The sequence below is a fragment of the Centrocercus urophasianus genome, unplaced genomic scaffold (genome assembly GCF_019232065.1).
Source record: "Centrocercus urophasianus isolate 14NV4802_14NV808 unplaced genomic scaffold, USGS_Curo_1.0 seq_12, whole genome shotgun sequence".
NCBI lineage: Eukaryota > Metazoa > Chordata > Aves > Galliformes > Phasianidae > Centrocercus > Centrocercus urophasianus.
Genome location: NW_024884364.1, coordinates 26,178,703 through 26,402,057, shown reverse-complemented (window position 1 = coordinate 26,402,057; position 223,355 = coordinate 26,178,703). Strand labels below are relative to the sequence as shown.

The 223,355-nt window shown below is 40.0% G+C and overlaps 1 protein-coding gene across 1 annotated transcript; it reads left to right on the top strand.

Annotated features, from left to right (window-relative positions):
- The first annotated feature begins 32,263 nt into the window (after positions 1 to 32,263).
- On the top strand, positions 32,264 to 190,799 carry LOC122156229 (amyloid beta precursor protein). Its single transcript, XM_042810837.1, has 16 exons — positions 32,264 to 32,451; positions 59,024 to 59,153; positions 86,513 to 86,625; positions 88,270 to 88,463; positions 105,629 to 105,831; positions 115,456 to 115,623; positions 129,210 to 129,343; positions 136,004 to 136,078; positions 137,134 to 137,292; positions 145,900 to 146,028; positions 148,027 to 148,126; positions 166,561 to 166,782; positions 170,824 to 170,877; positions 179,464 to 179,564; positions 182,583 to 182,729; positions 189,820 to 190,799. The coding sequence occupies exons 1-16, from the start codon at positions 32,332 to 32,334 to the stop codon at positions 189,919 to 189,921; spliced, it is 2,151 nt and encodes a 716-aa protein (XP_042666771.1). The 5' UTR covers positions 32,264 to 32,331; the 3' UTR covers positions 189,922 to 190,799.
- The last annotated feature ends 32,556 nt before the right edge of the window (positions 190,800 to 223,355 follow it).

The following is a 223,355-nucleotide window of genomic DNA, read 5'->3' as shown; positions in this document are numbered from 1 at the left end:
AATCTGGATTTCTCTGGTGCGTTTGCCACACCTGCTGACAGTGCAAAACAGGTTTGGAATTGGATCTCTTCATTCTGTGTGTTCAGATTGCCTCCGTAACTTCACTAAGTGAGTTTTAAAGAAAAAAGGAAACAAACTGTGGGCAGTGTCCTGGGGTTGTGAATGACTGTGTTGGCTGAAAAGTACTTACACATTTTACAGGACTCTTGACTTTTAAGTGTCTGTTGCTGCAAAAGATAAAAATCTTGGGAGGATTATCATTAAATAGTGTATCTTGAGTGATATGTCCCGAATATTTCGAAAAAACTGAGAATGATGCAAAAGGCTGCAAGAGGTTTTAGGGAATACTCTGAACTGGATTGCAGGCTCTGTGTGTCCATAAAATACTGCTTTTTGATCACAGGGAATAGCTTGGTTAACAGAAATACTTAAAACTGGAGAAATGTGGCTGGCACATCAGAAACTTCTAAGTTAAATTTTAGTGTTGTGCCCTTCCCTCTGGGATCTGAGAGATTTGGGACATCTTTAGAAATGAAAATTCTTGTTCTTACTGGACAGTCAGTTCACGTTAGAGTTGTCCTTGAGTCAGTACTATCTTCGTCAGATCTTTTTAGGTATACAGCTGCTTGTCTTGGTCTAACATCCTGATTTCTTGTTTCAGTAGAAACAGCACAGTACAAGGTTAAACAAAAAACCCTTCTGTATTCCTTCTCCAGCATCTTACTTGGCTAAACATACAGTGTCAATGGCTTCTAATGGAAAGGCTGTTCTTAATCATGTCAGCAGCCAAATAAATGGGTGGTCTGTCTGAAGATGGTCTGCAAAGGAAGAAAAAAGGCAGAGTTGTTAGGCTGCTTTGTGATGCGTGCTATAAAAAACCATGCTAGGTGGCTTTCCCAGGGTGATGGGGAGAAATGGTGGATGGTTTTGGTAAGCTAGTGAATTGCCTGTGAGAATCAAGAAGAAGAGCAGAGAGGGAAGGCCTTACAAATACTATTTAATCTTTGTGAGGAGTGGGGAGGCATGGTAACTCTTCCTAGTTAAAATACCTCTAGATTTTTACCTAATGCGTACCTTGTAGACTCAGCCTTCCATTTGCTTTGTTTGAATTTACAGTATATGTTGGAAATTACCAATTGTTCTTGCTAAACCAGATGGTAAAGAAATTCAGAAGTTATGTTCTTTGGAGTCAAAAGGAGTAGAAAAGAATATTTCTAGCCACCTGTTCCTGTGTTTTCAATTGCGTGTCATAAAAAGCACATAAAATTTCCTTGGGGAAGTGCCACTGCAGTATCAGTCCCACTTGGTCAAATCTCTTACGGTACCTAAATTGGTATAGTGTTGAGAATGCCTAAGGTTTTGTATTCAGTGGGATGCATTTCCTTTGCCTTTCTTCTTGTGCTTTAAATGAGGAAACTGACCTAAAGCAGGAGTGGCATGCAGTGCCTGCCCTGTTAGGTTTTAGCTCTTCTGAGTCTGTATGAGGATCTTTGCTGGGCATGGTCATTACTTTTTTTTTAGCTAAGTGTTACTTAGTTAAGGTTTCGTATTTTGGCAACACCTTTAGGTCTTTCAAAGAGAGCTCACCTATGTAATCGGTCAATCTAAGTATCAAGAATAGTGGAAAAACATGGAAATGAAATAGATGAGCACCTACAGGGTTTCATCTTTGCTAACAGATTTTATAGACCATGCTAGTGATTTGTTTTAGTCTGCTTACAAACTTCTCTCCCTCTCTTTTCTGTTTAAAGAAGTGTTTCTGGTGCCCAAAATAGTAAATGTGCTTTGCTGTCTTTTTCTTTTCAGTCTTAACCAACACCATGTGCCGTATGTAGATTTGACTGTGTGCAATGCTTAGATTTGTTTTAAGCATGCTAACCTGATTCCCTTATAAGCAGTAATAAAGGGCAAGTGGTGTGTGAACTGGCAATGGAAAAGTGAATTGCATGAGTTTCAGTATAGCTTTTTTTTAATAGAATGCAGTGGTTTTATTTTCAAAGGTAGCACTCTGATTATGAATTTCTGTTGGCAGAACAGAGTAAGTAATGCAATTGTACAGCTTGCATTGTTTTGATTAGGTGTTCAAAATGCTTATAAGAATTGCTGGGTCACCAGCACTTGCAACAGGGGAACAGGGATTTTTTTTTTTTTTTTTTTTTTTTTTAGAAATTGCTTGCTTTAGAGCTTACAGCAGAAGTACTGGAAAATATAAGGTGGCTTTTTTTTTTTTAGATGTAGCTAAAAATGCAGTATTAATGGAGGAGAGTTTGTCATATGAAATAAGAGTGCTTCATCTCAGTGAGTTCTCAATCTTCGGTAAATTTTTAATTTTGTAACTGATTTCCATGCTAATGTAAGGAAATTTCATTATTTCATGAGGAAAAAAGCCAGTTTTTTTTTTTTTTTTTTTTTTTTTAATGTATGAATAGATACTGCATGTGTTATTTAGGCAGATTTTTACAAATCAGTTCCCCTCTCTGTGGGTTGTTAGATGCGTGTACATAAATCCTTAATGCCTTCTCCACATTGAGATGTTCAGGAGCTTACATTACCTGTAGATACGATTCTGAGTTGGAACGTGGGTTTGGTTGCCTGAAAGCGTTTGAAATATGTAGCCTGGCTGTACTTGAAAGTACTCATGTAACAAATACTTGGTTAATGTTGGGTTAGCTGACACACCCATGGCTCAGAGTGGTTTTCTGTCTCTTCCCAGTTCTTAATGATGGGAGGATATGGGGAAGATGCTTTAAAAATATATGCTTTTCTTGCTCTGATTACCACTAGGAAAGGTGGCGCTTAGTATGCTCCTGTGCTGACAGTGATACTGGGAAGTCTTTCTAGCTTGGACTTGATCTTCTTGGGGTGTCCTGTGTGTGCTGTCATACCTGCTTGGTCTTTGCCTCCCTTCTTTGGCCCTCATCTGCAAGGATGTGGTGGATGACGTTTGTGCTATCTTGCTTTGAGTCTTGGTTTGTGACAGCATGTGAGCATACTTGACATGGCTTGTTGTTTTCCATTCTCTGGAAGTGGACGTGTGCAGTTCCCACACAGGTTATTTTCCTGAGGTGTCAGGAGGAAATAATTTTCTCTTGGTGAAGCTTGGCTCTCTGGGTGTTCTCTTGAGGTAGGGGTGACTAGTACTGGCTGGTAGCCGTCTGGCAAAGTGCTACCTGCCCAGAGAGTAGGTTTGCCAAAGCGCTGTCCTGCTATTAGTCACATCTTTTCCTCAGCTTTGCCTGTGTCATTAGAAAGGAAGGTATTCCTGATGGTTCTTAGCAATTATGAGCGAGAGATTTTTTTTTCCACCTTATTTATACTACACATCTCTTCATACTACAAAGTAGTGGCTGTCAATTTGCCAAGTTTGTAGCCTATTTCTAATAATCTGTTTCTTGTTGACACTGGTGGCTTCCTGCTGCATCTGTGTTGGCATTTAAGTTTGTCACATTGGTGCATGAGGTACCTACCGAGTGACAGTGCAGGGCTTGGTGCAGTGCTGTGGGCTTAGATCTGTGGCATGGAGCCCTCAGCTTTGCTCTCTGGGTTGTCCCATATCCTCTAGCTGCTTGCTAACACAGTGATAGCCAAGGGGATGGCAGGGCTGACTAGGTCTTGCAGCTGCTTCGCTAGAGGCCTGCAGTTGGGCTAAGGTAACACAGTGAACTGTGGTCATAAATGTGAGCATCAAACTACTTTGAAAAGCACTTTTCTTGTGACTGGTGAACAAGGGATTTCCAACTCTTATGATTCCTAGCATTACTTGTCCAAAAAAGGCACTGGAGCTGCCACGCATGGCCAGGTGTTGAGGTTATGCCCCATGTCCAGCTGCTTCTGTTAGGGCTCAAAGGGAAGGAGGCGGGTGGAGGGAGAGGGGGAGGGATGGTGTTAAACAGATGTTTACAAAAAGAGAAATCATGAAAGTCATTGCTTTTATACCTCTCCTCTTTTTGTAGGCACTTTTCTCCGCTTTTTTGGAAGTGGTACTTAGCCATTTGGGAGAGACTGCTTAAAGCAATCCCTGCTGTAGGTGAAGTCTGAAATGGCAGGGCAGGCTGCTGTGGTTGCTGTGTTTGTATGTTGGTGTCTATGCACACACGTGTGCGTACTAAAGTTAAGCAGTGCTAATGATGGCTAGCTCCTTTTCCTCATATGAGGAAAGAATCAGGTAGGCAGTGCTCATTAGGATCTCTGAATTTGTGTTTGCTTACTAGAGTGGAAAATAAGTCTGGGGTTATCTTTGACAACGCCTCTCATGTTTCCCCCCCAGTTAATAAATAGTAGATTGCCTCTTCTCCTGCAAAGTCATTGTTTACATTCATCCTGCTAATATTCTGGAGTTTACTTTTGGACTAATAAAATCTGTTCAAAGATGGAGTGCAGCAGCTTAGTCAATACCGTGTGAGAAGCTTTGTCAGCTCTGTGGCATTGAGAGAAATCACAGGAAGACAGCGTGCATGTCTACACTTGAATGTTTCAGTTCTCAACAGGAAACCCAATAAATGAGAACGCCCCTGGAAAATCTGTTTGTTAGGATTTTTTTAGCAGTCTAATTTGAAACTATTTGAATTGCAACTTACCTGTTCTTCTGTTGCTATTAAGGTAAAACTAACCATATACTATCTGTTGCAGATTCCCAGTAGTCTTTTTTTTTTTTTAACATTTTATTCATTATTATTTAAATTTAGAAAAATACAGCTGTTGTAATTTAATTTCAAAACGTTTTTTTAATGATCAGGACTCTAAGCATTTTGTAGCACGACATAAAATTTTACACTCTACGGTCTTGAAATGAGATTTGAACAGAACCATGGTGTCCTATGGCAACTGCTGTAGGTATTTTGCAACACGATGCTTGGAAATGCAAAAGGTAAACAAGTGTAAAAGCCGTGGTCAGTCATCGTCTGGGCATTAGACCCAGTGTGATGTTTCAGAGGTAGATGCATGTTTGTTTGTTTATTTATAAAAGTCATCTGGAGAGCTTCAATTTTTAGTCTCGTCCTGGGAATAAGGTATAAATGCACACTGTGTGAGGGCTGTACCCTTTAAATAAAGGATATTTCTGTTAATTATGTACTGGGTGTGCCAATGTCAGATGCTTTAAAGCAGTCAAGTTAAATGTGTACCTGTTACAGATCTGGTCTTGCAGGTGGAATAAATGAGTGAGTGTACCTAAAGAATATTCTGCATTGACTATACATGCTGCGTTTTGAAACGGAGTGCACTTGCAGACATTGAATGCATGCAGTGTGCACACATCTCTTCTCACCAGCAGTTTTCAGCGTGCCTTGCTCAGTCCCGGTTCCTGCTGGAGGAGGCGTTCTGTCCTACCTGCAACTACAGATAAATGGGGCTGCCAGTGGTGCTGCCAGCTGGGCTCTGCTGCATGTCAGGGCCTTAAGCAAGGAGAGAGTGTTGGAGCTGTAGGAGCATGAAGAGGAACAGCTGGATATGGCAGCTCACACTGAGTGGCAGGTTTCCTCCTGCAGGAAGAAAGTGATGTTTTCAGAAGTATAATACATCTTAGCGGGTACAATAACATTGCCACAGAAGCATATCTTTTACTCGTGGTTTTAAGGTGGAGTTGCAGTTTGTTCTGCGTGTAGGTTGGCAGTGGAGGGGAAGCGCATGGAAGTGACTGACAAAATGCAAATGTCAAGTCTCCAGTTCTTTTCATAGATGAAATGCTGAATCTTCTGTCCATCTTGGAGGGAGATGTGTCAAGTTTTTAAGCTGCGCTACTGGTTTTAGTCAAAACGTTCCCTAAAGGGTGATTTTTGGTTTCTGGAAATTTTGGGAACAGAAATTCTTCTAACCATTATGTTGGTGTGTTATGAATAGGATGAAGTTAGTAGTGTTCAATACTGATAGATGGTGATGTATTATTATAGGAATGAAGGGACAAGCGAGATCTTATTGCAGTAGTCATGAGCAGTTTATATATAATGGTTCTTGCCACTGTCCATCTTGCCCTGTTGATTTGAAATGTAGTCTGAGGTTGGTTGTGCTTATAGGTACAGAAAAAAAAACAGAACTGAGATTGGATGGCATAAAAGTAGTGCTTTATTCTATTTAGTCAGACTCCCAAATCTAAATATAGTCATCACTCTGACATGAGCACACTTCCTATTTATATTTTGTTTCAGACTTTCTGCATCACACAGGAGTGTCTGTTTGTGTCTTGAGCACTTACAATTTATTGAGGCTGTTGTTCTGCATTTTATGGTGATACCAAGTGAGGCAGATGGCCTCAGTCCTGCACTCCAGTGTGCCTGATTAGGTGTTTCCAGCCTGCTCAGCATGCATGCATGCATTTCTTCACAGTGCTCTGCTGTTCACAACATGCAGAGTGATGTGTCCAAGCCAGCCAGGGTCGCGTTCATTGCAGGCAGCTGGTTTGGGGCATATGAAATAAATAAGCAAGTCATCTTTAAAGACTGGCAAGGATCCTGTCAGCTTGGAGCCATCCTTTTCAGCTCTCCTGCTAAGTCTTTCTGACGTGGGGGGGGAGGGGCTGCCCTTTGCACAATGCCAAGGGAGCACTGGTGTGTGTGAGATTGTACTGTGTTTGGGCTTGAGAGCTCCTGGGCCCCCTAGGGTGTGGTCCTTCAGCAAGAAGAAAAACTCAGAGTGGTTGAAGTACTGGCAGGCAATGTGCAGGCAGCCCAGTGGGTCTGGTGTTGCCCTCAGAGATGTCCATCTGTGTGGAACAAAACTTACTTGGAGGAGAAGTGAGCCTGACCTGTATTGAGGATGCTGAGAGGCTTAGGTCTCCATTTGCTCTGCACAATTGTTTGAAGGGATGGGGCTGCAGCTTGTTCTCTTGTTGCCCTGCAGTCTGTGGGCTAATTTGATGGATTTATTAAATTTTCCACACATGTATTTCCTCTTCCATAGCTGTGCAAGCACAGAGTCTGCTAATCTAGGCTGTGTTGAGCATTCAGAGAACCTGAATATGTTTGCTGAAATGCATCAAAACCTTGGATGGTGACACTGCGCCCAAAGTGTTTTGGCAGTAGTGATGTGTGAATGGAAATCCCAGTGCTGGGTGGGATGTCCTGAGGCTGGTGGGGCAACCCCAGCCTGGCCTGCTGTGTCTGGGGACTTGCAGTGGCTGGGCTGGCAGCTAGCAGGGAGTACTGCAGTGGGAATATGTGGAGATGGATCTGTTCACCTTCCCACGGTCATGGGTTTGCTTCAATTTTGGGGTTCCTATTTATTCCAAAGTTCTGGTTTTACTGTGCTACACAGGTCTTTGTTTCTCCCTCCTTTTGCTCTCATCCTGGCTGTAAGTGGATGTTAATTAGTCTGCTGTTGCCTGTCACTTGTGCAGACGGGCTGCTCTGCACAGGCTCTCGTGGTGCTGTGGCTGTGCTGCTAGCAGCTCAGGTGCGGGAGCTCACAGGTGCCTGGATCAATACGGCCTTTGTAAGCAGATAGTGTCACCCTGTGTGATCCTCTTGCACTTGTGTCCTGGAGATGACTGCAAGCATCAATGCCTGCCTGACCGCAGACAGGTCTGTTGTCTGCTTTTTGCAATTGGCTGGTTGATAAGCGGAATGTGGAATTGGAAGATACAGTTATTTATCTGTAGGAAAAAAAAAAACAACTGCTGATGATGCCAGTGTATGTGTGCTTGGGTTACAGTTCTGTAGTTGCTTGGAATCGGCTGCTGCAGCATTTCAGAGGCTGATGCTGAAGGAGTGGTGTCCCTTGTGTGCACAGCCAAACTGCTTCAGCATCCTGATGTAGGCTGCCTGGTGGCCAGTGCTGTTCCTCAATGCAAAAAGTGAAGAATAGAAACACTACAGAGTTCTGTCTTAGGTCATTCCAAGGTCTGTGAGCAGCCTGATGCTTCATGACTGACATGGGAGGCTGGGCACTGCCCCAAGTGTCCTGCAGCTGTTCTGTGTGAGGAGATGGGTGGAGTGGTGTCCCTGCATCTTACATGGGCTGTGCAGCACCACATCTCAAGTTCTGCTTTTTTTATTAGTATTTTTATTATTTTGGTTAGTTATATTAAGGTCAGATATGATAGGTGAATTAATAAGGAGAAATGTCAGCATTGATGACTATACTGTGTTCCTTTCCAATCTCTTAATTCTGAAAATTGATTTAAAGGAATAAGATAAAGAAATAAAACTGGGAAACAAACACTTTCTGCAGTGAGGTTCAATTGCTGTTAGAGAAACTGGCTCTTGGTGGTCTACTTCATTCTACTTCTTGCATTTATTTTATTTCCCTAAAGCCTGATAAACACTTAATCTGGTGCTGGCTTTGTGGTTGTTCTGCTTGGGTGTGCTGGTTCATAACAAAAGTTTTCCAGAGTTGAATACAGTATTATAGAACAAATAGTTGTAAATAATTTTGATAATCTCTAGCCTTTATTTTTTTTTTTTTTTTTCCAGCTTTTTAAGAGACAACAGAAAGTTTGAAGGTAAGGCAGGAGGGAAGGGGGAGGAAATAAAAAGGGAAGTTCTATATAGGGAAGGAGAGCATGATGGCTCATGGTTTCAAGCATTCAGTGCTGAGGGAAGGAAATGGCATTCCAAGTTGAGATGTGAGCAGAAGCTGGGAGATATCTGTTGCGTGCTTAATGCTGCAGTGCTGTCTTTAGTTCAGTAATATTACGTTACTTAACAGGTTATTTGTAGCTGCTTGCGTCCCAGTTCTGAAGTCCCTTCAGAGCCTTTTTCATCTCTTCCTTATTGCGTTTTCTTTCTGAGCAGAGCCTGAATCTGTGGCTTCTCAATGGACCTATTGTTGTAGACAGTATTTTTGTTACAGTTGTTCCCTTTCTGTTGAAGGTAAGAGAAGAAACGGTCCATTATGTAGAATGGCTCCATTTTTGATCCATTATAAACTTTCCTTAGTGAAGAGAGTGGAAAGATTTCTCATGTTTCGTTTACCCGTGTGCATTTTTTTTTAATCTGATAATATAGTAAACAATTAGTATGTGCAAGTTCAGAGTTAAAAAGTCAGATGTCTAATGGTGGTCTGTTCTGAGAGTAAATACTTGTTTTATTTATACTGTGCCAGAGACCTAGGAGTCCCAGAAGGCTGAATGGGAGCTGGGGTGATGAATGCTTCACTGCTGTAGATTGTTTGAGTAGAATACAGAGCAAGAGAACAAGTTCTTTGGCAGTGGTCTGAAAAAGCCATTTGGTAAACAACTGATTTGAGGCGTGTGATTTTATAGTCGTTTGCTGTATAGTAAAAACAAATTTCATATCTCCAAATCTGGGTTTATGGAAATAGTTTTGTAAGATTTTCAAACTCTCTAGTTAAGCTTTCTGTCTTCAGTGGTGTCATTTGAGTGAGGTGATGCCGACATTGTGCAAATCACAGCGGGTTTAAGGTGGTGATTATTTTTAACAAGCTTGTCACATTAATACAGAAAGCAAAGAAATGAAAAATTGCTGGCATGCATTGTTTGAAGTATGAGAATTTTTATCTACTATTCCTACATGTCCTTTAAAAAAAATTAATTGACATTAATGTTGTCTTCCAGTCTACATTTGTACAGATAAGTGTTATCATAGAATCATAGAATCCTTAGAGATGGAAAGGGGACCTGTGAAGGCCATCTAGTCCAACTCCCCTGCAGTGAACAGGGACATCACAGCTAGATCAGGTTGCCCAGGGCATGATCCAGCCTTGCCTTCAAAGTCTCCAGCGTAAATGACATCTCTGTTCCGATCCAGTGCTTCACCATCCTCACTTTGAAAGATTTTTTCCTTATATCCAACCTAAATCTATCCTCTCTGAGCTTAAAGCATTTTAGACAAAATACACACTGCACTTACATGTACGTTCATAGAAGGTTGCACGTCTCTGCCTTGACACATAGGCAGCATCTTGAAATGGAGCCTGCAGCTCATTTGATAGAAGATGAATGCCTATAAAAGTTATTTGTCTCATTTGCATTTGTACTATACTTTCAATGTCCATTTTCGTGAAATTTCAAGTGTTATATTGGAGAATTGGACTGTAAGAACTGTGAGATGCCTCCGGAGAACCAGTGCAGCAATGGGTTGCTTCTGGCCTGTTCTTTTTGTTTTTAGCATACTGAGATACCTACTGTATGTATCAGCATACAGCTGGCATTCTTCTGTGTAACCTGACTTTAGGACAGTGATCTCAAATTGCAGTTTGTCTGAAAGGTAAAGTGCACAGAGGAGCAACTGTAATGTGAACTGTTCAAACAGGGATGGTGTTTCAGTGAACTTGCTGCTACTGTTCCATGTTTGTTAACTAAGTTCTGACTTCAGGATCAGAATGTGAATTACAGCTGATGATGTTTAACAAGTATGTAAAAGCTATATCCTTGTCTCTGTAGATAGTAAGGAGAAGGAAGTGCTTTACCTAATGTCTTCTGTTCAAAAACCAGCAGTGGGATGTAAAAACAAACAGAACCACTCTGCAGCAATAATCTAAGGAGGGAAAAAAAAAAAAAGCATTGCAAACCCATCAGTTTCTCTTGTTCTCCTGTTTAGTCTAGGAAAGAGTACAGTATCCCAACAGTCTCTCTCCTTTGTAAACTAGATCTGACAGGATAAGCTGGGCCCAATGCAGCTGCAAGGATAGCCAAGCAGCTTTAGTGGGCACACAGTGGGTTTGTGGGATCCCCCCCCAAGCCCCTCTTCACAGCTGCCTCCAAGAACCTCTCCAGATTGCTATTCCTGTGGCTTGTTACTTTGTGCTGCAAGCCCTAGTGCAGGAAATCAAGCAGTTTATAGTGCTTCCATTGTTGCTATCTGTATAATCATACACATACTCTGTATGATCGTTGAAATGGATCTATGGTGTCTGTTTATTCAGGCTAATTGCCTTTGACAGACTTTAACAAGATAGTTTTGAATCAAGAGTGGGTAGGTGTGCTGGGCAACTTGTATCTTAGCAATAAGAAAGCTGTCTGAGCTAGAATATAATATATGTGTGAAGAAAAAAGGTTTTTCAAGCAGGCTGAAAAGATCTTGTGAGGTGACTATCCTGTAACTTTCAACGTCAGTGAAATGGTGCAAAATGCCCTTCTACCCTTCTTTTTTTTCCAAAAGCTTGACATTTAAAACAAACCTACATTTAATTTTTTCTTTTCCATAGTATAGGAAGAAAGGTATGTTGTAGACTCTATGGGTGAATGTATTCTGAAGTGTGCCAAGAAGATGAAAGGCATGCATATGAAATCCAGTTCAGAATGAATGTGTAAGGACATAGCCTGGTGAATACAGTAACTCACACTTAGCTTTTCGATTAGAAAGTGAGAAATTGGTTTAGATAAGTTATCATAGTAGTTTGCAAGTGGAAATCAATAGAGTAGGCAGGTGTTTTCTTAAAGTGTTAAGATGGTGAGGGGAAGAAAATTTACCAATACTTAATAGGACTTTTCTGAAATATTCACTAAAGGTCAAGGATTGGAAGGGACCTTGAAAGATCATCTAGCCCAATCCCCCTGCTGGAGCAGGAACACCCAGATCAGGTCACACAGAAACTTTTGATGGCTTTTGATGTCTCCAAAGGAGGAGACCCCACAACCTCTTTGAGCAAGCCTGTTCCAGTGCTCTGTTACCCTTACTGAAGTCCTTTCTCATATATATGTGGAACCTCCTGTATTCCAGCTTGCAGCTATTGTCCCTTATCCTATCATTGGATGTCACTAAGAGCCTGGCTCCATCCTCCTGACACACACCCTTTAGATATTTATAAACATTAATGAGGTCACTTCTCAGTCTCCAGCGCCCTCAGCCTTTCCTCATAAGGGAGATGCTCCACTCCCTTAATCGTCTGTGGGGCTCTGTGCTGGACTCTTTCAAGCAGTTCCCTGTCCTAATATTAGTAGTCCTTAACTGTTGTCACACTGTCTCTTAAGGTTACTTTGTTTGTTTAGATTTGATACTTATTTTTTGCCTGTATGTAACAAGAGTATTATCTGAAACTAAGTATGTGCAGTTCTGAATATATGTTTGGTTTCCTTGAAACTATTTCATCTCTCAATATAATTGTAACAGGGAAGGTGTTTGTTTTTTGTTTTTTGTTTTTTGTTTTTTTTTTTTTTTTTTTTAAAAAAAGAAAAAGTTTGTGTGGACAACTTGCTTGCTGTTTTGTTAGCAGAGGAAGGAACCACACAATATATATTTGCTTTCTGGGGTCAACCAGGAAAAAGGGTAGCGCCACTGCCTCAACAGAATGAAATAATGTACCAACCAGATCATTGGTTGGAATGAGCAAGTTTAAGGACCTCCTATTTCATATTCAAAGTAATGTGATTGTGAAAGACTTGCTAATTTAAAGCTATACCATCAATAAAGGTGCATTAATACATTTAGCTTGCTTAAGCTTAGGTTGAGTGCAAGCAGGAGAGCTGCTGTGCCTTCTTATGAGTGTTGCCAGGGCTTCTTTAGCCAACCACTATGCTGCTTCGGTGCTGCTGTAAGATGAACCCTCCTGATGTCTTAGTGAAGCCTTGCCTGCCCTCCTGAATCTATGGGAGAGAATTAGAAGGAATGTGGGACAGCTGTAGGAAAGCTTCTCATCTTCTCTTGCTGTGAGCTTCTGGTTGGTTACCAGCTGGAAGCAGAATGATCCCAAACACACAGAATCAGAGAAGGGCCTGAGTTGGAAGGGACCTCAAGGATCGTGGGTCTCCAACCTCCCTGCTACAGGCAGGGCCACCAACCTCCCCTTTTAGTATTAGACCAGGCTGCCCAGGGCCCCATCCAACCTGGCCTTGAACACCTCCACAGCCTCTCTGGACAGCTTGTTCCAGCACCTCACATAGTAAAGAACTTCTCCCTGACATCCAACCTAAATCTTCCCTCCTTCAACTTAAAACCATTTCCTCTTGTCCTGCTGTTATCTACCCTGATTCCCCTCTTGTTTGTAGGCTCCCTTTAGGTACTGAAAGGCTGCAATGAGGTCAACCTCCAGGCTGATCAAGCCCAGCTCCTTCAGTTTGTCTTCACGGGAAAGGTGCTCCAGGCTTCTGATCGTCTTTGTGGCCCTCCTCTGGACCGTCTCCAACAGCTCTCTGTCTGTCTTGTATGAAACTGTTCAAGTCGCTGATCTTTTCAGCTAGTTCATGTTGAAAACACCAGGTAATTCTTGGTGACTGTGTTTAAGAAGGCAGCAGTTGAGACAGTCCCAAAGCTGACATGAAATGGGAGACGCTGGACATTATGGCTCTGTGACATACTTTCAGGTTTTCTTTTTATTCTTTTCTTGCTTGTCTCATGGCATTTCCAAGGAAATCTGCCTAAATTATTGCAGCTGGTATTCTAAGCTGCTGCTTTCAGCAATTGAGCAGAGCTGAAAACAAGAAGGAAAATGTGAAGTGAGCCTTTGAAGGAAGAAAATTGGAAGACAGCTACAGGTTGCTATAGATTTTTTTAGCCCGTATGTGGAATAAGAGCAGAGTTTTAAGGCAATACTTAATGTCAGCCAGGAAAGACTCCAGGATTGTGCTGTATTTTTTTAGTGGTACTGTTTCTGTCAACCTTTCAGCATAACCAGTGAAGTGACTCAGTTATACAAGACAACACGTTGGGTTGAGTGTGTGAAAACAGACGTGTGCAGCTTTCAGAGAGTGTGTTCTTTGAAGGTGAAAAACCCAAAGAGGAGGCAGTGCTGCAGGTTGGGGCAGTAGTTCTGTCAGTGTAGGTCATAAGTGATTTTTAACGTCATCTATGAGGAAAATTTGAGGACAGAAATCACTTGCGTGTTGCTGCTGAGTAGAATTCAGGTCATGGATAGTTTGTGTTCCACCTCTAGTACTCTGAAATTCCTGGTGAGGGGTCAGTATCCCTGCTTAGAGTCTTCAGGTGTTGTATCAAGTGAAATAAATGTTATTTCTGCTTTCTTGCATGTTATGACCTAGTCTTGCTGACAGCCATCATGCTTGTTAATCAATTACTAAGTGGAAAATAAAGTTTCTTGTAGTCTCCTTATTAGGCACCATTAGTGTTCAGTAGAACTTTGTATTCTGGTGCTCCAGGCATGGTAATCAAGCACAGATTTTTTTTTTCCTCTGTGTGGCTGCAGAATGCATGACATTCTTCTCATCGTGACTACTCCTTGTTATGTCTCAGTAAGGCAACAAGTGAGGAGTGGGAAAGCATCGTATTGCTTCTTCATTTATGGCAGCAATTATCAGGATGCTGCAGCTGATGTGTTCTAAAACACAACATGTTTTATTAATCTTCCAGATTATTCAATTAAAACGCAAACAAAAATCCCCACAAACAAGCCACTGTTTGAAGGATTTATGTTCAAAGTGACAGTCATATAATGGAGGTATTGACAAATGTTAGATTTTCATCCTGCAGTATGTGGTTCCAAAATGATTAAAAAAACTGGAGGTTTTTTCCCCTTAGGAGAAGACTAATGCTTTGGTTTTTTTCTGCTTAATGATCTGTGGTTTTAGTCCACTTATTGGTTAAGAAACAGTACTTCATCTTTATTAAGTCTTCCTATTTGGATCAGTTCTTTCTTATCTGATGACAGTAGTTAACAATGAATAATTTCGTGTATCTGCATTTTTTGAGGATCTGAAAGTGCTCTGAAATTTCATCTTTCGTAAGTCTGTTAAATTCAATTAGTGTGAATTTGAAACGGTATTTAAGGCTATTTCTTTTGAATGCAATACTTGTCAAGATCCTTCAAATCAATTGCGTATGAGTATCTTCTTTTCCTACTTGTCAGGACTGAGCACAGCTGCTGTTAGTGATTAGACCCAGCAGAGCTTCTGAAGTTCTTTATTTAAAAAGAGAGGGGAAAAAAAAAATAAAGCAAACAGCCCCCCTCAGCATCACCAACAAAAATAAAAATAACCCTGAATTTTGCCATCTAGTTCACCTCTTCAATCAGTCGTTTTCTGTATCCTTGTGTGAGTTGAACATCGTAGTGCAAAAACCTACGTGTTTGTTTTGTGCAAAAGAAAGTTTTTTCATGTTTGGTTTTCTTTTTTTCCTTACGTTTTTCTCACTTCAGAGTAGTTTTGCGTTAACTAAGCTTCTAGACAATCCCTACTACTCTCTTTCATTCAGAAGTGATAAGAACAGTGCTCTGGAAGAAAGCCCTTAGACTGTAAGATTTAGTCCCTCCCTAAGCCTGAGCAGCACAGATGTATGTAGGTCACGGTGCTCAGTAGTGGTTGGTAAAGTTGGAAATCCAGAACCCACAGTTCTCCTTCGTGATATAAATTGGAAAGGGAAGACCAACAGTGTCTTGTGCTGTGTTTTTCAGTGTTTAGAGCCACAATAAAAAAACAGTAAGGATTTTTGTGAAGACAAGGTATGGAAGAATTTAAGTAAATCCTGTGTCTTTGATGCACACACATATATATATATATATATATGTGTGTGTGTGTGTGTGTATATATATATGTGCTTTTAGATGCAAAATGTTTTTGGACTATATCATAAGAAAGGTAGAAAACGGAAGTGCACAAGTCAGAAAAAACCAAACACTTCCATAGCATTTGTCTTAATGTATGGCTGTCTGGCTTGGATTTTTTCTTTCTTTTGTTCCTTACTGCTTCCCATATATTGTTTTTTGTTTATCTTTTTGAATTTTATCATGAAGTTTATGAAGTCAGAGATTTTATCTTAATTAGCTTTCTCTGTTATTGTTGTGTCAACAGAGGCTAATTTGATTCAGGCCTGATAGAACTCCAGTTGAGGATGGGTTTGCTTAGTTTATCAGGTTAAGCTGTAGACCAATTGGCTGGTACAGTAGTTCCTTCATTTTATTATTTCCAATGAGGTTAAGACTCCTGGTTTATGTGATTTGCCCTTGTAAGTCTATCATGACCGTGCAGATGTTGAGTAATCCCTGTGCTGAATGGAGAATTTGTGATGTGATTCATTGTGCAGCACATTGCCTAGCCTACTAAACTAAGTTCTTTTCCCTCTATCTTCATTTGCTGGTTCACTTCCTTTCCTCCTATTTTTGCTTGCTAGTTGTTGGAAGTAATAGGTACTTCTGAGTTGGAACAGAATGATGTGAAATCCATTCCTCTGGCACATACAGTATAGTAGCATTTCATGTGAAAACGTGCGAATTGTAGAAACCTGAAATGTGCATTCTTGAGATGATGGCAGATATTTTGATTTTGTCTTCTTTCTCAAAGTCTTAAAAACCTTTGTCTTTCTCTCTTAAGAAACTCAAAGTCTGTTTCCTTATTACTTACATATTTTTCATGAATATTTTATGTATACAATAATGCTGGACTTCTCTTTGTTGTGCTAGTTGAAATTAAATACACAGTTTCTGTCAACTAGAGCAATAATGGAGAGTATAAGAGAAATGGTTTCATCTCCAAGTCCAGGAGAATTGGGCATAGTGATGGTTGAAGGCCAAGTTTTCTTTTTAAAATGCAGCATAATTATTACAAAAAAAAAATACCACTATACTGGTAATTGCTGTTAGGGAAACCTGTACTGAAAGCAGCTGCTCAACAAGAGCAGCTGTAGAGAGTAAATCTTGTGTCTAGTGGGACAGTAGGGCTTGGGATTTTTAAGAGTAATAGATAATGGTGAAGTACCCTTTAATATGGAACAGGATCTTTTTTGGCATGAGATGCCAAGTAATGCTTTACTCGTTTCCTTCTTGTCACAGTACTGATGTTATGGAGAAGCAGAATTTCATTCCATTTTTATGGGGTGAGGACTGAAGGTCTGTCTCAGCATGCAACTCAATCTCATGGCAGCTAGTGTTAGGCTTCCATACGTGTCTTGAAAGTAGTCCAGGTAATTCACTATGTTGTTTAATCCTAGTGTTGACGGATTAGTTCCTTCTGGCTTGCTTATGTTGGTGCTCTTGAGAGCTAAAAAAAGACCTCTCTAATTAGAGACATGCTGGCATCCTGGGTAGCGTAGTATCTTGGGAAGGATCTTACGGAAGTGCTCTTCGCTGAAACAGTCATTGACTCCTCACCTTGCCAGAAGCTGGCGGTTAAAGTCAGCAAATGCCAGAAATATGTTTATTCATCTTCCTGTTGTTTGTAGAACGAAGTTAGGAAATCGGTGATAATTTTCGTAAGCCAACTCGTAGGACGACTTGCAGAGAGGAATTAGTGTCTCAGGCTGTAGTAGTCCTGCGTCAGGTGAAGGCGAGGGGGACATCTGGCGTATTTGTGGAATGCTGTAGCAGTGCAAAACAGCTGACAAATGCTGTGTGTTTAAATTGGCCAGTTACATCTGGCTTCTCACATGGCTGTGTTCAGGTGCTTGCAGTTCATCCAAATGGCAACAAAGGGGGTTATCATTCTGGGTATTTTGAAGAATGCTGTTTGCAGTGTGGTCCGTGGAGCAGTTACTTCAGCAGTGTAAGTGTGTTGAGGTTAGCTAAACAACTATGTAAAAGAGTAATGAAAATAAGTTATCAGCTTATTTGTTGTACAGTTGATGCATAGAGTAGGTCCTGGGTCACAAACAGAACGCCAGCTCTTTTGGTTGTTGGGAATTGCTGAATAGTCAGACTGCAACAGGAGAAAAGTCTGCTGAGTAGGTGGGCTGTGCTTCTCTTACTTCCTGGAGGAGTTTGCAAAGTGAGCTGTTTCTTCCACTGCGGTTATCTGTAGATCTAGAGCAATTAATTTACTAATTCAGTGCTTCTTCCTACACTAGGGAAACTCTGTAAGCCTGCAGTTTCTTCCAAGTCTGTAAAATGTGGCATCACTTTTTCAAGGAAGTTTGTTTCAAGAAAGTTCATGTGCTTTCTATACTTCAGCTCATTTCAACTAACGTGTTGCAAAAAATATGGAATTTGTGTAATATGTCAGCCATGTGAGAGTCATAATTGGAAGTGCAATTTGGGTATTTGTTTCCCTGCTCTTCCTTTCCTTTCCCTTTAATTCTGTGAGCTGTTGAGTATTAATTCATTTTATGGATTTGAGGTAAAATGTAATTATCCTTCAGATTAGCATCCTCTTATAATCTGTCCTTTTGCAGCCCAAGTTTTAGCAGCATGAGTTGGGGAAAAAAAGCACAACAGTATTGGGGAAAAAAAAAAAGAAAAAAAAAAAAGAAAAAAAAGAAAAAAAAGAGTGAAGATTCCATAGAGAAGAATTGTTCTAGTGTGAGATGCTTACTCAAAGTGCTGCAAATGTGATGGATGAGATGTGAAACTGTGTTTTTAAGTCAACAGCTACTTCAAATGAATTCTCGAAAATGGAAGACATTCTATTAAAAATAAGTCAATAAGTTACTGAGCACTGACATTTGAGCTATATAGCTCATTTGAGGAACTGACATTGCACAAATGTTAGCTTGTTTATCAAATTTGTCAAACCAGAATAGTTCCTCATACACTTTTTGATCTGACAGGTGCAATTTAAATTCATTCAATGATAGAGTGGTTCTGCATAGTATTTTCCTTTTTACATGCATCCCGTGCACAAAAATAGTTTTATTATGTAATTTAGACTAATTTAAGGTACCTTTTTGTGAGGGGAAAAAAAGGGCTTTAATACAGATGAACACTAGATCTTAGGGCTCTTCTAGTGCTTGCTTTCACTTTGTAGTTTAAACTTGACAGGCTTTCTGGTGATAAGTTTAAATTCAGTGTCACAGCATTTCTGCAAATGTAGGTATGCCAAAAGAATTAACATTTGTTATATGTTTGTTCATAGAATCACAGAATCATTATGGTTGGAAAGACAAATAAAGTCATCTTGTCCAACCATCGACTCTTGTATGTGACCACTCATAATCAACCAACTCAGTTGATTAGAATAAGTAAATGTGTCTTTCCTCAAACTTGTGCATCTGTTGGATTGCATGTCTTCTTTTCTGTTTTTCTTTTTCCCTATGCAGTAGAACACATGGAGGACCATGTGGCTTTTCTCACTGGGTCCCACGTGCGTGAGGTGAGGGCTGGAGGACAAGGCCTGGCCTGCTGTCCTGTGCATTGTGTTGCTTGCATGGTCCTGGAATCACAGAATCATTAGGGTTGGAAAAGATCATCTAATCCAACCATCAGCCTATCCCCACCATGCTTACTAACCATGTCCCTCAGTGCCACATCCTCAGTGTTCTTCAACACTTCCAGGGGCAGAGACTGTATCACCTCCCTGGACAGTGCATCACTACTCCTTCTAAGAAGAAAATTTTCCTAATACCCAATCTGAACCTTCCCTGGCACATCTTGAGGACATTCCTACTTGTCCCATCACTGTTATCTGGGAGAAGAGGCTGACACCCACTTTGCTACAACCTCCTTTGAGGGAGTTGTAGAGAGTGATAAAATGTCAGTTCAAGTTGCATGGAGATGTGTGAAGCATGTTTTGTGGTTATTTTTTTGAGGAGATAGGCATTTCTGTAGGGATGCTGGGAGACTCATTGACATTGTACTTGTTGACAAATCTATGCTAAGTATATCTTTTCTTTTTAATATTCATAGAACTGGCACAAAAATCTAACTTGTATGACTTGCTGGGAATTCCTGATTCCCTTCTTTTCCTTGACTATGCTCAGGGATGTTGATTTTTTTGTAGCTAAAGCTTAGTTTGTAAGCCTTTCTCTCACGAGTATTTTTCTGCAAAGAGGTGTGAACTGAGTCCTTGCTGCACTCATTCTCCTTCATACTTTTTGTTGCTTTCAGCTACTCTGAAGAAATCCTTCAATTCCTAGAAATGTGCTTCAACTTGCATGTGCAAATTTCTTTTTTCCTACCTGAGGAAGGTTTAAACCTGAACTGGAGTAAATATAATGTATGCTTCAGGAACCTGTGAAGGGTAAAGGTGAGGTGGGCAGTCAGTTGCCAGAAGACAGCTCTGAGGAAAACATCCTCTGTGGCCTTGGGAGCAGTCTTGTTTTCTGTGTATTTGTGGAGCGGGCTGCTCTGAAACTGCTGCAGAGGAGTTGGCAAAGTGCTGTTACAGCGGTTTTTGGGGCTATTTGTGAAGTAGAAGAGCAGTACAGAGGTGTTTACACTTGGCTTAAATAGGATATGGTTACGGCAAATAAAAGCTCTGGTTTGCTAGGAGCTTTTTGGTAAACTCTTTTTCTCAACCAAATTCCTAGTGCATTGAACTTCTGAAAAGCTGGTGAGTTTTTTGTAAAGCAGCTGGGAGTCTGCAGCTGAGAGGCAGCCATTTTCTTTCCTTATGGCTGGAAACATTTGTCTTCCAGGAGGGAACAGTTGTGTGTGCAGTTCTGCTGAGCAGTCAGTAGAGTGGTTTTTTGACCTATTACCTTCCCACGGATTGGAAAAGGGGAAACATAACCCCCATTTTCAATAGGGGAAAAAAAGATCCAGGAAACTACAGGCCAGTCAGTCTCACCTCTAACAGATCCTTCTGAATGCCCTATAAACTAACATGGAAAATAAAGATGAGGTAATTGGTAGTAACCAACATGTTTACACCAAGAGCAAGTCATACCTGGCAAACTTGGTGACCTTTTATGATGGAATTACAGTGTCAGTAAATAACGGAAGAGCAACTGATGTCAAGTACCTGGACTTCTGCAGAGTGTTTGACACTGTCCTCCTGCATGACATCCTGGTTGCCAAATTGGAGAAAAATGGATTTGGTGGATGGACCACTCACTGCATAAGGAATTGTCTGGATAGTTGCACTCAGTCTGTGATCAATTGCTCAGTGTCCAAGTGGACACCATTAATGACTGATGAACTTCAGGGGTTGGTGCTGGGGCCGATGTTATTTAAAATCCTTGCAGACAACATGGAAAGTGGGACCAAGTGCACTATTAGCAAGTTTGCAAAAGAAACCTAGCTGAGTGGTGCAGTTGAAATGTCATCCAGAGTGACCTGGACAGACTTGAGAGGTGGGCCTACACCAACCTTGTGAAGTTTAACAAGGCCATGTGCAAGGTCCTGCATTTGGGTTGGGGTAGTCTCAAGCACAGATAGAGGTTGGGTGGAGAATATCTTGAGAGCAGCTCTGAGGAGAAGGATTTGGGAGTGTCAGTTGATGAAAGATTGAATATGAACCAGCAGCATGCACTTGCAGCCCAGAAGACCAACCATATTCTGGGTTACATCAAGAGAAGTGTGACCAGCAGGTCAAAGGAGGTGATTCTGCCTCTCTTCTCTGCTCTTGTGAGACCCCACCTGGAACACTGCATCCAGTTCTGGGACTCCCAAAACAAGAAGGACATGGAGCTGTTGGAGGAGGTCCAGGGGAGGGTCACAAAGGTGATCAGAGGGCTGGAACACCTCTCTCTGAGGACAGGCTGAGAGAGCTGGGGCTCTTCAGCCTGGGTAAGGGAAGGCTCCTAAGAGACCTTATAGCAGCCTTCCAGTACCTGAAGTGGGCCTACAGGAAAGCTGGGGAGAGACTTTTTAAAGGGCAGGTAGTGACAGGATGAGTAGAAATGATTTTAAACTGGAAAAGGGCAGATTTAAACTAGGTCATAGGAAGAAATTCTTTGCTTTGAAGGTGGTGAGACACTGGAACAGGTTGCCCAGAGAGGTTGTGGACGCCCTCTCCATGGGAGCACTCAAGACCAGTCTGGATGGGGCTGTGAGCAACCTGGTCTAATGAGATGTGTCCTTGCTTGTAGCAGGGGGATTGGAACTAACGTGATCTTTGACGTCCTCTTCAACCCAAACCATTCTATGATTCTATTTTTGTAGTCTGACAACAGTAATTACTGTTTCTATATTAACATTATACAATAAAAACTGTTCCTAAATTATTCATGCTGATGGTTGACAATCTCTTACTCTTGCGACACTGTCTCTAAAGAAAATTTGACAGATGGAAAATTTTCCTTGCTTTTAAAGGCAAAGCGACGCCTTTAAGCTGTGGGGAAACAATAGTTTGGTATTTCCTCCTTTTTAAATTTGGATTCTTTATTTATTTTTGGCTTGATATCCTTTCCTTTCTTCTAGAGGTTATTTCCATTACGCATCTGAGAAATCTGGCTATTGAAATAGCTTTTTATGTGTTTACGTTCCTCATGGTTGCATAAAAGTCTAGGAGGAACATCACTATCATGAAAGCTTAAATAGTAAGTCTAGGAGTCTATGTGCTGTGAGTTTGAGAAAAGTTGTAGTTTACCAGTGGACAGGAAGTGATTAATTCCTGTTGGATGACAAGAGCCTTGTCATCCAAGAACTGTGGATTTCTGAGGTTCAGCAGCCGTCGTCACTTGTGGGATGCAGAGCATTGAATGTGTGCAGCCATAGCACATCAACAAGGCTACCTCCTGTTTTACCTGCTAAATGTGTAAGGGAAGGTAGAGTCTTATTGCACACTTCATTTTTGTCTTTATTTTTTTTCATAATAATGATGAGCACACACTTCAAAGATAGGATTTATTTTAGTTTTTTAATAGTCGTAGAGAAAGCACATTGCCTTGCATGCGAGTTGGTGCTGTGAACTTCTCATTTCCTGAATGTGGTCCAAGTGCTTGGAGGAAGTGCAGGCATCGTTTCCAAGGGTGATGTGACTTGAAGGTGCTTGTTCTTCACAGTATTTAGATTCCTTTTAGGTTTTTATCTTCAACAGGTACTCAACTACAATACAGAATACAGAACTGCAATGGTTGACTTCTCGATTGAAGGGCTGGAACTGCTATTAGCATTAGAAGTAGAAAGCAGGGAGACATTATTCTAAGCACCTTCTCTAATGAGAAGGTTATTTGTTGTTCTTGAATAAGCTGTAGATATGGAGGTTGTTACTGTGTCCTCACTGTGAAAAATAATTGCAAATGGAACAAACTAGTACAAAATATGCTTTGAAGGCTTATGATAGTGGCTTTGGGTTAGTATTTGCAGAATGAATGATTGCAGCCTGTATCAGAGAAGCCCTCTTCAAGAACTCAGGAATGCTTTTTGATGTTTTAGTGTCTAATAAATAGTACACACAAGGTCTGATGCTTATTTTCATGTTCTATTGTAGTACTTCTTAATTATAAATGAATAGCAGAGTTCTGTCTCTATTAAGTATTGTAATTTCAGTCTATTGATGGAAAACCTCTCAAGGTAAAACCTTGCTGTCTGTATTTTTTGAACATAACCTTAGTTGTGAACAAAGACAGTGCTGTTGTTGAAACAGGGATTATGGAGAGCTGTTAGCAAATACATTAATTACTTTCATAGTTGCAGAAAGCAGTGACGCTGAATGAATGAGAGGGCTGTACTTCCTCTTAAATAATGGTGCTTAATTGGAAAAGCTTTTGCTGTTCAGATACAGAGTGAAAAAGAAATCCTAAAATTACTTCTTTTAAGGACCATTAAGATTTCTTGTTTGTGTTTTTTGTCTTTTTTTAAATTTAATTTCTTTTGTAATGAGTTAAACTTCTTTCAGTCCTCTGTTCTCAGCTACAAAAAGCCTTTTTGAGCATCTTGGAAATCGTGCAAACTGCAGCTAGCATGCCCAATACCCTGAAGCATCTGCACCTCTCCTCTGCCACATTTGTTAAATTTGGTCCAGAAAAGGGGGAGCAAAGAGGGGTATCTGTACCCCATCTTCATTTGGGGAGGAAGTTGTTACCCAGGTCTTTTAACTCTTGCACGATGTCTTTTATTAAAAGCAAACGTTCTGGCATCATATACGTTTGGAAATGACTGCTTTCCCTCTCAAAGCAAACCTCAAAGTGCTTGGTTTTGAAGACAGGCTTTAGTAATTAAATTGCTTCATTCGGGCGACTTACCTTGTTTTGTCATACTTTGATTAAGCTTGCAAATATTAATTATTTGTCAAAAGATAATTGGAAAGAAGCTGGATTATGTCTCCTTTGATTATCCAAAGCGCTGTGCATACAATAAGCAGCTATATACCTGTTGAGCTTTCTCTTATGGAATCTTTTCCTGATGCCACTCTTTAGCATTTATCGTGTGATTTTTTTTTTTTTTTTTTTAATGTTCTCACCTAAAGAAGCAGTTTGTATTGAAGTGGTTTTTTTCTTTTTTTTTTTTTTTTTCCTGTGAGCAGGCAAGATACTTTTCAAGTATAATGTTCTAGTAGTTTTAATTTCTTTACTGTCAGATATTTTAAGCACTTGAATATTTAATTCCTCATAAAGGAAACACAGCAGGGAAGTGTGCAATAAGGTGCAGACAATTCTGGAAGGACTGAGTATTGCAGCTGAAACACTGCTGAAATGCTGAAACTCTTCAAGGGAGAGCCTGCTGTCAGCACTGCTCACTGCACACATAATATACTATCAGCACTTCCAACTCTTATTACAATTTTGCAATTTGTTAATAGATCTGTAACAAAGGCAGTAATTTTCTTTTCTATATCAGAAAGATCAGTTTGATGCTTTAACAGCTTGTGGTGTTAGATAAATATTTACACAGTTTTAAGTAAGGTCTATTTAGGTAATTGTTTTCAGGATCATTAAATTGCTACTTTGCAAATACCTGTGCTTTCCATTTTGGAAATTCAATTCTGATGGAGATGCCTTATTTATTAAAGTGATGAGAGTAGTAGTAGTGTTTTATTTGGTCTTTGAACACTGTGTCTATACTGCTTAAAAAAAAAAAAAGAGTATGGCTGTTATAGTTCACTGGGGGCAGCATGTAATTGATCTGTCATTTAATAATTTGCAGCAAAAAAGCATGTGCTGCTACTTTGAGGTTGTGCATAAAGGAGACAATAATATATGATCACAGCTTCATAAATATACCCACAGTTTCCACTTTTGCAGAATACTAATAATGCAAATAGTTGGTGTTAGTGTAATTTGTGTTGCATGGGTTATTTTTTGGGAGACTAATTTGCCCTGCAGCTTTTGGATTAGTCAAGGAGAGATTTCCACCCCAGATATTATTGTAAATGGTTGGACCATAGCTTTATGTTATTCAGTGTAACTGTATAGAAGCTGCTTGTCTGGGTAGATCAATGCTCTAGATTATTTGATCGTGTTGCAGCGCAGATAATTTTTCTTGGCAGGCAATGAATGTAAGTCAATTAAACCACTGGCTATGAAGAAAACTTGAGTGATGCATAAAATTCGTGTATTTTAGCTGGATAATATACCACTGACATGACCAGTGACTCATTAATTCAAGTGTTTTAAATGTTGTGACATTCCGTATGAGGCGAATCACTTTCACTACATTGAGCTTTTTCTCTCATTTCACTCTCTTGCCTAATTCTTTAAGTTGATTTTGTTCTTTGAGTGTCCAACACTTTTGGAAGAAGTGCGACATTTTATGTTCAGGTAGGGTTGTTCAGTCCTCCTTGTGATGGCACTGATGTTGGATGTATCTGAGAATGGTTCCTAAACTTGTATGTTATCAGCAACTTCTGCAGACTAGAGACTCACTAAATTAGTAATCTTTTATTTTTAGCCTCACTGTGATTGTGAAGCATCATCACAATCCAGTCCCTGAGGGCAGGAGGCAGGAACAGAGCTATTTTTTCCTCAAAGTGCTGTGACGTTTGAGGCCTTTAAGACAAACTTGATAGGAAGAGAGATAGTGTGAAGAGAACTGTTTCATTCTCTTGATGTGATACAAAATGTGACTCAGTCTCTTAGCTGGAGATTTTCAGGACAGCCCCGTCAGAAGTTTCTAGCACACCTTTAATTCCCTGTAGAGTTTTTGTAGCACAGTCCTGATGGAAAATTTAGTTGGGGTTTTGGGAAAGGCTTAGTGTCCAAATGGCAGCGTATAGCCTAGATGTGCAGTAAGTGTTGTCAGCTGTGTTACACAGTGTTTGGTGTTCAGTGCAGCTAACTTAGGAGGCAGAAATCTGCAGCAGGCCTGCCATAAGAACTGAAGCTGGAAAATCTGTACAAACCCCAGGATGTGTAGGTGAACTTAGTAGAAGTGAACGCATCTGAATGTTTGCAAGTATCATGGTTTGGTGTTTTTGCTTTTCGGTATTCCACATCATAACATCATGGAGAGCACTGGGAGTTAAAGTATTAAAGCTCCAATTTCGGGTACCTGTCCCTGTACATCGCAGAATTCATGGGATCTGACCCTTCCGGGTTGGGCAGTCTCTTACTGCCTTGCAGAGGGTGCTGGAGGGTGCTTTCCTAGCCGTACCAGGCTTTTCAGGTTTGTCTGAACGCTCTCTCCAATTTTATTTGATTTATTAGTCCAATATCATAATTAGTAAAATGTTTTCCTCCATCGATCGTTGCCACTGGTGTTTTTTCCTTCCTTGAGCCCAGCTCCAATCTCCCTATCCTTTTTCCATTTTCCTTCCCAGTTTGTGGGACTGGGGGGGGCCGGGGGCCTACTGCCCCCATGTCATGGGCATAGATTGCTCTAGTTTACTCTGTGGCAGCGAGATATGGAGTAATTTTGTTAGAATATCTCATACTTAGTGCTTTATGTACCTTTTTCCTACTGGTAGATGCTATGCTGAGCACATTAGCAGAAATTCAATATAATATGAGGTCAGAAACTGGCCTAAGGCCTTATCAGCTTGAGTTTACTTGTCATGTTGAAGCTTTTTAAAACATAACTACAACTTCCAGCTTGTGTAGCTGGAAAAGACTCCTGGTGAGAGAGGAGGCACAGGCAGTGAGTGTCAGAGGCTCCATAGCTGCCAGTCCAGTGTGAAGCTGCCTTAGGAGCTTCAAGGCTCTTCTCATCTCATCAGACTTAAAGTTAAATAGCAACAATCCCTCTTGAATTACAGAATGGGTTTGGGCTGGAAGGAGCCTCAAAGCCCATGCTGCCTCAACCCTTGTCCTGAGCAGGGCTGCCCCCACCAGCTCAGGCTGCCCAGGGCCCCATCCAACCTGGCCTTGAGCACCTCCAGGGATGGGGCACCACAACTTCTCTGGGCAGCTGTGCCAGAGCCTCACCGCCCTCTGAGGAAAGAATTTCATCCAAACACTTTACGTAAATTTCTCTTCTTTTAGTTTAAAGCCATTCCCCATTGTCCTGTCGTTATCAGACTGTGTAAAACGTTGGACTTCTTCCTGCTTATAAGCTCCCTTCAAGTACTGAAAAATTACTGTTCATATTTAGAAATTTGCCATGTCTTAAAAAAGATCCTGTAAAGTTAAGGCTCCAAGGACTAATCCCTTGCTGGTATCTCTTTGAGCCAATCTTTTGGGAGTGCTCTTTGGTGGGAAGTGACAAGAGGTGCAGCCTGGTGCTTCTTGCAGACATGTTAGTGTTTTTTCACTTTTGCTTTGGGAAAACAAGAGAAGGCTGCCTGGTGTACAGGCCTGCCTCTTAGGGCTGCATAGAGAAATGGGAAGGAACTGAAACATGTGGCATCAAATATTCTTGAGTATCTGTTAATTAGCATATGGTTATTGGTCCACGTGGTTATTGTGGACCAAGTACACAGTTGATTTTTAGCTTTATGGGTTTCAGCCTTTTGCCTGTGGGTTTTGTTACAGTCAGTAGGTTTGCAGAGAGAAAAAACAATGTGTAATGCAATGCGTAGCTTAATGCTGTAGCCACACTTTGTATTATTTCAGGGATCACAGTTGAACAGTTTGTGACAGAATCACAGAATTGTAGGGGTTGGAAGGGACCTCCAGAGATCATCGAGTCCAACCCCCCTGCCAAAGCAGGTTCCCTACACCAGGTAGGGAGACAAATTAGCTCTTGGAAGAATAGGAGTAACGGGGCTGAAAGATGCTTGCAAAATGGGTGAAGGGAAATCTTTATGCTGTTAATGACCTTCTTGTTCAGGTTTCAGCTACAGGCCCAGAAGAAGCTCTCTAGGTTTCATGAGGCCAAGGTCAGATCTGCTAATGCAGTTAGCTTTTGCCTTCACGTAAAGGAGTGTTCTTCAGATTGGCTATTGTGTTGGCCACCACCTGTGCATGAAAGACACCATCAACATCCCTGTTTCTGTAGACTTCACAGCAGGTGATTTCTTGAAAAGCAAGAAGCTGCTGGTTTTCAATAAAAGAAAGTGCAACAGCAGACCAACTTCTTATTTTCTTTATAAATGAAATATCAGATAGCAAAAATCTTGGGTTAGAAATGTATTTCATAGGCAGAACTAGCATGAAGTCTGTCTCAAAAAATGAATCTGCCAGTTAAAACTTGTGCAATGGAACTGCAGGTTTCATCGGTAGCGTGCTGAAAATACAGAGTATGAAATTGTTCCTTGTTAGAAAAGTTGAGAGATTCATAGCTGAAATACCTGGTTTGCACTGTGGCCGTATTCGCTTACCTTCAGGTATTAAATAGTTTGACGTTGCATTGTTGTTTTGTTTTCCTCAAGTAAAAAGTTTTAAAAGGTGATATATCCTTTCTAGTTGTTTGCTTGAAAGCTCCTATCTCCAAGCCAGGGATGTGACAGACAAATCCATTAACCCGCCATCCTTGCTTAAGGGCATCTAAAGGAGTTCAATTTCAGAAGCTGAGATTTGCATTATTCATGATCATGATCTAAATGCTTTAGTTCTGTTTACAGTGCCTGTTAATTGCTCCTGTATTTCTTTATGATTAGTAACTTTGAGCTGTCTTAATCAGTAAGATGAAGTGCTGTGCTGAGCAGTTAATTACGATGGCCCTGTCAGCTCAAAATAAAGCAAGCTAAATGTGCTTGTGGCTTGTTTGAGTAATTGGATTAAGCTAGGAGAAGTCTTGTCTCTTCTGAAGGGAATGAGGTTTTAAGTAGACAGTCATAGGCTGTCCTTTTAGTTAAATTGATAGCACTCCCAGCAAACTGCCACGTTTTTTTCCCCCAACTTTAGTTGGAGAAGGTGAAGGAAAAAAAAATCAAACAAACCAGAAACTTCTCCATAAATTTGTAACTTTTTTTTTCTTGGCAAGGTCACAAAGTATGCTATCTTAAGTCTGCTGCTCATACTTTCTTCTTCTAATAGAGATACCTGTTGGGTTAGCTGATGGAGAAAATTGAAAGTGTTTGCAAGTAGAGACCACATACCATATAGTGAATGACTTGGTTCTGTTTCATTTGAAGTTCTGGTTGAGCTATGCTGCATTTGTAAAGGAAAAAAAAATACTTGCAGGATTTTATGCAAGTGATATACCACTTTTGAGGTGCTCTGGAGTTGCTTAAATAGTAATGTAATATTTCTACTTATCAAGGCAAGCTGGATAACTTGTCCATTTGTGGAAAATTCTCTAATTTACTCAGTGGAGGGCAAGGGATGGTTGACTGTTCAATTAAGTAAAAGTGGTTTCCTTGGTAGAAGAAAAGCTAAGGTAGGGAAGGGAAATCATTGCCAATAGAGCAGTTTTCCTGTTTCAGTTTCTAAGTTAAATTACAATAACATGTTAGCACCTTAAAGAAGGCAGGAAACTAAATGTTCTCTCCTTTTCAAAAACTAAAAGCTGAAATGCTTGTTTTAATTGTGGCATTTTAACTTGCACTGATAATTTAATACTGAGAGTAGTTAGATGTTGACTCAGTGTTTCTGGCTGCAGAATGTTTCATCACTTTAAGCATATGAAATTCATTCTTTTTTGGTTTGCTTAAATGAAGAGCAAAGAAATTAAAGATACTGGATTTGTAATACCTCTTGTAAAGGAGTCTTTCAGTTTCTTCAGTTTTTCATGAATTCTTAATGATTTTAATTTTTCCCTTGAGAAATATTCTGGCTAAAAATTAAATGTAAAAAAATAAGCATTTAAGCATAAGTGCCATACTCTACCATATCTTGAATGTGACAGGCTCACTTCTGGGAAGTGAATGGCTACGAATCCCCGTTGTCTTCTCTTATAACAAATGTAACCTGAAGAGGAGGTGTGTGTGTGTGTGTGTGTGTGTGTATGTGTATGTGTGTTGAGTTTCTCAGATGTACTTCCTGCAATATATGTTACCAGGTAGACAACTCCTAAGGGCAGAACTGGTGGAAAGAAGATCATCTGATATGCATTATTGATGAGGTCTTTCAGAATGTTGTCAGCTAATCTACCAGCCTTTGCTGTACAGGAGGAAGAGGCCATGCCCGTTCCTCAGTGCTGCCTTCCCTCCTACCTACATGCTGCAGGCTGTTTGGTGCCTGTGATCCTCCTGGGAGACAGCTGGCCCAGAAGAGGAGGGAGCTGGGAGAAGACAGGGCTTCTTTCTGTGGGATTTTAAGATGGTAGAGTCCACAGATTGTGCATGGAGATGCTGGGAGGCCCTTCGTGCATCTGGTTGCAGTAGTTCTACAGGGTTAGCTTGGGCCTGGGACCTCAACCTCATAGCACCAAATGGTGAGAACTGAGCAAAGTAGAAGTGTTGATAATGCAGCCTTAACCTGTCCCCTTCTTAAGCAGAGGCACACTGTGGAATAGGCTCCCCGGGGTGGTGGTTGAGTCACCATCCCTGAGTGTGTTTAAAAACCATTTGGATGTGGTGCTCAGGGACATGATTTAGCGGAGGGCCGTTAGAGTTAGGGTAGCATGGTTAGATTGTGGTTGGTCTTGATGATCTTTAAGTCTTTTCCACCCTGAGCTATTGTATGATTTTCTAGTACTTCAGTTTGGTTTAATTTCCCAAAGGATTTGTTGCTTTCAGAGTTGAGCGTAGTGCTGGTAGAAAAGGAAGGCGCAAAGGCAGTAAGCCAGGGGGTGGTCTGGGTGTTACAGTGATGGTCTGTTTGGCCTAACCGTGCAAGGATTGACTTCCCTTAGTTTTATTTCAAGTATTAAATAAGCATTTAGCAATGCTAAAGCGGCTTCTCTAGTCCTGTTGGCAGCTCTCATTTTATTTTGGCAACGTTCACATCTCATACAAGATTTTGCAAACAGTTTTCCACTTCTGTTTGGACAGGAAGATGGTGTCTCATTTATTTCATAGGGGTAGATCAAAAGGAGGAGGGTTAGCTCGATAGCTGGAATTACGCAGATATTCAGGTCTTTTCTCTTTAATGAATGAGAACGATGGGAACATCCTTTCATGGTGTATATTTGTGTGTAATGATAGTAATAAACAGCAATTTCACTGGACTGTGAGATGGAAGGATTCTAAGGTTGTTTATATGGTATGAACAGCTCCACAGAAATGACTAAGAAATGGTAAAAATGAATCTGTGCTGCATGAGACATTGCTGTGCCACAGGAGTGGCAGTGAGGAGTTTCACCTCCTGGGTGATGCCTGCTGATTTTTTTTTTTTTTCAGCCTCTTCTAATCCAGTTCACAGTCAGTGCAGCATGGCCTGTCCCTGTTCCTGGCTGGGAGCAGATTCTTTAGCTGGTTTTGGACACGTGTAACCTTCCCAGGAGTTTTCACTCAGCTTCACTGTTGTGGTAGGCCTGCTGATTTTTTCATTTCAGCTGCTGATTTATCTACTTTTAGAAGGCTTTGTTACCCAGGCAGCATCTTGAGATTGATTTCAGCAGTGGTGGAGATTAAGATGAATTAGAGGGCAGGTAGGGTGCACCTTGGGGATAAAGAGAGTCCTATGGCTTTTTGAAAACAGGACATTTGAAATTGTTTCCTGTTTTCCCTGATCCATATTTTGGGAATTTTGGGATGATTTTTATCAGTGATCAAAATGGGTAGGTACAAGTAACAGTGGAATAGAATCTTTAAAATGTTTAATTGCATACAAGTGTTTTTTTTTTTTTTTTTTTTTTTTTTTTTTTTTTACCTTTCCAAGTTTTGGGAAGGAATAATGTAGATTGGATTCCACGGATGTTGCTTGTTTTTTCTTCTGCTCCTTGTGCTGTATGTAAACCAATGCAGAGGTTTGTGAGTGAGAAGGATTGCATTCAGTCCAGAAATCATTGAGGCTCAGAGCCCCATGTAAGGAGGGAGGCTGCCAGGTGATGTTGGGTTGGGCTGGGCACTGCTGTGGCAAGGAATAGTGCTGACTTAGAGCACCTCATATTGTGTATTTTAATATTTGGTTTGGTAGATGATATTCTGTAATTTTATTGAGCTAGACTCTTACCATTCCTGTTTGATAGTGCTTCATCCAGTGCATTTTAAGGCTCAGTCAGAACAAAGCTTAAGTGTAAGCTGCCACTTCTAACTCACGAAGTTGATAAGGCATGACATGATGCATCCTCGGTGTTCAACATGTAAATGAGCTAGAGATGCTTTTGAAAAAGGTTGTGTTGTTCTTCTGGTAATCGTTGGAGACTTTTCCACACCTCCCAGCACCAGTATACTAAGTATGTTTTGAATGTTAAGTTTCTGTAATCAGCTCTGAACGTCGTTCTTTGTTTAGCTGACATTGATGAGGTAGTCGAGGGTCCTGAAAAAATTATTTACAGCTTTAGACCTTGTGTTAAATTATCGCGTGTCTGAATTGCAGAGGAGATGTTATTTAAACTTCTCAAATTTGCTCTGTTCAGTTTCTGTCTTTGTGGCCATGGATGGGTGAGCTTAGGCTTTGATTCAGGCTTGCTTATGTTGTTATAGCTTTAGAAGGACTGAAATGTCAGAAGTGAGAGTAAAACTTATTTTTTTTCTTCTCCTTTCAGGTGCCTGCTGATGGAAATGCTGGATTGTTGGCAGAGCCTCAAATTGCCATGTTCTGTGGCAAACTCAATATGCACATGAATGTTCAGAATGGAAAATGGGAATCTGACCCCTCTGGAACCAAGACCTGTATCGGCACTAAAGAAGGGATTCTGCAGTATTGTCAGGAAGTAAGTCTTTTGTTCGGGAGTATCTGTGGTGTTTCTGTTTAAGAACCTACATGCAGGTGCTTACAGGAGAACTGAATCTCCTTAGAGATCTTCCCTTTCTATTTTTCTCTTCTGCTCTATTGCCTTTTTGTCCTTCTGTCCTCTGTTTTCCCCAGAGGCTGTTAAAACAGCTTCAGAAACTGGCTGCAAGAGGATTATTGAGACTATTGTTGGATAATTTTGTCCCTGTCTTATGCCTATGGGGAGACTAACTTTATAACTCAGAATTTCATTGTACGTTTATAAAGCATTTAAATCAGTTTATTTAAAACACTTTTTTTTTCATTCTGGGCTGGAATCTTGGAAGTCAGCTTCAACCGTGCCCACTATCATTGTACCATCATCATGAAATATTCTGAGTCACTCCGGAGTTATTGGTCTTTGCACCACACTGAACCATTCAGTTTCTTAATAGAAAGAGCTTGCACTACAGATGAAGTCACAATGAACAGTTTCATATTCGAGAGCAGTAAATTATTACCCTCTCATTCATGTCCTAAGAACAGACTGTGTATCTAATTTTGTTTTGTTTCCATGCTGTGATAGCGTGATGACCTTGTGCCAGTGTGTGACAATTTGAAAAGAAAATGTGGATTTCATGCCATGAAACAAAAGAGCACGGCTTGAGTTGCTTTAATCCTTACGTCTTTTTATGCCATCTCTGCTGTTTTTTTTTTTTTTTTTTAAAGCAGAGGTTATTGCTTATTGCTATAGCAGTAGCTGTCTTGCTTCCTAAATGTCAAACCAATTCTTGTGAAAATGCCTCTTTAAAAAGCAAGATAATTCACACTTCAGATCTTTCCTCTCTTAGCGTCTTCATCCCTGTCCTTTCACCCATTGATTGATTGTTCCTTCTGTTTCTGGCCATGTTTTGTTCAATTGTTTGAGGTTGGGATTTATGGTCTTGAATAAAAATTTTAAGGAAACTTCTGGTGGATATTAAAATGGATACTTCACCAATAGCTTTCTCTTAATAAAAAGTATTGCTTTTTGAAATTAATAATATTTTTGCCTACTACTAACAAAAATACCAAGCATGACATGCTGGCGGGGTTTAAAAGGCTGCTTCTTGTTTTTCACTGTCTGCTTTGAGTTATCTCAATGAAGTTGTTTTATGCATAGTGAGAATACTGAGCATGGGGAAAGGAATAAGGAGATGAGTGAATAAAAGCCCATGAGGTAGAAAGTAGTTCTGAAGTTACAGAAAGAAGTACGTTAATTTACAGGAAGGAAGCAACAACTAAGGCAGGAACGGTTCAGAATTGGCAATGCAGTTACAGATCTAGATACAAAAGGATTCCAGAACAAGTGCTGAGAACTGTAAAACTCAGCCGAATGTCAGGTGATGTAGAAATTTTGCATCATAGAGAAAAATGCTCTTGTTTAATAAATAAAAATGATAAGAGAAGCAAAAGCAGTTGGAAGGCAGTTGCTGTATACTGACAGATGACAAATGGATCAATAAGTGAAATCATTACTTGCACACATAAAAAAAAAAAATTCATTGTGACAGCAGCCTAAAGCTGGCACAGACACTCAGTCAGGGTGTGGAGTCTCTGACTTCAGAGACTGGGAGTGCTGAACCAGCAAAGGACTCAAGCAACTTGGTCTTTGATGTGAGCCCTGCTCAGAGTAGGGGCAGGTGTAGCTAATCTTTATAGGTCCCTTTCATCATTTTTTTTTTTTTTTTTTTTTTTTTTTTGGTGTCTAAACATTTTTCCCACTGGAGAAAAGATTGAGAAGAGAGCTGTTGTTATTTGGGTTTTGAGAGTTACATATTTAACTACAGTGCAGCAATAGCCTTGATTGATGTGCTGATTGTTCATTAACTTAATACTAGCTTATCCATGTTACGATTTGCTTAGCTACAGAGACACTTCAAGAAGTACAGTGCAGTGGGGTCAGTATGTCATAGGGCAAGCTGCTGGCTGATCTACTCCCTATAAATGGGAGAGGCATCTTAATGGTTTTAGTTTCTAGTTAGTGGCGTAAGATATCGAAAGGCTAGAGAGGTAGTAGGCATGGGAATTGGAGTGAAAAATCTTTCCCTCTCCGTTGGGCAAGTTTGTTCATGGAACAAATTTTGTTCTGTTTGTTCATGGGAAGGTGCTGATGTCCTGCCTGTTCCCCTGGTTTCCTTCTCACCTGGGCTACACAATTCAGCTTGTAGAATTGACAGTGGAGGAGACATGACAGGCTGCTATGAGATGCCAGAGCATTGGTAGCACCACTATTCAAGACAAGACTGCAGCTGGTTTAGGGGTGGGGAAGAGTCATATGACTTTAATGTCTAATGAGTTTGATGCTGCTAATGAATACAGAAATTAACAAATACTATGAAGATGAGATCTACTGACAAGATAAAAGTCAGGTTGAAATTGATCCAGTGCTGTAGGATAGACCAACACTCCTGGTTTTGTACGACTCTGTCCCATAGTGTTTTGTACTTCCCCTTGTCCTTGTGACCATTTCTGTAGCATGGTAGGTTTGGGTATGGCCAGGAAAAGGCACTTCTGTCTTGCTTTTGTTTAACTTCCTTATGACCTGAGAAGAGGAATGGGAGAATCTGGTACAAGCACCATCTTCTATCAAAGAAAGGAATTTGGAGAATAGCACTAGTAGGTGCAAGTCAGACTGACTTTTCAGCTGTGGAAAAAGTCTTCATGCTTCATGCTCTATATACCTTTTATCCTGGAAGTAATAACTGAGGTGACTGTGGTTTTTCATTTGCCTTCTCCTGTTTACCTTGCCTTTGTTAATACTGTTTGCTGTTGTCAGGCCCAGGGAATGGGGCAAATGCGTATTTTCCTATTAGCAGGAAGCAGTAAGCGTCCAGATTATATGGTATCACTTGCATTGGAACAGAACTTGGCTAAAATCTCCTTTCTTCTTAGTTTTGCCAAATACAATCTATTCCTTCCTTTTTTTCTCCAAATAGATGACAACTCCTTTTTGGGATGCAGTCTTTCTCAATACAGGCAGAGGTTAAGTTTTTGTACTCTGCTAATAAAGAAGACAGGTACTCTGCCTGGGCATCATGGCAGCTCCTTTCCTTCCTCAGTCTGGCTGGAGCAGCAACTGATGGTCCAACAGGTGCTAGGATACTATGTTTTTTTCCAACTCTGAGCAGAATGTTGAAATGACAGGGAGCAGAAGATGAGATTTTTGCCCGCATTTCTAGTAAGAAGTCTATTCTATCCATCATGTTATTCTACCTAGTTTTTGTCACAGGTGCCTTGTGTAAAGTTCTCACTATTTCTGTAATGCAAGAGATGTTGCTCTACTGCAATAGATCCTGCACAAACAGCCTATGCACCCAGTTCCTTTCTTCCATGGCTTTTTCTTCCATGAAGGTATCTTGAAATCAATAAATGAATCTCCCCTATCATCAAAATTTATTACAGCAGATGTGTTTCCTTATAAGTGATTTCAAAAGGAGCTTTTCTTTACAACCCAAGGCTGGAACACGTATGGAGTACAGAAGGATTTAGATTTCTTCTCTGGAGAAGATGCTACAGGTATCCTTGCATATTTTCCTTGAGATTGTCATAACTGCCTCTCCTTGGCTGTTGCCAATGTAGGTGGATTTTGGAAGTCTTGATGGAGGAAGTAACAGTAAAGGAGCATTGCAGGGCAGAAAGGGAGGAAAAAGTAATAAGCAGAACCACCTACGTGTTTTGAGGGTATGTGTTGCTTGTTGTTTCTTCTCATTTTTTGAGTGGGAGCTCAGTGCAGTACAGGAACTGTCTGGATTTATTTTTGAATAGAGCATCCCACAGTTAAAATTTGACAACTCTCAGACTTATTTGAAGGGAGATGGAAAATACTTGAATGCCACTTTCTGATTTTCTTGAGTTCAGTTAAACTTTGTTCCTAAGCTAACAAGAAGTGGTTCTAGAAGCAGGGCACACTGATCTCTTCTACCCTGAAATCTGTGAAGTCTCTTGTGTTTTTAAGACAAACTAGGTGAAAATTAATAACACTGGCTTGTTTACTGAAGAGATGGCTACCTAAGCTCTGGTTGGTTTTCTTTTTTCTACTTTTTTTTTTTTTTTTTTTTTTTTTAAATAGAACAACATCAAATGTTCCTGGGTAGAGTTAAACACTGTCTGGAGAGGTACAATTTATTCATACATGGTATCTTCTAATCTCAAAAGAAATAGCATGCTGAAAATGGCATGTGCCTGAACTGCATACGGTTGTCAAATGCAAGCGCTGCTGGCGCTAGAACAATGTTTATTCAGGTTGCATTAATGTAAATGGAGTGGTTACACCTGTGTTTGTGCCGGAAGCATCAGCATGTTGTGAGTATACTAGCTGACACTTCAAATCAAGCCATCAGTCAATCTAGGCCTGTTGCTGACACTGCACTACCAGCTCTTTGAGAGGGATGTTGAAAAAACCCTGCCATTTGTAATTACTGCACTACTAGACTCCTGGGGGAAGCTGCTTCCCAACAGCCATTGATTGCAAGTTAGCTGTGAAGCCCTGGAATGTGGGGACCGCTGCTCCTGGGTTTTGTTTTTTGTTTAGTGGGAGAGACTTGGTGTCCCCATCCACAGATGTTCAAGTGAAGGGTGGCAACAGCTCTGACATGGCACGTTACTGTGGAAGGAGTGTGCATTTTGGAGCAGGTTCTGCTCACTGAAATCCAAACAGCTCCTTATCTTGCTAAACAGTTCTCATAAAACCAAGCTGGAACCTGCCCTTTGGCAAAGTACATATTTTCACAATCATGTGTGTATGAGGAGACGGAAGTTAATTTAGGTGTGTTCAGTTCCCTGTTCAAGTGGAAAGAGGGTTCAGATGAAAAATATTGTGGTGTATGGTGTACTATATTAACAATTTTAAGCAGCTCTTACGTGCTGGATTTTTATGTTTAGTAATTAGCCTATGTTATAGAAGTTGCTTGAGGGGCTGAAATTATTTTGCAATCTGTGTTGAATTCAGTGTCTAAAATAAGTTGTGAAAGCAGCGCTATCAGCTGGCAGAAAATTCACATTGCCTAATATGTATCCACTTTTTTCCTTGTTTAATTTGGAATTTCTTAACTCCACTTAAGTGTATTTGGAATTTAACAGAATGGAAAGGAACTGTCCTGAAGATTGGTTTTCAAAAGCAAATCAAAACTATAGTGTAAGTTGTTTGAGTCTAGATATTGCTTGTGCTATTGACTGGATGGAGTGTAAACCTAGGAACTTAGGGATGAATGTGTTCCCTATAGCCAGCAAACTGGCTCCCTTGTAGATAGTTGGGTAGAGCTTGTAGTGGCTTCCAGACACAGAATATCTGTGTTGGCTTCAAGAGGTGTTATACCTCGCATCTCTGAATGCACACAACTGCTTGGGATCTTTGTGAGGTCATGCATGTATCCGGTACTGTCTTGAAGATCCAGAGCCATGTCTTGTAACGAATGTGTGTTTCTTACAGAATTCCTTCCCAGAAATTAAACATGAATTCTAACTGCACACTGCTATGCTTTAGCTGTGGGGTTTTTTTGTTTGTTTTGTGTATGTATGTGCTACATGGAGCAGAAAACAAGATAAATTAAGATAACAGGTAAAGCATCGTAGCTATTGACAGAACAGTGTTGACTCCAATTATCATTCTTCCAAAGAGGATGTTCTTGTCTTCTGCTCAAATCCAAATCTCCCCTCTTGTAGTCTGTAACCATTTCCCAATATCCTATCACAACAGACCCTGCTGAAAAGTCTCCAAGTCCCCTCTTTCTGGAGGTAGGCCAAGGAGCCATCACAGCAGGCTTACTGTCCCATCTTCATTTTGGTTTGCTTGTTTGACTCCATACTGAAGGAAGAGAATCCTTCTGTTCTTGTTGTCCTGGGTGCTGTGCAATTTAAAATTGGGCAGGCGAACTGATGGCAGCACTTCCAACTCTCTCTTGTCTCTCTCTTTATTGAGAGCTACAGGTTTGTTAAAGGAATCGTTGGACAGCCAGGAATGCTGATGCTTTTTAATATATGAATTAAAAATAAGGCTTTTCTTGTGAGAGGAGAATTTGAGATATAATGAAAATGGTCTTGCTCCTTTGATAATGGTTTCTTTCTGTGGTATCCTGTCACTTTCATCCTAATATGAATTGTTGTTTCTGTCTAGGCTGTATGATGTGCTCTTTCTAATTTCTCAAACCAAATAACTATTGTATTGAAGATGAAATTGAGTTTTAAACTTGAGCTCCTTTCAACTAAGCTTTAAAAGCTATACATTTTGCTTGGAAGAAAATGGTCCATCTAATGAAAAATCATGGAAAACATACAGATTTTTGGCATCACAGACTGTCCTTAAAACAAATGACATTTTAAAGGCACATGTGTTTGTGTATTCTCAGAGGTATGCAGTCAATCTTACAGGATTAGATGAACACTATCTTAGTGTTCTTTGCATTGAGTTCTTTAGTTTTACTTAAATTTTAGTCCACAGGAAAAGTCAAATTAATTTACTCTGCCAGGGCTTGAACCTCATTTGCCTTAATAAAAGCTTAGATTTTGGAAATGCAGGTTCTGTAATGGGTGATGTTGATTGTGTGTTTACGCCTTAGTGCATTCACAGTGTGACTTACTTGAGAAAGAGGAGCTTTCTAACCCAAGTGCTGTAATCTATTATTTAAATTCATTAGTCACTTGATTTGAAATATAACTTAGCATCTTGTGACATATGCATTTCTCTCCTTTGTTGTGATATTGATGAAGTGCTCTCTTTTCCCCATGTGGACTTTTTTGTATGACCTGAAAATAAAGGAAATGAAAAAAATCAATCTCAATATATTCTATTGCTTTTATAATAAATGTTCCAACTTCTTTTGAAGAAACCTATTTTTCTTAGGGTGGGAGAGCGATTCTGCTTGAAGGCTGAAGAAGGAAAAAGGATAAAAATACAAGTGGATTGTCTATGTAAATATGTTTTAGTAAATCTGTACTGCAGTGCTTAAGGAGGGCAGCTATGCTGTGTTTTCCCCCAAGATTAATTTTAAATTTCACATATATGATAGTTGAGGTGAATGGCTCAATTTATTGCCAGATTCCATCAGCATAGCCTTTGTACCAGGAGTAGGATGAGATATTTGTTTCTTCTGTCCACTAAAACATGCAAGTATGATGGCTTATGTGCAGGGTAGTCCTATTGCCTTTGGTTTAGAATTGAACTAGCAGATAACCCGTTAGCACATGATCAGACATCAAAAGGCATTTAATACACTGAGTGTGCAAAAGACAAGGGAAGACGTTAAAATATTATTTTTAGTATGCTCTGCTTGTGTCTTGCTCTGTAAGGCTATAAAGGGACTCACTACTGCACTTCAGCAAGGTCTCTGTCCGTGCCTAGGGAGGAGAAAGAAACTCAGTTAGACAAACCCTTGGCCCTGCTGAAGCCCAAGAGACTTGAGGGCTATGTGGTGTTAGATGGGATCTGCAGAAATGCTACCTCTCCTGCAGCTGTGGTGTTGCATGGAAGATGTCCTGATGGGGCTGAGGTAGTGCAACTCTACTGCTGCTTTTCACCATTTCACCATCCTTCTATATAGAGCGATCTTAGTATGTTGTCTATTCTTCTAAGATGCATCTGCCCTGACATATTGCCCTGTGTAGCTCTAAGATGGACTTGTATCAGCTGTTCCTTCAATAAATAATGTTATAAGCTTAAGATACTCCAGGTGTAAAGTGCAAAGGTCACCTAAAGTAAAGAAAATATGTTACCATTGCACATCAACTCTTTTGAGAAATATCTGTGCTAATCTACTTTCTCCACCTTTCCAGATGATGGTTACATGGGCATTTTAGTCTGACACAGATCTATCCTACTTTCCGAAAGGTCATCCTGGGGTATCTTTAATTCCTGGCACTTTCCACTGTGATGCAGTTTTTTTTCTTCTGAGGATGTTTTCAGAAGTAGGTCAGCTCCTTGATCCAGCTTCTGTGTTATTGCTGGCTCACAGGGGAGTGTTAGTGGTAAATGGAGAAGAGATGGAATGAGGCAGGAATCATGCCTTGGCAACCTCAGATCCGTGTCCAATTAAAGGTACTGAGACCATAGCCATAGCATCCATGAATCTACCTCTGTAGATGGATGGGATGCAAGTGTGATTCCTTTTTGGTTCTTTTTTTTTTTTTTTTTTTTTTTTTTTTTGAGAGCTGTCTGGTTATGTTTTTTTGAGGGTGTGAGTTTATTTTTGAAGGTTTAGGAGTTTATTTTCTTTCTGATCACTGTTTATAACTACATTTGTGTCTGAGCAGTGTGTTGTGGCAGCCTGTATTTTTGGATCATCCTCTTTGCTTGTGGAAAATCATACAGCTTACCCATGCTATAACTTAATAGCTTTTTCCTGCAGTGGTAGCAGTATTGTCTTTTGGGGGAGCTTCTCCCTGTTCCTTTTTTTCTCCTTTTTTTTTTTTTCTCCTTTTTGTCTTTTTTCTTTATTCCTTTTTTCCTTTTATTTTTCCTTAGCCTGTGTGTTTTGAAGTATTTGGAAATCAGAAATATTGACTGAAGATCTGTTTTTCATCACTATATTACATATGAAGTTGATGAGTAGCAGACAGTGGGCTGATTTGTTTAGGTTAGCACAGAATCATTTCAAATTTAGAAGCCTTAATGTTCAAGTTAGAGGAGAAGATGCTTTATGTACATTTTCAATTGTTAGTTCTGCAGGCAAACCAAAGACTGTTCCTCTTGCTCATAGCTTTGAGGCTGTGAGGAAGGTGACGTTTGCTTGAATTCATAACAGGGCAATGCCCAAAAGTTGGATGGGGGAAATATTCTTTGATTTCTGGGGCATTCTGTGCTGTTTTTTTTTTTTTTTCCCCTGAGCAGATTATTAACTGCTTCTTTCTAAGCCATGCCATGACATGATCATCTGGTTAGTGTTTATCCAATTAAGATATTATATAGTACTGTACGGAATGCCTGCTTTAATCTTCCAAGTGCTGTATACCTCTATTTAATCAAAAATCCCACTGGTAGTCTGTTTTGATAAATGTGTGGTGATTACAGAAAATAATACTCTCAGTTCCAGATGGCTGCGGATTTAGTCATGGAGAGGTCTCTGAATACCTGGCCAATTACTGATTCCTTCACCTGCCTTTTCCTTTGCATGTATATAGAGTGATCATCAACAATTCTAGCAGAATTTTAGCCGTCAATTTTTGTTTCTGACGTGAGTGGGGGGAGAATTCCACTCAGGAAGTTTACAGCTAATGTTTGAAAGTTGAAAATTTCCTTGTAGATCTATTAGAGTTCTTGATGCCTCTGGCTTAGTGGTGAGGCTAAAAAGAGAGTGCTGGGTGTAAGTTCCTTAAGGCATTTCCAAAATATGAGGACTGGGATGAAACCTTGCTAGGGAAGGCAGAAACTGTCCTTCCCTTCAGTATAAACTCCTATCTTAGTTAAAAGGGGGTTATATAGTGTTTAAAAGATGGATCCTAACATCTGTTAAAACATCAGCTTTGTTTTCTATGGGTGCTGATAGGTTTTTTTTTTTTTGCATAGATGAGCACACACATCCCAGAAAAACAAGCCCCAGGAATTTCATTTTACAGTAATACCATGTTTAATGCTTTTACTCTGTCTAGGTAAGAAAATTGAAGCACTAGTACTGTTAATCTGAATATGGAGAAACAGTCTGATATAATCTTTTATCTTGACAGTTTAGTTTCCTTCTATAAACATTATCGTGGGTCAGGAAATTGTTGATCCTATGGAAATTCAAGAAGTAATAAGGAAAAAAGAAACCAAAAAAGAAACAATATATCTTTAAGCAATTAAACAGTTTTATCATCTAGTGAAATGAAATTTATATGGTTCTTATCCAATGTCATATATCTTCTTCAACTGTGATAATTAAGCACTTGTAAAACACCTGATTTTCTGCATTCATGATTTGATTGATTCTATGATTTTAATTCTTTCTCTTCTTCTCTAAAGGCAGCTCTCTGAAACAGTTGTGGTCATAAGCAGCTTCTTAGCAAGGTTGACTTTCAGATGCACCATCTTTTGATGCCTTATTAACCCTTTTTTATTCATTTATTTTTGCTTTATCTTATTGCAACTAGTTACAGACTTGGTAAATCTGTAAGACCATTGTAAATCTGAGTTGGGTTTCAATGAGTGTTCCTCTACACATCTGTGAACTGTTGCAGCTAACATTGTTCCCACACAACTTGGCAAATTTGTAGTCTCCATGTAAAAGGAAAAAAACATTCATTTAAGAGCTGGAATTGTATTTTTGTATTTAACCAGAGATCTAAGGGATGGTAGCAAGATTGATCTTACAAAAGCTGAACTTGTAATACTGTAAATTGATGTGTGTATACTTTTTGGTATTTTAGAGGAGTTTCTCATTGAAACTCTCATTTGGAGTTGTTGAGTAGAGGTCAGTGGATATATCAATCTGTAATTACTTGCTAAAGTCTGAAAGATGGCTTTGAGTATTTTAGTGCTGGTGTGGGTCAGAGCTGCTAAGCTGAGCAGCAGTGTGATGTTTCACTACTGCTATTTTAGATGTTTTATACAAGAGCACTTCATTGGTTTGCATGTTTGAAACACCACAGAGGACCTGGGACTTTCATATGCACAGCCAAGTTTTGTTGTTCCCAAACATATCCACTTTATCATACTTCAAATTATGGCATCTTTAACTGCGGTAGCTTCAGATCTGTGGAAAGAACAAACAGTCTCTCCCATGAGATAGTCAGATTGCTTGAGCTAATTTTAGTGTTTCTTATAAAACTAGCAGTTAGGAATGCTGCTGCAGAGCATCTCAGCAGAAATGTTGAGCTGAAGTGGTACATGCTTTTGCAGAAGGAGTCAGTTTTGTTCACCTCCTCCTCATATCTGCTCTGCCACATTTCAGCATATGTCTGATCTTGTGATGAGGAAGTTTAGAGAACTGAAGTGGCGTGAAGCTCACCCCCACAAGCAAATAAAAAGGATCATTTTCTCTCTTTTGAACCAGCTTGCAGGGTGTTGGAGGGGCTGAAGTATTAATACGGGGAGGTGACAGGCAAGAACAGGATTTTATTCTGATAGCTGACTACAGAACTAGCTTTGCTGTGGTGTTCGAACAGCCTTTGAAGGAGAAATACCTTAACAGTTTCTGAAGACAATGCAACATTCTGCTTCTTTGTCCTATGCATTTTTAGAAACATGCCCAGTTAATATCTGACTTTTACTAGCAACGTTTCCCTGGCAGCAGGCGGTGTGAACAGTTTAAATGGAGGAAACGATTGGCTTTATTAGGTCCTGAAAAGCACATGTTAAATCAAGCCTATAATGAACAGGTCACATTCTACATCATCTGTGGTGCAAATGGGGCTCTATAGCAGCAGCAAGGTAAGTGTAGAGCAAACAAATTCAAAATGCCAAGATCTGCAGGAATCTGTGCAGTAATGGAGGTAAAAGAAAGTAGGTGAAGGTAAAGAAATGTGAGCAAGGGTGGCATTTTTAGGGTGATGACAGGAGGAGAAACAGGAGAACTGACAAGTACATGAAAGACTAATAAATTAGATGTTATAAATTAATCTCCTAGCATTGATCTGAGGTGCAGTTGTGTCCATAGATCACTTGTTAAGCACTTCTTCCACAGGCTTGCCGTACAGTATTTTTATAAATAGATCATGGACCTCCACCTCAAATGCAAAGTCCCAACTGCTGCTGGTTTCTCTGCTGCTCTTGCTGGATTTTGCAGCTGAAGGTCCACCTGGCTGCTCATAGCTTCTGCTGCTGCTCACTGGCTGGGAGCTGTGTGCCAGTCCCAGCTGCATCAGTCTCCTCTGCTATTTTCTAAGACCTCTTTGTTGCGTTGTCTAGCAACCTGAAATCCTATCTGAAGTATAATGCAGTGGTAGATTTGTTGACTCCAAATTAATGGGAAGTATTTATTTATCATACAGTTTATCCATGTTGAAGAATTTTTTGTAGGATATGAGCTGAAAAGGTGTTGTAGAGCTGCATTGATAGCTTGGTGCAGAACTGCTTGCACTGCTCTAAAAGTTTGGTGTAGAGTTCTTTGAAGTCTTTGCAAATCCTTGCATTGATTTTGCTGCCCAGATTAATCTTGGGAGCAATAGCTTCCTTTTAGTGTAGTGTCTCTGTTTTGGAAGTACTAAACAAACTAAAGCATATCTGTGTAACTGTTACCCTCCTAAACAATAGAAACTGTTGAACCACAGAGTAATAAGGGAGATTGCATGATAATGTAATCGTGAAGATAAGAGCAGTTCAAGCTTTGATCTACTTCTTTCACTTCCAGAATTCACAGCACAGCAGCAGGTGTGGTTCTGCAGGGCAGGAAATATTTCTCCCAGGATGAGCCAAAGCAGTATGAGGTGCTAAGGATTTTTATTTCTTCTTTTGTTAACAGTTCGAAAAGATTATTCCTTCAAGAAGTACTTGCTTAGAATGGTAAAATGATTTCTTTATTTCTTACCGTCAGCCCAATCCTGTGGACTTTGTTCCTGTTGGAGAAAGGATGCTAATGTTATTTTAAAATTAAGTGTATTATATACTGCTCTCATTGTGAAACAAAAGTAAAAGGAGAAACGTGGTCAATTATTATGCTTCCTTTTAATATTAAGTTTTCAGAGGATTTTGAGGAACTGATAAACTAGAGGCAATTGTAATAACTGAAATATTTGTATTGCTGCCACATGAGTTGGGATTGCTATAATGCCTCCATCACAACGACACCTAGAGCAACCTGTTTGTGTAATAATTAATGTAAAAATGAGATTTTCTGCTTGATTACTCTTCAGGATGTCAATCTGTTGAGTGCTCTTGTTGTATACGTTTCTGATGATGGTCAGGTGAGTTTGATGCCAAAGGCCATATTTGACAGTACTTGTAAAATTGTATGTAAATCCCTGTTCTCGTTATTTTTTTCCTTGAAGCCTTTGCTGGGCTTTCCTATCCAGAACATCATTTTCTTTAGACACTTTGAGCTTGAGCTTTGAGTTGGATGCAGCCACAACAATCATGTGTTAATGAGTTGCCTCAAGCAACCAGTTAATTGGTGAATTGTTATGCAGGAAAGAAGAAACAGTAGCAGACTCTGATGGCAGATTTTCTTTGGAGATTGTGCCTCAGTGAGAATGGGATGAAGCTTTAACACAAATTAAATCCTATTGCAGGCTTTCTTGTTTTCATCTTCAAGAGCAAAGTGTACTACAAGTTTGAGGTATGTGTAGTTCAGAAATCTCTGTGGAGTTGGTGGGAGTAGTGGTGAAAACTATGGACTTCTTTACACAGATGCCTCCACCCTTTCCTCCAGTGCACATGTACTTGAAGATGGTAGAAGTCAGTTTTGGGACTACCTCACTGAGATGGCATAGTTTAATGGAGCAGTTCACCCAGGATAATAATTAGAGCCTGGAAACTGTATTTGTCTCACTGGCAGTTAGAGGTTAGGAAGAAATTCTCTCTTCAGAGGACCGTGAGGCACTGGCACAGCTGCCCAGGGAAGCTGTGGTGCCCCATCCCTGGAAGTGCTCAGGTGGCCAGGTTGGATGGGGCCCTGGGCAGCCTGAGCTGGTGGGGCACAGCCCTGCCCATGGCAGGGGTTGGGATGGTTTGGGCTTTGAGTTCCCTTTCAATCTAAGCTGTTCTGTATGATTGTGTGATTTATCCTAATCTTCTCTTTGCTCAGTGTGCTTTTGGTAACTTGAAAATGCACACATTAATTCATGCACACATTAATTCATCTTGAGAATTCAACATCCTACGTATATTTCGTAAGTTTTGTTGGATGTGATTTGACTTCTTGTTATGCTGCAGCGGTGTTCATCTTTAGGGATTAACATTGCTGTGGTCAGTGGAATAATTTGGAGCAATGTGAAGTGCTTCTAGTTTCTCCATTTGGCAACCATCCTAATCCTTTTGAAATTATTCTCTGTAGGAGAAAAAAAGAGATTTTTATTTTCTTTCTCTTGGCCTTCTTTGAGCTGATGGATTCAATCTTCAAGTTAGTGAAGTTAGTGTCAGGGTTCCCATTGACTTCAGTGGAACTGGCGATGCAAGGCTTCAAAACAAGTTTTGCCATCTGTGTGGGAACAGACCGCAGGAGGAAGACTGCTGGCAAGAAAATGTTTAGCTGCTTTTTTTGGTGGGGGATGGAATGCTGAAACAGTTTGTTCTTTGCATGCTTCTGAGTTGCTTCTGTGAAACGTACAGATGCCTGTAGACAGCCCAGTGACTTGCTCTGGTCGCACAGGAGTGAAGTGTGGCTTGGAGGAGCTGTGAGCTCTATCATGAAATAAATTGAGCCTGATAGTTCTGTGGTGCCACTGTAGTTACAGGGGCTCATTTTCTCTTGAATGGATTTTTATGCTGGAAGAATGGTGGTAAGATCTTACAATTTTACTGATAACTGCGTGTTACTTAGCTAAATTGCCCTGAGAGATGCTGTAGGTTCCTGAGATCTGTGGCTAGTTGGGTCTATCAGAATACAGGTATTCTGTATGTGTGTGTATAGATGACTGAAAGAGCAGATAGGAAGAAATAACACAACTCTTAATTGATTTAGAGTTGATATGAATTAAAAGCTTGCAGTGCAAGGTCCTCTTTTGAGAGTGAGGATTGAATATTTACAGGTGTTATATCCTAGCGATAACTGCATGGGCACTTAGCATCAGGATTTCTACACACTTGAGTTAGAGTGTTAAGCAAACAAAAAAGTATTAGCATTTGAAATTCATGGCTGACTTCATGACAGAAACAGAACTGTAGTCCTTGCATCCCAAGAGCAGTGGCTGGCAGGATGAAAGAGGTGATTGTATCCCTCTGCTCTGCCCTCATGGGGTCCCGTCTGGAGTATTGTGTCCAGGCCCGGGGCCTGCAGCACAGGAAGGAGTGGAGCTGTTGGAGTATGTCCAGAGGACAGCACAGAGATGATCAGAGGCTAGAGGGCAGTGAGGTGCTGGCACAGCTGCCCAGAGAAGCTGTGGTGCCCCATCCCTGGAGGCACTCAAGGCCAGGTTGGATGGGGCCGTGGGCAGCCTGAGCTGGTGGGGGGCAGCCCTGCCCAGGACAGGGACTGGGGGAGGGTGGGCTTTGAGCTCCCTTCCAACCCCCACCATCCCATAAATACTTTGCTTAACCAATTCTGACAGTTCACTAATCAGCCAAATTGGACAAAACTGCTGTGTCCTTGGTTGTACTCCCTAAGGGTTGTTCCATGCTGCTTCCTGACATTTGAACCATCCGTGGGCTAAGACGGTTCTGCTGATCTCCTGCTGGGATCTCTCCTGACACTGGGCACCTGCTGGCTGAATGGGGCTTCCCTGCCACAGCACCCAGGAACCTTCCTCAGGTACCCCATGGGTCTGGCAAGCCTCACAGCATTCTCGTCGCAGCACTCAGTGATTGCTGCTGTTACGAGTTTTGCTTTAAGATTATAATAAAATGATTTGGTTTGCAAATGTATTAATGTAGCATTTAAAACAAAGTAGTAATTGTATGTTTGCAGGAGGAGAGGGAGTGTCTGAAATTGCTTTGTATTTGCTCTGCTTTTAACAGTAATTCAGGTCTAACCAGGGGTGAAGCTCCTTTGAAAAAAGGGGAAAAAAAAGTATTTTAAGAAGCTCACGAATGAAATGTATGCAGTTGAGAGGCAAAATTATTTTTTCCATTAGAAATGTTCTGTAGTCCTGTTTTTTCCTCTTAGTTACTAACACATTTAATGTAAGGATGCCTTTGCTGAACTGCAGGAGTGCTTATCTTAACAATTTTCCATCCAAAAAAGAATCTGCAGTCAGTGTATAAACTACTAAGAACAACTGAAGTCACAAAAGTGGAATTGCCTTCATCCTCTTTTAAAAAGCAGTTATCAAATATATTATCGGGATGTTTTGTTTCTGTCACATTTGAATAGTTAACTGTTGAAACACTTCAGACGGTAACAGGAAAAAACTCTTTCCTGTCCGCGTTTTATTTAACATCTTTTACAATCTGGAAAGAAGCAACAACACCCAGATTATTTTCTGGCTGTGTTCTAAGTATCGTAATTAAATACTATAGCTTACTGATAATGAGATTTTTCTGGGATTTTCTTGCTGTAGTTGCTTGCAGTGTCCATACAGACTTCAGAGATAGAAGTACACGAAAGTACACTCTTCTGAATTCTAGACTCAGACTTTTCTTTACTGTCCTGTATTTTGAGCTGGTGAATGAATTTGGAGTTTGCTTTTGGGAATTGTTTCTCCCTCCAATTCATAGACACCTTTTTTTTTTTTATTTTTTTTTTTATTTTTTTTTTTTTTATTTTTTTTTTCCCCTCCAGCATTAGCAGTGTGAGTGGAACAGTCTGTTATGTGGCATTAGTGTTATTTAAATTAATGTTTCTTCCCTGTTCTGTTTTTTATGCTGTGTTTTGCTTGGTGTGGGAGAGCTAGCCTTTGGAGGTGGTGGCAATGGACCTGAGAATATCAGTTGTTAGATTTCTGGTTTTAACTTCAAATCCATTGCTTTGTTGTGGGTGAAGTCTGCAGGCTCTGCAAAATTTGTTTGCTGTGGTACCAGAATTTCATTTTATAGGCAATTGTTTCAAATGTAACAGTTTCTCATTATGTAAATCTTATTGTTCAGTGAGATCTTCAGTAGGATGAAGTGTGCTAGGCATACAGTCATCTCCATTGGAATTCTGTTACAGATAAAAGATTGTGGGGGCTTTGCTTTACGGTGTGACACATGTGGTAATGCCCACTTCATTTCTTGCTTTGCTGTCAAACTGGCAGTCACCCCGGATTTCGGGGTGCTGTTTTATTGGGAGAAGCACTGACTGAAAGCTTTTCTTCTCAAAACAAAAGGTGGCTTGGAGCTGTTCTTGTTAAATAGCCACCTGGATGTCATTCATGGCTTCAGGATCTTGGCTTATTTCTTTAGTAGATTCTACGATTTAGCATGAAATGGAGATTAGTGGATTTTCACTTGTATTCAGCAAGTGGAAAATGAAGAAGCCAACTAGTTTATTCAAGCCAGAATTCTTACATCTTCGAAGATGAACAGCCAAGTTTTGTTGCAAAGGCATTTTCAGGTTGCAGTTGGTACTGAGTCTCTTCGTACACATTTTCTCTCCCCATGTTCCCTAGGGGAACTGACACATTGCGAAGCAGAATGAGAGAAACAGTAAGTACAATTTGTGAGTATAAGTGAATTATTTAATAGTTAGTGGAGATTTCTTAATATCCCACTGAATATTATATTTTAATAATGTTTTGTAAGCTTTGTCAAAGACTTGATGCTGTTCCATGCAGGTTGCTTCCTTAGCAGATCTCTTCTTTGTGACTTGCTGAGGCCTCCATTGCCTTCCCTTCATTGCAGAGCTCTTCACTGTACTTTTATCTCCTGCAACAAGGACATGTGGAATGAATTTCTGCTGAAGTCTCAGCAATGTTTATAACACATCATTTTGTTCTTTGTTGACTGAGTTCACTATTGTTTTGGAGAATTCTGAAAGCGCAGATGCAACTTCTTTATATATCTGTTTTAGAAACTAAGTTATTTCCTTGGATTATTGATTTTTGTTTTCTTTTTCCATTTTCTGTGACTCAAAAGAAATGCGTTATGTGGAAGTTCACAGAAGATAGCAATAGTTAAAAGGGTGGAAAAAGAAGGAAAGAAGAAGGAACGGAAAAAAAAAATAAAAGGAAAAATGAGCAACTGTTGTGGAAATGTTCTGTTTTCTTGAAGTGTAGTTTTGAAACTCCTAAAGGTTTTCCAGTAGTACAGATCTTGGTGAATTGTTTTTTTAGGGGGAAAGTCAGGTATTGTAAAATGAAGTATTGAATAAATCTGTATGGATCTAATGAAGCTGAAGTACACTTCTTCAGCTTTATTTTACTTTCAAACAAGGGCGTACGTACTACAATACCAGAATTTATTGTGCGTGTTTTGGAGCACTGTTGTTTTAGAGAGTCCCCTATATGAAACAGACACATTCTGAATGGCAAAACAGTGAGCAAATCTCTGTATTGGTGTCTACTTCAGATTACAATTCCCTTGAGTAGGTAAGGCTTGAGAAATGCACAGTGACATTTTCAATAGGTGAATATTGATGGTAAAGTTAACAGTATCTGAGATAAACTTAGTCATGATAGTAGAGGTGATAAATGCCTGATATATCCTCAGTTATGTATTCTTCCCTGATCAGTGTCTTAGGAGAGCAGTTTGTAGGCAGAATGACTGCATTTGTGCAAGAGAGTGGTGAGGCATTTAAGACTTCTGTGGACCATATCTTAGGAGTACTTATGAGAATTACTAGGAAACTTGGGAAAAAAACCATGAATTTATGAATATTTGTGAAGAAAACTGATTGGGAATGGAAAATATTGTATGTAGTATCAATTTTATATTGACACTAAACGCTGTTCGTATTTCAAAGTTGTACTGTGTGTACAGTTCAGCATATCTCATATTTAACATACACATCTTATAAAAATTATAAACCAGAAAATTATCACTGCTTAATTTGGAAGGAGGAGAAAGCAGTGTTGTCTTCAAGCTACTTGGGTAATTATTCTAAGTGCCCTGTCTTAAAGGACTAATTCAAGACACTGAATGCATATTCCTATGGTGTATACAAACGGGAAACATTATGATCTGAATGTGTTCTGATTTGCTCACTGTATTTGCTTGCCTGTGCTTAACTCCCCAGTTTTTAAGGTAAGCGTATTGTAGTATATCAGGTAGCCTAATTGTTTCTCTAGGTTGCAGATTTGCCACAACCCTTTTATGTATTCTTTCACTACAGAACTAAGCCAAGCTGAACACATGGTTTTCTTCTAACCTTATAATGCTGCTTCACATTCTAGTTAGGACCCTTAAGTTGATTTCAGAAAAAGAGAAATCACAGCCTTGATTGCCTTTTGGGGCATATGAGCAACTGAATCTAGCTCTTAGATTAATAAATCACCCATTGGCTAGTTCTGCAGTAAACTCAAGAATGCGTAAATTAATTAGATTATTAGAAACGAGTTCCCAGGCCTGTTACTTTGTGACGATTCTTGCATGGCCCCGAGGACAACTTTGACATAAAGTAGGTCATTTTGTGAGCAGTAGAACTCAAAATAGTTGAACAGAGATTTTTTTCTTTTTTTCCTCCAAGTATAGTATTATAGACTTGATGCTACTGTTGCGTTATGTCTTATAATGGAATCTACTTAGCAAACAGAAATAACAGTCCAATCACTTATAGCCAAGTATGTTCTCCAGGTAGGTAGTTTGATTTGAAACGTAAGTTACACCTTACTGTTAAACTGTACTGTTAAAACAGTAGTTTTCCACATATAGTCATTTTCACAGTGCTAATTGATTATGTAGTTCAGTGCCTTTGGAACACAACCCCATCTTCGAGCAAAAAATTGCTGGCAGAAGCTCTAGCTCTTTCCCTACCATTACTTTCTGAAGTTTATTATGCTTCAGATGAAGTAATGTTCTGTCTTCGTTATGACAGTACAACAAAATGTATGTACTTTTAAAATTCTCTTTTAATTCTTGCTTTTTTGAAATAGCATTCTTACTAATGGCTGCTCCTGATGATTCATCTCAAGTCTCTGAGCCTTTATTGCAGACTCTCGGATGCTGTTATTAGCCAGCAGTCTTATTTAATTATCCTCCTTGTATGCTAGCTGTTTTATACAGGTCACTGTTAAATTTTATATTGATATGATCAAGAAAGGAACTGCTGTTGCCTTCTTCCCATGGACATGTGCTATGGAGGGGTGGCATCCTGTGAGAATCCCATGAGATGGACCCAGGCTCTGGAGGTGCTTGTGCTGTCCCGCTTTCATTTCCCTGTTGATGCTGTGCTCCATGCAATGTTTCAAGGAGGGAATGGGATGGCTGAAAGCTTCTCTTGTGCCTAAAGAAGGTGAGGGGTAAGAAGTTGACCTGCAGCCTTATTTCTGCTTCCTTATGTTTCTGCCTTCCCCGAATACTCAGCACTCAGAGAAAGCCAGCGTGGGAGCATGTGATTAAGTCTCTGCTAATGTGTGGAGTCCCATGTGTGGTTTAAGGTTGAGCATGCTTCTTCAGGTCCAGCAGGTTTTTAAATGCTTTAATTACAAGATAAGTAGTAGTTTTCTGTGAAATTCTGGATAAAAACACATTAAGGATTTCTAGCAGAAGGGAAGCGTGTACTCATGAAGCTGCTTGCAGTCAAACCAACCCAACTGTCCAGTGAACTAAAACCAACTCATGTATCTATGACCCTCAGTGCTACAGACACTTGGAATACCTTACCTGTTCTCTCTTTGCCCCTATTCACATCGCTGCTTGTGGATAATACCTGGTTCACTATCTACCCTTTCCATCTTCCATACAGACTCGCGTACGATGCAGCCCCACCCACCTAATTGCTCTTCGTATTTTTTTATTTCTCCCTCTCCTCTCCTTTAGGAATTTGAGGAAAAACAGAAAAGACAAGGAGGTGGTGATTGTGAAATGAGCAAGTGTGGCAATGTGCATGGTTCATTTCCCATGAAACACAACAGCTGCTGTCTGTGGATTTTGGTCCTCAGGGGCTGCCTGGAGTAGTCAACTTGACCACGTAGCATGGCCTTTGTGTCAGCAAGTTGATTTTTTCCCTAAAGCTTGCATCGCATCCCTTCCTTGCTTGGCAGTTCAGAAGTCTACATGGTTGCATCTGTTATCAACATGTGCAATTCATTGTCTTTTTCTTTGCTCCTCTCTGTTTTGTCAAGAAGTTCAAGAGAGAGTCTTTCCAGACAGTATGTGAGTCTTTTTTAATGGACATTTTAACTTTGATGTTGTTTTCAACCTTTAAATTACATGACTGTGCAGCAGAAAATACAAAAAGTAAACAACAAATCTAAGTGTAAATCCTGACTTGAAAACCTTTTACTTCTCGAATCCTGAGTCTGGGTTTAGATATCAATCAATGAAGATCTAAAATTGCCGAATACCAGGATGCTTCATTGTAGTGTAGAATAATAGTTGTAAAAAACAGAAATCAATTAGAATATTTTGACAAGAGACATCCAGTAACTTGAGTCTATGTACAGCTGCCTGTTTTGCAGATACCCTGTTCTCAGTCTTGCAATCTGTTTTTCAATTGGGTTTGGCAGTACTTGTGCCATTGCTGCTCATATGATGCCACTGCTGTTGCGGTTGACCTGGGTCAGCTGGGAGTCTGCAGTGTTGCTGTTTTGCAAGTTTTAGACTGGAAAACTTGCAGAAATAGTGTGCATGGGGACACCAAAATGGGTATTTCCTCTGACTGGACATGCCAAATGCTTTGAAATGAGTGCAGCACGTCTGCTTATTACTGTTCTGCGATATATCTATGCAAAATACTGGGAAGCAGCTGGTGTTTTGTTCCTTTTTGTGGTTTTAATGTGTAGGCTGCTTTCTGCCCTCTTTTTAACAGGAAATTCCTCAGCAGGATTTTTTTTTTTTTTTTTTAAGACACACTCTGGAAAGGAATAGTTTTAATCTTATTAATTAGTTTTAATTAGCTAATTTAGAACTGTAGGCTTTTCTTCCTCAAAATTGAAGCTTTATTTAGACATCCTTCAGATTACGCTCACTGTCAGAGTGACATATTCCACAATTTTAAGACCATTGCATTCCTAAATTTTACTAAATGCAGGCTTTTTTTGTGCTTGCATCAACTGTTTGCAAACTACCTCACTGAAAAAATTAAAAAAAATTCTTCATTCCATTAAAGCACAAAGGCTGATAGATAATACCTGACACACACCCATTAATTTTTTACAATTTTAAAAAGCTAATTGATAATTTCAGTGAACAGTTCTAAATACTAAATTGATATCAACATTACAAACACAGAATATTAAAAGTAAAAAATCTTGTGGTCCAGTTGGAAGCAAACTTGTACAAACGAAGGGGGGATTTGTTGCTATGACTGTAGTTAAACTGTGTTTCAGTTTCAGTTACCTTCCACTTTAAGTAAATCAGAACATCCAGGTTAATCATGTTGTTGAAGATGTTACTACTGAAACCACCTCATTATTTGTTCTGTCTACAACAGGAGTTTCTTAAATTCTCATAGCTACATGTATGTTCCTACCTTTTCAGTGGCCTATATATTATATTTAGTTTTTAATATCACTGTCACTGAGACAGATTTCAAGCAGATTGCCAACTTGTCAATACTTGATAGATTTAGGCTGAATTTGCACAGTTCTTAAGTATCATGTTTTAGGGAGATTGAGCTGTGAGCTTTTGGTGAAACAGGAGTCTTTTTTCATTGTGACATTAGAGAGTTGAGAATTATGTTTGAATTCAAGTTGACTTCAACAGCTGTGCCAGATACTGATGCATAGACTAAAAGCGAACCCAAATGTGTGATGTAATTTAAGCTAAGATGCCATGTGTAGGTACAGCAAACAACTGAAGGATTAGGGAAAAGGAACAAAAAGAAATGATAACAAGAAAATGTATCTGCTTCTGACTGGTGGCATGTGATGGTTCTCAAGCTAACGTACATTTCTGATTTGGACTTTCAAGTGTGGTGGAGCGTGGCTTGGGAACCATGTCAGCCAACTCCCTTAAGACTCTGGGATTGCCTGTCATCTGCCCCGTGGGCTTGTACATATTCAGTTTCATGAGTCGATCTAGAACTTGCTCCACCCTTACAGCAGGGGAGACTGTGCTCCCCTAGTTCCAGCCTAGAGACTTAGCTTCAGGGATCTGAGAATCCTGGCTGCCAGTGAAGACTGAGGCAAAGAGATATTAAATGGCCATGGGCCTGTCCCTGTTCAGCTCTGTGGATTAGTCCTGGAGCTAGGCGCTTCCTCTGCACACGACACACGATCTCACTGCTGCTTTCTGGCTTGCCTTTGAACGCATTCCAGTTCATCCCAGTCCTTCTGAATCACTGTCCTGCAGCTGGGCCTGCTATTGCTGGAGCAGCTGTGACCATGCCCGGTGCCTCTGCGTGCCTGGAGCTGTGTAGACTCTCTTGCCCTCAGTGGTGAGCTCATGCTCACCAATGGCTGTCCTCAGTTTTCTGAGGTGATGCTTCCTGAAATAGTCCTCCTGTCCTGTGGGAGAGGCCTGTGCTCCCAGCATCTGAATGGCTTGGGAGTGGGCATGCAGTCTGGCTGTGTGGAAATGCCTCCTGCCTGACTCCAGTCCTCCTCGCTGACACTAGAGATTGCTGTGGTGCTGACTTGTCCACAGCGTTATTTTGATCTTTTTCTCTGCCTCCCAATTTTATGTCATTTTTTTCACTCTTTCCTTCCAGATTTGTTAATAACAATGCTGTTGAATAACATACAATTCAATTAGCATCTTGTAATGTAACTCTGTCATCAATACCTTAGTGTATAAACGAAGCTACTTCTGTTAAGTACGTACATTCATGTTTTACTTCCATTCCAAGCATCATCAGGCTTGAGAGTGGTGAATGTAAATGTAAAAAAGATCACATTAAATTTTGAATGATCTCAGTGCAGAGCCTTTTTTGGTTTTAGCTTTTTAGCTCAGTTTAAAGACATTTATTCATGGAAATGGAAGGTTGACCTCCATTTCATCCACCACTTCTAATAAAATACATCGGAGGTATTGCTGTGCAACAAGTAGGGATAAAGATGAAATTTTGTAATTTTCTGTAATTTTCTAAAGCTCTCACTCTTGACTATCCAGAGGGAACAGTGGCTCATTAGAGACACTATAAATAAATACGAATCCTATTTTTCTATGCCACTAAGTAGGTCCCAATTCAATTCAGAGCAAATATCTTACATAAGTCTATCTAGGGGTACTTTCTTCAGTGCATGTGGTTTACTGGTGTAAACCTACTGACAGTGACATTCAAAGCATGTTTTCTGTTTTGATGGGTGAGCTTTCACAGAGCTTTGTGTGAGCTGTCACAGGAAGTAAGGAATTTGGTAACTGATGTAGAAACAGAAGAAGCTTCCTTGTATGTTTTATTCCTTGTGTCATTCGGACAAATACCATTAACTCCTTATAATTTGGTCTGACATACTGACCAATAGTTAAAATTACGGTTTCAGGAGATAGTGAAAGTAAAAATAGTGTACCTTCCCCAGTCTTATTGTTTCAGTATGAATTTACAGTGATAGTTCATGCGCTCATTAGAAATTTACCTCAGGAAAGCAGCTTAATATGTCTTTGTTCTCGTGAATCAAGGTTCTGTTTCCACTTGTTTTAAAGCTGTGCACACATTCTGTGTATGCATAAAAATTCCAAGTAACTTCTTAATTTAAATTTTTTTTTTATTTTTTTATTTTTTGTTGCACCCTGGCCCAACTTCTTTGAGAATTCTTAATCTTTTTTATTTAAGAGATTTATTTCCTTCATATGTGACGGGTGACACTTAACCCTGAGAGATGTTAAAATGGCCCTCACAAGAATATGTCAGTGACACCATGTGCTGTATGGAGCATGTGGTTTGTGCCAGCATCCAGTGTATGTGCCTGTAAACTCTAATTATGCAGTGCAGTGTCTGGGGATGTATAAACTGGGAAGATTGTAGAGTGATGGTGGTGATAAAGGCGGAGTCCAAAGAAAAGTAAAGCTTTGTGTTGCGTCTTCCTCATTAGCTCTTGAGGCAGCTTTGTTGCCTTAAGGCGTACTATTTTCACAGCAGTTGAGGTGTGAAATTTCCTGCTGCGGTGGAATCCTAATCCATTCCGGCAGTGCTGTTACTGAGTGTTGAGAGCATGAGCATGAACAGACCTGTCTGGTAGAAATGGGGAAACAAAGGGCAGAGATAAGGAGATTGAAGAGGACGGGTAGCTTTCATTTAATTTGCACCTAACTGTTTCCATTCTGAACCCCGTATTTGAAGCAGAGGGGGAGCAGTAAATTCTCCTGGAGATACTTCTTGCAATTATAGTGAAAATACTATATTTGCAAAATAGATGTTGACCGTCAGCTCTGGTCACCTGCTGGAGAGTAAACAAAAGAGAACTGAGCCACAATGTTCCAAATTTAGAAATGCTTTCAACTGAATTTGCAGTTCTCTTTTGTGGGATTCATTTAAGTGGATGGTCTAGTATGCTGGGTTAGCATAAAAGATTGCATGTGGGAATAAGGCTAATTTTACTTTATTTTATTATTTTATTTTATGTATTTTTTTTCCTCAAAGAGGGCTGTAGAAGTTCTTACTGTGATTTTCCAGGCATTGACTTTGGACTTCTAGAACCCACTCAACTCAACTCTCTTCAATTGGTGTTTTGTTTCTTTTCTGTAGGATGTTTTTGGATCATCTGCAATTAGTTGCTTTTCTTCTGTGCTGGTAGTTATGAGTGGACTGTAGCTTTTGGTCTACCTAAATCCTCAGATTTGTCATACTCAGAAATTGTTAAGGATTTCTTGAGGAAAGGTGAAGGAGAACTGGTGTCTTCTGAGTTTAATGTTAGGGCTGATAGGCATGTGATCTGAAAAATGAAAAGTGAGAACCATAGGCTAGAGTAGCAAATGTGTTGTGGTGTGCTGGAACTTGGGAATACAGAGTGGCATAGCTGGGACTGAACATCCATGCTAGCATACTTTTCAGGCTTTGCTTTTGTTGAGCTGTAGCCTTGTTTTGCAGACTAACCATCCATTAGTGGCTGGGGAGGAAACAGATGTGCTTCTGGAGCACATCTTCTGCTTCAGTTTGATCCACTGAGGAATCCAGTTTGCATGTGCTAAAAATTCTTCACATCACGATCCTCTTCATAGTGAGAGTAGTGTGTTTCTTATGAACTGAAAAGCTCATGTAATAGATGCTTTCTGTATGAGGTGACTGGGAGGTGGGTCTGTGCAAAAGTTCACTGTCTTAGGCTTGTCCAAGAAGTCAACAGAACAGACCAGAGAAGGTGATAGTGACAGAGATAATTTTTAAAAGAGAAGTGTCTAAAGGTCAGAGGGAGATAAAAAGACAAATATGTAGTGTGATTGAAGTTGTGGCTTCCCAACAAATTAGTCATCTACTCTGCTGGTGGTACAGTTGTGGATAGAGAAAGATGTTACAGTATTAAGAATAGGCTGGATTTTGATCTCAGTATTTGGGGAAAATTTGAAAGACGTTTATATTGGTGATACAAATGTAAATGTGAATAACTGATTCAACAAAATGAATGCTGTGCAGACTGCTGTGGGGAAGAGTATGGTGTTTGTCAAAATAATTATGAGAAACAGAAAGAGCATGCTATTAATATATATTAATATATATTGGTCCTAATCTCTGTATGAAGTTTTACAAGGACTGTGATATCCTGGACTTGAAGGAGACGGTATTTTAGAAACTTATTGAGATAATTTTTAGCTAAAGGAAGTAGCCAAGTTATATTTTGACAGCCAGCTGCTACTACCATTGTGTTCTGAGCTGGCATGTTTTTTAGTGATGAATAAATGCACCAACTTCTCAGGTAAGTGTCTATACTCATACTATGAAGTAAATCAAAATATACAGCAGAAGAGGGAGAGGTTAGGAAATGGAGTATGGTGCTAGAATATGCATTTTACCTGTTCTGTGACCCAGAGTGCATATTTGTGGTAACATTTTTCAATTCCTTTTTTATATTTTTAATGTTAGGTTTACCCTGAATTGCAAATTACCAATGTTGTCGAAGCCAACCAGCCGGTTACAATCCAGAATTGGTGCAAGAGAGGGTGGAAGCAATGCAATGGACACCCACATATTGTGGTTCCCTACAGGTGTTTGGGTGAGTGGTGGTCTTTTTCATGCTTTTTGATGTTTCTATCTTTTCATCAGTCTACAAACTATTTTTTTTTATCTCTATATTGCTGTATTTTCTGAGGAGGGTTTTCTCTTTTGTCAAGTCCTTTGAAGCTACCTTAAACAGAGAGAAAATGATCTTGTTCTTCCCGATTCTGTTTTCATGAGTGACTGCAAACCAGGCTTCTCCTTGCTCCCCAGAATTTGTCACTATCATCTCTCCTTTTCCCCCACATAGACAAGTCTTTGTTTATAAGCTATCCATCTCTTCCCTGTATATATACTGCTGTCTTCTATTTGAAAGCCAAAAGGACTATGAAATCCCGTTTCTTTTCTACAGCTTTTTTTTTTTTTTTTTTTTTTTTTAAGCAATAACTTACTTTTTTCTCCTGACTCCTAGGTGGATGGAAGTTCATTTCTTTGTTGATTGGGGGTTTTGTTTTGTTTTTTTGGTACATGTGTTAACTTTTGTTAGCTTCCTATCAGCATTCAGAAACTGAAAATCACATTGATTTGGTGTTTTCATTAATATTCTTATCACATCTTTCTCTTGAAATTGTTCCACAAGCTGTTTGAATTTGCTGCTTTTACCAGTGTTGTTTGTATCATGTCATGGATTTGGCTGCATAGAGTTCAAAGTTGGAGTTTCTGTCCTGTTATACTGGGGCAGTTAAAATCACTTTCTAGGAAGCATCTCAGACTAGTTATTCCATGAAATGAATAATGAACGAAAGAAAATACAGAAAATACGCAATCTTTCTAGAATTCTTGTTCATTTGTTAGGCTAGCTCAGACAAGTAGCACCCTGTACCTGATACAGAGAGGGTTAATGTGCCAACTTAATTACACCAGAACTGCAAGGTGACAGATAGACACACAACTGCTAAGAAGGCAAAACAACAGATGTGAAAAATAGGTACTGAGAAGTATGAGGGAAAAAATGATTCATTAAAGTTTCTAGGTCTGATGTTTGGTTTTATAAATATGAAATATGTGTTTTTTGATCCACAGTGTATAAGTATGTACTTGTTGATGCTACTGCAGATAAGAGTGACAAGACTATTCTAAGCGTTGGCATTCAAGGGGTACCCAAATTCAAGATGTTTTCTTGCAGGGATAGATCTTCCTCTACCAAAAAATTCAGTTGTATGAAGGAACCTGCCACTTTCTGAGTGTTTTCCAAACCTTTGCATGTATTATGTCGATTACTCTTACACCAGATTTTTTAATGTTAGATGTTTAAAAGGTCATCTTCCCATTTGTTGCTGTGTTTTCTTTAGTAGTCCATAGTCAAGATAAGGATTAGCATGTAGAGCAAGTAAACTTTTAGAGAAAGATAATTGTTGGGCTGAACTGCAGTCTCACCTGGCTTCAGCGTTACCTATTTGATCAAATTTCATGTGAATCTATTTGAACATTAAATTGCAGAATGTAATATAATGATGTTACAGAGGTGATGAAAGAACATACTAGAGGATGTGCAAAGTCTAATTTTTATTATTTATTGTATTCATAACTAAAGCTCTGAGTTATTTTCAGGGAAGTATTATGCTGAGGACTCTGCATATTGATGTGAATTTGGTCAGAGCCCTGGAGAACTTACAACTTAATTTAAGATAAAAGACAATGTCATCACAAGAGCAAATGAATATAAATTGACCATGAATAAATTTAATCTGGAAATTACAGGGAAGTTTCTGCAAGGGCAAGGAGCTCTAGTAGTTTCTCGGTAAAAGGAATAGGAGTAAGAAGCCTAGTAATTTAGAAAGAAGTTCATAAATTTATGAACAGCATTATGAGCAGTTGCCTCCAGGTGTGATGAACTGGTCTTGGACTTTTAACATACTTTTCCTGAGCTGCTGTTTTGAAATGAAAATTTATCAAGAGTTAAATGTCTGCAATCTTAGGTAGCAAGTGAGACTTTCCTTGCTGAAGGCAAGAATTTTAAAGGCATTTAGGTAGCTCATTTCCAATAATACTTTGCTCTTTAACTTTGATTCTACGTTTAAAAAACGTATATGCTATTTTTTGCCAGATTTCTTTGTAACCGAAGTTCATGCAGTTGTGTTTACCTGCATTCTGGATGTTTGAAATCCTTGTCCTATCATACTCTTTGTTGTCTGACTGATAGAAACAAAATCCTGAGCTGAGGCTGATGTTTGTGGGAGTAGTAGGGGAAGAGTGGCCACATTGCTATATCCACTGGAGGAATGGTTGCCAGTATCTGTTATTTCTCCATCAATGCTCTGGTTGTTATCTGCAGTCCCTCAAGGGGTAAAACAAGTTTGTCTTTCATGCAGTAAAAGTGCATTAGAGGGAAAGTCCTTTCCTGTTGGCTCATTGCCCTCATGGTGGTAAAGCTGGTGGTATGATGAACAGGCCCTGTGAAGAGAGCACAAATCTCGAAGGGGAAGGAAAACAAAGTGTAATTTTTTAATTACTGAATAATGCAGTTTGAGTAGGTATTACACTGCTTGTCATAATGCCTCTTCAATATTAAATATATATATATATATATATATAGTTTTAAATACATTGAAATAATAATATTGAAATAATATGTAAATATATATGTTTAAAGTTTGATCTTATTATCTCTTTACATGTATGTTTGCTACCCTTGATATGGTCGGTAGTGGACAACTTCAGAAGTAAGGCTCTGTCTGTAACCTTTCTGCAGTAATCTTAGTGCAAGGAGACCTTTGATGTAAACAACAATCAACTAATAAGAAATAAAATGCCATAAAAAAGCTTGCCAATGAACAACTGATGGCAGAGTTGCATAAGCATAATTTCCTGTTTTGTTTTTTCCCTCCCTCGAGACTTAATGGTAAACTTTATTCAAACTTTTTAAAAGTTCTTTATCAATAACCATTTTCTAGCATTAAAAATACTGTGTTGATGTGAAAATCACCTTCAGAATCTTCAGTCAGTTTATCATTTCTTCCATCTTGATATTTGTTTTCCATAAATGGTTAGAAAGACTGAGTGACAGAAATATGTCTGCTTTCAGGCCAGAGCATCTTCATTATCAGTCAGCATTCCAGTCTTCAGTCTTGTGAGGTGTGTAGTGCATGTATCACTGTGGCACTTGACTGCTCTATTAGCTTTTCTTTTCAAGACTCTTGTGTGGTAATGTAGCAGTTTGTAGCAATACAGTTTTGTGCAATGTAACGAATCTTATCAATATTACAGGTTCATATTTCCTTTTCTTGAGCGGATGCAGCTAAAGGATGCAGACAGTAATTAAAGGAGGCAAAATGACAGCCTCTGACTTGAATGAGCCATGTGCTTCTGCAGTGACTACAAATGTTCTAATTGAACCAAAGAAGAAAAGCAGTTATCTTTTTTTATTTATTTTCAAGATGAGATTTTGTGCTGTTGTGCAGGGCTTGACAATATTCTTAAAACTACAAGCTTTGGGAAAATGTTCTCATGCAATAAATTTCATTCGTGATGTCTCTCTTGCATGCTTCCAGGGACATGGGCTACTGTACAATGTCAGTTCAATGAGGAGAAAAGGAAATTGTTGATTGAATTCTAGTTAACTCTGTGAACATACCAAAGGCATTTGGCGCAACGGTGTTTTTATTTTTATCTTCATTTTTTTTAGAAAATGACATCTTCAGGTGTGCTTATTATAGCTTGAAGCTGTTACCCACCTTATGACAGAAATAGGAATCTATTTAGGTTTCTCTTCCTCTTCTTTTTTTTTTTTGTCTTGACAGCAGTCTGACACAATTCAAAAGAAATTTTTTAATTACAGAGTTTAAAGGGTTACATTGTGCATTTTGAAGGAGAAATATGATGGTTGGCATAATCACAAATGTGTGTTCAGGCAGAGATGGTGAGCAGTGAGACTAGCAGGCTGCGGAGTTAAAGATCTGCAGTGTTTTTTGGCACTGTCTGCGACTGTGCGTGCTGGCATCTCCAAACCTGCAGCATGCAGAAAGCAGGCGAAGTCCATGTGCTCCAAAATGGTAACATAAGCTTACTGCAGGGTTTCAGCAAGTGGTGCCAATAAGCCCATGATTACCACTTTGTTTTTTAAACTGTTCTAGAAGATACTTTGGCTATGATTTTGGCCTCATTAAAAGTAGAAGCAGCAGGAAGGCAGGACTTGTGCACGGGGACAGCGTAGACGAGCAGTTCTGGTTTGTTTTCTCTTCACATCTCCTGTGAGAAAAAGCAGCTGGTGAATCTGTGTAACATGGGCTGTGAAATGAGGTAATTCACTCCATTTTCCAGGCTTGCTGCAGGAACAGTCATCCTTGTCCCAGCGGTGCCATTCTTTTAAAACCTTGGATAAATGTATGGCTACGCTTTCCTGAATAGATGGCATTTCATTAACTATTGGTGAAATATACCCTAGCCTATCTGCTCATTATATGCACCATAGCCTTGGGGAGAAAGGAGAAGCTAAATTACATAGATGTTTGTGGATATCCACCAGTGATGTGGGGTGAAGGGGAATTACTAGGGCTTTGATTAACTGTCCTGTGTAAAATGCTTGTGTGTTCATGTGTGACTGTTTTGTTGTTCCTTTAAGGTATGCTGTTAAGTGCTGTATGTTTAGGCAGCTCTTGAAGAAGGATCCCGGTGTACTGAAATGTCATTAAGTATGTAGTCTCTCTCAGTCAAACTTTGACTACTTACAATTCGTAAACAAATGGATCAGGTGATACAATCAGTATATTTTGCTGTTTGGTTATGTAGTGAAATGTTGACTTCTGTTTCTGGTTTTAACAAAAGCATCTTTGAAAATATGTATTACTTTGTCATGCTTTATTACTCTAACAGCTTGTAAAGTTAACCACTTGTTGATATCAGACAAAAAGCATACACAGGATTTGATGCACATGCCTAGCCAGTTATATCAGAGTGAACACTAGGGTTATGCCTGGAATTAATCATTGAAATAAATATATATGTAGTTAACAGTGCAACTTGTTCTGGTCCATGTGGTATTTCGCTTGTGGTTTTAACAGTGGGATTTGTTCATTAAAGCATGTGAAATGCCTGTTTTCCACTGCTGCCTGGCAGTACTGGCAATTCTTTTCTCTCAGCACACTGCATAGCTCACCTATTTCCAGCTGTGACGGCAAGCTGTTTTTCCAGACACTTAGGAAGAGCTCTCTACTGCCTTCTCCATGGAGTAACTAATCAGCAGAATGACATTAATTGCCTGTCCCTGTGTCCCGCCTCTAGCTTGCCTCAGTCTCCATTCAGCCATGGGAGTCATGCAGACAAGCCTTGTGTTGCACTCTTATCCTAAAATATAAGATGTGCTTATTTTCAGCCTACACAACTGCCTCACGTCTAGATTTTCTGACAGCACTAGCTGACAGGAGGGAGAAGATCTCGAAGACTGACAGTCTGAATTGGTTAATGAGACCATGGGCAGATAAATCTGTAGTGAAACGAGAGGCACATCTTCACATTGCAGTGCTGCTGAGAGAAATCCTGTAATCTCTCTTCTTTTCTCCATAGTGGACAATACTCCTTCTGCCAGTGGTGCTTTTGACACAATGCTGGTGGGCAGGAGAGCCCTGCCTGTGCAGGCTGGGCACATTATCTGAGGAACAGCGAGACCTGTGAGCATGCAGCTTTTCCTGCTGCAGTGCAGCAATAGCTCAGGCTGCCTCGCCAAGCCCTGTGCAGGCCCAAAGCCACACTTGGCTGTCATGCTGGAGCCCCGTGGCGTTATGCCAGCAGAAAGAATCTTCTGTTGCCATGCTCTCGCTGCTCAGCTAATTGCAGCAAAATATGGGGACTCAATTCATCAAGTGTCTTCCTGAATGCCCTGCTCTGCAATGGTGTAATTAAGAGCATGGCCTGACATGCTTTATTGAATAGAAATGGTTTTCCATATATACCTGAACTCAATTGACCTGAATTTTATGGTCAGCTGCTGTAGTAAGAAGGTGGCTGCTAAGCATCAGCTGGCTTTACTGACCATTTTCACAAATGACAACAAGTTTATCTTTTCATAGCGATTCTCAGCAGCTGCATCATCTCCTGGTTTATTGTAGTGCCTTTCCAAGCTTTTTATTCATGGAGCAGGACTGTATAAACCACTAATGTGGTACTGGCATGCTTCAGGGACAAAGCACCATTCACTAGAGGAAGGGATGGGGAGTGGGCAGAGAAATCTTGAATGCAATCTCTCATCAGGCAAGTGAGATCTTCCTCAGCCAGTAACAGCGCCTGCACTTGTGCCAAGCGTTGATTCAGCTGCTTCTTAGCCAAGTTTGAGCTGGAGATGATGAAACGTTGAAGTGAAGAGATGAAGCAAAATTAGCCTGCTGTCAGAGACCAGAGAGCACCTTTACATATAATTAAATGTAAAGTATCTTATTTTTGTACAGCGTTAGACCAGGAGTAAGTCTGAGTTCCTCTATTTCTGTGCATTTTTAGGGTGTACGCAGGTTTTACTTCCTTAGTAACTGGAGTACATTTTAATTAGAAATGGATTTGTGGAATAAGTCAAAATGGAAAACCTTTTCTAATGTTGTGAACGTAACAGATCTACAAATCTACTCCTGAAGCAGCAACAATAAATTCCTTTTAAATAAGTGTGGTAAGCAAATGCTTCATTTATCACTTGAAAATGTGATAGGGAAACCAGAGCAGGCAGTGTATACACCTGAACAGCAGCTCACAGGAAGCGGTCACTGATTTGCAACGGTCTTGTTAATAGCCAAATATTAAAGAAAGCAGTAAAAATTGTAGTTAAAAAAAAAAAAAAAAAGTTTAAAAAGCCCAGGCTGTTTTGAGATGTGTAAGAGCTTGAGAAGGTAAATTAAGTTTTCTTCTTGAATGACCGATCCTAGCTGGACCAAGTTTCTGTCTCTTCTGACTCTGTCTGGGCTATGTGAATGTCAGACATTCCTCTTTTATCCTCAATGCTTTATGTAAAATGAGCTTACCACAAAAGGTGTTTCTGAGAGCTTTGCTATGGTTAAAATGTTAATGTCAGTGTCATGTGGTTAAAATGTCAAAAACTGGAAAATGGAAAGCTAATCCATGAGCTTCATAAGCTCCGTGAGCTTATGCTGACCAGTCTGGGACTGTACCAGTGCTCAGCCACTGCTGTAATCCTGATGCGCTGCATGGTGTTTTGTTTCTGCATCCTGTTCAGTCATCATGCAGCCTTCTCCCTTGCTTGCTGTTCAAATCCTGCCTAAAGACAAAAATCAGTTACTTCTCTGAAGTTCTTCTAATCTTAAATGGGCACCTTGGAGACAATTCTAATATCCTAGAGGTCATGAGGTAAGGACTGTTAGCCCTATTTTATAGGTGGAAGGCTGAAGAAGGGTTGGATGATGCTTCAAAAGGGTTGGATGAAGCTTCAAAATTAAAATTATCAGTTACTAGTTGGCTTCAAATTATGAAAGTCTTGAAACAGTGTGCATGTATGTCTAACTATACATGCAACAGTTATTCATGAAGTGTACACGTGTTTGATTTTAAGTGTGCATTCACACATTTGCAACCCATGAACAATGTGTGAAGCCACTGCAGAAGTTTCATACCTTGTACACTGTACACACCCAGCTTCAAAACGGGAACTTTACATCTGAGGATCTTTGTGCTGCCACAGAGATGATTCATCCTTCTTTGGGTGTTTCTTCCAAAATAAAGTACTTAATTTTGCCATGGGAGAATTCTGCTAATTAAAATGTGTTGTTTGCCTGGTCAGGAAGGAAAGATAGGGAGGGGGAGAGAAAGGAAATGTACATCCTGTCACGTGTCGTTAAATTGGTTTACATATGGAGCATCTTCCCACAGATTTCTGCTCTTCCTAAATATGTTCTGTTCTCAGGGGGATTGAGTGTTGCTAGCAGATTTGATGCAGTTAATGACTGCAAAGGAGGGGTCAGTGATGGGAGTCACTGGATATTTCTAAAATCTTCTAAGGAAGATGATAAAAAGTGGATTTCATCACTCTACTGGAGAGAGGCAGGGCATAGACACCTTGGGATATTGGCTTGCCACTGAGTATGAGATTGAGGAAGAGGCACTTCCGTTTATTTGAAGGAGTAGATAGGCCAATAGATAGTGTGTCTACTTTGATTTTTCAAAAGAAATTTAACAAGGTCCATTACCAGAAGCTATTAAAGAAATTAATCTACCATGGAATAGAAGAGAAAACTATTATATGGCTAAATAAGGAAGGAAAAAAAAGCTAGGAATTAATGGTCCGTCCTCAAGGTGGAGAAAGGTCAATAGCAGAATCTCGAAGAGATCAGATCTTATGCTTGAGACATGCAGAGTGTTTGTGGGTGATTTTGAAAAGGTGGTAAATTATGTGGTGACCGTGACCCATCTGCTAATGTCACAAAGCTATTTAGGGTATAATTAATAAAGGCAAACTATGAAGAATTTCAGGTGGTTCTCTGATGTTGATTCACTGGAGCTAGAATGGCAGGAGAAAATCTGTGCAATAAAAACAGTGTACATAGGGGAAGCGTAAAATAAATTAATCTTATTTTAGTAGATATGGTGATACTTTGAGTAGCCCCTAACCACTCTAGAATGAGACTTCAAGTATTAATAGCTCTGTGAAAACACTGGTTCTTTAGTGTCATAAAAACCCAACAACGTAGTGTTAGGGATTATTAGGAAAAGGGTTGGGAGTAATCGTAGAATGTAACTGTGCTACTGTGTCAACTGTGGGCTTATCTGGGCTTACCAACCCCTGGGGAACACTGCTTGTGACTGGTCACCGGCTGGATTTAACTCCATTCCCCACCGCTCTCTGGGACTGGACCTCCAGCCAGTTCCTTATCCAGCAGAGTGTGCTGGTCCGTGCCATGGGCTGCCAGTCTCCAGGAGAATACTGGAGCTATCCTTCGAGAATATGAGCAGCCTTTCAACAACTGCTTTTACTGTACTTGAGTTGCATATTGTGGCCATTTTGTTGTTTTCCATTGCTTCCAACAGTATCACTGTGCACATCTAACTTAGAGCTGGCTTTCTGTTTAAGCTCTGTTGCTTTGAATTTAAGTTCTGAAGTAATTTCTAGACACGGTACTTTTTTATCATGGCACTAGCACCAAGAAATCAGAATTAGATTTTCTGTAAAGTGTAGATTGCTTGAAGAACGCAGGAAAATGTTTCATAATTTACTATATTATAACCTACAGTATTTGTTTTTTGTTTGGTGAAAGTTTGTTTCTAAGAGTTCATCTGTAACCTTAGAAAGAATTAGCAAAATGACTTTAAGTGCTGTAAAGAACTTGGTTAATTTTCAGTGAAGTATTTCTCATAAAGGACACTTTGCCCTTTAGGCAAAAAGGGCTGATAAAGCTAGATGTGACAGCACAGCATCTTGGCACTTAGCTGCTCTGAAAGGATAAGTCCTCCATCATTGGCAGGAAAAGGCATGGCAGCATTATGGGGCTGTGCTCTGAGTGCTGGAAGTCGCTCAGGCCTATCACACATTACTTCATCATATCACATTGCTGAGAGCCTCAAGACAAGAGAAGATATATGTTGTGCTGGCCAAGTTCATGCCCAGCCTTGTCCCCATGAAGTAGCCTGCTGGGATTCAGAGGCAGCAGGGCTTGTTGCTGTTCTTTGATGTGTCCCTAGGGTAAGTGTTACAGCACTTCACAGTTGTGTAAATATCCAAAATCTGTGCAAGATGAACATGCTGACATTTGAAGGTCAAACATGCTTCAACACTTCTAGTCCCTTAGATGCAATTGCAAGCATCTTTGTCATGTGAGCAAGAATTCCCCTTGGGTTCTTTACTCTTTCACATGAAAACTTATACTAATAGTCAGTGATTACAAAATAAGATACTGTGACAGGAGACATTTTGTATTCAAATGTAGCTTGTTATTTTCATGTAGAAAATGTCTGCAATGGGAAACGTGAAATCTTGTTTCTTTTGAAACTTTTCAAATTTGAGTACAAGTTTTGTTCACTAAGAGTTGAGCAGACTCAAGCAAACAGCCCTCCATCCTACCACTCATCCAAAAAAAGCTGAAAAGTAGTGTCTTTTTTTAAGGGAACTTTTTGAGTCTGTGTGAGACGCTCATGCTTACTGACCTTGTTTACAGGTGGATGGCTGACAGAGGAACTGAAAGGCTCAGTCTTCACTGAGATTTCCCTTGATAATACACCCCGTCTTTTTTGCTTTCACTGTTTGCTGCTGTGCCTTGAAACCCTACAGCAGGTGTTCAGTCCCCTTCCAGCAGACCCAGGATATGTTCTGCTGAGTTACAAGCCCCTTCTTTCTTGCACTCCTGTGTGAGTCAGAGGAACTGGCCGATCCAGAGCTACTTGGCCCTTAGAGGCTATGGAGCCACCAATGAGGTAGTTTTATATATTTATTCTCTGCAAGGAGACTTTCATTGGTTTTATTTGAAAGGAACGGTACAATGATTTTCCATCTTTGTACCTTCCTTGGGTTAATTGAGAAGAAACATGCCTTTTGTAAGCAAAGTGGTGGAATGTGGAATCTGGCTGTAGCAATGACCAGCATGGTCCTAAATTTTCTAAACTCCATTTACTTACGCATAGATTATACCAGCATAATGCTTAGTAATACCAGCAGCCTACATGATAACAAAATAAAAGCAAATAGTTTTAATACTTAATTAGCTTGAGGAATTACTACTGATTTCAGTGATTGCAGTATAGTCTTTCCTTCTAAGTGTTTTCATCAGTATTAACAAATGTATGAGTAGTTCCCTATTTAGCTTTTGCTGTGGATCTAAACTTTATTTAGAAATTTTGAGCTTTGCTTCTGACCTCCAGGTTGATAAATAATGGGATTTTTCAATATGTTCAGAATCAAATGGAAACTTTTCATGATGATCACTATGGCAACATAAAGGGGACTTTAATTCCATTTGAATATGTGAACCCGAGGCTAATATGAAGTACTTTGATTTTATTAGAATGTGTGAATATCTTTAAAAAAGAGAAGTCCTAGTTTTTCCTCTTAACCTGCTGTTAAGTTTTGTTTTGCTTTTTTCCCACTCAAGATTTTTTTTTAAATGTACTTTTTTTTTTTTTTTTAAGGTAGGAGTTGTTGTTTAGTTCTGTACCTAAGCTGATGCACTTAACCTCCAGGCTGGATGGGCCTTTGAGCAGCGTGGTCTTGTGGGAGATGTCCCTGCATAAAGCAGGGGGGTTGGAGCTAGGTGATATTAAAGGTCCTTTCCAACCCAAACCAATTTGTGATTCTAACTTGGCAATTAAAAATGCTTCCTAGTTGTTCAATTTGACATACTGAAAGGCTGCAAAAAGCTGTGCTAGGGATAATGAATGAGGATCATGATTATTGGAAATTATTTACTTTCTACGGTAAGATCTTTGATCTTTTACTCTCGTTGGCTTTGTTGGAAAGTTCTTGATGGGTAAAATATTTCAATTACCCTACTTTTTTATTAGATCATTGCAGTTAGGTCAGAAAATAGAATCATAACAACTTGATATCAAAGTTAATTTTGGTAACACAAATTAATTTTGGCTCTGTAGTAAGTAATACCAGCTTCTACTTCTTTCAGCAGAAGGTGCTCTGGCGAATACATAAGGAAAGTCTACTTCTTAGGAAGTTTGATCCTGCATGGCTTGAAGGAGTCTGCTTTTCATTTTAGCTTTTCTGTTTGCTGTACTTCATTGAATTGGTTTGTATATGATGTGTTTTAATTATAGTTAAGCCTAGGACACACTTTCTGAGTATCTATTATTTTCTCAAGCTATCCTTCTCCCCTCTTGTGTGTTCTTAATGTGTTATAAGATTATTGAATATTTAAGATTAGCCATACCATGGTGGTATTTTTAAAATGTAATTTCCTTTTTTTTTTTTTTTAAGAACAGCCTTCAGGAAGGCTTTCTTTGAGTGAAATCCCCTCTAAGTTTTGCAGTCAACCTCAAATTCTGCTCCCTGTATGCCAGGAAATTTTTATTGCATCTGTTTCATAACCTGACCAAATTTGAATTGAATCATGCATTTTTACTTCAATCTGGGAAGAAATGAAGGATTTGGGGTAGGGTTTCCATTTTACAGTGTCTGCAGTACCAGAGTGGTGCCAGCAGCCATCTCAGGATGCTTTTCTAGAGCAGAGATGGAAGCGAGCATTCAGAGTTTGATGGATGTAGATTGGTCTTTCTACTGCCTGTCCACCAACCTCCTTCTTGAAGTTTGTTCCTGTTAACCCAAGAATGGCAGCCAAACATCTTGAAATATGAGCCAAGCTAATTATCTAAATGATCCCCAAGTTGCCTTTGAGTAGAAGGTATTTAAAAACTCAAGTCCCTGATCTTGCTGATAATATGGTTATAGGTGTGATAATAGTGAGGGCAGGCTGGGGAAGGGGAGGGCGGGCTGGGGAAGGGCAGGGGCCTGCCTTATTGAGAGAAACATTGACCTATGTTGGCCTAAGTCAATCTGAATTGCATTATTCCCAGTTTTTTGAAAATATAAGGTTCCTGTGCTCATCATTTAGCTACTCAGAGTATTTTTTGTTAATTACTGTGTATTTTATATTTTTAAAAATTGAGGGAACTTGGAAAATAAAAGATGTAGCATGTATATCACTGCCATATTACTGCTGTAGAGCATTGAAGTGAAGTGATAAATCTTTTGTAGCTTTTTTCCTTTTTCAGGCTGGGGGAGAGTTAGATCAGACTTCATTTTAGTTAATGTGGACTTCCCCTCTGCCTGGCCATTTGCTCTGTTCTTTAAGTCAAAAACATCCTGATACAATTTTTTTCTTTTCTGTTTTGTTCTGTTAGTGTGGAAAATGAGATGTTTAGCCTGATTTAATCTTAATTAAAGCCTGATTTAATCTTAATCTAATAGTTTTTCTGTAGCCCACCCAGACCTTTTTGGTACTTCACTTGTTCCCATTTATTAGCTAACAAATATCTCTCAAGTTGATTTGGCATATTATAAAAGAGTAATACTGAAGTCTCTCACACCTCTCCTTTATGTTAAGCTTTGTGAAATTATAGGCAGTTCTAAAGTTTCATTTCAATTTTCAGTTATGTAACTGCCCTCATAATTTACAATGTGTCTCCTATGTCAAGGTGTTTCAAAAGTAGCTTTAAAGTTCTAATAAAAATGCAATGTGTAATTTTAACTTAAACTCTAATGCCATTTGTATTATGTACGAACAATTGGCTACATGTAGTTCCTGTTATCTAGTCTGTTACAACAGAATCAATTTAGAACATTTTTATTCACATTATCAGATGTAAAGCTCTTAAGAAAAATGTATTCTAAAATAGTAGGAGCTCTTCTGAGGCCAGCTAATTGAGATAAGGGAATTGGAGAAGAGGGAGAATGCCTTTCTGAGCCTCACAAATGCTTTGAGAAGCCTCCTCTTTCCCTTTGTCCTCCTCCCCCAATCTACAGAGAATTCCAAGTTCTCCGCGGTTTCTTGTTGCCCTGAAATTCTACAGTTGTCAACGTGAAAGAGTGTGAGTGGTGTCTTTGCAGTGTTGTCTTGGTCTGTACGTCACACCAGGTAATGCAGACTAACTCATGCCCAGGCAGTCCTCTTTTATCTGTAGATGATTTTTGGAATGCTGATGCTTGCAGCTGCCTCCTCTGTTTAATTCTTTTTTTCTACTTCCTTTTTTTTTCCTTCTTTCCCCCTCCTTCTCTCCCCCCCCCCCTTTTTTTTTTTTTTTTTTTTAATGCAGAATTTGCCATTATTCCCACAAGATTGTGTTTATCACATGATTAGAATAGCTGGAGATTGAATGGGGGTAAAATAGCACCTTTGGGCAAAAATCTGTTGAAGAACTCATTGGAGTTGCTTTAAGCAGTTCTTCAGAAAATGAGTTTTGCCAACTGAGAGTCAAAGTGCTTGTTTTGCTAAATTGAGATGTCAGTTCACTTTACCCTTTTCTCTGATGTAGGAGGTTCCAATTTTTGAAGAAGAATAACCATGTGTGGTGTTAGAAGTGCTCGAGCACAGTCATTATCCCAGCAGACCTCTGGGAGGGGCTTGCTGTGAACATCTTTTGCACTTCTGTGGCTTTCAAAATCTGATTCTGATTACCTTCAAAGGAGTCCCCTTCCTGGTGTCGTGTGTAATAACATCCAAATAGAATATGGGTTCTTCTGAGTTTTACATATGAAGCAGTTTGACCAGCTTACTGTTCACTTTTTGTGGGAACTTGTACGAAGTGTTTCAGTTCAGTGTGGTGCCTTTTTCTGTCAAATGTACATCAAGATATAAAATGTTCTGCTTTTGATTTCATTAATGTCACTCTTGTGTTGTCTTATGTTGGACAGATTCATTTCCTTTAAACTTTTTTCAGTATTGATGCTAGACACTTGACTTGGAGAGGAATCTACGGAGCGTTTGATTTATAAGCTTTTATTAACCTTTTCAGTTGCATTGCAAAATGTTCCATCCCAGTGGTTCATCTTGATTTATTCAATCTAATTTGGTCATCCTTGCTGTAGGTCTATAATATGATGTATTTACTGTTCTTGTTCAGTTTATTATCTTCCTTCTGGTTATTCATCTTACTTTAAAATCCATTTACTCCATTCACTCTCTCAAATTTTTGACCAGATAAAAGACATTAGAATAAAACAATCAATGTTCTGATAGTGCGGACTAGGCTTAGACACTAGGCAGCATTTCTGAGCCTAAAGTCTGTGCAAATAACAATTGTTCTTTTAACATATTGCCTTCAGTATTTGCATGTTATTTGCAGTATTTGCATTTAGCGTAGTCCTTGGGGTAAGGATTCTGATCTTAATGGAAGATGATCTTGCACGCTAATCCTGACTTGATTTCTATCCACAATGACTCATTTGTACGAGAGAGAGAAAATCAGACAAGTTTCAATTGATCAGTTAGTAAAATACCACCACCTTATGCCAGCACTTGTTTATTGTTGCTGTGTTCAGTGAGTTTAATTCTTGTAAATGAAGAGTGAAGAGGAACGCTTTTTGTCCTAAAGTAGAGTGGGCTTTTTCTTTTTTTTTTAATAAGCAGTAATATTTACATAAAATATTTCACAAAAAATGTTGAATTTTACACAATGCTGCAAGTGCGCTACACTGACTTGTGGGCTATTGTGTGCTCTCACAAGGAGGACTAGAGATATGATGCAGAGCTTTTGCCTGTTAATCAGAGCAGCTCACACTATCAGTAGTTGTGGCAGTCATTACTACCACGTGTCAGAAACCAAAAGTTGCATTTTGTTTGTTTGTTTGTTTGTTTAAGCTACTTTCTAATATCTAAAGCTGGTGCAAAACTGTCTTCCTCGTTTACCAGCAGAAGGTGGTGCACGAAACTCATTCCGTCAACTTAAGAATGTGATGTTGACAGTGTGACCATCTTGTTTTGTTTGTCCATGAAGTTGAATCAACCATCACTTACTGCTGTTTGAGATAGATAACAGAAATATAAGCTGTGTTGTTCCCCTTCTGTAATCATACAGAGTATGCCAAGTTCTCTGTGAAATAGGAAAAGCACCACCTTCTCTGTGATAGTGTGGTTTGTAATAGCATCAATAAACTCAGACTTCAGGTTGCATGAAGGGTACAGAATAATGACGTTTTGAAAGTTGGTGTGATAGGAATGAAGTCAGAGATTTTTTCAGGTTTGGGTTTTTTGTAGTACAGTATAGGGAAGTGGAGAAGACTTAAGGGATTAATGGAATCATAGGCCAGTCAGACCAGAAAGGACTCCTGGAATTCTTATGTCTTATCTGCTGCACGAGGCAGGGCTTGTATTTTCACCAGATTATTCAGGGCTTTGCCTGGCCTGGTTTTGAACACATCCAAAGACAAAAGATTCTACAGACTTTCTTGGCTGCTAGTACTGTTGTGGCCGGGATGGAGTTAATTTTCTTCATAATATCTTCTATGATGCTATGTTTTGGATTTGTGATGCCTTTTTTCTCATGCTTGTTTTATCTTTGTGACTTTTTTCCCTCTATATCCAGTAAGAACTGTCTTTTCATGCAGCGCACCACTGCAAAACAGCTAGTTCTGTTGGCTTGGTGATGTCCCCATTGGTATGAGTGGGCAGGTACTAATTCACCTGAAGTTATGAGAGCAGGACTCTGCGAGTCCTGAATAAGTCCTGCTTCTTCAGCCTCTCCTTGCAGGCAAAGGTGTCCCCAACCCACCTCTGTCTATCTTAGTGACCACCTACTGAACTCAATCCCGTTCATCAGTATCTTTCTTGTACTGCAGTGCCCAAAACGGTACACAATATTCTAGATACAGTCTAGTGAGTGCCAACTAGTAAGAGTGAATCACCTCTCTCAGTCTGTTTTCAACTTCTCGCAGCCTAAAACACTGTTGGCCGTGTTTGATGTCAGGACGCACTGTAGGCTTGAGAACATCTTGTTGTCCTGCTAGAGACTTTCTGCAGGGCTGCTCTCCAGTTGGCCACTACCCAACCTGTATCATCACTAGGACTTTTTTGCTTCCCAGAGACAGGGTTAGGCATTTGTCCCTGTTGAGTTTTATGAGGTTTTTGTCAGCTTGTTGCTCTAGCCTGTCTAGGTCTCCCTGAGCAGAAGCTCTGCCTGCAAATGTGGTGGCTCTTTCTCCTGGTTTGGAGTCATCTGCAGATTTTAAGGGAGCACGTTCTGTCTCCTCCATATCATTAACAGAGACATTAAACAACAATTTAAAAACCCTTACTGCAAGATGAGTAAAGGTTTTGCTCTAGAGCAGAAACACGTTTTGGTGGGTAATCACTGCTGTGCTTATCTGTAAACTTTGCAAAGCCCAAAGGTGGTTTCCTGTTTTCCCAGGGCACTTGAAACACAGTGAAGTCTTTCAACTACAGGCAGTAACAGTTTGAATAGAAGTTTTGTCTCAGCAAAAAGAATATTCAGGGCTCCATGGTTATGGTAACTGATTGCTTAGGCTGTTAATAATCAGCAAAGTATTTCTGCTAAGTTGGTCTTCAGCTGCTGTGTATTCAGTTATTTATTCACTCATCAGATCCTTTGCACAAGAAGATATTACAGAAACAATTGCAGTCTGATTTGATTTTATAGTGATTTCTCTTCTTAGCGAGAGAGCAAGTGAAAAGCATGAATTAAATTACTGTTGGAGTAAAAAGAATCTGAATTTTATAATGAAACATTTAGCATGAAGGTGTTTAGGAGGAAAAACAGAAGCAAAAGTGAAATATTACTTCAGGAAATATATTCTTATTTGAAATCTGATTTGTTATTGGAGTACTGGTGCTTGAAACAGCCTTTGATGATGAAACCTTAAGGCTGTATGTAACATTTAAATTCTTTCCAGCTATGTTTATGGTCATTACCTCTTCTAGACATCAATGACTGGTGGAGTTTTCTCTAGCTTTGCTGCTAATACCAGATGCTTTACCCAAATTACTATGGATTGCCCATGAGAAACATCTCGTCATGTAATAAAGCCAAGCATGTTGGGATTACGGGTCCCAGCAGTGCTGAATTGTTTCTCAGTGTCCTGTTTTTGTGCTATCTAACCATTTGATTGGTGTGTTCAGCAAGTCACTAGTATGACTAAGTAATATGTTAGTAAAGTAATTAATCTAATTACCTCTGACTGTATGCTGTTTCCAATTCAGAGCCCATTTTCCAAATAGGTTTACATAATCAAGTGCGGTGTCACTTCAACCAGAAGGGAGGCACAAAATGTTAAACTGCTTGGAGATTTGCACTTACAGATCTTGCTGCAAAATATGTCTGCTGCCTGCTGTGAGAGAGGGAGCAGAAATGGTAACAAGTGCTTTTAGACTTGTAGTGTGTCTCAGCAGCAGCAGAATATGGTGTTAATGGCTGCAGTGTTAAAATTCATGTATTCAGTAACATTCATAAAGCATAATCTTTTTTGAAATTCAGCCATACTATTGCTTGGAAAAACCTGAGGGCAGCTGGAGGAAAAATAAGGTTCACAAATATGATTTCTTAAGATTTGGAGCGTATCCACTTTTGAGAAACGCAATTAAGTTTTATTTGGTACATACACTTGCATGTGAGAAAGATCATTAAAATGGATCCTGCTGTACGGATTATTTTTATTAATTAAATCAGGCAGTTTTTATAATCATTTCTCAAATGATTTTTCATGTTTTAAAAGCTGCCAGCTTTTGTTCTTTTTAGATGTTTTTGAAAACTGACTTTGTTATAATCCTACTGAATATGGAGAAGAGCAAGTGTTGTCTTGAATAAGCCTGGCAGTGGGACTACACTGCACTGACTGTTTAACAAATTGAAAACAAGGGCAAATTCTCTTTATTTTTTGTCTTAACTGATGCTGACTGGCTGTTAGCAAACATCAGTGCAGATGGGAAACCCCAATGTGGTGCAGGAGGAGGAGGTCCAGCACCAGTGACTAAATGCCTGCTGTAAACAAGCAAGTATTTGAGAACAGTACGCGCTGATCGTAGAGAGATGCACCTCCTCAGCTTTTCCTTATCTTTTTTTCCAAGTTGCTGTTGCCAAATGCTTCACCTGAGCATGTGCCTGTCCAGCTCTTGTCACCAATGCAAAGTATGAAAGGGGTGTGGGGTCCCATTGCTGGAGAGCCAGCTGTGTGGCCTGGTGATGTCCAGTACAGATTTGCTGCTTTGTTGCCTGCTGTGGGAACCATGGGCCCTTGATGAGGCTCTGAGAGCTCCCTGTTGCAAGCTTGCTGCAAGCAGCTTCTCCCTCTGTGGGGTTTTTTGGTATTTGCTTGGTGCTTAACCCACACCGTGTTCTTGTTACTGAATGTCCCACCTTGTGGTGATAAGAGAACTGTAAAGGAGCTCATCAGAGCAGCCAGAAGGCAGGCGGCAATTAAAATTTTGGGTCTTGAACCAAAAGAAACAATTTCACAAAGCCAACCTAGTAAACAAAAAAGCAAAAAAACAATGACAGCAACAACAAACAACCCTGAAAACAACTGAGATTTTTAAATAAAACAGTAATCTGACTCAGGCTTCTTCTTAGTATCCCTGATCATTTTTTCCCTGTTATTAATATCTCAAGACTGGGTAAATGATTGTGGTGTGGAGAGCGTTTAGTCTGTGTACCAGCAATCTTTCTCCACCCTTCATTAAATGAGTTCTTCAGGTGATAGATTTGCTTGGAGCACTTGCAGTGCTAACAGGTATGATGAGGCCCAGGGCAGCGATCCTGTTTCCTCCTCGTCAGCCTTCCTGGGTTAGCAATCCTTGATAGCATTGTTTCTACAACCCTAGTTAATGGTGTCCCTTTAAGAAGAAAACTGTTTCAACTCATTCCTCAAATGCTTTTAGATTTCCATAGTGTTATATTTTTTATACTTATATTTTACCATAGTGACTCAGTGGGTAATGACTGTGAGGACCAGAGAGGTGCTTGGTGGTAGCTTTCAATAACAGAGTGCTGGAAAAATAAGTGGCTGTGGAGAACCAAAGGGCTTCATGTAAATGGATTTAAGCATTGGATGATGGCGAATTGTTCCATGTATAGTACTGCCACAGAAGGGGGAGTGTGAGCAAAGGATTTCTTACCTTGGTAAGAGAAGCTTTGAAGGCACCAAGTGATGTGGTGCAGTCGACTTGCCTGAGACAGGATGCCTTCCAGAGGGACCTAGACAGGCTCCAGCAGTGTGCCCAGGAGAACCTCATGAGGTTTAGCAAATCCAAATACAAGGTCTTGCAACTGGATTGTGCAAGCTGGGGTACATAAGGGTAGGACACAAACCTGCCAAAAAGGACATGTTGGAGTGTCCAGAGCAGGGCTGCAAAATGATTCAAAGGATGGAATCACCCCTCTCAGAGGACAGGCTGAGAGAGCTGTGGCTGCTCTGGAGAAGAGAAGGCTCCAGGGAGATCTGAGGGTGGTCTTTTAGTATCTGAAGGGGAACTGTAAGAAAGAAGGGACAGATTCTTTAGCTGGATTTATTGTGACAGGACAAACTATAAGAGGGGAGATTTAGACTGTATATAAGCAAGAAGTGTTTTACAAGAAAGGTGGTGAGGCAGTGAAACAGGTTGCCTGGAGAGGCATTGGATGCCCTGTCCCTGGAGACACTCAAGGTCAGGCTGGATGGGGCTCTGAGCACCTGATGGAGCTGTGGGAATCCCTGTTCGTTGCAGAGAAGTTAGATTAGATGACCTTTAAATGTCCCTTCCAATTCAAATCTATGATTCTGTGGTAAGTGTTCCCAAATTCTTGCTGTTTTTTCTGCTGTACCTTTCTGGTAATAGGAGATTTTTTTTTTTAATTTTGTTTTTATTTACCTCTCCTCCTCCCTACCATAGCCTTCTCTCCCCCATACTGAAAAGAAAATGTTTCACATTACCCTTTTTTGTCCACAATAACTTCTGGGGGCATGGAGCATATGATACTCTTACGTTTTTTTTTATCCCCTGTACTCCCTTTCTGGACAGAGATGGTCAGTGAGTAATAATGTTGCTGTGTTTCTTTCACAGAAACTTGATGTAAAAAGCTGCATAAAGACAGGATGCTTTTCAAACAGAATAACAGCAGGCATCTAAGAAATAGCAGGCATGTAACTGCGTATTCCAGACAATGCTGTGTAAACAACCTGAGCATCCTTTCTTGTGTTTTTTTCTTTGCAAGTGCCACTATCTTGTTTTCCCTCCTGTTTTTTTCTTCTATTTTGGTTGTGGTACAGGATATTTCAAAACTTTGCTTTTGGTTCTACTTTGGGACTTTATAAAAAGTCTTACTAAATCTTCACAAAATTATCTCATTAAACCTTTCACACTTTAAATCTGTTCCTTAGAGTTTTTCAGTGCTGGTTTGTTTTGTTGGTTTTTTTTTTTCCTTCTATGAATTCTACTGACTGTTTTGTGTAGGTGAAGAGATTTCCAATAAGTTCTTCATTATCCTGTGTTCTTTTTGAGGAGTACTGTTATTTTCTCTGCTCTACCGCAGGCAGAAAAATTAAGGAGACTTTTCTAATTTGCCTTAGCTCTCAGCACCTTTCAGCTTTTCATTGCCTTCTATTTTTATTCCACTGCAGAGGATCTGTTTTAGCTAGACAAACTGCTGTCAGCTCAGGATGGGACTTGGAATCCTTTAAAAAATAAATAAATGCGGCAACCACCCACAAGTGGCATCTTTCACTTATAATCTTTTTTACACTGTGAACAGCTGGGCTTCAATCCACAGTGCATTCCCCAGTCCTTCAGAGCAATTGACCACGTCCTACTATAGATTTGTTGAACAGTACTACTGTGATAATTGAGTAAAAAGTAGAAAGGTGGGACTGATTGTTACGAAGACAGCAGGGAAAACAAATCCTGTTGGGACTACAGAGAGCAGAGGGGAGGGAAACAGAAGCAATTAAGGATGTTGTGGGAGAAGGTGAAAAGATCTTTGCGCAGCATCACAGAGGAGCTGTTTGACTGAGACAGGATGGAGTCGAGTTCTCCAGATTGACATGTGTAGTGTTTTTGTTATTTTTGCAGTTCCCTACGTATTTCTAGGAAATTGAGCAGCATTACAGAACTGTGGGGGAGAGGTTTATATCTGCAACAAGTACTCTCATTTATGGCAGAAACTTTGAAGATGTGATTGCTGCATTGAGGAACTGGAAAAGAGCAACTTGGCCCTGAAATTTCTTGCCTTTCTTGACTGGGCAGCCAGTTTTTGGGATGATTTCTCAGTAAGTCCTAAGTTAGAGGCTGTGTTTTGGTTTGTGGTGCAAAGCAAGAAAATTTGTCTTTCTGAGTCACTGGTCCCTAGAGAAAGCAAACCAAAGAGAAAACCCTCCAGATGGCCTTTTGGGGGTGACGTTTGCTGCTGGTCACACTGATAACAAGTTCTGATAGGCTGTTTGGTGGTTTTTTTGTTTTTGAGTTTGTGGGCCATTTAGGTTAGGGTGTAGGAATTAGGAAAAGGAATCCCAACATGTGACCTAACCCACGAGGTTGGGTTAGTGGGCACTGGCACAGTTCTGTTATGTTGCATTAATGTGCAAGAGAGGGGCATAACAGGCATCTTGCTGTGTTCCCTGAAAGACTTTCCACAAAGATGGGGGAGAGCTGTAGAAGAAATAATTGAGCAGTAAATGGGCTTAATGCTTCAATGAGCCACAGAAGTGCTGTAGATTTTGAAGAAATGTTTGTGTGCCTTGTCTGTAATGATGCTGGAACATGTGATGATGTGCATTTGGATTTTCTTATGTGTAAACAAATGTATCTGTTATTGGTGTAATGCATAAAATATGAATGATGCTTACATTCTGTCTGGAAAGTAAGCCAATTTCATAAAAAAACGCATTCAAGCAAAAAAAAAAAAAAGTATCAGAGTGAGCAGAAATTCCATTTATGTCAATGATCAAAGAGTTACAGAGGAAGAAGGTAAGAGAATAACCCTTCTTCTGTACAGAACCTTATGAAAACAAAAGCATAAACACTGCAAATTGCTTTGAGGTGCAGCTCTTATGTGGTTCATTATTTCATGTGGACAAATGCATTTTAATGGGTTGTACCTAAAAAGTTTTAGCCCTTCAAGCCCAGAATTCTACCTAAGGTATTTGGATTTTCCAAAAACTATGGCTGAACAGCACCACGGCTGGGACCTGATGTGCATTTGCTGGTGTGCATATTCAGATGTCATTGCATTCAGTACAGTGGATCTTCTTTTGCCTTGATCTTGTGTCACCAGTATGGTCATAAATTGTGTGTCACCAAAGAACTTGTGAAAAGCACATTATCAGGATTTTTCAAAATGGTTTTCAGAGTATTGAGACACTGAGTACAGCTAAGACTACCAGTTTTTAATCTCAGAAAGTCAGAAATTTTTACCTTTTGTAGCCTAATAAATGGACAAATTCTGCAGATGGTGAACGTGGTTTCCTTGGGTTGTTGCTTCAGATGTATTTGTTGCTACGTTGCACAGCTGAGTGCCAGCTCCTTCCTCCTTCAGCCTGACTTCTACTGGTGACTGTCTGTGTTTTCAGCACCTGTTGATGCTGCTCTACGTGTTTACTGGAGAAAGAAATACAGTGGGATGGAGTTTGATCGCTTCCTATTTACTGATACTATTATTGGTAGTCATTCATAGGTAAAAGCAAATTACCTTTCAAATGACTACAGATGGGTTTTTACTTACTTCCTAAACACTGCTTCTCTTTAACTTTGAAATTGGAGAAATCTCTGAAACCTCTGTTTACCGTGTGCTGTTTGAAACCCTTTAAAGCAGACTGAAGGACTTTCGCAGTCTGCCTGGGCACAATCATGCTGGAGTGAGAGGAAAGCCGTGTGTGGAGCAGGGCCAGTGCCACCCCTAGGTATGGGGCAATGCAGTGCCTCATCAGAGCAGCCTCTGCCTCTTCACCTGTGGGTGCTAGGTCAATAGTAGGTGCTTGGACAATACTGGGACTCGTTTGGTATATTTCTAGATAGCTGTGCTTACTAAATCATTTGCCTGAAAAGCAAAATGCATTTTAAAAGTAAACTGTCCTGTGAGTAAGACTTAAAATGTCATGCTTTCTGCTACGTAAATGTCACCCTTAATAGTGGCACTTGAAGTTAGGTGACTGAATAAATGTAAGGGACATACTTACAGTAGGCACACGAGCTAACAAACATGCTGAAAGCTGAGCTGTTGCACCTATAGAACAGGGCATCACAGAGCCCATGGGCTGGGAAGGGCTTTATCACTTGCTGCCAGTGTCCTGGCATGTGGCTGCCTGGTGTCATCCATGGGAAGTCATAGGAAAAGACACATTTCTTCCAATGTTCTCCTCAAGAATGTGGGTTTAGACACTTTATCTTGTAATTCATTTCAGCAAGGCCTTGTGCTCACTGGTGGCACTAAAAATGAAGCCACAAACTCTAGCATTTGCACTGTATTTTCATGCAAAAGTTAGAACAGGCTCTCTTTAAAAGTACTCCCCTGAAGATAATTTGAGCATACTTATTTTTTGGTTGATATCCCAGCCATCTGCTAGCAGGTGTTTGGTTTCATCATAGATTTGGTTTCATTACCTTTCTCATCTTCGCTCTCTTTTTGTGTGATGTTGGATGAATCCTCACATCCCAACTGTTTTATGCAGTGGATGGAAGATCTGCTGACAGTACCTCACACAGCATATGGTATTTTCATTTTGAATCATTTTGCCCTGATATGATATCTACCATTTGAACAGATAGGGCAGACATGTTCTTGTAAATGTGCTTGCTTGCTGAGCCTTTTTCTTCCTAGAGTAGATTTAAAAGTCTGCCTTTGCTAGAATCCTTTTGTTAGAGGCTGAGTCTGAATAGACTTCATAGTCTTTGCTGGTTGAAATACGTATTTCTGAACTAAAACTTAAGATCTTGCAGCACAAAATCTGTTGTTGTTCTGGGAGTATTTTTCAGAGAATACAGGATGTCGTTGTCTGAATGAAAATAATTCGGTAGTAAAATGTGGCATTATAATTGGTGACTGTGATCTGTAATGTGTGGCAGAGCTGTCTTTGATGCATGTCAACTGCTACACTGTTGGTGTCCGCTGGGATGTGGCAGTGTGAAGGCTGCTACAAATGTAATGGAAAATTGGGCATTGGGAAGGAGATGAACTGAGATTTGTAAAATGAAATTAAGCTGTGATTTACAACGTTAGCGTGATGTCTTGCAAATGATGTGTAGCACATAAGCATAGACAGTGAATACAACAACTTAAACATAGCTGTTCAAAGACAGAGGTTTGAGTTGGGAGCATGCAGCTTAGTTCCAGAAGAGCAAGCAGAATATTCTCTGCCTTTGGCTGAATGAATTGTAGGCACAAGGCTTTTTGTGGTTTTGTTTGTTTGCTTTTAACGTGGTAACTTGATCTCTGCCCGAAATTCCCCTTCAGGGCTGTTTCTTCCGGAAGGGCTAGAAACCCAGAAGGCAGAGCAGGCTGCTTTTGTTCAGATCTTCCCTGCAAGAACGGGTAAACATCTCCTGAAAAACAAGTGGTTATTCTACTTGCCTCTTGGATTTCTTGAGGGAATTTAGTGATTTATGAACTCATCAGGAGACAAACTGTGCCGTCATGTTTTATTATTAGAGTTACCAGCAGACCACAGATGTAGGACTAGAATCAAAATGCAGGAGACCTTGAAAAATACAGAAAAATACAGAAAATAGGGATGAATGCAAACCTGACAGCAGTACCAATGGTGATGGTAATACCACCCCTTTGTGGTTGGGGTTTATCTTCGAGGTAAATTTTGCCAGTCCTTCTGCCTGTGGAACTCTAACATTTAGAGCTCATTGACATTGGTCCTCACTCAGGAGGCACAGGATTGTTCACTCTTCACGTCTTCATTTCCTCTGTGCAGTCTGTGGGTTACTTGTTTGAAAAATCAAACAGTCCTCAAAGGCATAATGACTCAGCAGCACTGAAAGTTAAATGAATACTGAAGTTGTACAGATAGAAGCCTGTCCACAAGCCAAATGTATTTTAAGTGCTACTTCCTCATGGGCTTGTGTTTCTGGTAGACTGGCCCAAGCAAAATAAATGTATCTGAAGTCAGATGATAAAGGGTTGCATCTGTTTCACTGGTAGTAAAATGAATTTCGTGATATCTGCCACTTTTGCAGGATTTATTTTGTTTTCTAGAAATGTTTGCTGTAAAGACAAAGCTCTGAATGCTTTGTATGCTTGAACAGGCAACAACATGTAACTGCAGGTATTTGTGAAAGTCTCTGTCCTGTGAGAGCGAGGCAGACATTGCACCATAAGCAGAACACCCATGTGTTTTCTTAGTGCTCAGATACTTGGCTAAATGGAAGCATTATCCGTTACCTATGAGCTGGATCATTTTGGGGGTGTGGCAGTATATGACTAAAAGCACATTTATTCACATTTCAGTGCAGGATTTAAGTATAACACCACTGGTGGTACAGACTCCATTAACAGAAGCTGCAAATTTTGTATTCCGGATTACCAGAAAGTGTTTCAACTCATTATTTCTACAAGTTTATTCTACATACCTCCAGAAAGCATTTCTGTTAATAATTTGCAAGCAGTAGAGCGTGTCACACAAGGGTAAAGGTAATAAAATCCTTTTTCCTAGTAAATCAAGCAACTGAATTTAAAGACTTGAGATCAAAAGCACTGAAGTAGAACAAGGAACTTTGTGTGAAAAGTACATCCTGGTGATTAGCAAAGCTATATGCCTGTATTTGCTGAACTGCGCTTTTCTCCCAGTGCAAGGGGATGTTGATTATTTTTAAAACAGACTTTGTTAATATAAGCTTCAAGGACTGTTTCATCAGGTCCCTTAGATGACCCTCTACTGAACAGTAAACTTGCAGTCATCTCTTTCCAATTCATTAACTCATTATTGTGTCCGTTCAGCCATCGGGACATCATGGTTTGTTCATTTAAAACCCACTGTAGTTTTTTGGAGATTGCAGACAATTGCTCTGGGGAGCTGATCACTTATGCCAGCTGAGTCATGTGCTTCACAATGCAGGGTCTGTTCAGTGTGTCAACTTTTCAAAAGCATTCTACAGTTGTTTATTTATTTATTTTTTTGGTTTCTTTTAAAACATTTTTCAAGGGTTTGGGTTTGCTTAATTGTAAAGCCAGAACTGTACAGGATTAGTGATTTTAGTCTAATGAATTGTGTTATTCATCAGCTGAATTTCTTTTTAATTGTAAGCATTGAAGCTGTGAGTATTATGTACTTCAGTGGTGTTCTTGTTGCTGTGCTACTGCTAAAGGCAGCACAATTTCTTTGTTCAGATCTGTCCATTGCAGAGTCCTTTTTCCCCTACTCTGATCAGATCCAGGTAGGCAGGTGACGATGAGTCATCATGTTCCCTGGCTTCTGGTTCTGGCTTCATGTTCCCTCCCTTCTTGGTTAATCTGAATTCATCTGGTTGATGTAATGAGGCTGCAAGAGAGAGTCTACATCACAACAATAACTCAATGGACTGTTAGTAACGTAAATACTCTAGGATTATTAAAAACAATATGTTAGGATAAGATTTATTCCATAATGGAAAAACTATTAATATTTCAAAGCACTTCAGGCCCCTTCCCTACACAAGCCCTGCATAGATGCAGAAGCAGAGTATTGTCATGCCTCTCAGCATCTTGTGCTAGACTTCCATGAGCTAGATCCCGCCATCTCCTAGCTTCATGTTGCACCACACGTCATCAGTGGGTCCAACGTACTTCATATAGCTCAAGTGGAAGTTGCCATATTATGCTAAACTTTCCATAATCCAGTATCAAAATCAGATCAAAGTCAGGAGCACTGTGGAAATTCAGAAACTTCACCGTTCTTTGCAAGCAGCCCTGCTGCTCATCCATGGAAGCTGGCGTATACCAACCAAGAGGTTTAAGAGGATGAGGAATTAGATGCAAAATTACTGTTTATTATTCATGGGTTTTTTAATTTACTATTATTTCTTCTTTCAGTGGGCGAGTTTGTGAGTGATGCCCTTCTGGTACCAGACAAGTGCAAGTTCCTTCATCAGGAAAGGATGGATGTGTGTGAAACTCACCTGCACTGGCATACTGTTGCTAAAGAGGTATGTTAATCTGCTCTTCTAGAACTGTATCACTATGCTGAGAATGAGCTGAAGTTATAGTAGTGATGCTGAAAAGAAATTAAAAGGATGCTTATGAATGGTAGTGTAAAAGGCTTTTACACTTAATAAAAATTGTGCATTATTTAGCATGAACCCTATTTAATAGCTTTATTTTTCCCCATGTTCCATTACCCACGGTGTTTTCTGCCTCGTCTGGCTTTCCTTGCAACTATTGCTCTGGAGCTAAAGATTAACTGATAAACTTTAATTGATGAAGGCTATGCCTTTACTGCTACCATCAGTTGGTGTCATATTCCTATGCCAGCTACTTCACAGGGCCTCAGGATGCAATATGTGAAGTTCAGCATAAAAGTTTAAGAGACCTTGTGAAAAACAGAACTGTACAAAGCTATCTTGCAGTCAAGCACAGAGTTCAAATTTTCAGTATTTTAACTGAATACAGAAATGAACTTAGTATTACAATTGCTAATATGTATCTATATAATATCTATAACTGATATTACATTGGCCTCTTAAAATAAGTGTTTAAGGCACCAGCCTTCATGTATGGAAATTCTAATTTTAAATGTAAATCTGTCTTGCAGTGAACTTTAAAATGTTTAAAAGCATTAATAGCCCAGGAAGACAAATAAGCATTCTGCCTTAAGGTTTTATGTGAAATTGAACATGTGAGAATTTTGAGCAGGAGCATATTGTGTCACCATGTATGTGGGAGGTGATAAGTCCTTCCATACAGGCAAAGACAGAAGAGCAGGGGAAGGAAGGTCTTGCTGCTCGCAAAGGTCACAGAACGGTTTGGGTTGTAAGGAACCTTTAAGATCACCTGGTTCCAGGCTCCTGCTATAGGCAGGGACATCTCCCTCTAGACCAGGTTTCTCAAAGACCCAACCAGTCTGGCTTTGAATGCCTCCAGGGAGGGGGCATCCACAACTTCTTTGGGCAACCTGTTCCGGTGTCTCACCACCCTCACAGTAAAGAACTTCTTCCTAATATCTAGTCTAAATCTGCCCTCTTCTAGTATAAAGCCATTTCCCCTCATCCTGTCACTGCATGTCCTTATAAAAAGTCCCTCCTTAGCTTTCCTGTAGGCCCCCTTCAGGTATTGGAAGGCTGCTATAAGGTCTCCTGGGAGCCTTCTCCTGTCCAGACTGAAGAGCCCCAACTCTCTCAGACTGTCCTTGTAGGGAAGGTGCTCCAGCCCTCTGATTGTCTTTATGCCCCTGTTCTGGACACAATCCATCAGCTCAATGTCTTTCTTCTGTTGGGGGCCCCAGAATTTGATATAATATTCCATATAGGGTCTTAAGAGAGCAGAGTAGAGGGGCAAAATCACCTCCCTCAACTTGCTGGCCTTGCCTCTCTAGATGCAACCCAGGATATGGTTGTCTGTCTGTGCTGCAAGCACACATTGCCAGCTCAATGCAGACACAGGCAGGGAGCTACCAACAGTGTAAGCAGTAAATGCAGAGGTGATGACTTAAGTCATGTTTCAAAATTCAGAGAACATGCAGCTCACCAACTTCAACCTCCTACAGCTGTACATGGCCCCTTATTTTCTCTTGAGATTAGTGACATCTTTTTCCAGCCTCCTTCATGACAATGTTGTTACTTTATTTTCTGTAGTCCTGTAGTGAGAAGAGTATGAATCTGCATGACTATGGCATGCTGCTGCCCTGTGGAATTGACAAGTTTCGTGGTGTGGAATTTGTTTGCTGCCCATTAGCAGAGGAAAGCGACAATCTTGACTCAGCTGATGCTGAAGATGATGATTCAGATGTCTGGTGGGGAGGCGCAGATGCAGACTATGCAGATGGAAGGTAGGAGTGGCTTTTTCCCCTTATCATCTTACAAGATATGCCAAAAATCTGTCTGAAAGATCTCATTGTTGAAGGAAGACTCCTTTCTATAAGTGAATTTGCAGCTACAATGGCTAAAATAATTTTTCTTTAACCTTCCACATAAAAGCTTATTGCTCATACAGTTATTGCACATTTTATGCTTTTATCTTTTTTTTTCAGTTAGAAGTATTGCCATATTTATATGAAAATGCTTAATTGCATGACTTCTTGACTACTAATTGACAAATACTGTTATCTAACATGCTTCCTGTGCAGTCTGGGGGCATTGCAGCAGATATTTTAGCTGCCATCGCTGTTGGAGACTTTGAAATATCTTCATTTATAATAGGCGTTAGCTGTGTTGTTTTCTGCTGTTAACTTCTTAGTGTGAGTTATAGAAGAAAATCTGTTTTAACGTCTAGCCTTTGACAGTAAGACTAATTAATATGCTTCTGCTGGAGAATGAGGTTTCCCTTGCAGCTATTCCATACCATACTCATCTTTGCCTTTTGACATTCCCTATGCACATATGTTAATTTTGACCCAAATGTAAGTTCTGACGGTGTTGTGATTGAGTGGTCCAGTGCTGTCAAGAACTTTTCATGCAGCTCTCTTTAGCACATTAGATAGCAGTTGTGAGAGCAGAGAACTGAATTCAAACCAGTACTGGAAGATGAGTTTCTTCATAAAACCAATATTTAAGTACAAATTATCTTTGTACTCCCTAGACGTGAACATTTCATACTGTGCTAAAAAGGTTAGAGAATGCAGTGTTTCTGCTTCTTAGGTGGTGATATTGCAGTTTTTGCAAATAGTGATGGCAAAACCAAAACTTGAGTCAAATTATAAGCAATCTCACGGAGAACCATGAAGGCAAACTGGGACCAAATGAAGTGTTTAATGCAGAAAGTTAACAGTTCGTAATTGTGAGTTTGGACTTTGTAATAATCTTGATGAAAATAAGCTCAGGAATAGGGTAGAGGTGAAGGACAGAAATTAAGTTGCTGTAATATGGTGTAAAGAGATGACATTAAGATAATGAAAAGTTAGGAAGACTCTTCATGATGGGCATTTAAATATTCCCTGACAAGGTATTAGTTTGTGTTGCAAGGAAGAGTTCTTGAAAAATGCAGTAAGTAAAAATAATTTACAAATTTAAATTAAGATTAATTAAAATGAATATATTCCTACTATAATTTTCAGTCTTCTCTTGTAAGTAGATGAGTGAATGGCATGAGCTGTTGGAAGCAAGAAATCTCTATCAGGCAACGTTGTATATTCCCTCTCCCAATGTTCAGGATTTTTTTTCTGACCTGAGCTTCCAGTATTTATCAAAATGTCACGATTTATAACCTTTTGGTGTGATTTGCAAACTAACCTTTGGAATGTTGCTGTGTCTCACATCTTTGTTTTCTTTGATCTATGATTATAAAATGGTCTCTTAGAGCATGAAATTAGCATATACTTCATCCTGATTTGCTTTTTCCTTTGTGTATACATATATATATGTGTGTGTGTGTATATATATATGTGTAGATATATATATACACACATATATATATCATATATATATATGATAGAGAGATAAGATAGATCTGTCTTGTGTTTGATCTACTTTATCTCTATATCTATATATTGTATATAGTTATTGTTATATCTGTACATACAACTTTCATGTATCAGTTCAAAGTTTCCTAAAATATTTCAAATGGAAGAGCACACAAGGTTGTATATAAAATTGTTTTGTTTATAAAGCAATTTATTTGTTTTTTCATGTTTGTCACAGAACATTTACCTTACTCTTCTGTTTTGTTCTTCTTGAAGCAATTTAATATATGAAGAGAGTAGTTCAGGAATAACTTCAGAAGTTCTTTATCCTCCAGGAATAGGAGCTGGAATTGCATTTCAAGCAATTTCTGAAGTTCCAAGCAAATATTGCTTTTTTTTTTTTTTCTTCACCTCCCGTACATGTGCATACAAAAGAAAAATGAAAAGATCCTTTTATGGGCACTTGTACTTCAACTGCAGATGAAGAGCCAAGTAATTTGTAGTTCTCTTATACTGACTCATTCGTATTTTTTGCTGCCTCTTCAGCTTCCTGACGGCCTTTAAACCATGTGTACTGGAGACAGAAATACTCTTGAAATTTAATCATATTTAAAACAAAAAAACCAAAAACACAGCAAAACCTCAATTCTTCATGCAGTAGTAGGTGGTAGTTCAAATGTTGTATATTTTTGTATATTTTTATTTGTATGTATATCCATCCATGCATATAAAAACATATGTTTTAATAAGTATATATATGCCTTAGTGCTAAGCTGATTGTGAAGAACGAAGGAGAAGGGAAGGGAAAAGTACAGGAGGATATCTTTCAATGCTGAATTCCCAGTATTTTATGCTCTTAAAGCCACATTGTTTGAAATATCTACTGAAGTTTTTATTTTTCATCTTAAATCATAGAATCATATAATGGTTTGGATTGGAAAGGACGTTTAAGATGATCTAGTTCCAAACCCCCTTCAAGTGGGGGTTTCACAAGAGCAGAGAAGAGGGGCAGAATCACCTCCCATTGACCTCCTGGTCATGCCTCTCTGGATGCAACCCAGGATACAGTTGGCCTCCCGGGCTGCAAGCTCAAATTGCCAGCTCATATTGAGTCTTTCATCAACTAACATCCCCAAATCCTTCTCCTCAGGGCTGCTCACAAGTCATTCTTTGCCCAGCCTATATTTGTGCTTGTGATAAATGTTTGATCTTGCACTGACAATGTCTGTCTCAGCCTGAAACCTTCCACTTTGCCCTGGATTTGTTGTTGGCATTCTGCAGAATTTCTATTGCAGCTCTTATTGAGCTGATTTATTTTTCTGTTTCTACCCAGAAGTCAGGATTTCAGGCCAGTACTGCATGAGGACTTCTGTGGTTTTTGTTGTTCCATTAAGATCTGCCTGTGTGGTTTAACCTCAGAAGTTTTTGCCATAGGTATTTTAGTATCTTTTTTGCTCAGAAATGGCAAGTGGTACAGCTGGAACAGAACTCATTCCTTGCAGTGGGGTGGAGACCATTCTGTTACTGGTGACCCTGACTATAGGATTAATCCATGCCATTATAAGAGTTTATGGAGGCATTTTGAGCTACAGCATCATCACAAATGGATGTACTGACCAATGTGAGTCTGACTGACCTGCACCTCAGCATGAAAAGGACATGGCTTGCGTCAGTGTGTCACTTGTTGGAAGTGCTTGGGAAAGGGATGGAGGATGTTCTGCCGTGATGGATATGGCAAATTTCAGTGAGGCCAAAATGGAGATCTGCTGTGCTTTTGAAATGGTGTCGTTGTGCTAGTCCTGAAATAGTGTGCAACTAAGCCATTTTCAGTGGTGTTCCTTGCTGTTATCCATACTTTAATTAAACTTACCTTGAAGACTGCCTGAGGGACAGCCAGGTGCAGGTATGGGTTCTCAGTATAGCTGCAGAGATCTCCATTTATAGCTGCAATTCAGTCAAATGACCTACAAGCTCTGGCTGCCCTTGAGAACTCAGCACAGCCTCATGGCCTCCTGCCCATACCTGGACACTTGCTATGAGCTTTTGGTTGTCCTCACCTCAAGCTGAACATCTCTAGGAGTGGTGGTTGAGCTGAAAACTTAAGATCTTCTCTATCCACACACTTTCATGCATGCTTCTCGTCTTCTCATCACTGCATATCAGACCTCCTGTGCTTTCCTTGCAATCTGCAAAATAGGCTGCTGTCAGTATCACTCTGTTACACTAGGGAAACAGAAGTGCAATTTTGAGGGTTATATAGAAAGTGTTTCTTCAGGACATGAGTCTCATGGCTCAGAAGGACAAGGTAGTGTCCTAAATTCAGTCAGATGTCATTTTACGAGACTATCTGAATTTATTTTCAAGGTTTAAAATAGAGGATTTAATTTTCTCATTGTTTTTTTCCTTGACAGGTCAAGCCAAATTAATTCTGTCTGTTCAGTGTATGTTCATAATGTATGTTCAGCCTGATTTAATGATTTGGGTAGTGTAGTAAATGTGTTGTAGTGCTTTGTGTATTTTGTAAGGGCTTGGTTTACAGTTTCTCGTAAACTTCTGCCAAGCGAAGTTTTATGGCTTATTCATACCTGCCCTTAGGATTTTTAAAGCTACAGTAAATAATTCAAAGGAATGCAATCCATTTTATGCTGAAAATTAGGCATCTGTGAAGTAAAACCCAAATAATAATTTATGTTGTACAAGGCAGTGGTCATGTTGTGTCCTGGTTTTGCAGTGCTCATCTCCCGCATGCTGCAAAAGAAATGGTTAAAGCTATATATACTTTTTTTTGCTATCTCAAAGAACTTTTTTTTTTTTTTTTTTTTTTTTTCCCCAATGGCAGGCATCTGGAAAAACTGAAATTTCTTAATTGTCTCCTTCACCCATAATCCAGACAATCCTGAAAAGCTTTTAAAACCAGACATTTTTTCCTAATGATGAAAACAGCATAGTATATGTGACTCTATGCTGAATTGTTTCCAGGTCAGACATTGTGCTTTTAATTGTCTGTTTTCTTCAAGCACTCGGGGAATAAAAGTAGCAGAAGCTTATAAAACTGCTCTGCTGAGTACCTTTACAAAGACTCTCTCTTGACATGGAGGAGCTGTGCATTTTGTTTCTTTCACTTTTTAGCTCATTTTATACCTTTGTGACTCAAGTGGTACAAAGATATCAATGCATGGTTTTACCTACTGTCTTCTTTTCATAAATGCCTGCAAGTTAACATAAAATGAGTTACAATGGATATTCCCTGGAGTGTTGTCATTAAATCAGTCTGTGCGTTTAAATTGGCCACAGTCATTTAGTGCCCTGTCCTGCTGCAGCAGCACAGAGTCGTCCTGGTATGTTATGCTGTTACCTTGGCAGAAGCTACACAGGCCAGACAGGCAATTTGTCTACTTGTGGAAAATATTTATGAAAAATTCTTGAGTTAAATAGTGACATGTAGCAAGTAATTGTAGCAGGCAAGAAGTGTTGAGTATACAAGAGTGGATATAATAATTTTAGAAGCCAAATATTATGGGCTTTTGTCATTTCTGTGCTTGAAAGTTTGTCTTGCCTACTTTAGGTGGAACTATGAGCAATTCCAACGTGACTCCCTTCTTTGGGTCTGTGTATCACAGAGCAATTGGAGACTTTGTCCAGGCAAGAGCTGTTACTTTTTATCAATCTTTCTTATTTACAAATCTGACTAATTCTTCAGTCTGTTTGGCATTTGAACTACCTCTGGAAGAAGGAAACTGATCTCTAACATGGAGAATATTTGATGAAACTAGAAGATGAAAGTGGTGATGTCAGTTAGTTGCTTCCTCCCATTTCACAGAATCACAGAATGGCTGGGGTTGGAAGGGACCTCAAGGATCATGAATCTCCAACCCCCTGCCACATGCAGGGCCACCAGCCTCCACATTTAATACTAGCCCAAGCTGCCCAGGGCCCCATCCAACCTGGCCTTGAAACCACCAGAGACGAGGCATCCACAGCCTCTCTGAGCAGCCTGTTCAAGTACCTCACATAGTAAAGAATTTCCCCCTGACATCTGACCTAGATCTTCCCTCCTTCAACTTAAAACCATTTCCTCTTGTCCTGCCGTTATCTACCCTTGTAAAGAGTTGACTCCCCTCCTGTTCATAGGCTCCGTTTAGGTACTGGAGGGCTGCAATGAGGTCACCCCATTTTAGGGTGAGATTTCTGTTTCACTTCTCTGGAGGACCTCAGTGGTCAGGCCTTCAGCCTCGTATGTTGTGCACCTTTCCTGTGAGTGCATGTGCAGCGAGGCAGGCTCCTGTATGTGGATGGGCACCTCTGCTGCTGCGGCATGGGAGCTGGGTCTCCAACATCCTCATGGGACCAGCTGCAGGCCTGAGGAGGGCTCAGCCTCCTGGCTGGTTGTGCACACTTGCTGGTGTAGGGCTGCAAGGGCTTTAGGAATGAGATTCCCACTGCTTCTTAAACCCTTCAGTTTCTACAGGTTCACTCGTAGTTTGGCTAGTGTGCCGTGCCATTTTGTGTCTTGTCCATTCTTCCCTCCTCCCATCATTGCTACTGTTAGTGTTGTCCTGCAGTGTTGAGTGAAAAATCAGTAGCTTAACTGGAACCAGTTCTGGGCCCAGAACATATGTCTTAAGAATATAGAAATAGGATATCTGGAGTCCTGAAGGTTTTGGTATTGGAAAGCTAAAAACAGTGACATCAATTGAGAAAAAGGAAGGTGCTGATGCTAAATTCTTTGTTGGAAATAGTCGCTGGAGAAAAAATAAAATTAACATTTTGTCTCTGTTGAGTATTCATCTGTTTTCAAGCTATCATATTACTTGCATTAAAATAAACAACAAATTATCTTCTGTGTAAGCTCTTTCATTACATTTGAAAGCCAATTTCTAAAATGTCAGTGAGAAATCCTCCAGTGGGAATCTTCTAAATGATTCTTGGGAGAAAAAAAAAAAATCAAAACTAATTGCATCCACTCCTGAAGCACAAGTAAAGTTGAACTAGATCTGAAACTGACAAAGGGTCTGGACTGCATATTCTGACTTAGAAACAGGAAATTACTTGCTTTTGTGTGGATAAACAAGATTTCCCTTTTTCTGTGCCGTGCCAACAGGCGGTGTATACCCCTGAAATGTTCAGGAAATGGAAGTTCATGCCAGTGGTTTGCTTTGCTTTGAAGGGAGTTTGCTTTGAAGGGAGTTTGGTGATCTGTGACACAAGAGCAGGGAGGGATGCAACCAGAGACAGCGTTCTCCTTGACTATCGTAATACAAATTGTTCTTAATTGTGGGTCAGTGATCTAATATGCACGCAAGAAGTTACAAACTTGCTTATTATTAATTGCCCTCCTCCCCAGATTAACTCCAATAGAGATTAACAGCAATTGTTGCAATTGGTGAACTTGATGTCATAAGAATTGTCCATCGCCAAATTGGTATTTTAAAGAAATGGAGTTAATGGAGGGGAGATGGTGTGGAAGGTGGTGTGATTTTTGAAAAACAGTATTTCAGCTAATTGGTCAGAAGTTCATATCTCCTTAATGTCCTTAATGTAGTTAGAAACTGGAATAGCAAAGCATCTTATACCTGTTATAAAACACATCTGAAAATACTGTTTGTTTTAACACAGCTGATATTAATGGTACAGCTTATCTAAGAACTTCTGTTTTTCTAAGTATTTTCATGATAAAACTTAATTGCTTTTCTTTCTAAATTTAAGTCACTATCAAGTAATAGGCACAATATTACTGCTTATGCTGACTATCTTTTCAAGTATTTTGTCCCATTAACATATTCTGTATGTGATTAGCATATTCAGTATGCTATTAGCATACTGTGTCTTACATCCTTACGTTAATTGTTTTTGTCTCTCATGTAGACAATTTCTTAATGCTTAGATAATTTGCAATGTCTTTTAATAGCATTTTGTTCTTTTTCGTGTGGATGTTGTTAAAATTCAGAAAGCACAGGAGTGTTAACGACTAGAAAGGGTGCTAAGTGTTGGATTTCTTCTTAGGACAAGAAATTTCAATGGAATTGATGAAACAGCGTGTTGCGCTGGGGGGTAATTGCATCGATGCTGAGTTGGCAAATCTAATCACTATTTGAGTATAAAGCCTTAACAGAAATGATGGATGAGACTATGGGCGGAGAGAATTAATCTAATTGAGAAAGTGATGAGTAGGATATATCCATGCTTTTGTGACCCCTTATGAGAGCAGTTTGCTAGCTGTGCAAACCGCCTATAAGATTTACATGAATGTTCAGCCTTTTTTTAGGAATTTAATGGTGTCAAACTTGGATATTTAATAAATTGTAGACTTTGAGAGAGGGATGTTGTTTTTAAGACCTCGGAAAGTGAAGTCATTTCTTGCAGTTATTTCTTTAAGTAATAAGCAAAAGCGTTTTAAGCAAAAATGTTGTCACTTGTCCAACACTCAAATGTTGGAGCAAAAGGTTCCTTGTATACATTTGTGTAGTAAGCAACTCAATAAACTGTTCTGACATTTCTCCTAGATGTTCTGAAAAGTTCTTGTGACGTAAAGATATGTACCATTCCATCACAAACAGTGTGCTGTGTATTCTTTGTGAAAAAATATTTGGAAGTGAGAAATTTGCATCTGGGTTTTTCAGCATGTATTGTCACACCAGGATATCTGTGTGCCAATGGATTCGTAACTGGATATTCCTCCACAAAGTTAGCCAACAGTTCCTTCTCTCCTTTACCTTTCAGTAATGGAGGTTGTTACTGTGGTCTACACTAGAAATATGAAATCAGTATTAGGATGCTTTGTGGAAATTTAAGAATTCCATTTCTTGTGAGGCTATGCTATTACAAATGCCGTGTAGCAGAGCTTTTTCTGTAGTTAATACTTTTTTTCTCCACATTTTAAGACAGGCTACATACATACTTCCGAATATATGGATGGAAACAGTAAATACTTTTCTATTTTGCTGACAGAAGATATTTCTAATCTTGAATGTTTTTGGCTCTCGTTGCATGATAACATGCTATTTCTTCACATGGGATCTCTGTTTTTATCACTGCTGAGAAAAAATAGCAGTGAAATTGTGACTTGAGTGAATAAGAAAAGGTTAAAACAGTAAAATTCTGACCTGGTGAAGAGCTTGGTCTGACTGTATGAGTAAAGGGGATCCCCTCAGCAGGAAGTCTGGATGCTTGCAGAGGATGCTGGTGATAGGTGCATTTAGAAAAGTTAAGATGGCATGTTCTTTGAAAAATGTTAGGAAACAAATTGAGCATCCAGGGTGCCTATGTGCTTCTGGCATTTTTTGTTTGCTTTCCCAATTGTAAAACAAAGATGTTCTTGCAGTTTGGGACTGTAGTTGCCATGTGAGGGTACTGAGATGAAGAATTCCACAGACGAAGCATGTACTTATTTGGTTCATAGTTCATACTGTGTACCTCAGATAAGCTGTGAGATAGCAGGTTAGACAAAGAGACATTGAACAGTTCCTTCTAATTACAGCAGAGGTTTTACAGAAACAAGTGTTTTGTAACAGATCCAGGGGTTCCTGCTGATTCTCAGGCTGGCTGAAATAGGGCCACGCAGACGACCTTCACCCTGCTGTCTTCCATCACATTCAGTCTTAATGATCTTCCACTGTCAGGATTTTGAATTTATTATTTATTAAATTTCAGAAGGCTCTGTGATTCTGATGGATTTTATGTGTTTGTAAACACATTTCTAGTTTTGAGTTTCTCTGCCTTTTTTAAGATGTTCTGTTTAAAAATGAGATTAAAAGATCTTTAGTGCAACTTCTTACTCTTTCTACTGGAATTAATGAAAGCAGACAATTTTTTGTTATCATTGTTATGTGTAAAGGTAAAAAAACCAAACACTGTAAAATCAGGAAGATGAGAGACATTAAAAATCATGATTCTGTTGTTTGGTAAAGTCTTAAGAATTCAAAAGCAGTTTGTGTAATACTGTGAAATAGCTTAGTTCATTTTTTATTTTTTTTCTGTTAGGATAGGTGAAAATACACGTAATTGCAATCTAAGAGTAAGGAAAAATGAAAGGGAAAATGGAAAATAATTAGAATTTACGAAATGAATGCTGCAAAAATGCTGAACAGTGTGAATCTCTCATTATGATTTGGTATACGGTAGAAGATGCCCATCTGAATTCTTAAAATTTTATCTGTACCTTAAAAAGTGTTCATACATGCCCAAATGTCACATCATTTCTTCATGTTGTGAGATATGTAATTTATTTGCATAGTTTAATCCAGGCCTAATGAAAATAACTAAGGGCGTTTTAAGCAGTTTCTGCTTTTGGGGTCATTTACCAGGCAGAGCAGAAACATGGCTAAGGTATCTTGTGGGTTAGACTTCTGATTCTGTAGATCACTGTAATTTTACACGCTTTGACGCCAAGAAGTCATTTAAAAGATCAGGTAAGTTGACTGGGGGTCTGGCATAACCCTTTTCTGTCCTGGAACTGTGCCTAATCTCATGGTTACATCACGGTTTAGTTCCTGTCCTGCTGTTTCCCCCCACCCTGTCCCAGCACTTGAGGGAAAAAGACATTTTTGATGCAGCTCCCTCCTCCTATACTTTCAAGGTGAATGCTGAAGTCTTCATTTTGTGCTTGGTTTTGACTTTCCCTCATCTACACTAAAACAAAGTTACTCTTGTTCACATTTACTCCTCTGGTGCTCAGTTTCACGTGGCTAATATACTTACTTTTACCTTGAAGTCAAGTAGTACATCAAAGTTAAATATTAGGAAGTACAGTGATGTGAGCACTCACGTTCCTAAGTGCACCCTTGGCTTAGTTTTTAGCTTTAAGTAGTTCCTGTGTTGAGTCATATGTTTAATTAGTGGCACTGTTGAGAAGAATGCAGTGTGTGCAGTGGTAGGTTCAAACCTGGTTTGTGAGAAAACTCATCCTTCAGTCAGAGGAATGCATGCTTTGGATAAATGCTTGGTGGAAAATGCCCAAACCTTTGACGTGCATATTGTGAGGAAATTTGTTTCCTTGCTTGTTAGCTTTCTAATTTGCTTTTAATCAAAAGCCTGGTAATTAGGCCAGGTCAAGTGCACTCATTTTGTTTGGATTCCAAGCATTTGTCATACTCTTCTGTGTTCCTGTTTTGTGTTTTCTGTGAAGATATTTACTCTTAAGAGGTTCGCAGCTGGATCTATTTCTAAACTCACATTTAAAGAGCTTTATGCTCTGCATCTTTCCTATATACTAGAATGCATATCTGTGTTTATCATTAGTCTTCTGGTAGAAGCAAAGTTGTACACAGACTGAATACTTGAAAATCCAGTCCTGTCTCATGTTTCCTGAAGTTCATTTGAAAAGACCTGAAGAGGCTATAGAGAAGCACAGGATGGTGGCACCTGCAGCTGTCAAAGTTAAGGATTCATAAATGATTCTCAGCTTCCTTTGCTGGGCTGGAAGAGCAAAGGCAGCAGCTTATGTGCGGAAGCTGTCTGTCATGTATTAATTCCTGTGGCTGTCTAGAGCCAACGTAACATCTCTACACCTGCCTGAAAGGAGGCTGTGACAAAGGTGGGAGTCAGCCTCTTCTCCCAGGTGACAGTGAGAGGATGAGAGGAGTGGCCTCAAGCTGCACCCAGTGGAGGCTCAGATTGGGTATTAGAAAACATTTCTTCTCAGCAAGAGCAGTGAGGCAGTGGCACAGGCTGCCCAGGGAGGTGGTGTTGTCACCTTCCCTGGAGGTGTTTAAGGAAAGCATAGATGTAGTAGTAAGGACATTGTTTAGTGGGCAGTATTGGTGGTAGGTTGATGGTTGGAAGGATGATCTTAATGTGTCTTTTCCAACCTTAATGAATCTGATTCTAGTTACTCAGTTTTAATGGCTAAAAAAAATACAACAACAACCACAGTACAGATGGAATCTATTTGCGTTAAAATAGTTTCAGAAATCTAGTGAATGCTAATCTTTTCAGATTTCAAAACATCTGTCTCTCACACCTTTTCATTCCTTTTTCACCTAGTGATGAAGTATGTTCAAGTTGTTATTTGGCAAAATCGTGCCAAATGGATGAGAGTTTATTGCAAACAAAGGTGTGAGGCACTTCCCCAAACTACTAATTAGTTCTTAGTTATTTGTTATTGGCAATTGAAAGCTTTGCCAAATTTTTGTCTGAAGGTAATAATTACAGACAGAAATCTCTTCTTAAAACATAGCTTGCGATGAAGTCCCATGAGTCCTAAAGCACAGTTGGAAAGAAAACTAATTGCTCTCTTTATTTGTATTCTGTTTTTGTCTCCACTGTAGGGACATTGTATGGAATACTAAAATCAAACCTTCATCTTCTTTTTTCATTTCTTGATCAGTAAGTGAACATAATTCACTTTCATTTGTTTCCTTTTACCAGTCTTCCAGTTTTGTCTTCAAGAAGAAATGGGAATATGCTCAATTCTGAGTGAAGTGAATAAACGATATGTTGGTGTCAGTTCTTACTGAAGTGATGGATTAAGTAAAGAAAGTTATTAGATATGCATAAACAGAACTATGCTTTAAGCACTGTTTGTAACTATGTGCCTAGATACATATTGAAGGTAGCTGTACAGTGGTATGTCTTCTAGAAACAGAAATATGCCCATTGGTATGTTTTTATTTATATCAGTGCTGGAAGTGGAACTTGCTACCTTTTAGGGCTGCCTGAAACTCCAGTGCCTCTGCTGCATCAAAAATAGTACAACTGCCAAACTTGAAGTAATGTGTTTCATCACACATAGGAATGTAGATGATTCCTTTTAACAACCCACTGCACTGCTTGAATGCTTGAAGGAAGTCTTATTTCCATGATAAAGGAATGAATTTTAATATCCCATATGTGGGGAGATAGGAGCAGGAGGTTCCAAGCCGCTGTGACCTCTGTGTCCACTATTAAAGGAAGTGGTGCTGCCTGGTCTGCCAGAAGTCCCTGCTGACAACAGAATGAGGTACAGTGATGTTTTGTATGAAAATAGCAAATATTTTCATGCCTGTGTTCAAGCCTCAGAATTAACCTCCATTGTTTACTGCTGAATTGTTAAATTTAGATGATGGTAATATGGCTTTACAAATCTGTGAACTTGTCAGTGTATCAAGAAATATTTTTTGAGCAGACTTTGAAAAATGCTGTCACCAGTGCCACTTAAGCTAAGGCAAAATGTCAACAGTGTCTTTTAAACGAAACACTTCAGTCTGTAGTGCTAATAAAACCCTGCCTGGAATGGCATCGAGGGAATATATGGAAATGTTAAGATACTGCAAAGAAGAAACAAAACTGAGACATACTCGTAAAGCAAAGAAGGTAAAATGTAATAATGGGAATTAAGCACACCTGCTACATATATTAAAACTCAGAGATTTCTGAGAAAAGTACTAGCATCCATATTCACCTTGTAGTAAGCCTGTGTTGGAAGAAGGTAGATGCTGAGGTGAGAGGTGTGCAAAAGCAGTGAGGCGCTATGTCTGTGTGAAACAGCACTGTGCAGGTGCTGATGGAGAAATGTGAAACGGTTCTGGAGCATGAGGTATGACATGAAGAAACAGAGCTTTATGCAGTGTGCAGCAGGGAGGTTTTGGCACCATTCGGAAAGTAGACGCATCGGTCCAAAAGCTGAAGTATAACTTAATTCCTTTGTTGTTCCTCTTTGTGCTCTTTGAGGAAGACTCAGAATAGTAACAACAATGAAGTCCAAAGAAATAAACCCAAGGATAGTTATTCTTGTTGTGTTGCAGAAGATGTAGTACCTTTCATAATACTAGAAGTGCCAACTCCACCTCCTGTCTTTGTGACAGAGATCCATTGGGACTTAGCGTTGTTTATAGACACTAAACCTATCTTGAAGGGTAAGGCTCAGTGTCCCCTTACTGGCAAACACTGGGATTCTTCCTCCTCACCAGTGGCCCTTGGCCCCTGAAGAGTGATCTTAAGCTACTCACACATTATTGCTTTTCTTGATCATGTTGTGACTGTTATCTCTTAGCAGATGTTACTTTCTGCTTGCACTGCTAGCATGTGTGCTGTGATTGAGTCTTAGGAGAGCATGAATTAGCGTACTTGCATTGATTTCTGATGTAAACAGTTGCTTTTTTTATTGTTAGAGCTCGCTAGGGTATGTCCCTCACTGTTTTATATTCGAGTGGTTTGCTCTGTGTTACTGTGTAGCTGAGCATAATACTAGTCCCATTCTGGTATTCAGTTTCACTGAAGGAGAATCCTATTGAGAAAGTGCAAAGCACTTTTCCCCTTCCACTCTTCTTTGAACATCAGGACTAATAGGGAAGAGAAAACCTTGCAAAGCCCAATTTCAGGTATAATGTTTCTACAAGTATATAGCAAGGCTTATGTTTCCATTTAGGTATCAGAATCAACGGCAAAAGCACTTTTATTGTGTTGTTATTGTTCCTTTTTCTTGTAGCTTTTGCAGTAAAATAAATCCTGCAAAATACCATTTCTGTGATTTGAATCTTGCCATATGTGTTGCTAGCACAGATGCAGTTTTTTAGGAATGATCACAAATAGTATCAAGAATCTAGCACAAAAAATCTTTTTTGGAAGATGTTTAAAATATTTTCAGGAGCCTGATCCTGTCAGCTTTGACTGTTGTAGTCTTCCATTATTCCTGCTTTAAAAAATCACGCAAAAACAACCTCTGATGTACAGTTCTTGAAGCAAGGAGCAACTCATAAAGGGGATGCAGGTTGGGGCAACCTGTAGTCAGGTTCCCTATTTCCTTCTGATAAATTGCTGGATAGGAAACCAGGGACTACTGTGATGGTGAGCTGAAGCAACTGCTACATATAGAGAATTTTCTTCTTACATCCTGTCTCCGTCATGCCCCCCCTTAACACGAAAAGCTTGGCCTTGATGCCGTTTCCAGTAGTCTCCATGCTGGGGACTGACATAGTTAATTGCTGTGTAGCTAAAAACAGATGGTTATTGGATGCATGCATGCAAATTATTTTTGAAGTAGCTTTCCGTATGACTAATTGACTTTCCTTTTTGTTTGTTTGTTTGTTTCATTAGTGTGAGGTGTTGAGTGATTGGACTGGAGGGTTGGTTTTTTATTTTTTATTTTTTTAACTTTATGAACTTGTCAGTATCTGAGAGTAATCATTTATGTGAAAGGAAAATGAAAAGTAATTGCGCTTTCCTAAAAGTTCCTGTATTTTTAGCTCAAATGAGAGAGAGAAAGAGAAAGAAAGAAAGAGAGAGTAGCTTTCTGTGAAGTTGAAAGGCATAGTCTGTCTGATGCTCTAGATCAAAATCTGAGTGCCTTATACTCAGCACATCTAGTTTGAATGTCTGTAGGTAGCCAAGACTAGAAACTCCTTAGCTTGGAGATCAGAAACAGTTATTAGAACTTAAAAATTCATCTCCCTTTGGCTATTCAAAGGTTGCGGTGTATGTGTAGCAATTATTTCATGCTCCTAAAAAGGTTTAATGTTTTGAAATGGAAACAGAAGAATTCTGTTGCTTCGAAAGGATTTACTAAGAACAAAGATGGTAATTTTGGAAATACTGAAATTAGAATGCCGGAGGAAGACCATATTGTAGAAATGCTGGAATTTCTAATTTAGTTCTTTGAAATGAAAAACTAAGAGAAGAACCTGGTGATTTTGTCCCTTTTTCAGTCTTTCCCATGTAAGCAGAAATCACTTTTTCTGGTAATCAGGTAATCACTTTTTCAGACTCTTCTGCAATTTAGTTTTACTGTTCCCATTTTTGTAACCTGCCTAGGCTTCACTCAGTGGAAAGCTATATTATTTAATTCTTTCCTGTGTTTTGAAAGGCCAGTTATTTTGGGAATGAGAAATAGAGAATGCATGCTTGTTTGTATAAAGTCTTAACTTATTCCTAGTAATCGTGCTTGTGGCGTGCAAGATTCTTTTCACTGTTTCCTAATTTCTTCCCAACACTTTTTGAAAGACCATTCTATCCTCTTTTTTGCTCTGAGTTTACTCTCAAAGCTGTACTGGACAACATATTGTAAAGTGAAACGGTACAGTCTTAGTCTTCAAAATGAAGTGTAAGAGGCAAGGTGTTGACGTCAAACAAAAGGCTGTTCAAGCATATGTGATGCCATGAAAAAAAAGATGCAAAACCTCTTGTGTATGATAAAAAGTCACTGCGTGTTTGAATATTTAAGGATAATTTACTCATTAGCAGTGAATTTCAAGAAGAGGACAGATTAACTAATGTGAGACTTTCCTACAGCTGGTGCTGAGTTAGGAAATCTTCCAAAAACAGCAATGGCAGTCAGTAAGTGTATGTATTTTGGCCTATTGCCTGTATATCATTCAGAATTATGAGCAATCCTAATCTTCTTGATGCATTAAGCCACCAAAAATGTTTGGTAACTGACTGCAGTATTCCTTCTTAGTGCTGAAAACTGATTGAACTCCTGCAAATTTTACATTGCTGCAGGAATTGTCGTTTAGGATCATTTAGGATCCTGTGATATATTACGAGGTTTAGCCCAATAATTTGAGGTTTCTTCATGGGCTCAGATGTGTGCTTACATTTCATACAATCATGGCTTGGGTTGGAAGGACCACAGAGACCATCTAATTCCAACTCCCCTGCTGTGGGCAGGGTTGCCAACCACCAGATCAGGTTGCCCAGGGCCCCATCCGCTATGTGGCGGCTTAGTACCATAGTACCATAGGCCTTGCAGTGTAGCTTATCTGAGCTTGCCATACTGGCTAAGAGAGTGGCCTTATCAGGAAAACCCCGCAGACTTCAGCATTTGGTCAATGCTTCTTGTACAGAGGGCCAAAACTGGAAGGCTCTTCTCTCTTTCTGGTTAATTAGGTCCTTAGCGTTGCTGCTGTGTCCATTGCATGCTTTGAGGTGCCTGAAGAACACAAAACCACAGAGAGAAGAGCTAGCAACAGTCAGCTGAAGAATGAATTGCAGCAGTGTGTCAGCTACCCCCTCCCTCCCACAAAAAATTTGAACAATGTCTTTTCACTAAACCTTGTGGAAACTGCTTTGTCCACAACTCCCTTAATAGTGGCTTTTCTATTCACAGGATACTGCTGTAACAACAGAATGAAACAGTCATTTGTAGACAATTAAGGGTCAGCTGGATACTTGGTTTGACACTGAGTTGACTTCTGAGGATGACAGGCAAAGTAGCCCCCAGCATGTCTTTGAATTAGGTGTCTCCTGGGTGAGAAAATCCTGAGGAACTCTCCGCTTTCATGCGTGTATGAGCTGAGTGCATTTTGGGCTAATTTGGGCTTTTTTCAGACTACAAATTGATTTGTTGATGGCAAAGTGAAGCAAACGTATTTGGAGTGTTATTCAGCTGTCAAAATATGGTACTGCTGATGAGAATTCTTTTTTCCATCCCTGTGTACAAAGAGGAGTTCCAGTCTGGTATCCTGCAAGTTTTCTCACAGCATTGCTAATGCTTTTTTTTTCCCTCTGATTTCTCATTCATTGTGACATTTCAGAGTCCCTGACTATCTATGTTGTTTTATTTAAAGGTGGAAGAGGGAGATGAGGAAACATCTTCCTGTCCTTACAGTGTAGCCTATAAAATGTCTCACTTAACACTTTGGAATCATTGTTGCCGACTCATCATTATAATCTTCTTTGTTTAGCGATGATAAGGTAGTAGAAGAACAACCGGAGGAAGATGAGGAGCTAACTGTTGTGGAAGATGAAGATGCTGATGATGATGACGATGATGATGGTGATGAAATTGAAGAGACAGAGGAAGAGTATGAGGAAGCAACAGAAAGAACTACCAGTATTGCAACCACTACTACCACAACTACAGAGTCCGTGGAAGAAGTTGTCAGAGGTAAATTCATGGGCAGTTAGCTTGTGGCTGGAAGACTGTTCCTACTGCTTTGTACACTTGCTCTTTATGACAAGAAATGTTCCAAATAGCAAAATACTCTAAGCTGCAGCATCATTTTGTTTCGTCTTCTGTAATTTGCAAGTTTAATCCCCTCCCCTTTTCCATTACAAGTATTCTTTGGAAGTGTTTGGTCATTGTGTATGGTTTGAATAGTAACGGAAGAAGTGTTTCTGGTTTGTTTGTTTTTTTTCAGTTGAAGTACCATTCAATAACTTGACTGCCATGTGTAGCAATTAACACAGAAAAGTTGTGTATGGGATGTTTTGCATTTGTTTCGGAATAGTGTGTCAGTTCGAAGCAGGAACTTGCACCTTTTACCCCAGTCAGTAGTCAAAGCAGCACAGTATTTTTAAAGGCCACACTTCTTCTACAATATGTATTTAAATGAATTGTTCTTAGGTTACTATTTTTATAAGAACAGTAGAATATGATGTAAATATCTGCAAAATAGATAGTGATTTTTTGCAGCACTTACAGCTCTACCAGTAAGGGCTGGAGATGATGGCAGAAGATGAGATTAAAAAAAAAGAGAGAATTTGGGACTCGCAGGAAGCGAAGGCAAAATGAGACCAGACAGGAATCCATGGTAGTGTGCTTGGCAGAGCAGGTAAGGAAGGAGGGAGCAGAGGGCTCCTGGCTGTGATTTCTCACATGTGCTTGTGACAGAAGAGTGCCAAAGAGAAATGCCTTGGAAAAGGGAGTCTTTCTTCATTTAGTTTTTCTAAAATTCAATGTCTGTGTAGGTAAGCTCTCTCATCAAAAGCATTAATGCTTTAGTAAAATGATTTGCAAAAATGTCTTTCTAAGGCTGGAGAAGCTGTCTTGTGTCTTTCTGTCTTATGTAACTGTCTGTTGAGTGTTTTGCTCAATTATTGGAGAGCCAGTGCAGTGAGAATGGAGTGGGAAGAGATTATATTTAAATCTTTAAACCAATTAAATACATTTCCATATGTGAGCTTTCACCACCTGGGAATAAAATGCCCTGTTCTGAATGGAAAATGAATATTGAGGAGGAGGGGGAAAAAAAAAACGAGCACTTCATTTTAATGGGATTTTGGATGAGTGGAAATGAGGACAAATTAGGTAGAGCTCGTTTCTTTACTGAGGCTGACATTTCTACAAGGTTAAGATGTTTAGCCTTCAGGAAAATAATATGTAATAATATGAATGTAAAATACAAAAAAGAAGAGGCAAACTATTGAAGCCACCTTTTAAAAATCCCTTAGAAATGTACATGCTTGCTGGCTACAATGAAAAGCTATTGTCCTCTTTCTCCCAAGTCTAAAATTTTTCACCACAGAGAAATGAGAAGAGCACAGAAAAATACCTACTGCTACAGATGAGGTGAGGGCTGTCTGTTACCAATATAAATTCCTGGCACAGCTCTGTCCCAGCCCTTCATACTTTCTGACCTCCAGCCTTCCTGTGGCATGGAGAGTGCTGAGGCTGGCTCTGAGGGCATCCAACTGAGCTGCACCATGCAGAATGCTTGTTTATGTCCCACACAATTTATCATCTTAGCCCTTACTCCTACTTCTCTTGCTGTGCTTGAGAGAACACTTCCCTGAGGGCTCCGTGTCCTCCTGATGCTGCCAGCAGGTCCGTGCAGAAGCTTCTGCAGTAAGCATCCACCGTTCATAAAACGTGTCCTAGGATGCTCTTCACAGGCACAGCTAGTTTTATGTAGAGTTTATGAAGCTGTGGCTAGTACCAACTCATAGCATTAAAGAGCACAATGTGTAGATTTGTCCCATTTTAGAAGCTTTGCTTTTCAACCTGAAATCAACAAAGACCAACTGTTCTAAAACCATAAATTAATGTCTAATTGAGTCCTTTCTCTCCCAAATCAATGGAATAACTGCCATCAGCTGTAAATAGTTGAAAAGCATAATGTAATGTTATACTTTAAAGACAACTAGTACTATTGTAGAACCAGTTTGTCAGACGATTTTATTTCTGTACATACTTTAATAAATAGTGACCAAAATAGCAATAGTGCATCTATTTGCAATCTTCTTTCCCGTGAAAAGGAAGTTATGATCTTGTCTAGAGAGTGAGCGAGGTCACTGACAGGACAGTCTTTTCATTCGTTTTTTATAAGCTACAGTCTTTATTTAAAAATGCGGATAAACTTTTCCTAGCACAGTACTTGGCATTATTCACTTTCCTGCATTTCCTGAGGGACCATTCCTACTCTCAGTTCATATGGACTAGGGCAGCAGACTGAATTCGAACTTCCAGGTCTGCTCTTGCTGGAGTTGAGGTGTTAAATCTAGCTGATGGTGAGTCTGAGGTTAGAGGGATCCACAGAGTTAATAAAAACATGTATTTATCTCTGTTGGTCACTGGGACATGTTATCACTGAATTTGTGGTCAAGAGAGTGTGGCTTTTTTATAAAGCCTGCAAGAAATTGATGGCTCTTGATTCCACACAGGACGAGGGGAAATGGCCTCAGGTTGTGCCAGGGTAAGCTTAGGTTGGATATTAGGAAAAACTTCTTTACAGAAAGGGTTGTTAAGAGCTGGAATAGGCTCCCCAGGGAGGTGGTTGAGTCACCATCCCTGGATGTGTTTAAAAACCGTTTGAATGTGGTGCTCAGGGACATGATTTAGTGGAGGGTTGTTAGAGTTAGGGTAGGATGGTTAGGTTGTGGTTGAACTATGATCTTTAAGGTCTTTTCCAACCTGAGCAGTTCTATGATTCTAGGTGGAGCGAGGGAGGTGGCTTTTTCTGGTGGCCAGGTGTAAGCAACAGAGCATTCTGCTGCTGTCTTGGCTGCATGGTGGATTTTGTGGAGCTGTTCCTGAGCCATCCAGGCTCCAGGTAATTCTTACAGTGTGTGACTGAATAAGCAGTTGCTCTGCTCTTCAATCGTGCAATTGTTTGTGATTTTTTTTCTGCTCACCTTCAGCATAGTAGGTGATACGAAAAATCAGTGTCTCTTGGCTTACAACAAAGAATAAGCAGTTTGGATGTAATGCTTCCTGTCAGCATAGCGGTCAGTCAGGTCTCATTTAAAGGAAGGCAGTGGGGTCAGTGCAGCAGCCTGCAAAAACATTTGGCAGCCTCTTTGCGTACCTGTTAGCAAATGTGGAAGATTCAGCATAAGCTTGACCTGCCTGCTCTAATATGTAGTGCTGCCATTTAGCAATCAGTTTGGTATTCCCTAATTCTGCTGAATGTTTTTAAACAGTTAGGAAACAGTTTTATCGCTGATGCTTGACATGGTATTTTTACTATGTTTGCAATCTGAAGTTGCAAGCAGGAGATCATATGCTGGCTTCCTAGCAAGAGAAAACTAGCCTGATGTTTGTGTTATAGCTCCTACCTTTATTGATCTAGTATATTTCTAGTGTACTACGCTTTTTTTTTTTTTTTTTTACCCCTGCAGATTTATGTTTCTAAAAGACTTGAAATCCACTCATTGACAGTATTTTAAAGGCAAGGGAGGTTAACCCTGGTGGCTAGACCCATTAGCTGTAAATTTGGGGATAATATTAAAAATTTTAATAGCTTTAACTAGATTTGAAATGTTATTAACTTGCCTTTAAATTAATACTTTCTTGTTTTTCATTTCCATCAAGGCTGTGCAGTATGCTGTATTTGGAAAATGATAATGTGTGGATGTATTCCATATTAAAAAGCACATTGCTATCCAAATAGCGCACATTAATTTAACTCCGCTGCGTTTTATTATGAGATTTTCATTAAGAATGATAATCTACTGTAACATATGAGCAGGATCTGATAAAATTAGCCTAATGGATTTGCATTAAAATAACTGATAGCTTTTGGTTAAACGTTATAATTTAAAGCACCGCTGTTCCACTGCAACAGAATACTTCAGAATATATTGCAATTAAGGAGAAATCTTTTTTATGATTTACTAGTCTTGTTGATGGAAAAGCAATATATTATTAATATTTTGGGTCAAGGGCAAATGTGGTAAATAGTAAACACAGTAAGTCTTGCCTTATGTAAGGTCAGAAGATCGGAGTGTGGTTTTGCTTAAATTATATTCCGATAGAAGAAATCCTCCAGGAGCCTGCTTCCCTTGATGGAATGTCATTTTACTGTATCGATGCAGATTTAAGCTTAATATTTTGCTCTGCCATGTAAAAAGACTGGAATGTGCTTTTGAACTAATCCTCAGATTCTTTGTGTCCTGCCATGTTCACATAATTATGTTGTTTTTGTGGCAACTATCTTTTTTGAAAAATATAGATAAATTCATGACATTTTGTTGGCCTACACTTGAAAACAAACGGGAGTTTTTGTTTCGGTTCTGGCCATCAAGACTAAGTATTTGACATCTTGATTCAAAGTGTAATTGTTTTACACAAATAAATAGAAAATATGCTTTCATGTATTAGTTCCACATGAAAATTGTGAGGCATTATGTTCTACAAGTGCATATCTATTTTTTTTTTTTCATACATTGAATATTCCCCTTTGGTAGAATAAACATTAAGAATAAACATTAGAGAGAAAAATCCAGTCTTAATGGCTTGCAATGGGAAGTACAGTCTTCAATTTTGAGGAGGACTATTTTCCAGGTCTGCTTTTGGAACTCTTAATTTTGCTTTTTCTTTTAGCTTTATCTATAGAAAACATTTTAGTGGTTGTGTAACTAACACACCAACTTTATTACTAGAACATGTGCCAGCTTCCCAGCTGTCTCATCCTAATTCCAAAAACCTCCTATGAAATTAGCTTTTGTCTTTGAATACTCAAACTAAAATTTGGCTGCCTTTTCTAAGTATATATTCAACACGAGGAGGCTTTGTCTCAGTGAAATTATCTTTAAATATTCCCATTGATTAATTCATGAACAAAACAGTATCATTCCATTTTGGAACGAAAAGTCTAAGAAAAACAGTGCACATTTATTCTTTAACTTGTCTAATTTTTCTCAGCTAATTAAAGAAACTGAAACTAATAGAGATACGTGTGTATTAATATCTTCCAGCAATAGTCTCAGTTCCTGGACATAATAGTCCACTTATAATGTTATGTACTAGCGTGTAATAAAGTGGAACATATACTTCATCATATGTATTTGAGTAATTTATTCCTTTATTCTCTCATGCATTAATTGATTACATTGTTCTTTAATGGTAAAATGTAAAATATAGAACTGTGGTCCCTTTTACTCAAGCAGCTAAGTAAATCACTTGTTTGTGTGGGTATGAAGCACGATTTGAATAGATACTAGCATGGACAAAGCAAATACATAACCAGTGCTAGTGAGGTGGTTAACATCATCAGCATGATTTAGTTGTATGCATTTGCCATTATTAATGTTAAACTTGAAGGGCAGGTAGTATGGAAAAGGTCAAAAGGCTTCATATTTTCCAATTCTGTGGCTAAATTAAAGAGTGCGTTATATTTTGGAAGCCAACATGATGAGAACTTTCCAATGTAGCATTAAGGTAGAGGATTTTCAGAAGTGAAAACTAAATATAGGACCCAGCTTCCAAGACAGGTCTGAGTTAATTTACTAACTCCTCCTGTTTGTCTCTTCTTCCCTTAAATTACATCAAATTCAATTTCCTGTTTAAGGTTTGAATTAGGCTGTACCAGCGTTTAAAGGAGCTTAGTTCTTAGATCACTTAGTTCTCTTAGATCTCTTAAGTTTTCATAGCTCGCTTAAATATCATATAGAAACTCAAATCCTCCATATCAAGGAATCGTAATGATTGCAGTGATAGAAGTATGTAAATATGTTTATTTGTTTGTTTTATTTTTCCTATTAGAATCTTAAGCTGTATTACACATTCTTCTATTGAAAATGCTGGTGTTCACAGAGAAGTGTTAGTCTCATGCAGTAAAAAAAAACAAAAACACCAGGCCTGCAATAGAGATTTTGAAATAAAGCAATTATTTGATTTTGTTTTAAAATCAATTTTTCTCAGGGAGCAAAGAAACAATTGATACGGCAGTAAAAAATTCTAAGATGTCATTCAGAGGCATATTTTTTATTTTCCTTTGTAGAAATTGATCACCAAAAGTACGTAGAATGCACATATATTTTAATCAGCTTTACTACCAGCATTTTAGTGAGTGAGTGTTATGGGTGTTCTTTACGTGAAGTCACTATAAATTAATGCCCACAGACTTGCAAAATGTTTTTTCTTTCCCCTAGGATACTGCAGCTTATCCATTTCTAGGGAAAACATAACAGTTAGTGTTCATGTTGATTGTAACTATATATATAGTTTTATATAAATATATATATATAGTTTTCAGTACATCGCTTTATGTGTTAATTTAAGACGAAATCAGAGAACTTTGCCACAGAACTATCTTCCAGAGATAGTTCCATCTCCCTGCTTTGTTAGAAGCAGCCCTTTTTGCATTGGGAAGCTGGAATATGTGTAAGAAGCTCCTGATGGGGAAAATTGAATTATTCTCTTCTGGTTATCTCAAAAATAACTTAAAATCTAATGTTTTGGAGGGAAGAAATTGGCAATTGTAATCCTTGGTACAGGGCACAGGGAAGGTGAGAGAAATTTTACTGTTGCAGCAGGATGGTGCGAAAACTGTACGCATCTGAAAGCAGAGTTAGAGTGTAGACCAGTTATGAATCTGAACTGTGCCAAAGGCTTGTCCTCTTTAATTGTGTTTGGTTTCATGGAGCCAAAGGCAAAAAATGCATCTTTGGAAGGGAAGAATGAACCAGTTAAATAAAACAAAGCAAAGCTCATAGTACTGTTCTTGATTTTAAAAAATTGTGATAACAATTAAAATAGAATTATACTGTGGCAGAATGTATCTTATCTTTAATCAGTTTTCAACAACAAAATTAGTATATGAAGCAAAGACAGCTTTTAATTTTTTGATGAATCATTTAGCAGTGTATGCTGCCTTGCTGCTAATATCTGTGAAAATACCATAGCTCATACTTCATAGGCATTAATTGCTACACTTAGTTCCAGTGGATGGAAGGGAAACAGGACATGGATGGCAGTAATTTTTTCTTAGCCCAAGAAAGACTCTTGAGTTTCGCGCTTCATTGCCCCGTCTTCTCAGTTAGGGCAGTACAGCTGAAGATTAAATGTGGCGTCTTTAAATTGAGCACAATTGATAGGGATACGGAGAGGCATGGAAGGAGCATTTGTGCCAGCAACAGGAGCAATCAGGACCATTTCTCTAGCACTGAAGGTGGCTTAAAAATGCATTCTTCTGAAGCAGGAGTTAAGGAATGCTGCTCTGAACCCTTCACAGAGGGAGGGTGGTGACGCAACTGGGAAGGAATGACAGCAGTGACAGTTGCCTACACACAGCAGCATGATTCCTTCAATTAGGGCAGTCATGAAACAGTTTACTTCTCCTGTTTATCTCTGTGTAGGCCATAAACTGTTTGCACAGCACAGTCTCTCTGTATGGTGAAGTAATTTCCATTTAGATCTCAGCAAAAGCAGTATGATTGCCTGTGCGAGCTGGATGGAAGGATGTGCCAAGGGCAGCCTTGTGGGAGAAGTCCCTGCCCAGAACACTGGGCTTCTGTCTTACTCTTCTTAATGCACTTACCCTGTGCTTGCCAGAATGCTTGTCCAAGTGCATCTTCACGTGTAACACATATATGACTGACTTGAGATTCCAGAGAGCTAACTCCTTGTTACCACTGGCATTAGTTATTTGATGGATGATATTACTTCACTTTTGCACGTTATTTGTACGTGCACAAAATCTCTGTTTCTATTTCTGAGAGCAGTAGACATAGGAAATTTCAAGCTAAATATATGAACCATTCCCATCTTGATAACACTTAACAGTACAAAGTGAAATAAATCAGACTTTATAACAGAACTATAAAAGTAGAAGGTGCTTATTGCATATGTGGAGGTCAGTCCATAGTCAACTTGAATTAAGTGATTTCTAAAGAAAGACTGAGTTGTTGAGACCTTTGCTTTTTGAAATGACATTTCCTGTCAGCAGACATTCTCTTGATTGTACCTGTCTCTTTCATGTCATGAGTCACTATTCATTTTTAATTGACACATGGCAGCTCTTCCAAGTCTGTGCAAAGTTATCATGGTGTGAAGGTTTGACTGTATAATTGGATGGAAGGGCAAGATGTTATTCAAAAATAAATCTCAGGAATCACTTCTTTACTAAATGTGATATGTAGTTAATCTTACGGTTGCATAAAATTAATTGTAATTAATATTCTTCACAATTAAATTTGTTTTGCTTTTTTTCTTAAAAATGGCTCGATACAAAACCCTAACATTATTTGTAGTACAGCTACACATGCATATGTGGATCTGTTTCTCTCAGAGCTCCCTAATATTGACTCATAATATTGCCATATTTGCATAGATATATGAAATAAATTCACATATCTATAAATAAATCCATGAGTAAAATTTTGTTATATATTTAAGAGCAGGCAGACACTGGCTACCAATGACAAGTGAATATGAAATCCATGCAGTCAATAGTGGCTTTCCCAGGGAGGGTTGCATTGCCTGTCACTGGTCAGGAGAGACTGCCAAACAGAACTCTGCATAAGCAGCATCTGAGAGGTGATGCACTGATATTTCTTTCTACCTTTCAACCCTTAGGCATCTGCCTTCCATGAAATTCAAATTTATGCAGGGAACTTAGATGCCTCTAGTGAACGTGTTAGTTTCTGTGCTGATGTAGTGTGTGGGATGAAAGCAAATGGGGGATATATTGCTATTTGACGTTACGCAGTTTTTATATGATGCATACATAGTATGTTGGAAGATTGTGGAGGCTTTTTTTTTCTTTTTTTCCTGTTTGGAATGCTATTGGTAAAGGGCTGTATGCTTACTCCAAATTCCAAATTGCAGACAGAATTTCCTTTGTCTTCCTTTCATTTGAATAGTTTGATTTTCCCCTCAGGTTTTCATGTGTTGCAGAATATAGGCAATGACTGTGGTGGCTCACAAATTAAAAAAAAAAAAAAAAAGCAACTTTTTTTCTTAAAGTCGTTTTTTTTTTCTGTCTATATTCACTGGGGATGAGATTTCCTCCTATGGATGGAGTAAAGCTATGGCAGTAATTTTATATATAAGAGCTCTCTAGATACAAATTACAAACCCTATACTAGGCAGGCTGCAAGAGGGGGTGGTTTCTTCAGCAGTGATTGTATATAAATTGGTGTCTGAGGAGGAATTCTTTTCCGGTATAACTCATATATATAGCTAAGTAACTGAGTTTGGGGGTTTGCATTGCCACAAGGAAGAAACTGACTCGCATGCTTTCAGATGCATCCTTCCGTGCATATGGCTGAGGTTATACCCTGGGCTGGAAGGAGCTCAGACTCTTCCAGCAGCAAAGCCTAAGCTTGGTACTAAGTGGGCCCAGCAGCACAAATCTGAACTGTTCAGAATTTGCCTGCATCACCTCAGGGAAGAGAATAAGCATTGAAGTGCCCAGCAGTTCGTGTTTCTTTTTCCTAGATGCTCCCTAGGTACACCTTGATCCTCACACAGGGATATTGAGGTGTACCTTGGCACGCTGAATAGATGGAAGTACAGGCAACGCTGTTTTCATACTAAATGTGGTTCCTCTGGGTCTCCTGTGACTAGAGGTGTGCTCTGAACAAGCTGAGACGGGTCCCTGCCGCGCAATGATCTCCCGCTGGTACTTTGACGTGGCCGAAGGAAAGTGTGCGCCCTTCTTTTACGGCGGCTGCGGTGGCAACCGGAACAACTTTGACTCGGAGGAGTACTGCATGGCGGTCTGCGGCAGCGTCCGTAAGTGCACTGCCAGCCCATTGCTGCCTCTCTCCGACCGGCCCTGCTGCTTGGGAGCGGGCCTGGGCTCACACTAATCCCGCTCCTGCTGCCCTCGGTCTGTCTATCTTATCTCTAGAGCTTGTTAGCTTCTCGCTAACCCAGCTTGGTAGCAGGTGCCTTCTCTGCCCTCTAGACAGTCTTGCACATAGCCGGCCAAAAGCCTAACACTTCTGTAGATGAAACCTTCTCGCTCAGTTTTTCTTCATCTTCTGTCAACGCCTACTAACATTTCGTGAGTCCCTGTTTTTGCATGTGCAGTGTGTGTATGGGAAAAAACTTTAGGGAAGCCTCAGGTAAGTTTAAAAATGGCTCTTTACACATTGTATTTTCATGTTTCTTTTTTATCAAAGCAATATCAGCACATCAGAATATCAGAAGAATTATTGCCACCCATGGAAGAAGTGAAGAAGTCTACTATTTTTTTTCTTTCTTTTTTTCCAGTTTGATTGAATACTTAATATGCATTTGCAAGGAAAAGGGATGAAATGATTTGTTTTTTAGGTTTCCCTGAGGGCCAAGATGCGCACAAATGCAAATAAACCTCCCACTTACTTTGTTTAACACGCCATATATTTTAATGATTGCTTTTCGTGAAGAAGGAATGTTTGCACTGTGATTTTGGTTTGGGAAGGATGGTTTTCCCATAGCAGAGTACTGGAGCTTGCATTTCAGTTCAGCAGTCCCTGGTGCTCTCTGTTTCTGTTTACCTCATCTGCGTGTATTATTCGGAGAGCTACAGCTGCCATTTCTGTCTGAAACATTAAAGGATGATTACATATTTTGCTGCTTCGCCTTCTCAAAGGGCAGAGAGGAGAAGAACAGAAGGAGCATATTAGGACTGCTTTATTAAAGTATTTTCCAAGCAGCTTGTTTTAAATAAGAAGAAAGCTTAAAAATGCACTTGAAAACATGCAAAGTCATGGCAAAGAGTGGCGTTTGTTTTGTGAAACAGAGGAGCTGTGGTTTATTGAAGCTGGAGTAAGGGTGCTCATGGAGGCAGGATCGCTACACTGGTCCTCAGCTGCGGTTCATCTTGGTGTCTTTTAGAGCAACTCAAGGCAAAGTTCCATGGAGGGCTCCACACTAGACTGAATCAGTGAGCAGGACTGATCAGCTTGTGCAACAGGAGAAGATATAGTGAGTGTAGAGTAAAAATATGCTGCATGTTGGAATGAGGACTAATACATTTGCTAAAATAAGTAATTTTTAAACTGTTAAGTTTCTGTCCTACATGAAGTATTTCCAGAGATGGATAACATGGTTTCTCTGACTGTGAGCTCTGGGACAGGCAAGGAAAACTAGGACTTTGTAACAAGAGTTAATTTAGGGCAGTAGTAGAAAAGAAGAGAATCTTTTTGAAGGAATGTTTCTCCAGTGAAAAATGTGGTATTGATGGGCAGTTATCTGTAGATGTGGAACAAGGATGGAAAAGTAGACTGAATATAGCTGTCTCAAGCTGATTAGGGACATAAAAAAAACTCTGTCATGAGAAAGGTATTGAACAATATCCATAGGTCAGTTCACCTCTTGCACATTTAGTTTTAAGTAGCTGAGGTGGGGCTGTGTTTACTGTTATGACCAACAGAATTTGTAAAGGATAATTACTTTTTTAGGCATGTGTTAGGTGAGCATCATGCCTAAATGATTGCAGACTCAAAGACAACATGGTAGCTATAAAAGGAATAATAGAAAATAGCTGAGAAATCAAAGCTTTTGCTACTTTGCATCTGGAACTATTCCCAGTTAGCAGGTAAAGGATGATAAAAGTGAACAATATTTACCCACACAGAGCTCTGAGTTGGCTACAATGATATGCAAATGTAGTGCTGTTCCTTTGTACAGAAGTTTGTTTTTGTTTTGTTTTTGGGAGGAGGAGTAGCTTTCGTCTTTATACCTCATGTCCAAAAAGGTAGGATTGAAGAAAAAGTAACTTGGCTTTTTATACTGTGCACTTTTATGGTCAGTAGAAGAGTTTCAAAAAGCTGCATGGACTGGTTCTTGGTGGAAAAGGTAAGTATTTTGATCCATGCTGTTGGAATGAAGAATTATTACCTTTGTCAGCATTACTCAGAAACGTAGAAGAAAGCTGCACCATAGCATAAATAAGGACTTGTAGCAGATCTAGATTCTTTCAAGATTGCATTTTGTTACACTTCCAGTTTTTTTTTTATAGATTTGCTTTGACTCCTGCCCTTCAGGCTGAGCCATATGGATGCATTTCTTTGTCCAAATCCTGCAGTGAGGCTCTGTGCTGACTCAGAGGTCTCCTTACATAGTGCAGCTTGCATATGGAGCTTCAGTTGCTCACCCAGTTCTTCAGATCTTAGTTTCATTGGCATTCATGTGGCTGTGAACTTACTACATATAGATAAAGATGTTGCTGAATAAAGAGCAGTAGAATCACAAAATAGATTTTGTGAGAGCTATTCTTACATAGTAAAACTTGAAAGGATGACTCTTGATTTGTTGTATTGCTAATACAATGACATTTCTTGTCATATACAGGTTGTAGGTGGAATTGTAACACTAGATATTTTTACCAATAAGTAGCACAGCTTACTCTAGGATGAAATTGAGATGAGACTGCTTAGATGTATTTCCCTAGAACCTCATAATCGTTTTGCAGAAAATCATTCTGCTACAAAGGAGTGACCTTGTCTGTATTCTTTAAAAAGTGTATTACGGATTGAATTGGACTTGGAAATGAGATTTGTCTTCACTTTTTGGCAGTGAAGGATGTACAGCCTGGGCTCATGCTGTTCGAGAGGATAAATGATCTTTTAAATGATTCTTCCATAGCATTTAACATCAGAAATCAATGAAGAAACAACTTCTATATTAGTTTATAGTATATTCATTAGGATATTCAGATGAGCTTAAAAGATTCCTCTCCTCTATCTCACAGAAAACTTTTTCCTAGGTTCAATTCAATAAAACAATGCTAGGAATGCTAGCATTTGTGTTCATTACATATGTGTCTTAGTTTACTTTGGGAATCCTGTTTTTGGCCTGTGTCATTTTCTCTTTTTGAAAAATGCAGTTAATATAAGTACTTGAGCAACTTGGTTTAATTGCCACAACTGGCAGTGAGGAGAAATCTAGATGGTCTTGTCTTTTAAAACAGATCTTACAGAGGATTCGTTCTTGGTTTTCCTCAGTACTTTCTCAAGCAGCTTTCGACTCCACAGGGTATGTTTTCCAAGCTATTTAGTTATGTTCTTGTACCTATGTTTTCATCTTAGGTTCAAGTGTTCCATACGCTGATCTATTCAATTCTTATTTCTGTTACTTAAATATTTTGGTTCCATTTACTGTGTCAATATCACCACGCTGTTTCTCATTATTCTTCATCATTTTGCTGGGGGGGGAAAAAAAAAAAAAAAGAATGAAAATTATTACAGGTCCTGAATATGATACATTTCACTGCTTAAGTGACATCTTGTCTTTGAAATCAATCCAGAGTTGCTGAATGTGATGGATTGCCTTTAATGGGTTATAGCAAGCCTTGGATCAGGTACCTCCAAGACCATTAAAGGAAGAGAAAACAAACAGGACTGAAGACTTTCAGTACAGAAGTCTAGACCACTGCTTCCTTATCTGTCCTTTGTATTTCTTTATGTCACCCTTGCCTTAATCTTTCTATTTGGTTTTTATGCCCTTCCCTCCCTCAGCTGTCTGCATTTGTACTTTTTTATTTGCTTCATCATTTATTTCCTTCTCTCCAATGATCTCATTTTTATTGCTCCCTGGTGTCCTGTGTGAACCTTCTCAGCCTCTGTTAATGGAAACTGAAAGCGCATCTATCTTTGGTGAAACTGTAGTTTGCTTTGTGGCTTTATGGAGAGTAGTATGGGCAATGGCTGTGTTTCTCTCAAATAGTTGCTGAAGGATGAAAGGGTGTAATATGAGTTTTAATTTTCTTGTATTGCACTGCAATTGGACTGAACAAAAAACTGAGGAGATTGAATTGTCAAGAATACCTACACACTGTGAATAGAGAAAATACGTATACTGAATACTAATATCTGAACACAGTCTATGGAAAAAATGTTTTTCTTCTCCTTTGTTAAGTCTCTTAAGGAAGAGACTTTAGGAAGTCTTAAGTCTCTTAGCCTTGATCTGAAAAGGTGATTTTGTCAGGTTATACAGAGCCTTAGGCTTTCTCTGCTATCAATGACTATGACGATGCTCTGAGGTCTGACAAAAATAATTTGTGTGTTGGGTAGGAGTTATTTCTGTCAAATTTTCACATTTATCACCCCGCAACACTGGAATTGATATATAATTATTCTAGAAGTAGAAGGCTTTAAATATCTTGTTACCAGTTCCTTCAGCTCACCAGACTACACACTCTCTATTGATTTTTAATATTTGATACTATCTCCAGTTTCTATTCAATTTAAGGACTCAAACTTCTACTTTGTGCCTAGCCATAACGGCCTCTTTGAATTTATTAGAATCTATCAGATAGTTAACTCAAATATAATGACCTCAAAATGGGTATATATTGACAAGAGGAAGCAGAAGATGATGAAATGCTGTTACTGAAGGAATTAAATTATTGTCATACTGAAAAGTAATTTAGTGTAAGATTTTTTTCACTTGTTTATTTAATAGCTGCTAGTTAAACATCCTTAAAGCTGTAGGAAATACATATTTTTAAAAACTGTTTTGAAATGATGTTAATGTTCCAGCCCTAACTTGGAGATGTGTGAAACTTAGAGCTCTTAAATACGCTCAATTTAATGGCTGTTGCATACAACACTGCTCTTTTCCGGCTTCTGTAGCCATAAATTCAGAATGCCATGGAAATCTTGCTGCACTGTTTTGATTTTTTTTCTACAACTGCAGCTGAAGGAAGCTGTACTCTGGTAGCACTGTTTGTTTTTAAAAACTTTGATATACAATTGAAATAATCTTTTATTAAAACAGGGACTTTTATTATTGCAATGAAATCTGGTGGCTTAAAATACAGGAAACTGTTAGGTTCCAGTACTATCAGTTCTTCTATGTTCCCTCTGAAGTGTAATAATAAATTCAAATGTTATCACGTACTGCTATATTCTTGATATCTTACATCATGATCACATATTTTTGTATGCATTTAGGTACAATAGTATTTCTCCTCTGCACTAAATACAGTAAACTTACAGTTTGTTAAATCTTTGGGTAAGTGTCAAATACTTTATTGAGTTTTGAGTTGAAGATATGAAGAGAATAAAAGCTACAATTTCATAACATGCATGAAATTTCATGCTATCTAAATATATTGCGTGCAAGATTAACAGTAATGTGGGATCCGCTCCTACTGCTCTTCTTACAGGCTGATTAGTACCAGTCTTTTCCTAATAATTGATGAGAGAGTTCTTTTTGTTTCCAGTTCATGCTTTGAAGTGAGGGAAAAATACGCAACCTCTGTCACTTTGCAACATCCAGTTTAATTTCTCTTCCAAGCTAGTTTATGTAATAATCTGTTCCGTTTAACAGCTAAGACTTAGGAAATGATACTCCAATCATTTCCTGTTGTCAGTAATTTCCTTTACCTATACACTACTTGTTCAGGATCTTGACATCTCTCCCATTAACAGGAAGTAAAATACTTTGCCAGTTGAACTTGCATGCCAGCTTCTACTTCCAGAGCATATCATAAGTGATAAGGCATTAGAGAGCTGCAGTGCATTTGGGTAAGCAGAGTGGTAAAATATACTGAGTTACCTAGGAAGAATGCTTTAATCCTTTAATATACGAAACTATTGCTTGTTTCATCTATACAATTTCAGAGACCACTTGAGCTTGAGGTCAGATATGAGGCTTAAGACAGAAAGCAGCCCACATGCAGAGCACATTCATCTGAAATAACTGCCACTGCCCTTTCACTGTTCTTGAGGTTTATGGGATAGTTGGCAGGCCTATGTCTATAAAAGCAGTGGAGCTTGCAAGTTAATTTGTGCCAGGAATGCATCTTTTTGACAATGCACTTAGTGCTGGAAAATATTCATCACAGCAACTGGCTGTAATACCAATTTGTCACAGCACTATAGTATGCATAACTTAAAATACAGAAGTCTAGCGCTAGCATTTCAAATTCTAAGTAGTGCTATTACAGGGAAGTATCTCACATAATAAGTACAAAATCTTTTATTTGAATGAATAAAAAAAATTACTACAATTACTCTTACGCCAGTCACTCTTCAACAACCTGTTGCTTTGTTGGAAATGCTCTTTGTATTCAGTTGTCTTATTGCTCCCCAAATTAGCAATAAATGGGACATTACTTCACATAAATGTGTCCCTTTCCTGCCATCTCTTGCATGAATTGCCTGTATCTGCTGGGTTTTATTTTCTCTGGTATGAAAACAGAACCGAATCATGCATCTTGATGAAGTTGAGGCCAATTTTGAATAGTGTAGATGAAATCTTAAGAAAAACATATTTTTGCAGTTCATTGTGAGTGTTTTACATTTGTCATTTAGTGCCTAGGAGCTATAACTGGATGAATTCCATTATCTGTTAAAATTGTGTATTTTAACTATCATTTTTAGGGAATGGAAGTGGATAACTTCTGTTACCACAATTTCTTCACCTGTTGCACCTTGCAATTATTTTTCACCCTTGGTTCATGTGTGGAGCTGGTGCCTTTTTTAAAAGCAGTTGGATAAAGCTTTGGATTGAAAAAAGAAACATTTGAAGTGTGCCTAAACACATTTCTTACTTTTTTTTTTTTTTTTTTTTTTTAATTCCTTCATCTTTTTTTTCTGTGTGTGTGTGCTCTGTGGAACTTGCTGTGTCTTAGTTACAACCTTGGCATAAAGGAATGTTTGGGAGAATTCCTTTGTACTTACTGGCAGAAGTCTGATTTGGTGTAATGTGAATAATTATATGTTTTTTCCTGATAAATATTTAAATTCGTGGTTACAAATCGTAATAGAAGGATCGTGGTGCAAAGTGTTGCAGAGATGTCTGTGAGGCCATCAAAGGACTGCCCCTCACTACAAGAAAGACACGGAGGCCCAGGAGTGTGTTCAGAGATGAGCAACGAAGCTCATGAGAAGTGTGTAGCACAAGTCTTATGAGGAGCAGCTGAGGTAACTGGGGTTGTTTAGTCTGGAGAAGAGGAGCTCAGGTGCTCTCTGCCACCACCTGGAAAGAGGTTGTTGGGAATCAGCCTCTTGTCCTGTGTAACTAGCAATAGGAATGGCCTCAAGTTGCACCTGGGGAGATTCAGGTTGGATTTTAGGAAAAATTTCTTCTCTGAAAGAGTGGTCAGGCACCGGCTTGGGCTCCCCAGGCAGGTGATGAAGTCACCGTCTGTGGAGGTGATCAAGAAATGTTTAGATGTTGTACTGAGGGACATGGTTTATTGGGAAGTATTGATTGACAGATGAATGGTTTGACTGGATGATCTTGGAGGTCTTTTCCAACCTTGGTGATTCTATGAAATAAAATTATAACATATCAAAGGAAGATAGGAACAGTCTTTGCAATGTAAAGTTCAAAATGGAACATAACTTTTAAGCATGGTTTTAGCCTTGATGGGTAATAAAAACAATGGAAAAACCCATATATTAAGAAAGGAAGGTGTATCATTCTGAATACTTGGATTGGCTTCTCCTTGGTGTGTTAATTCTCTTCATGTCACCTCTGCCTGAAAATTCTTTCAATTAAGGTTGTAGATATTTTTAAACAATGTGCTTTCTACTCTGCTTTAGGAATATTCATCTAATTTGAAAGAATTTTGGAAATTAAGGGACTTCCTGAAAAGGAAAGCCCCAGAACTGCTGACCCTTTTACTGTTCTTGAAATTGATTCCTAACTATAACTATTACAGAGCAATTTTTAATTTGGTAAAAAGATGCATATACTTTTTTTTTTCTGACAATACAATATATTTCTTTTGTCTAGTCTGTTAGCCTATTTATGTCTTCTGAGTCCCCAGTACTGCAGTCAGAATTCCTCAGTTTTTATGAAGAACACTTTACTTTCAACGACTTCTGTGGTGTCTTAAAGATAGTTGTCAAAACATGAGGAGAAAATAAATGTACAGGATAAATAAAACCCAGTGGAATGATTATGATCAGGCTGAATGGTAAATATGCAGTTGAAAAGGATGGACCTTAACATCAATGAAAATCGTAGTGGGAATTCATATTATTGTAATCTTTGCTGAAAATTAGAAAGGAATTGAGTGATCTGAAGGACAGGGATTCCAGGCTCTGAGCATAATCAGCACAGTTCACAGTTCTGCCATTAGCTTCCAAACAGGAAGATGGGCTGGCAATTCACAAGGTGAAAGATCAGGCCCTCAAAACTCAGTCTTAAAGTACTGAACAATTATGAAGACTGATGATGGAGGATATTCATAAGGTTTGTGTAAGCACACAGAAACTCTTTTTCCAGAATTCAAAACAGCCCCTCTGAGTCTTTGGATTACGGTTGTGTCTCCTGCAGTTCATTATAAAGTAGGTTTTTGAGGCACTAGGTGGCATTATGGATGTGATTGCAGTCGTTTCTGGAGTGAGAGCAATTGTCCGTATTTATAATGCAGTAGATCGTTATTTATGTATCATATATAAATACACTTAGTGTTATGTGCCATAGTATTGATCTCAGTACTGAAAAACATTCTTGTCTGGCACTTTCTGTCCAAGTAATTAAATTATGTTAATTAAACATGCCTTCACAAAACTCATCCTCGTATATCCTTTTCCCAACATATGTTATAATAATTTTCTTACATTTCATACAAGCCTTTTCCAGTCTTTGTCTGCCTTATATCGTGTAGCCAGTAACTTACTTGCTTTGTAATAAAAATGTAACCAGCATTTTCTTCTACTGTTGTTTAGACTCCATTTGTTGGATTTACTACCGCCCTGTAACAGGAGTAGCTTATTCAAAGAAGATTGGGTATACCATCTTGTAAAGCTGTTCATTTCACAAGGTAGCAGTAGCAATAAAAGCAAACCTTGCTAAAGATACACCGCAAGCACTTGTGATTGTCAGAAGTGCTATAATTAGATGTGATCACAGTCAACAACTGAAAGCTTTGATCTTAATCCTTCATTAACATTGATATGGCCGTTATGTATGTGGAAATTAGAAGCAATGAATGCATTCACTGAATGCTGCATATTAGTTAGGTAATGTTCTCAGTACAAACAGCTTCCCATATTGCATGCAACAGCCACACTTATCCAGAAAGATGGCATCTACCTCCTATACTTTATGTCTGCATGGTGAGTAACTCTCATTCATTTCACTGGAGATACTGATGTGGATTGTTTATTTTTATGCAAAATAGGACATAGGATCTGGAAGAGGATATTTTTTCAATTTTTTTTCTTTTTAATATTTAATAATTGTTAGATAGCAAAATGTATTTAGAACATAATTTGGCTTTACTATTGAACCCATGTCTCTACAAATGCTAGGACTTCTAAGTGTAATTAAAAAAAATAAATCTATTTGGGAATTGGCAAGTAGAAATTTGAAGAAAATGTCATCTGGTACTACATTTTTTCCACAGCTATCAACACACACTTGTTAATCAGTCTACAAGCAATATACTAAAATGAGTTGAATTAGAAAACAAGCAATGCATAGAAAATAAAACCTCCTTCGAAAAGCAAATGTGGTCAGAAATGAGATCAGACTACAGATTTTTAAGGAATCCTTACATGTATCTGATGTCTGACCAAATGTTCCCAATGTACCATGAGAAAACATGCAATACATCCATAGAAATAAAACTCCCAAACGTGTTGGAATAGAAAAGATAGATTTTGTGCCAAGAGCCATTAAGACATTAAAATGTTTCTGCTATATTGCAGAAGGGAGGCTCAGTGTTTTTTTGTATCTCTTTTCATTTGAGGCAATGGGTTTCCAGTTATGTTGGAATCACAAGTCTTTAAGCATACTGTAGGTAGTATACTTTTTAGTATCAGATGGAGAAGTTCTCACATAAACATTTACATGCTTTGTAGATATGAAGATCAAAATCTCGTAGGGTTATTTGTTTTTAAGAACTGATTATTTTGTCAAAAAAAATGCTGCTGATTTCAGATTATGTGGATAGCTAACCACTCATAAGGGAATTGCTTTAAACCGTTTCAAACCGTTATACCTCAGTTACTTCATTCTGATAAAATTACTGTTAGAAATCTTCTCTCGAGATTTTCTAAATCAAGCTGGTATCTGACTTAGTCATGTATGAGTGTAAATGATGAAGCTTCTTAACATAACTGAAATTAGACCTTTATTGTACTTCAGGCCTCAACTTGTTTTGAGCCTGGACTGCTTTATTTGGGTTTAGACATTAAAAAAACTCTTTTGCTATCTGAATTCTTTGTTCACCCTTTGGAATTTTCCATTCCTCTGACCCTGCCTTGGTAAGTGTCCTGTGTATGATTGGAAAATCTGCACTGGAGAGGCCACATGTGCAGGTTGGGAGCTTTTGATAATCAAACCTTAAGTGTACAACTGTCTTAACTGATCTCACTGCAAATTCTGGTGACCTTTTTTTCCTGTTCAGTAAATTAAAGGTTAAATTTGCATAATTTATTGGACAGTTATTTAAATCATCACTTCTTTCCATTCATATTTGTACAGACTTTAAGGTGGGAGTTGCATGGGGAATTGTAAAAGATAGGAAAAGACGGAGAATTACATGCTAGAGCTTCTCCTCATTTCTGCCCTGTGCCAAAACCTGCTGCTTCCTGCAGAGGATGGCTTAGGCAAGGGCAAATTTTCTATGCAATGCCCCGTGTAACTGCAGAACTTGCTGCCTTGCTTGCCTAACTGTGTTGTGAATGTTAAGTTTTATGCTGAGTTTGAAGAGAAAAAAATGAGAGTCATGGAAGACAAACCCAGCAGTGTCAGTCAAATGTCACAACAGCATATTACATTTCTCACAGATGCCTCCAGGCTTCCAATGGGCATAATGGGAGAGTGTTGCTTTAAACTTGTCCAGCTCATTCCTAGGAGTGTTTGGTTAGCCTGTGCCAGTAAATAATAGTACCTTGCAATTTAGTGCTTTTAAATTTCTCCCTGGTTTTAAGTAAACTTTTATTTTGATTTTTTTAAGTGGAATTAAAATGTAGTACACTTAACTAAAGCTCCAGGAAAAACATGAAGATTAAATTAGTTTGGTGCTTGAGAGATTAAAGAGGAAAGATATTTTTAAATACTTGGTGCCATTACAGAAATGTTTTTGCTCCATTCAAGTTTTGGATGAGTTGTTTTTGGAATTTGCTTTCCCCAGTGGTTAGAGCCATTCCTGCCAGCAGCACTGCACCCCAGCAGAAACCGCTTCCTACACTTGTGCACAACTTTAATGCTCTAGAAGTCTTTACTAACTGAAAGTTTTGGTCTTAAAATCCAGTTAGACTTTTTGTGCACATGGGGGACAGTAAGCTCATGGATCTGATTTTTCTAGTAGTGAAAATACAGATGGCTAACAGGAGGTTACAGATTAATGTATGCACTAATAGCTGTCTTCCACTGATCATTGTACATTAAAGACCTGGCAGAGGAGATGAGATTTGCAGAACTCTTACCTGACTGCCTTGTAGTTAATTTAAAAATCTCATTTAACTCTTCCTTGGTTTGACACTTGGAATTGTATATTTCTAATACTGCAATCACTCATGACTCATTGAAGATGAGTTCTTATCGTGAAAAGTTTAAAGCAAAAGCACTTTTATGCTTTTATAATGGTATTATAGGATTTAAATTGTCTGAAGTTGTAAGAGACACTAAATACTAAGAGTAGTATTCTATTTTTTAACTTTTATAGTTTGTCATGAAGCTTATTTGCTCCTGTTTGTTACAATACTTAGTAATGTACAGGTTTATGAAATGTATATCTTGCAATTAAATATTTTTGAAACATCTGAGAATGATGGAAGGACAATTTTTGCTATCTGTGATTTCTCCACTGGATTCCTTGTAGATTCCCATCAACAGCATCCTAAAACCATCTGTACCTTTTACATGGAGCATGTCATGATATCCTAAATGCAATCAAGGCCAAAGGTTTTCTGGTCATTGTTTTGTTTGTTTTTGTTTTGCATTTGAGTTTAGACATCTAATGGAAGATTAGGTTGTATATTAGTTTAAGATTTTTTAAAATTTGAGGATGTATTTCACTGAGTGGTGAGGCACTGGAACAGGTTGCCCAAGGAGGCTGTGGATGCCCCATCCCTGGAGGCATTCAAGGCCAGGGTGGATGTGGCTCTGGGCAGCCTGGTCTGCTGGTTGGTGACCCTGCACACAGCAGGGGGTTGAAACTGGATGATCATTGTGGTCCTTGTCAACCCAGGCCATTCTATGATTCTATGACTGACAAATGGGGACCATGTACTTATAACTGTTGATTTAAAGAAAAAAAAAATATATCAGCCAGTGTGTCTTTATATTTCAACATATTGGGAAGAGTAAATATTGGTTGATATAGCTCAGTCTAAACTTCAGATTAAAGTTTGCTTCTTCTGAACACTTTGAGGTTGGAGGATGGAGCCAGGGAATTCTGATGTTTTTTTCTTACCTTTATCAGCATCCACAGTAGAATGTATTACCTGTGTTAGTAACCTATTGTATGTGTAGTCACAGGAATTTAATGAAATCCTGTGCAGCTGTGTGTACAGTCTTTATTTGCTTTATAAGTTTTTTAAACTAAGTTATCAGTTGTTGAACAAATTGTGACCAGGGAGATTAATTATAAAATAAAGATCTTTAGGGGCAGTGTAGTAGAAACAAAATGGTCAATCATCATTAAAGAATTTTTTTTTTAATTGCTATTATGTCCATAGCACAAAAATGCTAGACTATTTAATCTAGGAGTCTTTGGATGTTACTACATAATTAAAGGATGGTTGCTTGAATTACCCCAAATGCACTTCTTTCCAATACTGGTGTGATAGGTACTGCCTAGTTATCTGACAGGAATGGCCAGTCATTAGCGCATGCTTTCTGATTACTTCCAGCATCTGTGAAGGACTTTATTAGTCAGAGTTGTTACAAATAAAGTAAATGCCTATGAGGCCAACTGTTATTAAGGGAAGGATTTGAAGTATTTCATTAGGGTGCCTTGAGGTCCAAAGGTGCTTTAAAATGTATTAGTGTTGGCACTAGTGTGTTACAGTTTGCCTTTTAAAAAATACACTACTATACACAGCATGTCATTCTGCAAAGGGTGTTCTGCAATTTTATGTATGTCAGCACTGGGCTTTTTTTTCCCTTGTAATTCTTTCCTTTGGCAATGGTTTCTAACTTATTTGAATGATACTGCTTTGCTCATTCTGAAGAGTTTCTCCTGGATTATATAATGGGAGGGAAATCTTTTTACATGTTTATATGTATTTCCTGCATGTACTCTATCTGACTAAACCACGTTGTTATTATTCTTCTCTGAGGTTACGCTAATGGCTTTACTCTGATGGAAATTAGAACAGATGTTTCTTTCCTGGTTCAACCAAATTTTATCTGTACTAAAGTAGAATTCTGCTTTTTTTTCCTTCTCCCTTCCCTCTCTCAAAATTCTACCTCAGTCCCTACCACAGCTGCCAGCACTCCTGATGCTGTTGACAAATACTTGGAGACTCCCGGGGATGAAAATGAACATGCTCATTTCCAGAAAGCCAAGGAGAGACTTGAAGCTAAGCATCGTGAAAGGATGTCTCAGGTAAGAGGAGATCTCTTTGTCCACAAATATGGTAGAGAGCTTTGTCTCTCAAGTCATAAGATGTTTTCATTTTCCTGTTTCTCAAGGCTTCTGTGAGGTTCCCAGCCCCTCTGCAATGCTGTAAATATACCAGTTACTACCTTTCTGAATACATCTAAGAATTTAGTAGGCAAGGACAAAGGTTTGTGCTTGGATTACAGTTGTAAACCTAAGCTGCTACAGTTATTTCTGCTGCTAAAAAAGAAAAAAAAGTCTATTAACGGTTGCTCTCATCTTTTTGAAGATGTTTGGTTTGTAATGTTATTCCTATCTTTAAAGAAAGAACTTGACCACTGTTATTTATCCTTCTTTTGCAGAGACTAAACTAGATTGCATGTGATTAGCTTCATTTTCCAGGTGTATGTATACATGGTAATGCCCTGGGGTAACTTAAGCTTGTATATATTTATCTAATGCTCTTGAGCCTCGATGTAACATAAAATGCATCTAATGCCAAAGCAAAGAGAAAAAAATCAGTGCTTTTGATCTCAACTAATCCAACTGACTCAATCCTTTTTATTTTCCTTAAACCAGAGAGTTTTGTGTAGCCTGAAACTATGTACTGTTTTTAATCTTATTGAACACTAGGAGATGAGCTATTTATTCTTTCAGAAATGGAGTTTGTAATAGAAATACCAATAAAAATTGTGATAGTTCTACTTCAGTAACAATGAAGAAAAACTATAGAAGGTTTAAAGGGCAGCCTGTGATATAAGTACTTTTTTTAAGATGGATCAACTAAAAAGAATTAATGTAGTACAATTCAGATGAGCTTTGTATATCATATAGATACTTCAGTATATTTTTGTCTTGTAACTTTACCCTCTGTTGCATTTTCAGTTTCCTTATGTTACTGACACATTATCCATTAGCTTTTCACTATGAAGTTTGACTAAGCCTGAAATTGACTCAGAAAGTCTCCCTTACTAGCACTGTAGATATATATCTTCTTATAAGTAGGCCAGGGGCATCTTACATGAAGCAGTTGTTGTTTGAGACCCCGTACAGTAGATATGACACAAGGTAGCAACATAAGTGTTCTTTATCTAGCCTCCACTTCAGAAGAATCATAGCACAAAGAGGGCATCTCTTTCTTACAAAGAAGAAACTGATCCAAATTAATGCTTGTTAAAGTGTTAAAAGTCTGGTCATATTATCTTTCCCTTGGAAGTTTAAACAGTTTCGTGGAGATGACCTGTAACTGAGCTGGTAGCAGGAAGGGGTGCAGCTGGAGACTAAGCTCAAGAGCAGTGTGGGTCAGCAGGAAAGCGAGCCGGATGAGCAGTAGTTAATGGGACAGAGATGTGCTGTGCTCCCACTAAGGCAGCAGCTCATTGCAGCTGAGACATTTAGTCCTCTGCAGCCACTTATTCCCTTCCCTTTCCTGAAGAAGCCCTTTTTGGTATGCTGTCAAGACAAGTGCCCTGAAATGGAAGGGCAGTCAGTAGGGAAGGCAACCTTTCACAAAACAGTCCTTGAACTCTCTGCTTATTTTCAGGTTTGCCTCTAACATTAAATATGCAGTGTAAAGATTGATCTGAGTAATAAAGGGCAGTATTTCTATTTCTACAGTATTTAAAACTGTGTATTTATTTTCTACAAAGCTGAAAGGTTTGTGCAGAAGAAGTAATGAAATACATAGGAGAGAACACTGTCAGTGCTTGAGGCTAACAAAGCTAACTGGGAAAGCTACTGAACTGCAGCTGCAGAAAACTTGTGGGTAAATGCTCTGCACATTCAACCATGTGCATTTGGGGGAACTTTATAAATGAATGCTGTGGTTCAAGAGTTTGACGGAAGATCATGCTGGTGCTGCCGTGTGTTCAGCCCTCGTTAGCACGTTCCCAGCCATCCTTGCTGTCAACACTAATGAGCATACAGCTGTGGGGTGAGGCAGGTCAGCTCCCTCATCTCATTGCCATGTCACTCTTATAAAAAAAAAAAAATAAACCAGCTCTGGACAGTTCAGCAACCTAAATCAGATCTGGGAAAGAGCAGCACAATAGGAACCTCAAGAAAGACAGAATTGATCTGTAGTATGCCCAGGCTGATGATTAAATTGCAGTGTAAAGTTATATGTCTTGAGTTGTTTTTGCATATGAAGTATGCAAAACACCTGCAGAGCTTTTAAGAAGAAAATTCACATAAGTTTTTAAAAATTAGTTTTTGCCACTGTGAGTAATGTCTTGTACAGCACTGAACTAACCCCTCCCACTGATTGTTCTAAGAAGAAAAGATCTTCCTAGCAGGTAGATGTAGGTAGAAGCTTACCAGTCTGTGTCTTGTTTCCAGTGGGAACTGTGATATCTTTGTGTCCCATACCAGTCTTCTTCTCTGGCCATTTGTTTAAAATTTGGGTTTCACACTTTTTTTAAAATCATGAATTTTCTTAGCATGCTTTTAATTAAAAATTAACTTGAAGTTGTTACTTGTTATATTGAAAATAATGCTGAATAAGTTAACTGAACTTTTGTGTCACGTTTTTCTTTAAAATTAAAGATCGTGAGACTCTAGCTCTGCCCTCCAGCTGCACTGAATATATTTATTCCTTTTTGTTTAGTCACATAGTAGTTCAAAGTTTGTTTCTTTCAAAGCTGAGAAGGAGCAGAAAAGTCCACTCTTAGAAAATGTTCTTTTTATACAGTGACCTGATACACCTCTAGTTCACGCCATTTAGATCCCTTCTGCTCTTAGGAGTCCATGCCTTCAGACCACCAAGTTTTTCTGCCTTTATATCTGCACACACCAGGGGGAACAATGCTTATAAACTTTTCTAGGCAGTATTGTAAAGCACATTACATCAGCATATGATTTTTAACTTTTCTTGGGTTTCCAAGTTACCAGGACAACTACATTCCCATGCAAACAGGGCAACCAATCGCATGCAACATTTAGATGTTGGCTGTTCTTTTATATGTAACAAGGAGAAGTTATGTTTATTTATCTCAGGCTACCCTAGCTGTTTCCTGCTTTGATACAATCCTCCTTTTCCTCTTTCTTTTTCCAGATCGTTAACACAGTACAATTCCCTCACTTAAACAGTTGCTGGTAAATAGCCCGGTGAAACCAAATATTGAATCTTAGTCAAGGGAGCAGTATATTTAAACTTTTTTTTGTTCTCCTCAGCAAAACATCTTGAGACATCCTGGAGGCTTGAATTTATTCTTCCTGTTATATTACTATTGACAGTGTTTTGGGGACCATACTGTGCTTAGTACTTAAGACAGGAACTTAATGATACTTTGTCTCTGACAATAGCCTTACTTCTTGGAATTGCAGTTCCAAGGCAAGCATCTGAAAGCACTACGGTCCTCAACCTGGCTGAACATAAACGCAAAAGCCGAGTGTTGGTTCAAGATTTCATTGAGAGGATAGTTTTAAAAATGAAACACAAAGTGGGTCTAAACCAAAGTGTTTGATCCTGTTTGTCTTCAAAAGATGTACAGAAAAATCTATTGTTTGTGTCTAGACACCTGGGAGAAGAAGATAAGGCCAAAAACAACTCAGAAAGTAATTTCTCTGTATTCAGGCTTCAGTTAATCATGGGCTGCTTACTTTACAGCTTCTCCCTCAGTATACAGTGTACCTACATTTTAAAGCATTTTTGGAAGAAGCCTCCCTTAGTAAATGATAATTAAAAGTTTCTTATAACATATAAAGTACACTTCTTATCTCATACCAAGGGCATGACCAAGCATGACAGCAGTCAGTGTGTTTGGAGGGGTGCCAGAGTGATATCAGAGCTCCTTTATTTGTTTATCAGGTAGAGTTGCATCAGCAACACCAGTTGATCTGGTGTTGATCGGTAAGAGGACGTGGGTAACCAGAGTTGTCCGTCTGTTCAACAGCGCTAAGAGTCATTGCATGCTACTTGTTCCCACATCTTTGAGGTACTTGCTGACTTATAGCACCATATTCCCTGGATCTCTCTGGCTCAGCTGTTTTGTGTGTTAGTACTTAAGACAGGAACTTAATGATACTTTGTCTCTGACAATAGCCAAAACACTTTGTGTTTTGCTCTTTCCTTCTCTAAAACTGTTAGCTTAGTTAGGAGAACACAAATACCAACCCACCCCCAGTTACGCTCAAGGCTTTTTGAAGAGATCTAATGATGTTATTACCAGGAAAAGAGTCAAGACTTAAGTGTGCAAGAAAATCCCTTGACAAACATAGGCATCGTATTGTAATGGCTTTGTCAAGCTAACTAAGCAAGCCTTAAGTCAAGGACCTCTTCTGTTGTGATTGGTGTAATCCAAATGCCTGTCCAAAATTCTTTCATTGCTGTATTCTTCTGTGCACCGCTGTAAAAAATGTGAATAAATTCTACTGGTTTCAGTGTAATGAGATTTTGTACTTAGTACTAGTATTTGCTAGCATTTGTACTAGCATTTCTCTTAATAGAGAATGACACTTTTCTTGCATCCTTTCTCCCTCTTGCTGTCCTCTACGGCCCAATTTCTAAAGGAATCTACCAGGCAGTAAATCGCAAGTCCTGAAGAAGTTTGACTTTGAAGCAGCTTGCTTCTTAAATCTTAACCAGAAATTGTCATTTTCCTGGTACAAATCAGCCAAACCTTGGAGAGTTATAAATCTATATGGCTTTGATAGGTCTGTGCTTTCAGTAAAAGAGGATAGGTTTATAACTGCACATAGAACAAGTTCAGCCTTTTCTGCGCAGCCATATCTGAAGAATGATTTTTTTTTTCCTTTCTGCTTGATGGTTTTCCATGGACCTCAGTGGTACGTTTGCTAATCTCTCATAATTCTGTAAAGGTATGGCCTTCAGTAAGAGTCTCACAATTTTCCTTGGTATTAGCATTTGCCCATAGATATCTGTAGGGCAACTGTTTAGTTAGTTAGAACGAATCCACACACTCCCTCCCCATCCACACTGCTTTCAACTGTTAAAGTCTTCCCAATTGCAGAAACAAAACTCAAAACGGAACTTCTGTAATCTTTAAATTGAATATTATTTCTGCAAACAGCCATGTTGTTCTGTGCTTTTTTACACAAGCCATTTGTTCTTGCACTGGAACTGGACACTGAATCCAGTAATTTGTATTCCTCCCAGCTAGCTGTGTAGGCTGTCAGTTTGTCATCCCGCCTTCAATGCTTTAAAAGATTTAAAGAAATAAATAGACAGGAAGACCTATTCTAGCCAAAGGTCTCCTTCTTGCATTATCCATAAGGCTTGTTTTCATCATGTGGATTAGCAGAGTGTCTTTGTCTTTATACTTTTCAGGATTATTTTAGGCATAAAATGGCAAGGAACTGTTGTTCCCAAACCCACTGATGCTCATTCAGAGTGAAAAAGAGTATTAAACAGATGTCAGACATGAGATTTGCAGACATAAAAGAAGGGGTGGGAGAAGAAAATCTGAGCTTTGCTAGTCTAAGTCAATGCTCAAGTTTTAACTGGTATTATTTTAATTTATGACTTAAATTAATGCTGGGTTCTGGGTCATGTCCTGGCACTGGTGATGTAACAGCTCTCTAGAAAGATGCTGTTTGTGATTGAATTAAGATTTCTCGGCCATGACAATGGTATAGCCTAAGTGCATAATTAAGAGATGAATACCTAATGCACCCTTAACATAGATCAGCACTCCAAACACTAGTCCATTTTTTCCAGAATATATCATGACACTCTAACTGGCTTTTTGCTTTGTGCTCTCCTGTACTGCTTTGTTGGAGAAGGATTAAAATCTTCTGTGATTGAGGCTTAACTTGCAAGCATGAGACACAGCACTTTGTCTTGTCTTTGGTATTTATTCTGGTAAAATTTTAGTTATGTGTATGAACTATAAGCTGTTCTTAAATCCCCATTGGAAAGTATATGTTTGAGAATTTCTGATACAAATGGTATGAAAGTGTGTTTTCAGGTAAGGATGGGAAGGAAATGTGCATTTTGAGAAATTACTTCTGTTTCTTCAGTCTTTTGACATCATGCTAAACCTTCACATAAACAAGCCACTTATCTGTGTGCACTGCATTTGGTGACAGCAATTGCTCCATCACAAATTTGAGCTGAAGAGATGACTCTCTAGGCATGAAATGAGGAAGGTCCCTGACAAAGACCATGAGAAGGTTTCAGATGTAATGAGCAGCTAGTTAAGAGTAATATTTGAGAATTTCAATTCTTGAAATATTTGGCACCTAATTCTGAACAGGCTGACACAAATTGCATGTAGATCTTCATCTGTCCTATTCAAAGGCAGATGAGATAGTCCAAAGCTAAACGTTTTTCTGATGCACCCAAAACTGTCACATAGAATGAGTGGAAATTTGCTCCTTTTGACTACAGATGGAAACGTTTTCCTTTTTGTCTGAGATGAAAATGATCTGGTGTATTCACCCATAGAGATTCCACTTCCTTTGCTTGAAGGTTGACTAACATCTGTGAAGTTATGAGAGCTTGTCATGATGTTCAAATACTGAAATTCAGTCTTTGTTTAAATTAATAACAGGATTCTACCTTTGTTGCAATTGCTTTTTTGTAGCAATGTAAGGAGGGGGAAGAATATAAAAAGATGATTGTGTGAAATACAGTGCTTGGCAGTTGCTGAGTCCTGAGATGAGAGAAGAAAATTTGAAATTCACACTCCTTGTTTTGTTTGTTAGGTCATGAGAGAATGGGAGGAGGCAGAACGCCAAGCAAAGAACTTGCCAAAGGCTGACAAGAAAGCTGTTATTCAGGTAAAAAAGAACACTTCTGCAACCTTATCAACTGGGACTGCAGTTAAAATGCAGTGGTTGTGAGTGGTGATGTAATTTCAAAACATATTTACATGAAGATTTAATGTTATTTTCTGCTCTTACTATCTTTGTTTCCAGCTGTGAGAAGCTGCTGGTGTCTCTATACTTATCACCCAATCCCTGGAACAAAAGTGCAGAAGAGAGAATTTTGACTTCTCATCAGTGAGAACTGACAAATCAGTTCCCACAAGGCCTTTTCAGAATTTAGGCTGTGATAAACTAGTAAGCTATGGGATGTAATCTCAAAGTAGAGATGGAAAATATGATTTGAAGAAGGAATCACCATCAGATTAATCTGGAAGAAACTCCCTGCCAAAAAATCTTTTATACAAAATTATATTATAATTCAAAAACTCTGACAAGCCAGACACTACTTGAAAGCCACTGTGGCTGTTCTAGATATTATTCAGTACTGCTAGAATGATCTCAGTGCAAAACTATAAAAAAGTAACATTCAGAATCAAACTGCTTTGCATATTAAATCCCACAACTTTGCTCTCTCTGCATTATATCCACTCAAGCTTTTCCTTTAATGAAATGAGTCTGGGTTCAATTTTTCTTCCTGGTGGCCAATTTATAAGGAATTACACTGACTCTGCACAGGTTGAATTTTTTTTTCCACTACGTAGATTTGTTTGTAAAGTCACTTTGATACGTGGAAAGCCTTTGTGATTGCAGGAGATGAAGTCTTGTCAAACTCCATCCTTTTCTATACTGAATTCCTTAACACTAAACACAGTCACAGTGGTTGTGTGAAGGATACACTGGTGGTTGTGCTGAACATGTAAGGAATGTTTGACAGATTAAAAAAAATTGTGGCCAGGTGTTCAGAAGCAAGTCCTACTGGAATCAATAAGAGGGACATTCAGCACACAAGTTCTAGAAGCCAGACTGACATGTGGAATCATTTTGGCGATTTGCAGGCAGATTTTTCATGTCTATTGTTCTCTGCTGGTGTCTTCACTGCTTCTGTTGTGATGAGTGGTTTTTTTCAGCATTTCCAGGAGAAAGTGGAATCTCTGGAACAAGAAGCAGCAAATGAAAGGCAACAGCTTGTGGAGACTCACATGGCACGGGTGGAGGCCATGCTGAATGACCGTCGCCGCATTGCTCTGGAGAACTACATCACAGCATTGCAGACTGTCCCACCCCGAGTAAGTGCAATATCACCATCATTTGACTGTGTCAAGGTCAGTCTAGTCATCCTGTGGAAGAAGAATGTATACCAAATGAAGACCAGCAATGAAGCACTGACTGTGCAGTATCTACTGCAGCTATCAGACAGTTTGAAAGTTTAAAGTTTTGACATACTGTGTGCACACAAATACGAACACAGACACGCACCCTGTACCTACATGTAGGTAGATACCTACATACATACACATAGATACCTAGGTAAATGGCATGAAAATGCCTGAAATTGTAGCCGTTTGCAGATCCTGATAAAGGATGCAGTCATTCTGAGTGGTATGCAGTAGGATGCTTTGTTAGGTCAAGAGGGAGTTTAAGGATAAAGGATGCTTGTGTTCTTGTTTCATATACTGAATTGTTTAAACGTTTGGAGAATGATTTTGGAAGGATTGTTGGATGGTGTGAAAATACCCCACTGGCAATTCAAATTTGGCTGTTTGATATGATGGCTTTTAGTGCTGTAAACACTAAATGCAGAATGTGGATTTGAATGGAATTATTAAAGACACTATATCTGTGATGTTTTTGCTTAATCTTTAAACAGCCAGTCTGTAGCCTTCATAAAAATGAGAATCTTTGTGAATCCTATGGGAAAACAGTTGAATATTTTACATAACTCTCATCTCTTGAATGCTTCCTAGATGGGAAAAACATTATGTGACTAAAAGCCTTTTGAGTGATTAGTGTAAGATGGATCCACCAGTTCCTAAATCTGATCTCATAGGAAATTACATCAATATTGACTACCCTGGTAAAATTATATATTTTAAGTGAATTTCCTTTCATAGAGAAACCTGCTCATTCAGAGAGCATGGAAAAATGATCGTAATCACAATTCTTTATCATCATCAAACTTCTTCTCCACCTCTTGCAAAACTGTGAAGTAAAAGAGTAATCTTGAGTTGCCTGTCTGTCACAGAATAGCTGTATGAAGAATTAGGCAGTATTTTGCAGCATAGCGATTTGTTGAAAATGAAGCATATGTGTATTAAATTGGATGGAGGATGTTAGTTGGTCTGACTGTGAGATGCTGTGTGTTGTAATCTTTGACTATTACAAGTGTAGTGAAGGGCTTGGACTCCAGAGTTTTTTTTGCAAGTTACGGGCTGGTATGCAGCTTCCTTTAGGAGATAGGTGTCTGCCAATCAGAACTGAAAGTGAGATGTTTGAGTTCACAGAAGGGCTGCAGGTCCTGTTCTTCTGCTTTGTGGTTTTGAGGAGTTCACCTCAGATGCAGTTTCACGTTTGGCTTCAGGCAATCAGCTCTTGCTATGAAGTTGAGCCTTGTGTGATTGTAACTCTATCTGAAAACTATCCTAAAGGAATTATTCTGTTTTCTTCTCCAGTCAGAATGCCCTCAACTCTCTCAGCCTGTCTTGATAGCTGGGGCACTCCAAACCTCTGATCATGCTCATGGGCTTCTTTGGACATCTCCAACAGATCCATGTCCTTCTTGTATTGGCATCCCCAGAGATGAACACAGTATTCTAGGTGGGGTCTCGTGAGAGCAGAGCAGAAGGGGACAGTCACCTCACTTGCTTCTTTAGGTGCAGCCAAGGATACGGACTGCTTGTGCACATTTCCAGCTCGTGTTGAGTTTTCCATCAATCAGCACCCCCAAGTCCTTTTCCTTGGGGCTACTTTCAATCCATTCTCTGCCCAGCACGTATTTGTGCTTGGAATTACTCTGGCCCACTTGCAGGACCTTCCACTTGGCCTTACTGAACTTCATGAAGTTCACATGGGCCCACCTCTCAAGCTTGTCAAGGTCCCTCTGGATGGCATCCCTTCTCTCCAGCATGACAACCACATCATATAACTTGGTGCTGTCCTCTAATTTGTTGAGGGTGCACTCAATCCCGCTGTCCTTGTCATTGACAAGGATGCTAAACAGCACCTGTCCCAGTATGGACCCCTGAGGAATACTGCTCATCATGAATTTCCACTTGGACATGAAGCCACAACATTTCAAGTGTGACCATGCAGCCGATTCCTTATCCATTGAGTTGTCCATCTGTCAAATCTTTCCAGTTTGAGACAAGTATGTCGTGTCAACTACTTTGTACAAGTCTGTACTTAAAGTGGTAAGGTCTCTTAAATAAAATTAGAAGAATATTAGAGTTTAAACTGAAAAAGGAGTTGTTGTTTTTTATTGAAGTAAGTAAGTGTGTTGGCGGGGGAAGTAGTGTTTTTCGTGTGCTGTTTAATCACTTGGATGTGTTGTCCACATATCCTATCTCTTCTGCAGGAGTTTTTCAGATGTTACATGGAATCATTGTCCATGCCAGTGCCACAAGAGCTTGTCAGGACACCACTCTGAGCAGCAAGGGAGTCAGGAAATTCGTTCAGAAATGAATGACAGAAATGAAATAACGTAACTTCAAGGTCTATTACAACATAATTTTTTGTCAAAACCAAGTGCTTGTTCTGTTGTTTTCTCAGAAGCACTGTCATGCAAGATGCCTAGAAAGTTAAATTTTATCCTCATCTCTACTTCCCAGTACAGGCTTAACTGTGCTGCTATATTCTGTTGGCTTTGAAAACAGGGTGTAGCTGTTCAGTATCCAGTGTCAAAATGCCATATTGTTTCATCCCACTTGATGGTCTTAGTACAGAAAAGGAGGATTAATGGCAGTTGGAACTAATACGCTTCTACTTTTTAAAACAGTTGGAGATTTCCCCCTTCATTTTGGAAGTTAAATAGAAGAATTCAAATGCATCAGTCTCTGCAAGCAACTTGGTTCTATAATTTGCATATATTTCCTTTCTCATGTGCATGTCAAATTTATTTGGATTTATGTCTCCCTGTTTAATCTTTGTTGGTAGCAGAGGCTCATTCTCTGTGGGAAGTCAGGGGGAGGAGGTATGGTGAAAAAAAATGCAGTTCACAGTGGTGAAATAAAGGGTTTCAGAGCAAGGAAACATACAGGAAATCTGTGAACAGTAATTAATTAACCTCCTTATATTTTGCACAGAGTAAAATGAGCATATAGTAATTAAATTCAGTTTAAAATGTTTCTCTTGCACTTCAGAACTGTTTCACTAAGATGCAAATTACTGCTGTTCAGAGCAGGGATAATTAACATCAGCCCTAGCTTGTACATTAACCCATTTGAATTTATTTCCTGTATATTTTCTTGTTTCCCTTAATGTCCTTTCTGGTACCATTTGTGCCCTGAGTTTGTTCCTTTGGTGAGAGCTTACTGTGGACTGAAACTAGTCATGTTCTGCTATTTGGACTTGGAAGAAAGATCTGCAGAAGGGTCCTCACTCAGTGCTTCTGTGTTCTGGAAGTTCAAAGACTTTTTTGGGTCCAGCAAGGTCACTGGGGAAATACACAGTTGGAGGCAGGGAAAAGTATAACTGCTGATCTGATAAAAATCCTTCCATGCTATAGGAGAGATCAGTCCAACTCTAATACTCCACTCTCCATCCTGCTCACCTAAACATGTAAAGTTACAATTTCTGTGAAGTTTTGTGCTGAATTTTGTGGGCTTTATAAAAATAGACAGCATGGATTTTAGCTCAGCTTTTAAACCAGGTCAGATAGAGAAAGATGGTTGCTTAATTAAGGTTTTCTGAAGCTTTTAGGTGAATAAAACCACACTTCCCTGCTTTTTCTCTAGTCTGAGGAGTTGAGCGTGTGGTATAGTCATACACCTCATCTTGCCCAGTAGGATTTCTCATATGAGCAACTAAAGTCAGAGAGGCAATTCCAACTGGATATTACAGTCTGCAAAACTTTGGCAGATTCATCATAACTAAAATCCAACGTTTTACAAGAGCAGACACAAAATTTAGTTTGTCAGAGTTGAATAAATTTAAATCTTGTCAAAGCGAATGATGAGGTGGCATCAAATACTGTTTTCACTTTGTTCTTTCTCAGGAAAATCCTTGAGAGAGAAGGCAGTGGGAAGTTTTGAGTGCTAATAGCAATGTATTCGTTATGTGTGGTAATACACTTTCTTACAAACTAGCAGAAATATTGAGAAGACATCTTTAACTTGACATAAAATGTAGGATAGGGGTTTCACATGAATGAAAAGTCTTTCTATCATCCTAGCCAGCCATCCTTGAATGTTCCTAAAATGAACTGCAGTTCCAGTATCAAATACAGCCCATGAATCAATAACATAGCAGTTAAAATGCATACCTAATATAGTATATAAGGTATCCTTAAAAATGGAATGAAAAGAAACAATTGTTGCACGTTTCAAGAGCAGTAATCAGAAAGGAGTGGTGATTGATGTTTCTCCAAAGGCAAGATGAAATATTAAAATACAGCATTGTGGATCTTTCCTTTCTGGTTTAGAGTGAATTTTGATCAAAATGACAAGCCAGCTCAGAACTTCCCATAGAAGTTCCATGGCACACAGACATGGGAGGTTGTATTTTAAATACACAGAAGTACATTCGGATGGTTTTCATGTTGTTTCTCTGCAGAAAGTATTTTGAATTTCTACAGAGAGAGCGTAGGTTATATTTGTAGCAATCCTAAATAATTTTGATGTTTCTGTTTTCCAGGCTCAGTGAAATAGCACTTTTTCACAACTCCCTTAAAATCTGAAATGATAAGGTAGATTCTATGTAGAGGTCATATATGTGTATGCACAAAATAAATGTGTGCATATTTTACCAGTTAGAAACTGTTTAGCAGTTAGAAACTGCATTTTAGACCACATGTATGATTTAGCGAGGTTGGGATTAGGAGTAGACCAATGGGTTACATTTTCTTGTAAATGACCTGTAGAAAAAGAATTAGGTTTTTGTTCTCTAAATTTTCAGATGTGAATGAACCTACCTTATCTACATTTCAAGGAAATCGTAATAGCAGCAGAGCCAAAACTTAGAAGTGAGAGTGTAGAAAAAGTTGTGAAAGCTGTAAATGATTTTAATTGTTTTATAAATAAACAATAAGTAACATTTTCTGCTGGCTAGAACAAAACCAAGCTAAATCCTTGCTGAGACCAGCAGAGAATATAATCAACTAAATACTCACTATTTAAAATCGTGTTTGAACAGCTTCTGGTGGGCTGCCTTCTGTAGGGTTCTTCTACTGTGTTTGATAAACCAGTACTATCAATCTAAGTCATGTTACAATACGAGTATTGTCTTCATATGGCTTATGTGTGCCAATTTATTTCCTCCAGAAATTCTGAAGTGCTTTGAAGCATTTAATTACATAGAATTTTTGCCTTTTGAAATGTCTTAAAAGATGAAGTAGAAAGAGAGCCCTTGTTCTCCAGTAGTTGATACTGGGAACGCCGCCCACGGTAAGGACAGAACAACCCTTGGCCAGCAGATCCCATAGGTGTGTATTTGGACATAAACTGCAACATTAATATTATTATTTCATTGTTAAAGAAGAATGTCAGTGATCTTGTCTCTAAACTGATTCTACCTGAAATGAAGGCACCTTTATTTCATGCTGATTAAATAGTCAGTGGGGTTGGGATTCACCACTGGGTAGCAAAAGTTGCCATCAGTGATTTCTGCTTGTGATGCAGTGATTTAGGCTTGTCTTGTACAGCTGGAAACCTTTTAATAGGTTGTCAGGATTGCATCTATATATCCACCAAAGAACTGCTTTACTAAGAAGAGAATAGATATACTAAAATACAGTCAGATAACAAGTCATCTGTTCATCTGTTACAATAGCTTGTAAGAGGACTATGATCTGGCTGTGCTAAGTGTTGGGTAAAAAGCAAATGTGGAAAAAGTTTCATGGGCATAAATGACATGTCTAAATGTGCTTGAAATAGTTCAAAGCTGCGTGTAACAGGAGTGTTTAGTTATTTAAGATAACTAAAAACATGCGGATAATGGAAGTCACATTGGGAATATCCTGGTCTCTTTTAGAGGAAAGCTGATAAAAACAAGCTGATAATGCAAATACAGCTGGAAATAATAGTATTATTTCATGATGGTTAGGTAGCCCTGGTGGCTGATACAGGTTACTTATTCTGTGAGATATTTTTTTATGAGCTAGCCTGTGGAGCCATTCCTTTCCTCTGCTAGACCACTTAGTGTGGCTGTTCCACTCTACCACATTACAAGAGTTCATACCACCACTTGGTACAAGAGGTTTGGGGGCAAATCCTGCTGCAAAAAGTATGTACATGAGTGTGATTTCTAAGCAGAAGTGGTTCACTTCAGTGTGGAGATGGGATTTGGGATTAGAGGTATTTTTGCTAATCCACAAATTTGTTCGAAGCTTGCAAGCAACAGATCTGCAATTCTAGGCATAGAGGAGAAAAATAACTTCTGCCTGTTCAATTTGGTTCTTGTTTATGGTATCCACAGGTGGATATGAGAAGTCCTGCAGAGGTCTGTGACTACTTGGCACCAGCCCTAGCAGTTTAGCCTTCAGCAAAGGCCCTCAAGTCTTTAGCCAATAGCATTTCAAAGTTGTGGGAAAGATTGGAGGTCTGACCTGATCTCTATTGCATCTGGGACATTTAATGGCTATTTTAGGAAGTAAAAGCAGAGCCATTTTAAGAGGACTCTTCTAAAAGTAATGCCTCATATTATAGTATATTATATTGGCCCATGACGTCAGAGGCAGATGGTGGTATGGCAGTAGAAGTTTAGCCTTCCTACAAATATTCTGTTACATTTCGCTGCCATGTGACAGATGGCAGCAGAGGGGCAGTCTGGCACAATGGCATCTGACGTGGAAGTGCATGTGAATCAAAGATGTGTCATTGAATTCCTTCCTGAGGAAAAAATGGCACCCACTGATATTCATTGACACTTGCTGTACATTTCTGGAGACCAAAAAATGGATGTGAGCGCAGTGAGGCAGTGGTGATGACAATACTGGGTCATCTCTGCTTGTGCAGATTTTTATGAGGACAGCATGCAGGTTCTAGTGAGAATGTACAGCTGATGGTGGTGACTGTGTTGAAAGATAGCGTTCTGTAGCTGTTAGTTTGCTCTGTCAAATGGTGTTATTGTGCACTTTGTATCTGCTGTACCTTCTATGGAAATAAATAGGAGGCATTACTTTCAGAGTGACATATGTATATCCTTCTGGCATTAGACATGACACTTCAATTTGAGTATTCCTTGAAGAAATAGAAATTAATCCATTTCTCTTTAATGTACACAAACCTGCTATCTTGATGTGCTTCAGGGGAACAAATGATGAAATGTCAGGAAAGGGAACAATATTATTTTCTATCTTCAGAAAATTACTGTTTTAAACCTTAGTGGTCTTCTAGCCTTTATTCCTATAAACTGTCACAGCTGGCATTTCATTTTGTTTTGCCATTATAGTAATGTTGTAGGGATTGCTTACTTTTCAACATTTGTTCATGGCTTCTTGCAACTTCATCGCAGGCTGTTTGACTTTTGGTAATTTGGAGTTATTTTCCACACAAATGAATTTTCTCTCATGGAACTACTGAGTTTAATCCTTTCACTGGGAATGATTTCACATCTCTCTGTCTGAAAGATCCTCATATAACCTTTGTTTTACTTTCTTTGGACATCTTAAAATCTATTGCCTCTCTCAAGCAAAGAAATTCTTCAAGCTCTATGGCTTAGTATTCATATCTTGTGTAAATGTTAAATTAGTTTAGGATCTATATTTGACCATGAATCTAAGTTCCTAAAGCTTCAGCTTCGCCCACAGTTCTTTCTGTTTCAGGAAGCTGTGCACAGAGCTTCTGATGCTTATTTTGTTGCTTCCCCACCCGTTTTTCTGGATCTGTACCAGTACCCAGTGAAGCTGCTCCCTTCTTCTGCTCATTCTTTAATTTCCTGCACAGTAAGATCACCATTCCCTTCCTTCTCACCCGTGTCAACTTAATTTTTCTCACTATTTAGCAGCTTCAGAAAAAATGCACAAGCACAACCAGGCAAGCAGAGTTGGTGAGGGGGGCTGGATTTCCAGAGTCACGCTAAACACTGAGTTAAAAGTGAATGTCTTAGTTTCATGGTAGGAAAAACTTCCCTTCTTTGCAGTCTTCACTGCTGTACCATCAGTCTGTGTATATTTTTCATGTTCCCTTCAGCTGCAGTTCTCTCCTCTGTTCATGTTCAGTTGTATGCCTTGAAGCATATAGTTAATGGCTTTCAGTAAGTAAAACCACCTGAAATGTATACATAAACTGTTAAATCTGATACCCAAGTTGGGTACTTTGAGAAGATGTGTGCCCTAAATACCTCAGCTATTCCTTTCCTCTTCGTTTCTTCTGCTCGCATAGCAGTATTAGCAGGACAGAGCAGTCTTGAATTTGTTTTAAAAAGTTGTTCAGTCAAATCTGTTTGATTGATCCTTGGCTTTGGTAGAGTAGTGCCTTCAGATGATCTTCTCTGCAGGTGCTGAGCAGTTTATTAACCTTCTGGTTTGATTCTGGATGCATTCTATTTGATAGATGATACTGTTTAATAAAACCAGTTTTAGTCTTTTGCAGTTTTAACTATAGTTAATAGATATCGATCTCAATTGAGCATGCAACGTAATAATCGTTCTGTGCTCCTGTTTTGGGGCATACCTCCAATGTATGGAACTAAAACGTGTTGTTCTAAATTTAACTCATTTATTTCCTGTTTCTTCCCTACAGCCTCGTCACGTATTCAACATGCTGAAGAAGTATGTGCGTGCTGAGCAGAAAGACAGACAGCATACTCTCAAACACTTTGAACATGTCCGGATGGTAGACCCAAAGAAAGCTGCCCAAATTAGATCTCAGGTAATCCCCCCTCAGGGTTAGTGGGGTCACATTTCCCATAACTATTGTGAGTTTTCTGTCAACTTACTTTTTAAAAAACATTTGGCTACTTTCTGTGGGCAGTTTCAGGTGCAATAACAAATAAACTGTTTTCCTGCAGAAGATCAAGACAAAGTGATGTAGTAGTCATGTGGGTGTAATTTATCTTTTGAGAAGAACTGAAAAGCAGGTTTTCTGTCTGTCAAAACAGTGAGCCAGTCATGAGCACTTCCCAAGAAGCCATCCAGAGCAGTAATGCCCAGAGCCTTTATTACTGCTTTGGTAAATAATACCTCGAGGAAAATGTTTGTAATAGATTTAGCTAACACATATGGTTATGCTTCACTCAGCTGAAGCAGCAAAACCAGAAGTGGTACAGCCATCTGACTGCAACCAGCCTTTCTGTAGTCATTGCAGAGGTACTTGTAATGTCTATAAATGTGATTACTGCAATGCACTCGAGTTTAACATAATTTTTAAAATGTGCATGGTAGTTTGTGGCGTTTTAACTGCTGAATGTTACTGCAGTCCTCAATGTGTGTGTTTTGGAACAGCTTTTATGTTATCTTTGTAAATCACGGAGAGTGAGGAAGCAAAAAAACACAAGATATAGCTGGCTTTCAAAACAGCAATTAAAATTGTAGGCAGAACGGATAAGCTGCTAAAAGCGTGTGCTGTAATATCTGCAGAATCTGCCTCTGTTCCAGCAATGCAGTTATGAACTGATTGGCATTGCTAAGAGCCAAATCAAAACCATATACCTCATTGAATGGCATGATTTGCATATTAGAATTATGAAACAGCTATTTCAGCCAGACTTGTGCATGGAGATCATGCTAGCTTGAAATTACTAGAGTTAAAAATGCACACTTCTAAGCATCTTCTGCAGCAATCTTGGTTTTCTCTTAAATACGATAGCATGTCCTTTTACATTTTACATTACTTTAATTTCTAAAACATTGGATTGTTAAATCACAAAAACCAATGGAATTTTGCAGACTACAAGCTGTTTGGCAGCACACATGAAGAATGGAAAGTGACATTTAGATACAAGAAATGCAGTTATTGTTTTGTATATTGCCATAGGAATGTGTATTTCCATAACATCTTTGCTTCTTGAATAGGTCAGAAGGTCGAAGGAATGTAGGTTGGAGGATCTACCAGGGTGTTTTTATTTCAGTGGAAAATGGAAAAACAAAATTGTTCAGAAGCATAAATTTTTTCACTGAAATTGCTGTATGTAACCTATTTTCCTGTTTGGGCTTAAAATTGCCTTTGTCAGTAGTCTATGTCTTCCAGAATGCACTTCTGTTTTCCTTTCTGTTGAAGAGAGGTGATACCTGCAGAGCACCCTGGGGAGGATTATTGTGGGATGTTGAAATTCCACCCGTAGCAGCATGGAGGCACAACCTGAGGCAACAGAATCACCTGGGACAACACAATAATGCTTCTGGTTGAAAATATTTTTTGAAATGTTTTCAAATGCTTTCAACGAGAGCATTCAGTCTTTCTTCAGAGAATAGCTGTTTCTTTTTGCAGTGTTAGAATAAGGAGAAAAAAAAAAAAACAAAAACATTATGATCCAGCAATCAGTTGCGCCTCACTTGGCTTGAATGGCATGCAGAAGATTACAGTATTGGGCAAGTGTACACATTATTGGAGAGTAAATGAGGCTGTGAATTTCTGCTACAGTAGTTGTTTGTGTACCCCCACAGCGAATGTAAATTCTTGCTTTAAGTTATTTCATTCCCATGCTGTTTCAGGTATTTGCTATGGAGGAATGTCTAGCACACTACTTGTGTAGGAGAGGTGAATATCGCAATGCATTTGACAGTTTCAGCACATGGAGCATATTATTCCTACTTCAAGTAAAAACTGTATTGCTTTGCAAAAAAAAAAAAAAAATTTGTAAAATTTTTGATAATGGCTACTAATAATAGTATTAGTATTCCCCTCCATAAAATATTTTCATTTCTTTAGGTTATGACACATCTACGTGTGATATATGAACGCATGAATCAGTCTCTCTCCTTCCTCTACAATGTGCCTGCTGTAGCTGAGGAGATCCAGGATGAAGTCGGTATGCAAACTGCTAATGTAGAAAAACAAAAATATTCACTTGATAAGAAATCACCACTAAAAGCTAAATTGCAGCATCTTACTTCTATTGATGCACTGTCCCAGCTTACAAATAGAACAGACTTACTTATGAATTATGAACTATAATGAATATAAACTTGTGAATATGAACTATCAGACAGACTAAATGGAAAAGCTTGTTCATAGTTTCCTTTCAGAGCTTTCCTGTTTCTTTAAAAAAAATGCAATTTCATTATCATTATATGTAAACTTCATTAATTACTGTGTAATCTATGCAGTAACATAATCATACAGCCTTTGTTGTTAATGTATTCCCTGTAATATGTTAATATACATTTGGAGCCTCCATGCTATATGGAAGCAGCTGTTAACAATCAGTAGCTTTATTAAATCCTTCCTAGGTTTGGATATTTAATTTGATGTGGCATTTACTTTAACTGATGCAGTCATTTGGGAAATCCCCCAGCTAAAGAATTAATGTTCACAAGAATTTGAGAAAAATGTAGGTAACTACTAGAGGTTAACAAATACAACTTGGAGTATCTTACCAGTCATGCATTTAGTTGGTAAATTTGGTAAATTCTGTGATTATTTATGGAACAAGGAAGTGAGAGGTGCCATTGCAATAAGGATGTGTTGGACTGAGTGGTGGTGGATTCCCCTGCACCCAAAGCACAGGTTAGGAAGCAGGTGTGTTTACTTGTAAGATAACTTTAGAAAGTGGGAGATGAGCTCTGAAAACAGAGCTGGGGAGGTGGTTATGAGACCATAAGGAGAGAGATTAATTCAACTACATTCTTCTGATTGAGAGTGTATCATTTCTGCGAGAAAAAACCTGCTGATATTAGGTATTGGAGATACTCAGTTGTTGAGTTTGTTTGTTTGTTGGTTTTTACTCACAACTTCATTCTCATGGTTGTATTTTTGCTTGAAGTTTCAATTTCTTCTATTATTAGTCAAGTTAATGCTTATTGGTGAGGACATTCATCTTCATTGTCTTTCCTGAATACTGAAATGGAACAGGAATTTCAGAGGCTTTGAAAAGACGTGGGAGCTGAAATCTCTTAACTGCTAAGTGGTTTACAAAAATCTGACTCCTAATGTCAAGTGTAATACTAGTTTTTAGGAGAAAAAAAGGCTAAAATTAGTAGGGTATTATGTCCTAATGAAATGAGAGGAGCTAAGAATTTAATCAGTCTCTGAAGAATTTTTTCCCTACCTTGATTTTTTGGGGTGTGTGGTTTTGGATGTAGTATAATTTCTTCAAAGCATTGCAAAATGCAAAGCAATGAAAAATATGTTCTTATATTGGGAGTTATTAGGCAGCAAAAATTAAAGACTAGACTATTAGAAATGGGCTTTATTAAATAAAATAATTTGCAATGTAGACAAGGAAGTTTATTCTCTTCCAGGATTACCATCTTGGTAACATTGACTTTATATTTGATTATACATGTGGCTTTTAGGGAAAGTTCTAAGACATCATTCCTTTCTATTAAAGAAGACAATGTCTTTCTAGATTTAAGCACAATGATGAGCCAGCTTCAGATCTGTTCTGAAATTAATGACCTCCTTAGCCTTGGTACTCTTCTTAAATGCATGGAAAAGGAGATCTAATACTGTTGCTAAATCTGTGAAGAAGTAAGGTGCTAATAAAATTGTACTTTGTAAGGTTCCCCAAGAATTACTACAACTATCATTAAAAAGACAGATGTTTTAGTAAATACCTTCTTTGGAACCACTGGCTTAGAAAGTCCAGGCTAGTGACCAAGTTGGAAAATACCTAGGTAAAACTATTGCAAGCACCCAGCGTGTGACAAATTATATGTGAGGAAACAGATGAAAGTAGTTCTTCTCTCAGGCTGCTGTGATTCCAACTGAAATGCCTTATGTTTTAGTTGAGTTTCTTTGTTCATTATGCTTTTGGTTGCTGGTTCCACACTTGACTGCAATGTTCTTGGTGAACAGTTTTCACCTTGAGGAATGAATAATCTTTGCTTTAGAATACATAGTTCTGACAAAATTACTTTTTCACTAGATTAAACAAGTGGTTCTATGAGCAGCAAGACAGACATGATCTAGTTTTCTGTGAATTTATGTTTTAACTCCTCCACAATAAGGTGCCACTTTTGGCTAGATCTTCTCACTGCTAGAAATATTATGCCCATTTTGTACAGTTTCTCCATGACTAGCTGTTGACAAATCTGAATGTCAGGTCTTCATATATATGTGTATGTGTGTATATACATATATACATACATATATATATATATGTATATTTGTAGTTTATGTACATATATATACATATATATATATATGTACATAAACTACAAATTAAACTAAATTGATTTTTTCCTCATGTCAAGACTGCTAACAACATTCACCCTTGAGAAGTAAGTGGTGTTCTTGCCCTGGAAATGCATGTGGAGCTGAGGTGCCCCCTTATAATCTCTGTGTTGTTTTTGAGATCTTTATGCAGTGAAGTTGATTATATGAAATAGAATGCAGAGTTGTTCCTGGGACCTGGTGATTTCATGGACAATGTTTTTATCTTCAGCAGTCTGAAGATTACTTTAATTGGTGGCTTGTTGATTGTATGAATTGCAGTCTAACAGTTGGACATTCATGATTTCCTTTAAATGAAATGTATTTTAGAAGTTTATAATCTCAAAAAGCAGATTTGTCATAATTCTAAGGTGCAGATTCCAAAATACCAAATCCAGCTTTTATTCTAAATGCAGCCTTTTCAAACGTCTTTATCAATAACTCTAGATGGTGCACCTTCAGCAGGTTTGCAGATGACACTCAGCTGAGTGGTACAGCTGATGAGAGGAAGGCATGCCATCCAAAGGCACCTGGACAGACTTGAGAAGTGGGCCCACACGAACCTAATGAGGTTTGACAAGGCCAGGTGCGAGGTGTTGCACCTGGGTTGGGGCAAACCCAGATATGTGTACAGATTGGGAAGAACTTATTGACAGCATCCCTGCTGGACAAAAAGCTGGACAAGAGCCAGCAGCGTGTACTTGTTTGCCCCTAAGGACAGCTGCATCCTGGGCTGCATCAGAAGAGGGGTGACCAGTAGGGAGAAGGAGGGGGTTGTTCCCTTCTGCTCTGTCCTTGTGAGGTCCTGCCTGGACTACTGTATCCAGGTCTGTAGCCCCCAGCACAAAAAAGTCATAAAACTGTTGGAGAAGGTCCAGAGAAGGGCCACAAAGACGATCAGAGGACTGGAGCACCTGTCCTGTGAGGGCAGGTTGAGGTAGCTGGGCTTGTTCAGCCTGGAGAAGGTTCCAGGGAGACCTCATTACAGTCTTCAAATGCTTGAAGACTGTAATACAGTCCTATATACAGTCCTATATACAGTCCTATATACAGGAAAAAGACTGAGGTTTTTACAAGAGTAGATAGTGATAGGATGAGGGTATTCAAACTAAAGGAGGGAGATTTAGGTTAGCCGTTAGGTGGAAATTCTTTCTTCAGAGGGTGGTGAGGCACTGGCACAGCTGTCTGGAGAAGCTGTGGTGCCCCATCCCTGGAGGTTGCTTAAGGCCAGGTTGGATGGGGCCCTGGGCAGCCAGAGCTAGTGAGAGGCAGCCCTGCCCATGGCAGGAGTGTTGGAACCGGATAATCTTTAAGTTCCCTTCCAACCAAAACCATTTTATGGCTCTTTGAATGCCAGCAGATATCATGGCAAGAAGTTAAGATAAAACTTAAGACAATTGTAGCCCTTGTGAGCAATTTGTTTGTGACCTGTTTATGTTTGTTGGATTAAACAGAAAATGACTTAAGTGTATAGATGCATAGGAAGACCCACAAGTACTTTGAGGAATAGAAAGCATCTCTCAAATGAAGCAAGGTTGTTGTTTTTTTTTTGCTGCTTGGTATTTGACAAATATGTAATGTGCGAGTGCCACATCAGGAATGCATTTTTGCAGGAAATTCAAGATGTGTAAGGAAGAATGCTGCTGCCAATCTAGACTTCAAGATGGGGCAGAGGGATAAAGGATCAGTGCAGCAGTTGCATGGAGGGGTCTTTCTGACTGTGATTTTTATGATGGAGCTTGGAAAACAGGCAGACGTCTTGTTTAAGAGACCATTTATCACTCTGGCTGCAGGTGATTTCTCAAACTGCAGTGATGCGAATGTGCACAAACCAGGTCGCTCTCTGCAACTGATGTAATCTTGGGCATTAAATAGTGTTTCTCACAGACAAGGATTATGAATATAAATAAAAGAGTGGCCCAAAAAATCTGAGAAGTGAGATTTGGACGCTGCAAGATAATTTACCTACCTTGCTATTTGTACTCTCCTTTTCCCTCTATAACCTTAGTATGTATACAACTTCAGAGAAAGCGGTGGTGGACTTTTTAATAGAAATCAGCAGTTTATTTTAGCACAACTTGCTGTAAATCCTTATTTGATTAGGCTGCTTATCCATGTATTAAAAGGCAGTTTATTACTGGGAGTGGCATAGCCAGCACTGCTTCCAAATAAGAAGCTACAACAGAGTTCTGGGTATTAGTCAAATGGGTAGGTAATGAGCTGAATATTTAATTGTCTTTGCTGCTCTGTTTCCAGACTGATGTCCTCAAGTCCATGTTTTCTAGCCCCCTACTGATGAAATATTTAGCACCACCTAACTCAGCAGTATTATAAGCAACCCTGAGCCATCCAGTTATGAGTTATGAGCAAGTAATAAATAAGAGAATATGATTTCATTTGTCCCTTGGCAAATAAAATCAAACTACCATTATTTTATTATTCTGTTCCATTGCACCTATCCTATTCTTCTGCAGTGCACTCATTATATAGCAGAGGGAGTGAACAAACACAAGCAGACTCCAGATAGTTACATGCATTCAAATGCATACAGAATGTGGTGGTTCATGTGCCATTTGAATTATTTGTATGCTCTAGGTTAGCATTTGAGCAAGAGAATTTTGCCTCTTGACATTTAGTTCACAACTTCTGTTAATATTTATAAGTATTTTTAGAAAAAGCTTGACAGCTGTAAATATAGGACAAGGCACAGACTAAAAATGAAGATTTGCTTTCTTTTAACCCTTTCTCTTTAACTATTAGATCCCTATACCAGTCAGTTTGCATCTGTGCAGGTAGTCTGGGTAACCAGACTACACTGAACTGCTGTTACTGAACTGCTGAGCTACGTCTGATACTGAAGCATTTCTAAAACCGTTTATTTTCCAGCTGCTGATTTACTTATGGTCAATCCACAGCCTTGCTGCATTTCCTGCTATAAGCTTTATTAGAATGCTTTTCTCTGTTTCTTTTCTGGCATCCTTCTTAGGAAATTGGGAGGGCATTAGCTGTTTGCTGCAGGCTGACAATCCAAAATGAAAACCACTGTGGTTTGGGAATTTATTTTGCAGTATCAAAACAAACCCTTGAGGTTTTCCCAAAAGCAAATTGTGTATCTGTTCTGATTGGTGCCATTTCTTTTGTGATTGTTTTCCTTATCTTTCTCTTAAAATGTTCTGATTTGAATATATAGTCAGGTGATGTCTTTTCAGACCACAGTGGAACTTCTTGGCATCTCCTTTTTTTTGAGACTCTAATTAAGATTTAGCTGAATGAAGAGAAGCCCATCTTCAGAAATACTTAAAATCATTGAAGTGATGCTTAGGATTTCTGCGCCTTTATTTGAAGTTGGATTGCCATATGTAAGGTATCAGAATAAAAAAGGGAAGTTGACATGTACTATATGTGTCAGTAGCTTTTAAAATGATGTTGTAAGGTATGGTAATAATATCATTCATATATCAAGTAAGAACGGTAATTACCTTATGACTCAGTTTCGTTACATTACACTATAAAATATTAAGGAGCTTCTTGAAAGTGCTTAGTGGTCATGAAGATGTTAGGTAAAAGTTAGGGATCAGTTCTAGTCTTCCTTTTAAAACTAGTACTGGTAACAGTTGTTTGATACAGTTCATGTCGTGTACCACAGTAGCTATAGGGTCTTATGTTGTTATTGCTGTTGAAGGAGAACCGGGGTGCTGAAGCATGGATCATAAATGAATAAGCACTAGGATTTTTCTGTACTGGAGCAGACTAAGTGCAGTGAATCAGCACAGAGTAGGATAGAGAACTGTCATCTGTAGTGCACCTCCTAAGCACAGTTAAGGTTTTGCACCAGGTTTTGACAAACCTGCTTAATTAAGTCACTGCAAATCATCTGGAGTCTGCAATAGTGTTTTAACCCACATTTTGTAGGGACTGTTTCAGTTATCAATATTTACATTCTTGTTCCATTTCTTCGTAGTATAAACATGGTCTCTGACCTTGAAATAGACAATGGAGAATTCAGCTTGGTCGTTACACTGCCTGTGAGTGGATGAAGAGTCAGAGAAGAATTATTTTTCTGAAGCAATTCCTCTTTGTTACTAGTTATCCATACTTTCCAGTTCGTATTTCTTCTTGTCTTTTTAGATGGAATCAAATGGAGTTGAACTTGTCACCTAGGATAAGCTAAACGGCTATAAATCAGTCTGCAGCTGCAGTAGTTACAAAAATCTGCAGTTGAAGAATGTTGGACAACTCCTGCTAAGTTGTTGTGTTCTCCACCATTCCAGAGGTCACATTTGTTACCTGGAGTTGTAGTTTCTAAATTGTCCCAGGCACTTGTCTAGTTCTTAAGAAGCAGCGTCTTTGATTTTGGATGCAAGAAAATGTCATCTTTGCCAAATCATAGGCATTGTATTTCCCCCCCTTAAAAACGGCACATTTTTCCTTGGAAGTAATTCTTCTGTTCAGGTTTGATGAATGTTTCTACACCATAGAGAAAATTCTCCATAAACTCAGAACAGATCTTCTGTAAGTAGCGCACTTAGGTGCAGGTCTTAACCTAAGGTACTGTAAATCCTATGTTCTAAGGTTCAGCAGAGAGTTTCTGTGTATCTGGGCTGTGTCAGACAAACTTTCTGTTCCTCCAGTTCTGCTCTGCTGCCTCTGCCCAAGAGAATAATGTGATAGGAACTAACAGTTGAATGCAGCCTTCAGCGAATGTAGTTTTGCACAGATGACCCTACAGTGATTTCCAGTACAAACTGAAAGCTTCCAAAGAAAAAAAAAAATGAGTTTTCTATGCTGTTACTCTTTATTTTTTAATCTTCCTTGAAATCTTATAACATTCTTTTGAATAGATGATTCATTAGTACTCTAGCAAAAAATATATTGCTAGATCACAAACCAAAGATAGCATGGAGTTCTTGCACAAAAGCAAATGAATTATATACTAAAGTTTGCACATTATCTAGGGTGGTTTTATGTGCTTAAATACTGACATGATACATGCCTGCTGGAATACTTACAACCAACTAGGACTTCTTCCACCAAAGGACATTGATTTTAAAATCGTTTGGCTAGTTTGTATATATAATTCAGCTTTTTTAGGTTTTTTGCTTCATCATAACCCTACAGGATGTACTAAGCCACCAGCTTTGCCACTTCATTCTCTAATGTTTGAAATACAGCTAGATATCATTGAGCTGTTTCTTGTAGTATGGCAATGCATTCTGTTAATGAGGGGAATCAACCAATGCCTTCCTTTACTATGCTGCATTTTAATAGGGGAAGGTACTCACCAGCTGGAACAACAGTCTGTTGCTGAGCCTTTGTAAATTCTGCACTCTGCAGGCTCGGCAGAGCTGATGAACCTGTTACTACTCCAGGTTGGAGACTCAATTCTTTCTGCTAGTAAAATATGTCCTCTGCTGCAACTTTGGAGAAAAGGAAAAAAATCAGGGAAGTAGATCCAACGTTTTCCTCTTCTAAGCCTCTCATGCTCTTCTGTCCAGTTTATTTAACTGTCTTAGAAAATTAGGCAGAGAGTAAAAGATGTTAAGAATAGATCTAAATGCACTTTGCTGACATTGATGTTCTCAAATGCTTTCATTAGTAGCATGCTATATCCTCTCCATTTTTTGTAGCTAAATGGTCTGTCGTATCTGGTCATGAGCATTAATGTTCTTGAGGAAAGATATGAATCTTGATTTTTGTACGTGCAAGCCTCCTTTTAATCTCATAAATATCATGAAAACAACTTTAGGCAGTGAAGGAGCCAGCTTTCTCCAGATCTGCAGATATTGCAAATGAAATAAATGGCTGCGAGAGGTTTTCTCCAGTCATTTCACATGGCTCTCTTTGAAGAGAACAGAGTTGTAGAAAAACAGTGAATGTATACGTGTATTATATTAAATCAATATACTGAATATGTTTGGTACTAGAAAGCTTTGTAGGTCACCATTAACTCGTGGTTACAGATATGTCCATAGACATATATTTGATTTGATTTACTTGCTCTTTGGTATGAACACAAAGAAAAGCTGGAACACTCATTTGCGAGATGATACAAACAAAGTACATTGTGGTACTGAAATTTTTTACACATTGCTTAAACTGGGACCTTTCTCTAAAGCCTTATTTACTGCTCTGTGAAGCAGGATGGCTTCTCCCAGTCTTTCTCTTTGTATTTCCTATATTGCTTCTGCCGCTGTGTTTTCAGGAACTAATGACTTCTCATCTGCCAAATTTAGAATGTCGTTCATTCATCAGATGGATGACAAGTCTGAAAAAATCTTGAAGTTGTCCACCTTGCAAATGTGATCCAAGAGAAAGTTGGCTTGGAAGTGCTTGACTTTGTGAATATGTAGGTTCCATTCAGGTGGAAGAGGCACTGGTTTGCTGAATGCATTTCCCACTTACAGAATTATCAATATGCTTAGTTAGTGAAACTTACTTGGTTTACTATGCATGCAACTTAATTCATGGATTTGTGTGCCTATAAAAGGCAAAAGTGTCTGGAATGGATAACGATGAAGTTTCACAGCTGTTCCAAAAAGGTTTTGGACTGTGGGGAGATGAAATCTTCACTGTGCTTGTCTATCCCAGCCTTTGTTAATCAACGGAGACTGAGTCACATCAGCCAAACTCCTCTTCCTGTCACCATAGATTGAATTATTCATGCAAGCGTCCATGAGCACTGAAGTAGCCCAAAATCATAGGAGCACAACCACTCCAACACCAGCTTCCAAGTCTGTCTTGCTGCTGCATTACAGATGTCACTGAGTTTAAGATCAGACTCCTAACAGGGAGTGTTTGATTATGAAAGAAGCAAATTAATCATCTTAATTCTTACTTGCTATCACGTTGAAGGTATCCACTCAGAACTTGTTACAGACCATCTGCAAAAGCTATAGAACTAGTGTGTCAGTTGCCATTCCCACAGCAAGTCTCAGGAATTGCTATCCAGAGGAGTTTAAGCACTGAAGTCTGAAATGTACAACCATAAGCAGACGCCCTGAGGAGTAGATCTATGTATGCCTCTAATGCCAATGGTGTGCTAAATTTTACTCTACTTGACCATGACTATCTTCACTTGTGCTCAGAGAAAATTCACATGTGCTTACTATAATCAAGAGTATCTGATATATTCTTGCTAGGCAAGCTCTAACTGTTCGGCTAAAAAGAGAAAAAAATTACTGAGGTAAGGATATTTGACTTTGCAGAATGTCTGGATTGATGGAAATATTACAGTAATCTCCACGATTTAGTTGCCATGCGCATGGGATTACAAATGAAGCAATTTTTCATCAGCACAGCTTTCTCCTGCTGTTCAATTCTCATATGCCTAATTTAATTGAAAAATGAATTGTGCTTGCTATGGGGGGAGTCCAGTCCTCTCACAGTTCTGCTTCCTGCTATTAGAGCCTACGTATGAGATACAGTGTACAAAGATGTCAGTGCAGACCATATCCTCCTACATGTATATATTTGCTATGTTTAACAAACATTTTTCTTTAGAATACTTAGCCTAAGTTATATTTAGCCTATCAAGTGCTAAAACTGGACTTAGAAATAGGCAAAATATATGTTGTCTGAAGCAGATGCTGCACAGTTCCATTTAGTTCTGATTTAAGTTACTGTGAGTGAGTCAAATGTACAGTGCTCTCTTAAGTCCAAGGGAATCAGACACAACAAATTAGAACTTCAAAATGCTCAAATGTGTGTATTTTTATGGAATATTTAATGGTTTCCAAGCTGTCCAAAGAGTTTGGTACGCATCAGAAAAAAATAAAAAAATCTGTGTGATTTGTATAGTGACCTGTAGAAGAGTTTATATAAAATAATAGGTAACCTCTTTCAGGTGTTAGAAGGAGTTTTAGGCTGTATTCTAGTTTTGGGTTTTACCATCTATTATAAGGTTGGCAAATAAATATGGCTGGTAGTTAAATAACTTAGATATAAATAGCACAGTGCCTCATGTGGATCGGGATTATGCTATATGAGGGCTGCTCTAAAAGTACAGCTTTCGATTATATTGTGCTGGCCCACAACATCAGAGGTGGACAGAATGGTGCCTGACATGGCAGTACAGATGAAGCAAAGGTGTGTCACTGCATTCCTCTATGCAGAAAAAATGGCACCCTCATTTACTGACTCTTGCTGAGCATTTCTGGAGGCCAAACAGGGGATGTGAGTGCAGTGAGGGATGGATGTTGCATTTCAGCAGTAATGCCAGTGGTCACCTCTGCTGGTGCAGATTTTTATGAGTGCAGCATGCAGGCCCTTGTTCATAGCTGGCAAGAATCGTGGTGACTATGTTAAAAAATAGTGTTTTGTCACTGAGAATTTGCTCTGTCAGACAGTGTTATTGTGCTCTTTGTTGTCAGAAAAAAACGTTCCATTTGTTGTAATGGAAATAAATTGGAGGCATTAGCTTTGGAGCAATCTCCATACAATGTATATTCTTGATCACAAAATAGTTTCAATTCATTTTTTTCTCCAGGTATTTTTTTTAAGTACTGTTTTGCCTGAGTTGACATTTGGTTGTCATCATCTTACTCAGAGAGGAACTGTTCACGTGCTGGAACGTAGAGATCCCAGTCTCTAAAATGTGGTGCTCAGCATAAAAAAAGCTGTACTCTATTCAAATTTTGTACCGAAAGGAATGCTGCAACGTGGAAGTAGCGTTTTTTTATGTTTACTCCAGAGCTTTTGTGGCTGTGAATAGTGAATTGTCTCATAGACAAAATTAACTACATTAGCCAAGTTTAATGAAGTGGATGTGAGCAGCGGAGAAACAACAGAAACGGTTAAAAAGTCTTGAAGTCATGGAAGTGAAGAGCAGTGTCTTTTAGTTTTATTTAATGACTTTTTTTTCCCAGAGGTAACATAAGCTTCTGGTGTTTTTCTGTCCCACATATTTTGTGCAATACTCTGTTTTTAATTAAAGGGGAAATGCAGTCACGATTTAGATGACTCACTGTTAAAATAAACTATAAATGTGTACCTATGTATAGCCATATATCAATATTTATCTACAGTGTATTTAGCTGTTGAGTAGCTAAGAGCTTACAGTAATTACAGCATTCTTTCACTGAAGGCAAAGAATGCAACAGCAGCCTTCATACAAAATAGGCAGAATTTGAAGAGATTTATAACCAGCTGTGGGAAAAATGGCAGGTGGATGTTTCTGATTCTTGTAGTGGTGTGGAAATTCTCATGCACTTCTTTCCAAGCCTCTCTGAAATTGCACAGCCATGTACAAAACTGAATTGGCATTGCATTCCATCTCTAAGGGGAAAACCTAGGTCATATTGAGATTAATCACTGCATAGTAATAAAACTAGCTGGTAAGTGTTTTGCTGAATTGGGTTTTCCAGACTTTCTCATGCTTTGAACTGTTTAATGCCAGAAATTTTTTTTGTAATAAGATCCACTTGTAACGCAATCAATTTGTATCTAAGTTAAACATCTTTTTTTTTTTTTTTTTTTTTTTTTTTTTTTTTTCAATTTAAGTCAAATGAGTCCGAAATGCAGATTTAAGTGGGCATTACTACATGCACCTGTTTATAGGAGGGTACTCATATGGGCTGTTTTTATAATATGATTTGGGAATGTGTTGAAATCTATGTATGCTGAAGTGGCAGAAGCTGTAAGAAACAGAAAGAAATGAAATTTGTAATTTTTTTAATGGATTAGAAGCATTCTTTTTATATTACAGCCATTCTTTTTAATGTATTTCTAAATATTACAGCTGTTCTCAAGTTCAGAGGTGTATTTTCTTTAAACTTCAATTTTTAGACAGCGGGGTGTTTTTAAGGGCCCTGGGATGGTTCTTTTATTAACTTACTTCAAGAGGAAAAAATATAAGTCAACTGTTTCATGATACCTCAAATGTCATTTTATGAGAACTTGAAGAGCCTTTTCACCTTATGGAAAGACATTGCCATACACGTAAGAATCTTCTAAGTCTGAAAAACTGCTGCTGCTACTTCTGCTATTTACTTTTGTCTTAGTGGTGATGTTTCTACAGAACAGAAAGTAAGAACTGTGAAATGCTGTTTTCCATGGTTGTTGTTCTTTCAATCTCATTTTAACCCCAACAAAGACATAATGCAGTGTAAAAGTTTCCAGATAAGGGGACCTGTGATGTAATTCCACAGGCTAGCCATAAGAAAGTTTAGTCTGATGGATCAGGTAATGAAATTTCTTTGTCAGTATGGATCAGACATTATAGGCAGGGTTCATTTCCAGTGTTTCACAGGATTGATATTTCTCATCACTCTTTTATCATCATCTTCAAAGCCTACAGACAAATGAAACCACTCATGCCTTCCTGTAGACAGGTCGCTTTTAATAAAGTTGTCATCAGAATCAATTCCTAAATTATATTTGTCTTGTACCACTAAAATGCATTAGTTCAACACTGAACAGCACATAATTATGTTTTGCAGCTTGATAATTATGACATCTAGCAGTATGCAACATCGTCATATGATACTTGATTCAACAGAACACCTTAAAGTAATTACATGCTTGGAATTTAGTGGAGCTTAGCTCTTTATGGATTGGTACAACCAAGTAGGATTAAATTTAAGCATGTGCTTGAAATTACTTCTAACTTCTAACAGAGGCTGGAGGAAATAGACACTATTTTCTGGCATATTCTTTCCTTTCATCTCAAAGGAGAAAATGCTACTTGATGCGATAAACTTTGTATGTGAAACCTACAGGATATACCACTGACTTAACTACCTTTCTGACTTGTAGAATCTGCATTCACTGCAGGTACAGAAAGCACTTTGGACTGCAGAAGTTACCTATGAAATCCTCACTCATGGTCAGATCCTCACTTTGCATTACGGAGTTGCTTACACAAACCTGTAATTGCCATGTGTCTCACTAGAGGTGTCTTCTGGAGAAATGTTTGTGCTTCCTGAATGTGAAATGCATTTGTTTGTTTGCATTAGTTTTGTGGCAATACTACCAGTATAATTGATGTTTAGAAGTATGTGTTGTCAGTTTATACAGGAGCTCTAATACAAATGCAGATGTTCAGGTAAATAATATTATATTTTGTTTTAAAGTATTCACTAATACAAAGCCTCTAAGGAGGTATTGTTTTGACATCTACCAGTTTGGGGTGTTTTGATTTATATAGCTGACAAAATTCAGACATTCAGATTTAGTTAAAAACTAACTATATTACATCCATGCTACTCCTTTGGGCAAACAGTTGTGTTGAGGATTATGAACTGTGGCATACTGAATTAGCCCATAAAGTAGGCATACAACTGAAAGCTGCATCTAACCATGTTACGTCTTACCACATGCATTATTATAAATGATTGTGTAATTGCTCTTAGTAATCCTAATTATGACATAAAACATTTGCTTGATTTAAACTATCTTCCAAATGGTGTAAGATAATACATGTGCAAATGAAGCAATCACTGTGACTCAGATGCTCCTAATTTTTGCCATTGGGAACAGTAAGGTGGTTGCTGACACTTCTAAATTCATCATTTTGAAAACGTGCTCAAAAGCAGCTATAACTTTGAGAGGACCACATGCTTATTTGTCAGTGAGTGCTGACTGATAAGGGTGATTATGAAGCAATAAGACTCTGCTTTTGCACCAGTTTATTTGAATTGGTTCCCAAACCTTTATTTGCTGGGTCGATATGCAGTCTATCATATATATGTGGTTTTTAAAAGGAAGTTTGCTTATGGAGTGAAACTATGGCATGTATGTAATTTGAAGGTGTCTTAATTAGTACTTAGAAGAGGTGTTTGGAGTGCATTTCTGTTCTAATTTGATTTTAAACCTTAAATTAACATACAAATTTCCAAAATTCTAACTAACTACCAATTTTGAAGTTACTTTTTAAGCAGATACAAGAATTGTGCTTGCCGTAATGAGGTCAGAGCTTTTTGTCTGTAGGTATCCAACAAAAGAAAATAAAGCAAAGCAATGATGTAAATACTTTGGGAAATTTTAAATACATAATTTTGGAAATTTTAAATAATCATTTAAGTAAAAATGATTACTTGAAAGATAATTAGTGAACAGCTTGTGTTCTAGAGCAGCAAGTAAAGATGTTCTCCATTAAACTTTTTTCATTGTATCTATGCCAGCTAGGATTACGCACAGCAGAGTCCAGTGTGGTAAACAGTATTGTATACCAACAGAGTGTGACAGAATATCATGATCTGTGTTGCTCTAATAGTTTTGGCATGGTATTCACTATTAAAGTGCTCTTACAAAGCCAATCTGCCAAGGGTACGGTCATGGGATATTGTAAATGAACTGCTTTCAAACAACCCAACGTCCACCAGATGTTTCCAATGAATTTATTTTCTTCTGCTCCGTGTTTCTCTTTTCCAGAGAAGTAGAGAAGAGACTAGTCTAGAAAGGACTTTGCAGTGGTCTTAGTCTTGTATCTAATGTTCCCAAAGATATTTTGCTTTAGTTTTTCTTGATGCTATTGTTCAGTGGTAATAACCCATGGGGGAATGCCCACAGTGAGTGTAAGAATGAGTGAAACTTCCTTACAAATGCCAGTAAGTCTAAGAAGTATTTTATTGAAGAGTGTAACTGAGCCTCTTTCATCCTATGAAGGACGAGTTTGCATGCCTGAAGGTGGCCGTGCTGCAAGTCCCAGGCTTCCTGTTAGTAGAGCAGTTGCACTTTCACACCAAAACCAGCTGCTGGGAGATTTGAAGTCTCAACTTAGTGGGTTTTTTGTTGTTTGTTTTGTTTTGTTTCGTTTTGTTTCTGTGAAGTTGTGGTTACTGTTGAGCTGTGCTCTCAAAATGTAAAAAAATGTTTCAACATCCTCCTTATTTTTCTCTGGCAGGACTTAACAGAATGTTACAAAGAGATAATGAGTAGAGCAACAAGTCTATTATAGGAAGATTGTCATGAGGGTTTTTGTCTTGTTGGTTTGAGGGGAGATGGAATTTTGAAAAGCAGCCTAGAATCTGTATATTTTCAGCGCCTAATAATGAAGACATTCACTGCACAAAGAAAGCCCCTGAAACAGCCTTGAATGCACATCCTAGCCTCCAGCTGCATCTGTACTCTCTACTTATTTAGGGAATTGTCTTTTGTGGGGTGGAGAAATTGAACTGGCAACTGTGAGAAAAGGAGGGAGTACTTTATTGATGGGTAACAATGAGGCTATATGGCTTTCCATTAGCGTAGCTGGTGATGCAAGTAGACATCGATACTTTGAACAAAATCAACGCTGAAAGAATCAATCTTGGGATTTGCCAGCTAGCATCAATAACTGGAAATCCTAGGGCAAACTTTTTTAACAGCTCGGAGGTTGAAACAATTGTTTGCAAATCGTTTACTCAATGCAGACTCAGATGCCTTGGTCTGATGGACTCAAGCACAGTTCTTAAGCCAAGAGCTTCTCATTTTTCACCATAGTTCATTGCCATTGTGTCAGATGGGCTGATTCATTTTGGCCATTGTCTCCCTGCTTGTCAAGTGAATGCAATCATAATCTGCTTATTGCAATATCTGTTTGTCTCACGCGAGTTGCTTGAAGTTTGTGTTGTGTGCCACAGCTGAGTAGCAAACAACGGAGCCTGCAAGGAGCTGGTGACAACTCACACCCAGTTGGGCAGCACTGAGAGCTTTTACGTACTTGTCCCTCCCAGCCTCTGTAGCGACAGTATTAATGATGTGAGTCTGGCACTCATCTCTGCAGCTCAATGGGTCCTCCTGTGTTTCTGCAGTGGCCTTTCCCTTGAGCATGGGTCTCCATGCTGGGGAGCAGGTCCTACACCCTCTTCTCCCTCCCCTCCAAGCATGTTACTCTCCAAGGGCAGGAGCTGTCTGTAGGTCACACAGTGTGCATCAGCAGAGAGAAACAAGGCAGGAAAAGCATTGTGCTGGTGCACAAGTCATGAAGGATTGACACTACCTGTAGAAAAAAAGGGGTGTGTGAGGCACAGCACCTCTATACCTCTGCTGCCGAGGCTGCAGCTCTCTGCATCTGTGTCACAGAATCCACAGGCACTGGGAGGACAGAGAGGATGAGGCAAGTTGCGCCTCAAAGCAGTTTCTGGGTTGCAAGTGCTTAGATCCCCAGTGATACTCATCTTTTCTGTGATCAGCCATAACTTGGTATCATAATGTGCTAAGCAGGTGTTACCCCTGACTCCCTGCAAGGCATCCGGCACTTGGAAACCAGGCTTTTTAACATCTAGCTCCTTTTTTGATAAGTCTCATCTTCTGCAACTAGTAAAAATTAACGTATACCATGTGATACAATGTCTGCTTAGAGTATCAAGTTACAACTTATGAAATAATATTGTTTTCAAGAAAGTGAACATGAATGGAAAAATTATTCAGTGCTCAGCAGGAATTCTGTACTGTCCTACTAAGTCCTTCTTATGAACAAATTCACTGACAGAATTTAATTTGCTGTACACATTAACAGTAATGTTGGCTTACTGTCTACCAATGTGATTACTGCTTCAGTAGGAAAATTGGTATTGAAACGTCAATTTGCAAGATTTAAGACCTGTGCTGGCCCCAGGGTTTGGGTTGTAACTTTGATGTTCTGGCTCTGGTAGTAGTAGTTTCATCAGCTCTAAGAGATTTATATATATATTTTATATATCTAGGCTTTGCAAAGCCGAGATTATCATCACTGAGAGAGGTAGTGAAGCAGTGCCAAATCTAATGCTCTTGAGTTGGTGGCGATCCTTGTTGAGGGCTACTGTGTAGGTTCTGTGTGCTGCTGTGGTGGTATGCTGTTGTGTACGCTCAAGAGGGACATACGATTGAAAAGGTTTCACTGATGTCTGTAAAGCTCTGGTGTATTTAGAAATGTAGATGCAATTTCTCATTGGCGATGCTAGGAAATGAGAGAGCCCTTACAGAGCTACATAAACGGTCTAGCAAAATACAGTGGTGATTGCTGTCCCTGATTTGCTACAGGTTTCATATGTGGATGTGAAGCAGTAACAGTGACTTGACTTAGTCATTAATGAATTCAAAAGAGAAGCAAGTCCTAAGAAAAGCTTTTGTATTATCAACTGTCATGTGTGTACTCATGTGCAAACACTTGAACTTGACTAGTGTTAACATCTACAGGCTTCAATTCTGAACTATTTAGAACTTTTAACAGCTGCATACTAAGTATATTGATGTATTACTAGCAGTTACTTACCTTCTTTATAGCACTTGTTTACTAGAAAGTGGTTTTGTGCACCAAGTTCCTTCAGAGTATGTGCAAATAATGTACCTCTACTGGAAAAACAAAAATACAACAAAGGAGAAGATCAAGAGTGGATGAACTTTGATCTAAGAAAGGAGTTGGAATAATGAAGCACACCCAAAGAACCTTCAAGCATATTTTTAACACTGAGTTCAATAATCTGGCCTATAATATCGTTGGAGTTGGAAAGTGCTTTCATTGTGCTCCCTTTACTGTAGTCCCAAAAGAAACCACAAAAACAAAACAAAACAAAACAAACTAGATAATATTGCAGAGCTTTAGATCTGGTTATTTGTGAAAGTTTGTGTACAGATGCTTATTGTAATTTAAGATTGTTAGAAAAGAACTATTTCCATATTAGTAAAGTTACATCGTTAAAAGAACAAATGTTTCTTCAGATTCAGTGTTATAGTGAGCCCAATTTAATACAGTAACTGTTGCAGTGATTTAGGATTTAAGAACAAAACTGAGCTTTTGTAAGTGAGCATTTCGAAAGAAGGGAAAATAGCAAAGACAGTCTTTCCTGTGGACCTCTTGCATGTTGAGGTATGGGAATGTGTTGAGTTGAAAGGAATTGATTTGTGCTTCTTTTGAAAGAAATGGGGAAGAATCTAGGGACTAGTGAAGCACACGCTGTGATCTGTGGTGTTACATGGGTAACAGTATGGAACAGTTCTGGTTGATGTTTAAAAAATGCTTTACTTAGCAGTGGTACTCCTCAGAGTTTCAACTATTCCAAATCTTGATGTTTTTCTTTATCATGATAAAGTAGGGTCTCATGACTGTAAATTTGTACTACAATAACCTTGGAAATAGATGCTCAGAAATGCAGTTTTTTTCAGATCATTTCTGTGTTTATTTCCTTGCAGATGAATTGCTTCAGAAAGAACAAAACTACTCTGATGATGTCCTGGCCAATATGATCAGCGAACCCAGAATCAGCTATGGAAATGATGCTCTCATGCCTTCATTGACAGAAACTAAGACCACAGTTGAACTTCTCCCAGTGGATGGAGAGTTCAGTCTAGATGACCTTCAGCCATGGCATCCCTTTGGTGTTGATTCTGTTCCAGCTAATACTGAAAATGAAGGTAGGAACAATAGTGGGAGAAACCACAGAGTATTCGCAACTGTATTTTATGATGATTCTTTCATTTTATTCATTGAAAATCAGCATATTTCTGATGTAAGAATGATAAAGGTCTCAACCATGAAGTTTTAGAACTGGTCTGCTGGTGTGTCTCTTTGATCAAATAGTTCTGACTTAAATGCCAATATAGTCACACAATATAATTCAGAGTTGAACTTATTTCTCTTTAAAAACAGGTAAAAATAAATTCCAGCATCTTATGAGTGTCTTACAATGAGAATGAGCAAAGGGAGATAAGTTGTCAGATGTGTCATGATAGAATAAATGTTTTCATTAAAGAGCTTTTTATTGCTGGCATGAAAATGGCTATAGATCTAATATGTTGGTTTTGGATTTTCTTGGTTTTCTTGGTCATATGGAATGTACTGCAGAAATATTTGTGCATGCACAGCAGTGCAACTAGCTAGTGATGATGTCTTCCCTGAGGAACACTTTATGTTGCTCCTGGGCAAATGTATTGAAGTGGCTGCCTAATGTTTTAATAATTAATGTATAATCTGGAATCGGTGGTTCACTTGGGTGCCAGAGCCAATTAATTAGAAACATAAGGAACTCTGATGATGTTGTTCAAGTTCCTTTTCTTGTGCTTGTTTTCCTTTACCAGTTCAATTCCATCCTCATTAGTACTAAGTTAATCCCAGCAGTGGAGGTTTGTTTCTGCAGAAGAGTGCTAGTTTTACAAACACCAGAGTTACAGAAGTTTTCTCCATGTAATTCTGTGCTTTGTGGATCAAGCATAGCTGGGCTGTGCAGACAGTGAAGTATTTCAGATATGTTTTGAAAACATTGGTTTAGCTCTGCCTCCTCTGAGAGTAAGTCTTGATCACACACCTTGTTCAGTTCTCTGTGAGTGAGTGCTTTCCTCTAAGTCTCACTTCAATACAATGTGTGAGAGGCTGTGGGCTGTTTCATGCTTGCAGTGAAGCAGGAACCAGTTTTGTGATCAAAGTGGGTAATTGCCAGGTGTCAGAGAAGCCAAAGATCCAGGCTAAGGTGCAAGCAGAGGTCGACTAATAAGTTAAATGGAAGCATATTGAATATGATGGGAAGAGAAGAGAGTGGGGCTAAAATGAAAACATCAAGAAGTCAGCTGAAAGGAGATGGGCAAACTCAAATGGACTGGCCAGCCATAAGAATCTGAAGAAAGTAGATGGTGGTAAGGACTCTGGGCGTTTCTGAAGGATGGCTACAGATCCATTATGTGCTGACTGGCTGAGAGCAACTGTCTGGATTGCATGAGATGCTGACAAGTAGTACAAGCCTCTGAGCAGGCTGACATGCTAAACTTCAGTTTCCTGGTGAATAAGCTGTGGCTCGCTGTAGTGCAATTGTTGAGGCTGACTGCCAGGAGCAGACTGTGGTCCAGCTGGTGGCATCTGTCCTGTAGGAATTTTCCAGTACATCTCTCACTGCAGCATTTCACACAGTGGAGACATAAGGAAATCCATTCTGTACCCACTGTCTGCTTTCATTAAATTTGAAGGGGAAAGAAAGAACACCTTTTGAAGCCCATCTACTCCCTTCCCAAATGTACTGGTTTCAGTCAGCGATTAAGAAGTTACTGGGTATACAGGTGCACTCAGACATACAGCTAAATCCTTTTTTTTTCTTCGGAAACCAGACTAAGCTCAGAATTTAATAATGAAAGGTACATTCTTCAGTGTGATGCTGAATTCACTTGGCAAGTATTCTGAGTGTAGTTACCTTTTTAAAATGCATGACAGCAAATAAGAATAAAAATTCTTCTGCCTTGAATAACGTACTGTTTAATTATGAATCCTTGTGTATTTAAATGTGCTACATAATGCAGCACTTAATGTTTACTGTGGGAACACCTTATAGCTTCTAAGACTTTAAATTGTTTTGGTTGTTGTTGGGTGTTTTGATACCAGAATTGTTTTTCCCATGAAGTTCCTGCAGGCAAACAATTTCATTAGCTCAGTCATTATTAACATTTAAGTCCGCACAGTTGAAAATCATCTCATGGCTTAAACCCCTGCAAGTCCTTCTTGTTTCCCGTTTGACTTCTCTATCACCAATCAGACAGTACTGGCAAATAGTGTTTGTGTTATTTGGGTCATTATTTCTACAATACCTTTTTTTGCTCTTTAGATATCTTCTCTGTACCCTTGTCCATAGTATCAGAAGTGGAATTCACACTGATCTTTTTCCTTTGTGTTCATCTCCCATCTTACTGTTCCAGAATCCCAGGATGAACAGCGCCATTTGTCCTCACTTCCCATGCCTGTTTTTCCTCCATGTCCATGGTCCAATCTCAGGCTTTGTTCAAATTGCTCCCAAAAACTAGTGTTTGTCTTGTTATAATGTGGAACGTAGCACAAAGTAAATAACAGTTGAAACCTTTTTCTACTTTCTCCCTCAAGGTCTCCTAGGGTTTCTTTACATAATCTGTTTTTAACACAGTAAGATCCACTGATGCAGAAAGTGTTTTGTTATATGCAGTACTGAGCAACTCAAGTGAGTTAAAAATTATTGTGCTATAGAAACCTCAAATACTGTAGAGCAACTAACTGTTGCAGTATTATGATTGTTAGCATCTCAGGTTGCTGGGAGATGCTGAGCACAAGAGCGAAGGTCGGAGAGCCAAGGACCTCTGCTTCTGTTGGATGAGGACTGACGATACCAACACCATCAAGAAAATCACAGCATGTTTAACAGGAAGGGCCCTGTTGCCTGTGAAACCTGCTGAGCAGTTGCTCCGGCATTTACTGGAGGACTATCAGCAAGTTGCCAGTTCAGGTGTTGATACTGCTCTGGTTTGGAAGCTTTACATTTTTAAAAACTCTTCAGTACCAATCCAGAGTGCTGAGAGCTCAGGCTTCCTCAGTGCAAAGAATAATTACACCATATAAGCAAGAATTTTCTTTAGTCTGGCACACTGGGTAACCCCTAAGCTAGATAAATTCACCTCATTTTAGACTTGCATTACTGTCAAATTTTTCAGTGGTGCCATTGATATCTGAGAGGCAAGCTCATTGGATCCAGGAGCTAGCAGAGTAAGGACCTGGGGTCCACTTCCTCCACAGTCACAGCACTGCGGCTTGCTTTTCATGAACCATCCATGGAATACTTAGACCAACATGTAATTGTGGAAAAAAGCAGAAGGTAATGCAGCCAGAAAGAAAGTCTCAATTTCAAAGTATCCAGTGACCTGCATACAAATGATCAGTAGAAAATACTTCCAAAAATGCCTTAAATTTGTCATTTCCTCCCATGTCTGTTTTCTTTCATGACCTAATCCCAGGTTTCACTCAGAAACATTAATTGTATATTGAATTGATAAATTGTCACATAATCTTACAGTTCCATAAATCTGTTTGAAATTTTCCTCATCTAAACTGCATGTTTAGATGAAAGGGTAAGTTTCATGCAATCAGTTTTATGCTATTTTTTTTTCTTAATTAGTTAAAATAGTCTAACAAGATATTGAAAGTCTAGAATAGCTCAGAGCATATTGGAATGGAATATTGAGTGTAGTTTTAAAACATGCTTTACTCTTTTTTTCAAACCTTACAGCTAGTGCTGTAAAGAATCCTTATTAAAAGGAATAAGGAGTCAGGATTTGGTGGGTTTGTAAGTCAGCTCGCAAGAACTCATGGTGTCAGTACTTGCTGCCACTTTTAATCAGCTGACTGAGAGATGTCTGCAAGTAAAGAATACAGTTTGACTCTTCAGACAGAAAGTCTTTGATCTCAACAGTTTCTCACTTTAAGCTGTAACCAAAAAATGATGTAAAATTGACACATAGCTGTGGAGCTTTCTTTGGATGTTTTGTGCATCCCTTCTTTTAATTTCCATCATTAGTTGAAGGCAGATCTTCTCTAGCTGTTGCTTTTGTAACTTGTTTTATGCAGTCTGTCTCTCCTACACTATCCCAAGAGATCAAAAGTTGAATTTATCACCTTGATGCATTTTGCTTATTTTCTGTTTACTTCTTTGTTTCTTTTCTGCACTTCCCCAGTTGAGCCTGTTGATGCCCGCCCAGCTGCAGACAGAGGACTCACCACACGACCAGGTATAGAATTTGCATGACTTTTACCTAACTTGTATTTTCCCAGCATGGTCTGCTTGTGCTGAAATGACCACCTTTTCTTTGGTACATTTAAATGTAATGCTATATCACAAACCAGCAGCTGGTACAAGTGTTTGCACTCAAAACCCTGCTGGACTGTGTGAGTGCTGTCTGTATCGCAGGTGTTCAGTATATGTGCGTGCAGGAGTGGGGCCCAGAACTGACACCTTTGGTAAGCTGCCAGACTGCAAAGAGCACTTTCAGTTTTGCAGTGTATGATGGAAACGTCCAAGATTTTTTTTTTTTTCAGTGATATCTGTCTTAGGTAACTGCAGGTATCTAGAAGTTGATATGTGTATTGTCCCTCTGGATTCAATTAAGGCACCTCTAGGCAATTATTCATGCCATTATAGTATAGGAAAAGGTGATTATTTGCCCTCAGTACCGTAGATACCTGTATCTTCCTAGTCTGACTAGCTTGAGTCAGGTTGCAAACATTTAGAGTTGCTGGACAAATTCAGGTCTCAAAAGTAAAAGATTGTTTTTCTTATTAATTTTCTGCTTTCTAGGTTGTTCTTCCCTCATCTCCACTTAGGAATACCTTGAAATGGCTGATTAGAGCAAGCACAAACAAGCTGTAATTTCAGCTTATTTTCCAACACAGATTAGATCTGTTTATTTTAGAATCAGAATTATTTCAGTGTCACATCATATTTTTTTTGTGTGTGTTATTTCTTTCTTCAGATGAGATCAAACTGTCCAATCTGTCTTTTTTTTTCCCCTCCCCCTTTTCCTCCAAATTTCCACTGGAAAGCATTATGGGCAACATCTTAAAATGTTTAAATCTTTCCAATAACTCGCTGATGTTTACTGGCTGCAGTGAATGGTACAGTGGGGAATTAAATAAGACCATATGTTACAGCAGTTGGGATGCACATTGAGGCTGGCTAGATGACATGTTCCTAGCATTGTTTTAGGAGGCTGATACCTGTACTTTTGCTTGGAGTCTTAATTTTGTGAAGAGAACCTGGAACCTGGTACAGAGCTCTCCGAGTATTCAAGTTTGTGATAATTAACCTTCAGTCTCCATGAAAAATCCCTTGTTATGAGGCCCATATTTACTGCTAACAATTATTCCTTTTTCTCTCTATTACCATCGCCCCTCACATACAAGTGATGGAAATTGCTGCTGTCAGTTCTTTAGAGGCAGAATTTTTCTCATGCTGCCACACTCCAGTTTCAGGAGGAAATAGGATTTTTTAGGCCATTGTGTCAAAGCTTGGTGTTGGTTGGGGTTATATAAACAGCGTGAGGAGTATGGCTAGCATTCTCTATGAGAAGTAAATTGTCAATGTGTATTGAAGAGCTGTAAAAATATTTTAACATGTGGGCATCATGGCTTGAAATTTCCAGCAGATACAGGAAGTTCTGCATTATGGAAGGAACATGGACCAAAAGTAGTATCATCCAGAAGCCTTTGCAGCAGTTGTTGCATTGTAGCACAGTTTAAGTGATGCTGAGGCTGTTCTGCTTTTGGCAAAGAGATTGATTCCCTCCAGGTGAACAAGGATGCACATGAATGTTCCTCTGTGAAGATGAATAGTCACTTCACTAGAGAGGTTGAAATCTCTGGCTGTTGTGCCTGCATTGCAAATTTCACAGCATCAAGAATCTTACAGTAGTTCTAAATATATTGTAATAGATGCAGCATTCCTGGTAGACCTTCATCCTTATATCTTTAATCACCATGTCCAGCTTCTGCAAATTTGTCCTGACTGACACAAATTCTAACTATAAATACCCATCTGATTTTCCATCATCTTTTAATAGCAACTTATCTGTGCTAGAATTTCAGTTTAACAAAAAATTGGTGTCAGTCTGAGTAGCTGTCATAAACTAGCAATTGTGGAAAGCAAAAGGATGGTTAATTAAATAGCATGAAATACAGGGAGATTCTGACAATTTAAAAATTACTGTGCTTTAAACTTGTTGTACTTGCTAATTAAAAATAACACATCTTTGCTAAAAGTTAAATAAGGAAAAGAGGTTTTTTTTGCAGTCACTGTACTTCTAGTGTAGTCAGTTGTACAGTTTGGAGCTATTCGTCAGGAATAAAAGTCTGACAAATGAGGATATTATTACAGAATGGAAAAGTATTAAAAGAGGGCCTGGAGTCAGATTAATACAGCTGCTTATAACTTTCTGTTTCGTTTTAATTGTCTGCATTAGTGTTGATTTCCCAAAAGCTTTGCTGTTGTAGTCTTGATGTTTCATTGCATGCTTCTACTTGTTTTGCTCAAGTGAACTAGGTGGTTCCCTGCTTCTTCAAGGCTAAAATATAGCTTTCGTGTCAACCTGCAGTAGACCAAATCTGGGTTTAAGATCAATTGAATGTTTTTTAGTTGCTTTGGGTGTTTAAAACCCTTGGAGAAACTTGCCTCTTGAAGGACCAACATAAATGTACAAACATACGTCCTTTTTTTACTACCTTTTACTTCTTCTGCCCCATACGTCATTACTGCAACAAATATTACACTTTTCTTAACAACAGCTCAAGATCACACAGATGAAATTTGTCCCTTTCCTGCAAGAGGTGTTGTTTGGTCATAGGACAGAAAGGATGAGCAGAGCAAGTACTTAGATTTTTGCAGTATTTATAGTAGAGTCTTGTTACTTCATCACATAATACTCTTTCTTTAAAAAAAAAAAAGAAGAAAGAAAAAAAAAGGAAAAGAAAAAGAAGAACAAAAAAACAAACAACCATAAAGCAATGTAAGAGAAAAGGTTGGAAATGTGAAGAGTTGCCCAATCCATAGCAGGAAAGGACTAAGTGTAAAGTGTTTGCTAAGATTCAAGCGGGATTGGTGTGAATCTCCATCTCTGTTGCATTCCACCTTGCCTAGCAGCAGCTGAAGCTTGAATTCAGGGGGAATCCCTGTTTTCTAGTGTAGATACAACATCTGCAATGGTTCACATTGGCATTTGAAAGGAAGCCTAATGCTTCCATACATTTTCTTTCCCCTTTTTAATTCACAATGGTGTTAACAAAAACAGAGTTATGCCTAAATCTATTTCCTGTCATCTCCTTCCTGAGAAGCAAATAAACAGAGTGAATAAAAAGGTCAAAGAGAAGGCAAATATCTAGATGTACTAAGCAGTCATCATTGAGCTGTGTTTGTTAATATACCATGAAATGTTAAGAGGTTTATGGCATGTTTCTTGCCACTTAGAAATGACTACATATAGGCAGACAGTTAGAAGAACTCAGTCCAGTCTGAAAACATGGAAGCTTCCATAGGAAGAGCTGGTAATATGAATAATATGAATACCTCTTACAGTCTGAGAGTTTTTTCAGTATTATTTCCTTCTCATCACTTTTGCAGGATAAAAATTTATCTTTTTTTTTTTTTTTGCAGCTGAATTTTGAGTAATTATTGGTAATTTTGTTTTGTCTCTTTATGTAGAGAGAGATGTAAAAACGTCTATGAGAACACGTCTGGATGCTTATATGCAAGTTCCCTATTATCCATGTTAACTCAGCAGGTCTGATCATTGGGAACAGGGGAAAATAGAGGAATAGAGGAACAACTGAAAGATGTGCATCAGAATGGATGTTGCTTAATAGCAGCAGATTTTCTGAAGTTCAAGGATAAAGAAAATAGCCATAGCTCTGTTCAGGGTGGATCATATTCACGTGTTGAACAGCTGCAGAGGCTCTGCAAACCTTATGACTGCTCTGCAGAATCATTAGCACATATGCTGCAGTCTGTATGAGGTGAGGGCATGGAGCAGCTTAGGAAATTATTTATGATTTTCTTGCTAGAAATTGCCAGGTCTTTCTCTGGTCTTAGTCATGTTAGTTCAATACAGTGCTCTTAAACCAACTATCTTCAGCTACTAAATAAGAACCTTTTGTGGATTTTTTTATTAGAAAATGACAGGCTCTGGCTCAACAAATCTCTTAAGACTCCTTAAATGTAGTTAATGGGCATGGAGTTAAACATTTTTCTGAATTCTGTGCTTAGATCTTTATTGCACAAAGCATTTAAAAATGTGCTCCTTTTCCTCCCTCTATATAGAGACTATCCAATTCTGGCAGTTTTTACTGTATTTCACTTGGAGGTTTGATTTTTAACTCTAAATCTGGAAGACCTTAGACGTGGCTAAGATTGTTTCAGATCTTTGCAGAACAAAATCTTACTAATCTGCCATTTAACCGGTTGGCAAACTGGTCACAGGTACAGGCAGCATAGCCCATGTTCATTCTTGTCCTTCTTAAAGCTTAAATAGAGATTTACATGAGCAGAAATTCATCTGTGTGAGAGTAGAATGTTCCTCAAAGCAGCTGCCTTGCTTTTTTTTTTTTTTTCCTTTGGAGTGGTTTTTAACTCCATGTTTTATTGTTTGTTTTGTTTGTTTGTTTCCTGTAAGGGCAAGGAACAGTTAAGCTTATATACACTGCTCTTTTTGGTGTTTGGAATGTATGTTTGTGCATAAATGCCCAAGTGTGTATGTGTGCATATGTATAAAAGTGTATATGTTTAAAAGCAGCTAACACTGCTAATTAAGGGCAAAATAATTAAAAGACCACTATTCAACAGACCTAGTTATTCATGAGGAAAACAAGAAAAAAAGCTAAATCTTACTCTGCTTCATATACGATTGCTTGGCACACATTTATTGTTAATAAACAGTTTTATTTTATCAAAGTATAAACTAGCCCATTTTGTTGGATTTTACTGAATGCTTTTAAGACTCTGGTTTTGATAGCTAAATAGTTTTTGTCAGTTTTACTAAGAAGATACAAGTTAAAATATTTACCAGCTGCACTGTAGCGTTTTAAAATTGGAGTAATTAGGAATGCAACTCCCTAAAGGCAGTATGTAATTTAGAAGAAAAAGCACTAATAATTATCATTAGTTGTGAGTTTGCAGTGAGGCTGTTGCTCCCATTTTTCTTCTTTTATGTTGGCTTTTGTGTTTGAATGAGTACAGCGGTCTTAGCTGTTTGCATCACATACTTCCAGTAAGACTTTCAGAAAGACTCTAAAGCTTTTCCTTCTGCTACCTTTGGAAAATAAATCTGAGGTGCTTCTGTAATTCCTGCTTGTCGTGTTAGGCTCTGTTAACTGAAGCCGCACTGTCTAAAGACTCATAGCTTGTTTCCAATAACTGTGGTCAGAGCCCAGGAGCAGTGGTACTCAAGTCCATTATCATGCCTTTGGCAGTGGTGCCTACAGAATAATTAGAGATTTCACCTCAGCCTTAGTACTACTAGCACATTCACTGAGCTTTTGGCAGCCAGCATTTGACAGACTTCCAGGACTGGCAATCATATTTTCACTAACAGTAACCCTAGTTACTGTTAGTAACCCTAGATGAGCCTTTCCTATTTGCATTTGTTCTTTTGTATTTTGAATGTTCTTATTATTTATGCCAATGAGTTCCACAGTCCGGTTTTTCATTGCACTTCCTTATGTTAGTTTTTAATCCACCGTTTCATAACTGTGTTGCTGTCCTGTGCTCCCATAGGAGAAATAATGAATCACTTCTTGTAGATTTTCTCCTTGTCATTCATGGTCATATAGATGTCTGTAGTGTCTTTTTCCAGTTTGAATACTCCTGATCTGTGTAGTCATTCCTTGTCCAGGAACCTTGGATTCCTTGTCTGTACCAGTGATTGTTTCCCTGCTTTGTACATTTTCTAGTTCTTCTGTATTCCTGTGTGGTTGAGTGTCCAGAACTGATAGCCGTATGTAAAATGAGGTTGCATCATTTGTATAGTGGTGTAATGACATTTTGTTTTCTCTGTTCCTTCATAATTACTTCTGTCTTTCTCTTTGTCTTTTTGACTGCTACTGAGACAAGTGCTCACAGAAAATTATCCACAGTGACTCCAAAGTCTCTGTCCTGGGTGGAACAGAGCCAGTATAGAGCCCATTGTGTATGTATAGTTAGGGCATTTTATCCCTGTGTGCACCACTTTTCGTTATATCAATATGAAATATCCTTTTACTTCTGTTGCACACTCAGAATTCATAACATGTTTTTGCAGTTCTTTGCAACTGGATTTACTTTGACTTTTTTTTTTCTTTTTTGTCAATAAACTTTGTCACTGCACCATTCACTCCATTATCCAGATCACTTCTACAAGTATCACAACACAAATTCTTGTGAGACCCAGCTGGTAACCTTCCTCCATTGTGAAAAATGGCTGTATATTTACACTTTCTTTCCTGTCTTTTAATTGGTTATGCAAAGTTAAGTAGGACTTTCCTTTGTAGTTCTTCCCTTCTTGGCTTCTGCCGCAGCTTTGATAAGGGATCTTTTCAGTTGTTTTTGGAAATGGAGATTCCCTCTGAGGCAGATCACTGTTTCCCATGTGCTTGCTAACTCTTCATGACATCAGAGAGATTCGGGAGCAGGGCTTCTCTCTACAAAACTCAAGTTGATTCTTCACCAGTATGTACATGTATGTATACGTTCAAATCAGTATTTTCAGTGAATTTGCCAGCTGTAGCAACTGAGTTGTACAATTCCCCCAGTCCTTCCTCTGGGGGAGTTTCCCAAACTTGGTGGTATGGCCATTGTACCCCAGGAGCAGCCAATGTGGCCATGGACAGCAGCAAGCACTGGGAACAATTAAAACTGTGTGAAACACTGCTTTTTCGTTATTGTTTCCCCCATTTAATCCTAACAACAAAGAAGCAGGGGGCTTGAAGGGGTGAGCCTTGGTGTGTCCAGATATGTGTTCTCATTTTCTTCACTTCTTGATGAATGTATAGGGGCTATGTTTAGATGATGCACAAAGAAGAGCAAATCACATTCTTAGTTTGGAAAGCTAACCATGGCTGCTTCAGGTATAGGCAATTAAATCTCTTTGCAGGCACCACGTGGATTTTATTTCCTTCATTTCCATTTCATTGACAGATCATCATGGTTTGTTTTCAAACTGCAGTTCCTTAAGTACTTCACTGTTCTTGCATTTAGAAATGGCCTCTTATGTATAAGTGTCAAAATATACTTGTCAGTAAGTGTAATGTGGCATCAAAAACCAGATGCTTAATTTAAAAATAAAAAAAAAAGAGATCTTTGAAGTGTTTTATTCCTTATAAAGAAGATAGATTTTTATGGGGCAGTTGGGTTGCTCAAGAAAATAACCATAAATAATCTACTGTGTTAAGATTATTCTTGTTTTAACCTTTGTATGATTTATTGTGAAAAACAAGATCAGTACCTCAGAGTGAGATTGTCAGTGCAGTCTGTAGAAGCTCCTGGGAAGGTTCTCACTGTCTCGTAATACAAAACTAAGTCAGTATTTAATGGAGAGAAAAAAAATGCACAAAGGCGATAAAGGGGGAATAATGCTTTCATTCAGTGCTACTTCAGACTGTGAAGCTCATTGGCACATCGAAGTCTTCAGGATTGTACTGACAGTCTGGAAAGGTGATGGAACTCAATTGGTATTGCTAAGAATTTTAGAAGAGGTTTTTCCTCTGCGTCAGAGCTTATGTTCAGCCCAAAATACTAAGAATCAGAGGGGATTGGTAAAATACTAAAATAAATACTGGCAAGGAATATGAACCAATTGGTTCTCATCACATTGGACAGTGAGGAAATAACTTGTAATAAACACCATGTTTCTGCAATGTTTGGACCTCCAAGCAATATAAATATCAATCAGTTGTACTGAGGAGGGGGTTAGCCAGCTATGTGAATATCCATATGTTTTCTGCAAGCCACAGCCAGCTTTTTGGGACAGAACATTCATAGGTACACAGAAAGGATGCACTGTTCAGCTATTCTAAGTCTGGCTCACTCTCCAAAGACTACCTTCCAGAGAAAATCCTGCTGCTCTTCCCAGTTAGGTAAGCACATCATCTTCCCATTGCACCTAAGGGGAGAACATGTCTGCAAACTGCAATTAAAATCTCTTCAAGCTGTCATTACTTGCTTTACTTTATGACTCTAATCATGAGATAAGTTCTCTCCTTGGCAGGAGTCAATTCTGAGCAGTTTGAAATACATGAGTAAGAATTCTAAAAACTTCACAGACATTAATAGTGAGTTATTTATGCATATTTGCATATAAGATACAAGTTCAAAGGAAGCAAGAAGATAACATATATGAGGTTGCCCACCTCACACTAGTGGTATGTGTTTTTAATTCACAGCAGCCTGAGCTTAGGGAGGAAAACAATTTCAGCCCAAACACTAAATGTGCTTGACATGGCTAAAGAGGCTGTCAGAGCAGATCCATCTGCATCCTGTGAGCCAGTTCAGGAGACCTTGTTGGTCCCTGGCAGCTTAGCTTTGCTGTGTTTCACACTGAAAGCCTTTGATGCTTGTACCAGCATAGCTGCAGAGGATTAAGGAACACTAACAGAGGAGAAATTTTACCAGCTCATTCTGTGTCACCTCAGTGACTGATGTGTCAGACGTACCTCACTTTCCTCCCGGTTCCCTTTCACGTTGCATCACACCTCCTCCGTGTGAATGGTACCATTGCCTTCTGCTCCTGTAATGGTGGAGGTAAGCAGAGTGCGATGAAATGATGACTCTAACAGAATGTCTCTGTGCTGCAATGCAGGTTCTGGCTTGACCAATGTTAAAACAGAAGAGGTATCTGAAGTAAAGATGGATGCGGAGTTCCGACATGACTCAGGATATGAAGTGCATCATCAAAAGCTGGTGAGTGAACAAATGGTGCTCTGTACGTGTGCTGTGAATTGCTGATTATTCCCGAACTTGGGGGCCAGTTGTGGCCCTGTTTCCTCTGGGTTGGGTGGATGCTGAAACTGTCAACAAAAAAATTTCACGTGAATAGTGAATGATTCCAGTGATTCTGTCTACACATGGAAGTAAAGCTGGAATAATTTCAGTAGTGAAAATAAGAGCCAGTAATTCCTACATAAGAGGAAACCCTGGCCATTCCTGCCCTCACACCACTATGTGGCCGTATGTGTATTTGGGCAAGACCTGTCCTGTTTCTATCTGCCTTTGTCACATAACTAAAGCGAAGAGATACAGAGAAAGAAAATGCTACGTAAGTTTAAAACGAAATAAGTCGCATGGAGACACAGCATGGTGCAGCTAGAAATAGAGTGGCTCCTATTCAGGAATAGACTCCTGTTCTCTCAGAACAGATGGGAGTAGTGCATGGAGGATCTGAACTCCATGGAGCATAACTTCTCATAAGATCCCCCGCTTGGGATAAGAGGATGCTGCCTTAGCTTTGTGCATCTGCGCGTTTGGTTCCATAAACTGTCTTAAATTACTAACAGATTAAGGGCAAATAGGATAAATATACCATTCCTCCCTTGAACTGTATTTCTTAAGTGTACAAAAATAACAACCAAATTCAATGTAAGTAAGAATAAGCATCTTCTAAAAGCTTTTCTTCAGTTCCTTAATAAGTAATGAAGTACAGCAGCGTCAACTTTTCTGCTTCCTCTTTTGTAAAGGTACATTACATGATGAGATTTCAGTTCCGTGACTTTCAGTATCATATTAAACTTGAAAGCTTTTTTTCTTAATATATTCTTAAAGCTAAGTAGTGCTGAAAATTAAAATTAACATGGGACTCAGATTTGCATTTGAACTAGGCAATCACTGTGTGAAAAGATATTCTGCTGTCTCTTTGATGCTGAGAACTGAGAATTCCCAGTTTGATGAGCTAATCCAAAATGCATTAGCGCTAATTTGGGAGATTCTGGCGTGCTTAGCTCAGATGACTTAAACATCTTGATGGAGAAATACCGTGTGAGTTTACTGAAGGGAAGCAGCCTGCAGAAGTGCATTTTTAGACACTTGTTCGTTAGTTATTGATCCTGCATCACATACACTTCCCTGCAGCAATCTTTAGCGTTTAAGTGGTTTGATAGCGGCCGTTTGGAGCCGCCAGCTGCCCTGCCTGTGGTAGCTGATGGGGAATGCACTGCAGGCCATGCACTTGATGCACTTGTGCAATCTGTGTCAAGCTTAAAATGGGACCTTTCATGCTTTTTAAAGCATTTAATGCTGTGCTTCTTGCTGATAGCTACAGCTGTTATTTAAAAATCAGTAAGCAGTTCTCTGGGTTATCTTTTCAATTGAGACCAAGGAAGAAGTCTGATGTTGTTAAGAAAGTACTGGAGCACAGTGCTTATTTACTGCATGCCATATCCTAGCTGATCCCCTTCTCCATTAGCTTTAATTTAAAAGCAGTAAGCAGAAAATTCTTTCGTCTGTTTTTAGTTCTTTGCCCTGGAAAGATTTACAGTCTCCTTAGGATATTGCCTTGAATTCAGCTTTGTATTTTACATGCAAACTTCTGAAATTGCAGTTATTTTCTCCTTTGTGGGTGCTCACATTTTAGCAGAACGTTAAATTGATTTTCATGACTCAGAGTGCTTAAGGCCTTCCTCTGTTGCACGTATACATTAGCTGGGGCATTTCGCAGTGCTCTGAAATAGCATGGCAAGGCTTCCGTTCCTGTGCAGGTGAAATTGGGAGAAGAAATTATTACTTCACATCAACTTATGCTAACGCTGTCTATTGTGTGTACTTTGTAGTGAATTCTTAACTTTGTTGAAATGTATTTCTTGCTTACAACTAGGAACAATATAAATATTTATACTGCTGTTTTAATACCTCTCTGAGGAAGATTGTGTTTCTTAAAGACTGCAAACGTTATACAGCTCATTATAATTCTCAGCTGGTTTCCTGCTTTCCTCTGTATTTTTGTTAAATACTTGTCAAAGTATTTAGTCTTTCAGAGTGAGGTCGTCTTACAATTCTGTGAATGTAATTTATTCTCTAATCCTTTTTGCCCATTTTTGTAAAAATAATAATAATAAAAGCCTAATATTGACAAGGGGACAAAAGCACACATAAATGTAAAATAATCCAGTGTTTACTTTGAATACAAAAGGGAACAGTGAAAACAATTGCTCACATTTCATATCTGCTCTTGTTGCTAACAGCCAGTCTTACTAAATGCGTAGTAAAGCGTCTTGCTGTCTGCTGATTTCCCTTATCAGTACATACAGTTCAAGTGAATCTTCTTTGTTTTCCACACGACTGTCACATCATGTAGGTCACACATGAGTATTGTCTCCATCCGGGTGTAGCTCATTCTCCTTTGCCCTGCAAAATCTTGCTGTGCCCCTTGCCTGGTCACTTAGATCAGTATGCTGTGTTTGCTGGATCCTTGTCCCTTTGCTGTGAGAATTTTCTCCCAGCTGATTGCATGCCAGTTTTACTGTTATACTGCAGGTCTTCCCTGTTCCCTTACTGAAGTGAGATGTAATCCAACAAGTTTATGAACACTTTCATGACCTTCATTCTTAATATAAAGATATGTGTATGTTCCTTGGTCAGCTCTCTACAATATCAGCCATTTTGCAATCATCTTCACTTGCCTACCAAAAAAGCCACTACTCACATTTCTGTTGTGATTAAGTCCCATTCAAAGCAGAGAACTGGAGATGAGCCTTCCCCTTAGCCACAGTACTACACCAAAGGCCAAATAATTTTCCTAAATTGCTTTTGTACATCTTCTCCAACTATGAGGGCTTTGCGGTACAGTGAACCACTTTTGAATAATTCAGATTATATGCAATGTTTACTTACTGATACTCCATGAGGCTTTTTACTGCTGTGTTCACTGGAGAAGTTAACCAAATACTCAGGTGTTTATTACCTGTCTTCTTTTATTTTTCCTTGTAGGTGTTCTTTGCTGAAGATGTGGGTTCAAACAAAGGTGCCATCATTGGACTAATGGTGGGAGGTGTTGTCATAGCGACAGTGATTGTCATTACTCTGGTGATGCTGAAGAAGAAGCAGTACACATCTATTCATCATGGGGTTGTGGAGGTAAGAGACAACGACCAAGCACAAGTGGTGTCACGTGTACAGCAGTCAGAATGTGTTTACAAAGAAACCTCTGCTTTGGCTGGCCTTACGCTCACAGCCTGAGAGGTTGCATCTAGCACAGAGGAATTTAATTCCCTCATTTTGTATAAACCATGTTAAGTTGGATGCAAAACCACAAAAATCTATCGTGGAACTGTACCAGACCAGTCACCTCATAATGAAAAAGTTGATTGTATAGGAAATGTTACAGTAGCTAATGATCAGATATTGCACAAGAGGAAAAATCTATTTTTACTGTTGGTGGGAATTCATGCACCAGTTTTCTTCATTTACTTTGCAGATAAATGTATGAGGTAGATCTGCTGCGGATTGTGCTTATGCTACAAGAATTTTCTCTGTACAGATACTTCATTGCTTTTTGTTCTCTAAACCAGATTTACCTTTGCCACAAGCAGATTTTGATTTATGAGTAATCTGAAGCACGTAGATTTGAGAAACACAAATAAAATACAACACTCCTACCTGGGATTTAAAAGATGAAAACACATGTGTCTTCCCAACCTACCAAGTACATTTCTGGTCAATTTACAGGCATGTAAAATGCCTCCTATGTTGCTTGGTTTTAAGAAAGAATCTCTATACAGAGTAAAACTTAAATTGTAAGACCCAGAAGGGGAGTCCTGTAGTGTTTTTCCCTTGTATATCGATACCTGTATATCAATTTGCTGTGTCAGTACCTGATTTGCAGGTAATACTTATATCAGCACTTGAGACGCTTAGGATTTTATCTTCCAAAACTGGTATTTTAAATTTTAGATTGAAACCAGGTCTTGTTCTTGTCAGCAGTTACATTGGTTTCAGACTGAGTCAAATGAACATTGGATTGGTTCTTCCTGTATACATACATACTTCATAAGGCGTATAGACCATAATTTGGGGCATTGAAGGGTCTTAAAAATATTTGTTAACCTTTGTCTTAAGTCTGTGTTTGCATGTTTCTATGTCCATGCAGTCATTGCCTGTTTGGTGTGAAATCTCCTAAAGAGATGTAGCTGGAAGAGCACTAATAGTTTGGGGTGGGACTGGAGCATACAGCAAACCATACAGAATTTTGGATCAAATTATTGAGAACAGCAAGCAAGAATCTTGTCTTTGACTTTCCCTATGACAGTTTCCAACCCATCTTGTAGAAAATTCAAACCGGTTTTAATTTTAAACCACTGACTTCTGCTGCCAATGGTTATATGTCAGCTGAGGTGTGAGGTTAGAATCAGTGCATTTTGCTGCCAAAGCAGCATTCCTGGGGGTGCAACACAGCACCAGAACAGAGCTCATGCTGAGCTGGCACCTAGAGGTGGTGGAAGGAAGCTCACTGGGTTTGCCTCAGCTGAGACCCTCCTCTGATTGAGTTTAGTGACAACAGAAATAGGTCAGGAAGCTTCTTAAGCCAAAGCCCTGAACCAGACATTGAATGAGCACATATCATTGTGGCAGTAAGGCCTTAGAATTTCAGGTATGTTTCTCCTCATGGAATGATGTGGCAAAAATAATCATAGATTTTTACGAGCTTTCTTCAGTGGTGGCGAACTTGAAAATATTGGAGAAGAAAGAACAAGCCCAAGTTGAACAAGTAATTCATGTCAAAATTACAGCATCTCTTAGGAAATAAAAACCTAGAGCATGAGGTTCTACTGACAATATTAGCTGATATTAGCACACCATAGATAGTGTTGCCTTCTAGATTTCCTGCATTGTGTTTGGTGCTGATAGGTAAGATTGATTCTGCATTCTGCCAGGCTTGCTCTGTAGTCTTGGCAGATTGTATAGCTTCATTGTGTTTTCCACTTGCTAGAAAGAGACAACATCTTTTATTGTCCTAAGTTGTTGTAGAAAATTTTATAGCATGTACTTTGAGAAGACCACAACATGCAAAGAACGTGTAAAGTAGATGCTCTCAAAATTAAGCTTTTCCATTCTAAAGAGGATTACTGTATCTTTGATATGGCAAGTAGAAAAAGCACAAAAGAGCAAAAACACTTGATGTGAAAATAACTGTATGTGAGCTCTGGGTTGACTGAGTATGTTTTAACAAACCTTGAAAGCTGTTTGTTGCATGTCAGAAGTTACTGTGGGAGTTTGTCTGTGATAACGGATGCAAAATTACAAAACAGGTCCTATTCACCTGTATTCGTATCTTCCAAAAAGTCAGCTCAGACTGTCCTACCTGTTCTCGTCTGACTGTAATTTCTGTAACAAGAGTCATTATTAAAAATCCTGTTAGCCTTTTTTTGAAGTTCTGGAAAAATGTTTTTCCTATTTTGAAAAAGTGTCATACTTTCTTCAGGCCTGATAACAAAAATGTTTCAAAGTGGTTCAGCCTCCCCAGGAAAGGGACTGCCAGACTAAAGTGAATGAAAATTCACTTAGAATGGTTGAAAATTTCTTGCTGTATGTGTACATTGCACTCCAACAGGCATGTGGAGGATTGCTTTTGCTGGTGCACCCTCTTCAGCCATCTCTGTAAAAGAAGGCAAAAAAAAAAGACCCTCTCCTCCTGTGCTCCAGACTGCAGCCAGCTGTCACAACTCACCCTCATTCGATATCTCAGCTTTGAAGCCCATTTGTTGTCTGTCACAGTAGCAGCACCTCCAGCAGCAGCTTGTGTGGAGAAGCAGTGATAGAGGGCTCACAGAAGGAGCAAAGGAGCCATTACAATTGTTGTATTACAGCAATACAATTGTAACGGCACCTTTGCTGTTTCTTCTCTGTTGCTACTTCAAATTGTTGTGTATTACAACAACTGTATCCACATCTCAGTGACCAATCTGCAGATGTCTATTAGGCAGCATCCACTTACCATCATTTAAACATCAGTGTAGTGTTGGTCACAACTCTGAGTGCTGCAAGCACATCCTGTCTGGGATTTTCACCTTTCCCACGTGTGTAGAGGCAGCATGGACATTTTCCCGCACTGTTGCCATCTTCCTGACTCCACACTAGGAGTTTCTGCGTGGAAGACTAATAAACAGGCTGGAGCAGGAGAGGATAGATGGACAGTCTTTAAAGAGGTTATCTACCTGACCTAGCTGTTTTCTCAGGAGACACACGTTGTGGAAGAGAGAAATGCCTGGATTGCTTCTCTGCGGCATGAAAGCACCCACACCTCTTAAATGCCGTGTTCAACTTCTGCCACCTCTATAATGGGTGCAGAAAGCTTCTTGAAATGGTAAAGGGCTTTAGTGATTTACTGAGAAGGAGATAGCCAAGGTCAAGGCGTGCAGTTTGACAGAGCAATACCTAGGACAAAGGCTGAAGGAAAAGAGGAACGGTTTGTCAGTTGAAATGGGTAAAAGTGAGTAGAAGAGGAGACATTCAGGATGAGCAATAGTGCACGTAGGCTGGCAGTGAGATGGATGAGTGTGTGGCTGTCAGCTGTAGGAAAGAGAAGCAGCACTAGCACTAGTCATTTTAAAGGCTAAAGGGGAAATTTGAAAAAACGAGTAAGTCTGCAAGTGGAAGCCTCAATAAATCCCTTTCGTCTCTAAATGCCATATTTCAGAGGTTATTGGACTTCCTCTGTGAACAAGTTATAAAAGTGGGGCTTTTTGGTACAGAATATTGTTCAAGGATGTTAAAAATTCAGTCTGATTTCTACCATCCTTCCTCATATTTTTTCCCAATCTTTCTCCCTGATTTTCTTCCAAGTTTCTCATCTGTTATTTTCTCTCTTCTACTTTCTCTTCCTTTGATTCATTTTTATTTATGTTGTGTTACCTTTCCCTGTTTCTTTCCCACAAGGAGGTTATGCTGTGTGCTTATCATATCTCGTCCTCCTGAATAAGAAGTGATGAGTGGGAGGCTTAAGCTAAAACAGGTTACAGAGTTCTGAACAGTGTTTGTTTGGAGCTTAAAATGGGAAGAAGTGCAGCACAGGTTCTGGCACACCCTTCCTTTGCATCCTGTCCCAGTGGGGTGAGCCTCCTAGAAAAAAAAATGTTCTCAGGCATGTATTGATGCTTGGAGATCCCTGATTGTATTGACTGGAGATCTCTGATTTCTCAGCCTCCCCCCACAGCTCCATATAACACTGGTGTTATGCTGGAAGAGAATCTTGTAGAGCTGTCAGTGGGTTTAGTTGTGAATTGTGAGGCTCGCACCTCTTGATTTGGGTCAACACCAGAACTCCTGTAATGCAGCGCTGCTGTGCTCAAGAACCATGGCTGACCCAGCGTGATAGCAGCCCATTCAAGAGCAGAAGGAAAGGCTGCTTCTCCTGTGCATTTACATTGTATTCTTATATTCTGTAAGTGCTAAAAAAAAAGCAATAGGAGCACTTGTAATTTTCCCTGCTTTGTTCTTCTTTCCTTCCCAGCTGTCTTGGTGACAACAGCAGCAGTGGCAGATGGCGTATGGTGACACTGGCACAATGGAAATAGTTGATGCTGTTAAATTTGCATGGTCCTTAGGGCAAAGATTAGGCCTTTGTTTGTGTTTATACAAGACCTGTACTGAATGGGTTTGTTAGACCCTAGTGCTGTTACAATGAAATGCTTACATGAAAACAAGCAGTCTGCTGCAGCATGGTGGTAGTGTCAAGGAATCACCAGAAGCTGATTCACTGCACGTGGTTATGGATGGTGTGTCAGCGTGGAGGGAAAAGTTGGCTTGGAAATAGGAGTGTGGGGTCTTACTCTGGCTGCTGAGGTGCCTTGGGGATCTGCAAAAAGAGGTTGAAGAGAAGGCAAGCTGTGAAGGTCTCAGGGTTCTCCTGTCCTTGATGGATTGAAATGGTTGTTGGCAGCCAGGCACTCTGCCTACATGAGCAGGCCAAGGGAAGTGTGTATTTTGTCAGCAGAAAAGAAAAAGATTTCTTCTGTTGCTTCTGGAGAGGAAGGGAAGAAGGCAGGGGAAGGACACAATTTCCCCCCTGATTTCTAGTGTAAGGGAAATCTGGAAAGTGATTTAAGGCAAGAGCAACATTTCTAAACAGAACCTCACTGCCTGAGCCCATGTTGCAGGAGGTGAAAAAATTGATTCTGGGGGGGCTGTTTGCAACAGCTTTCAAGTAAAAACAGTATGTGACCTTTCAAGTTGTGTGTTTCACCTTAGTGTGTAATTATTGTATAAGAAGGAGATTTCACAGAAAATGCAGCACTGACTGGAACATGGGTGAACTCTTGAAGGGGAACATAGAAAAATGGGTTCAGGGTTAGCAGCTCATCTGAGCAGTCATACATACTTGCCACACATAGAAGCATTTCTTCCCTGAAGTAATAAAAGACCGTCAATATGGAAAATGTCTCTGCGAGGAGAGACATTTTCTGGTGGCCCTGCAGGAAGGTGGTATGAGTGTATAACGTATCTCAGCAAGGGAAGGGCTACAAAAATAAGCTGAGCAGTTTGCGTTGTCTCAGGCATGGAAGAACACACCTTTTCACTTCCTCCAGGGTATCAAGTAACAACTTGCAGACATACATAGTCTGCCCTCACCAAGGTGAATATTGTAGAGTAAAGTGAGTACCCAATATAAGTACTGCTCCTTTATTATTAGAAGGCCAGAGTAAGCTTGTCTGCTATATAAGACTTCTTCAGAGAATATACTTTCCATTACCCAAAAGGTTATTTTTATGCCAAAAAGAAATGGCTGTTTTTCCTAAAGGTCACTGCTTACAGAAATCCACAGGAAAATGTCCATGCCCAGTATTTGAACGTAGAGTCTTAGGGACCTTCCTGATATTACATTTTTGACAGTATAAAATTCACTTTCTACCTTCTAAGAGCTGCCAAACACCAGAGGTGAAAGAGCAAGTGATGACATAGCTGACAAGCAGACTTCTTCAGGTGTGTTTTAATAGCTGGTGGTTGGCAAGATGGCCGTGCCATGGCTGGGTTTGAATACGCAGCAGATATTGAGCTCCCAGCAGAGGGAGAATACCTAATAAACATTTAGAGTCAGCCCTTGCCCACTCTAATTGGCATTTTATATTACTGTAATATTCAGTAAAGAAGGAAGTGATTTGTGGAGCAGCAAATATTCAGTGAAGAAGTCTTGACTGAGCTGTCCTTATGCCTGTCTTGCAGGTAATGTAGAAAGGTCAGCTTTTGTTAAGTAGAAATACTTAAGCAATGAAGATGTGTCAGACCTCTGGTCGCTAAGCCTAACCAAATATGACCTTTGAGCCAGAGAAGTTGGTTTCAGAGAGTGCAGTGAGATGTTAGCTCACCCTCTGCCTGGCTGCTCTGGCTTTCCCCTCACACCCTCATTTTGTTTTTGCCAGTTAACTTTTAATAGTCTTCAGACCGTAGCGCCGTAACAGATCTGATTACAGCACAAATAGAAAGCAGCCTCAAGCCGCTTACTTCTGCTGCTTCTATTTTCTTTTTTTGTGAGCTTTTTATTTCCTTTTGCGACCAGTTGATCGCAAGTGCAGATGCGCTACATTCTCTAGGAGAAAAAAGAGTAAGGATAGGGAACTAGCAGAGAGATGTGAAACATATCCCCTCACTACAAGAAAGACGTGGAGGCCCTGGAGTGTGTCCAGAGAAAGGCAATGGAACTGTGAGGGATCTGGAGAACAAGGCTGGGGAGTGGATGAGGGAGGTGGGGTTGTTCAGTCTGGAGAAGAGGAGGCTCATTGCTCTTTACAACCACCTGAATGGAGGTTGTGGTAAGGTGGGGGTTGCCCCCTTCTCTCAGGAAGCAGTGATAGGATGAGAGGGAATGGCCTCAAGTTGTGCCAGGAGAAGTTCAGGATGTTAAGAATAATTTCCTCTCAGAAAGAGCGGTGCTGCAGTGGCACAGGCTGCCCAAGGAGGTGGTGCAGTCACCGTCCCTGGAGGTGTTCAGGAGCCGTGTGGATGTGGCACTGAGGGACGTGGTTTGTGGAGATGGGCTGATGGTCGGAGACCTTAGAGGCAACAAAATTGGTGAGTTGGGTCAGCCTGTTTTGCAGTCCCAGCAAAAAATTAGGTTGCAGACTGGTTCCTGTTGCCCTGTCTTTTCCTGGGTATTAACCTTGGCTTTGAGGAAGCATGAGGTGTGCAGTGAGTAGAGCAAGGATCTGAGCCGGTTTCCTCCTTCCCACAACAGGTGGATGCTGCAGTGACACCGGAGGAGCGCCACCTCTCCAAGATGCAGCAGAACGGCTACGAGAACCCCACCTACAAGTTCTTTGAACAGATGCAGAATTAGGACACCACAGCAGCCTCATGAGTTGGACAGCAGAATGATTGCTTCACTGCCCATTGGTGTTCCCTTATAGAATATGGAGAGAAACAAAAACACTCTGTTTTATTATTTACTCATTATCGCCTTTTGACAGCTGTGCTGTAACACAAGTAGATGCCTGAACTTGAATTAATAAAATCAGTAATGTATTTTCTCTCTCTCTCTCTCTCTCTCTCTTTACATTTCAGTCTTTACACTACATTATTAATGAATGTTTTTTGTGAACTGTAAAGAGTTTAGCTGTATTTAACTAGTGCATGGATAGCTTCTCTTTCCCAATTATTTATCACGTAGCTCCTTAGCCAGTTGTATATTATTCTTGTGATTCGTGACAAAAATTAAGTCCTAATTGAAATATGCTTTAAGAATGGATGGGGGATGCTTTCTGTGTCTGTGGGGTTTAGCTGCTTCTCTTTGCCGCGCGTTCTTTTCTGATCACTATGCATTTTAAAAGTAAAATGACATTTTTTAAGAAGTATTCCGGATGGGTTATTGAAATTCTTTTCCTCTGCAGTTGCATTTTATTGTACAGATTGTTGCTCCTGCTGTATTAGTGACGTAGAAATCATGGGAATACACGTTTGTTTCTTTGTGCCTGTTTTATGTGCACACTTTAGGCATTGGAAGGTAAACCTTATTTTCTTTTCCATGTATCTTTTTGATCTTTAAAAAAAAAAAAAAAATTAAAAAGAATCCCTGTTAATTGTGAGCACTTCTGGGGGGGGAAAAGTGCCTGCTGGTCGAAAATTAACAGGGATCCTCTGCAGGATGATTGTACAGAACCATTGCTTATGAATTGATAGCTTTCTACACTGTGTTACATAAATAAATTAAGAAAAGAACTTCTGGGCAAGAGTTTTCTTTGGAGGCAGAAAACGGATTCTGAAAGCCACTGAAGCAGGGAGACTGTGGGAGAGGGGTGGGGAGAGGTGTTCCTGCAGGGACAGCAGCACTCTGGCCTGACTGGTGTGGGGGAAACAGCAGTGAGACTTGGTGGGGGCAGAGGGGCACTGACACACCTACCCTTATGGAACGTGCTTTTTTTTTTTTTTTTCCTCTCTTTCAGTTTGTATAATAGTGTTTTAATGTAAACAAATATATCCCTGAAGGAGCCTCCCTGTGCTGTTGTATTTCTGTGCGCAGAGGAGCGGCCTCCTGCCTCCTCCTCTATCCCCAGCAGCAGTGTGGCTGCGACCAGCCCAGCATTGTGCTGTAGTATTAGATGGAGGCCCAGAAGAAGGAGAATAGTGCAGTCAGTCAGTTTTTTTTTCTCCAGAACACTATGCAGAGTACCACAGCAGTGTGGTGATAAAGCTTGCTTGTTGCATGGCTGCCCTCTTGGTGCTGCCACCAGTTCTGTTTGTGCAGGCAAAAGCCAGAGACAGAGCAACAGAAAGCGTATCCCAGCTCAGGGATGCATGGCCTTAGCTGTGTCCCCTCCAGTATTACAGCTCTCGCTGGCCACAGAAGCAGAGCAAAGCCATCAGCCACACTCTGGTATGTAAACCCCCTGCTTGGCATCATCTGCCTGTGGCCTGCTGGAAACGTGGCTGAGGATTTGCCCACAGAAGCTGTGGTGCCCCATCCCTGCAGGCGCTCAAGACCAGGTTGGATGGGGCTCTGGGCAGCCTGAGCTGGTGGGGGCAGCCCTGCCCACGGCAGGGGTTGGAGTGGGTGGGCTTTGAGCTTCCTTCCTACCCAACCCATTCTGTGATTCTGTGTCTCCATTTCCAGCCCTGCTGCACAGGCAGTGCACACTGCCCTACACTGCAGAGCCCACCCATCTGGAGGAGTGAGACCGTTTCGTTTAGTGAGGCCACAGCAAACAGACCCAGTGAGCTTCCAGGTGACCTTTCATGGAGCCCTCCAGGTGACCTTAGAGATCTGCTGGCCGAGCTGCACGTTGAGCAACAGGGTAATGCCAAGAGGTGTGTGTCTGCTAACAGAAGAGATAAATATTCTCTCTCTTCAGAAAAAAATAAAGCAGGACTGAGGGGAGCCAGGAGTGAAGACAGCAAGATAATATCCAGGGGAGGACTCTTGGTAACCCATTTTGCCTGCAGGCCTGAGCCTCTTCTCCAGCATCACCTGTGGCATTCATGTCCATAGTGAGAACCATGTGGCTACACAGCTCAGCAAGAGGTAAGATCTCTTGTCACACAACAGGTGGTGGTGAGCAGGGGCCCACAGGTGCCAAGAAATCCACCAGAATCAGAAATGTTTTGTTTCACAAATTTCTGGGGCAAGACTCTCATTCACCATCGTAGATCTTGTCCCACATGCCCCCTGGAAAGGATTGTGTAAGACTGCCTTCTGTGCACGTGTCTGCTGTCACTGGAGAAGATCCCGCTTCAGGGGGAAGGCAGGAAGTAATTCAATTTAGTGCAGTCTCATTAAAGAAGCATTATCAAAATTCCTTTCAGGAGAAGCTGGAGTAATCCCTAAGACACAGAGGGCCACCAGCCTTTAAAGCAAATCCCACTTATAATACCATAATCCCGTGCAACCCTGGTTAGAGAAAAATGATTCCAATAATAGTAGATAGATGGGTTTCATGGTGAAGGGTTACGTGGCTGGTGAGACACCAGTGCTGCTCTTCCTGCTCATGGACCGACTTTTAATTAATCACAGCATTACTGCACTGATCAGGCAGTCAGTTTTTACAGTTCTATCCACATAGGCACACTTGAAAGAAAGGCAATAAACACACGCCTTGGCGTGCACATAAAGCACAGGAAGCAAAGAACGTTCCTTAAACTTCAGCACTAACCCTCCTGCAGTTGCTTCAGGCCTGAAAGCAATTTATCACAGCTCCCAGGTAATAGCAGCAGTCTTCTGCCTGTCTCCAGCCATGCACGCTGCTTATTGTGGAAAGATTATACTAGAAGTGAATAAAAACAGCCTGACAGGCCCATAAAGCAGAGAGGCTGACAGGAAGGCAGCTGGGCACCTCGCTTCCAACACAGGATGGATGAGTATGAGTTGCTCCAGCAATAAGCTGAGCCATGGGCTGGGAGCAAAATTCCTCTCCCCAGCCCTGAGGAAATAATGCTTAGGGGAAGAAAAAGTAAGATGAACATATCCCCATGGCTGCTGAGCCGGTGGTACAAGCGATAAGGAAAGTTGTATCATTATTTTGATGGAAACAGGGTAGGGAGCAGTTGTAGGCTGGAATCCATGGGTTGATTTGGGGCCAGGGGTGCTGACTGCAGGATAGTCTATGGAGAACACAGCGCTCCTCACACAGTCCTATCATCACCATCCTCCTTATATATGCATTTACCAAAGCAATTTTAGCACCATTACTGCGTGGCTTAGGAGCTTATCCTTGTTGTTTAAACTAACGGGTTTGTGGACGGTGGGTGAGCTGCTGTTAAAATGCTTCCAGACAGCAGGACTGAAAATACCCTAATGACAGATGAGGATGGAAGCAAACAGCGCTGCCCTGCGTCCTGCTGTGTCCTGCGTAATTGCTCTGCAGGAGAACGGGAGAAGGGGAGCGTCCACACTCTGCCAGCAGCCCTGCGTCCTGCTGCAGCCCGCAGAACTCATCCCCACCTTTTGGCTCCATTCCTCAAAGGAGTCAGCACTGAGCCTTTCCTGCAACTTCTCACAGCTCTGGGAAATTTACTTGGCAGACTGCATGGGGAAATCCCTTAAGCTTCCAAATGTAAGTATAGGGATTTATTTAGAGGTTATAAAATATTCTGGCTCTAATTGGATTCTTAGTTAAGGCTGAATTTGGACATTGCATCAGCAAATGCGTGTCCTCAACCTCCTATGTCTCCTGCCCATTTCCTACGGGATGGCTCTTGGGAGAAATGTAACCAGAGCAGTTTCAAATAGAATATCACCTAAGTCAAAAGACAGACGTTCTTCTTTCGAAATGTTACTAAAGACAATAAATATATATAGGAAAAAAAATGGATGGCATGGGATAAACCCCTCCTCAGGGGCTGAGCAGGAAGCAGAGCCCTGCAACAGCCACAATGATGCAGTGGGCTGTCAGCAGGATGTGGTGGCAGCTGTGTTGAGTCCAGGTTGAGCCCATCTAACCAAGGTCAGTTGTATCCTGGTTTCTACCAGAAACAGTGCAGCCAGCAGGAGCAAGGAAGTGATCATCCCCCTGTACTCAGCTCTGGACAGCCCACACCTTGAGGTTTGTGTTCAGTTTTGGGCCCCTCACTACAGGAAAGATATTGAGGCCCTGAAGCATGTCCAGAGAAGGGAAATGAAGCTGTGAGGGGTCTGGAGAATAAGTCTGATGGGGGAGAGGCTGGGGGAACTGGGATTGTTCAGTCTGGAGGAGGCTCAGGGGAGACCTTATTGACCTCTACAGTCACCAGAAAAGAGATTGTTGTGAGGTAGGGTTGTGCTCTTCTCACAAGTAACGGTGATAAGACGAGAGGGAATGACATGAAGCTGTGCCAGGGGAGGTTCAGGCTGGGTATTAGGAGAAATTTCTTCTGATGAAGAGCAGTGCTGCAGTGGCACAGGCTGCCCAAGGAGGTGGTGCAGTCACCGTCCCTGGAGGTGTTCAGGAGCCGTGTGGATGTGGCACTGAGGGACGTGGGCAGTGGGTGTGGGGGGGGTGGGCTGGTGGTTGCACTGGGGGATCTTAGAGATCTTTTCCAGCCTTTATGACTCTGTGATTCTGTGGTTGCTGGCTGCCATACCACATGTCCCTCACAACACCTAAATACTGCTTCTGGCCAACGCTCTGCGAGCACTTCCATGCAGCATCCTTCTTCCATTTAATTAAGGTGAGGGCGTTGGGATAAACTAACAAAAAGCAGTCTTTAATTTGGTTGAATATACACCAGTCCTACAGGAGGACTGAATTATCATTCTAAGCGTGACTTCTATCACAGAATACAGTGCTTAAATGCAATGGTTAAACAACACAATGCAAATCAGAATGATAATTTTACAGATTCCTCAGGGCTTTTCCTCCACCTTCTCTATCTTTTTGGCAATACTAATGAATCAGAATTCAGCATGATATTAAAGTTGCTGCTGATCTTATGGCTAACGCTTTACAATGTACATGCAGATTCAGCATTGAAATGTGAATTCTGGACAGAAGAGTACTCTCAGTAGTGAGACAGGTTAGTAAATGGGATTTTGGATTTCTCTCTGTAATGCCGTGTCAAAAAAGCATATGAAAATTGAGATCTATTGGATGGCTGATTCACTTGTCACAATGTAGCAGAAATGCTAAGTCAAGACCTGAAGCGCTGATTGAGCACCTGGTGAGAAGGCAGGGCCAACCCAGGGGAGCTCAGGTGCAAGCAGTGCACCTCATTTAAGGACAGGCAGTGGAGGTGAGGGTATCTCATCTTGAGATCCTTGCGTACCTAAGGCTTCCCAAAGGGAAGCAGCTTTTTTCTTTGTTTCTTCTTCCATAGCTGCTGTATTTGGGCTTATCCTCACTTGCTGCAGCCTGGGACTCTGCTGCCCTGCTGTCATTGCTGTGTTTCCCATCACATTATAGTGTTACACACAGCATTGAAGCAGAAGGGCCTACGTGTGCTGAGCCTCAGAGTGCAGTGAGGTGAATGGGCTCGGGGACAGTGAGCTGCCAGACCCAGCTCACCCACCCTGCTGCCTCTAGCTGCACCCTGTTGACCTGCACATACCCATTGCTCTTGCAGCAAATCCGTGTCACCCCCACCGTAGGACAGCAGCACTGGTTTCACCACTGCCCTTGGGATAGCAGAGTGATAAAGAAGCAATGAAAGCAGGCGCATCCAAGCCATGCTGCAGGCAGATATGCTAAAGAAGCTGGGACCTTTTGTGCTGTCTTCCCTGAAGCGTAAGCTCAGCCCCGTGCCCATATACTGGCTGGCATCCATTCACTGTATTGTAAATAAGAGATACAACTATTCACAACTTCAGCAAATTAAGATTTAGCCTCACTGTATTTTATATTTTCTAGTGATAAGCCCTGTGACAAAGGCCTTTCTCAGCATGTGCGGCACGAGAGGGCTTGAGTTCTCACCTGGAGTGGTTTCAGACACTTTAATCCTGGCCTATGCAGTGAGATGGATGTTCCTCACTAGGAGGAGGATAGCATATGTCATCTGATAGCATCCAGTTATATGAGGGTGGAAGGAATGAAAAAGAGTCTAAGAAGGTTGCTGTAAGGCAGCCATGAATTTGGGGTTGGGTTTTTCATCCAGATTTGGGTAGATGTGGTGTTCTATGTCAAAAATCTCTCCCATAAAATAAACAAGGAGCAAAACCACCACTTCAGCTCTATTTTATGAGCAAAAGAGTAAATCTTGCACAATTTCTGGCAGAAGGAAGCATACAAACCTACTTTCTGGGGATGATTTATTGCCTTCCAGAAAGACGAGGCAGAGTCAGAGCTCTGAACCCCTGAGGATAAGGAATAAACACCCACATCCTCATTTTTCTTTCTGGCTTGCTCTGGAGGGCTTTCCACTCATTATCCTGACTTTCAGACTTCATCAGAGACTCAGGAGCCAGGCACATTAAAAAACAGCTTTTATGTGTATCACTCTTCTATTGATCTGCTTAAAACCAGGAGCCCTGGCATACAGCTTTGATAGCCATGTGTGAAAGATGTGCCATGTTTAGTTGAAAGAAGGAGCATTCTGCAGCATTAGCAGTCCTATGCATTCCAAACATGTGCTTGAGCAGTGCAAGGTCCTGAGACTTCAATTTATTATGCATTCTTATCTGCCTCCTAGTTTAAGAATCTTGAAGATAAACTCGCATCTCTCAGCTCTCAGCTGCAGTCACATGGACTGTGATGCTGTGGTGGAAGCAGGATATTGAGAGCTCCAGTCCATCATCAGCCCCAGTGAAATTCCTAATGCCACTGAATCTGATAGAGCAAAAGATGGCATTGCTCGCTTGGGATTATAAACTTGACATTAAAACAGACAAAAAATACCAAAAACCTTCCTCGTCAGCAGAACCAGGGAGGTAATCATCCTCTGTTACTCGGCACTGGTTAGACCACACCTCAAATACTGTTTTCAGTTTTGGGTTCCTCACTACAACACACTGAGGCCCTGGAGAGTGTCCAGAGAAGAGCAGCAAAGCTGTGAGGGGTCTGGAGAATAAGTCTGACGGAGACTGGACGAGCTGGGAATTTTCAGTCTGGAGAAGAGGAAGCTCAGGGTAAACCTCATTGCTCTCTATAACTACCTGAATGGAGGTTGTGGTGAGGTGGGAGTCAGCCTCTTCTCCCAGGTAACAGTGATAGGACAAGAGGGAATGGCCTCAAGTTGTGCCAGGGGAGGTTCAGGCTGGATGTCAGGAACCATTTCTTCTCAGCAAGAGTGATGAGGCACAGGCTGCCCAGGGAGGTGGTGCAGTCGCCGTCCCTGGAGGTGTTCAGGAGCCGTGTGGATGTGGCACTGAGGGACGTGGGCAGTGGGCGTGGGGGGGATGAGTTGACAGTTGGACTGGGGGATCTGAGAGGTCTTTTCCAACCTTCATGACTCTGTGATTCTGTGGTTCTACAGCATTCTCGTGAAAGCAAATCTAGTTAATGTTTGTAATATTGGTAAGTTAGCATGACTAAAATGCACACGTTGAAAATGTTTTACCTATATGTAGGAAAGATACCAAGTGTCAGGGAGTTAGACTCAGAAGCAAGCATGAAGATTCAATTCAACCCCGGTAAATTCTCTTTCGTAGCCCACAAGTATGCACAGACAGAAATATAATCAAACAATTTCTTCTGCTGGTTGAGAAGGAAGACAGAAAATGCTGCCTATTATTTCTATTTTGAAATAACTGGGAGCTGTTTGAGGTCTACAGCTCTGTGGCTTTATAAAACGCACAAGATTCTCATTACCATAGACTTTTCCATTGATGATTTGAAATTAATTTAAATACACAACTCAGGAAATTCGGAAGTCCATAATAAAAATAAGCCTTGATTACACAGTCAACTATATTAAGAGTACACACTTGTAGATGCATCTCTATGAACCTATAATTATAATAAATACTAAATATATGCACTGTGTAGGCAAGCCAGTCTTAGCTGAATGGCATTTTAAACGGCTCCATATGCTTTTGACTAAACTACTTTGTAAATGTGCACAATAAAGTCCTCAAGATCTTGCTACTGCATAACATCTTCTTTGTTTTTGCAGTGATGCAGACTATTACACACTCAAAAACAAACTCCAGTTCCATTTACAACACACAAAACCTTGGGTTTATTTAGACTTCTGCTTTGATTACTTTTTTCCGACTTGGCTGTAGACAGCATAAGCTATAAACTCTCCCAAAATGTCCTTTATTCTTCCCTGTTCTGATGGAAACTAGCTGGTCTAAAATTGGTGCTTCTTCAATAATAAATGATTGGACTTCAGCGAGCATTGTTAGCCTTTCCTTATCTATAAGCAGAGGTTTTGATTACTGCAAAAGCAGGCAATGTGTTGTCTCTGTAAACATTTCACATTTTTCATTTTGTACCTCTTTCAGTTTGAGAATGCTCAGCCCAGCACAAGCAGTAAAGAGCCTGAGTGAATGACAAGGAGCCATGCTGGCAGCAGCTGGGAGCACACGGGTCTCACTATTACTAAAGCAATGCAAGCTTTTCCAGGTTTGAATTAAACAGAGCTGTTCAAGCAACTGGAAAAGAAAGGAGGGGAACCATGGAATATAAAAACTGTTCTGAAGGAAATGAGTCCTGCGATGCATAGGAAACTTCATGCTTCTGCTTTTGATGAACAGAAAGCTGGTGAGACATCTGGCTCAGCCTACCTTAGCAATCAATGCAGTGTAATAAGTGTGAATCTGCTGATCAAAGCATTTGGTCCTGAGGCATCTTGTGTTCTTACTGCAAATCAAGTTCAAGGTGTTTATTTCAGTGTCTATAATCCAGCCTCAGGACTAAACAACCCAACTGCACCCATGGTCTGACACTTTCAGAAGCCAAGTGACCCCACCAAACCCTGCCTCCCCTCCCTGAAGCCCCTTCCTGAAAGCATCGTGCTGTCCTTTGGTCTGTCTGCTGTTAATGTGTCACTGCTCACATCATTTTGTGTACACATCATCTCCCTTTTGAATCTTACTGCCAGAAAACCTCTATTTCTATCCTTCCTGAGTGGCACAAGGCTGGACTTACTGTCCTCCTCCATCATGTTCAGGCAGTGTGACCTGCAAGTGGCCAAAGGTGGAAGCTAAACCTGTTGTGATGGTAGGTGGAAATCTGACATCTATCATCCTGGACTGTGTGCTCACTAAGGATGAGGACAGGTTGGATTTCCTCTCAGGTAAGCACTGTACTGAGACTGACCAGGGTCTGGAGACTTGTGGGAACATGTCACCCTTGGGGTGCCCAGTCAACATCCAGCTTTTGTGTGGGATGGACTACAGTCAAGACCATCGATTTTGAGTGAAGACCGGCACCTTGTGTCACCTTTTGGGATCTCCTCCCTGGGATCAGAGGAGCTACTGCCCCTGGGCATTTCTCCATGCAAGTCTTGCCAGTTAGCCATTATCCAGTTTGAAGCAGGCAAGACTATCTCGAATACAACAAATCTCTGAGAAACAAACACACCAGTAGGACAAATGGAGGCTCTTGGGTTTTTTTTTCAAACACCCACATTACAGTTCTTAATGAAAACACTGAAGTCAATACAATTTCTTTTTCAGGTGTGAGACACAATCAGTCATTCTTGTTTTCTCCTCCCCTCCCTTTCCACCCCTCCTTCCCACTCTGTAAGAAATGTTAGCACTATTCTTGTAATGCCAAGGGATACCTCAGCTGTTCCTGTCTTCTGGATGGAACAAGTAAAACACAGGTTCAAACAAAAGCCAGCTCAGCAGGAATATAGATTTGGTTTTGCCTGAAAAAACAGATATTTTTTTTTACCCTTTGGACTGCTCATGAAAACTACATTCCCCATCTAACAAGAATGCTGAGCCGATCTCTGAATTTACCAGGCGCACCACTAAAAAGCCGAAGTTGGATTAGGTCTTCTTATTTCCATTCCAGCCATGTGAGTCTAGGCCAAGCAGTCTGTCACTGCTTTAATGCTTTACAATATGCATTTTTGTCAAGAGAGGTCAGTGGAGTCAAGTAAAGGAGTCATCTCAATCCCAAATTTATACATTTGGCTGCAGAAATGAGAGAGAAGACAGCTATTGAGGTAGGATAAAGGGCTGTATTTGTTATAAAACTTCTCATAGCAGCACAAATGATAAAGATACTAGTTGGGGAGCTATAACTTTGGCCTGAAACAATTATCACTGTCCAGCCCCTGTATTCCTCTTGCTTACTTTTGTCTACAGTGAAGGGCATCTGCTTCTGAGCTGTCTCTCCACTGATCATTGTGGGTCTTACAGACCCAGTCTGTGTAGGTGTAGCCCACAGCTACCTCTAAAATGAGGTAAGATGAAACAGAATAATGAAGGCTGTTAAATCTACACTAGTTCTACAGCAGTGCCTCTAGTTCAGAACTGGGAGCAAGAGTAACAAATTAGAGCAAAGTAGCTAGCACAGAAACTCTGTTTAACAAGAATAAATGTACTATGCCTTCCCCAGCCAAAAAGAACCCCATCTGGTAAACTTAATGGCAGAAGAGTCTAGTTCTAGAAGGGCTACAAGAAAGAAGGGGACAGACTGTTAAGCAGGGTCTGCTGTGATAGGACAAAGGAAGAAAAAGAAAAAAGCAGGAATTCCTACAGGCACCAATTTAAAGTCTTCTTCTCAAAATATCTGGAGAGTGAGGACATTTTTAAAGCTTCTGATGACTGTCTCAGAAAGCTTCACCTGATAATAAACATTTATTGGTGCAAGACAGCAACATTTTCTTCTTTTCCATTCTGACTGTGAAACACCACCTTTACTTTTACGCCTACAGACTACTAATTAGACAGATGGCATGTGGGTGCTGCTTATCACACTGAAGGAGAAATTGTAGCACACAAGGTTCAGGGTACAAATTAGGAGGTTGGTTGTCCTATGTGCACCCTGTGGGCAATGAGACAGAGCTTCAAGGGATGCATCAGCAAAGCTGGCCTTGAACCCCCACTGCAGTGGAGATTAGATCCCAAGCTTTCCCAGGCAATCACCATCTCTGCACCAGCTGTCTGCAGGCATAGAGCATCACAGGCCCTGGGTCCCTCAGAAATAATTATATCACAACTAAATAATAGCTGTGTTTTAGAAATACAGAAGAAGAATTGCCAGTTTTTGTAGAATATGTGCAAAAAAGATTACGACGCTAGAGTGGGAGGAAGGGGCAGGAGAAACAAAGACTTAGTGCTCAAGCTGACTACCAGTCTGCTGCTTGAAGTGCTAGTAAGAGTCTTCCTTCTTCCCAGGGAACCAGGGAGACCTAGACAAGCTTTAGCAGAGGGCCCAGATAAATCTCATGATGTTCAACAAAGCCGAGCACAGGGTGCTGCACCTAGGTCATGGCAATCTCCACTATCAGTACAAGCTGGGAGACATACAGATAGGGCACAGCCCTGCAGAAAAGGAGTTGGGGGTATTGATGGATAGCAAAGCTAGACATGAGCCAGCAATGTGCCCTCACAGCCAAGAAAGCCAACCATATCCTGAGCTTGCCTACATAGCCAGCAGGGCAAGGGAGGTGATCCTGCCCCTCTACTCTGTGCTGATGAGACCTCACTTGGAGTACTGCACCTCTCAGTACAGGAAAAACGTAGACCTGCTGGAATGTATTCAGAAGAGGGCCAGAAAAATGATCCAAGGGATTGAACACCTCCCCTATGAGGACAGATTGAGAGAGCTGGGGTTGTTCAGCCTGGAGAAGGCTTCAGGCAGATCTAAGAGCAGCCTTTCAGTATCTAAAGGGGGGGACAGACTCTTCAGCAAGGTCTGTTATGATAAGTCAAGAAGAAATGGTTTCAAACTGAAAGGGAGAAGATTTAGACTGGATATAAGAACAAGGGTTTTTACAATAAGGGTGGTGAAGTACTGGAACAGGTTGCCCAGAGAGTGGTGGATGCCCCATCCCTGCAAACACTCAAGGTCAGGCTGGACAGGGCTCTGAGTAACCTGATCTAGCTGTAGGCGTTAATGTTCACTGCAGGAGAATCGAAGTAGATGGACTTCAAATGTCCCTTTCAACTCAAGTAATTCTATGACAACTCCAATTCTCTCTGTGAAGAGAAACAGAAGCAGAGAAGAAACCACTGAGATTAAGTGGCAGTTCCCTGGACACCTCAGCTAGCTGATTACCCACAACAATGTTGAGTATTACAAATGATTTTGCCTGCTGTTAACCAGTACACATCAACCAGTGCGTGCTGTATAGGTGTGTGGAGAGAGGCCCATGGGGCAAAGCAGACCAAAACACAGCTGGAAAAGGAAGTCTGTCTAAGGCATATACATTCTGCTGCCTTGTTTCTTTGAAACACTTCAGATTAACACACCTCAAATCAACATTAATATTGAAGCTATGAAAGCAGAAATGGTTGCATATGACAACTTCTGGAAACTTCAGTGAAGAGACAGACAAAAAATAAATGTAACATGCACCACTGTCAGCATATCACAACTCTATTTTTAACCTCTTAAAAATGTATTTACACATACATTAGCTATATACTCTCCTCCTAATGCTAACAAGCCAGCAATCTTTCCCTCATATGGAATGTAGAATCATACCATCCTTAGAATTGGAAGGGACCTTTAAAAGTCATGTAGAAGCTCATCAACCGCTCGGTAAAAGGAAAGGAAGCTACTTTAGGAGAAGCCTTGGGGTGAGGTATGTGAGGGCTTTCAAAGCCATCACAGACTGCTATATCCACCACCTTGTTCACAGCTGGAGCTCAAGGGCACCCGCTGAATCCCATGGGTCATTAGCCCCAGACAGGCAAAAGCAAGTGCTTGTCTACACCACAAGCAGCCAGCCTCACTCACTCCCTTAGGAGTTCCTGGAGACACTGTCCATATCCACAAAGGGGCTAGACAAATTCATCAATAACAGGTCCATAGATAAATACCAAATGGACCTGATGAGGATGTAGGCTCTTACAGCCCAAACACAATGCCTGGAAACATGGGGAGTGTGAAGAGGAAGGACTGCCACTGGTAGCTGGGCTCACATGCACTCTGCAAATGGCATCTCCTGCTGGCTCTGTCAGAGCTAAGATGCTGGGCAGCCAAGATAGTCCATTAATCCAATTCAGCAGGGCATTTGTCACGTTACAAATAACCTTCCGAATAAGTATGGAAAAAAACCCCAAAAGCTTTCCTGTGACTGCAGAAAGTATGAGAGGTAAAGACAGCATTTGCACTCCTGGGAGTTTGAGCAGCACTGGCCCACCTCAGGAGCTCGTTAATTACGCTGTTAAGCCCAGTGCCCCGAGGGGCTCTCCACAGCCAGCCAGTGCTGGAGGAACACTGGGGTAGTAATATTTCAAAGTAGGCTGACAGCAGAGATCACTGGCAGGGTCATTTTGCTGCTGTTCTCTCTTGCTCTAGATGCACTAGAAAATGAATATGAGAATTCAAATGATAGCAATTCTGGAGCAGGAAAAGGAACCAAAACAGAAGAATAACACTGCAGAGCTGACGAGGAAGAAATTCTGACCAGAATTTAGACATATGCACTTCAATGTCTTCATTGGTGATCAGAAATCTGGGAGGTACAAGCACCACTTGCTAACACTGAAGGTTGGGGACCAACTGCTGAACCCCACTGCAGATGGAGCTAAAGCTTAGACGTGGTTTCATGGGCAATATTGGTGATAGGAAGACAGGTTGAACTAGGTGATCTTAGAGGTTTTTCCCAACCTTATTGATTCTGACTCTATGAAATGAACCAGTCTCCAAATATAAGGTATGAGAAGGACCTACTTTCTTTGCTTGCCCCCCTTTTTCTCATCACTTACCTGTATGACATGACCAGCTATACTCACCCTGACTCATACTCTTGTTGCATGCTTCCTGTTCCTTTTTTACCTACAGGTGCTTTCTTACACTAAAGAATCTTTCAGACATGGGAATACCTGTTTTATACCTGTAATGCTATGACTGGATGGAAAGTACCATGATAATAGCAAGGTAGCAAAGGTTTTGGCTACAGCAAATGAGAACAAGCTGAAATGCAGCAACCATGGATGCAAAACTGAAGGAAAAGGGCTGCTTATCTTTGGAAGGCCTCAGGTACACAGGGATGTCCACATAAGATCCCTTCATTCCCACAGCCAGCCCTTAAATGAGGTCTGGAAAGGGGTGAATCCAGGCTCCACCCCTTCCAGTCTCTCAGGTGCACTGCATGCACCTGAGCTCCCCTAGGTTGGCCCTGCCTTCCCACCATGTGCTCAATCACTGCTTCAGGCCGTGGCTTCTGCTACTACACCATTGCTAAAGTACTGTGGCATTCAAATCCCAGCTAGGATGTGTATGTTCTAGGTGGATTTGTAGTGAAAAGGAGTAAGGTAGATTTGAAAGAGTACAAAGGAAATATCTTGGGCTTTCTGTCAGCTACAAGTCATTTTGCTGGTGCTACCCAAAGCCAGTAGGATGCTACACTTGCAGATACTATGCAACAGCTAGGAGCTAACTCTCTTCTAGGTGGACCTATCAGTGGAGCTTTCTGGTTCCAAGAAAAGATGTGGAAGCTATAAGCCTCAGGGAAGGAATAGCAGGCAATTGCTCAAGAGGCCTATGGAAAATTAATTCCTTACTAGTCTCTCAAACTTTTCTCCCTTTCCTACCACCCAAGGAGGCATTGGTTGGTCCATCAGCAAGGATACTGGAGCTGCAGGCTCAGACACAACCATGCAAGCCAGAAATAGGTACGGAAAAAGGCTTGCTGGACTGTTGAACTATTTTCTCTATCTGGAGAAAATAATACTTGATCATTACAGAAAAGCTCATTTTGAAATCCTATGGCTAAATCCTATGATTTAACCCAGTAATTTTCCTCTGAGCTTTTCTGGGAGGAGGAGTGTAAAGGTTAAGTTGGGCTGTACTCCACTCTCTTTCACCCTGCACTTTCTCCCCACTTCCCACTATGCTGGGCACTGTGACCATGCAGCCATCTCCTGCTTTTGCCTGCTTATACATACAGCCTGACCTCCCCTGGGTTTCAACTCTTTTGTCTTCTATGGCTTTTACAGTGTTGATAATATAAAACCCTGAAGAAAAAAAAAAGAAAGAAAGCTCTCATTAGTGTAATACTGGAATGAAGCAACTGCATGCAAAAAAAATGGGAGGCAAAGAAACAAAAATGCCACCTTAGCTTTACAGTCCACCTCTGTAGAGAGAACTGGTACACCCTGCCTCCAATAGCCTGCGCCTTAAGCATGCACGGTAGGGAATTTACCAAGATGCCACTGCTGTAAAGTCTTTGCAGTACACACAATAGGACCCAGTTACTCTTTTTGCTCATCCCTTAGAAATCTGATGTTCTCCCAAAGGTAGGCAGCTGTGTATGCAGTTACAGCACTGTCACAGGGAACCAGAGCCCCTGCTGCGTGCTGCTGGTACAATTGCCTGGAGCAGACAGGGAACATTGCTGCATGTCTTTTCTTGCAAAGCCTTTCATAAGGCTTACTATGAACTGCCACGGGTAGTCAACGTTATAAAACACCTCCACATTTGGGGCAGGGAGGGAGGAGGATGACAGGATAATGAGGGAGAATTGCAGGAACAGAACTGTAAAGTGGCACAGTAGTTTCTCACTCCACTGCCAGAGGAGAGTGGAGGCTACTGAGCAAAGGAGAACCATTTGCTGACTGAAGAGAGCATCATGTTCTGGGCAGATATGTGCAGTTTGTCCACTATAGGTTAGACAAGGACTATGGCTGGCAGGGCAGCAGCAGTATATCTGTCATCCTTGTATTCTCATCCAGTGGCACAGTATCCTCAAGCAAACAGCCCGCCAGTGTGGTTTGGTTTCAGTGTTTTTGTTTTGTTTGTTTATTTAGTTAGTTTTTGAAAGCAATTGCATGGCAATAATCTCAGGCATTTGCACCAGGAGCAGTAGTTAATCACAGAATTGCAGGGTTGGACCTCAAGAGACCATAGAGTCCAACCCCATTGCTAAAGCTGGTACCCTACAATAGCTCACACTAGTAGGCATCCAGACCCATCCAGATGGGTCTTGAATATCCCCACAGAAGGAGACTCTAGGCAGCTTCTCTGGGCAACCTGCTCCAGTGCTCTGTCACCCTTACCATTAAGAAGTTCTTCTGCATGTTAGTACAAAACTTCCCATGTTCAAGTTTTAAGCCATTACTCCTTGTCCTATCACTAAATACCACCAAGAAGAGCCTGGCCTCATCCATTTGCCTCCTATCTCCCGACTTATAAGGGTTTATCAGATTCCCCCTCAGTCTTTTCCTCAGGCTGAACAGACCCAGGTTAGTCAGCCTTTCCTCATACAGGAGATGCTCCAGGCACTTAATCATCTTTGTAGCCCTCCACTGGAATCCTTCCAGGAGATCCCTGTCTTTTTTGAACTGGAGAGCCCAGAACTGGACACAGTAATCTAAACGTGACCTCACCAGGGCAGAGCAGCAGGGGCAGGATAACTTCCCTCAAACTGCTGGTCACATACAGGATCATAGAAACACCAAAATTGGAAAAGACCTCTAAGATCTTCCAGGCCAATCGTCCACTCATCACCAATATTTCCCACTAAACCATGTCCCTCAGTACAGCATCTAAACATTCCTTGAACACATCCATGGATGGTGACTCCATCACCTCCCTAGGCAGCCCTTTCCAACATCTGACCACTCTCTCTGAGAAGAAGTATTTGAGGCCATATCCTCTCATCTTAGTGCTAGTTACATGGGAGAAGAGGGCGACTCCCACCTCACCACAATCTTTCTTCAGAGGGAAGTAGAGAGCAGTAAGGTCTCCCCTGAGCCTTTTCCTCTCCAGATTAAACAATCCCATCTCCCTCAGCCACTCTTAGTAAGACTTGTGCTTCAGACCCCACACCAGCTTTGCCGCCCTTCTCTGGAAATACTCCAAGGCCTCAATGTCTTTCCTGTAGCAACGGGCCCAAAACTGGGCACAGTACTCAAGATGTGGCCTCACCAGGGCTGAGTGCAGAGGGATGATCACTCCTCTGCTTCTGCTGGCAACACTGTTTCTGATACAAGCTAGGATGACATTGGTCCTCTTGGCCACCTGGGCATACTGCTGGCTTACTTTCAGTTGAGCAACAGCTGACACCCCCAGGCCCATTTCCTTCACACAGTCTTTCAGTCACTCTGTCCCAAGCCTGTAGTGTTGCCTGAGGTTGTTGTGGACAAAGTGCAGGACCCAGCACTTGGTCATGTTGAACTTCATCCCAGTGGCCTCTGCCCAACGATCCAGATCCCTCTGTAGGGCCTTCCTACCCCCAGGCAGATCAACACTTCCTCCCACCTTGGTGTCACGTGCAAACTTACTGAGGGTGCACTCCATCCCCTCATCCAAATCATCAATAAGGATATTGAATAAGGCCCCAATATTGACCCCTAGATGAACAGGGGATTTTTCCCCCTGGGGAACACCACTCATGATCAGTCACCAGCTGGATGTGACTCCATTTACCACCATTCTCCTGGCCTGGCCCTCCAGGAAGTTTGTTACCTAGAAAAGACTGTATCTATTCAAGGCAGGGGCTGCCAGCTTCTCCAGGAGAATACTGTGCAAGACAGTGTCAAAGGCTTTGATGAAGTTTAGGTAGACTATGTCAACAGCCTTTCCCTCATCCACCAGATGGGTCAGCGGTTCATAGAAGGAGATCAGGTTGGTCAAGGAGCTGCCTTTTACGAACCCATGCTGGCTAGCATCCCTTGGTTGTCCCGCACCTGCCGTGTGATCTCCCTCAAGATGATGTGCTCATAACCCTTCCTGGCACCGAGGTCAAGCTGACAGGCCTGTAGTTCCCCAGATCATCTTTACTTTCTTTCTTGTAGATGGAAATACATTGGCAGCCCTCTGGGACTTCTCTGATAGATAGTGGAAAGCAGCTTGGCTATCACCTCCACCACCTCCACCGTCAGGTGGATCCCATCTAGCCCTGTGGACTTTCACAGTCCAGGTGGAAGCAGTAGGTCTCTGTTTCCATCTGAGTCACGGAGGGTTTATTCTGCTCCCCATCTGAGACTTCCAGATCAGGGTGTAGAGTACTTTGAGGATAACTGGCCTGACTTTTAAAGGCAGATGTAAAGAAGGTTCGTCCTCAGTGGTAACTGCATCCAGTAAGGCATGAAGACTCTCCTTAGCCCTTCTCTGACTGTTAAAAAATTTGTAATTAAATTTTTTTTGTTCTCTGTTATTCCAATGGCCAGGTTGAGTTCAAGCTGGGCTTTTGTCTTTTAATTTTCCTCCCTGCACTTCCTAACAACTTTTCTGTACTCTCCTTGAATTGCCTGTCCCTTCTTCCACAGCAAGATTCTCTTTTTCTCCTGGAGCCTCAGGACTTTAAAGCTCCCTGTTCATCCACACCAGTCTTTTTCCTCACCAGCTCATCCTGAGGCATAGGGGGATAGCCTGCTCCTGAACCTTTAAGACTTCCTTCTTGAGGAGCGACCAGCCCCCCTGGATCCCTCTGCCCTTCAGGGCTGAATCCCAAGGAACTCTCCCCACCAGCACTCTGAACAGTTCAAAATCTACCCTCTACATGTCCAAGGTAGCAGTTTTGCTGCCTCCCAACCTGACTCTTCTTCACTAAGAATGAAGAACTCTACCATTTTGTGGTCACTCTGCCCAAGACAATTCTCCACCAGCCCTTCTCTATGAACAGCAGGTCTAGCAGGGTACCTTCCCTGGTAGGCTCTCTTACCAGCTGCGTCAGAAAGTTATCTTCCATACACTATAGAAAAAGAGCCCCACCAGGATGTCTGCTTTGTTGGCCCTCCCCAATCCTTACCCATAGAGACTCAACCTTATCATTTCTAGCCCAAGCTCAAGAACATCAAAGCACTCTATAACACAAAGAGCCACACTACCACTCCTCCTTCTTTGCCTGTTGTATGGGAACTATTGAATCACAGCCTGAACCTCTGATTGATCACCTGTGGCAAACAATGAGTCAACTGTGGGAGCTGCATGAATCTTCAAGCCTCTAGGATCACCAGAAGGAACAAAATGCCATCAAAGCATTCCAGTATTGCTATCAGTTTATGTATGACACCTAGTAATGGTTTACATGGGACTGATGGAGTGTAGGATGGACCTGCACCTCACGACTACGTGTCTCCAGCAACATCACCGAGCACTGGCCCATGAAAGAACATGAACCTTCACCAATCATCACTCATCTTAAAATTGTGTCAACATACATCGTGATGGGAAAATTGTATAAGCATTGCAACGTGTCAGATTTCTGTATCGGGGAAGAGTCACCCTTTAGTTAACTCAATCATTGGTTCATGCTATGAGGGGATAGAGTGTATGAGAACTATTGAATCATGGCCTGAACCTCTGATTGATCACTTGAGGTAAGCAATGAGTCAGCTGTGGGAGCACAGGTAAAGGCAATTCAGCTGTGTGACCAGAAGGGATGGAACCTGGCAACACCTCTCCTAGACCCCATTTAAGGGCTGACTGCCAGCAAGAAAGGATTTCTATCTGGAGACTGCTTTTCTTGGAGTCTTTTTCTGTTAGCCCAGGACATGGGTAAGCTTTTCCATTCATTTCTGGTTATCCCTTCCTAATGTGATAATCCTTCCAGCTATATGCTCTCTAAAGACCAGCCTAACTTCTCTGTATACTTGTCAATTATACATCTCTATACTTACTGATTACACACCTGTCCTTTCTGAAAAGCTTATAGCCATCCTTTACAGCACTCCAGTTTTGAGATCAATCCCACCATGTTTCTGTAATGGCAACTAGGTCACAGTCTGCCTGCCCCCACAGTGACTCCCAGGTCCTCCTGTTTGTTGCCCGTACTGAATGTGCTGGTGCAGATGCACTTCAGCTGAGCCCCTTGCCTCACCCCCAGTCCTGTCACCATTCCCTAGGCTCATCTCCTGCAGGCCTGATTTTATTCCCTTCCCCCTCTATACCTAATTGGAAACTCTCTCAAAAAGCCCTGTCAGCTCTTAGGCAAGGATCCATTTCCTCTGAGACAGCTGAGACCCACCTGCAGCCATCAGGCTGGGTGCTGAGTAAACCACCCCATCATCAAAACAAACCAAGTTCTTGCATTTGCACCAGCTTCTCAGCCGTTCAGTTAAGCGATGGCCTTTCCTACCACTGCAGGGATAGCGGAAAACACAGCCTGTACTCCCGCTACACCTGCTAACAGCCCCAGACCCCTGAAGTCCTTTCTGATAGCCCTCAGGCTTCTCTCAGCCACTTCACGGCTGCCTGCCTGAATTACCAGTAAAGGACAACAATCAGAAGGGTGCATCACACGAGGCAGTTCCCCGAATTATCCCTGGCCCGCTCCATGCAGGCAGCACACCTCCCTGCGGTACGGCCGCAGTGCCCTCCGCCGCTCTCAGCAGGAGCCGCCTACGGCAATCGCCCCCTGGCCGGGGCAGCCAGGAGGTGCGGAGAAGACCGCCTCGACAACCTAGCGGGTGGAACTCCCATCGCATCCTCACTCACCGCTCCCTCAGATTCCAGAGCTTCAAACCTGTTGTGGAGGGGCACCCGGGGAACCGAGGCAGCTCGGGACGAGGGCCGCCTGGGACGCTGTACAAACAAACCGCGCCGTACGCCCGCGCAGTTCGTGTCGCTCCTGCTCCGCCTCTGTCGCGTCACAACGCCGCCGCCACGTGGAGGACAATGGCGTCGAGCTGTTCCCTGACATGGCGGCCCTTCAGCCAGCTGAGGCCGTTCCCTGCTTCGGCGCGGAATGTGTCTGCTCCAGAGCTGATTACCTCGCCGGAAAAAAAAAAAAAAAAAAAAAAAGCCTATTGGCTCGTTGGCCTTCTTAGCCACAAGGGCACACTGCTGGCTCATGGCCAACCTGTTGTCCACCAGGATGCCCAGGTTCTTCTCTGCAGAGCCCCTTTCCTGCAGGTCAGCCCCTAACCTGTACTCATGCATGCATTTATTCCTTCCCAGGTACAGGGCACAGCACTTGCTCTTATTAAACTTCATAATGTTCCTCTCTGCCCAACTGTCCAGCCTGTCCAGGTCTTGCTGAATGGCAGCACAGCCTTCTGGTGTGTCAGCCATTCCTCCCAGCTTTGTATCATCAGCAAACTTACTGAAGGTAAACTCTGTCCCTTCATCCAGGACACTGACGAAGATGTTGAACAAGGCTGGACCCAGCACCGACCCCTGGGAAACACTACTAATTACAGGTCTCCAACCAGCCTCTGCATTGCTGATGACAACCCTTTGAGTTCTGCCAGTCAGCCAGGTTTCAATCCACCTCACTCCTCTGTCCCACACTTCTTAAGTTTCATAACAAGGATGTTGTGGGAGAAAGTGTCAAATGTCTTGCTAAAATCAAGATACACAACATCCACTGTTCTCCCCAGCAGTGATGACATCATAATGATGATCTACCCAGCCAGTGATGACATCATAGAAGGCTATCATATTGGTCAACTATGATTTCCCCTTGGCAAATCTGTATTGTCTATCCCTGATAACCATCATCTCCTCCAATTGTTTGGAGATGGCTCCAGAGCAAGTTGTTCCATCACCTTTCCAGGTATGAAATTGAGGCTGACTGGCCTGTGGTTTCCCAGATCCTCATTCTTGCCCTTTTGGAAGACTGGAGTGACATTGGCCGTCCTTCAGTCTCCAGCACCTCTCTCATTTGCCAAGACCTTTCAAAGATGATAGAGTGGTTCAGAAATCACCTCTACCAGGTTCTCTCAGCATTGGAGCCCAGGGATTTGCGTGCACTCATGGCTTGATACTCTCTTAACTAGATCCACCTCAACCAATAGAAAATCTTCCTTTACCCAGACTCTCTCTTTTACATTCCATGATCTGGGATTCCTGAGGGCTAGTCTTAGCATTAAAGACAGAAGCAAAGAAGCATTCAGGATCTCTGAATCAGCGTCCCCTGTTACCAAGGCATCCATTTCATTTAGCAGCGGGATCCATATTTTCCCTAGTATTCCTTTTACTGTTGACACGCTTAAAGAAACCCTTCTTGTTATCCTTCACATCCTTTGCAAAGATTCCAAGAGGGCTGTAGCCTTCTTTATTGCATTCCTACAGGCCCTGAGAACATTCTCATTTTCTTCCCAGGTGGATAGGCCTTTTTTCCACATTTCATGGGCCTTCTTTCCTTGCTCATCCACACAGGCCTCTTGCCAACTTTTCTCAATTTCTAACTCTTAAGGATGCAGTTATCTTGAGCTTGGATGAAGTGGTGTTTAAGCGCCAGCTCTCGTGGGCTTCCTTACCTTCTACCGCTCTAGCCCATGGCTAGCAAGTCTTTGAAGAAGTCAAAGATGGCTTTCCTGAAGTCCAGGGTAGCAATTCTACTTACTGCATTGCTTCTTCCGTACGAGATTTTGAACACCATCTTGTGATTGCTGCATCCCCCAACCATCTTGTCCCTGAACAGCCATTCCTTGTTAGTAAAAACGAGGTCAAGCAGCACACCCGTCCTTGTTGGCTCCTCCACCACCTGCATCAGAAAGTTATTATTCACACACTGCAGGAACTGCCTGGACCTTGTGTACCTGGCTGTGTTGCTTATCCAACAAATATCAGGATGGTTGAAGACCCCCATGAGAACCAGTGCTGGGGAACACGAGGATACTTCCAGCTGTTTGTAGAACTCATCCACTTCCTCCTCCTGATCAGGTGGCCTGTAGAACACACCAACAGTGTCACCTATGTTAACCCATTCCTTACTTCTTACCCACTGCCTAAGAAATTCTTATCCTCTGCCTAACGAAGAACAGCAAGCCAAAGAAAAGGTGTGGGCTGAAATGCATGAAAACTCTCAGTGAACCCAGCACCAGAATGACTCACTCTGAGAGGGTGTGAGGACAGAGCTGCAGAGGGAACATAAATCTTTTGGGTAAGGGGGAGCACCTGAAAGTGGAGTTTTCATTAAAGTACAACATACTTCCACTCCATTTTCATTGGGCACTCTGGGTCTCTACAGGCCCTGATAGCCCCTGGGTAGAGGCAAAGGCAGTGGCTTTTCTTGCACTGTGTTGCAATTATCAGTTTTTATATGCTACCTTGTAGGCTAAGTAATGTCCAGTGGCTGTTAGATGTGTCATAGTCCGGTGTCAAACTCCAACAAGTACTTCATGACTGTTGACCTCTTTGCTTTTTGCCCCTCACTGTCACCTCCCTGCCCAACAGCACTCGGTACAGCAGGTGGGACAGCCTGCTGGAGACCTATGTAGGTCTGGAATACTACTACTGACACTGATTGATGAATTCTATTTAACTGCAGCCTAGAGCACCCCAGAGAGGTGGCCAAAGCAATAACAGAAATGGAAATAAGGTTCTGTAGACCAAGCAGAGTCCTGAGGGAGACAGGGAAGGTAGTTTTTAAGCCCGTATGGTTACTGCTTCTGATCTTTCTTGCTGTGGCAGATTATGGTAATGTAAAATTCAGGCTTGGTGGTTGTGGTTTAGCAGAAAAAAAAAGGGGGAGATACATTTGTGGAGACTGAAAGTGAAATAAATCCTTTCAAAGAATAATTTTCAAATAAACTTCGTTGGTAACCCATCCATCAGTATCAATGAGCTAATGATGTAGTATCAGGAATTGTCATCCTCTGAAAAATAACTCTTCTGATCAAGTGCAACGTCAGTACAGAAGGTGATCTTTTCTGAGAAGGAAGTTCTGGTCCCCTGAGCTTCCCTCTGGCTGTGTTACAGAGATGTTTCTAATACATACCAACTCACTCAGACAAGGGGTTGGCACAAGCCTCCTCTGTGTCCTGCTGAGCTCTTTGCCCGTGATCACATTGCCCATCTCTCAGTGCAGCCTGCTCTTTCTCCATAGACCATATAAGCCTAGAAAACCCCCCAAATAAGCACAGTAGGCAAGAGAAAAGCCATGAGCAGCCCAACTGTGAGGAGAACAGGACCAGTAGGAAGGGCAGGTCACTGTCCTCCCCAGAGCACTTGGGACTCCTATGTCCTGGTCCCAAGTCTCATAGCCATCCCTCTCAAGGATTTTTCTATATACTTGGGAGGAAATGCCTAGTGGTTGTAGTCTAAATCTCATGGGATGGTGCTTCTGGGGCACTGTTTTCCTCTGGGCAACAAAATTCATTTTTGTTCATGCTGTGAGAAACTTATACCAGCCCCAAATTTTCTGTCAGCTATGTACTTTATACCCTGCTGCAGAGTAGGTTGAGGGGAGAGAAGTGAGCCAAGATAACTTCCCTTCTCTGACAGTGACTTACTTGGGTGGCAGATCTATTTTTTTTCCATTGAGAAGGCTGACTGAGAGCTTTTTCAAGCAAAATATATTCATTTCCAAAAAAAAAAAAGTTTGGCTTCAGAGGTTCTAATGAAAAAGACAGGCAAACCCCAAACCATGCTTTTTCCTTGGTGAATAAAATTTTTTGTTAGTGAAAACCTAAAACTGATAAGCCAGCATTGATGCCAACATGGAAAAGTTTCTTCTTTCCTTTCTGGCCATGTCCTTTTATCCTCTAACTCAGAAAAATGGAGTATAATATGCCTCTTGCTCTCCAAAGACCTGAATAAATTCAAGCAGACAGATGTATAATGAGGTTTATTTAACAGACCCTTTTATACTACAGATGTTTCCACAGACAAGCATGAACGTGGAATCCATCAGTTTCACAGGAAGCTCTTAATACCCACTTGAATTTAAAATACACACTTAAGAAAAAATTGCATTGTATTTTAATAGCTGTGGGTGACTTTGGAGGTTGTGAACACAAGGAGACAAGTGGGTGTATTAGCATCAGGCATTAATTCCCATTTTAAGTTCTAGCAGTGTGCAGCAGTCCTTGAACTGTCACGGTGCAGCCACTGCTTTTCTGATCTTGAGAGGGCCTTTTCTGACCAGAAACTAGCAATCATAGCAAATTCTATTGCAGTTTTATTAGTCAAACAAACACCCACTGGAGACCACTGTTTTCACTAATAGCATGCTAACACATTTGGTCAAATCCCATGCGTAATGCCAACAGAGATTTAAATGATATTTCAAAGTTTAAGCCAAAGCTCATTTATGCCCTATTAGGGTCACCTCTGTAGGGGCCAAATTTCACAGCAGTGAGAGGAAAGAGAGGAAATAGATATCCAGCACAACTAACACAATTAATTGGTCAGCTAACTCATCCATGAATTGCTTTGAATGAGAGAATTCTGATGGAATCCCTTTATTTACAAAACCACTGATTCTCTTTTCTCAGTGCTTGTAAGGAAAGACAGATACGAAAAAGCACTCCTGATGACATCCACACGTTCATGTGCCTTCCAGTATGGTGGGAAATGCATGTGAGCAATTCCTTATGGCAGCTTTCACACAGTTCCCACACACAAAAGCAACCTGAAGGCAACTACATAGCCCAGAGGCATGGTCTCACCTTGTGCTGAGGGTCACTTCGTCCATTTATCTCAGCACTGGCTGAACATCCACTCTGTTTCTATCCTAAAGAAATGTTGCTAGCCACTCATTTCCATGCTGCTGCCTGAGAGCATAGCAGGGCTCTCTTATTTCAGTTGGATGAAATGTTTGCAGGAGAAATTTCTCTGACAATCTGTGTTTATCACCCTTCTGTTACACAATACACAGTCTTTTCAGCATTACTCAGTCAATGCTAATTTAATCTTCATTGCAAACCTTTATATCTAAATCATTCATATCTCTTACAATACAAATGAATTTCAAACCAGGTGTTGCAGCATAAGAATTATTATTATGTGGGCAGCTTGTGTGTGGGAGAATATTTCATTATCATTTTAGCTTCTTTGTGCCCTCAAGACAAAGAATGGGGAGGTCAGGCTGTCCCAGTGTCATTTGAAAGATGTTAGAAGCAAAGATTTTGCTGAGCTGCCCCGACAAAGGTGCATGGCAGCAGGTTGCCAAGACAAAATATTTCGCTTTGCCTTTTTAGTATATGCAGGCAGTGGTCTGAGAAGCCTCAAAAATGCTTCAGGGGACTTTGTGACTTTTTTTCTTTGCACAAAACTTGTCAGAAATAACGGTCTTGTAGGAAAACAGGATAACCTTGATTGGATATTGGCTCCTATTTTATGACTGTGTAGAGCAATGATTTCTAGCTGCGTGTTGTCACATGAAAAAACACCCAAAACCCAAAGTTTATCACAAGGGTCTGTTAACTCCCTGTGACTAAGGAACTGGTTTTTCATGCTATGCTGCCATAGTGACTGCCTCTGCACGGTCAGAATTGAAGGAGAATGGACTTCACCTTGACAAAGGCAGCTTGAATCTAGTGATGCTGTGAAAGCTTCTCTGAGTATCCATTTTTCTGCATCAGGCTGCCTTCATGCATGGTCTCAGTCTGTCAGTGTTGCTTGACATTGGAGCCTGGAGAAGACTGCTGACATCAGCCGCACAGAAAGCAATAGTGTAAGTAATGCACACAGGCATCTGTTCCATTTTGTTGCTTGTCTCAAGAGAGAGGATTCTTGAAAGTCCAGAATATGCTGTCTGTGAGTTCAGTATGATCGCAAGCACCATAGGAAGCTTCTGAAAAAGAAAAATATCACAGTTTTAATAAAAGACTAATGTGGTTGTTGAAGCAAGGAGGGGACCTCATCTCTCCTTAAACCGTAATGGGTACAAAATGTAAGACTCCAGTTTCTCTGAATTACTTCTTACTAAGGCACTTCAGCACACTAATCTTGGCAAATAGCCATCCCATTGTATCTTCTCTCTAGGCATCCACTAACCTAGCCTCCCACTCCCATGCTGGAAGAAGAAGTGGCTGCTGCTGACTGCTGAATTATAGGCTCTGGCATTGCCAGGATGACATTTCGTAACAACAAAAATATTAACAAACAAACAAACAAAAGGAAAGCAACTGAGAAAGCATCTGAGGGGAATAGGATGTGTTTTCCTTCCAACTGCTGTACATGCGACAGCATGATACCCTCTAAGACAGCATGAGCAGGAGATGGTGCCAACACACAGCAATGAGCCACCTACTGCTTCTCATGGAACTAGATGCAAGCAGGATCCTCTCCAATCATCTAGCAGTATTGCCAGCCCAGGTATTTTAGCCTCAATTTAATTTTAGCAGCTGCTGGCAATCAGGAGGTGTGGGCAGTTCCACACTGTGCATGCCAATGTCACATAACAGTCTTGGCCAATCCTTCCCTTCACTTTCCAAGTTGCAGTTCAAGTAAACTAATAAAGGAAAGCTTCAGGTATGAGAGCTGAGGTTTCCCCACTGCTTCAGTCCTGTGCCATGTCTCAGGCTCTGATCCCAGAGACAGTGGCAAACCCAAGCCAAGCAGGGCCTGTCACTTGTCCTGTGTGTTTATATGCTTCTGTTCCCATAAACTTCTCCACTGAGTCTGTGCAACAGCTTACAGGGACACATAATTAAAAGGATCGCAGAAGTAATCAAGCTGGAAAATAACCCTAACAAAATATACTGTGAGAGTTATTTTAAATAATGTATCTATTCTGTGCAAATACCAAGCATGCCTACTCATACGTTATGTCATATAGAGTTGTAAACTATAGTATGTTAGCTTTTAATATATTTACTGCAAAACATCAAAACTTGACATTTCTAATTCAGATGAGTTTATTGCTGTGGTTCGCTTTCCACTGAAGTACAACAACAAAACCCCACTTCATAGAGCCTCTGCCATGCATTCTGCTAGTTCTTATTGCCCCCTTCATTGTTGGGACCCCAGGTCTGATCTCATCACTTTAAAAGACAGCAGCCTACACACTGTAGTCAGGACAGAAAATGTATTTCATAGAATCACAAAATCGTTAAGGTAGGAAAAGACCTCTCAGATCCCCCAGCCCAACCACCAGCCCACCCCCCCACGCCCACTGCCCACGTCCCTCAGTGCCACATCCACACGGCTCCTGAACACCTCAGGGACGGTGACTGCACCACCTCCCTGGGCAGCCTGTGCCACTGCAGCACTGCTCTTGCTAAGAAGAAATTTCTCTTAATATCCAACCTGATTTAATGCAGTGAGCAAATCTGGGCAACAGCAATGATGGCCCCCCCAAACAATCAGCCTTTTGACCTTCCATCATCTGCCTGGTCTGCAACCTAATAATGAGAGAAACGGCCAGGCCAGGGTGCATGCCCTGCTCTCAGCTGCAGCCCCAGAGCGATCTGCCCCTCCTCTCACGGCTCCCATGGCATGGCACTCACACACCACGCTGTGCGGCAGTGTAACGAAAATGACTTTTTAATAAAAAAGGCCCTGATTTTGAAGCCAGTGGTAAAAAGATCATAAATCTTTAGAAACAGCTCATTAGGAAGCTGGAATTAAACACAAGTGTGTAGGAATTTTAAAGATGATATCCTAATTTTTTAATTTAAATTATTAGTACTGCAATCTTCTATTAATTTCCTTCTAATTTGTGTATGGACTTAAGAAAAAAATACAGCCCCCATCCATCTTGTCAGACACATACGTTCAGGATTTTAACGGCAAGAGATTGAGAGCACAAGACCAAGGTTAGTGCAGAGAAAGCTGCAGAAGGACCCTGCTGCCATGGGAAGTCTGAGCGCCTCTCATTTTGTAGCACGAGGCCCACAGATCCTTGTGGCCTCACAGTTTCTTTTTTTTACGTTACTTCAGCTGAAGATCTTCGAGCACAGCGCTGAAAATATCAGGGAACAAATCGGAATTGAGAATAGAGCGTTGCTGATGTGCACTGCATCACATGCAAAGAGAGGGGCAGCGCTCCTTCCTGCAGCACTTGTGCTGGTGCAAGTGCCACTGTCTGACACTTTGCCCCAGGGGAAGGGAGAAGTGCTGGGATTCTGAACTTCCTCCAAATAACTGTCCTCCCACTAGTTCAGCACAATTATCAGGAAACATTAGAAACCATCAGAGTTGCAAGAGGGCTGTGTGGAAGGAAAGGACCTCGGGGTCCTGTTTGATGTTGTGCTCAACATGATCAAGTAGAGTGCCCAGGTGGTCAAAGAGGCCTACAGCATCCTGGCTTGTATCAGCAATAGTGCAGCCAGCAGCCAGCAGTGATCATCCCTCTATACTCAGCTCAGCTCAGCTCAGCTCAAGGCTGCACCTTGAGTGCTGTGTTGAGTTTTGGGCCCACAAGAAAGACATTGAGGCCCTGGGGAGTGTCTAGAGAAGGGCAACAAAGCTGTTGAGGGGTCTGGAGGGGTCTGGTCTTATGGGAAGCAGCTGAGGGAGCTGGGGTTGTTCAGTCTGGAGAGGAGGAGGCCCATGGGAGACCTTACTGCTCTCTACAACCACCTGACAGGAGGTTGTGGTGAGGTGGGGGTCAGTCTCTTTTCCCAGGTAACAGTGATAGGATGAGAGGGAATGGCCTCAAGTTGTGCCAGGGGAGGTTCGGGTTGGATGTTAGGAAAAATTAATTCTTAACAAGAGCGGTGCTGCAGTGGCACAGGCTGCCCAGGGAGGTGGTGCAGTCACCGTCCCTGGAGGTGTTCAGGAGCCGTGTGGATGTGGCACTGAGGGACGTGGGCAGTGGGCATGGCATGAAGCTGGACAGTTGGACTAGATGATCTTAGAGGCCTTTTCCAAACTTTATGATTCTGTGATCTCTAGGTGTGTCATTGCAGAAAACCGCAGCACTTTTTTAGATAGGAGGAGTGTAATTTTCACAGTTGCAGAAAGGCTGGGTGGAACATAATCACTACCAGTTGATCCAGTGCATTTGTTGTTCAGTACTCTGGGAGATGGGGTTTGTCTGAGGGCAGGAAGGTGAAAGCTCAGTACCCACAAACACCAGGCACAGATGGTGTGAGGAGGAAGAGCAATGCAATCCACATGGAGATGTGCGAACAGCAATCCTCAGGAGAGGTCAGGTGCAGCATTGCAAACGGGCAGCTCTCTGCTGGGCTTTGTGACAAAGCTGTGAAGCAGCATGAAAATAAAAATCCAGTAAAAATGGATTTGTACTTTCAAGAGCAGTTGTAACAGATTCCCTGCAAAGTCAGGCCAGAGGTCCTGAGAGTGTTTTGTCACTGCAGTCCTTGCCTCCATGATGGTTTGTAGCAAAACCAAGCATCTTTCTCATAGGGAAAAAAAAGTCTGTGATGTGATGCTGGCCACACGTGCCAAGACTCACCATTGTTAATGACTTCTTTACTTTCAACTTGATACATCTTTTTTGCTAGTTTCCCAGCCTTCTTGTGTTCCTTTGTGCATTTGCACGTCGCCTTACCAGATTTTTCTGGGCTTTGTTCTAATGTGAAATATGAGCAAGTAATGTGCAAAGCATTGGTGTGCATTCATCATTACCTCTTTCCCAGATTTAATTCTCTTGACTGCATTGTTCACATTTTCTTGGCTGGCAGCACCCTTACCAGTACCTTTAGGCTACAAATATCCACTGATTCCCCTGAGACTTGGACCACACGGAACTTCCCCTATAAGGCTGCCAAACACCCATAGCAGTGACACTTTCCCTGCTCCTTGCCTTGGTATGTGTGCAAGCTACCCTTGTTAGCATTTTCTACTGAGAGCAGCCCCATCTTGGCCTAGTGGTTTTGAGGAATGGGTCTGCAACAGCCCAGGGGTAAATCAACCCTCAGGGCATAGAGCCAATGCAAGGCAGAGCAAAGGCCCTGGCAGTCGAGCAGGGTTAGGGTTAGGGTTAGGCAGTACGTCTGTGTCGGCACAGTGGGACATGCTTGCCTTAGTGAGAGTGAGCCAGCCACGCTACACAGGACAATGAGGACCTTCTCCTTTTAGCAGGCTCCCATTCCTCACGGGGAGGACACAGGTTACCACACTGGTGGGTGACATCACTCACCCAGCCCCAGAGTGGTAGAGTCCAGGCTGCAGTGGGGGCAATGCCATCAGACAGCATAAGCTGCTGGTGAGGGCAGAACACTGAGTCCCACCGCCTTGGAAATGGCTCTACCATATGCACGTATATATTGACTATAACCTCAGGATGTGTCCTCTCAATTCAGAGCATCATCAAATTTTATAGAGTGCTGCTGTGTTGGAATTCATTGTCAGAGTGACATCAGCTGGGAGAAGCTGGTACTGGAGCAGAGCTGCATTTCAAAGAAGTTTATACCCAACAAAAACCAAATTGCTCCTGGTTCCAAAGCAGAGCATCTCAGTTCTTCCAACATCCAAAAATCCTGGGCAAATTATAACTTCTTTTAACCCGAAAGCAACCGATGACTTCTCGCTTCAAAAGAGTTACCCAGATTAATACCAAATGAAGGACTTCAATTATTCATGCGAACCATAAATTCTTTATAAATTAAATTAACAAGAGAAAACTAGAGAGAAAGAGTGAAGCACACACTGATGAAAGGACAGAGTTGGGTTTTTCTCTTTCAGTCTCATAGAAATGAATCTTCAGTACCTGCTCTCAGGAGGTTGGAGCTGGCAATTGCCGTACCATAGGGATGGCTGGTTGGCACAATTCTTTCATTTCTGGTCACTGTATTTTAATATTTTAAGACTATCTGTTTCTTATTAAAAGGCAAGACAGCTGCAACACAATGCTAAGTGATTCAGCATATGTTTGTAATAATTTTTGTTTCTGGCTGGCAACATATATTACATGCAAGAACACAGTATATTTTATAACATCTTGGCATGGATTAGGATTGTATTTCTTTCTGACAGATATTAACAATTGCTGTAAAGTAAATTACCTTAGATAATTCTGGCATTCATAGATGAGTGGAAAACATACCAAGATTTTCTTTGGAAAGAAAGCATACTTCATTTTCAAATATATGATAGCTGAGGTTGAAGAAATCCTCCTCTGAGAGGAAGATGGGTAAAAAAAGCCTTGGAGACTCAAAACCCATGTTGAAAGATTTGTATTTTTCTTGCAGCAGGAGGCTGTAATCTTTATGGAAATTTTTCAGCTGAAGAACTTCATAGGTGCAGTTGAGCTTGTCTTTTGGGAAAAGAAGCTGCATCAACTCTCGCTTAGTAATGCCTGTGGTGTATGCTACCCTCTAATCTATTATGGATTTATTGAACCACAGCATTGACAGAAGGACTTCGGATAATGATTGTGTTTAGTGACTAAAGTTGTGCAGTTCTAACAAGTGATGGCCGTTTTCAGTACCTAAGGTAAGTCTTGCAGAGGGAAATTGCCACTTCTTTCATACAGAAAGCTGAATACCCAAAAGGTCACAGGAAACAAAGCTTTCTAGCCACAAGCTAATTTAAGAAATAGCCATGAAAAATTGGACCGCATGCAGCAAGTCTATTGGGAAAAGGGAAAAAGCTGAGATTCCCAGAAGAACATCACTCCTGGGCTTTCCTTGGCACCAACACCCTTTGGTACAGAGACAGGTGCTGAGCTAGTATGTTCCCTGGGATTACTGTCAGGAAATGGAGTTGTCTTTAGCTCGTCCATTTCTTTAAAGGAGTTCCAAGGTGATAACACAAAAGGGAAGGTACTCAGTGGAGTAAATATCTCCAGTAATTCTCAAACAATTAATTGAAGTTAGATTGAGCTGAAGCTTGCTTGTTTCTCAGCAGCAAACAGCATCTGGCCAAACTTCAGTTTTGTTGCTGGTTGAAAGAAAATTATAATCACTAGTAGCTCAAGCAATAGAAAATTCCAGGAAAAGCAGAGAGCATTGCAGCACAGTTCTCTTTTGCAAGAGTTCTTCTACAGTCACAAAGCCAAATACAGTTTAGAAGAAGAAATACAGATGCCTTGGTATTTAAGAAGCTTTGGAAACAAAGGCTTTAAATGGGCCACATAAAGTGTTTAATTGGTCAGTGCTCTAACATAACACTCTGTTGGAAAGCTGACTGGTCCTGGAATTAATCTGTTACCTGGAGTTGAAAATAATTCACCATGGGACATTTGAAGTTTAATCAGACCAGGTTTTTCAAAACCCTATGCCAATGCCCACATAATGAGAAATGTTTCTAGCTGAATGCTGTTAAAAATGAAAGAGAGAAACTCCTCTTTCTTGCCCAAGGACGTAATGAATTTCAGTTGCTTCAGTTCTTAGATAGCAAGGATATACACAAAAGCTATGCTGATGCTGTCTGGTTTATTTACATCTGAGATGTGGTGCCAGCAGGAGACACCTTCTGCCTTACAACACCAGGACCACTTTCAGCCAGCGGTCAGCATCAGCAGAACTCATCGCTTTTTCTCAGACAAATTAGGAGTTTCTTGTCTTCCTTACATTTTTGTTTTCTGGCGATGTTTGTTCTCCCCCCCTCCCCCCACTTGCTTGCATGTACATTCAGTCAACATCAGTGCTCTACCTGCATGTAAACACAGCTTATTAAATAACATTCCCATCCTCACTCAAAATTTCAGGGTACCTTTGCACCTCTAAGGAAAACATTTTTATTTCTTTAGTTTTTCTCTTTCATCTCTTAA

Coding starts and splice junctions, on each gene's coding strand:
- LOC122156229 (XM_042810837.1), top strand. CDS start 32,332: ATGTTCTGTGGCAAACTCAATATGCACATGAATGTTCAGAATGGAAAA. Junction 59,154..86,512: donor GGTTCCCTACAGGTGTTTGG/GTGAGTGGTGGT, acceptor TTCTTCTTTCAG/TGGGCGAGTTTGTGAGTGAT. Junction 179,565..182,582: donor AAGTGCATCATCAAAAGCTG/GTGAGTGAACAA, acceptor TTTTCCTTGTAG/GTGTTCTTTGCTGAAGATGT.